Raw genomic sequence first — 288358 nt, forward strand, 5'->3', positions numbered from 1 at the left:
TCTTCCCCACAGTTGAAGCAGCCTGCGAAGTTTCGCTGCCGATCGGTTGGTGGAAGGCCCGAAGATGGTCTTCTGCCTCCTTATGACCGAACCGGCGTTCTATTAGAGGTATACCTCGGCCTGTCTGATGTACCTGGAGCTCGACCAGAGGTATACTTTGGTCTGTCCAGTGTTCCCAGAGCTCGGCCGGAGGTATATTTTGGTCTTTCAGGTGTGACAGGGGCACGGCCGGAGGAGTAACTCGGCTGGCCTCTTGACACCGACAAAAGTTTTTTAGTACTCCGAGACAGATCCGTGATTGCAGCAACCATCGAATCCATCTTGGAGGCCCACATTGCATTCTGAGCCTCCAGAGCACTGATTCTAGCCTCAAGGCTAGAATTTCCTTTGGTGGCAGCTTCCGGAGGAGACGACTCTTGTACCCTGAGGTCATTCTTATCTTCTCCTACAGAGAGCTGCCTTACTTCGTTTCTCAGCCTAGGGCCATGCTTCTGCATGGTCTTCTGGGTAAACTGAAACCATTTGTACTTGGTCATGGCTTCATCTAATGTCCCAGGCCGAGAAGTCAGGACATGATGCCCTGCATCTTTGTCTTGGGCACCTTGGCAGAACCTTGCCACTACAAGTTCTTGGACGAACTTGTCAGGTAGGCCTACGAAGGCCTGACCTGCAAGGGTCATAAGCCTATCTGCCCACTTGATGATGTCTTCATCCGAGCGTTGAAAAGCCGATTGAAATTGCATCCGAGTAACTTCCGGCTCCTCCTGGAGAGCGAACCGCTTCTCCAACTTGGTAACCAAGTCAGAGAAGGCGATATTTGGATTGCTCTCCTGGATGAGGGCCATGAACTTACTGGCTTCGGCCTCCAACGCCAGACACAGCTGATATTTCTTGTCTGCATCAGACATGCCATGTCTTTCGGTGTAAAGTTGGAACTTTGAATAGAAGGCCGCCCAACTTCCCTTGCCGTCGAACGAAATGGTCTTCGGCAAAGAGGTTGGTCTAGAAGGGGGCCTTCTGTCGTCATACTCTGGTACCACAGGTCTTGAGGCCGAAGAAAGTCTGGTGACGCGGGGCGGCTGATTTCTTGTTGGCAGCCCCAAGTATCCAGGACTTACTGATGGCCTTGTGGTGTTTCTATTTTCACTGTATACTGGGCCTCCATGTCCATCTCTTTGGGGTCCAGCGCCTTGATACACAGGGTTGCTACCCCCATGTCGCAAGTCACATGGTCCTTGGGGAGAGGTTTGCGGGGCCACAGTGTTAGGGTAGTGTGGCGGATATCTGCCTCCAGCCCATGGTGGGCAATATCCACCGTAGGCGGCAGCAGGGTTGCAGTATGGAGGAGCTGGTTGTCCAATTCCTCCGAATGGCATCATCTGCATCATCCTAAACATCACGCCATACATTTCCTCGTACTGCGCTTGCGTAAAGTGTGGAACAGCCTGTGGATAGCTATGTGGAGGTGTCTGGGTAGTTTGGTTTAACATTGCTGGTCGGCCACCCTGAGCTCTGGGAGCCTGACCATGCAAATCTACCTGTGCACGAGGACCACATTGGAACTGGGGTCCTGGTGGGGTAGCTAGTGGTGGTGTAACTGGATGGGGACCCTGTGGTGGGAACAGGCCATCGTTCGATCCATCCTAAAAATCCAAATTGGTTAGCCCAGAGGGACTTAGCCCTATCTTCTGGAGAGGCCGAAGGCTGCTGAGTACAAGCGCCACCTGGCCTCCCCCCTGTGAAAAATAAGGGGGCCTCCCCGTCCTGTGTCTGAGAAGACTGGCCTACAGCACCCCGAGTGCTATGTGCACGGGTGTGCTGTGGCCAAGCCTCAAACGCCTGGCTCACGGGGGGCTCCTTTGATGGTATCAGTGGAATGCTTGTAGAAGGCTCGTCTCCTTCGGAGCGCACTTCTCTGCGGTCCACATTATGAGCCGTTGTTGTTGGCTCATAGTCAAAGGCGTAAACTAATAGTTCCGCCTTCGGTATGTGAGGTATTGACAAGAATGTATCCGGAGTAAGGTCGGCCGCCTCCCTCGCGTGTAGAATGCGGTTGGCGGTGGCCATACCCACTCCGGGCAGACTCATCAGTTCCTCAGACGAACAAAAGTTGATTTTGATTCTTGGTATGTTGCTCGCCATCTTGATGTAGAAATTAATCAGTAACAAAAATTACATTCCAAAATTGAACTGTAATTAACCAAAAATTATCCTGCAGACTACTTTGTCTTGCGGATAAAATAAAAATAAATCTGGGACAAAATTAACTTTAAAAAAATGAAAGAGAAATTAGCAGAACTAACCTCAAAATATCCTGAGGATGTTATTAAACTAAAATCCAGAGGCTACCTTGCCTAAAAAATAAAATTCCTGTATGATTTAATTCTTAGAAAACAAAAAATGCAAACAATCGAACGCTCACTTGTTAAAAGAAAGATATGAAATATATAGAAATAATTTCTAATAAATAAATTCTTATTATTTATTTTTTATTTTTATTTTTTGAACAAAATTTAATATTTACACGTACAATTGGAATAATGAACAGATCTATGTACAATTTATATAAATATGTACAAAATTTATTTAATTATACAATTTATAATTGTTTGAATTTGGATTTATATAAAGATCAGCAGCACAGCTCACAGCATTCACTCAACGGCAGCAGCAGCAACGATACAACAGCACAGCAACAGCAGCAAAATATTCAATACAGCAGCAGCAGCAACAACAAAATAATTAATACAAGACTGAATTTCCTTATCTCCTGAGACGTGACCAAAAATAATAAATTCCTAACAATTAACAGCAGCAGCATGCAGCAGCAGCAGCAAATTTCTGGTGTTTTCTCCAAAAAACACCCAGAAATATAATTACAAAAAAATACTAACAGCAGCAGCAGCAGCAGCGCGGCGGTCAAAGGAGAAAAGCAAATTCAGGCTTGTAATAAAATAATCAACTTACAACATGTAACATCAATAACATTCAGCAATCCATTCACACCACATACGGTACACAGCTCAGCTCACTCACGTCGCAAATTCACAACACCAACCCAATCAGTACACACGGTCAAACGCAGTCAAAAAATCATCAAAAGTCAATCACTCTCGGTGGCCAGAAAAAAATTATCCTACGAGAGAAGATTTCATTTAAATATATGAACAACAAAATGAGTGGATATTTACCCTAAATATAGTACAACGTATAATGTTTTGTCCAAAAAAATCCGATTAGCTCCTGTCGAGCTAGCCGCTGAATTCCTTCAAGGCCAGCACGGCAGTGCCGATCGGTAAAAAAAATAGAGTATATTTACGGAACTAAAAATCAAACTTTTTCCACCAAAAAATAAAATCTCAAACTAAAATAATATGGTACTTTTTGTTTTATTTAATATTATGGACGAAACAGAGTCAAACAGCTCAAAATAATAAAAAGCCTAAAATTTTCAAGATGGCGGCGGCTTTTTTATATTCGGCCACGGCCAACGCAGATTCTGCAACGGCGTTGGCTGTGGCGAAGTAAAGAAAATGTTTTGCCGAAAATAAAATAAAAATCGCTTTAATCCTCGTCGCCAGTAATGCGGGGGGCCGATAACATAAATAATCATACACTCACTATACACATATAAATTTCACACCGGGAGAAAGCCTTACCTTATTCTTGTTATGCACAGCCCTCAGGACGTCTGTACCTCTCGGGGGTTGAGTATGGAGTGATGTGTTTGAGTGGCGTGTGTAGTTCGTATGTGCCGGGTATGTGTGTTGTACAGCTGACTGGTCTTGTGTTTGTTCCTCCCGCCGATGGGTCATGTGATGTTGTGTGCTTAATTACTACTAATCCCTACTAATCCCCTAACACCATAGTTCGTTGAACCGGTTCATTAATTTTATTGTAAACAACATTTAACATGTCTCCTTCATCGAACTGGCTGCATCCCGCGCCGGGACGGACAGCCGAGAGACTGCATTGCATGACCTGCGCAACGCACGGCGGGAAGTTCGAATGACAGTTTCTGTACTGATGATCGACGTGGCTATATATATACCGCGGTTCAGGTTCAGCGGGGTGATGTAGACCGGGATGTAGATCTAGAGTGATATAGACCACGAAGTAAACTGGTTTGCAAAGTTTCTAATACGAAAATAATCCCCAGAGGATTACAACCCGTGAGTTACGTACAAGGGAGTACAACACAGTCTATCGATGTTAAACTTCTGAATGACGCCGTAAATTTTTTTTTGTAGATCTACACGGGAGTTCAAATCACATCACGTTCAGATCAATGCACCTGGTCACTCATTCAATGAACAAGGTTATGATATAACCTTGTTCTCAGTTATATCTCCATGTGTGGCAAAATAAGGATGGCAATGTTTGGCTTATTTTCTCTTTTTCTTTGGGACAAAATGCTTGATTTTTTTACACTGACAGTTTCCATTACACCTATTAGTCATATAACTTGGCCCTTAAGTAAATTTGATTCTTTAAATTATTTTTTTCTTAATTAAAAGTAGAGATAAAAAACGAAAATTTTCTTGCCATATTATTTTCCACCAATAGAGGGCGTACACAGAAATATGCCAAAAATTTAAGTTTTTGAGCGCTCTAGTGAATACAAAAATTATTCCCAAGTTACTAATGAAAAATAAATTGCAACTGTATGGAAATTAGTAATTTTGGTCACAAAAGTGATATTTTAATCATTTTTTAAAGTGTGTGCTCTGTACAGCATTGGCATGTCATAGTCTAACCTGTAGATTCCCCACAGGCAGGGTGGTTGCAGTGAACAAGTGCACCTGGTAAGTGAAATGTATCATGACTATGACTTCTGAAAATTTTGAATTATTTAATAATGCTAGAGACGAATACATGCATGTGTGATAAGTCCAGAGAGTAACTCAAATTTTGTAGGAAAGGTCTCGAGAGGCTTAATTACTTTTGTTGGTTGTATTGTTCACTCATTCAATGAACAAGGTTATGATATATATTATATCAGTGGCGGACCGTGAACCGGAGGAGACAAAGCATTGGGGGGGGGGGGCACAGCATTGTTCACAAACAATACAGTGCCCCTCCAATGCTTTGTCTCCTCCGGGTCACGGTCCGCTACTGTATTATATCATAACCTTCCTCTCAGTTACATGTCCATGTGTTGCAAAATAAGGTTAGCAATGTTTGGCTTATTTTCTCTTTTTCTTTTGGACAAATGCTTGATTTTTTTTACACTGTCTGTTTCCATTATAAGCTATTCATCATTTAACTTGGCTCTTAAGTAAATTTGATTCTCTAAATTATTTTTTTCTTAATTAAAAATAGAGATTGAAAAATGAAAATTTTCTTACCATATTACTTTCCATCAATAGAGGGCGTACACAAAAATATGCCCAAAATTTAAGTTTTTGAGCGCTCTGGTGAATACAAAAATTATTCCCTGGTTACTACTGAAAAATAAATTGCAACTGTATGGAACTGAGTAATTTTGGTCACAAAAGTGACGTTTTAATGATTTTTTAAAGTGTGTGCTGTGTACAGCATTGCATGGCATATACCATAATCCTACCTGTAGATTCCCCACAGACAGGATGGTTGCAGTGAACAAGTGGTATTATTATAGCCTGTCCAATGTACAAGGCACTTTACACCTACATGCCCTACAAACACCCTGTCAGTATTGTGTATACATGCATTATACAACACATAAGCAATTGACAGACCGGATTCATAATGAATTAGGCTTACACAAAACTATATCCAGGGGTTTCAATTAGGGGGTTCGATTCCATGTACTAAAAAAAGGGTAATCGGTAACAATTGTTGTGTATTTCGTACCATATAGAACGCATTTTCCCCCTGTGTTGCTATGGAAATTTTAGGGGGTTCGATTTGACCCCTGGATCCCGTGGGGCTACGGACCTGCGAATTCATACTCAAATCAAGAAAACACAACTAGGGAAGAGCAATGCAATAGCTTTATTCATTTTCCCTGCTTTACAGCCGCGTATAATTTTATGTTTTATTTCTCGTTTATTTTGCGCATCTTAATGCAACATTTTGCATTTTCCCCGAGTGACAGCATTAATTCAGGCCAAATGAAAGTCAATCTGGATGTGTGTACGCGTTTGGATTATCGTTTGTGATTTTACATGCGTGAAAAAAAAACAATGTTTGAACATGAAATATATGAGGTCATCATTGTGAAATGATAATTGCTCTACCTAAATAAACTCACACAGGTTTTTATTTTTCTTTTTTTTAATGATGATACAGTGTGTCCTACAAAAAAAATGCCACTCTTAAATGAAATAAGTATAATTTGAAATGTCCAAAAGACCAAAACATAATTTATATAGTTTATAAACTCACATTTATTTGATACAACTGGCGTAAAAATTTTTTTTCGATAGGCCCTAGTCGTCTATTAAACACACGGATGCGCTTTATTTTATTCTTTCAGCACTCATCAGAAAACCTCTCAATCCAAGTTTTGTATTCAGAAGTATGTATAGGCTGCGTTTATGCGACCTCAAGCCAGAATCATGATTTGAATCATGATTTGAATCATGATTTGAATCATGATTCAAAACACAAACATGAATCACAATATCACAGAATCAGCGTTTAGACGACCTTCATTCCAATGCTGTTTCTCCTCAGATTCGGGCCAATCCAGTGCGCATCACTAGTGCGCAGTTTGACAGAGGAAGTTTATCGCACGTGTTTCGGCTCTCGAAAAATCTTTTGCTTCCAAAATTCAGTCTATACCTCATTTTGTTTACTTCTATCATATAGGGTCCATATGCTTCTATAGTTTATCCAAAATGGTGTTCGGAAGTGAATTTCAGCGTAGATCCAATTTAATATTGATCCCATATTGATACTGTATACTCAACAACAACTGAGGTCATTCCAGTTAATTCATTTAGTTTTATACTAGAGCATATAGAGCGCCTTGAGCTTGGCCAGAGTCAAACCGAAAGTAGCCCGACACAACAGTGAGGTCATAGAATCATGATTGTAATCACGATATCGTTTATTCGAACATTTTCTTACGTGATTCTGCAGAAACGTCTTTCCAAACGCATCTTTTTTCGTGTTTCATGTTTGTGATTCTAATCATGATTATATTCAATTTCGACTAAACGCAATCGTGATTCTGCAGAATCATGATTTGAATCATGATTCAGATCATGATTCTAGGGTAAAAAAGTGGCGGATAAACGCACCCATAGCAGGCGCGGATCCAGGAGGGGGCCGAGCCGGCCCCGGCCCCCCTATTTTTTTACAACCTGCAGAAAAAAGTGTACTCTTTAACTTGATAGAAACTATGAAAAACAGAAAGAAAAAGAGGTATCATACCCATGATGTGTAATTTGCAGCCTCGTAACGGCCGGCCCGACCCAACCCCGAAAGGAAACAAGAAAAAGGTGAGGGGATCAATTGGAAAATAGGCTTTATATAAAAAAAATCGCTAGCGCTTCGCGCTCGCATTGCTTGTGTAATAAATCCCATTCAAGAGGATTAATGGCACTTATATATCCAGTTCTGAAATCAATTTGCACACAATATTTTAGCTCGCACATCAAGCTTTCATTATTTTGTTTGATTTAAACAAATTGTTTATCAAAATTTTCGGCTCGCGCTGCGCGCTCGCATTGTTTGATGGGAGTTACCCATCCTCTTTGAAAATTCTTACCAAAATTTGTCAAAATGCTCCTTTATCATGTCAGTATATATTAACAAATTAAGCTCGTGCTTCGCGCTCGCATGTAATTGTTTGTGAACACACAACTTGTTCTTTATTTAAATAAAAACGCGCTTAGATTGTCCAGTTTTCAGGTCGAAATATTAAACAATTTTGAGCTCGCGCTTCGCACTCTCATTATTTAATGGGTGATACTTCTACCCTCTTCATTAATCACTAAAAACAGTCCTAATTGAGTCCCTTTTCACGTTACTATAATAAAATTTCGGCTCGGGCTTCGCGCTCTCATTGTTTAGTTGGATACTTATCTTTTTTCATGATTATAAAATCTCCTCAGAATCTTCAGGTCTAAGGAAATAAAATATCAAATAATTTGAGCTTGCACTTCGCGCTCGCATTATATATTAAGACCACATGTGATACCTTATTTTGTTGATAACAATAAAAACTAACATATTCTTAAAACTTCAGTCTTTAGTTAGGACTACCCCCTGAAAAATCAACAAAAAAATAAGATTATAGCGGCAAATCGAGCAAAATGTTGATGAAAATATTTTTCGGCCCCCCCTATTGGCGAAAGCTGGATCCGCCCCTGCATAGTCAGGGTCGGCTGACAAGATTTTTTATCTCTTCACGTGGTGTGCATTTTATCTATTCACGTTTAGCCACGGGCGTAAATATGCAAGAATTTCTGTTCATCAGAGGGAGCTGAATGAATAAGTCATCCCCAAAGTCCTGAACAAAAAAAAAGCAAATCCTTGCACAATACACGCGTGGCTGAATGTGAATGTCCTTCACTTTGTTGCCACTTATCCTCATCTTCAGTGTCATCGATCTGCCTTCTTACACACCTCGTTCCCATTGTCACGATTTGCGCCACAGTTCAAACGGCGTACTTTATCGTGAAGTCATCGTATTAATCTCATCATATCGTTTCAGATCAGTCGTCGCTGCCGTGGCAATCGTATTGTTCGTAGAAAAAATTTGAACTGTTGAATGGTTAAAAAATGTTCGAGATCAGTTACCAAAGGCCAATCGTGGCTTTCGTAAAGGATCACATTACAGTGGGAACCGGCCTTGCTCTCCCAGAAGCTGAGATGTCGGGCACTCTAGAACTAGAATAAATTATAATTTGCATGATTTGCACCACGTGAATATATAACAAATCTTGTCAGCTGACCTTGATATACACATACCACTTTATAAAAAAAACTTAGATGGAGAGGTTACCTGGTGTGTAATGACAAAAAAATGCTCTTATCTTTATTGATTACATTAGTAGATAAAATTTCATCCAGTGGTAGAAAATGAGTTGTAGTTTACGTGTGTAAAATATTAACAATATAAGTTGTAGTTTTAATATTATTCCCATATACATGTAGAGTAACATTGGCATGTTTGCGGGACACTCTGTATTGATACTATAAACCTGTTTTATTTTTATCTTACCATCCTCGGGTGCTTATCAAGGATTTGCTAACCGGGGGCCCGACCTGATTTTGGCGCCCTTGTGTAATTTTCGTAAATGGCGCCCCCATATGCATGTTTAATTATTTTAATTCATAATCACATAAAAAAGACAATTGTAGACCACCATTTCTATTTATGATGTATTCGTGAAAAAATAATCCACGAATTGAATGCAATACCAATTTATAAAAAGAATGAATGATTCACTTAATGATAATTGGAGCTGTTCTTAAGCAAAATACTCAGCTGTTAAGCGGTGAAAATGCATAAAGCTTAAAGCCCCATTCCACAGAGAACAAGACCGCTGAAAGACCTTTGAAATACTGTGAATTCTGGTTGATCTTTCAGAGGTCTCTCAATGAACCTACAATGGTCTTTGAGGTCTTACACAAGTCCTGACCAATCTTTCAGTGGTCTTCGTGGTCTTCATTGGCTCCAAAACTTTTTGAAACGGTTCAAAACAGTCTTACAACGGTCTTACAGGAAAATGGTCTTTCAGTGATCATTCAGCAGTCTTTCAGCGGTCTTTCGATGAACTTTCAAAGGTCTTAATAGTCTTTCAATGATCTTTCAGTAGTCTCTCAAGATTTTTACAGAGATCACCGTAAGACTCATGAGAGATCATTGAAAGACCAGGCAAAGTCCATGGAAATAATTCCGAAAGATCACTTCTGGCATAAAAGATCTCTATATAGGACTACTCTAAGACCAGTAAGACAAGAAATATCCATCAGTCTTTTAGAGTTCTTTGAGGGGTCTTTCCGAGCCATTCCACAGAGATGACAAATTTCAGTGATCTTGAAGACCGCTGAAGACCTCACCAAATTTAAGTCTTTCAGATGTCTCCGTTCTGTGGAATGGGGGCCTACGTTGCTGTATTTAGTAGTCTATAAACTTTCGATTGGTATGTGATTTGTCATTTTCATTTTTGGGTCCGGTCTGGGTCTTTAAGGAACGAAAAGCTTATCACTACTGTACATTTTTTTTCTTCATTTTTCAAAATTTCGGGGGTGGGGCAAACTCACTGGGGGAAAATGAATCCCGTGCCTCTCCTTGGTGCCGCCACTGGTCTGGGGCAGAGCCCCCGGAACCGCGTGATATTTTTAAACTCTGCAGATGGTCACTGTTTTATCAAATCGCGGGACATACACAACACATATCAACTTCAACGGAGTTGCGGATAATAAACAAAATTCTTTGAAGCAGCACAACATAGCAAATGTGGACAAAGTTGTAAAAGTCGCCAGCGAGCGAAGCGAGCAAGAAAAGTTTTGCCTGTAAAATGATTTTGAAATTAAATTATACTTATGTGATTGTAGCTTTGGAAATTTAGCCAAAATAAACAGGCTTTTTAGGGTAAAACTAGCCAGCGCAAAGCTTTACTTAGGTAAGGACATAAGGGATATAACTAGCCCTTGGCGCTTGGCTAACCCTACTTTAGCTAAAGATTTTTTTCCAGGATTTTTTGTCCTGATTACGACCACTATTGCATAAAATTTAGCAAGCTTATAATAGACGCCATCCACTCTTCCCGTTCTTTATATTTTTCAATCCTCTGGCAACCCGGTCGTGTTATTAGGTTATTCTCTTTTTTCTCTTCCCTTTTCTCTATATTCTGGTTTTCCAATTAAGCTTTTGGTTCTACCTTCATTTTCTGTTTCTTTCTTCCTCTTTCTTCCATTTTCCAGCCATTCTTGTCCGTGCCATTGAGTCATATCTTTTGAATTTATATCCCTCTCTTGCTAATCATGCTAATGTATTAGTATTTCAGGAAATTTGTACTTACTCACAAGTTCTTCTTTCCCTTTCCTTCCATTTTCCCTATCTATGTTCTTCCTTTCTTTCCCTTTTCCGTTTCCTCTTTTTATTTCTTTACTTCTTTCCATTTCCCTTTCTCCCTTTGCATGCTTTTCCCGTTTTTTTAAATTTTCCCGGTGAAATCCGCCAGGGGGCAGCTTGCCCCCCCCCTGTTACGCCACTGCTACCCGGGGTGCCGTAGCCCAATCCCTTTCTGATCATTATAAAAAAGACATATCAAGTGTAGGATGTTGTTACTTCATATCAAATAAAGGCTCGACACAAAGTTTAATATACAAAGCCTTTAATAGTAGATATATTACGTTACGACATGTACCTTAATTCCTTATATTCAATATAGATATGAACAACCTTTCCACAAAATTACTAAAGCACTAGAAACTTCCCAAAATACATAACATAATGGATAAAATTGTATATTAACCTAGAATTGGTTATAGACACGTATGATCAAGAAGATTCTATGACTGGAGTTCCAACAGGCAACAAATTTATTCAAGCAGCTGTTCATTTCTAAAGAAGCACAAAAGAAAGAACGGCAATAAGGACCTTTTTGATGTCCGCCTTCGAAGCCGCCAGTTTCAATGAAGAAATCCGAGGGGTGAAATTTTACGAACATTCATTTGTATCAATTTTTTATGTTTCATATTAATAAACAAACTGAAATTGGAATGCATGACAAAACATCAATAACCAAGCACTATTACGACGAGATATTTGCCCATATTATATCAATTAACCTTTAATTAGTGAAAAAAGAATTTGACCTTTACTGTAACCAGATTTTAACACTTCCGATCGTTTGCGGCGAATGAAAATTTCCAATGTGGTCGGTGGAATATTGTTATTCATTACTGTATATGGCAGATGAGTGCCCGCACATGCCCAATCGAGCAAATTTGAGTCATATTTCAGGACATATTGCATAGTTAATTTTCGCATGCCTCCGAATTATGTACTACACATATAACCAGACCAAGATGCGGCGAAAAAGTAATTATCATCACAAAAGCATATTTCCCTTTATGTATAACCTATAGATGCGGAGTCATGCGGGAATCATTTGTCTACACAATTGCAAGAGATGTTGAGCAAAGTGCATGCCTGACATACTTTCTGCTGGCGGTTTTTAACCTTGTTCAAAGATATTTTATTTGCTGTTACTCCATCTCATCAAGCGTTCATTACTTTTACTGCAGCTATTAATGTATGTGAAAAAAGTGATCAATTGATAACGAATAAATAGTAACAATAAAAGAAGGATTACCAAACTTATAAGTTATTCCGTATAACATGTACTTGAAAATTGTTTTATTTACGATTAATAAATTCAATTGTTAAATTCCTTAGTTTCCGGCAAACATAATTCAATATATTTATTAGTTTCTTCTCCCATATAAAGGGGAGTGCCACCCTAGAAAAATATTTTATTTCATACTCGGATCCCTTTAATAGAAAACGTTTTAAGTCATCACCATGATCCATCGAACTATTAAAAAAAGAAATATACGCTGCAAAAACACCGTTGTTGATTTAACACCAGCCCGGTATCTATATCGGTCCATACCAGAGAGGTGTTGAAACAACACTATTTTATAATCAAACCGATATTGGTTTAGCACTAATGGGTGTTGCTTAAATGCCGAATTGGTGTTAGCCAAACGCCAAACAGGTCTTGTTTCAACTCCTATCTGGTGTGGAACGATATAGATACCAGGCTGGTGTTAAATTAACACCGGTGTTTTTGCAGTATACTTACATTTTAAATTCCAATGTAAAACGATGTTTAAAATTGTTAACAACACTGTTTAAGCCCGTTTCTCTAATAACTATCGTTTAACTTTGTAACAATTGTTAACAGCTTGACTGTTTAAATATGTATACTAAATATGTTTATTAAATATGTATATTAAGTGATGCGCATCAACAACGTTGCTTGAAATTCTAAACATTTCTTACGGATTGCATAACATATGATTTCACAATGTTAAAAGTTGATAATTCCCTGTGAACAGCCGTATTTTTAGGTGGGTTTCATTTTTCAATCTTTTCTTCTGGTCTCATCTTTCAACCTTTTTTCTTTCAATCATATTTTTTACCAACTTGATTTCAGTGAAAGTTCCCCCTTCGTGAGTAAACTTTTTTCCAATTGAGGAATCTATGTCGGTATAATTGGATTGGATGTCAATTCGGTACATTTTCATACAGGCAAATATTCGGTTAGATTTTGCTCATTACGAAAGATTGCTTAACCCCGCGATACCAACACTCTCTGCTCTCAATGGCATTTTCTTTTATTCTTGTTCATCGAATAACGTTCGCAATGACTGAAAAGGGGTGTTTCAATTGCAATTTACAGATAAACATTGGCAAACTGTTTCCTATTTGAACTCCCCATTGGCCAATGTATTACATATTTCGAAAAAAAAATGACATTGCCTATGTCAAAATTTTGCTTGTCAGTGTCTTTTTTTCATGTGTTTTGTATATTTTTTCATTCGGATTAAATTCGCCCATATGTCTATTGACACCATTACTCTTAATACTCATCGTATAAAATTATTGCTTAAAAATGGTTTCAAAAGTACAATACACACCCATGGGCAGCATTTGTCGAATGTAGCTGACAAATCCTGTAGTTTGCGACTAGTTACAGTTTTTTCTCAGATCTGACAACTTGACTGACGATGTTGTTGCCAGACAAGGGGCCCGTTTCATTAAAACCTGTTATACATATAAGTGCATAATTTCTATCAGCCAATCAGATTGAAGGGATTCAGTGGCTTTTGACTGTTATTATAATTTTTACGAATGGACCCCAAGTGATGACAATGATTCTAGATAGCTTCGAGCTCAGTGTACTCTGCTTCCTGATTAGCCTCCAGGGCGGATCCATTGGTGAATGTTGGATTGTACAGACCCACTTGACTACTAGTAGACTTCCTTTGGTCGAACTCAGACACGTTTTTCTGTTCACCTCTCTTCTTTAATCCACGTTCCTGCTGGCCTTGCTTGGTCAAATTCCTAACAAGTAAATAAATAATCGAAACGAATGCAAACTCGGACAGGAATAATTGGGTAATGAGTTTGCAAAAGTGTCGAAGTTCCCTTGGGAATTGACCTTAGATGGAGTACGTTTGAGGAATTCATAACATGATAAAGTTTCACCACTTGATCACCTTTTCACTACTTGTGGCCACATTCAGTATTCTGATGATATGGGACGCATACAGGTTTGTAATTACCTATTTCTTGGGACATTTTACCCATCAACCGGAAACGTCTTTCAACCCGGGACGTCCCCGGTCCATGTAACCATGCCAATTAATTCTTCATCTCATTTCAAACCGTTTCGTATTACAACAAAGGGACGATTCGTAAAATGATTCAAATCGACCAATCAAAATCAAGTTGTGCGTGGGGTAGGAACTGTCCCCGGTTTGCGGGGTACGCGCACGTTAAGTGTAAAAGTGAGCCAGGTTTGTGTAATCATGCTACCATCTTAGAGGCTGAAGTCAATGCCTTGCATTCCACTGGGGATCTGCAGGTGCTTCATCCTGCATGGCGCTTTCCTGACAACTCTGTTTACGCTTAGTTCTATATCGTCTGAGGGAAGATGTTAGGAAATTATGACATCAAATACATAAAGCCCGTCTCACACTATGCGATCCGGTGCGACACGATTTTTCAAGAAATCGCATTTTGCATTAAATATGAAAGTTCCAAAAAGTAAAAATTGTTTCTTTTAAAATTTAGCATATTGTTGGGAAAAATAATATCATATGTTCACTTTGCGGCAAGCCAAATGGTCTTAGTAAAGTCAAAATCGGCTTCAAGTCGCAGCCGATGGCGACGTCATTACGATTTGGAATATAATTTGTTTTTATTCATTCAGGGAGGCTCTAACTGGACTGAATTTCGATTTCAGTAGTCCTACACTGTCCTGAACTCTTATCCGTAATATCTATTTGTTGGAATATCCATATCAAATGTTATCACAATTAATTTGAAATTCGGATCGCAACGAATCGTATAGTGTGAGACGGGATCAAGGTGCTATGAAGGTGACACGTACCGTCGTCTGCAACAAAGAACAGCAATAATGATGCCAACGATGAGGAGGACGACAAATACGACTACAACAGATGTAACCACTGCAACCAGACGGCCTGCCAAATGAAAAATTGTATTATTTTGCGGTAAATTTTCCGGATGCAGACAGTTGCTGATGATGATCTAGAGTCCGTTGTACATGTATATAAAAAATATCAAATGCAACATTACTGTAACAAATCTTACGTAGCTTGACATTCATCCAGTCATCAAAAGCGCGCATCCGGGACCTGTCATTGATGTGTTGACTTACGTTTAAACTCAGCTCTTTCTGTAACTGCCATGGTTAGCAATTACTGATTTTTTACAAGTGGGAAAGAAGCTTTGTGAAGCTTCCGAAACATTTCCGTCTTAAAAATGTGGTAAATTTGCATTCAGGGTGACTACAATTTACTTCAAAATTTCCAGCTGTGTATATTATATTACCATGGATCCTACTTTAAACGAAATCTGAAAATCTATTGCATATGAATTATATGGATATAATATATTTTTATGATGTGTAAGTATATATAATTGAAGCGATTCATTTTAAGCAATTCTTTTAAATCGTATTTCAGCATTTTTGGTACACGACCAGGGGATCACGGTGTCAAATATCCATACCTTGACTTTGGTTGGAAAACGTGCCGGGAATTCGGCCGCATAAATACAGCCAGTCAGCTCTTTTAAAAAGTGTAAATATAAAGTGGTAATATTTAAAATCGGACTAAATCTACATTGATTACATATGGTTGTATCCAAATGCACAATGAACCAATTCTTATCAAATTTGGTCTGTACTTTTTTTTCATCTTGCGCTACCTAAATACGTATTATTTATATTACTAGTATTATTATTTTTGTTGAATACTATCAATTATTGGTGTAACAAAGGTTTAATTCCTCAAGAAGTTAGTAAAATACTTCATTGCGCCATTTCCTATACTCTATTAACCCATTGCCGACCGAAACCGGTTAGTCCCTGTATAGCCAGCCTATGGGAAGTACTTAACACATCATGTCGGGTATTTAACAAACACTGATAGACTTAATACTTACGGGAGGATTTTCTCTGCTGGGACCGTCTACTCGCTGCGGTGTAGTTTCGTAAGTGAAAGAAAAAATTGTACGAAAAAAATATTCAAACATATGCATTAAAACTTTAATGTTCTTATCAATTGCATTGATATCATTTATCTATAATCTTTTGCAATCCTCTTTTTTACGTTGTCTATTTACCCCCTTTTCCTTTTCTTTTGTTTTGTTAAAGTAAATCTTAAAGCCATAATTTCTCAATTGAAGGCGAAGGGGCGTACAGTGCCATAGGTCTGGGCCCCGTTGCGTTTAATAAATACTTAGCAATTACACTACTAAGTAAAACATATGTAGGCCTTACCAACTCATTGCAATTTTGTCCCCTCTTTCAATCACTTTCTTTTCCTCCATTTGTTGTAAGTCATATACCCCATGCAAACCATTTCAGCACCCACGGGCCCTCGATCACTGCCGTACGTGGTCTAATATGAACTTAATATTAATACTACCGTGTCGTTATTTCGTACTTTTCTCTAACTCTCTCTGTTAATTCCCCTTCCCTTGTTGCAATATAAGTTCGAAAGTCTCAGTCGGATTTACCCCCTCCCCCACCCTCATGACCACGGGAGCTGGTTAATTATCAGTCTAGACTTTTGATGATTACCTGTGCATTCGGTCCCGTTTCCGGTGAATCCCGCGTTGCAGGAGCACGTGAAAGACCCATCAGTGTTGACACAGTCTGCATTTTCATCACAACCGTGTGTGTTGGCCGTACACTCATTGATATCTGCATATATTTGTGATATGAAATAGAATTTGCGATAATTAAATGCTTGGATGAGGCAAAGGCTCCAGAAGACAAACGTTTGTGTCTGATTATGCAATGACTCGGTGATCGTTGTTGTTGTTGTTGTTGTTGAATATGATGGCGCTCTTCAATCTCTCCATATTATACGCGCCAGTCACTTTCGTAAGTAGGACGTCGTCTGCAAAGGCGGTCCATACGACGTCAAACCATTGGTGACGATTATATGACATATTAATATAGATTAGTCACCCATCCACCTATTATATTAGTAGGTCCTACAAGATTAAACATCTTCGAGGAATAACACTTCAATACAAATAGAGAAATTAAATATCGCGCGTGCTAAATGATTGTTCGTGAAAAAGGGCACATGATCGTTGAGCATGTCGAGATGGTGCAAGATGGCGCTCTTCTTGATTAAGTGAAACTTTTGAATGATGCCTTTTAGAATTACAAATCAATTTCGAAACACATTATGAATACTTGTATTTAAGTATAATTCATTTGTCTTTTTTTTTTTTTTTTACAGTCGCTTGCATTTGCACGCATCCCTTTCAAGGGACACTGGTGGCGTGCACCCGCCAACGTCATTTTGGAAAGGTACTTATCCACGTTTATCATGTTTATCACTCTCCATGCACCCAGGTGTTAAATAGGTACCTGGTAGATGTGAAAGTCAATGTGATTAGATAATTCATGTTTGCAGCTTGCCTGGCAAGGATACCCCCAAGGGAACGGAGATGGTGCTCTTTATAATAATAATAATAATATTAATTGGCATTTATATAGCGCTTTATCAATCTACGACTGTTCAAAACGCTTCACAATTATTATTACCCGGTCACTGGATTCATAGCATTTCAAGCAGCCTGTTAGGCGCACACTTGCTAAACCATTTATGTGTGGGATATTGATGGATCCTATATGACGGGATAATAATAATTGCAATGTAAAGCGTTTTTAAACAAAAGTATGAAGCGCTATATAAATGGAACTATTAATATTATTCGCCACTATGTGTTAATTGTTTGTGATTCGTATGGCGTTCCATACTTTATGGTCGACTCGGTCGCGGTAATAAACTACCTTCACCCCTAACCTGAGATCCTTTTTTATGTAATGGCGTGGTGGCACCGTCGGGATCTGAACCTAGACCATTTGACGCTGTGTTAATCCAGGCACCTAGGGAACTTTATCCAATCCGTGGGACCGCGGGCGCTCGAATGTAACTTTTTCGTGATAATGTCACGTTAGCTCTTTCTCTTAGGTGAATCGTAGTCCTACATACTTCTGAAGATGTATGGTTTTGCATCAACGCAGCGATGCGCCATTGCCGTGACCGGGCCCATTATTGGTGATGCGTCGAAGAGGCGGCGCGCTCCAGCCCCCCATTTTCCTGCTGTCGTGCAGGGGCAGCAGGAGAGTGATTGCTTCCAGCGGCGTAACAGGGGTCGGTGGCCAGGGGGGGGGGGGGGGGGGGGGGGGGGCAAGAGCCAAAAATTTCCCGGTCATATCATGGTATAAAAAGGCGTAATGAGGGGACGATTTTGAGAGGGCCAGACATTGCGGATCAGGCAGATTTTATCTTTTGAGTAGCGAGCGAAGCAAGCGAGCAAAAATTTTGACATTTTTAATATAAATATCCAATTTTGTGATAGATTTTGACATGATATCCAGAGAATATATTTCACTCTTCTCTCTTTCCATTCCTTTTATTGTGATCTGTACGCCACTGTGAACAGGATTATTTGCGGAAGTAGCGTGCAGAGTAAACGAAACAAAAAACGAGGGGCGCAGTATGGCACATGTGCTAAGAAGCTGAATGATATAAGTCCCGAGCGAGCGAAGCGAGCGAGAAAAAAATCACCTTTTTATGAGAATCTAACTTTGAGATATTTTTTAACATTATATTCAGTAAATAAAACCATATCCTACACTTTTCCTTTGCTTTTCTTTCCTCCTTTTTTTCTTGGTAGAACTTTTGGGGACCATGGCCCAACCCTTCCATACTAATATACGGCAGTGCTATGCGGTTGGGGTCTGGGGCGGAGCCCCCGGAAGTTCTTGATATCAAAGCCATTTAAACCTCGCAGATTGCCGCTATTTAATCAAATCGCGGGTATATACAGAATATAGCTTTTACACAACACATCTATTCAACCCAGTTGAACCAAATATTTTGAGGGGTCAAAACATAGCAATGTGGGAAAAAAAACATTACAATAAAACAGTCGCCAGCGAGCAAAGCGAGCTGGAAAAAAATGCCTATTGAAATTAAATTCTAATCATGTGATAGATTTCTCCATTATATTCAGCAAATAACACATTTCATTGTTTCCATTCATTTCATATTATGTTCTCTCCTATAATTTCTTTTATTTCCTCTTTGGTGTTGAACCAAGACCCCCCCCCACCCCCCCCCCCCGCGCCTGTACGCCAGTGATTGAACGTTAAGCTTAATGTAGGAAGGGTCCCTACAGGGGGCGTAATAGAGCCATTTGAAGGTCATAGATGAAGAGCCCCTACTGCTTGGGGTCTGGGGCGAAGCCCAGGTAGCTTATTTGCATAAAATTTAGCAAGCTAATAGCACAATGTTGTATGCACTCCATCTTTTTTCCCGCTCTTTATTTTCTATCCTCGTCAGCCCGGTCGTGTTAATAAGTTTTTATTTCTTGTCCCTTTTCTTTGTTTTCCAATTTAGCTTTTGACTAATTCCATTCTACCTTCATTTCCCGCTATTGTTTGCCATTTTGCCATCTTTTAATCTATTTCCCATCATGCTATTGCCCTACTTGGGTCTATTTCGGAATGATTTGTTCTTTCTCCAATGTTCTTCTTTCGTTCTTCTTCCCGCTTTCCTTCCTTTTCCATTCCAAAAAATATATATTTTTTTTGTTTTCTTTCCACTTTTCCCTTTCTCTTTCCTTTTCCTCCTTTCCTTTCCCTCTTTCCTTCCCCTTTCCCTTTCTTTCTCCCCCTTTTATTTTTCTCCCGTTTTTTTATTTTCCCGGTAAATTCTGCCAGGGGGGCAGCTTGCCCCCCCTGCCCCCCCGCCTGTTACGCCACTGATTGCTTCGTACAATGGCGTAGCTACGGGGGGGGCATGGGGGGCACGTGCCCCCCCCTGAGATTTGGTGTGCCCCCCCAGGTGCCCCCCCTGAAAAAATTGGCAGAGCAACCAAAAAAAGGGAGAAAGAAGAAAAGAAAAAAAAGAAAAAAGAAGAAAGACAGAAGAACAAAAAGGAAGAGGAAGATAAGAGGAGGAAGACGAGTGAATGAAATAATGTGAGGGGAAGACTTGCAAAAAAAAAAATCTTTCATGTTACCATATAAAATTTTTGCTTGCGCTTCGCGCCAGAATTGCCTGTTCGATGAGATTCATATCTTGCTCAATAGGCTGATATGGAGCAAGTTTTGAAGTCTATATACAAAACATATTTTAGCTCGGACATCGAGCTTTCATTGTTTTTTTTTCATTTACAAATTTAAGTGCTCTGTAAAATGTTTGTTTTTATGGTCTACATATCAGCATTTTAAGCTCACGCTGCGTGGTCACATTGTTTGATTTGCCAAGTTCATATTGTCTAGGTGTATTCCATAATGTTTCATTAAACAAATGTATTCAGAATGCCCAGATTCTAGGTCTAAATCTAAAACATGCGCGATGGCCTACATGTTCTTTATTTAAAATGTACTTAAATTATCCAGTTTCACGTCAGAATATCAATAATTGTCTGCTTACGCTTCATGATCGCATTATTAATGATACCCAATTAACTATATCCTATTTATGATTTACAAAATATGAATAGAGTGTCCCGCTTTTAGGTCTGAAATCTCAATTTTCTACCTCTGGCGCTTCGCGCTCGCATCAATTGTTTAGTTACATAACTATCCCATTTATTAATACAAAAAGTGCTTCGCGCTCGCATTTTTGAAATATATACCGTCTTCGTGGGTAACTGTAAGCAGTCCTTAACAGGTCCCTTTTCGATAATGCTAGAACAGTTAATAAAAATTTCTGCTCGCGCTTGGCGTTCGCAGTAACCATCTAGTTACATACGAATCTTGTTCAGGATCACACATAACATTGCCCAGAATATTAAATTTTCAGGACAAAATACATAAAAGTAAAAAAAAAAAATCGCTCGCGCTTCGCGCTCGCACTTTTTATAAGGCTTATTTCATGTTAATGTTGTTTTATAAGAATAAAACTAAGAAGTGACTGATTGGGGAAAATATAGGTGAAGATAATTTCGGGCACCGTCCCCTATTGGCGAAAGTCGGATCCGCCCTTGTGACACATACACACACACACCGAAAAAATGGTGCCCCCCCCCTGAAAAAGCAAGGACCCCCCAGTGCCCCCCCCAGGAAAAAAATCCTAGCTACGCCACTGCGTACAAGTAGAGGTACGAAGTGGTTGTACCATTAATGTGGTGAGCAAATCAGTTGTTGATCATTGTGATATTGAATTTGATGTTGTCGATTATGACAGTATTGACTTTTCTGAGTCTGATGCCGATGATAACATTCCTTCGGTTGGGGGATTCCCCATTCCCAGGTCGAGTGTGATTGGCAGTCGTTCTTTTGTGCTATCTTACGAAGATTATAATCTATGGTTTGATGGTTTGGTGATTGCAGATGATGCATTTGTAGGTCTAGGTCTCAGAGGTGATATCCTCGTTGGTGCACCGTTCATGGAGCACAATGATGTGATGGTTAGGCCTTCCAAAGGTTTAATAACATTCGGTGACTTTGGACTTGAGTTCATTTACCACGATTTCAATGAACACCAGCCTACAGATCTCACACAACCACAGCATACAAACGGTAGCTTTATACAATACAAACATGAGAGAGAGCCAGATAATCCAACAGTTTGTCTTGATGACAAGACTGAGAACAAGATTGAATGTGCGATTGTTGATACATCCAATGCATGCCTGGTGAGTGAAGCTTTCTCTCATTGTGATGTGACAGTGAGTGAACATGAGTGTGGTGCACCCCTCAGTGTCAGTAACCATGGTTTACCAGGATTCTGGATATGAGAGTGAAGGTAACAACTGTCATGAGAATGAAGGTGACATAAGTGATACTGATAACGTCTTGCATAAGAGTGAATGTGACACAATGAGTGATGATAACATCTCACATGAGAATGATGGTGACAAGATGAGTGATGATAACATCTTACATGAGAATGAACATCACAAGATGATTGATGATAACATCTTACATGAGAATGAAGGTGACACGATGAGAGATGATAACATCTTACATGATAATGAAGGTGACACGATGAGTGATGATAACATCTTACATGAGAATGAAGATGACATGAGTGATCACATCTCACATGAGAATGAAGATGACATGATGATTGGTGATAACATCTTACATGAGAATGAAGGTGACACAATGAGTGATGACCACATCGTACATGAGAGTAAAGATGACATGAGTGATGATCACATCTTACATGAGAATGAAGATGACATGATGATTGGTGATTACATCTTACATGAGAATGAAGATTACATGATGATTGGTGATAACATCTTACATGAGAATGAAGGTGACACAATGAGTGATGATCACATCTTACATGAGAATGAAGATGACATGATGATTGGTGATAACATCTTACATGAGAATGAAGGTGACATGATGAGTGAAAGTGACATGAGATGTCGTAACACCTTACATGAGAGTGTTGGTGATATGATAAATGTCAACATCTCACATGAAAACACGAATGTTGATGAAAGCGAGGTTGTTTCAATAATTGATCTCAATAACATTTCTAAGAAAATACATGAGTACAACAATGCCAAAATTTTACAATGGATAAGTAATGACATGCCTAACACTGAACACGATCTCTCAGGTCTACACGTATCATGAGATCTATTGCAAACCAAATTGTGTTGCAACTACACCCCATGCCTATGAACTCCCTCATACAGTTATTGATGTTTACAGCAATCATGTTGCTGTTGGTTTCTTGGCTGTGTATTGTCTGTTTGCTAGCATGTGTCGAGAGGAACATGTAAATGTTCCAGGTCCTCCGGTCTTTCTTACTGAGCATAGCTCTGGGTCTGTTAGTTCGTCATATGGCGGTCTTGAGCACTCCGATGTTGTGTCTTTCCCTGAAGGTTACTCGCAAGAGAATCGTACAACAGATCATTGCATGCCTAAGTGTTCAGCTACTACGTACTATATCAATGGTAAAACTGTAGCCGATTCGCATTGCGACAGTCGTGCCAAACACGCTCCGGTATCCGATTCGTCTTGCAGTACCGCACCGTATCGGCACTAGACAGCCTAAAGGACTGATACTTTGTCATCTGGACTTTGATAATTTGGACTTTGTTTTCCACAAGTTATAACCTTGAATTTTTAACTTTTGTTTCCAAGTTATTTTGCTTAATGTCTCGCTCAATAATCATCTTATTTTTAGATTTTTAGTTTATGTTTGATGATCATTTGTGAAATGTGACTTATTGCTGATGTTTATTAGTTACATTTCGTGTGTGTTCATGTGGGTTTGCATTACCTTGGTTGTGAGATTGGTGCGTTTGTTAATAATTGGTTGCACTTGCGAATGAAAGGTTGTGTAATTGCTGATGTCTTGTTTTAATGGATGCACTTGTTTGTTGATTGCGTCTATCTTTTGTATCTTTTATAACGATGATACCATTGTTTTTTTTTTAAATCATGTTTTTTTTACTGAGAATATAATTGATAGGGTTGCCTTTTTTTATCTGCCTTTATAACCCAATGCCTTTGTTATACACTTGCATTTATGACATGACTTTGATGATGTTATATGTTGATGGTGTTGACAGTGCCTGTTATCCTTTTCATATGCAGTATTTTACATGTTTTATAGCATAGTGCCCTCTTTGCGGAGTGTAGTGATTACTTTTGTTTAGACACAGTATAATTATATTGATTGCCTTTCTCCAGTCAGTTCCCTGAAGTTAGCAGTTATTTTCTGCCTGGTTAATTATGCTTGTTTCCTATCTTACTTTGTGTCCCCTTTTTGGAACGCGTATGTTTGTTTTGGATTTTTCCTTAATTTTTTTAAGTAAATCGATATTTGATCGTATGGAAATTGTTTATCATATGTTTTTAAGTATTGCTACAGGCTTTTTTTTTTTTTTATACATGTATGTACTAGCTTGTGTAGAGTGTGCAGATCTCTTCTTTTCGGGAAGGAGAGAAATGGTGACTTAAAGTCTATTTTGATTGTTGAGTTGCTCATACACGTATTAATCTTTTATTTGAGATTTAGGCGTATATGCATTTTGTTAAATGAATAACATTGTTAAATGAATAACATGCTTGTTGGTATTGTTTGTGCACCTTGTTCCTTGGCATATTGGTTTATGTAATATGTCTTATTGAAATTTTGAACTGAAAACTGTTAAATGTTTTAATAGAGTAAAAGTTTTAGCCAGGTATAGAAATTAGGTATGTTACCATGTATTGCCTATCAATGCATGTGCATCTTCAGTTGTTAGTTGAAAGATATTTATGTCACAAGAGGCTATTTCATTAGTAGGTGTTTTAATTTACATTTTAAAGATGAAAGTTCAGTTGGTACTTGCTGAAGGAAAAGTAAGATTTAAATGATTGTTAATTAAATGCATGTTTTGTCATTTAGTCGTAGAGCTGTATTAAGTTTTAATTCGATAGTTAGCTGTTAGAAATTCCTGGATTTGCTTGTATAAACATATGCGATCTTAAATAATCATGGGAAAGAGAAAAAGTGGTCACGCCACTATGTGTTAATTGTTTGTGATTCGTAAGGCGTTCAATACTTTATGGTCGACTCGGTCGCGGTAATAAACTACCTTCCCTCCTAACCTGAGATCGTCCGGGTTTTCCTTTTTTATGTAATGGCGATTATTAATTGGGCACCACTGTTTTTATCTATTTGAAGATTTGTTTTCTTTTTGTAATTCTTGTCGATGCTTTTCAGAATTTTTTGATTGATAGATTTTATTTATCATGATTAAAACAATACAAAATATATACATTCAAACAATAAAAACAAAATAATTGAATCAATAATAATATAATGAATAGGTATGTGAATTTGAAATTATAAAACTTATGTTGTAAGAGAAATATGGGAAAAACCAAAATGCTACAAGGAGCTTGAAAGGGGTTATCCCAGTTCCAGAATACGATTGCGGAATACATATACATAACATAATATACAAAGAAAGCACAATTTTTAATGTAACTTGCCTAAGATAAAACCTTAACTACCCCCCCCCTTACATAACCAAAGTTGCCTTTCTTCCGACTAATATTTAGCTAGAATCTGATTTTTTAATTTCCTTTTAAATGTCGATAAGAATGAAGGGATTGTTTGATCTCACTGGGAAGTGAGTGCCATACATCAGGACCCCTGTGTCTTATTGATTTAGATGTTAACATAATACGGGGATTTATTAAATGGTAATTTTCCGAGCTTCTTGTGTTATATGAATGAATTTGACAATTATGTGTAAACATTGAATCAATTTGGGAAGGCAATATCTTATTCTTCAATCTAAACATAAAAAGTGCAGTCTGAATGATATTCATATCAGCAACTTTTAATAGTCCCAGCTCTTTAAAGATTTGGTCGGTGTGGGCTAGATAGTGAGATCCTGTACACAATCTTACAGCTCTCTTTTATAATTTAAACAACATATCTGTATGTTTGGAGTTACAATTTCCCCCAGCCAATGACACCATTATGACAATGAAGACATTGCGTGTACATTTTATTTTTTCCCTCGAATTTCCGTTAAAATTTTATCATATGCTCTAATAATAAACATGTCTAATGAAGTTTGTTCCTCCCTTTATATCATTGCGTGGATAGATATCGCCCCTAACATAACAATGGTACAGCCTGCATTACGAACCCCTTTTTTTAATGGTTTGATAGTATTACTCATTCTAGTTTCCATAGAAATGAAATATTGCGTGTACATTTTAATTACACATGTTAAAAAAACAAACACAAAAAACAGAACTGTAAATGCTATTATACAACTGGATCCTTTCCAACAATAGTCCTTCTTTATCAATTTCAAAATGAAATATGTAAATAAAAAGTTCATAAGGGTGTCGGTGCATATCTAGGGGAACAATAGGCATCATATTATTGGCACTGGCCTCATTGCAACTGTTATCACCAGTACAGTCAGAACCTACCTGTGCATTTGGCTCCGTTTCCGGTGAATCCCGCATGGCAGGAGCACGTGAAAGACCCTATAGTGTTGACACAGTCTGCATTTTCATCACAATCGTGTGTGTTGGCCGTACACTCATTGATATCTGTATATATTCGTGAAACGAAATAAAATTTGTGATAAATGATTGGATTAGGCAAAGACTTCTGAAGAAAGAAATTCGTGTCTGATGATGTAATGTCGTACGTAGATTGCCCTTGTCGGTTGATTGAAACTTTCAAACGATGCCTTTTAAAAATACAAATCAAATTCAAAACACATAATGAATGCTTGTATTTAAATATAATTTATTTTTCTTTGTTTCCACAGTTGGCTTGTATTTCCATGCACCCCTTTCAAGACACAGGTGACCTTCATCCTGTAATTGAAGACCACTGCTTTACCTCTTTAATATTTTAATTTTTCTTGAGAAACTTTCCCTTAAAATTTTGGATAAAATATCGCCCCTATAACGTTACGATGATACACTCCCCATTGCTACCCTTTCTTCAGGAAGTGCAGGTTCTTTCTCATAGCTAGATAGTATTTCCCCTTGTGCTTTCCATAGAAATAGAATATTGCGTATCTTTTAATTACACATTAATTTTGTGAAAATAGATGTAAATGCTATTTTGATTTATGCAACTGAATACTATAAAGACATGCTTTATCAATTCCGAAATGAAATAAGTAGGCCTTATAATAAAAAAAAGTCCATAACATATCAGGTGCACATCTATGGGAGCACTATGCTATTGGCATAGTTGGCCTCATTGCAACTGTTATCACCATTCCAGTCAGAACCTACCTCGGCATTTGTTTCCGCTTCCGGTGAATCCTACATTGCAGGTGCACGTGTGAGACCCAACATCGTTGAGACAATCTGCATTTTCATCACAAATGTGTGTGTTGGTAGTGCACTCATCCACATCTGTATAATTGGTACAGGTGAATAACGATACAAAATAAAATTATGATTGACTACTTGTTGATATGGCATGTTTGGATTACGAAAGACTCTAGGATGAGGGTGAGGCTGTTTAACCCATCGGGAAGAGTGTGGGTCCGATATGAACATAAATAACAGCGCCTGTCTCATCTCAAATTTTGTACAAGAAAGATCTACTAATTGTTCATTATCGGGTAAGGCTCGAGGTTGCGTTCTTGAATCTCGTAGGCCTAGCTACTAGTGAGTTTTTGCAATTACGACGCGGTCGCTATCTACAACGCACCCATTCCTTTGAAAAATGCAAGTCAAATCACAATGGAGAGCTGAAAGGTTTTTGTTGAAAGTAGCTCGGTGGACCGGTCAGCGAGCAGCGAAATTTCTTGATTCTGGACGACATATTTGCAATTGTTCTCCGGGTCTAAATCTTCGGACGATCTGCTGTCCCGGTCCACTAATTTTCGTCAAAATCATCTCAGCTCACCATTGTCATGATTGTGATTTGACTTACATTTTCAAAGGAAATAGCGTGTTACAGGGAGCGGTTCTTGATTGCGAAAACTGCCTATACTGTCTCATCTTCAGGACGAGACGGATAGATAGCCCTTTTCAAGGTTTAAGCCTTAGTAAAATCTAGCATAATCGTGTAAACGTGCTTCTTATATCCATGTATGAATAACCAAGTTTGTGGAATGTCAGCAGCCACAGGAACATTTTCTCCTGTCCATTTTGCAGGGGCATCATAGAGCTGTAGAGCCTTATCCTACAAGTCAGAGAACTTTGTATTAACAGGTTAGATGCATTTCAGTATTCTATAGGTAAGAGAACTTTCTATAAACAAGTTGGAATGTTAAGTTCAATTCAGTTCACCCATTCAGTCATCGTAAATGACATTCTGTTTTTGTTCTCTGTACATGCAGGTCCCCGTGGGGAGCGCACTTACATTGACGAGTGGATATCACGCGCGACCAAAAAACCCCGTAAAAAGGATGTTTTTCAAATTTACGAGGGTACAAAACAGACTAAACTGTTTTATAAAGGATTTTTACTTTTTGCCCCAACAGTTAACACTACGTGTTTAGAGTCCAATTTGCGCGAGGTGTGGGAGGTGGGGCCGTATGTAGGTAAAAACCGATGACGGTGCCATAAATATCGCTGTACTTGTTTAGGGGGCTCAATTCAGGGAATACTTGCCAAGGGTATCGTTTTGTTTCCAATACTTGTTAAGGGTAGGGTTTCACACGCCAATACTTGTTAAGGGTAGGGTTTCGAAACCCTTCAGGGTCGCGCATGGTATCCACTCGCCAATGGAATGCCCCCCCCCCCCCATGCAGGCATGTTCTCTGCATGATATACACATGCATACACAGTGACTGTCCTGCCTATTAATCTTAACACTACTACTTAATGCATTGTGTATTATGTAATGTGGATGCAAAGTGCATGTATGCACTCAGAGGATACACCACACACTCTTTGCTGATTGGTCAATGGTTAATGCTATATTTATTATGTTATGTGGATGCACTACTTGCTAATTGGTCAATAATTATGTTTATTGTTGAGAGGGTTTTATTTGGGAAATGAGAGGGGAATAAAGAGGACCATGTACTCTTGGGCAGTTATACCCCTACCTTGAACCTGTTAACACCTGTGTAGTTGAACCCCCAAAGTAGCCATCTAGTTCTAGTAGCCACCCTACAGAGCGAAAGAAGGTGCTGATATTCTATTGAAGTACTATACTTTAATTATATACAAATTATAAAACCTATCTTAATCTCAATATGGCTTGGAATAAGTTGCCCAACAAACAACTGTCTCTTAAGCTTGTTAATTATTTTGAGCTTCATTTTCAGCTAGGCCAGATATACAGTTAAATTACCACTCTGAATGGGCAATCCAGCCATTCATATGTATTCATTTTATTTTGTAATTATATCTGATGTATTTTGTTTGTATTTTGCATGTTTTTATGAATGGAAAATAAATACAATACAATACAATACAGTGCGTTTCAGAAAAAAAGGTAATCCAAATCTAAAGGGCTGATATTCGGATCTTATTTGATCTTTTTTTTAATATTCTGCATGCCTATGAAAACTCACCAGTTTTCAATTGATACAGTATTTGTACCATTTGTGCCACGCTTGGCTGGAGTAATTGATGTTGAAGACAACAGGTGCAGATACCACTTTCTTAAAAGTTTTGGTAAAGTGTGTAAACTGTGCGCTTGATAAATTAAAATGTTTTTCAAATTAATTTTTGGAATGAAGAGTCATTTGAGGCATTCCTCTGAAATGATGAAATGATTGGAAGTTTACTGTCTTATTCACCCTCACTTTCAACATGCCCTCTATGCTCCCTTGCACACAAAGGCCGGCAGCTTGGAAGGATGTCTTGGACAGTTCGTCTCACCAACGCCGGATCAAAGCGCAAAGCATCCACCTCATGTCGAATCCGGCCCTGCAAATCATCAAGATCTTGGAGAGGAATTGTAAAACATCTTGTGTTTTAAGTGTCCCGAAAGGAAATAATGACAGGAAAGTGAGGTCAGGTGATCTTAGTGGCCGTTCTACGCCATGTATAAGGGCAGCAACTCAATGTCCAAAGCGTTCTCTGAGTCTATGTCGAATGATGTTGGAACGATGCGCAGGAGTCCCGTCCTGAATCCACCATAACCAAAGATGCCTTGTTCACTCTTCGAACATTATTATCAAAATATTGGTCCAACTGTGGTACCATATCCTCGTCAATCATCTGTACGTACATTTGTAAGAAACAGTGTCCAATTAAAGAGATTTTTACTTGCTCAGACATCGAAAGTATTTACATCAGCCTCTGTCCTCTCAAAGTTTTCAAAAACTTGGAAAAAGTGGTATCTGCACCTGTCTTCATCAATTGATTTGGCCATGCAAGCCACAAATGGTACATATATGGTATCAATGGAAAGCTGGTGAGTCTGTCCTGCATGTCCATGCATAATAATTTCCAAAAATTAAATATGATTCGAATATCAGCCTTCTAGATTTGGATTACCTTTTTCCTGAAATACACTGTATAAAAGGTTATTATTTCATATATAGTCGTTGACTGTGTTTTTAAATTGAGCAAAGCCTTTCTGAGGTGATTTCTGATTGATATGATAAACATTTAGGTATATACATTTCTTTGCCTGCGAGCGAGCGGCTTTGATTTTTTTTTTGTGTGTGTGAAAAACTTCAAATCTGTCATAAACATCACTTTTGATCAATTATGGCGCATAATAATAATACATACATAAAGTTTATCAGGCGCTTACGACGGCCTTTTCTGTGTTTAGTTTATGGATTGTAAGGGGGGCAGACACAACTAATACTTATAATCAATACTGGTGTGCACCTACAATTGATAAACCGAAACTGAATTATGTTTTGAGTAGGATCTTGAACTAACAGACTTGGCATTATGAGGGTAGCGTATTCCAAAGAGAAGGGGTAATTGAAGAAAAAGCGTGGTCACCATTTTGTAGAGGTTCCAGGTCCAGGAGTTTATCTGCATCGTGGACGATGAACGGAGAGGCACTGAGGAGGTACTACAGCATACAGAAATAAGATCTGTAAGATATTTTTGGATTTGCCATTGAGAATTTTGTAGGTGAGGAGGATGCCATGGGGAGTAAATAAAGAGAACGCAGAATTGGGGGTATGTGCTCGGATACTGTTAAAAGTGCATCCTTACCAAAATTTTTGGACATTTCATGTAATTAGACCTGAAAGTTAAACATTTCGATCAGTTTTGCAATCATGAATAAGAAATGTATATAACTAAAGAATTAACGCGAGCGCTAACCGCGTGGTGAAACTTTAAAAAAACTGACTAGATGAGGAACCTGTTAAGAACTGCATTTATTATTGACTCAATAGTAGGATACATATCTCACCAATCGAATTATGCGAGCGCGCATCGCAAGCTGAAATTTTTTTATATTCTCACCTGAAAATTTGACATTCTAATCTCTTTGTAACCAGGAACAGAATGGGTACCTTACAGACTAAGCGCAGACTTGATTGGGTGTTTAGTTAATCAACAGGAAGATTGGTATGTTAAGGGAGGGTGCATTTTGACAATAGCTCTTTGGGATATTTTTTAACCGTAGAATAATTTAGATTTAGTTTAGAAATGCATCTTATGTAATAACTATATTTTGTTATACCATTTTTTATGTTTATTATTCTTACATTGGACCCAATGGAAGAACATCGAATACGTTTAACAGCTTTGAAATGTAATCCAGCCGTTTCATATTATTCTTGCTTTTTTCTAAATCATTGTGTATGTTAATGTGTGTTTTTATGATTTCGGAAACAACCGAACCTTACTAAACAATAATTGATGCGAGCGCCAAACGCGACCCAAGAATTTATGATAGTTCAAAGTCCTGTAAAATGGACATTCTAACTATTGTTGTAACCATGAACATAATGAGTACCTCACTAAACAATAATTGATGCGAGCGCGGAGCAAGAGCCCCCAAAATTGTGATACTGAAACCTAAGATATATTATGTTTTGTGTGAAAAAAAGGACATTTTCCATTTTGGAAAAGGGCAATTTTTTTCCTAATGGGAATTTTTAGGGACGATTGCACCCCCCCATTCCGGCGCCCCTGCTTTTAAAACCCGAATGCACTATACAGTTAAATATTGGTGTATGAGATGAAAATAGATGATCTTTGTAGGTTTGCATGGTGAAGCTTATATAACGTTGAGAAGGTTTGTGGTTCACCATGTTTAATATGAAGAAGGGAACGAAATACAGGCAGAAAGATTGAAGTATTCCTTTCTTGAAAGTGAGTTAACTCCTGAAAAGGGCTGTAAACCAGATGAGATGAGCTAAATATTTCGCGAATAGCGATGGTTTGAGTAGTTGTAGAATGAAGTGAAGAGAGGTTACTCGAAGAAAATTCGGGCAGGTTGGTTGTCCGCATTCAGGAGATAAAAATATGTTCCATCCTATGACGTTTTATGAAACCGGATAAGAAATTAACATGTAAAGGAAAACAAAAGGAGAGGGTGTATATGTAGATGAAAATGCATAAGGGCACAATACGACGTATAATTATATTTAGTTTGTACCCGCCGAGCGGCACGTTTGAAGTGACGATAAAAATAAAATTATTTTGGGAACGGATATGGCCAGACAGAAATGAACCAGCATTCTATGCCTGCCATTATGTTTTATTGGAAATTTTACATTATACAGACATCGTTTCTGATGCACTCATCGATATCTAGGACAAAGAGGATAATTGATTTAAAAGAAAAAAAATACAAATCAAATTCTTTGGAACATCAACCATGGAAAAGTTCTATAGATTGAACACTTAGGTTTCTATTAATCATGCTTTCAATTTAATGATCTACCTTGAACAAAATAGTTTACACTGACTCTATGGCAAAGCAATAGCAGAGTGTATCTAGATACCATGCAAAAGATTTCATTCGTAATTGATCGTCATTAAAACGGAGTAAAGAGTAAAAAAGACTGGAATTAATTAAGCCGATGAAAATTTAATTTGTTTTACCAAATGCCGGAACCAATAGCCAAATTAATATCATTTGATGTTTGTATTAATTGAGATATTGTATTAAACATCGAAGGTAGTTTCAAAGGTATTTGTCTCTTAAACTTTGGTGAAATGGATTATCTATACATTTTTCTTTATATTTATTTATTATTGCTTGGGGAAGGAGTTACCTCTCTTTATTTTTTTTTATCTTTGCTCGCTCACGCAGAAAAAGAAAAAAAAATGTCAATTAAGCAAAACATATCATGATTCTGCATCCTTGATGATGCCGCCAATTAACTGGAATCATGGCACTGGTTAAAAAATCAATGTTAAAGCTGTCACAGGTACAAATGTTAGAAGGATTCTTAATAATTAGACTAGCTGCATGTTAGTGATTATCAAGGGGGGGGGGGGGGGTCTTGGTGTCTGCGGAATTGGATGATCAGAAAGGAAGTCTGCCAAGATAATTGTGTCAAGATTGATTTTTCACAGGCCTGACCGTGGAAAAGCATTTGGGGGGAAATAAGAAAATGTCATGAATATTATTCTCCACAGTCAAGTTTAATTGAATTGTGCAATGTTGTTATACCTAGACCGAAAGCGTCAGTCTCGTCGGTTCTTCATGCTGTTTCACTACACCTGTTCCATAGATGGAAGTAGTTCTTGAACTCTTTATCATTATCATCATTATCATTCTTTCTTCCACTGTACAGGGAATCTATATGCCCCTCCCCCAAAAAAAATTAATAATAATAATAAAATAAAATGAATAAATATAAATAATAATAATAGAATATCGGTGAGAAGCGTCTGTAATCATTGTAAAACAGATAACAAAGCTATTATTATTTTTGACATAGATCTTATATCTGTCTTAATAACCTTATTACTTTTCTATGATTTACTATTTAAGTCTTCTTTTCATATCTGTTATTGAGACTCTATTCGTTTTATCCCCCCATCTCCCCTTTAGCTTTCCCAGCTTTCATCATCAAGCATCTCCCTCCTTATTTTATTTTGATTTTCACTGTATTCTTCTAATGTAGTTGCCGTTCTCAAATCTCTCATTTTTCATTTCTTTCCTGTCCAAAGAGACCAGCTGTTAGTCGACCAGGTAGATTTAACATCCTCGTGTCGTTGTCCGTTTTTTATGGGGGCGGTGTGTTAATGCAGTTAAAGTATGATTATTGCTAGTTCACATGTCGATTTTCAAATTCAAACAACAACATGAATCATCATTAAAACTTAATTACAAAACGCAAAAACACATACACGATCAGTGGTGCACTGTACAGTGTCGAAAAAATAAATCTGATTTGTCGATCGACATTAAGTTTCCCGCTTGCGTTAGCGCATGGACCTAGGTTCATGGTTAGCGCAACTTTAGGCAGTTTCACCATGGTTTTACCCTATACAAGAAAGGTCGATTCTGGCACCTGCTTGTGAGGGCTTCCCCTGCGAGAACAAATTTAAAGACGTTTCAAAACTCGATTGTGTTCAATGCCGATGTCGCAATCACGTTTCCCGGAGGTGGTAAAATCTGAGCTGTTCGCGTTTTCGACGTTTAAATTTTCTGTGGAATCGTGATTCGAAAGACGTTTAATTTTACGGCCGGCAATTCAGGTCATTGAACACACCCTTTGTTTCTCATTATATCTGCGTTTTGTAACCACGTTGTGAATCATGATTCATCTTGCATTTACTATCCTATTTACTATCGTTTTGGTAAAATTACCATAGTATGCAGCGTAAAAGTGTGCAGTTGAAGAATGATAATCATTATGCCAAACATGGTGAATGTACAGGTTGGTCAATTACGAAATTTTTAGTTACTAAAGTATAACGTTGGTAGCGTTAACTTCATAATTTTGGCTAATCTTACTGAAACGTGCAATATTAAAAAAATGTTCGGTAACATGCAGTCTTTCTCACGTTGCCTCTTTGAAGGGCCTAGTAAATCTTTAGCATATCCCAAATACCATTAGAGCCTACCTTCGCAGGTTCTCCCGCTGCCCGTGAATCCAGGATTGCAAGCGCAGTCGAAAGATCCCATGGTGTTGGAGCAGTTTGCATTTACATCACAATTGTGGCTATTGGTTGCACATTCGTCGAGATCTGTTTAGACGAAAACGTGAATGGTTAACTTTTGATGAAATATATGAACTAGGCAAAGAATATTAGAGTAATAATAGCCTCGTTCAAACGCATTCATTATTTTATTATGAATGAATTAAAATTACAAAGATATTTGTCTTATCACGACCCATACGTATGCTCTTTTGGTCGGAGGAAGGGTTAGCGGAGCCCAATCGGAGGAAAGGTCGGTGTAGTGCTCGTCTTGACAGACTATCCTCCGACCTAGATACTCCCGAAAAAAAGATAGGAGTATCTTGGTCGGAGGAAGGCCGGGTATCTTGTACGACGTCCAGACAGGCAGTACTCCGACCCTTGCTCCGGTCAACCCAGCCTACGTCTGGGTCGTGATAAGAGAAATATCTTTAGAATTTTATAGTCCATGCATAACAGAATTTCACTCTGAACAGGATCCCATGCGTCTGAACGAAGCTGAACGAAGCTAGCATAGGCCTAGCCCACAATACTGGCAAATACTTATTGCAAAACAAAATCAGCCGTATCTACCTTCTCTTTTGGCCAAATAAAGCAAATTTGCAAGAAGGCTTAATATACCACTAAAGATACTTTGCGGGTTTTTTTTCTGTATCAAATAGTGCTATACCATTTTCATAGTCCATATTTTATTGGTTACCAATTATATCGATGATATATTTTAGATACATTAGCTTTGTCATTTCATAATGTAAAAATGTTATCTAAAACCGGATAAGAAATTAACAAGTAAAGGAAAACAAAAGGAGAGGGTGTATATGTAGATGAAAATGCATAAGGGCACAATACGACGTATAATTATATGTAGTTTGTACCCGCCGAGCGGCACGTTTGAAGTGACGATACAAATAAAATTATTTTGGGAACGGATATGGCCAGACAGAAATGAACCAGCATTCTATGCCTGCCATTATGTTTTATTGGAAATTTTACCAGGTCATTGACCTTATTTGAAAGACGATATTTATTTTCATAATATGTTTTATGTCCTCATCATATTTGTGGTTAACATGGATAGTTATTGTAAATATTAATAACTCCAATTTTTACTTTTTTTCGGGGATGCACTGCATAGGCCTATACATACCAATGCAAGTACTATTATCAGGGCTCAACATGAACCCAGCGGAACAGCGGCATGTATAAGATCCATTTTTATTGGTGCACACTCCTTGTACACAGGGATTGCTAAATTTTGAAGAGCACTCGTTGATGTCTGAAACAAGAAATGACAAAAAAAATGTCAAAACCATATTCGTCAGTCATTTTCAATCTTTGAATTCCCGAAATTAATCGAGTAAATGTACTTAAATATATTACGAATTGCATGTTCTAATATCAATAGGCCTCAACAACCCAACAATCCTGAATCAAAGGACAGGTTCGCCCCAACTAAAAGTTGATTTGAATAAAGAGGGAAAATTCCAGCAAGCATAACACTAGAAATCTTGCTCATAAAAATTAGGTGTTAAATAAGCTTAATTTCACAAACCAGCTATATGTACATCCTGGTCTGTACGCAAATTAGCGGACTAATTTTATTCTATGAAATATTCCACGCTCACGCATATTCACTGTTTTGTGAAAAACAAGCAAAACCTTTACATGTCATAACTTTATTTTACATCCGATTTTGATAAGATTTTCAGTGTTATGCTAATTTGATTTTTCTCTATTTATTCAAATCAACATTTTTTCTGATGTGGACTTGACCTTTTTTTTTAATACAACATGAATATTAAAAGTTGCAACTTTAATTGTGTTTAATTGTAATTTCCGGATTTCCCGGATTTTTTGTCACTTCTAAAATAAATACGTAAAAATGATCAGGATTTCTCCGCAATTCGGGAAATTTCCTTCAAAGTGGAAATACTGGTGCGGTCATCCGCGCAAAGTACGGGAGAATTACTGTAGACGGGTCAATTTACGACGAGAAATACCCTTACCCGGAACAAATTGCAACAAATTGTTTTTCAACGGTTTTTTGTACTATTTGACCTCAGGAATAACACTAAAAATCTACCAAAATCCGCATCCGGGAAAGTGGTTATTTTCAAGATGGCGTCTTAGATGGCCGCCATTCACTGAAAATGGATACAACTGACTCATTTTCCACCCTAGAATCCTATTTCGGTTCATAATCCATAGTCTAGGGGTAAACAAATTGTTATTACAGGCTAAAGTGAATTATAAGCCCTCCAGTGTACCTGGCAAATCCAAGATGGCGCCCAAAATGGCTGCCGTAGACTGAGAATCCACAATTCGTCCCAAGTGGCTTTAATTTGGTTTTTATTCAATGGTCTTAATGGTGAAGTAGTTAATTGGAACAAGTTAGAAGGACAGCCAGTGGTTTGGTATGTCCAAAAATCTGCGATGGGTTCCAAAAATTGTTTCTGAAATGGCTGCTTTTACTTGAAGCGGACATAACTCATTTCATTTTGGCCTGGGAGATGTGACTTTAATGTCTAAACCACTGGTTTCAAGGGTCAAATAATACATAAGAATAAGTTACAATGACAGTCAGTGATCTGATATGTCCAAAAATCGTAGATGGCTTTCAAAAATTGATCTTAAAAATAGGCTGCTTATTTTTAAGGCGGACATTGCTCATTTCATATCGGCCTGGGAGATGTGATTTTGGTATCTAAACCACTGGTTTCAAGGGTCAAAATAATACATTAGAGCAAGTTACAAGGACAGCCAGTGGCCTGGTTTGTCAAAAAATCTAAGTTGGTTTCCAAAAATTGATTCTTAATTGACTGCTGTTACTTAAAGCGGACATAGCTTATTTCATATCGGCCTGGGAGATGCGATTTTGGTGTCTAAACCACTGGTTTCAAGGGTCAAAATAATACATTACGACAAGTTTTAAGGACGGTCAGTGGTCTGGTATGACCAAAATCCAATATGGCTTCCAAAAATTGATTCTAAAATGGCTGCTGATACTTAAAAGTGGCACAGCTCATTTTATATCCGCCTGTGAGATTTGATTTCGGTGTCTAAACTATGTTTTTAAGGGACAAATTATATATTAGGACAAAATGGAATACTAACCATCCTTGTTTCTTGTCCGAATGTATTATTTGGCCCTTCATACCAAAATTTAGACACCAACATTATTTCTTACAGATAAATATTGTAGAACTCTGGCCATTATTGAGTGATATGAGTCGTTCTATACACAACAAAAAAAGTAAGTCCCCCCTAAATCAAATTGCTGTAACTTTTGAACAGAATTATTTTGAGATATGATATTTCGTAGTTGGTTTTCTACACTCATTAAGCAACTCCTGGGAAAAATGAGATTGATCAGTTGGGTCATGCATGAGTAAATAAAGATTGAATTAAAAATGACAATTTTTGAAAGTCACAAGAGTCTTTTTTTCAGATTGTGCAAATACAAAGTAAAAGTTGTTTTGGGGTGATTTTTATGGTGTTAATGCTGTTTTACTATCCATCATTTAGCCACTCCACACACAATTTTGATATCGTATGTTTATGGTTGAGTGAGCACAATGTATTGCAGGGGCCGCGGAAGCGGGAGAGGGGGGGGGGGGTTAAGCCCCCCACTTTTTTCCAAAAGCATGTACAAAATGTAAAAATGACCATACGATTGTGATTTTTTGCATGGTCAGTCCCCCCCCCCCTTTGAAAACCGTTCCGCGGCCCCTGTATTGTAACGTATCATCATATGGGTTTATGGTTGTATCCTCTTCAACTTGTTAGATCATGTTAAAATTTGAAAATGTTGGTGGTTCCCCCGATTATAGGCCCCTCTCCCATTTTAAAATTCTGGATCCACCACTGATTGGCCATAAATTAAACTGATCCTGAGAAATTGTTAGGAAAAGAATACATTTATGCAATATAAAGAGTATTCATTCCTAATTTTTCGAATGTGCTCGCTCAACCATGAAAATTTTCAAAGTTCGGAAAGTGTGTGGTGATAGAAATGATGGATGATAAAAACAACAGCAATTAAAGTCACATTTGAAACCGAATTTTCCCCCAATATTCACTTTATTACCCTTTAAAATCATGTGACATTGAAAATACCCTTTTTCCCACTTTGATGCGTGCTCACTCATCCATGAATAAAAAAAATCGATTTCATTTTTGCACAGAATTTGCATTTACATCACAAGTGTGGCTATTGGTTGCACATTCGTCGAGATCTGTTTAGACGAAAACGTGAATGGTTAACTTTTGATGAAATATATGAACTAGGCAAAGAATATTAGAGTAATAATAGCCTCGTTCAAACGCATTCATTATTTTATTATGAATGAATTAAAATTACAAAGATATTTGTCTTATCACGACCCATACGTATGCTCTTTTGGTCGGAGGAAGGGTTGGCGGAGCCCAATCGGAGGAAAGGTCGGTGTAGTGCTCGTCTTGACAGACTATCCTCCGACCTAGATACTCCCGAAAAAAAGATAGGAGTATCTTGGTCGGAGGAAGGCCGGGTATCTTGTACGACGTCCAGACAGGCAGTACTCCGACCCTTGCTCCGGTCAACCCAGCCTACGTCTGGGTCGTGATAAGAGAAATATCTTTAGAATTTTATAGTCCATGCATAACAGAATTTCACTCTGAACAGGATCCCATGCGTCTGAACGAAGCTGAACGAAGCTAGCATAGGCCTAGCCCACAATACTGGCAAATACTTATTGCAAAACAAAATCAGCCGTATCTACCTTCTCTTTTGGCCAAATAAAGCCAATTTGCAAGAAGGCTTAATATACCATTAAAGATACTTTGCGGGTTTTTTCTGTATCAAATAGTGCTATACCATTTTCATAGTCCATATTTTATTGGTTACCAATTATATCGATGATATATTTTAGATACATTAGCTTTGTCATTTCATAATGTAAAAATGTTATCTAAAACCGGATAAGAAATTAACATGTAACGGAAAACAAAAGGAGAGGGTGTATATGTAGATGAAAATGCATAAGGGCACAATACGACGTATAATTATATGTAGTTTGTACCCGCCGAGCGGCACGTTTGAAGTGACGATACAAATAAAATTATTTTGGGAACGGATATGGCCAGACAGAAATGAACCAGCATTCTATGCCTGCCATTATGTTTTATTGGAAATTTTACCAGGTCATTGACCTTATTTGAAAGACGATATTTATTTTCATAATATGTTTTATGTCCTCATCATATTTGTGGTTAACATGGATAGTTATTGTAAATATTAATAACTCCAATTTTTACTTTTTTTCGGGGATGCACTGCATATAGGCCTATACATACCAATGCAAGTACTATTATCAGGGCTCAACATGAACCCAGCGGAACAGCGGCATGTATAAGATCCATTTTTATTGGTGCACACTCCTTGTACACAGGGATTGCTAAATTTTGAAGAGCACTCGTTGATGTCTGAAACAAGAAATGACAAAAAAAATGTCAAAACCATATTCGTCAGTCATTTTCAATCTTTGAATTCCCGAAATTAATCGAGTAAATGTACTTAAATATATTACGAATTGCATGTTCTAATATCAATAGGCCTCAACAACCCAGCGCCACCTCCTGAATCAAAGGACAGGTTCGCCCCAACTAAAAGTTGATTTGAATAAAGAGGGAAAATTCCAGCAAGCATAACACTAGAAATCTTGCTCATAAAAATCAGGTGTTAAATAAGCTTAATTTCACAAACCAGCTATATGTACATCCTGGTCTGTACGCAAATTAGCGGACTAATTTTATTCTATGAAATATTCCACGCTCACGCATATTCACTGTTTTGTGAAAAACAAGCAAAACCTTTACATGTCATAACTTTATTTTACATCCGATTTTGATAAGATTTTCAGTGTTATGCTAATTTGATTTTTCTCTATTTATTCAAATCAACATTTTTTCTGATGTGGACTTGACCTTTTTTTTAAATACAACATGAATATTAAAAGTTGCAACTTTAATTGTGTTTAATTGTAATTTCCGGATTTCCCGGATTTTTTGTCACTTCTAAAATAAATACGTAAAAATGATCAGGATTTCTCCGCAATTCGGGAAATTTCCTTCAAAGTGGAAATACTGGTGCGGTCATCCGCGCAAAGTACGGGAGAATTACTGTAGACGGGTCAATTTACGACGAGAAATACCCTTACCCGGAACAAATTGCAACAAATTGTTTTTCAACGGTTTTTTGTACTATTTGACCTCAGGAATAACACTAAAAATCTACCAAAATCCGCATCCGGGAAAGTGGTTATTTTCAAGATGGCGTCTTAGATGGCCGCCATTCACTGAAAATGGATACAACTGACTCATTTTCCACCCTAGAATCCTATTTCGGTTCATAATCCATAGTCTAGGGGTAAACAAATTGTTATTACAGGCTAAAGTGAATTATAAGCCCTCCAGTGTACCTGGCAAATCCAAGATGGCGCCCAAAATGGCTGCCGTAGACTGAGAATCCACAATTCGTCCCAAGTGGCTTTAATTTGGTTTTTATTCAATGGTCTTAATGGTGAAGTAGTTAATTGGAACAAGTTAGAAGGACAGCCAGTGGTTTGGTATGTCCAAAAATCTGCGATGGGTTCCAAAAATTGTTTCTGAAATGGCTGCTTTTACTTGAAGCGGACATAACTCATTTCATTTTGGCCTGGGAGATGTGACTTTAATGTCTAAACCACTGGTTTCAAGGGTCAAATAATACATAAGAATAAGTTACAATGACAGTCAGTGATCTGATATGTCCAAAAATCGTAGATGGCTTTCAAAAATTGATCTTAAAAATAGGCTGCTTATTTTTAAGGCGGACATTGCTCATTTCATATCGGCCTGGGAGATGTGATTTTGGTATCTAAACCACTGGTTTCAAGGGTCAAAATAATACATTAGAGCAAGTTACAAGGACAGCCAGTGGCCTGGTTTGTCAAAAAATCTAAGTTGGTTTCCAAAAATTGATTCTTAATTGACTGCTGTTACTTAAAGCGGACATAGCTTATTTCATATCGGCCTGGGAGATGCGATTTTGGTGTCTAAACCACTGGTTTCAAGGGTCAAAATAATACATTACGACAAGTTTTAAGGACGGTCAGTGGTCTGGTATGACCAAAATCCAATATGGCTTCCAAAAATTGATTCTAAAATGGCTGCTGATACTTAAATGTGGCACAGCTCATTTTATATCCGCCTGTGAGATTTGATTTCGGTGTCTAAACTATGTTTTTAAGGGACAAATTATATATTAGGACAAAATGGAATACTAACCATCCTTGTTTCTTGTCCGAATGTATTATTTGGCCCTTCATACCAAAATTTAGACACCAACATTATTTCTTACAGATAAATATTGTAGAACTCTGGCCATTATTGAGTGATATGAGTCGTTCTATACACAACAAAAAAAGTAAGTCCCCCCCTAAATCAAATTGCTGTAACTTTTGAACAGAATTATTTTGAGATATGATATTTCGTAGTTGGTTTTCTACACTCATTAAGCAACTCCTGGGAAAAATGAGATTGATCAGTTGGGTCATGCATGAGTAAATAAAGATTGAATTAAAAATGACAATTTTTGAAAGTCACAAGTCTTTTTTTCAGATTGTGCAAATACAAAGTAAAAGTTGTTTTTAGGTGATTTTTATGGTGTTAATGCTGTTTTACTATCCATCATTTAGCCACTCCACACACAATTTTGATATCGTATGTTTATGGTTGAGTGAGCACAATGTATTGCAGGGGCCGCGGAAGCGGGGGGGGGGGGGGTTAAGCCCCCCACTTTTTTCCAAAAGCATGTACAAAATGTAAAAATGACCATACGATTGTGATTTTTTGCATGGTCAGCCCCCCCCCCTTTGAAAACCGTTCCGCGGCCCCTGTATTGTAACGTATCATCATATGGGTTTATGGTTGTATCCTCTTCAACTTGTTAGATCATGTTAAAATTTGAAAATGTTGGTGGTTCCCCCGATTATAGGCCCCTCTCCCATTTTAAAATTCTGGATCCACCACTGATTGGCCATAAATTAAACTGATCCTGAGAAATTGTTAGGAAAAGAATACATTTATGCAATATAAAGAGTATTCATTCCTAATTTTTCGAATGTGCTCGCTCAACCATGAAAATTTTCAAAGTTCGGAAAGTGTGTGGTGATAGAAATGATGGATGATAAAAACAACAGCAATTAAAGTCACATTTGAAACCGAATTTTCCCCCAATATTCACTTTATTACCCTTTAAAATGAGTCTGTGACATTGAAAATACCCTTTTTCCCACTTTGATGCGTGCTCACTCATCCATGAATAAAAAAAAATCGATTTCATTTTTGCACAGAATTTGCATTTACATCACAAGTGTGGCTATTGGTTGCACATTCGTCGAGATCTGTTTAGACGAAAACGTGAATGGTTAACTTTTGATGAAATATATGAACTAGGCAAAGAATATTAGAGTAATAATAGCCTCGTTCAAACGCATTCATTATTTTATTATGAATGAATTAAAATTACAAAGATATTTGTCTTATCACGACCCATACGTATGCTCTTTTGGTCGGAGGAAGGGTTGGCGGAGCCCAATCGGAGGAAAGGTCGGTGTAGTGCTCGTCTTGACAGACTATCCTCCGACCTAGATACTCCCGAAAAAAAGATAGGAGTATCTTGGTCGGAGGAAGGCCGGGTATCTTGTACGACGTCCAGACAGGCAGTACTCCGACCCTTGCTCCGGTCAACCCAGCCTACGTCTGGGTCGTGATAAGAGAAATATCTTTAGAATTTTATAGTCCATGCATAACAGAATTTCACTCTGAACAGGATCCCATGCGTCTGAACGAAGCTGAACGAAGCTAGCATAGGCCTAGCCCACAATACTGGCAAATACTTATTGCAAAACAAAATCAGCCGTATCTACCTTCTCTTTTGGCCAAATAAAGCCAATTTGCAAGAAGGCTTAATATACCATTAAAGATACTTTGCGGGTTTTTTCTGTATCAAATAGTGCTATACCATTTTCATAGTCCATATTTTATTGGTTACCAATTATATCGATGATATATTTTAGATACATTAGCTTTGTCATTTCATAATGTAAAAATGTTATCTAAAACCGGATAAGAAATTAACATGTAAAGGAAAACAAAAGGAGAGGGTGTATATGTAGATGAAAATGCATAAGGGCACAATACGACGTATAATTATATGTAGTTTGTACCCGCCGAGCGGCACGTTTGAAGTGACGATACAAATAAAATTATTTTGGGAACGGATATGGCCAGACAGAAATGAACCAGCATTCTATGCCTGCCATTATGTTTTATTGGAAATTTTACCAGGTCATTGACCTTATTTGAAAGACGATATTTATTTTCATAATATGTTTTATGTCCTCATCATATTTGTGGTTAACATGGATAGTTATTGTAAATATTAATAACTCCAATTTTTACTTTTTTTCGGGGATGCACTGCATATAGGCCTATACATACCAATGCAAGTACTATTATCAGGGCTCAACATGAACCCAGCGGAACAGCGGCATGTATAAGATCCATTTTTATTGGTGCACACTCCTTGTACACAGGGATTGCTAAATTTTGAAGAGCACTCGTTGATGTCTGAAACAAGAAATGACAAAAAAAATGTCAAAACCATATTCGTCAGTCATTTTCAATCTTTGAATTCCCGAAATTAATCGAGTAAATGTACTTAAATATATTACGAATTGCATGTTCTAATATCAATAGGCCTCAACAACCCAGCGCCACCTCCTGAATCAAAGGACAGGTTCGCCCCAACTAAAAGTTGATTTGAATAAAGAGGGAAAATTCCAGCAAGCATAACACTAGAAATCTTGCTCATAAAAATCAGGTGTTAAATAAGCTTAATTTCACAAACCAGCTATATGTACATCCTGGTCTGTACGCAAATTAGCGGACTAATTTTATTCTATGAAATATTCCACGCTCACGCATATTCACTGTTTTGTGAAAAACAAGCAAAACCTTTACATGTCATAACTTTATTTTACATCCGATTTTGATAAGATTTTCAGTGTTATGCTAATTTGATTTTTCTCTATTTATTCAAATCAACATTTTTTCTGATGTGGACTTGACCTTTTTTTTAAATACAACATGAATATTAAAAGTTGCAACTTTAATTGTGTTTAATTGTAATTTCCGGATTTCCCGGATTTTTTGTCACTTCTAAAATAAATACGTAAAAATGATCAGGATTTCTCCGCAATTCGGGAAATTTCCTTCAAAGTGGAAATACTGGTGCGGTCATCCGCGCAAAGTACGGGAGAATTACTGTAGACGGGTCAATTTACGACGAGAAATACCCTTACCCGGAACAAATTGCAACAAATTGTTTTTCAACGGTTTTTTGTACTATTTGACCTCAGGAATAACACTAAAAATCTACCAAAATCCGCATCCGGGAAAGTGGTTATTTTCAAGATGGCGTCTTAGATGGCCGCCATTCACTGAAAATGGATACAACTGACTCATTTTCCACCCTAGAATCCTATTTCGGTTCATAATCCATAGTCTAGGGGTAAACAAATTGTTATTACAGGCTAAAGTGAATTATAAGCCCTCCAGTGTACCTGGCAAATCCAAGATGGCGCCCAAAATGGCTGCCGTAGACTGAGAATCCACAATTCGTCCCAAGTGGCTTTAATTTGGTTTTTATTCAATGGTCTTAATGGTGAAGTAGTTAATTGGAACAAGTTAGAAGGACAGCCAGTGGTTTGGTATGTCCAAAAATCTGCGATGGGTTCCAAAAATTGTTTCTGAAATGGCTGCTTTTACTTGAAGCGGACATAACTCATTTCATTTTGGCCTGGGAGATGTGACTTTAATGTCTAAACCACTGGTTTCAAGGGTCAAATAATACATAAGAATAAGTTACAATGACAGTCAGTGATCTGATATGTCCAAAAATCGTAGATGGCTTTCAAAAATTGATCTTAAAAATAGGCTGCTTATTTTTAAGGCGGACATTGCTCATTTCATATCGGCCTGGGAGATGTGATTTTGGTATCTAAACCACTGGTTTCAAGGGTCAAAATAATACATTAGAGCAAGTTACAAGGACAGCCAGTGGCCTGGTTTGTCAAAAAATCTAAGTTGGTTTCCAAAAATTGATTCTTAATTGACTGCTGTTACTTAAAGCGGACATAGCTTATTTCATATCGGCCTGGGAGATGCGATTTTGGTGTCTAAACCACTGGTTTCAAGGGTCAAAATAATACATTACGACAAGTTTTAAGGACGGTCAGTGGTCTGGTATGACCAAAATCCAATATGGCTTCCAAAAATTGATTCTAAAATGGCTGCTGATACTTAAATGTGGCACAGCTCATTTTATATCCGCCTGTGAGATTTGATTTCGGTGTCTAAACTATGTTTTTAAGGGACAAATTATATATTAGGACAAAATGGAATACTAACCATCCTTGTTTCTTGTCCGAATGTATTATTTGGCCCTTCATACCAAAATTTAGACACCAACATTATTTCTTACAGATAAATATTGTAGAACTCTGGCCATTATTGAGTGATATGAGTCGTTCTATACACAACAAAAAAAGTAAGTCCCCCCCTAAATCAAATTGCTGTAACTTTTGAACAGAATTATTTTGAGATATGATATTTCGTAGTTGGTTTTCTACACTCATTAAGCAACTCCTGGGAAAAATGAGATTGATCAGTTGGGTCATGCATGAGTAAATAAAGATTGAATTAAAAATGACAATTTTTGAAAGTCACAAGTCTTTTTTTCAGATTGTGCAAATACAAAGTAAAAGTTGTTTTTAGGTGATTTTTATGGTGTTAATGCTGTTTTACTATCCATCATTTAGCCACTCCACACACAATTTTGATATCGTATGTTTATGGTTGAGTGAGCACAATGTATTGCAGGGGCCGCGGAAGCGGGGGGGGGGGGGGGGGGTTAAGCCCCCCACTTTTTTCCAAAAGCATGTACAAAATGTAAAAATGACCATACGATTGTGATTTTTTGCATGGTCAGCCCCCCCCCCCTTTGAAAACCGTTCCGCGGCCCCTGTATTGTAACGTATCATCATATGGGTTTATGGTTGTATCCTCTTCAACTTGTTAGATCATGTTAAAATTTGAAAATGTTGGTGGTTCCCCCGATTATAGGCCCCTCTCCCATTTTAAAATTCTGGATCCACCACTGATTGGCCATAAATTAAACTGATCCTGAGAAATTGTTAGGAAAAGAATACATTTATGCAATATAAAGAGTATTCATTCCTAATTTTTCGAATGTGCTCGCTCAACCATGAAAATTTTCAAAGTTCGGAAAGTGTGTGGTGATAGAAATGATGGATGATAAAAACAACAGCAATTAAAGTCACATTTGAAACCGAATTTTCCCCCAATATTCACTTTATTACCCTTTAAAATGAGTCTGTGACATTGAAAATACCCTTTTTCCCACTTTGATGCGTGCTCACTCATCCATGAATAAAAAAAAATCGATTTCATTTTTGCACAGAATTTGCATTTACATCACAAGTGTGGCTATTGGTTGCACATTCGTCGAGATCTGTTTAGACGAAAACGTGAATGGTTAACTTTTGATGAAATATATGAACTAGGCAAAGAATATTAGAGTAATAATAGCCTCGTTCAAACGCATTCATTATTTTATTATGAATGAATTAAAATTACAAAGATATTTGTCTTATCACGACCCATACGTATGCTCTTTTGGTCGGAGGAAGGGTTAGCGGAGCCCAATCGGAGGAAAGGTCGGTGTAGTGCTCGTCTTGACAGACTATCCTCCGACCTAGATACTCCCGAAAAAAAGATAGGAGTATCTTGGTCGGAGGAAGGCCGGGTATCTTGTACGACGTCCAGACAGGCAGTACTCCGACCCTTGCTCCGGTCAACCCAGCCTACGTCTGGGTCGTGATAAGAGAAATATCTTTAGAATTTTATAGTCCATGCATAACAGAATTTCACTCTGAACAGGATCCCATGCGTCTGAACGAAGCTGAACGAAGCTAGCATAGGCCTAGCCCACAATACTGGCAAATACTTATTGCAAAACAAAATCAGCCGTATCTACCTTCTCTTTTGGCCAAATAAAGCCAATTTGCAAGAAGGCTTAATATACCACTAAAGATACTTTGCGGGTTTTTTCTGTATCAAATAGTGCTATACCATTTTCATAGTCCATATTTTATTGGTTACCAATTATATCGATGATATATTTTAGATACATTAGCTTTATCATTTCATAATGTAAAAATGTTATCTAAAACCGGATAAGAAATTAACATGTAAAGGAAAACAAAAGGAGAGGGTGTATATGTAGATGAAAATGCATAAGGGCACAATACGACGTATAATTATATGTAGTTTGTACCCGCCGAGCGGCACGTTTGAAGTGACGATACAAATAAAATTATTTTGGGAACGGATATGGCCAGACAGAAATGAACCAGCATTCTATGCCTGCCATTATGTTTTATTGGAAATTTTACCAGGTCATTGACCTTATTTGAAAGACGATATTTATTTTCATAATATGTTTTATGTCCTCATCATATTTGTGGTTAACATGGATAGTTATTGTAAATATTAATAACTCCAATTTTTACTTTTTTTCGGGGATGCACTGCATATAGGCCTATACATACCAATGCAAGTACTATTATCAGGGCTCAACATGAACCCAGCGGAACAGCGGCATGTATAAGATCCATTTTTATTGGTGCACACTCCTTGTACACAGGGATTGCTAAATTTTGAAGAGCACTCGTTGATGTCTGAAACAAGAAATGACAAAAAAAATGTCAAAACCATATTCGTCAGTCATTTTCAATCTTTGAATTCCCGAAATTAATCGAGTAAATGTACTTAAATATATTACGAATTGCATGTTCTAATATCAATAGGCCTCAACAACCCAGCGCCACCTCCTGAATCAAAGGACAGGTTCGCCCCAACTAAAAGTTGATTTGAATAAAGAGGGAAAATTCCAGCAAGCATAACACTAGAAATCTTGCTCATAAAAATCAGGTGTTAAATAAGCTTAATTTCACAAACCAGCTATATGTACATCCTGGTCTGTACGCAAATTAGCGGACTAATTTTATTCTATGAAATATTCCACGCTCACGCATATTCACTGTTTTGTGAAAAACAAGCAAAACCTTTACATGTCATAACTTTATTTTACATCCGATTTTGATAAGATTTTCAGTGTTATGCTAATTTGATTTTTCTCTATTTATTCAAATCAACATTTTTTCTGATGTGGACTTGACCTTTTTTTAAAATACAACATGAATATTAAAAGTTGCAACTTTAATTGTGTTTAATTGTAATTTCCGGATTTCCCGGATTTTTTGTCACTTCTAAAATAAATACGTAAAAATGATCAGGATTTCTCCGCAATTCGGGAAATTTCCTTCAAAGTGGAAATACTGGTGCGGTCATCCGCGCAAAGTACGGGAGAATTACTGTAGACGGGTCAATTTACGACGAGAAATACCCTTACCCGGAACAAATTGCAACAAATTGTTTTTCAACGGTTTTTTGTACTATTTGACCTCAGGAATAACACTAAAAATCTACCAAAATCCGCATCCGGGAAAGTGGTTATTTTCAAGATGGCGTCTTAGATGGCCGCCATTCACTGAAAATGGATACAACTGACTAATTTTCCACCCTAGAATCCTATTTCGGTTCATAATCCATAGTCTAGGGGTAAACAAATTGTTATTACAGGCTAAAGTGAATTATAAGCCCTCCAGTGTACCTGGCAAATCCAAGATGGCGCCCAAAATGGCTGCCGTAGACTGAGAATCCACAATTCGTCCCAAGTGGCTTTAATTTGGTTTTTATTCAATGGTCTTAATGGTGAAGTAGTTAATTGGAACAAGTTAGAAGGACAGCCAGTGGTTTGGTATGTCCAAAAATCTGCGATGGGTTCCAAAAATTGTTTCTGAAATGGCTGCTTTTACTTGAAGCGGACATAACTCATTTCATTTTGGCCTGGGAGATGTGACTTTAATGTCTAAACCACTGGTTTCAAGGGTCAAATAATACATAAGAATAAGTTACAATGACAGTCAGTGATCTGATATGTCCAAAAATCGTAGATGGCTTTCAAAAATTGATCTTAAAAATAGGCTGCTTATTTTTAAGGCGGACATTGCTCATTTCATATCGGCCTGGGAGATGTGATTTTGGTATCTAAACCACTGGTTTCAAGGGTCAAAATAATACATTAGAGCAAGTTACAAGGACAGCCAGTGGCCTGGTTTGTCAAAAAATCTAAGTTGGTTTCCAAAAATTGATTCTTTATTGACTGCTGTTACTTAAAGCGGACATAGCTTATTTCATATCGGCCTGGGAGATGCGATTTTGGTGTCTAAACCACTGGTTTCAAGGGTCAAAATAATACATTACGACAAGTTTTAAGGACGGTCAGTGGTCTGGTATGACCAAAATCCAATATGGCTTCCAAAAATTGATTCTAAAATGGCTGCTGATACTTAAATGTGGCACAGCTCATTTTATATCCGCCTGTGAGATTTGATTTCGGTGTCTAAACTATGTTTTTAAGGGACAAATTATATATTAGGACAAAATGGAATACTAACCATCCTTGTTTCTTGTCCGAATGTATTATTTGGCCCTTCATACCAAAATTTAGACACCAACATTATTTCTTACAGATAAATATTGTAGAACTCTGGCCATTATTGAGTGATATGAGTCGTTCTATACACAACAAAAAAAGTAAGTCCCCCCCTAAATCAAATTGCTGTAACTTTTGAACAGAATTATTTTGAGATATGATATTTCGTAGTTGGTTTTCTACACTCATTAAGCAACTCCTGGGAAAAATGAGATTGATCAGTTGGGTCATGCATGAGTAAATAAAGATTGAATTAAAAATGACAATTTTTGAAAGTCACAAGTCTTTTTTTCAGATTGTGCAAATACAAAGTAAAAGTTGTTTTTAGGTGATTTTTATGGTGTTAATGCTGTTTTACTATCCATCATTTAGCCACTCCACACACAATTTTGATATCGTATGTTTATGGTTGAGTGAGCACAATGTATTGCAGGGGCCGCGGAAGCGGGGGGGGGGGGGGTTAACTCTTACTATGCCATGCCCAATACCCCTCTAGTGCCAGGGATATTCGAGGGAATCCTAAATTGACCGAAACGTAAGCAGAGACCGATTTTAAAACGGTCATAACTCTTTACCCGAACGTTGTATAATGAAACCTTCTACATAAGAAATGATGCATGGTTCATGGACTTTATGATCATATTATGACCTTTCATATTTGCAATCGGAAAAATTGAGAAAAGATGAAATATTTTACATCGTTTTTTTCAATAAGTAAAACCTAGAAAATTATGATTTCATGAACATTTCAAAGAGTAAATAACCTGAGTAATTGAAGAGATACCAACAAATTAAGAAGATAAAATGAAAGTTCAATGTTTACCCTTTCAAATGACGTATCTATTGATGAAATTGAACAAACAGAAATATGAAAAATAATGCTCTCTTTAATGAAATACTATTTTGCTATTCAAGTTATTTCCTCTGAAATGTGAGAGGGTTTATACACACGAAATTGAAACCGCCCTTTCCAAAAAAGGGCATTGTCGTCGATCAAGTGACCAATCACAGCACAGCTGCGATCCCCATGCAAACACACGCAATAATATTAGAGCCATGTATCTTTACAGTGCAGCCAACCGTACCCTTACATTCATGTAGTCTTCAAAACAAGACCCTGTAATTTTTCAGAATGCGCGGTATTCCGAAACAACCGCTATGGGGGAAACAAAATTATTAGCGCAGTGTGAATTTTATGTCATTTCAATTCTTGTCAATATTGTCGTAATGAAAAACATGTTTTAGAAAAATCGTAACCTGGATACGATTTGTGGTGTGCGATACACACAACTATATACTGTTTTGGATAATGTAGGCGATTTATATCCAGTGTCGGCAAAAAACATTTGCGACCCACTCAACTATCGTTCTAAAGCATGAATCAGTGTAAAGTTTAGTCATATTTTGTCAGGGTCGATTCGTCGTACATACTATACGGGCTTTCGTACTGTAACAAAGTTATTGCCAGTCAGAAGGAGACAAAATATAGAAAACTAAAGATGATATATTGAAATATAGATAAAGAGGGATCGGACAGATTCAATACTAACAGGTTTGGGGTGTAAAATCCCACAAAATAATATGGGCGTTCTTGGCAAAGTACACAGAACTAAGAAAAAATGTTTATTTTTCGTGAATCAAGAAGAGGAAATGCAGATCAGTTGCAAACTAAAAATTCAATACAAATTTTCAAAAAGAAAATAGGCCTATTTGTTCTGTAATGTGAGGTCAGGTGGAAATGTTTATGTTGATTTTTAGCCCTTTTTGTGGTGACCAAGGTTGAATACAAAATTAAATGTATTTATTACAAAACATAATTCTAGCATAATATTCATACGTTATCATTATTACGTAACTAACTGATCTCACATCTCTCTCTCTCTCTCTCTCATTCCATCTATATCCATCTCTCGTAATCTCTGGACTCTCTCTCCTTTCTTTTTCATATCGTGTTTTTTTTTTCACTTTTATTTTACTTTTATATCTTTGCATAGATTTTGTGCTTTAATGATAAACGATAATTATAATGAAAGTAACAAAACTACTACTACTACTACCACTACTACTATGAAACTACAATTACTTTTTACAGCAGTACAAAAACTGGGTGTCCTGGTCGGTCAAATGAATCGCTTAAAATATTATGAACGTTGATATTTGTGAACACTCATTTTAAAACTTTCTAAAAAATGTTAATGTTGAGCCGTTTTGAAGTAATAGACCCCCCCCCCCGGCTTCCAGGGTAACCAAAATTAAGATAAATATAATGAATAATTACGCAATTAGAATTTTGTGATTACAGTCATTATAAGACTGGTATTTTGACAATTTACACACTGTAATCTGGGCCAACTATGCATCTCGTACATGCCAAGGAATGGACAATACATGCCGGATATTCTTTTTCGTGTGGATAATATAATGCAATATAAATATGAAAATATAATGGCAATTTTAGACAAGAAAAGGGCCCCATTGCATATTATGTCTTTGAATAATTATTTTCAAACTTTAGGCTTCATTCATTCCACAAGCGAGCAAAGTAGCCACCTGTCTGATAACGACTGCATTTTTATTGTTCATGCCACCAAGTCATGAACAATAGATGCCCAGACTCCCTTTCATGAGGAATGTCTAATCCGCACTCCTTCCTGACCTATTATCGAGGAGAGCAATTTAGCACAGGATGTTAATAGAAATCGGGCCACGCGTGCGTCTTTTGATTTGACAATTGAATACTTTCAAAGGTTCCGATACGCACAATAGCTTTTCTCTCCGTTGAGATCAAGATTAAGATTCCTCTGTCTCTTTCCCCAACACCTTCCATTGACTTATTGCCATTAAAGTACATCATTTTTATTCAAATATTTGTTTCGACTTTAAGACATTTAGCATCGACAATATACGTCAAATTTCCTGTAATCTAAATGATGATGATGATGATGATGATAGGGATGATGGTAAAGATGGCATGGATAATGTCGAGAATGAGAACAAGAAATCACGGGGAAAACAGTACACCTCCACCACCACGACCACCAGCACAAACACTGGCATCGTTACTTCCACTTATCAAAAGCATACAAAAAACAAATAGTTTAAAATAATTTAATTATCTTGTAGCTGGAGCCTATTTTGCATATTTAGAAATAAAGGATAAAGATAAGATTTAAGATTGAAGAAATGTACATGTATAGGCTATATATTGACAAATCAAAAATACAGGAAATTGAAAAATAAAAGAGGGAACATAAATAACGAAGCAATATACCCATTATCTTTTTGCTGGCAAAAAGGGAGAAACAAAAGAAAGCGGAACATCGGAAGAAATTATGCATTGATTGATATAAATTATTTCTCGCTAATAAAACAAATAAGGAAGAATTAAAAAAACGCATTACGGAAAATGCATGACATTCACAGAATTTTGTTAATAAAAGATCATGAAAAGTGCGTTTACTCGCTTGATTCGCTCACTCACATTTTTCTCTTTTTTTAAATCTTCCTTATACCCATCATATTTTTTTATTTCACCCTTTTCACATTGACAACATATATTTTGTTGATGCTCAAAATGATATTAAGGTTTCTTTCCGTAACCGATGCAAATTTGATGTTTATTTTTCCACCAAACTTGGTACGTAATTTGGTGTTGTTATCAAATTTGCTTGATCCATTTTTTTTCATTTAGTAGTATATGATATCAGATTTGACATAAGAGCTCAGCGTGTAGGGGAATTTACCCATCATCTTGTTGCTGGCATAAAGGGAGAAACAAAAGAAAGCGGATCATCGGAAGAAATGATACATTGATTAATATAAAATATATCTCGCTAATAAAACAAATGAGGAAGAATGGAAAAAAACGCATTGCGGAAAGTGCATGACATTCACAGAATCTTGTAAATAAAAGATCATGAAAAGTGCGTTTACTCGCTTGATTCGCTCACTCCCTTTTTCTCTTTTTTTTCCTTCCTTACCCACATCATACTTTTGATTTCGCCCTTGCCACATTGACAATATACATTTTGCTAATGATCAAAATAATATTTAGGTTTATTTCCGTAAATTTGATGTTTTTTCCACCGAACTTGGTACGTAATTTGGTGTCGTTAGATTTAGAAAACCGGCTTACAACCCTGTATGCGACGAAAAGGAGCAAAGGAGGAACATGAATAATCATTTTTTTGTCGTAGAAGCTTTCAGATTTCATCATGAGAATACTTTATATATATAATGTGACTCCCACGTTGATACAAACTGTCAAATGTGCATGCTTCATTTTTGTAGGCACTAGCGCCTCTCCATCACACTCTTTCCCCTTCTGCAGATCTGAACCTGACAGTTAAAAACAAAACGCATACTTTCTTTCTTGAGTATTATACTTCTTCCAGCAATAAAACAAAGGTCATCATTGAAATAAAATAAAAATCTTGCTTACTTTTGCACTGGCATAGTTGACAAACGTATTTTCCTTAGGTGACATCAGATCATGTCGACAATATTGAACGATTCATATTTTTGCGAGAAGTTTGAAGATGATATTAATAAGCGTAACAATATCAATCATTCTTTTTTATAATGGTATGGGCTATAAAAACACAAACGAACATGAACCATTATTTACCTGATCTTAAGTTTATGAAGAGAGAGTTTTGGCTGCAGGAGAAATGCAATTGATATGATTACAATAATTTTTATGACATAATATATAAATATAATATTCATGACTGTTTTCACAAAATATTACTAAACTTTGACATTCAACAACTTTGTTATTTGTTATCCGATTTTGATGAAATTTTCGGTGTTTTGCTTTCAGTGAATTCTGCTTTGTATATAAAACTATAAATACTTTCAGTCCGGACCATCCCTTTTATACTAAGAAGAAGGTGAAAGAGAAGAATAATGATAATAATAATTATAATAACAATAACAATAATGATAATAATGATTATGATAATAGTAATACTAATAATGATAATATTAATAACAATAATAGATGAATAAATAAATAATGAGTGTGATGATTGCAGTGCGCAGACGAGAGTTGGAAATGACAGGCTTCTTTAATCATATATTTATAACGAGAACAATTTTGTGACAATGCTAAAAACAATGTATAAGACCTTTCCCCCGCACCCCCCCCCCCCCACAAAAAAAATCTCCCCCAAACCGTGCACATTTGCAGGCAGAAAAAAGCCTTGACACAAGAATACTACCATACTGGCCTGCAAAAGACCCGATCGATAGCTCATGAATATTCATGTAACAATAGCGAATGGGCGAGTAGTGTTGGGTGAGGAACATCGTACCGCTCGGTCATTGGTCAATTCCGAGCTGAATGTCTTCGCACATTCGCCTTTGCTCTGCCCATAGAAGTACGTGTATTGCTACACACAACCGTTATATCACACGTGTCAATAGGGGAAATCTTGATTCAGATCGCAGCAATATCCGAAATCAACTCTTGAAAATAATGATGCAAAAATACAATTTTACTCAAAAAATGTCTATGTAAACCACTATTTTTTATATGATAAAATGAATTGTGAATTCCTGGCCAGTATAACAACATAAAAAACAGAAAATATGGTGTTGATTTTCTGGCTGTAAAATTGGTTTAAAAAAAAAAAGTTCTCCGGGCACGTATACGTGCCAATGGCATTAGAGGGCTAAGGGCACGTATAGCTGCCAACGGCATTTAAAGAGTTAAGCCCCCCACTTTTTTCCAAAAGCATGTACAAAATGTAAAAATGACCATACGATTGTGATTTTTTGCATGGTCAGCCCCCCCCCCCCTTTGAAAACCGTTCCGCGGCCCCTGTATTGTAACGTATCATCATATGGGTTTATGGTTGTATCCTCTTCAACTTGTTAGATCATGTTAAAATTTGAAAATGTTGGTGGTTCCCCCGATTATAGGCCCCTCTCCCATTTTAAAATTCTGGATCCACCACTGATTGGCCATAAATTAAACTGATCCTGAGAAATTGTTAGGAAAAGAATACATTTATGCAATATAAAGAGTATTCATTCCTAATTTTTCGAATGTGCTCGCTCAACCATGAAAATTTTCAAAGTTCGGAAAGTGTGTGGTGATAGAAATGATGGATGATAAAAACAACAGCAATTAAAGTCACATTTGAAACCGAATTTTCCCCCAATATTCACTTTATTACCCTTTAAAATGAGTCTGTGACATTGAAAATACCCTTTTTCCCACTTTGATGCGTGCTCACTCATCCATGAATAAAAAAAAATCGATTTCATTTTTGCACAGAATTTGCATTTACATCACAAGTGTGGCTATTGGTTGCACATTCGTCGAGATCTGTTTAGACGAAAACGTGAATGGTTAACTTTTGATGAAATATATGAACTAGGCAAAGAATATTAGAGTAATAATAGCCTCGTTCAAACGCATTCATTATTTTATTATGAATGAATTAAAATTACAAAGATATTTGTCTTATCACGACCCATACGTATGCTCTTTTGGTCGGAGGAAGGGTTGGCGGAGCCCAATCGGAGGAAAGGTCGGTGTAGTGCTCGTCTTGACAGACTATCCTCCGACCTAGATACTCCCGAAAAAAAGATAGGAGTATCTTGGTCGGAGGAAGGCCGGGTATCTTGTACGACGTCCAGACAGGCAGTACTCCGACCCTTGCTCCGGTCAACCCAGCCTACGTCTGGGTCGTGATAAGAGAAATATCTTTAGAATTTTATAGTCCATGCATAACAGAATTTCACTCTGAACAGGATCCCATGCGTCTGAACGAAGCTGAACGAAGCTAGCATAGGCCTAGCCCACAATACTGGCAAATACTTATTGCAAAACAAAATCAGCCGTATCTACCTTCTCTTTTGGCCAAATAAAGCCAATTTGCAAGAAGGCTTAATATACCATTAAAGATACTTTGCGGGTTTTTTCTGTATCAAATAGTGCTATACCATTTTCATAGTCCATATTTTATTGGTTACCAATTATATCGATGATATATTTTAGATACATTAGCTTTGTCATTTCATAATGTAAAAATGTTATCTAAAACCGGATAAGAAATTAACATGTAAAGGAAAACAAAAGGAGAGGGTGTATATGTAGATGAAAATGCATAAGGGCACAATACGACGTATAATTATATGTAGTTTGTACCCGCCGAGCGGCACGTTTGAAGTGACGATACAAATAAAATTATTTTGGGAACGGATATGGCCAGACAGAAATGAACCAGCATTCTATGCCTGCCATTATGTTTTATTGGAAATTTTACCAGGTCATTGACCTTATTTGAAAGACGATATTTATTTTCATAATATGTTTTATGTCCTCATCATATTTGTGGTTAACATGGATAGTTATTGTAAATATTAATAACTCCAATTTTTACTTTTTTTCGGGGATGCACTGCATATAGGCCTATACATACCAATGCAAGTACTATTATCAGGGCTCAACATGAACCCAGCGGAACAGCGGCATGTATAAGATCCATTTTTATTGGTGCACACTCCTTGTACACAGGGATTGCTAAATTTTGAAGAGCACTCGTTGATGTCTGAAACAAGAAATGACAAAAAAAATGTCAAAACCATATTCGTCAGTCATTTTCAATCTTTGAATTCCCGAAATTAATCGAGTAAATGTACTTAAATATATTACGAATTGCATGTTCTAATATCAATAGGCCTCAACAACCCAGCGCCACCTCCTGAATCAAAGGACAGGTTCGCCCCAACTAAAAGTTGATTTGAATAAAGAGGGAAAATTCCAGCAAGCATAACACTAGAAATCTTGCTCATAAAAATCAGGTGTTAAATAAGCTTAATTTCACAAACCAGCTATATGTACATCCTGGTCTGTACGCAAATTAGCGGACTAATTTTATTCTATGAAATATTCCACGCTCACGCATATTCACTGTTTTGTGAAAAACAAGCAAAACCTTTACATGTCATAACTTTATTTTACATCCGATTTTGATAAGATTTTCAGTGTTATGCTAATTTGATTTTTCTCTATTTATTCAAATCAACATTTTTTCTGATGTGGACTTGACCTTTTTTTTAAATACAACATGAATATTAAAAGTTGCAACTTTAATTGTGTTTAATTGTAATTTCCGGATTTCCCGGATTTTTTGTCACTTCTAAAATAAATACGTAAAAATGATCAGGATTTCTCCGCAATTCGGGAAATTTCCTTCAAAGTGGAAATACTGGTGCGGTCATCCGCGCAAAGTACGGGAGAATTACTGTAGACGGGTCAATTTACGACGAGAAATACCCTTACCCGGAACAAATTGCAACAAATTGTTTTTCAACGGTTTTTTGTACTATTTGACCTCAGGAATAACACTAAAAATCTACCAAAATCCGCATCCGGGAAAGTGGTTATTTTCAAGATGGCGTCTTAGATGGCCGCCATTCACTGAAAATGGATACAACTGACTAATTTTCCACCCTAGAATCCTATTTCGGTTCATAATCCATAGTCTAGGGGTAAACAAATTGTTATTACAGGCTAAAGTGAATTATAAGCCCTCCAGTGTACCTGGCAAATCCAAGATGGCGCCCAAAATGGCTGCCGTAGACTGAGAATCCACAATTCGTCCCAAGTGGCTTTAATTTGGTTTTTATTCAATGGTCTTAATGGTGAAGTAGTTAATTGGAACAAGTTAGAAGGACAGCCAGTGGTTTGGTATGTCCAAAAATCTGCGATGGGTTCCAAAAATTGTTTCTGAAATGGCTGCTTTTACTTGAAGCGGACATAACTCATTTCATTTTGGCCTGGGAGATGTGACTTTAATGTCTAAACCACTGGTTTCAAGGGTCAAATAATACATAAGAATAAGTTACAATGACAGTCAGTGATCTGATATGTCCAAAAATCGTAGATGGCTTTCAAAAATTGATCTTAAAAATAGGCTGCTTATTTTTAAGGCGGACATTGCTCATTTCATATCGGCCTGGGAGATGTGATTTTGGTATCTAAACCACTGGTTTCAAGGGTCAAAATAATACATTAGAGCAAGTTACAAGGACAGCCAGTGGCCTGGTTTGTCAAAAAATCTAAGTTGGTTTCCAAAAATTGATTCTTAATTGACTGCTGTTACTTAAAGCGGACATAGCTTATTTCATATCGGCCTGGGAGATGCGATTTTGGTGTCTAAACCACTGGTTTCAAGGGTCAAAATAATACATTACGACAAGTTTTAAGGACGGTCAGTGGTCTGGTATGACCAAAATCCAATATGGCTTCCAAAAATTGATTCTAAAATGGCTGCTGATACTTAAATGTGGCACAGCTCATTTTATATCCGCCTGTGAGATTTGATTTCGGTGTCTAAACTATGTTTTTAAGGGACAAATTATATATTAGGACAAAATGGAATACTAACCATCCTTGTTTCTTGTCCGAATGTATTATTTGGCCCTTCATACCAAAATTTAGACACCAACATTATTTCTTACAGATAAATATTGTAGAACTCTGGCCATTATTGAGTGATATGAGTCGTTCTATACACAACAAAAAAAGTAAGTCCCCCCCTAAATCAAATTGCTGTAACTTTTGAACAGAATTATTTTGAGATATGATATTTCGTAGTTGGTTTTCTACACTCATTAAGCAACTCCTGGGAAAAATGAGATTGATCAGTTGGGTCATGCATGAGTAAATAAAGATTGAATTAAAAATGACAATTTTTGAAAGTCACAAGTCTTTTTTTCAGATTGTGCAAATACAAAGTAAAAGTTGTTTTTAGGTGATTTTTATGGTGTTAATGCTGTTTTACTATCCATCATTTAGCCACTCCACACACAATTTTGATATCGTATGTTTATGGTTGAGTGAGCACAATGTATTGCAGGGGCCGCGGAAGCGGGGGGGGGGGGGGGTTAAGCCCCCCACTTTTTTCCAAAAGCATGTACAAAATGTAAAAATGACCATACGATTGTGATTTTTTGCATGGTCAGTCCCCCCCCCCCCTTTGAAAACCGTTCCGCGGCCCCTGTATTGTAACGTATCATCATATGGGTTTATGGTTGTATCCTCTTCAACTTGTTAGATCATGTTAAAATTTGAAAATGTTGGTGGTTCCCCCGATTATAGGCCCCTCTCCCATTTTAAAATTCTGGATCCACCACTGATTGGCCATAAATTAAACTGATCCTGAGAAATTGTTAGGAAAAGAATACATTTATGCAATATAAAGAGTATTCATTCCTAATTTTTCGAATGTGCTCGCTCAACCATGAAAATTTTCAAAGTTCGGAAAGTGTGTGGTGATAGAAATGATGGATGATAAAAACAACAGCAATTAAAGTCACATTTGAAACCGAATTTTCCCCCAATATTCACTTTATTACCCTTTAAAATCATGTGACATTGAAAATACCCTTTTTCCCACTTTGATGCGTGCTCACTCATCCATGAATAAAAAAAATCGATTTCATTTTTGCACAGAATTTGCATTTACATCACAAGTGTGGCTATTGGTTGCACATTCGTCGAGATCTGTTTAGACGAAAACGTGAATGGTTAACTTTTGATGAAATATATGAACTAGGCAAAGAATATTAGAGTAATAATAGCCTCGTTCAAACGCATTCATTATTTTATTATGAATGAATTAAAATTACAAAGATATTTGTCTTATCACGACCCATACGTATGCTCTTTTGGTCGGAGGAAGGGTTGGCGGAGCCCAATCGGAGGAAAGGTCGGTGTAGTGCTCGTCTTGACAGACTATCCTCCGACCTAGATACTCCCGAAAAAAAGATAGGAGTATCTTGGTCGGAGGAAGGCCGGGTATCTTGTACGACGTCCAGACAGGCAGTACTCCGACCCTTGCTCCGGTCAACCCAGCCTACGTCTGGGTCGTGATAAGAGAAATATCTTTAGAATTTTATAGTCCATGCATAACAGAATTTCACTCTGAACAGGATCCCATGCGTCTGAACGAAGCTGAACGAAGCTAGCATAGGCCTAGCCCACAATACTGGCAAATACTTATTGCAAAACAAAATCAGCCGTATCTACCTTCTCTTTTGGCCAAATAAAGCCAATTTGCAAGAAGGCTTAATATACCATTAAAGATACTTTGCGGGTTTTTTCTGTATCAAATAGTGCTATACCATTTTCATAGTCCATATTTTATTGGTTACCAATTATATCGATGATATATTTTAGATACATTAGCTTTGTCATTTCATAATGTAAAAATGTTATCTAAAACCGGATAAGAAATTAACATGTAAAGGAAAACAAAAGGAGAGGGTGTATATGTAGATGAAAATGCATAAGGGCACAATACGACGTATAATTATATGTAGTTTGTACCCGCCGAGCGGCACGTTTGAAGTGACGATACAAATAAAATTATTTTGGGAACGGATATGGCCAGACAGAAATGAACCAGCATTCTATGCCTGCCATTATGTTTTATTGGAAATTTTACCAGGTCATTGACCTTATTTGAAAGACGATATTTATTTTCATAATATGTTTTATGTCCTCATCATATTTGTGGTTAACATGGATAGTTATTGTAAATATTAATAACTCCAATTTTTACTTTTTTTCGGGGATGCACTGCATATAGGCCTATACATACCAATGCAAGTACTATTATCAGGGCTCAACATGAACCCAGCGGAACAGCGGCATGTATAAGATCCATTTTTATTGGTGCACACTCCTTGTACACAGGGATTGCTAAATTTTGAAGAGCACTCGTTGATGTCTGAAACAAGAAATGACAAAAAAAATGTCAAAACCATATTCGTCAGTCATTTTCAATCTTTGAATTCCCGAAATTAATCGAGTAAATGTACTTAAATATATTACGAATTGCATGTTCTAATATCAATAGGCCTCAACAACCCAGCGCCACCTCCTGAATCAAAGGACAGGTTCGCCCCAACTAAAAGTTGATTTGAATAAAGAGGGAAAATTCCAGCAAGCATAACACTAGAAATCTTGCTCATAAAAATCAGGTGTTAAATAAGCTTAATTTCACAAACCAGCTATATGTACATCCTGGTCTGTACGCAAATTAGCGGACTAATTTTATTCTATGAAATATTCCACGCTCACGCATATTCACTGTTTTGTGAAAAACAAGCAAAACCTTTACATGTCATAACTTTATTTTACATCCGATTTTGATAAGATTTTCAGTGTTATGCTAATTTGATTTTTCTCTATTTATTCAAATCAACATTTTTTCTGATGTGGACTTGACCTTTTTTTTAAATACAACATGAATATTAAAAGTTGCAACTTTAATTGTGTTTAATTGTAATTTCCGGATTTCCCGGATTTTTTGTCACTTCTAAAATAAATACGTAAAAATGATCAGGATTTCTCCGCAATTCGGGAAATTTCCTTCAAAGTGGAAATACTGGTGCGGTCATCCGCGCAAAGTACGGGAGAATTACTGTAGACGGGTCAATTTACGACGAGAAATACCCTTACCCGGAACAAATTGCAACAAATTGTTTTTCAACGGTTTTTTGTACTATTTGACCTCAGGAATAACACTAAAAATCTACCAAAATCCGCATCCGGGAAAGTGGTTATTTTCAAGATGGCGTCTTAGATGGCCGCCATTCACTGAAAATGGATACAACTGACTCATTTTCCACCCTAGAATCCTATTTCGGTTCATAATCCATAGTCTAGGGGTAAACAAATTGTTATTACAGGCTAAAGTGAATTATAAGCCCTCCAGTGTACCTGGCAAATCCAAGATGGCGCCCAAAATGGCTGCCGTAGACTGAGAATCCACAATTCGTCCCAAGTGGCTTTAATTTGGTTTTTATTCAATGGTCTTAATGGTGAAGTAGTTAATTGGAACAAGTTAGAAGGACAGCCAGTGGTTTGGTATGTCCAAAAATCTGCGATGGGTTCCAAAAATTGTTTCTGAAATGGCTGCTTTTACTTGAAGCGGACATAACTCATTTCATTTTGGCCTGGGAGATGTGACTTTAATGTCTAAACCACTGGTTTCAAGGGTCAAATAATACATAAGAATAAGTTACAATGACAGTCAGTGATCTGATATGTCCAAAAATCGTAGATGGCTTTCAAAAATTGATCTTAAAAATAGGCTGCTTATTTTTAAGGCGGACATTGCTCATTTCATATCGGCCTGGGAGATGTGATTTTGGTATCTAAACCACTGGTTTCAAGGGTCAAAATAATACATTAGAGCAAGTTACAAGGACAGCCAGTGGCCTGGTTTGTCAAAAAATCTAAGTTGGTTTCCAAAAATTGATTCTTAATTGACTGCTGTTACTTAAAGCGGACATAGCTTATTTCATATCGGCCTGGGAGATGCGATTTTGGTGTCTAAACCACTGGTTTCAAGGGTCAAAATAATACATTACGACAAGTTTTAAGGACGGTCAGTGGTCTGGTATGACCAAAATCCAATATGGCTTCCAAAAATTGATTCTAAAATGGCTGCTGATACTTAAATGTGGCACAGCTCATTTTATATCCGCCTGTGAGATTTGATTTCGGTGTCTAAACTATGTTTTTAAGGGACAAATTATATATTAGGACAAAATGGAATACTAACCATCCTTGTTTCTTGTCCGAATGTATTATTTGGCCCTTCATACCAAAATTTAGACACCAACATTATTTCTTACAGATAAATATTGTAGAACTCTGGCCATTATTGAGTGATATGAGTCGTTCTATACACAACAAAAAAAGTAAGTCCCCCCCTAAATCAAATTGCTGTAACTTTTGAACAGAATTATTTTGAGATATGATATTTCGTAGTTGGTTTTCTACACTCATTAAGCAACTCCTGGGAAAAATGAGATTGATCAGTTGGGTCATGCATGAGTAAATAAAGATTGAATTAAAAATGACAATTTTTGAAAGTCACAAGTCTTTTTTTCAGATTGTGCAAATACAAAGTAAAAGTTGTTTTTAGGTGATTTTTATGGTGTTAATGCTGTTTTACTATCCATCATTTAGCCACTCCACACACAATTTTGATATCGTATGTTTATGGTTGAGTGAGCACAATGTATTGCAGGGGCCGCGGAAGCGGGGGGGGGGGGGGTTAAGCCCCCCACTTTTTTCCAAAAGCATGTACAAAATGTAAAAATGACCATACGATTGTGATTTTTTGCATGGTCAGCCCCCCCCCCTTTGAAAACCGTTCCGCGGCCCCTGTATTGTAACGTATCATCATATGGGTTTATGGTTGTATCCTCTTCAACTTGTTAGATCATGTTAAAATTTGAAAATGTTGGTGGTTCCCCCGATTATAGGCCCCTCTCCCATTTTAAAATTCTGGATCCACCACTGATTGGCCATAAATTAAACTGATCCTGAGAAATTGTTAGGAAAAGAATACATTTATGCAATATAAAGAGTATTCATTCCTAATTTTTCGAATGTGCTCGCTCAACCATGAAAATTTTCAAAGTTCGGAAAGTGTGTGGTGATAGAAATGATGGATGATAAAAACAACAGCAATTAAAGTCACATTTGAAACCGAATTTTCCCCCAATATTCACTTTATTACCCTTTAAAATGAGTCTGTGACATTGAAAATACCCTTTTTCCCACTTTGATGCGTGCTCACTCATCCATGAATAAAAAAAAATCGATTTCATTTTTGCACAGAATTTGCATTTACATCACAAGTGTGGCTATTGGTTGCACATTCGTCGAGATCTGTTTAGACGAAAACGTGAATGGTTAACTTTTGATGAAATATATGAACTAGGCAAAGAATATTAGAGTAATAATAGCCTCGTTCAAACGCATTCATTATTTTATTATGAATGAATTAAAATTACAAAGATATTTGTCTTATCACGACCCATACGTATGCTCTTTTGGTCGGAGGAAGGGTTGGCGGAGCCCAATCGGAGGAAAGGTCGGTGTAGTGCTCGTCTTGACAGACTATCCTCCGACCTAGATACTCCCGAAAAAAAGATAGGAGTATCTTGGTCGGAGGAAGGCCGGGTATCTTGTACGACGTCCAGACAGGCAGTACTCCGACCCTTGCTCCGGTCAACCCAGCCTACGTCTGGGTCGTGATAAGAGAAATATCTTTAGAATTTTATAGTCCATGCATAACAGAATTTCACTCTGAACAGGATCCCATGCGTCTGAACGAAGCTGAACGAAGCTAGCATAGGCCTAGCCCACAATACTGGCAAATACTTATTGCAAAACAAAATCAGCCGTATCTACCTTCTCTTTTGGCCAAATAAAGCCAATTTGCAAGAAGGCTTAATATACCATTAAAGATACTTTGCGGGTTTTTTCTGTATCAAATAGTGCTATACCATTTTCATAGTCCATATTTTATTGGTTACCAATTATATCGATGATATATTTTAGATACATTAGCTTTGTCATTTCATAATGTAAAAATGTTATCTAAAACCGGATAAGAAATTAACATGTAAAGGAAAACAAAAGGAGAGGGTGTATATGTAGATGAAAATGCATAAGGGCACAATACGACGTATAATTATATGTAGTTTGTACCCGCCGAGCGGCACGTTTGAAGTGACGATACAAATAAAATTATTTTGGGAACGGATATGGCCAGACAGAAATGAACCAGCATTCTATGCCTGCCATTATGTTTTATTGGAAATTTTACCAGGTCATTGACCTTATTTGAAAGACGATATTTATTTTCATAATATGTTTTATGTCCTCATCATATTTGTGGTTAACATGGATAGTTATTGTAAATATTAATAACTCCAATTTTTACTTTTTTTCGGGGATGCACTGCATATAGGCCTATACATACCAATGCAAGTACTATTATCAGGGCTCAACATGAACCCAGCGGAACAGCGGCATGTATAAGATCCATTTTTATTGGTGCACACTCCTTGTACACAGGGATTGCTAAATTTTGAAGAGCACTCGTTGATGTCTGAAACAAGAAATGACAAAAAAAATGTCAAAACCATATTCGTCAGTCATTTTCAATCTTTGAATTCCCGAAATTAATCGAGTAAATGTACTTAAATATATTACGAATTGCATGTTCTAATATCAATAGGCCTCAACAACCCAGCGCCACCTCCTGAATCAAAGGACAGGTTCGCCCCAACTAAAAGTTGATTTGAATAAAGAGGGAAAATTCCAGCAAGCATAACACTAGAAATCTTGCTCATAAAAATCAGGTGTTAAATAAGCTTAATTTCACAAACCAGCTATATGTACATCCTGGTCTGTACGCAAATTAGCGGACTAATTTTATTCTATGAAATATTCCACGCTCACGCATATTCACTGTTTTGTGAAAAACAAGCAAAACCTTTACATGTCATAACTTTATTTTACATCCGATTTTGATAAGATTTTCAGTGTTATGCTAATTTGATTTTTCTCTATTTATTCAAATCAACATTTTTTCTGATGTGGACTTGACCTTTTTTTTAAATACAACATGAATATTAAAAGTTGCAACTTTAATTGTGTTTAATTGTAATTTCCGGATTTCCCGGATTTTTTGTCACTTCTAAAATAAATACGTAAAAATGATCAGGATTTCTCCGCAATTCGGGAAATTTCCTTCAAAGTGGAAATACTGGTGCGGTCATCCGCGCAAAGTACGGGAGAATTACTGTAGACGGGTCAATTTACGACGAGAAATACCCTTACCCGGAACAAATTGCAACAAATTGTTTTTCAACGGTTTTTTGTACTATTTGACCTCAGGAATAACACTAAAAATCTACCAAAATCCGCATCCGGGAAAGTGGTTATTTTCAAGATGGCGTCTTAGATGGCCGCCATTCACTGAAAATGGATACAACTGACTCATTTTCCACCCTAGAATCCTATTTCGGTTCATAATCCATAGTCTAGGGGTAAACAAATTGTTATTACAGGCTAAAGTGAATTATAAGCCCTCCAGTGTACCTGGCAAATCCAAGATGGCGCCCAAAATGGCTGCCGTAGACTGAGAATCCACAATTCGTCCCAAGTGGCTTTAATTTGGTTTTTATTCAATGGTCTTAATGGTGAAGTAGTTAATTGGAACAAGTTAGAAGGACAGCCAGTGGTTTGGTATGTCCAAAAATCTGCGATGGGTTCCAAAAATTGTTTCTGAAATGGCTGCTTTTACTTGAAGCGGACATAACTCATTTCATTTTGGCCTGGGAGATGTGACTTTAATGTCTAAACCACTGGTTTCAAGGGTCAAATAATACATAAGAATAAGTTACAATGACAGTCAGTGATCTGATATGTCCAAAAATCGTAGATGGCTTTCAAAAATTGATCTTAAAAATAGGCTGCTTATTTTTAAGGCGGACATTGCTCATTTCATATCGGCCTGGGAGATGTGATTTTGGTATCTAAACCACTGGTTTCAAGGGTCAAAATAATACATTAGAGCAAGTTACAAGGACAGCCAGTGGCCTGGTTTGTCAAAAAATCTAAGTTGGTTTCCAAAAATTGATTCTTAATTGACTGCTGTTACTTAAAGCGGACATAGCTTATTTCATATCGGCCTGGGAGATGCGATTTTGGTGTCTAAACCACTGGTTTCAAGGGTCAAAATAATACATTACGACAAGTTTTAAGGACGGTCAGTGGTCTGGTATGACCAAAATCCAATATGGCTTCCAAAAATTGATTCTAAAATGGCTGCTGATACTTAAATGTGGCACAGCTCATTTTATATCCGCCTGTGAGATTTGATTTCGGTGTCTAAACTATGTTTTTAAGGGACAAATTATATATTAGGACAAAATGGAATACTAACCATCCTTGTTTCTTGTCCGAATGTATTATTTGGCCCTTCATACCAAAATTTAGACACCAACATTATTTCTTACAGATAAATATTGTAGAACTCTGGCCATTATTGAGTGATATGAGTCGTTCTATACACAACAAAAAAAGTAAGTCCCCCCCTAAATCAAATTGCTGTAACTTTTGAACAGAATTATTTTGAGATATGATATTTCGTAGTTGGTTTTCTACACTCATTAAGCAACTCCTGGGAAAAATGAGATTGATCAGTTGGGTCATGCATGAGTAAATAAAGATTGAATTAAAAATGACAATTTTTGAAAGTCACAAGTCTTTTTTTCAGATTGTGCAAATACAAAGTAAAAGTTGTTTTTAGGTGATTTTTATGGTGTTAATGCTGTTTTACTATCCATCATTTAGCCACTCCACACACAATTTTGATATCGTATGTTTATGGTTGAGTGAGCACAATGTATTGCAGGGGCCGCGGAAGCGGGGGGGGGGGGGGGGGGTTAAGCCCCCCACTTTTTTCCAAAAGCATGTACAAAATGTAAAAATGACCATACGATTGTGATTTTTTGCATGGTCAGCCCCCCCCCCCTTTGAAAACCGTTCCGCGGCCCCTGTATTGTAACGTATCATCATATGGGTTTATGGTTGTATCCTCTTCAACTTGTTAGATCATGTTAAAATTTGAAAATGTTGGTGGTTCCCCCGATTATAGGCCCCTCTCCCATTTTAAAATTCTGGATCCACCACTGATTGGCCATAAATTAAACTGATCCTGAGAAATTGTTAGGAAAAGAATACATTTATGCAATATAAAGAGTATTCATTCCTAATTTTTCGAATGTGCTCGCTCAACCATGAAAATTTTCAAAGTTCGGAAAGTGTGTGGTGATAGAAATGATGGATGATAAAAACAACAGCAATTAAAGTCACATTTGAAACCGAATTTTCCCCCAATATTCACTTTATTACCCTTTAAAATGAGTCTGTGACATTGAAAATACCCTTTTTCCCACTTTGATGCGTGCTCACTCATCCATGAATAAAAAAAAATCGATTTCATTTTTGCACAGAATTTGCATTTACATCACAAGTGTGGCTATTGGTTGCACATTCGTCGAGATCTGTTTAGACGAAAACGTGAATGGTTAACTTTTGATGAAATATATGAACTAGGCAAAGAATATTAGAGTAATAATAGCCTCGTTCAAACGCATTCATTATTTTATTATGAATGAATTAAAATTACAAAGATATTTGTCTTATCACGACCCATACGTATGCTCTTTTGGTCGGAGGAAGGGTTAGCGGAGCCCAATCGGAGGAAAGGTCGGTGTAGTGCTCGTCTTGACAGACTATCCTCCGACCTAGATACTCCCGAAAAAAAGATAGGAGTATCTTGGTCGGAGGAAGGCCGGGTATCTTGTACGACGTCCAGACAGGCAGTACTCCGACCCTTGCTCCGGTCAACCCAGCCTACGTCTGGGTCGTGATAAGAGAAATATCTTTAGAATTTTATAGTCCATGCATAACAGAATTTCACTCTGAACAGGATCCCATGCGTCTGAACGAAGCTGAACGAAGCTAGCATAGGCCTAGCCCACAATACTGGCAAATACTTATTGCAAAACAAAATCAGCCGTATCTACCTTCTCTTTTGGCCAAATAAAGCCAATTTGCAAGAAGGCTTAATATACCACTAAAGATACTTTGCGGGTTTTTTCTGTATCAAATAGTGCTATACCATTTTCATAGTCCATATTTTATTGGTTACCAATTATATCGATGATATATTTTAGATACATTAGCTTTATCATTTCATAATGTAAAAATGTTATCTAAAACCGGATAAGAAATTAACATGTAAAGGAAAACAAAAGGAGAGGGTGTATATGTAGATGAAAATGCATAAGGGCACAATACGACGTATAATTATATGTAGTTTGTACCCGCCGAGCGGCACGTTTGAAGTGACGATACAAATAAAATTATTTTGGGAACGGATATGGCCAGACAGAAATGAACCAGCATTCTATGCCTGCCATTATGTTTTATTGGAAATTTTACCAGGTCATTGACCTTATTTGAAAGACGATATTTATTTTCATAATATGTTTTATGTCCTCATCATATTTGTGGTTAACATGGATAGTTATTGTAAATATTAATAACTCCAATTTTTACTTTTTTTCGGGGATGCACTGCATATAGGCCTATACATACCAATGCAAGTACTATTATCAGGGCTCAACATGAACCCAGCGGAACAGCGGCATGTATAAGATCCATTTTTATTGGTGCACACTCCTTGTACACAGGGATTGCTAAATTTTGAAGAGCACTCGTTGATGTCTGAAACAAGAAATGACAAAAAAAATGTCAAAACCATATTCGTCAGTCATTTTCAATCTTTGAATTCCCGAAATTAATCGAGTAAATGTACTTAAATATATTACGAATTGCATGTTCTAATATCAATAGGCCTCAACAACCCAGCGCCACCTCCTGAATCAAAGGACAGGTTCGCCCCAACTAAAAGTTGATTTGAATAAAGAGGGAAAATTCCAGCAAGCATAACACTAGAAATCTTGCTCATAAAAATCAGGTGTTAAATAAGCTTAATTTCACAAACCAGCTATATGTACATCCTGGTCTGTACGCAAATTAGCGGACTAATTTTATTCTATGAAATATTCCACGCTCACGCATATTCACTGTTTTGTGAAAAACAAGCAAAACCTTTACATGTCATAACTTTATTTTACATCCGATTTTGATAAGATTTTCAGTGTTATGCTAATTTGATTTTTCTCTATTTATTCAAATCAACATTTTTTCTGATGTGGACTTGACCTTTTTTTAAAATACAACATGAATATTAAAAGTTGCAACTTTAATTGTGTTTAATTGTAATTTCCGGATTTCCCGGATTTTTTGTCACTTCTAAAATAAATACGTAAAAATGATCAGGATTTCTCCGCAATTCGGGAAATTTCCTTCAAAGTGGAAATACTGGTGCGGTCATCCGCGCAAAGTACGGGAGAATTACTGTAGACGGGTCAATTTACGACGAGAAATACCCTTACCCGGAACAAATTGCAACAAATTGTTTTTCAACGGTTTTTTGTACTATTTGACCTCAGGAATAACACTAAAAATCTACCAAAATCCGCATCCGGGAAAGTGGTTATTTTCAAGATGGCGTCTTAGATGGCCGCCATTCACTGAAAATGGATACAACTGACTAATTTTCCACCCTAGAATCCTATTTCGGTTCATAATCCATAGTCTAGGGGTAAACAAATTGTTATTACAGGCTAAAGTGAATTATAAGCCCTCCAGTGTACCTGGCAAATCCAAGATGGCGCCCAAAATGGCTGCCGTAGACTGAGAATCCACAATTCGTCCCAAGTGGCTTTAATTTGGTTTTTATTCAATGGTCTTAATGGTGAAGTAGTTAATTGGAACAAGTTAGAAGGACAGCCAGTGGTTTGGTATGTCCAAAAATCTGCGATGGGTTCCAAAAATTGTTTCTGAAATGGCTGCTTTTACTTGAAGCGGACATAACTCATTTCATTTTGGCCTGGGAGATGTGACTTTAATGTCTAAACCACTGGTTTCAAGGGTCAAATAATACATAAGAATAAGTTACAATGACAGTCAGTGATCTGATATGTCCAAAAATCGTAGATGGCTTTCAAAAATTGATCTTAAAAATAGGCTGCTTATTTTTAAGGCGGACATTGCTCATTTCATATCGGCCTGGGAGATGTGATTTTGGTATCTAAACCACTGGTTTCAAGGGTCAAAATAATACATTAGAGCAAGTTACAAGGACAGCCAGTGGCCTGGTTTGTCAAAAAATCTAAGTTGGTTTCCAAAAATTGATTCTTTATTGACTGCTGTTACTTAAAGCGGACATAGCTTATTTCATATCGGCCTGGGAGATGCGATTTTGGTGTCTAAACCACTGGTTTCAAGGGTCAAAATAATACATTACGACAAGTTTTAAGGACGGTCAGTGGTCTGGTATGACCAAAATCCAATATGGCTTCCAAAAATTGATTCTAAAATGGCTGCTGATACTTAAATGTGGCACAGCTCATTTTATATCCGCCTGTGAGATTTGATTTCGGTGTCTAAACTATGTTTTTAAGGGACAAATTATATATTAGGACAAAATGGAATACTAACCATCCTTGTTTCTTGTCCGAATGTATTATTTGGCCCTTCATACCAAAATTTAGACACCAACATTATTTCTTACAGATAAATATTGTAGAACTCTGGCCATTATTGAGTGATATGAGTCGTTCTATACACAACAAAAAAAGTAAGTCCCCCCCTAAATCAAATTGCTGTAACTTTTGAACAGAATTATTTTGAGATATGATATTTCGTAGTTGGTTTTCTACACTCATTAAGCAACTCCTGGGAAAAATGAGATTGATCAGTTGGGTCATGCATGAGTAAATAAAGATTGAATTAAAAATGACAATTTTTGAAAGTCACAAGTCTTTTTTTCAGATTGTGCAAATACAAAGTAAAAGTTGTTTTTAGGTGATTTTTATGGTGTTAATGCTGTTTTACTATCCATCATTTAGCCACTCCACACACAATTTTGATATCGTATGTTTATGGTTGAGTGAGCACAATGTATTGCAGGGGCCGCGGAAGCGGGGGGGGGGGGGGTTAACTCTTACTATGCCATGCCCAATACCCCTCTAGTGCCAGGGATATTCGAGGGAATCCTAAATTGACCGAAACGTAAGCAGAGACCGATTTTAAAACGGTCATAACTCTTTACCCGAACGTTGTATAATGAAACCTTCTACATAAGAAATGATGCATGGTTCATGGACTTTATGATCATATTATGACCTTTCATATTTGCAATCGGAAAAATTGAGAAAAGATGAAATATTTTACATCGTTTTTTTCAATAAGTAAAACCTAGAAAATTATGATTTCATGAACATTTCAAAGAGTAAATAACCTGAGTAATTGAAGAGATACCAACAAATTAAGAAGATAAAATGAAAGTTCAATGTTTACCCTTTCAAATGACGTATCTATTGATGAAATTGAACAAACAGAAATATGAAAAATAATGCTCTCTTTAATGAAATACTATTTTGCTATTCAAGTTATTTCCTCTGAAATGTGAGAGGGTTTATACACACGAAATTGAAACCGCCCTTTCCAAAAAAGGGCATTGTCGTCGATCAAGTGACCAATCACAGCACAGCTGCGATCCCCATGCAAACACACGCAATAATATTAGAGCCATGTATCTTTACAGTGCAGCCAACCGTACCCTTACATTCATGTAGTCTTCAAAACAAGACCCTGTAATTTTTCAGAATGCGCGGTATTCCGAAACAACCGCTATGGGGGAAACAAAATTATTAGCGCAGTGTGAATTTTATGTCATTTCAATTCTTGTCAATATTGTCGTAATGAAAAACATGTTTTAGAAAAATCGTAACCTGGATACGATTTGTGGTGTGCGATACACACAACTATATACTGTTTTGGATAATGTAGGCGATTTATATCCAGTGTCGGCAAAAAACATTTGCGACCCACTCAACTATCGTTCTAAAGCATGAATCAGTGTAAAGTTTAGTCATATTTTGTCAGGGTCGATTCGTCGTACATACTATACGGGCTTTCGTACTGTAACAAAGTTATTGCCAGTCAGAAGGAGACAAAATATAGAAAACTAAAGATGATATATTGAAATATAGATAAAGAGGGATCGGACAGATTCAATACTAACAGGTTTGGGGTGTAAAATCCCACAAAATAATATGGGCGTTCTTGGCAAAGTACACAGAACTAAGAAAAAATGTTTATTTTTCGTGAATCAAGAAGAGGAAATGCAGATCAGTTGCAAACTAAAAATTCAATACAAATTTTCAAAAAGAAAATAGGCCTATTTGTTCTGTAATGTGAGGTCAGGTGGAAATGTTTATGTTGATTTTTAGCCCTTTTTGTGGTGACCAAGGTTGAATACAAAATTAAATGTATTTATTACAAAACATAATTCTAGCATAATATTCATACGTTATCATTATTACGTAACTAACTGATCTCACATCTCTCTCTCTCTCTCTCTCATTCCATCTATATCCATCTCTCGTAATCTCTGGACTCTCTCTCCTTTCTTTTTCATATCGTGTTTTTTTTTTCACTTTTATTTTACTTTTATATCTTTGCATAGATTTTGTGCTTTAATGATAAACGATAATTATAATGAAAGTAACAAAACTACTACTACTACTACCACTACTACTATGAAACTACAATTACTTTTTACAGCAGTACAAAAACTGGGTGTCCTGGTCGGTCAAATGAATCGCTTAAAATATTATGAACGTTGATATTTGTGAACACTCATTTTAAAACTTTCTAAAAAATGTTAATGTTGAGCCGTTTTGAAGTAATAGACCCCCCCCCCCGGCTTCCAGGGTAACCAAAATTAAGATAAATATAATGAATAATTACGCAATTAGAATTTTGTGATTACAGTCATTATAAGACTGGTATTTTGACAATTTACACACTGTAATCTGGGCCAACTATGCATCTCGTACATGCCAAGGAATGGACAATACATGCCGGATATTCTTTTTCGTGTGGATAATATAATGCAATATAAATATGAAAATATAATGGCAATTTTAGACAAGAAAAGGGCCCCATTGCATATTATGTCTTTGAATAATTATTTTCAAACTTTAGGCTTCATTCATTCCACAAGCGAGCAAAGTAGCCACCTGTCTGATAACGACTGCATTTTTATTGTTCATGCCACCAAGTCATGAACAATAGATGCCCAGACTCCCTTTCATGAGGAATGTCTAATCCGCACTCCTTCCTGACCTATTATCGAGGAGAGCAATTTAGCACAGGATGTTAATAGAAATCGGGCCACGCGTGCGTCTTTTGATTTGACAATTGAATACTTTCAAAGGTTCCGATACGCACAATAGCTTTTCTCTCCGTTGAGATCAAGATTAAGATTCCTCTGTCTCTTTCCCCAACACCTTCCATTGACTTATTGCCATTAAAGTACATCATTTTTATTCAAATATTTGTTTCGACTTTAAGACATTTAGCATCGACAATATACGTCAAATTTCCTGTAATCTAAATGATGATGATGATGATGATGATAGGGATGATGGTAAAGATGGCATGGATAATGTCGAGAATGAGAACAAGAAATCACGGGGAAAACAGTACACCTCCACCACCACGACCACCAGCACAAACACTGGCATCGTTACTTCCACTTATCAAAAGCATACAAAAAACAAATAGTTTAAAATAATTTAATTATCTTGTAGCTGGAGCCTATTTTGCATATTTAGAAATAAAGGATAAAGATAAGATTTAAGATTGAAGAAATGTACATGTATAGGCTATATATTGACAAATCAAAAATACAGGAAATTGAAAAATAAAAGAGGGAACATAAATAACGAAGCAATATACCCATTATCTTTTTGCTGGCAAAAAGGGAGAAACAAAAGAAAGCGGAACATCGGAAGAAATTATGCATTGATTGATATAAATTATTTCTCGCTAATAAAACAAATAAGGAAGAATTAAAAAAACGCATTACGGAAAATGCATGACATTCACAGAATTTTGTTAATAAAAGATCATGAAAAGTGCGTTTACTCGCTTGATTCGCTCACTCACATTTTTCTCTTTTTTTAAATCTTCCTTATACCCATCATATTTTTTTATTTCACCCTTTTCACATTGACAACATATATTTTGTTGATGCTCAAAATGATATTAAGGTTTCTTTCCGTAACCGATGCAAATTTGATGTTTATTTTTCCACCAAACTTGGTACGTAATTTGGTGTTGTTATCAAATTTGCTTGATCCATTTTTTTTCATTTAGTAGTATATGATATCAGATTTGACATAAGAGCTCAGCGTGTAGGGGAATTTACCCATCATCTTGTTGCTGGCATAAAGGGAGAAACAAAAGAAAGCGGATCATCGGAAGAAATGATACATTGATTAATATAAAATATATCTCGCTAATAAAACAAATGAGGAAGAATGGAAAAAAACGCATTGCGGAAAGTGCATGACATTCACAGAATCTTGTAAATAAAAGATCATGAAAAGTGCGTTTACTCGCTTGATTCGCTCACTCCCTTTTTCTCTTTTTTTTCCTTCCTTACCCACATCATACTTTTGATTTCGCCCTTGCCACATTGACAATATACATTTTGCTAATGATCAAAATAATATTTAGGTTTATTTCCGTAAATTTGATGTTTTTTCCACCGAACTTGGTACGTAATTTGGTGTCGTTAGATTTAGAAAACCGGCTTACAACCCTGTATGCGACGAAAAGGAGCAAAGGAGGAACATGAATAATCATTTTTTTGTCGTAGAAGCTTTCAGATTTCATCATGAGAATACTTTATATATATAATGTGACTCCCACGTTGATACAAACTGTCAAATGTGCATGCTTCATTTTTGTAGGCACTAGCGCCTCTCCATCACACTCTTTCCCCTTCTGCAGATCTGAACCTGACAGTTAAAAACAAAACGCATACTTTCTTTCTTGAGTATTATACTTCTTCCAGCAATAAAACAAAGGTCATCATTGAAATAAAATAAAAATCTTGCTTACTTTTGCACTGGCATAGTTGACAAACGTATTTTCCTTAGGTGACATCAGATCATGTCGACAATATTGAACGATTCATATTTTTGCGAGAAGTTTGAAGATGATATTAATAAGCGTAACAATATCAATCATTCTTTTTTATAATGGTATGGGCTATAAAAACACAAACGAACATGAACCATTATTTACCTGATCTTAAGTTTATGAAGAGAGAGTTTTGGCTGCAGGAGAAATGCAATTGATATGATTACAATAATTTTTATGACATAATATATAAATATAATATTCATGACTGTTTTCACAAAATATTACTAAACTTTGACATTCAACAACTTTGTTATTTGTTATCCGATTTTGATGAAATTTTCGGTGTTTTGCTTTCAGTGAATTCTGCTTTGTATATAAAACTATAAATACTTTCAGTCCGGACCATCCCTTTTATACTAAGAAGAAGGTGAAAGAGAAGAATAATGATAATAATAATTATAATAACAATAACAATAATGATAATAATGATTATGATAATAGTAATACTAATAATGATAATATTAATAACAATAATAGATGAATAAATAAATAATGAGTGTGATGATTGCAGTGCGCAGACGAGAGTTGGAAATGACAGGCTTCTTTAATCATATATTTATAACGAGAACAATTTTGTGACAATGCTAAAAACAATGTATAAGACCTTTCCCCCGCACCCCCCCCCCCCCACAAAAAAAATCTCCCCCAAACCGTGCACATTTGCAGGCAGAAAAAAGCCTTGACACAAGAATACTACCATACTGGCCTGCAAAAGACCCGATCGATAGCTCATGAATATTCATGTAACAATAGCGAATGGGCGAGTAGTGTTGGGTGAGGAACATCGTACCGCTCGGTCATTGGTCAATTCCGAGCTGAATGTCTTCGCACATTCGCCTTTGCTCTGCCCATAGAAGTACGTGTATTGCTACACACAACCGTTATATCACACGTGTCAATAGGGGAAATCTTGATTCAGATCGCAGCAATATCCGAAATCAACTCTTGAAAATAATGATGCAAAAATACAATTTTACTCAAAAAATGTCTATGTAAACCACTATTTTTTATATGATAAAATGAATTGTGAATTCCTGGCCAGTATAACAACATAAAAAACAGAAAATATGGTGTTGATTTTCTGGCTGTAAAATTGGTTTAAAAAAAAAAAGTTCTCCGGGCACGTATACGTGCCAATGGCATTAGAGGGCTAAGGGCACGTATAGCTGCCAACGGCATTTAAAGAGTTAAGCCCCCCACTTTTTTCCAAAAGCATGTACAAAATGTAAAAATGACCATACGATTGTGATTTTTTGCATGGTCAGCCCCCCCCCCCTTTGAAAACCGTTCCGCGGCCCCTGTATTGTAACGTATCATCATATGGGTTTATGGTTGTATCCTCTTCAACTTGTTAGATCATGTTAAAATTTGAAAATGTTGGTGGTTCCCCCGATTATAGGCCCCTCTCCCATTTTAAAATTCTGGATCCACCACTGATTGGCCATAAATTAAACTGATCCTGAGAAATTGTTAGGAAAAGAATACATTTATGCAATATAAAGAGTATTCATTCCTAATTTTTCGAATGTGCTCGCTCAACCATGAAAATTTTCAAAGTTCGGAAAGTGTGTGGTGATAGAAATGATGGATGATAAAAACAACAGCAATTAAAGTCACATTTGAAACCGAATTTTCCCCCAATATTCACTTTATTACCCTTTAAAATGAGTCTGTGACATTGAAAATACCCTTTTTCCCACTTTGATGCGTGCTCACTCATCCATGAATAAAAAAAAATCGATTTCATTTTTGCACAGAATTTGCATTTACATCACAAGTGTGGCTATTGGTTGCACATTCGTCGAGATCTGTTTAGACGAAAACGTGAATGGTTAACTTTTGATGAAATATATGAACTAGGCAAAGAATATTAGAGTAATAATAGCCTCGTTCAAACGCATTCATTATTTTATTATGAATGAATTAAAATTACAAAGATATTTGTCTTATCACGACCCATACGTATGCTCTTTTGGTCGGAGGAAGGGTTGGCGGAGCCCAATCGGAGGAAAGGTCGGTGTAGTGCTCGTCTTGACAGACTATCCTCCGACCTAGATACTCCCGAAAAAAAGATAGGAGTATCTTGGTCGGAGGAAGGCCGGGTATCTTGTACGACGTCCAGACAGGCAGTACTCCGACCCTTGCTCCGGTCAACCCAGCCTACGTCTGGGTCGTGATAAGAGAAATATCTTTAGAATTTTATAGTCCATGCATAACAGAATTTCACTCTGAACAGGATCCCATGCGTCTGAACGAAGCTGAACGAAGCTAGCATAGGCCTAGCCCACAATACTGGCAAATACTTATTGCAAAACAAAATCAGCCGTATCTACCTTCTCTTTTGGCCAAATAAAGCCAATTTGCAAGAAGGCTTAATATACCATTAAAGATACTTTGCGGGTTTTTTCTGTATCAAATAGTGCTATACCATTTTCATAGTCCATATTTTATTGGTTACCAATTATATCGATGATATATTTTAGATACATTAGCTTTGTCATTTCATAATGTAAAAATGTTATCTAAAACCGGATAAGAAATTAACATGTAAAGGAAAACAAAAGGAGAGGGTGTATATGTAGATGAAAATGCATAAGGGCACAATACGACGTATAATTATATGTAGTTTGTACCCGCCGAGCGGCACGTTTGAAGTGACGATACAAATAAAATTATTTTGGGAACGGATATGGCCAGACAGAAATGAACCAGCATTCTATGCCTGCCATTATGTTTTATTGGAAATTTTACCAGGTCATTGACCTTATTTGAAAGACGATATTTATTTTCATAATATGTTTTATGTCCTCATCATATTTGTGGTTAACATGGATAGTTATTGTAAATATTAATAACTCCAATTTTTACTTTTTTTCGGGGATGCACTGCATATAGGCCTATACATACCAATGCAAGTACTATTATCAGGGCTCAACATGAACCCAGCGGAACAGCGGCATGTATAAGATCCATTTTTATTGGTGCACACTCCTTGTACACAGGGATTGCTAAATTTTGAAGAGCACTCGTTGATGTCTGAAACAAGAAATGACAAAAAAAATGTCAAAACCATATTCGTCAGTCATTTTCAATCTTTGAATTCCCGAAATTAATCGAGTAAATGTACTTAAATATATTACGAATTGCATGTTCTAATATCAATAGGCCTCAACAACCCAGCGCCACCTCCTGAATCAAAGGACAGGTTCGCCCCAACTAAAAGTTGATTTGAATAAAGAGGGAAAATTCCAGCAAGCATAACACTAGAAATCTTGCTCATAAAAATCAGGTGTTAAATAAGCTTAATTTCACAAACCAGCTATATGTACATCCTGGTCTGTACGCAAATTAGCGGACTAATTTTATTCTATGAAATATTCCACGCTCACGCATATTCACTGTTTTGTGAAAAACAAGCAAAACCTTTACATGTCATAACTTTATTTTACATCCGATTTTGATAAGATTTTCAGTGTTATGCTAATTTGATTTTTCTCTATTTATTCAAATCAACATTTTTTCTGATGTGGACTTGACCTTTTTTTTAAATACAACATGAATATTAAAAGTTGCAACTTTAATTGTGTTTAATTGTAATTTCCGGATTTCCCGGATTTTTTGTCACTTCTAAAATAAATACGTAAAAATGATCAGGATTTCTCCGCAATTCGGGAAATTTCCTTCAAAGTGGAAATACTGGTGCGGTCATCCGCGCAAAGTACGGGAGAATTACTGTAGACGGGTCAATTTACGACGAGAAATACCCTTACCCGGAACAAATTGCAACAAATTGTTTTTCAACGGTTTTTTGTACTATTTGACCTCAGGAATAACACTAAAAATCTACCAAAATCCGCATCCGGGAAAGTGGTTATTTTCAAGATGGCGTCTTAGATGGCCGCCATTCACTGAAAATGGATACAACTGACTAATTTTCCACCCTAGAATCCTATTTCGGTTCATAATCCATAGTCTAGGGGTAAACAAATTGTTATTACAGGCTAAAGTGAATTATAAGCCCTCCAGTGTACCTGGCAAATCCAAGATGGCGCCCAAAATGGCTGCCGTAGACTGAGAATCCACAATTCGTCCCAAGTGGCTTTAATTTGGTTTTTATTCAATGGTCTTAATGGTGAAGTAGTTAATTGGAACAAGTTAGAAGGACAGCCAGTGGTTTGGTATGTCCAAAAATCTGCGATGGGTTCCAAAAATTGTTTCTGAAATGGCTGCTTTTACTTGAAGCGGACATAACTCATTTCATTTTGGCCTGGGAGATGTGACTTTAATGTCTAAACCACTGGTTTCAAGGGTCAAATAATACATAAGAATAAGTTACAATGACAGTCAGTGATCTGATATGTCCAAAAATCGTAGATGGCTTTCAAAAATTGATCTTAAAAATAGGCTGCTTATTTTTAAGGCGGACATTGCTCATTTCATATCGGCCTGGGAGATGTGATTTTGGTATCTAAACCACTGGTTTCAAGGGTCAAAATAATACATTAGAGCAAGTTACAAGGACAGCCAGTGGCCTGGTTTGTCAAAAAATCTAAGTTGGTTTCCAAAAATTGATTCTTAATTGACTGCTGTTACTTAAAGCGGACATAGCTTATTTCATATCGGCCTGGGAGATGCGATTTTGGTGTCTAAACCACTGGTTTCAAGGGTCAAAATAATACATTACGACAAGTTTTAAGGACGGTCAGTGGTCTGGTATGACCAAAATCCAATATGGCTTCCAAAAATTGATTCTAAAATGGCTGCTGATACTTAAATGTGGCACAGCTCATTTTATATCCGCCTGTGAGATTTGATTTCGGTGTCTAAACTATGTTTTTAAGGGACAAATTATATATTAGGACAAAATGGAATACTAACCATCCTTGTTTCTTGTCCGAATGTATTATTTGGCCCTTCATACCAAAATTTAGACACCAACATTATTTCTTACAGATAAATATTGTAGAACTCTGGCCATTATTGAGTGATATGAGTCGTTCTATACACAACAAAAAAAGTAAGTCCCCCCCTAAATCAAATTGCTGTAACTTTTGAACAGAATTATTTTGAGATATGATATTTCGTAGTTGGTTTTCTACACTCATTAAGCAACTCCTGGGAAAAATGAGATTGATCAGTTGGGTCATGCATGAGTAAATAAAGATTGAATTAAAAATGACAATTTTTGAAAGTCACAAGTCTTTTTTTCAGATTGTGCAAATACAAAGTAAAAGTTGTTTTTAGGTGATTTTTATGGTGTTAATGCTGTTTTACTATCCATCATTTAGCCACTCCACACACAATTTTGATATCGTATGTTTATGGTTGAGTGAGCACAATGTATTGCAGGGGCCGCGGAAGCGGGGGGGGGGGGGGTTAAGCCCCCCACTTTTTTCCAAAAGCATGTACAAAATGTAAAAATGACCATACGATTGTGATTTTTTGCATGGTCAGCCCCCCCCCCCTTTGAAAACCGTTCCGCGGCCCCTGTATTGTAACGTATCATCATATGGGTTTATGGTTGTATCCTCTTCAACTTGTTAGATCATGTTAAAATTTGAAAATGTTGGTGGTTCCCCCGATTATAGGCCCCTCTCCCATTTTAAAATTCTGGATCCACCACTGATTGGCCATAAATTAAACTGATCCTGAGAAATTGTTAGGAAAAGAATACATTTATGCAATATAAAGAGTATTCATTCCTAATTTTTCGAATGTGCTCGCTCAACCATGAAAATTTTCAAAGTTCGGAAAGTGTGTGGTGATAGAAATGATGGATGATAAAAACAACAGCAATTAAAGTCACATTTGAAACCGAATTTTCCCCCAATATTCACTTTATTACCCTTTAAAATGAGTCTGTGACATTGAAAATACCCTTTTTCCCACTTTGATGCGTGCTCACTCATCCATGAATAAAAAAAAATCGATTTCATTTTTGCACAGAATTTGCATTTACATCACAATTGTGGCTATTGGTTGCACATTCGTCGAGATCTGTTTAGACGAAAACGTGAATGGTTAACTTTTGATGAAATATATGAACTAGGCAAAGAATATTAGAGTAATAATAGCCTCGTTCAAACGCATTCATTATTTTATTATGAATGAATTAAAATTACAAAGATATTTGTCTTATCACGACCCATACGTATGCTCTTTTGGTCGGAGGAAGGGTTGGCGGAGCCCAATCGGAGGAAAGGTCGGTGTAGTGCTCGTCTTGACAGACTATCCTCCGACCTAGATACTCCCGAAAAAAAGATAGGAGTATCTTGGTCGGAGGAAGGCCGGGTATCTTGTACGACGTCCAGACAGGCAGTACTCCGACCCTTGCTCCGGTCAACCCAGCCTACGTCTGGGTCGTGATAAGAGAAATATCTTTAGAATTTTATAGTCCATGCATAACAGAATTTCACTCTGAACAGGATCCCATGCGTCTGAACGAAGCTGAACGAAGCTAGCATAGGCCTAGCCCACAATACTGGCAAATACTTATTGCAAAACAAAATCAGCCGTATCTACCTTCTCTTTTGGCCAAATAAAGCCAATTTGCAAGAAGGCTTAATATACCACTAAAGATACTTTGCGGGTTTTTTCTGTATCAAATAGTGCTATACCATTTTCATAGTCCATATTTTATTGGTTACCAATTATATCGATGATATATTTTAGATACATAAGCTTTGTCATTTCATAATGTAAAAATGTTATCTAAAACCGGATAAGAAATTAACATGTAAAGGAAAACAAAAGGAGAGGGTGTATATGTAGATGAAAATGCATAAGGGCACAATACGACGTATAATTATATGTAGTTTGTACCCGCCGAGCGGCACGTTTGAAGTGACGATACAAATAAAATTATTTTGGGAACGGATATGGCCAGACAGAAATGAACCAGCATTCTATGCCTGCCATTATGTTTTATTGGAAATTTTACCAGGTCATTGACCTTATTTGAAAGACGATATTTATTTTCATAATATGTTTTATGTCCTCATCATATTTGTGGTTAACATGGATAGTTATTGTAAATATTAATAACTCAAATTTTTACTTTTTTTCGGGGATGCACTGCATATAGGCCTATACATACCAATGCAAGTACTATTATCAGGGCTCAACATGAACCCAGCGGAACAGCGGCATGTATAAGATCCATCTTTATTGGTGCACACTCCTTGTACACAGGGATTGCTAAATTTTGAAGAGCACTCGTTGATGTCTGAAACAAGAAATGACAAAAAAAATGTCAAAACCATATTCGTCAGTCATTTTCAATCTTTGAATTCCCGAAATTAATCGAGTAAATGTACTTAAATATATTACGAATTGCATGTTCTAATATCAATAGGCCTCAACAACCCAACAATCCTGAATCAAAGGACAGGTTCGCCCCAACTAAAAGTTGATTTGAATAAAGAGGGAAAATTCCAGCAAGCATAACACTAGAAATCTTGCTCATAAAAATCAGGTGTTAAATAAGCTTAATTTCACAAACCAGCTATATGTACATCCTGGTCTGTACGCAAATTAGCGGACTAATTTTATTCTATGAAATATTCCACGCTCACGCATATTCACTGTTTTGTGAAAAACAAGCAAAACCTTTACATGTCATAACTTTATTTTACATCCGATTTTGATAAGATTTTCAGTGTTATGCTAATTTGATTTTTCTCTATTTATTCAAATCAACATTTTTTCTGATGTGGACTTGACCTTTTTTTTTAATACAACATGAATATTAAAAGTTGCAACTTTAATTGTGTTTAATTGTAATTTCCGGATTTCCCGGATTTTTTGTCACTTCTAAAATAAATACGTAAAAATGATCAGGATTTCTCCGCAATTCGGGAAATTTCCTTCAAAGTGGAAATACTGGTGCGGTCATCCGCGCAAAGTACGGGAGAATTACTGTAGACGGGTCAATTTACGACGAGAAATACCCTTACCCGGAACAAATTGCAACAAATTATTTTTCAACGGTTTTTTGTACTATTTGACCTCAGGAATAACACTAAAAATCTACCAAAATCCGCATCCGGGAAAGTGGTTATTTTCAAGATGGCGTCTTAGATGGCCGCCATTCACTGAAAATGGATACAACTGACTCATTTTCCACCCTAGAATCCTATTTCGGTTCATAATCCATAGTCTAGGGGTAAACAAATTGTTATTACAGGCTAAAGTGAATTATAAGCCCTCCAGTGTACCTGGCAAATCCAAGATGGCGCCCAAAATGGCTGCCGTAGACTGAGAATCCACAATTCGTCCCAAGTGGCTTTAATTTGGTTTTTATTCAATGGTCTTAATGGTGAAGTAGTTAATTGGAACAAGTTAGAAGGACAGCCAGTGGTTTGGTATGTCCAAAAATCTGCGATGGGTTCCAAAAATTGTTTCTGAAATGGCTGCTTTTACTTGAAGCGGACATAACTCATTTCATTTTGGCCTGGGAGATGTGACTTTAATGTCTAAACCACTGGTTTCAAGGGTCAAATAATACATAAGAATAAGTTACAATGACAGTCAGTGATCTGATATGTCCAAAAATCGTAGATGGCTTTCAAAAATTGATCTTAAAAATAGGCTGCTTATTTTTAAGGCGGACATTGCTCATTTCATATCGGCCTGGGAGATGTGAGTTTGGTATCTAAACCACTGGTTTCAAGGGTCAAAATAATACATTAGAGCAAGTTACAAGGACAGCCAGTGGCCTGGTTTGTCAAAAAATCTAAGTTGGTTTCCAAAAATTGATTCTTAATTGACTGCTGTTACTTAAAGCGGACATAGCTTATTTCATATCGGCCTGGGAGATGCGATTTTGGTGTCTAAACCACTGGTTTCAAGGGTCAAAATAATACATTACGACAAGTTTTAAGTACGGTCAGTGGTCTGGTATGACCAAAATCCAATATGGCTTCCAAAAATTGATTCTAAAATGGCTGCTGATACTTAAAAGTGGCACAGCTAATTTTATATCCGCCTGTGAGATTTGATTTCGGTGTCTAAACTATGTTTTTAAGGGACAAATTATATATTAGGACAAAATGGAATACTAACCATCCTTGTTTCTTGTCCGAATGTATTATTTGGCCCTTCATACCAAAATTTAGACACCAACATTATTTCTTACAGATAAATATTGTAGAACTCTGGCCATTATTGAGTGATATGAGTCGTTCTATACACAACAAAAAAAGTAAGTCCCCCCTAAATCAAATTGCTGTAACTTTTGAACAGAATTATTTTGAGATATGATATTTCGTAGTTGGTTTTCTACACTCATTAAGCAACTCCTGGGAAAAATGAGATTGATCAGTTGGGTCATGCATGAGTAAATAAAGATTGAATTAAAAATGACAATTTTTGAAAGTCACAAGAGTCTTTTTTTTCAGATTGTGCAAATACAAAGTAAAAGTTGTTTTTAGGTGATTTTTATGGTGTTAATGCTGTTTTACTATCCATCATTTAGCCACTCCACACACAATTTTGATATCGTATGTTTATGGTTGAGTGAGCACAATGTATTGCAGGGGCCGCGGAAGCGGGGGGGGGGGGGTGTTAAGCCCCCCACTTTTTCCAAAAGCATGTACAAAAGGTAAAAATGACCATACGATTGTGATTTTTTGCATGGTCAGTCCCCCCCCCCTTGAAAACCGTTCCGCGGCCCCTGTATTGTAACGTATCATCATATGGGTTTATGGTTGTATCCTCTTCAACTTGTTAGATCATGTTAAAATTTGAAAATGTTGGTGGTTCCCCCGATTATAGGCCCCTCTCCCATTTTAAAATTCTGGATCCACCACTGATTGGCCATAAATTAAACTGATCCTGAGAAATTGTTAGGAAAAGAATACATTTATGCAATATAAAGAGTATTCATTCCTAATTTTTCGAATGTGCTCGCTCAACCATGAAAATTTTCAAAGTTCGGAAAGTGTGTGGTGATAGAAATGATGGATGATAAAAACAACAGCAATTAAAGTCACATTTGAAACCGAATTTTCCCCCAATATTCACTTTATTACCCTTTAAAATGAGTCTGTGACATTGAAAATACCCTTTTTCCCACTTTGATGCGTGCTCACTCATCCATGAATAAAAAAAATCGATTTCATTTTTGCACAGAATTTGCATTTACATCACAATTGTGGCTATTGGTTGCACATTCGTCGAGATCTGTTTAGACGAAAACGTGAATGGTTAACTTTTGATGAAATATATGAACTAGGCAAAGAATATTAGAGTAATAATAGCCTCGTTCAAACGCATTCATTATTTTATTATGAATGAATTAAAATTACAAAGATATTTGTCTTATCACGACCCATACGTATGCTCTTTTGGTCGGAGGAAGGGTTGGCGGAGCCCAATCGGAGGAAAGGTCGGTGTAGTGCTCGTCTTGACAGACTATCCTCCGACCTAGATACTCCCGAAAAAAAGATAGGAGTATCTTGGTCGGAGGAAGGCCGGGTATCTTGTACGACGTCCAGACAGGCAGTACTCCGACCCTTGCTCCGGTCAACCCAGCCTACGTCTGGGTCGTGATAAGAGAAATATCTTTAGAATTTTATAGTCCATGCATAACAGAATTTCACTCTGAACAGGATCCCATGCGTCTGAACGAAGCTGAACGAAGCTAGCATAGGCCTAGCCCACAATACTGGCAAATACTTATTGCAAAACAAAATCAGCCGTATCTACCTTCTCTTTTGGCCAAATAAAGCCAATTTGCAAGAAGGCTTAATATACCACTAAAGATACTTTGCGGGTTTTTTCTGTATCAAATAGTGCTATACCATTTTCATAGTCCATATTTTATTGGTTACCAATTATATCGATGATATATTTTAGATACATAAGCTTTGTCATTTCATAATGTAAAAATGTTATCTAAAACCGGATAAGAAATTAACATGTAAAGGAAAACAAAAGGAGAGGGTGTATATGTAGATGAAAATGCATAAGGGCACAATACGACGTATAATTATATGTAGTTTGTACCCGCCGAGCGGCACGTTTGAAGTGACGATACAAATAAAATTATTTTGGGAACGGATATGGCCAGACAGAAATGAACCAGCATTCTATGCCTGCCATTATGTTTTATTGGAAATTTTACCAGGTCATTGACCTTATTTGAAAGACGATATTTATTTTCATAATATGTTTTATGTCCTCATCATATTTGTGGTTAACATGGATAGTTATTGTAAATATTAATAACTCCAATTTTTACTTTTTTTCGGGGATGCACTGCATAGGCCTATACATACCAATGCAAGTACTATTATCAGGGCTCAACATGAACCCAGCGGAACAGCGGCATGTATAAGATCCATTTTTATTGGTGCACACTCCTTGTACACAGGGATTGCTAAATTTTGAAGAGCACTCGTTGATGTCTGAAACAAGAAATGACAAAAAAAATGTCAAAACCATATTCGTCAGTCATTTTCAATCTTTGAATTCCCGAAATTAATCGAGTAAATGTACTTAAATATATTACGAATTGCATGTTCTAATATCAATAGGCCTCAACAACCCAACAATCCTGAATCAAAGGACAGGTTCGCCCCAACTAAAAGTTGATTTGAATAAAGAGGGAAAATTCCAGCAAGCATAACACTAGAAATCTTGCTCATAAAAATCAGGTGTTAAATAAGCTTAATTTCACAAACCAGCTATATGTACATCCTGGTCTGTACGCAAATTAGCGGACTAATTTTATTCTATGAAATATTCCACGCTCACGCATATTCACTGTTTTGTGAAAAACAAGCAAAACCTTTACATGTCATAACTTTATTTTACATCCGATTTTGATAAGATTTTCAGTGTTATGCTAATTTGATTTTTCTCTATTTATTCAAATCAACATTTTTTCTGATGTGGACTTGACCTTTTTTTTTAATACAACATGAATATTAAAAGTTGCAACTTTAATTGTGTTTAATTGTAATTTCCGGATTTCCCGGATTTTTTGTCACTTCTAAAATAAATACGTAAAAATTATCAGGATTTCTCCGCAATTCGGGAAATTTCCTTCAAAGTGGAAATACTGGTGCGGTCACCCGCGCAAAGTACGGGAGAATTACTGTAGACGGGTCAATTTACGACGAGAAATACCCTTACCCGGAACAAATTGCAACAAATTGTTTTTCAACGGTTTTTTGTACTATTTGACCTCAGGAATAACACTAAAAATCTACCAAAATCCGCATCCGGGAAAGTGGTTATTTTCAAGATGGCGTCTTAGATGGCCGCCATTCACTGAAAATGGATACAACTGACTCATTTTCCACCCTAGAATCCTATTTCGGTTCATAATCCATAGTCTAGGGGTAAACAAATTGTTATTACAGGCTAAAGTGAATTATAAGCCCTCCAGTGTACCTGGCAAATCCAAGATGGCGCCCAAAATGGCTGCCGTAGACTGAGAATCCACAATTCGTCCCAAGTGGCTTTAATTTGGTTTTTATTCAATGGTCTTAATGGTGAAGTAGTTAATTGGAACAAGTTAGAAGGACAGCCAGTGGTTTGGTATGTCCAAAAATCTGCGATGGGTTCCAAAAATTGTTTCTGAAATGGCTGCTTTTACTTGAAGCGGACATAACTCATTTCATTTTGGCCTGGGAGATGTGACTTTAATGTCTAAACCACTGGTTTCAAGGGTCAAATAATACATAAGAATAAGTTACAATGACAGTCAGTGATCTGATATGTCCAAAAATCGTAGATGGCTTTCAAAAATTGATCTTAAAATAGGCTGCTTATTTTTAAGGCGGACATTGCTCATTTCATATCGGCCTGGGAGATGTGATTTTGGTATCTAAACCACTGGTTTCAAGGGTCAAAATAATACATTAGAGCAAGTTACAAGGACAGCCAGTGGCCTGGTTTGTCAAAAAATCTAAGTTGGTTTCCAAAAATTGATTCTTAATTGACTGCTGTTACTTAGAGCGGACATAGCTTATTTCATATCGGCCTGGGAGATGCGATTTTGGTGTCTAAACCACTGGTTTCAAGGGTCAAAATAATACATTACGACAAGTTTTAAGGACGGTCAGTGGTCTGGTATGACCAAAATCCAATATGGCTTCCAAAAATTGATTCTAAAATGGCTGCTGATACTTAAAAGTGGCACAGCTCATTTTATATCCGCCTGTGAGATTTGATTTCGGTGTCTAAACTATGTTTTTAAGGGACAAATTATATATTAGGACAAAATGGAATACTAACCATCCTTGTTTCTTGTCCGAATGTATTATTTGGCCCTTCATACCAAAATTTAGACACCAACATTATTTCTTACAGATAAATATTGTAGAACTCTGGCCATTATTGAGTGATATGAGTCGTTCTATACACAACAAAAAAAGTAAGTCCCCCCCTAAATCAAATTGCTGTAACTTTTGAACAGAATTATTTTGAGATATGATATTTCGTAGTTGGTTTTCTACACTCATTAAGCAACTCCTGGGAAAAATGAGATTGATCAGTTGGGTCATGCATGAGTAAATAAAGATTGAATTAAAAATGACAATTTTTGAAAGTCACAAGTCTTTTTTTCAGATTGTGCAAATACAAAGTAAAAGTTGTTTTTAGGTGATTTTTATGGTGTTAATGCTGTTTTACTATCCATCATTTAGCCACTCCACACACAAGTTTGATATCGTATGTTTATGGTTGAGTGAGCACAATGTATTGCAGGGGCCGCGGAAGCGGGGGGGGGGGGGGTTAAGCCCCCCACTTTTTTCCAAAAGCATGTACAAAATGTAAAAATGACCATACGATTGTGATTTTTTGCATGGTCAGCCCCCCCCCCCTTTGAAAACCGTTCCGCGGCCCCTGTATTGTAACGTATCATCATATGGGTTTATGGTTGTATCCTCTTCAACTTGTTAGATCATGTTAAAATTTGAAAATGTTGGTGGTTCCCCCGATTATAGGCCCCTCTCCCATTTTAAAATTCTGGATCCACCACTGATTGGCCATAAATTAAACTGATCCTGAGAAATTGTTAGGAAAAGAATACATTTATGCAATATAAAGAGTATTCATTCCTAATTTTTCGAATGTGCTCGCTCAACCATGAAAATTTTCAAAGTTCGGAAAGTGTGTGGTGATAGAAATGATGGATGATAAAAACAACAGCAATTAAAGTCACATTTGAAACCGAATTTTCCCCCAATATTCACTTTATTACCCTTTAAAATGAGTCTGTGACATTGAAAATACCCTTTTTCCCACTTTGATGCGTGCTCACTCATCCATGAATAAAAAAAAATCGATTTCATTTTTGCACAGAATTTGCATTTACATCACAAGTGTGGCTATTGGTTGCACATTCGTCGAGATCTGTTTAGACGAAAACGTGAATGGTTAACTTTTGATGAAATATATGAACTAGGCAAAGAATATTAGAGTAATAATAGCCTCGTTCAAACGCATTCATTATTTTATTATGAATGAATTAAAATTACAAAGATATTTGTCTTATCACGACCCATACGTATGCTCTTTTGGTCGGAGGAAGGGTTGGCGGAGCCCAATCGGAGGAAAGGTCGGTGTAGTGCTCGTTTTGACAGACTATCCTCCGACCTAGATACTCCCGAAAAAAAGATAGGAGTATCTTGGTCGGAGGAAGGCCGGGTATCTTGTACGACGTCCAGACAGGCAGTACTCCGACCCTTGCTCCGGTCAACCCAGCCTACGTCTGGGTCGTGATAAGAGAAATATCTTTAGAATTTTATAGTCCATGCATAACAGAATTTCACTCTGAACAGGATCCCATGCGTCTGAACGAAGCTGAACGAAGCTAGCATAGGCCTAGCCCACAATACTGGCAAATATTTATTGCAAAACAAAATCAGCCGTATCTACCTTCTCTTTTGGCCAAATAAAGCCAATTTGCAAGAAGGCTTAATATACCACTAAAGATACTTTGCGGGTTTTTTCTGTATCAAATAGTGCTATACCATTTTCATAGTCCATATTTTATTGGTTACCAATTATATTGATGATATATTTTAGATACATTAGCTTTGTCATTTCATAATGTAAAAATGTTATCTAAAACCGGATAAGAAATTAACATGTAAAGGAAAACAAAAGGAGAGGGTGTATATGTAGATGAAAATGCATAAGGGCACAATACGACGTATAATTATATGTAGTTTGTACCCGCCGAGCGGCACGTTTGAAGTGACGATACAAATAAAATTATTTTGGGAACGGATATGGCCAGACAGAAATGAACCAGCATTCTATGCCTGCCATTATGTTTTATTGGAAATTTTACCAGGTCATTGACCTTATTTGAAAGACGATATTTATTTTCATAATATGTTTTATGTCCTCATCATATTTGTGGTTAACATGGATAGTTATTGTAAATATTAATAACTCCAATTTTTACTTTTTTTCGGGGATGCACTGCATAGGCCTATACATACCAATGCAAGTACTATTATCAGGGCTCAACATGAACCCAGCGGAACAGCGGCATGTATAAGATCCATCTTTATTGGTGCACACTCCTTGTACACAGGGATTGCTAAATTTTGAAGAGCACTCGTTGATGTCTGAAACAAGAAATGACAAAAAAAATGTCAAAACCATATTCGTCAGTCATTTTCAATCTTTGAATTCTCGAAATTAATCGAGTAAATGTACTTAAATATATTACGAATTGCATGTTCTAATATCAATAGGCCTCAACAACCCAACAATCCTGAATCAAAGGACAGGTTCGCCCCAACTAAAAGTTGATTTGAATAAAGAGGGAAAATTCCAGCAAGCATAACACTAGAAATCTTGCTCATAAAAATCAGGTGTTAAATAAGCTTAATTTCACAAACCAGCTATATGTACATCCTGGTCTGTACGCAAATTAGCGGACTAATTTTATTCTATGAAATATTCCACGCTCACGCATATTCACTGTTTTGTGAAAAACAAGCAAAACCTTTACATGTCATAACTTTATTTTACATCCGATTTTGATAAGATTTTCAGTGTTATGCTAATTTGATTTTTCTCTATTTATTCAAATCAACATTTTTTCTGATGTGGACTTGACCTTTTTTTTTAATACAACATGAATATTAAAAGTTGCAACTTTAATTGTGTTTAATTGTAATTTCCGGATTTCCCGGATTTTTTGTCACTTCTAAAATAAATACGTAAAAATGATCAGGATTTCTCCGCAATTCGGGAAATTTCCTTCAAAGTGGAAATACTGGTGCGGTCATCCGCGCAAAGTACGGGAGAATTACTGTAGACGGGTCAATTTACGACGAGAAATACCCTTACCCGGAACAAATTGCAACAAATTGTTTTTCAACGGTTTTTTGTACTATTTGACCTCAGGAATAACACTAAAAATCTACCAAAATCCGCATCCGGGAAAGTGGTTATTTTCAAGATGGCGTCTTAGATGGCCGCCATTCACTGAAAATGGATACAACTGACTCATTTTCCACCCTAGAATCCTATTTCGGTTCATAATCCATAGTCTAGGGGTAAACAAATTGTTATTACAGGCTAAAGTGAATTATAAGCCCTCCAGTGTACCTGGCAAATCCAAGATGGCGCCCAAAATGGCTGCCGTAGACTGAGAATCCACAATTCGTCCCAAGTGGCTTTAATTTGGTTTTTATTCAATGGTCTTAATGGTGAAGTAGTTAATTGGAACAAGTTAGAAGGACAGCCAGTGGTTTGGTATGTCCAAAAATCTGCGATGGGTTCCAAAAATTGTTTCTGAAATGGCTGCTTTTACTTGAAGCGGACATAACTCATTTCATTTTGGCCTGGGAGATGTGACTTTAATGTCTAAACCACTGGTTTCAAGGGTCAAATAATACATAAGAATAAGTTACAATGACAGTCAGTGATCTGATATGTCCAAAAATCGTAGATGGCTTTCAAAAATTGATCTTAAAAATAGGTTGCTTATTTTTAAGGCGGACATTGCTCATTTCATATCGGCCTGGGAGATGTGATTTTGGTATCTAAACCACTGGTTTCAAGGGTCAAAATAATACATTAGAGCAAGTTACAAGGACAGCCAGTGGCCTGGTTTGTCAAAAAATCTAAGTTGGTTTCCAAAAATTGATTCTTAATTGACTGCTGTTACTTAAAGCGGACATAGCTTATTTCATATCGGCCTGGGAGATGCGATTTTGGTGTCTAAACCACTGGTTTCAAGGGTCAAAATAATACATTACGACAAGTTTTAAGGACGGTCAGTGGTCTGGTATGACCAAAATCCAATATGGCTTCCAAAAATTGATTCTAAAATGGCTGCTGATACTTAAAAGTGGCACAGCTCATTTTATATCCGCCTGTGAGATTTGATTTCGGTGTCTAAACTATGTTTTTAAGGGACAAATTATATATTAGGACAAAATGGAATACTAACCATCCTTGTTTCTTGTCCGAATGTATTATTTGGCCCTTCATACCAAAATTTAGACGCCAACATTATTTCTTACAGATAAATATTGTAGAACTCTGGCCATTATTGAGTGATATGAGTCGTTCTATACACAACAAAAAAAGTAAGTCCCCCCTAAATCAAATTGCTGTAACTTTTGAACAGAATTATTTTGAGATATGATATTTCGTAGTTGGTTTTCTACACTCATTAAGCAACTCCAGGGAAAAATGAGATTGATCAGTTGGGTCATGCATGAGTAAATAAAGATTGAATTAAAAATGACAATTTTTGAAAGTCACAAGAGTCTTTTTTTCAGATTGTGCAAATACAAAGTAAAAGTTGTTTTTAGGTGATTTTTATGGTGTTAATGCTGTTTTACTATCCATCATTTAGCCACTCCACACACAATTTTGATATCGTATGTTTATGGTTGAGTGAGCACAATGTATTGCAGGGGCCGCGGAAGCGGGAGGGGGGGGGGTTAAGCCCCCCACTTTTTTCCAAAAGCATGTACAAAATGTAAAAATGACCATACGATTGTGATTTTTTGCATGGTCAGTCCCCCCCCCCCCCCTTTGAAAACCGTTCCGCGGCCCCTGTATTGTAACGTATCATCATATGGGTTTATGGTTGTATCCTCTTCAACTTGTTAGATCATGTTAAAATTTGAAAATGTTGGTGGTTCCCCCGATTATAGGCCCCTCTCCCGTTTTAAAATTCTGGATCCACCACTGATTGGCCATAAATTAAACTGATCCTGAGAAATTGTTAGGAAAAGAATACATTTATGCAATATAAAGAGTATTCATTCCTAATTTTTCGAATGTGCTCGCTCAACCATGAAAATTTTCAAAGTTCGGAAAGTGTGTGGTGATAGAAATGATGGATGATAAAAACAACAGCAATTAAAGTCACATTTGAAACCGAATTTTCCCCCAATATTCACTTTATTACCCTTTAAAATGAGTCTGTGACATTGAAAATACCCTTTTTCCCACTTTGATGCGTGCTCACTCATCCATGAATAAAAAAAAATCGATTTCATTTTTGCACAGAATTTGCATTTACATCACAAGTGTGGCTATTGGTTGCACATTCGTCGAGATCTGTTTAGACGAAAACGTGAATGGTTAACTTTTGATGAAATATATGAACTAGGCAAAGAATATTAGAGTAATAATAGCCTCGTTCAAACGCATTCATTATTTTATTATGAATGAATTAAAATTACAAAGATATTTGTCTTATCACGACCCATACGTATGCTCTTTTGGTCGGATGAAGGGTTGGCGGAGCCCAATCGGAGGAAAGGTCGGTGTAGTGCTCGTCTTGACAGACTATCCTCCGACCTAGATACTCCCGAAAAAAAGATAGGAGTATCTTGGTCGGAGGAAGGCCGGGTATCTTGTACGACGTCCAGACAGGCAGTACTCCGACCCTTGCTCCGGTCAACCCAGCCTACGTCTGGGTCGTGATAAGAGAAATATCTTTAGAATTTTATAGTCCATGCATAACAGAATTTCACTCTGAACAGGATCCCATGCGTCTGAACGAAGCTGAACGAAGCTAGCATAGGCCTAGCCCACAATACTGGCAAATATTTATTGCAAAACAAAATCAGCCGTATCTACCTTCTCTTTTGGCCAAATAAAGCCAATTTGCAAGAAGGCTTAATATACCACTAAAGATACTTTGCGGGTTTTTTCTGTATCAAATAGTGCTATACCATTTTCATAGTCCATATTTTATTGGTTACCAATTATATTGATGATATATTTTAGATACATTAGCTTTGTCATTTCATAATGTAAAAATGTTATCTAAAACCGGATAAGAAATTAACATGTAAAGGAAAACAAAAGGAGAGGGTGTATATGTAGATGAAAATGCATAAGGGCACAATACGACGTATAATTATATGTAGTTTGTACCCGCCGAGCGGCACGTTTGAAGTGACGATACAAATAAAATTATTTTGGGAACGGATATGGCCAGACAGAAATGAACCAGCATTCTATGCCTGCCATTATGTTTTATTGGAAATTTTACCAGGTCATTGACCTTATTTGAAAGACGATATTTATTTTCATAATATGTTTTATGTCCTCATCATATTTGTGGTTAACATGGATAGTTATTGTAAATATTAATAACTCCAATTTTTACTTTTTTTCGGGGATGCACTGCATAGGCCTATACGTACCAATGCAAGTACTATTATCAGGGCTCAACATGAACCCAGCGGAACAGCGGCATGTATAAGATCCATTTTTATTGGTGCACACTCCTTGTACACAGGGATTGCTAAATTTTGAAGAGCACTCGTTGATGTCTGAAACAAGAAATGACAAAAAAAATGTCAAAACCATATTCGTCAGTCATTTTCAATCTTTGAATTCCCGAAATTAATCGAGTAAATGTACTTAAATATATTACGAATTGCATGTTCTAATATCAATAGGCCTCAACAACCCAACAATCCTGAATCAAAGGACAGGTTCGCCCCAACTAAAAGTTGATTTGAATAAAGAGGGAAAATTCCAGCAAGCATAACACTAGAAATCTTGCTCATAAAAATCAGGTGTTAAATAAGCTTAATTTCACAAACCAGTTATATATACATCCTGGTCTGTACGCAAATTAGCGGACTAATTTTATTCTATGAAATATTCCACGCTCACGCATATTCACTGTTTTGTGAAAAACAAGCAAAACCTTTACATGTCATAACTTTATTTTACATCCGATTTTGATAAGATTCTCAGTGTTATGCTAATTTGATTTTTCTCTATTTATTCAAATCAACATTTTTTCTGATGTGGACTTGACCTTTTTTTTTAATACAACATGAATATTAAAAGTTGCAACTTTAATTGTGTTTAATTGTAATTTCCGGATTTCCCGGATTTTTTGTCTCTTCTAAAATAAATACGTAAAAATGATCAGGATTTCTCCGCAATTCGGGAAATTTCCTTCAAAGTGGAAATACTGGTGCGGTCATCCGCGCAAAGTACGGGAGAATTACTGTAGACGGGTCAATTTACGACGAGAAATACCCTTACCCGGAACAAATTGCAACAAATTGTTTTTCAACGGTTTTTTGTACTTTTTGACCTCAGGAATAACACTAAAAATCTACCAAAATCCGCATCCGGGAAAGTGGTTATTTTCAAGATGGCGTCTTAGATGGCCGCCATTCACTGAAAATGGATACAACTGACTCATTTTCCACCCTAGAATCCTATTTCGGTTCATAATCCATAGTTTAGGGGTAAACAAATTGTTATTACAGGCTAAAGTGAATTATAAGCCCTCCAGTGTACCTGGCAAATCCAAGATGGCGCCCAAAATGGCTGCCGTAGACTGAGAATCCACAATTCGTCCCAAGTGGCTTTAATTTGGTTTTTATTCAATGGTCTTAATGGTGAAGTAGTTAATTGGAACAAGTTAGAAGGACAGCCAGTGGTTTGGTATGTCCAAAAATCTGCGATGGGTTCCAAAAATTGTTTCTAAAATGGCTGCTTTTACTTGAAGCGGACATAACTCATTTCATTTTGGCCTGGGAGATGTGACTTTAATGTCTAAACCACTGGTTTCAAGGGTCAAATAATACATAAGAATAAGTTACAATGACAGTCAGTGATCTGATATGTCCAAAAATCGTAGATGGCTTTCAAAAATTGATCTTAAAAATAGGCTGCTTATTTTTAAGGCGGACATTGCTCATTTCATATCGGCCTGGGAGATGTGATTTTGGTATCTAAACCACTGGTTTCAAGGGTCAAAATAATACATTAGAGCAAGTTACAAGGACAGCCAGTGGCCTGGTTTGTCAAAAAATCTAAGTTGGTTTCCAAAAATTGATTCTTAATTGACTGCTGTTACTTAAAGCGGACATAGCTTATTTCATATCGGCCTGGGAGATGCGATTTTGGTGTCTAAACCACTGGTTTCAAGGGTCAAAATAATACATTACGACAAGTTTTAAGGACGGTCAGTGGTCTGGTATGACCAAAATCCAATATGGCTTCCAAAAATTGATTCTAAAATGGCTGCTGATACTTAAAAGTGGCACAGCTCATTTTATATCCGCCTGTGAGATTTGATTTCGGTGTCTAAACTTTGTTTTTAAGGGACAAATTATATATTAGGACAAAATGGAATACTAACCATCCTTGTTTCTTGTCCGAATGTATTATTTGGCCCTTCATACCAAAATTTAGACGCCAACATTATTTCTTACAGATAAATATTGTAGAACTCTGGCCATTATTGAGTGATATGAGTCGTTCTATACACAACAAAAAAAGTAAGTCCCCCCTAAATCAAATTGCTGTAACTTTTGAACAGAATTATTTTGAGATATGATATTTCGTAGTTGGTTTTCTACACTCATTAAGCAACTCCTGGGAAAAATGAGATTGATCAGTTGGGTCATGCATGAGTAAATAAAGATTGAATTAAAAATGACAATTTTTGAAAGTCACAAGAGTCTTTTTTTCAGATTGTGCAAATACAAAGTAAAAGTTGTTTTTAGGTGATTTTTATGGTGTTAATGCTGTTTTACTATCCATCATTTAGCCACTCCACACACAATTTTGATATCGTATGTTTATGGTTGAGTGAGCACAATGTATTGCAGGGGCCGCGGAAGCGGGAGAGGGGGGGGGGTTAAGCCCCCCACTTTTTTCCAAAAGCATGTACAAAATGTAAAAATGACCATACGATTGTGATTTTTTGCATGGTCAGTCCCCCCCCCCCTTTGAAAACCGTTCCGCGGCCCCTGTATTGTAACGTATCATCATATGGGTTTATGGTTGTATCCTCTTCAACTTGTTAGATCATGTTAAAATTTGAAAATGTTGGTGGTTCCCCCGATTATAGGCCCCTCTCCCATTTTAAAATTCTGGATCCACCACTGATTGGCCATAAATTAAACTGATCCTGAGAAATTGTTAGGAAAAGAATACATTTATGCAATATAAAGAGTATTCATTCCTAATTTTTCGAATGTGCTCGCTCAACCATGAAAATTTTCAAAGTTCGGAAAGTGTGTGGTGATAGAAATGATGGATGATAAAAACAACAGCAATTAAAGTCACATTTGAAACCGAATTTTCCCCCAATATTCACTTTATTACCCTTTAAAATCATGTGACATTGAAAATACCCTTTTTCCCACTTTGATGCGTGCTCACTCATCCATGAATAAAAAAAATCGATTTCATTTTTGCACAGAATTTGCATTTACATCACAAGTGTGGCTATTGGTTGTACATTCGTCGAGATCTGTTTAGTCGAAAACGTGAATGGTTAACTTTTGATGAAATATATGAACTAGACAAAGACCATTAGAGTAATAATAGCCTCGTTCAAACGCATTCATTATTTTATTATGAATGAATTAAAATTACAAAGATATTTGTCTTATCACGACCCATACGTATGCTCTTTTGGTCGGAGGAAGGGTTGGCGGAGCCCAATCGGAGGAAAGGTCGGTGTAGTGCTCGTCTTGACAGACTATCCTCCGACCTAGATACTCCCGAAAAAAAGATAGGAGTATCTTGGTCGGAGGAAGGCCGGGTATCTTGTACGACGTCCAGACAGGCAGTACTCCGACCCTTGCTCCGGTCAACCCAGCCTACGTCTGGGTCGTGATAAGAGAAATATCTTTAGAATTTTATAGTCCATGCATAACAGAATTTCACTCTGAACAGGATCCCATGCGTCTGAACGAAGCTGAACGAAGCTAGCATAGGCCTAGCCCACAATACTGGCAAATACTTATTGCAAAACAAAATCAGCCGTATCTACCTTCTCTTTTGGCCAAATAAAGCCAATTTGCAAGAAGGCTTAATATACCATTAAAGATACTTTGCGGGTTTTTTCTGTATCAAATAGTGCTATACCATTTTCATAGTCCATATTTTATTGGTTACCAATTATATCGATGATATATTTTAGATACATTAGCTTTGTCATTTCATAATGTAAAAATGTTATCTAAAACCGGATAAGAAATTAACATGTAAAGGAAAACAAAAGGAGAGGGTGTATATGTAGATGAAAATGCATAAGGGCACAATACGACGTATAATTATATGTAGTTTGTACCCGCCGAGCGGCACGTTTGAAGTGACGATACAAATAAAATTATTTTGGGAACGGATATGGCCAGACAGAAATGAACCAGCATTCTATGCCTGCCATTATGTTTTATTGGAAATTTTACCAGGTCATTGACCTTATTTGAAAGACGATATTTATTTTCATAATATGTTTTATGTCCTCATATTTGTGGTTAACATGGATAGTTATTGTAAATATTAATAACTCCAATTTTTACTTTTTTTCGGGGATGCACTGCATATAGGCCTATACATACCAATGCAAGTACTATTATCAGGGCTCAACATGAACCCAGCGGAACAGCGGCATGTATAAGATCCATCTTTATTGGTGCACACTCCTTGTACACAGGGATTGCTAAATTTTGAAGAGCACTCGTTGATGTCTGAAACAAGAAATGACAAAAAAAATGTCAAAACCATATTCGTCAGTCATTTTCAATCTTTGAATTCCCGAAATTAATCGAGTAAATGTACTTAAATATATTACGAATTGCATGTTCTAATATCAATAGGCCTCAACAACCCAGCGCCACCTCCTGAATCAAAGGACAGGTTCGCCCCAACTAAAAGTTGATTTGAATAAAGAGGGAAAATTCCAGCAAGCATAACACTAGAAATCTTGCTCATAAAAATCAGGTGTTAAATAAGCTTAATTTCACAAACCAGCTATATGTACATCCTGGTCTGTACGCAAATTAGCGGACTAATTTTATTCTATGAAATATTCCACGCTCACGCATATTCACTGTTTTGTGAAAAACAAGCAAAACCTTTACATGTCATAACTTTATTTTACATCCGATTTTGATAAGATTTTCAGTGTTATGCTAATTAGATTTTTCTCTATTTATTCAAATCAACATTTTTTCTGATGTGGACTTGACCTTTTTTTTTAATACAACATGAATATTAAAAGTTGCAACTTTAATTGTGTTTAATTGTAATTTCCGGATTTCCCGGATTTTTTGTCACTTCTAAAATAAATACGTAAAAATGATCAGGATTTCTCCGCAATTCGGGAAATTTCCTTCAAAGTGGAAATACTGGTGCGGTCATCCGCGCAAAGTACGGGAGAATTACTGTAGACGGGTCAATTTACGACGAGAAATACCCTTACCCGGAACAAATTGCAACAAATTGTTTTTCAACGGTTTTTTGTACTATTTGACCTCAGGAATAACACTAAAAATCTACCAAAATCCGCATCCGGGAAAGTGGTTATTTTCAAGATGGCGTCTTAGATGGCCGCCATTCACTGAAAATGGATACAACTGACTCATTTTCCACCCTAGAATCCTATTTCGGTTCATAATCCATAGTCTAGGGGTAAACAAATTGTTATTACAGGCTAAAGTGAATTATAAGCCCTCCAGTGTACCTGGCAAATCCAAGATGGCGCCCAAAATGGCTGCCGTAGACTGAGAATCCACAATTCGTCCCAAGTGGCTTTAATTTGGTTTTTATTCAATGGTCTTAATGGTGAAGTAGTTAATTGGAACAAGTTAGAAGGACAGCCAGTGGTTTGGTATGTCCAAAAATCTGCGATGGGTTCCAAAAATTGTTTCTGAAATGGCTGCTTTTACTTGAAGCGGACATAACTCATTTCATTTTGGCCTGGGAGATGTGACTTTAATGTCTAAACCACTGGTTTCAAGGGTCAAATAATACATAAGAATAAGTTACAATGACAGTCAGTGATCTGATATGTCCAAAAATCGTAGATGGCTTTCAAAAATTGATCTTAAAAATAGGCTGCTTATTTTTAAGGCGGACATTGCTCATTTCATATCGGCCTGGGAGATGTGATTTTGGTATCTAAACCACTGGTTTCAAGGGTCAAAATAATACATTAGAGCAAGTTACAAGGACAGCCAGTGGCCTGGTTTGTCAAAAAATCTAAGTTGGTTTCCAAAAATTGATTCTTAATTGACTGCTGTTACTTAAAGCGGACATAGCTTATTTCATATCGGCCTGGGAGATGCGATTTTGGTGTCTAAACCACTGGTTTCAAGGGTCAAAATAATACATTACGACAAGTTTTAAGGACGGTCAGTGGTCTGGTATGACCAAAATCCAATATGGCTTCCAAAAATTGATTCTAAAATGGCTGCTGATACTTAAAAGTGGCACAGCTCATTTTATATCCGCCTGTGAGATTTGATTTCGGTGTCTAAACTATGTTTTTAAGGGACAAATTATATATTAGGACAAAATGGAATACTAACCATCCTTGTTTCTTGTCCGAATGTACTATTTGGCCCTTCATACCAAAATTTAGACACCAACATTATTTCTTACAGATAAATATTGTAGAACTCTGGCCATTATTGAGTGATATGAGTCGTTCTATACACAACAAAAAAAGTAAGTCCCCCCCTAAATCAAATTGCTGTAACTTTTGAACAGAATTATTTTGAGATATGATATTTCGTAGTTGGTTTTCTACACTCATTAAGCAACTCCTGGGAAAAATGAGATTGATCAGTTGGGTCATGCATGAGTAAATAAAGATTGAATTAAAAATGACAATTTTTGAAAGTCACAAGAGTCTTTTTTTCAGATTGTGCAAATACAAAGTAAAAGTTGTTTTTAGGTGATTTTTATGGTGTTAATGCTGTTTTACTATCCATCATTTAGCCACTCCACACACAATTTTGATATCGTATGTTTATGGTTGAGTGAGCACAATGTATTGCAGGGGCCGCGGAAGCGGGAGAGGGGGGGGGGGGTTAAGCCCCCCACTTTTTTCCAAAAGCATGTACAAAATGTAAAAATGACCATACGATTGTGATTTTTTGCATGGTCAGTCCCCCCCCCCCTTTGAAAACCGTTCCGCGGCCCCTGTATTGTAACGTATCATCATATGGGTTTATGGTTGTATCCTCTTCAACTTGTTAGATCATGTTAAAATTTGAAAATGTTGGTGGTTCCCCCGATTATAGGCCCCTCTCCCATTTTAAAATTCTGGATCCACCACTGATTGGCCATAAATTAAACTGATCCTGAGAAATTGTTAGGAAAAGAATACATTTATGCAATATAAAGAGTATTCATTCCAAATTTTCGAATGTGCTCGCTCAACCATGAAAATTTTCAAAGTTCGGAAAGTGTGTGGTGATAGAAATGATGGATGATAAAAACAACAGCAATTAAAGTCACATTTGAAACCGAATTTTCCCCCAATATTCACTTTATTACCCTTTAAAATCATGTGACATTGAAAATACCCTTTTTCCCACTTTGATGCGTGCTCACTCATCCATGAATAAAAAAATCGATTTCATTTTTGCACAGAATTTGCATTTACATCACAAGTGTGGCTATTGGTTGTACATTCGTCGAGATCTGTTTAGTCGAAAACGTGAATGGTTAACTTTTGATGAAATATATGAACTAGACAAAGACCATTAGAGTAATAATAGCCTCGTTCAAACGCATTCATTATTTTATTATGAATGAATTAAAATTACAAAGATATTTGTCTTATCACGACCCATACGTATGCTCTTTTGGTCGGAGGAAGGGTTGGCGGAGCCCAATCGGAGGAAAGGTCGGTGTAGTGCTCGTCTTGACAGACTATCCTCCGACCTAGATACTCCCGAAAAAAAGATAGGAGTATCTTGGTCGGAGGAAGGCCGGGTATCTTGTACGACGTCCAGACAGGCAGTACTCCGACCCTTGCTCCGGTCAACCCAGCCTACGTCTGGGTCGTGATAAGAGAAATATCTTTAGAATTTTATAGTCCATGCATAACAGAATTTCACTCTGAACAGGATCCCATGCGTCTGAACGAAGCTGAACGAAGCTAGCATAGGCCTAGCCCACAATACTGGCAAATACTTATTGCAAAACAAAATCAGCCGTATCTACCTTCTCTTTTGGCCAAATAAAGCCAATTTGCAAGAAGGCTTAATATACCATTAAAGATACTTTGCGGGTTTTTTCTGTATCAAATAGTGCTATACCATTTTCATAGTCCATATTTTATTGGTTACCAATTATATCGATGATATATTTTAGATACATTAGCTTTGTCATTTCATAATGTAAAAATGTTATCTAAAACCGGATAAGAAATTAACATGTAAAGGAAAACAAAAGGAGAGGGTGTATATGTAGATGAAAATGCATAAGGGCACAATACGACGTATAATTATATGTAGTTTGTACCCGCCGAGCGGCACGTTTGAAGTGACGATACAAATAAAATTATTTTGGGAACGGATATGGCCAGACAGAAATGAACCAGCATTCTATGCCTGCCATTATGTTTTATTGGAAATTTTACCAGGTCATTGACCTTATTTGAAAGACGATATTTATTTTCATAATATGTTTTATGTCCTCATATTTGTGGTTAACATGGATAGTTATTGTAAATATTAATAACTCCAATTTTTACTTTTTTTCGGGGATGCACTGCATATAGGCCTATACATACCAATGCAAGTACTATTATCAGGGCTCAACATGAACCCAGCGGAACAGCGGCATGTATAAGATCCATCTTTATTGGTGCACACTCCTTGTACACAGGGATTGCTAAATTTTGAAGAGCACTCGTTGATGTCTGAAACAAGAAATGACAAAAAAAATGTCAAAACCATATTCGTCAGTCATTTTCAATCTTTGAATTCCCGAAATTAATCGAGTAAATGTACTTAAATATATTACGAATTGCATGTTCTAATATCAATAGGCCTCAACAACCCAGCGCCACCTCCTGAATCAAAGGACAGGTTCGCCCCAACTAAAAGTTGATTTGAATAAAGAGGGAAAATTCCAGCAAGCATAACACTAGAAATCTTGCTCATAAAAATCAGGTGTTAAATAAGCTTAATTTCACAAACCAGCTATATGTACATCCTGGTCTGTACGCAAATTAGCGGACTAATTTTATTCTATGAAATATTCCACGCTCACGCATATTCACTGTTTTGTGAAAAACAAGCAAAACCTTTACATGTCATAACTTTATTTTACATCCGATTTTGATAAGATTTTCAGTGTTATGCTAATTAGATTTTTCTCTATTTATTCAAATCAACATTTTTTCTGATGTGGACTTGACCTTTTTTTTTAATACAACATGAATATTAAAAGTTGCAACTTTAATTGTGTTTAATTGTAATTTCCGGATTTCCCGGATTTTTTGTCACTTCTAAAATAAATACGTAAAAATGATCAGGATTTCTCCGCAATTCGGGAAATTTCCTTCAAAGTGGAAATACTGGTGCGGTCATCCGCGCAAAGTACGGGAGAATTACTGTAGACGGGTCAATTTACGACGAGAAATACCCTTACCCGGAACAAATTGCAACAAATTGTTTTTCAACGGTTTTTTGTACTATTTGACCTCAGGAATAACACTAAAAATCTACCAAAATCCGCATCCGGGAAAGTGGTTATTTTCAAGATGGCGTCTTAGATGGCCGCCATTCACTGAAAATGGATACAACTGACTCATTTTCCACCCTAGAATCCTATTTCGGTTCATAATCCATAGTCTAGGGGTAAACAAATTGTTATTACAGGCTAAAGTGAATTATAAGCCCTCCAGTGTACCTGGCAAATCCAAGATGGCGCCCAAAATGGCTGCCGTAGACTGAGAATCCACAATTCGTCCCAAGTGGCTTTAATTTGGTTTTTATTCAATGGTCTTAATGGTGAAGTAGTTAATTGGAACAAGTTAGAAGGACAGCCAGTGGTTTGGTATGTCCAAAAATCTGCGATGGGTTCCAAAAATTGTTTCTGAAATGGCTGCTTTTACTTGAAGCGGACATAACTCATTTCATTTTGGCCTGGGAGATGTGACTTTAATGTCTAAACCACTGGTTTCAAGGGTCAAATAATACATAAGAATAAGTTACAATGACAGTCAGTGATCTGATATGTCCAAAAATCGTAGATGGCTTTCAAAAATTGATCTTAAAAATAGGCTGCTTATTTTTAAGGCGGACATTGCTCATTTCATATCGGCCTGGGAGATGTGATTTTGGTATCTAAACCACTGGTTTCAAGGGTCAAAATAATACATTAGAGCAAGTTACAAGGACAGCCAGTGGCCTGGTTTGTCAAAAAATCTAAGTTGGTTTCCAAAAATTGATTCTTAATTGACTGCTGTTACTTAAAGCGGACATAGCTTATTTCATATCGGCCTGGGAGATGCGATTTTGGTGTCTAAACCACTGGTTTCAAGGGTCAAAATAATACATTACGACAAGTTTTAAGGACGGTCAGTGGTCTGGTATGACCAAAATCCAATATGGCTTCCAAAAATTGATTCTAAAATGGCTGCTGATACTTAAAAGTGGCACAGCTCATTTTATATCCGCCTGTGAGATTTGATTTCGGTGTCTAAACTATGTTTTTAAGGGACAAATTATATATTAGGACAAAATGGAATACTAACCATCCTTGTTTCTTGTCCGAATGTACTATTTGGCCCTTCATACCAAAATTTAGACACCAACATTATTTCTTACAGATAAATATTGTAGAACTCTGGCCATTATTGAGTGATATGAGTCGTTCTATACACAACAAAAAAAGTAAGTCCCCCCCTAAATCAAATTGCTGTAACTTTTGAACAGAATTATTTTGAGATATGATATTTCGTAGTTGGTTTTCTACACTCATTAAGCAACTCCTGGGAAAATGAGATTGATCAGTTGGGTCATGCATGAGTAAATAAAGATTGAATTAAAAATGACAATTTTTGAAAGTCACAAGTCTTTTTTTCAGATTGTGCAAATACAAAGTAAAAGTTGTTTTTAGGTGATTTTTATGGTGTTAATGCTGTTTTACTATCCATCATTTAGCCACTCCACACACAATTTTGATATCGTATGTTTATGGTTGAGTGAGCACAATGTATTGCAGGGGCCGCGGAAGCGGGGGGGGGGGGGTTAAGCCCCCCACTTTTTTCCAAAAGCATGTACAAAATGTAAAAATGACCATACGATTGTGATTTTTTGCATGGTCAGCCCCCCCCCCCTTTGAAAACCGTTCCGCGGCCCCTGTATTGTAACGTATCATCATATGGGTTTATGGTTGTATCCTCTTCAACTTGTTAGATCATGTTAAAATTTGAAAATGTTGGTGGTTCCCCCGATTATAGGCCGCTCTCCCATTTTAAAATTCTGGATCCACCACTGATTGGCCATAAATTAAACTGATCCTGAGAAATTGTTAGGAAAAGAATACATTTATGCAATATAAAGAGTATTCATTCCTAATTTTTCGAATGTGCTCGCTCAACCATGAAAATTTTCAAAGTTCGGAAAGTGTGTGGTGATAGAAATGATGGATGATAAAAACAACAGCAATTAAAGTCACATTTGAAACCGAATTTTCCCCCAATATTCACTTTATTACCCTTTAAAATGAGTCTGTGACATTGAAAATACCCTTTTTCCCACTTTGATGCGTGCTCACTCATCCATGAATAAAAAAAAATCGATTTCATTTTTGCACAGAATTTGCATTTACATCACAAGTGTGGCTATTGGTTGCACATTCGTCGAGATCTGTTTAGACGAAAACGTGAATGGTTAACTTTTGATGAAATATATGAACTAGGCAAAGAATATTAGAGTAATAATAGCCTCGTTCAAACGCATTCATTATTTTATTATGAATGAATTAAAATTACAAAGATATTTGTCTTATCACGACCCATACGTATGCTCTTTTGGTCGGAGGAAGGGTTGGCGGAGCCCAATCGGAGGAAAGGTTGGTGTAGTGCTCGTCTTGACAGACTATCCTCCGACCTAGATACTCCCGAAAAAAAGATAGGAGTATCTTGGTCGGAGGAAGGCCGGGTATCTCGTACGACGTCCAGACAGGCAGTACTCCGACCCTTGCTCCGGTCAACCCAGCCTACGTCTGGGTCGTGATAAGAGAAATATCTTTAGAATTTTATAGTCCATGCATAACAGAATTTCACTCTGAACAGGATCCCATGCGTCTGAACGAAGCTGAACGAAGCTAGCATAGGCCTAGCCCACAATACTGGCAAATATTTATTGCAAAACAAAATCAGCCGTATCTACCTTCTCTTTTGGCCAAATAAAGCCAATTTGCAAGAAGGCTTAATATACCACTAAAGATACTTTGCGGGTTTTTTCTGTATCAAATAGTGCTATACCATTTTCATAGTCCATATTTTATTGGTTACCAATTATATCGATGATATATTTTAGATACATTAGCTTTGTCATTTCATAATGTAAAAATGTTATCTAAAACCGGATAAGAAATTAACATGTAATGGAAAACAAAAGGAGAGGGTGTATATGTAGATGAAAATGAATAAGGGCACAATACGACGTATAATTATATGTAGTTTGTACCCGCCGAGCGGCACGTTTGAAGTGACGATACAAATAAAATTATTTTGGGAACGGATATGGCCAGACAGAAATGAACCAGCATTCTATGCCTGCCATTATGTTTTATTGGAAATTTTACCAGGTCATTGACCTTATTTGAAAGACGATATTTATTTTCATAATATGTTTTATGTCCTCATCATATTTGTGGTTAACATGGATAGTTATTGTAAATATTAATAACTCCAATTTTTACTTTTTTTCGGGGATGCACTGCATAGGCCTATACATACCAATGCAAGTACTATTATCAGGGCTCAACATGAACCCAGCGGAACAGCGGCATGTATAAGATCCATTTTTATTGGTGCACACTCCTTGTACACAGGGATTGCTAAATTTTGAAGAGCACTCGTTGATGTCTGAAACAAGAAATGACAAAAAAAATGTCAAAACCATATTCGTCAGTCATTTTCAATCTTTGAATTCCCGAAATTAATCGAGTAAATGTACTTAAATATATTACGAATTGCATGTTCTAATATCAATAGGCCTCAACAACCCAACAATCCTGAATCAAAGGACAGGTTCGCCCCAACTAAAAGTTGATTTGAATAAAGAGGGAAAATTCCAGCAAGCATAACACTAGAAATCTTGCTCATAAAAATCAGGTGTTAAATAAGCTTAATTTCACAAACCAGCTGTATGTACATCCTGGTCTGTACGCAAATTAGCGGACTAATTTTATTCTATGAAATATTCCACGCTCACGCATATTCACTGTTTTGTGAAAAACAAGCAAAACCTTTACATGTCATAACTTTATTTTACATCCGATTTTGATAAGATTTTCAGTGTTATGCTAATTAGATTTTTCTCTATTTATTCAAATCAACATTTTTTCTGATGTGGACTTGACCTTTTTTTTAAATACAACATGAATATTAAAAGTTGCAACTTTAATTGTGTTTAATTGTAATTTCCGGATTTCCCGGATTTTTTGTCACTTCTAAAATAAATACGTAAAAATGATCAGGATTTCTCCGCAATTCGGGAAATTTCCTTCAAAGTGGAAATACTGGTGCGGTCATCCGCGCAAAGTACGGGAGAATTACTGTAGACGGGTCAATTTACGACGAGAAATACCCTTACCCGGAACAAATTGCAACAAATTGTTTTTCAACGGTTTTTTGTACTATTTGACCTCAGGAATAACACTAAAAATCTACCAAAATCCGCATCCGGGAAAGTGGTTATTTTCAAGATGGCGTCTTAGATGGCCGCCATTCACTGAAAATGGATACAACTGACTCATTTTCCACCCTAGAATCCTATTTCGGTTCATAATCCATAGTCTAGGGGTAAACAAATTGTTATTACAGGCTAAAGTGAATTATAAGCCCTCCAGTGTACCTGGCAAATCCAAGATGGCGCCCAAAATGGCTGCCGTAGACTGAGAATCCACAATTCGTCCCAAGTGGCTTTAATTTGGTTTTTATTCAATGGTCTTAATGGTGAAGTAGTTAATTGGAACAAGTTAGAAGGACAGCCAGTGGTTTGGTATGTCCAAAAATCTGCGATGGGTTCCAAAAATTGTTTCTGAAATGGCTGCTTTTACTTGAAGCGGACATAACTCATTTCATTTTGGCCTGGGAGATGTGACTTTAATGTCTAAACCACTGGTTTCAAGGGTCAAATAATACATAAGAATAAGTTACAATGACAGTCAGTGATCTGATATGTCCAAAAATCGTAGATGGCTTTCAAAAATTGATCTTAAAAATAGGCTGCTTATTTTTAAGGCGGACATTGCTCATTTCATATCGGCCTGGGAGATGTGATTTTGGTATCTAAACCACTGGTTTCAAGGGTCAAAATAATACATTAGAGCAAGTTACAAGGACAGCCAGTGGCCTGGTTTGTCAAAAAATCTAAGTTGGTTTCCAAAAATTGATTCTTAATTGACTGCTGTTACTTAAAGCGGACATAGCTTATTTCATATCGGCCTGGGAGATGCGATTTTGGTGTCTAAACCACTGGTTTCAAGGGTCAAAATAATACATTACGACAAGTTTTAAGGACGGTCAGTGGTCTGGTATGACCAAAATCCAATATGGCTTCCAAAAATTGATTCTAAAATGGCTGCTGATACTTAAAAGTGGCACAGCTCATTTTATATCCGCCTGTGAGATTTGATTTCGGTGTCTAAACTATGTTTTTAAGGGACAAATTATATATTAGGACAAAATGGAATACTAACCATCCTTGTTTCTTGTCAGAATGTATTATTTGGCCCTTCATACCAAAATTTAGACACCAACATTATTTCTTACAGATAAATATTGTAGAACTCTGGCCATTATTGAGTGATATGAGTCGTTCTATACACAACAAAAAAAGTAAGTCCCCCCTAAATCAAATTGCTGTAACTTTTGAACAGAATTATTTTGAGATATGATATTTCGTAGTTGGTTTTCTACACTCATTAAGCAACTCCTGGGAAAAATGAGATTGATCAGTTGGGTCATGCATGAGTAAATAAAGATTGAATTAAAAATGACAATTTTTGAAAGTCACAAGAGTCTTTTTTTCAGATTGTGCAAATACAAAGTAAAAGTTGTTTTTATGTGATTTTTATGGTGTTAATGCTGTTTTACTATCCATCATTTAGCCACTCCACACACAAGTTTGATATCGTATGTTTATGGTTGAGTGAGCACAATGTATTGCAGGGGCCGCGGAAGCGGGGGGGGGGGGGGGGTTAAGCCCCCCACTTTTTTCCAAAAGCATGTACAAAATGTAAAAATGACCATACGATTGTGATTTTTTGCATGGTCAGCCCCCCCCCCTTTGAAAACCGTTCCGCGGCCCCTGTATTGTAACGTATCATCATATGGGTTTATGGTTGTATCCTCTTCAACTTGTTAGATCATGTTAAAATTTGAAAATGTTGGTGGTTCCCCCGATTATAGGCCCCTCTCCCATTTTAAAATTCTGGATCCACCACTGATTGGCCATAAATTAAACTGATCCTGAGAAATTGTTAGGAAAAGAATACATTTATGCAATATAAAGAGTATTCATTACTAATTTTTCGAATGTGCTCGCTCAACCATGAAAATTTTCAAAGTTCGGAAAGTGTGTGGTGATAGAAATGATGGATGATAAAAACAACAGCAATTAAAGTCATATTTGAAACCGAATTTTCCCCCAATATTCACTTTATTACCCTTTAAAATGAGTCTGTGACATTGAAAATACCCTTTTTCCCACTTTGATGCGTGCTCACTCATCCATGAATAAAAAAAAATCGATTTCATTTTTGCACAGAATTTGCATTTACATCACAAGTGTGGCTATTGGTTGCACATTCGTCGAGATCTGTTTAGACGAAAACGTGAATGGTTAACTTTTGATGAAATATATGAACTAGGCAAAGAATATTAGAGTAATAATAGCCTCGTTCAAACGCATTCATTATTTTATTATGAATGAATTAAAATTACAAAGATATTTGTCTTATCACGACCCATACGTATGCTCTTTTGGTCGGAGGAAGGGTTGGCGGAGCCCAATCGGAGGAAAGGTCGGTGTAGTGCTCGTCTTGACAGACTATCCTCCGACCTAGATACTCCCGAAAAAAAGATAGGAGTATCTTGGTCGGAGGAAGGCCGGGTATCTTGTACGACGTCCAGACAGGCAGTACTCCGACCCTTGCTCCGGTCAACCCAGCCTACGTCTGGGTCGTGATAAGAGAAATATCTTTAGAATTTTATAGTCCATGCATAACAGAATTTCACTCTGAACAGGATCCCATGCGTCTGAACGAAGCTGAACGAAGCTAGCATAGGCCTAGCCCACAATACTGGCAAATATTTATTGCAAAACAAAATCAGCCGTATCTACCTTCTCTTTTGGCCAAATAAAGCCAATTTGCAAGAAGGCTTAATATACCACTAAAGATACTTTGCGGGTTTTTTCTGTATCAAATAGTGCTATACCATTTTCATAGTCCATATTTTATTGGTTACCAATTATATCGATGATATATTTTAGATACATTAGCTTTGTCATTTCATAATGTAAAAATGTTATCTAAAACCGGATAAGAAATTAACATGTAAAGGAAAACAAAAGGAGAGGGTGTATATGTAGATGAAAATGCATAAGGGCACAATACGACGTATAATTATATGTAGTTTGTACCCGCCGAGCGGCACGTTTGAAGTGACGATACAAATAAAATTATTTTGGGAACGGATATGGCCAGACAGAAATGAACCAGCATTCTATGCCTGCCATTATGTTTTATTGGAAATTTTACCAGGTCATTGACCTTATTTGAAAGACGATATTGATTTTCATAATATGTTTTATGTCCTCATCATATTTGTGGTTAACATGGATAGTTATTGTAAATATTAATAACTCCAATTTTTACTTTTTTTCGGGGATGCACTGCATAGGCCTATACATACCAATGCAAGTACTATTATCAGGGCTCAACATGAACCCAGCGGAACAGCGGCATGTATAAGATCCATTTTTATTGGTGCACACTCCTTGTACACAGGGATTGCTAAATTTTGAAGAGCACTCGTTGATGTCTGAAACAAGAAATGACAAAAAAAATGTCAAAACCATATTCGTCAGTCATTTTCAATCTTTGAATTCCCGAAATTAATCGAGTAAATGTACTTAAATATATTACGAATTGCATGTTTTAATATCAATAGGCCTCAACAACCCAACAATCCTGAATCAAAGGACAGGTTCGCCCCAACTAAAAGTTGATTTGAATAAAGAGGGAAAATTCCAGCAAGCATAACACTAGAAATCTTGCTCATAAAAATCAGGTGTTAAATAAGCTTAATTTCACAAACCAGCTATATGTACATCCTGGTCTGTACGCAAATTAGCGGACTAATTTTATTCTATGAAATATTCCACGCTCACGCATATTCACTGTTTTGTGAAAAACAAGCAAAACCTTTACATGTCATAACTTTATTTTACATCCGATTTTGATAAGATTTTCAGTGTTATGCTAATTTGATTTTTCTCTATTTATTCAAATCAACATTTTTTCTGATGTGGACTTGACCTTTTTTTTTAATACAACATGAATATTAAAAGTTGCAACTTTAATTGTGTTTAATTGTAATTTCCGGATTTCCCGGATTTTTTGTCACTTCTAAAATAAATACGTAAAAATGATCAGGATTTCTCCGCAATTCGGGAAATTTCCTTCAAAGTGGAAATACTGGTGCGGTCATCCGCGCAAAGTACGGGAGAATTACTGTAGACGGGTCAATTTACGACGAGAAATACCCTTACCCGGAACAAATTGCAACAAATTGTTTTTCAACGGTTTTTTGTACTATTTGACCTCAGGAATAACACTAAAAATCTACCAAAATCCGCATCCGGGAAAGTGGTTATTTTCAAGATGGCGTCTTAGATGGCCGCCATTCACTGAAAATGGATACAACTGACTCATTTTCCACCCTAGAATCCTATTTCGGTTCATAATCCATAGTCTAGGGGTAAACAAATTGTTATTACAGGCTAAAGTGAATTATAAGCCCTCCAGTGTACCTGGCAAATCCAAGATGGCGCCCAAAATGGCTGCCGTAGACTGAGAATCCACAATTCGTCCCAAGTGGCTTTAATTTGGTTTTTATTCAATGGTCTTAATGGTGAAGTAGTTAATTGGAACAAGTTAGAAGGACAGCCAGTGGTTTGGTATGTCCAAAAATCTGCGATGGGTTCCAAAAATTGTTTCTGAAATGGCTGCTTTTACTTGAAGCGGACATAACTCATTTCATTTTGGCCTGGGAGATGTGACTTTAATGTCTAAACCACTGGTTTCAAGGGTCAAATAATACATAAGAATAAGTTACAATGACAGTCAGTGATCTGATATGTCCAAAAATCGTAGATGGCTTTCAAAAATTGATCTTAAAAATAGGCTGCTTATTTTTAAGGCGGACATTGCTCATTTCATATCGGCCTGGGAGATGTGAGTTTGGTATCTAAACCACTGGTTTCAAGGGTCAAAATAATACATTAGAGCAAGTTACAAGGACAGCTAGTGGCCTGGTTTGTCAAAAAATCTAAGTTGGTTTCCAAAAATTGATTCTTAATTGACTGCTGTTACTTAAAGCGGACATAGCTTATTTCATATCGGCCTGGGAGATGCGATTTTGGTGTCTAAACCACTGGTTTCAAGGGTCAAAATAATACATTACGACAAGTTTTAAGGACGGTCAGTGGTCTGGTATGACCAAAATCCAATGTGGCTTCCAAAAATTGATTCTAAAATGGCTGCTGATACTTAAAAGTGGCACAGCTCATTTTATATCCGCCTGTGAGATTTGATTTCGGTGTCTAAACTATGTTTTTAAGGGACAAATTATATATTAGGACAAAATGGAATACTAACCATCCTTGTTTCTTGTCAGAAAGTATTATTTGGCCCTTCATACCAAAATTTAGACACCAACATTATTTCTTACAGATAAATATTGTAGAACTCTGGCCATTATTGAGTGATATGAGTCGTTCTATACACAACAAAAAAAGTAAGTCCCCCCTAAATCAAATTGCTGTAACTTTTGAACAGAATTATTTTGAGATATGATATTTCGTAGTTGGTTTTCTACACTCATTAAGCAACTCCTGGGAAAAATGAGATTGATCAGTTGGGTCATGCATGAGTAAATAAAGATTGAATTAAAAATGACAATTTTTGAAAGTCACAAGATTCTTTTTTTTCAGATTGTGCAAATACAAAGTAAAAGTTGTTTTTAGGTGATTTTTATGGTGTTAATGCTGTTTTACTATCCATCATTTAGCCACTCCACACACAATTTTGATATCGTATGTTTATGGTTGAGTGAGCACAATGTATTGCAGGGGCCGCGGAAGCGGGGGGGGGGGGTGTTAAGCCCCCCACTTTTTCCAAAAGCATGTACAAAAGGTAAAAATGACCATACGATTGTGATTTTTTGCATGGTCAGTCCCCCCCCCCTTGAAAACCGTTCCGCGGCCCCTGTATTGTAACGTATCATCATATGGGTTTATGGTTGTATCCTCTTCAACTTGTTAGATCATGTTAAAATTTGAAAATGTTGGTGGTTCCCCCGATTATAGGCCCCTCTCCCATTTTAAAATTCTGGATCCACCACTGATTGGCCATAAATTAAACTGATCCTGAGAAATTGTTAGGAAAAGAATACATTTATGCAATATAAAGAGTATTCATTCCTAATTTTTCGAATGTGCTCGCTCAACCATGAAAATTTTCAAAGTTCGGAAAGTGTGTGGTGATAGAAATGATGGATGATAAAAACAACAGCAATTAAAGTCACATTTGAAACCGAATTTTCCCCCAATATTCACTTTATTACCCTTTGAAATGAGTCTGTGACATTGAAAATACCCTTTTTCCCACTTTGATGCGTGCTCACTCATCCATGAATAAAAAAAATCGATTTCATTTTTGCACAGAATTTGCATTTACATCACAATTGTGGCTATTGGTTGCACATTCGTCGAGATCTGTTTAGACGAAAACGTGAATGGTTAACTTTTGATGAAATATATGAACTAGGCAAAGAATATTAGAGTAATAATAGCCTCGTTCAAACGCATTCATTATTTTATTATGAATGAATTAAAATTACAAAGATATTTGTCTTATCACGACCCATACGTATGCTCTTTTGGTCGGAGGAAGGGTTGGCGGAGCCCAATCGGAGGAAAGGTCGGTGTAGTGCTCGTCTTGACAGACTATCCTCCGACCTAGATACTCCCGAAAAAAAGATAGGAGTATCTTGGTCGGAGGAAGGCCGGGTATCTTGTACGACGTCCAGACAGGCAGTACTCCGACCCTTGCTCCGGTCAACCCAGCCTACGTCTGGGTCGTGATAAGAGAAATATCTTTAGAATTTTATAGTCCATGCATAACAGAATTTCACTCTGAACAGGATCCCATGCGTCTGAACGAAGCTGAACGAAGCTAGCATAGGCCTAGCCCACAATACTGGCAAATACTTATTGCAAAACAAAATCAGCCGTATCTACCTTCTCTTTTGGCCAAATAAAGCCAATTTGCAAGAAGGCTTAATATACCACTAAAGATACTTTGCGGGTTTTTTCTGTATCAAATAGTGCTATACCATTTTCATAGTCCATATTTTATTGGTTACCAATTATATCGATGATATATTTTAGATACATAAGCTTTGTCATTTCATAATGTAAAAATGTTATCTAAAACCGGATAAGAAATTAACATGTAAAGGAAAACAAAAGGAGAGGGTGTATATGTAGATGAAAATGCATAAGGGCACAATACGACGTATAATTATATGTAGTTTGTACCCGCCGAGCGGCACGTTTGAAGTGACGATACAAATAAAATTATTTTGGGAACGGATATGGCCAGACAGAAATGAACCAGCATTCTATGCCTGCCATTATGTTTTATTGGAAATTTTACCAGGTCATTGACCTTATTTGAAAGACGATATTTATTTTCATAATATGTTTTATGTCCTCATCATATTTGTGGTTAACATGGATAGTTATTGTAAATATTAATAACTCCAATTTTTACTTTTTTTCGGGGATGCACTGCATAGGCCTATACATACCAATGCAAGTACTATTATCAGGGCTCAACATGAACCCAGCGGAACAGCGGCATGTATAAGATCCATCTTTATTGGTGCACACTCCTTGTACACAGGGATTGCTAAATTTTGAAGAGCACTCGTTGATGTCTGAAACAAGAAATGACAAAAAAAATGTCAAAACCATATTCGTCAGTCATTTTCAATCTTTGAATTCCCGAAATTAATCGAGTAAATGTACTTAAATATATTACGAATTGCATGTTCTAATATCAATAGGCCTCAACAACCCAACAATCCTGAATCAAAGGACAGGTTCGCCCCAACTAAAAGTTGATTTGAATAAAGAGGGAAAATTCCAGCAAGCATAACACTGGAAATCTTGCTCATAAAAATCAGGTGTTAAATAAGCTTAATTTCACAAACCAGCTATATGTACATCCTGGTCTGTACGCAAATTAGCGGACTAATTTTATTCTATGAAATATTCCACGCTCACGCATATTCACTGTTTTGTGAAAAACAAGCAAAACCTTTACATGTCATAACTTTATTTTACATCCGATTTTGATAAGATTTTCAGTGTTATGCTAATTTGATTTTTCTCTATTTATTCAAATCAACATTTTTTCTGATGTGGACTTGACCTTTTTTTTTAATACAACATGAATATTAAAAGTTGCAACTTTAATTGTGTTTAATTGTAATTTCCGGATTTCCCGGATTTTTTGTCACTTCTAAAATAAATACGTAAAAATGATCAGGATTTCTCCGCAATTCGGGAAATTTCCTTCAAAGTGGAAATACTGGTGCGGTCATCCGCGCAAAGTACGGGAGAATTACTGTAGACGGGTCAATTTACGACGAGAAATACCCTTACCCGGAACAAATTGCAACAAATTGTTTTTCAACGGTTTTTTGTACTATTTGACCTCAGGAATAACACTAAAAATCTACCAAAATCCGCATCCGGGAAAGTGGTTATTTTCAAGATGGCGTCTTAGATGGCCGCCATTCACTGAAAATGGATACAACTGACTCATTTTCCACCCTAGAATCCTATTTCGGTTCATAATCCATAGTCTAGGGGTAAACAAATTGTTATTACAGGCTAAAGTGAATTATAAGCCCTCCAGTGTACCTGGCAAATCCAAGATGGCGCCCAAAATGGCTGCCGTAGACTGAGAATCCACAATTCGTCCCAAGTGGCTTTAATTTGGTTTTTATTCAATGGTCTTAATGGTGAAGTAGTTAATTGGAACAAGTTAGAAGGACAGCCAGTGGTTTGGTATGTCCAAAAATCTGCGATGGGTTCCAAAAATTGTTTCTGAAATGGCTGCTTTTACTTGAAGCGGACATAACTCATTTCATTTTGGCCTGGGAGATGTGACTTTAATGTCTAAACCACTGGTTTCAAGGGTCAAATAATACATAAGAATAAGTTACAATGACAGTCAGTGATCTGATATGTCCAAAAATCGTAGATGGCTTTCAAAAATTGATCTTAAAAATAGGCTGCTTATTTTTAAGGCGGACATTGCTCATTTCATATCGGCCTGGGAGATGTGATTTTGGTATCTAAACCACTGGTTTCAAGGGTCAAAATAATACATTAGAGCAAGTTACAAGGACAGCCAGTGGCCTGGTTTGTCAAAAAATCTAAGTTGGTTTCCAAAAATTGATTCTTAATTGACTGCTGTTACTTAAAGCGGACATAGCTTATTTCATATCGGCCTGGGAGATGCGATTTTGGTGTCTAAACCACTGGTTTCAAGGGTCAAAATAATACATTACGACAAGTTTTAAGGACGGTCAGTGGTCTGGTATGACCAAAATCCAATATGGCTTCCAAAAATTGATTCTAAAATGGCTGCTGATACTTAAAAGTGGCACAGCTCATTTTATATCCGCCTGTGAGATTTGATTTCGGTGTCTAAACTATGTTTTTAAGGGACAAATTATATATTAGGACAAAATGGAATACTAACCATCCTTGTTTCTTGTCAGAATGTATTATTTGGCCCTTCATACCAAAATTTAGACACCAACATTATTTCTTACAGATAAATATTGTAGAACTCTGGCCATTATTGAGTGATATGAGTCGTTCTATACACAACAAAAAAAGTAAGTCCCCCCTAAATCAAATTGCTGTAACTTTTGAACAGAATTATTTTGAGATATGATATTTCGTAGTTGGTTTTCTACACTCATTAAGCAACTCCTGGGAAAAATGAGATTGATCAGTTGGGTCATGCATGAGTAAATAAAGATTGAATTAAAAATGACAATTTTTGAAAGTCACAAGAGTCTTTTTTTCAGATTGTGCAAATACAAAGTAAAAGTTGTTTTTAGGTGATTTTTATGGTGTTAATGCTGTTTTACTATCCATCATTTAGCCACTCCACACACAAGTTTGATATCGTATGTTTATGGTTGAGTGAGCACAATGTATTGCAGGGGCCGCGGAAGCGGGGGGGGGGGGGGTTAAGCCCCCCACTTTTTTCCAAAAGCATGTACAAAATGTAAAAATGACCATACGATTGTGATTTTTTGCATGGTCAGCCCCCCCCCCTTTGAAAACCGTTCCGCGGCCCCTGTATTGTAACGTATCATCATATGGGTTTATGGTTGTATCCTCTTCAACTTGTTAGATCATGTTAAAATTTGAAAATGTTGGTGGTTCCCCCGATTATAGGCCCCTCTCCCATTTTAAAATTCTGGATCCACCACTGATTGGCCATAAATTAAACTGATCCTGAGAAATTGTTAGGAAAAGAATACATTTATGCAATATAAAGAGTATTCATTCCTAATTTTTCGAATGTGCTCGCTCAACCATGAAAATTTTCAAAGTTCGGAAAGTGTGTGGTGATAGAAATGATGGATGATAAAAACAACAGCAATTAAAGTCACATTTGAAACCGAATTTTCCCCCAATATTCACTTTATTACCCTTTAAAATGAGTCTGTGACATTGAAAATACCCTTTTTCCCACTTTGATGCGTGCTCACTCATCCATGAATAAAAAAAAATCGATTTCATTTTTGCACAGAATTTGCATTTACATCACAAGTGTGGCTATTGGTTGCACATTCGTCGAGATCTGTTTAGACGAAAACGTGAATGGTTAACTTTTGATGAAATATATGAACTAGGCAAAGAATATTAGAGTAATAATAGCCTCGTTCAAACGCATTCATTATTTTATTATGAATGAATTAAAATTACAAAGATATTTGTCTTATCACGACCCATACGTATGCTCTTTTGGTCGGAGGAAGGGTTGGCGGAGCCCAATCGGAGGAAAGGTCGGTGTAGTGCTCGTCTTGACAGACTATCCTCCGACCTAGATACTCCCGAAAAAAAGATAGGAGTATCTTGGTCGGAGGAAGGCCGGGTATCTTGTACGACGTCCAGACAGGCAGTACTCCGACCCTTGCTCCGGTCAACCCAGCCTACGTCTGGGTCGTGATAAGAGAAATATCTTTAGAATTTTATAGTCCATGCATAACAGAATTTCACTCTGAACAGGATCCCATGCGTCTGAACGAAGCTGAACGAAGCTAGCATAGGCCTAGCCCACAATACTGGCAAATATTTATTGCAAAACAAAATCAGCCGTATCTACCTTCTCTTTTGGCCAAATAAAGCCAATTTGCAAGAAGGCTTAATATACCACTAAAGATACTTTGCGGGTTTTTTTCTGTATCAAATAGTGCTATACCATTTTCATAGTCCATATTTTATTGGTTACCAATTATATTGATGATATATTTTAGATACATTAGCTTTGTCATTTCATAATGTAAAAATGTTATCTAAAACCGGATAAGAAATTAACATGTAAAGGAAAACAAAAGGAGAGGGTGTATATGTAGATGAAAATGCATAAGGGCACAATACGACGTATAATTATATGTAGTTTGTACCCGCCGAGCGGCACGTTTGAAGTGACGATACAAATAAAATTATTTTGGGAACGGATATGGCCAGACAGAAATGAACCAGCATTCTATGCCTGCCATTATGTTTTATTGGAAATTTTACCAGGTCATTGACCTTATTTGAAAGACGATATTTATTTTCATAATATGTTTTATGTCCTCATCATATTTGTGGTTAACATGGATAGTTATTGTAAATATTAATAACTCCAATTTTTACTTTTTTTCGGGGATGCACTGCATAGGCCTATACATACCAATGCAAGTACTATTATCAGGGCTCAACATGAACCCAGCGGAACAGCGGCATGTATAAGATCCATTTTTATTGGTGCACACTCCTTGTACACAGGGATTGCTAAATTTTGAAGAGCACTCGTTGATGTCTGAAACAAGAAATGACAAAAAAAATGTCAAAACCATATTCGTCAGTCATTTTCAATCTTTGAATTCCCGAAATTAATCGAGTAAATGTACTTAAATATATTACGAATTGCATGTTCTAATATCAATAGGCCTCAACAACCCAACAATCCTGAATCAAAGGACAGGTTCGCCCCAACTAAAAGTTGATTTGAATAAAGAGGGAAAATTCCAGCAAGCATAACACTAGAAATCTTGCTCATAAAAATCAGGTGTTAAATAAGCTTAATTTCACAAACCAGCTATATGTACATCCTGGTCTGTACGCAAATTAGCGGACTAATTTTATTCTATGAAATATTCCACGCTCACGCATATTCACTGTTTTGTGAAAAACAAGCAAAACCTTTACATGTCATAACTTTATTTTACATCCGATTTTGATAAGATTTTCAGTGTTATGCTAATTTGATTTTTCTCTATTTATTCAAATCAACATTTTTTCTGATGTGGACTTGACCTTTTTTTTTAATACAACATGAATATTAAAAGTTGCAACTTTAATTGTGTTTAATTGTAATTTCCGGATTTCCCGGATTTTTTGTCACTTCTAAAATAAATACGTAAAAATGATCAGGATTTCTCCGCAATTCGGGAAATTTCCTTCAAAGTGGAAATACTGGTGCGGTCATCCGCGCAAAGTACGGGAGAATTACTGTAGACGGGTCAATTTACGACGAGAAATACCCTTACCCGGAACAAATTGCAACAAATTGTTTTTCAACGGTTTTTTGTACTATTTGACCTCAGGAATAACACTAAAAATCTACCAAAATCCGCATCCGGGAAAGTGGTTATTTTCAAGATGGCGTCTTAGATGGCCGCCATTCACTGAAAATGGATACAACTGACTCATTTTCCACCCTAGAATCCTATTTCGGTTCATAATCCATAGTCTAGGGGTAAACAAATTGTTATTACAGGCTAAAGTGAATTATAAGCCCTCCAGTGTACCTGGCAAATCCAAGATGGCGCCCAAAATGGCTGCCGTAGACTGAGAATCCACAATTCGTCCCAAGTGGCTTTAATTTGGTTTTTATTCAATGGTCTTAATGGTGAAGAAGTTAATTGGAACAAGTTAGAAGGACAGCCAGTGGTTTGGTATGTCCAAAAATCTGCGATGGGTTCCAAAAATTGTTTCTGAAATGGCTGCTTTTACTTGAAGCGGACATAACTCATTTCATTTTGGCCTGGGAGATGTGACTTTAATGTCTAAACCACTGGTTTCAAGGGTCAAATAATACATAAGAATAAGTTACAATGACAGTCAGTGATCTGATATGTCCAAAAATCGTAGATGGCTTTCAAAAATTGATCTTAAAAATAGGCTGCTTATTTTTAAGGCGGACATTGCTCATTTCATATCGGCCTGGGAGATGTGATTTTGGTATCTAAACCACTGGTTTCAAGGGTCAAAATAATACATTAGAGCAAGTTACAAGGACAGCCAGTGGCCTGGTTTGTCAAAAAATCTAAGTTGGTTTCCAAAAATTGATTCTTAATTGACTGCTGTTACTTAAAGCGGACATAGCTTATTTCATATCGGCCTGGGAGATGCGATTTTGGTGTCTAAACCACTGGTTTCAAGGGTGAAAATAATACATTACGACAAGTTTTAAGGACGGTCAGTGGTCTGGTATGACCAAAATCCAATATGGCTTCCAAAAATTGATTCTAAAATGGCTGCTGATACTTAAAAGTGGCACAGCTCATTTCATATCCGCCTGTGAGATTTGATTTCGGTGTCTAAACTATGTTTTTAAGGGACAAATTATATATTAGGACAAAATGGAATACTAACCATCCTTGTTTCTTGTCCGAATGTATTATTTGGCCCTTCATACCAAAATTTAGACACCAACATTATTTCTTACAGATAAATATTGTAGAACTCTGGCCATTATTGAGTGATATGAGTCGTTCTATACACAACAAAAAAAGTAAGTCCCCCCCTAAATCAAATTGCTGTAACTTTTGAACAGAATTATTTTGAGATATGATATTTCGTAGTTGGTTTTCTACACTCATTAAGCAACTCCTGGGAAAAATGAGATTGATCAGTTGGGTCATGCATGAGTAAATAAAGATTGAATTAAAAATGACAATTTTTGAAAGTCACAAGTCTTTTTTTCAGATTGTGCAAATACAAAGTAAAAGTTGTTTTTAGGTGATTTTTATGGTGTTAATTCTGTTTTACTATCCATCATTTAGCCACTCCACACACAATTTTGATATCGTATGTTTATGGTTGAGTGAGCACAATGTATTGCAGGGGCCGCGGAAGCGGGGGGGGGGGGGTTAAGCCCCCCACTTTTTTCCAAAAGCATGTACAAAATGTAAAAATGACCATACGATTGTGATTTTTTGCATGGTCAGTCCCCCCCCCCTTTGAAAACCGTTCCGCGGCCCCTGTATTGTAACGTATCATCATATGGGTTTATGGTTGTATCCTCTTCAACTTGTTAGATCATGTTAAAATTTGAAAATGTTGGTGGTTCCCCCGATTATAGGCCCCTATCCCATTTTAAAATTCTGGATCCACCACTGATTGGCCATAAATTAAACTGATCCTGAGAAATTGTTAGGAAAAGAATACATTTATGCAATATAAAGAGTATTCATTCCTAATTTTTCGAATGTGCTCGCTCAACCATGAAAATTTTCAAAGTTCGGAAAGTGTGTGGTGATAGAAATGATGGATGATAAAAACAACAGCAATTAAAGTCACATTTGAAACCGAATTTTCCCCCAATATTCACTTTATTACCCTTTAAAATGAGTCTGTGACATTGAAAATACCCTTTTTCCCACTTTGATGCGTGCTCACTCATCCATGAATAAAAAAAAATCGATTTCATTTTTGCACAGAATTTGCATTTACATCACAAGTGTGGCTATTGGTTGCACATTCGTCGAGATCTGTTTAGACGAAAACGTGAATGGTTAACTTTTGATGAAATATATGAACTAGGCAAAGAATATTAGAGTAATAATAGCCTCGTTCAAACGCATTCATTATTTTATTATGAATGAATTAAAATTACAAAGATATTTGTCTTATCACGACCCATACGTATGCTCTTTTGGTCGGAGGAAGGGTTGGCGGAGCCCAATCGGAGGAAAGGTCGGTGTAGTGCTCGTCTTGACAGACTATCCTCCGACCTAGATACTCCCGAAAAAAAGATAGGAGTATCTTGGTCGGAGGAAGGCCGGGTATCTTGTACGACGTCCAGACAGGCAGTACTCCGACCCTTGCTCCGGTCAACCCAGCCTACGTCTGGGTCGTGATAAGAGAAATATCTTTAGAATTTTATAGTCCATGCATAACAGAATTTCACTCTGAACAGGATCCCATGCGTCTGAACGAAGCTGAACGAAGCTAGCATAGGCCTAGCCCACAATACTGGCAAATATTTATTGCAAAACAAAATCAGCCGTATCTACCTTCTCTTTTGGCCAAATAAAGCCAATTTGCAAGAAGGCTTAATATACCACTAAAGATACTTTGCGGGTTTTTTCTGTATCAAATAGTGCTATACCATTTTCATAGTCCATATTTTATTGGTTACCAATTATATTGATGATATATTTTAGATACATTAGCTTTGTCATTTCATAATGTAAAAATGTTATCTAAAACCGGATAAGAAATTAACATGTAAAGGAAAACAAAAGGAGAGGGTGTATATGTAGATGAAAATGCATAAGGGCACAATACGACGTATAATTATATGTAGTTTGTACCCGCCGAGCGGCACGTTTGAAGTGACGATACAAATAAAATTATTTTGGGAACGGATATGGCCAGACAGAAATGAACCAGCATTCTATGCCTGCCATTATGTTTTATTGGAAATTTTACCAGGTCATTGACCTTATTTGAAAGACGACATTTATTTTCATAATATGTTTTATGTCCTCATCATATTTGTGGTTAACATGGATAGTTATTGTAAATATTAATAACTCCAATTTTTACTTTTTTTCGGGGATGCACTGCATAGGCCTATACATACCAATGCAAGTACTATTATCAGGGCTCAACATGAACCCAGCGGAACAGCGGCATGTATAAGATCCATTTTTATTGGTGCACACTCCTTGTACACAGGGATTGCTAAATTTTGAAGAGCACTCGTTGATGTCTGAAACAAGAAATGACAAAAAAAATGTCAAAACCATATTCGTCAGTCATTTTCAATCTTTGAATTCCCGAAATTAATCGAGTAAATGTACTTAAATATATTACGAATTGCATGTTCTAATATCAATAGGCCTCAACAACCCAACAATCCTGAATCAAAGGACAGGTTCGCCCCAACTAAAAGTTGATTTGAATAAAGAGGGAAAATTCCAGCAAGCATAACACTAGAAATCTTGCTCATAAAAATCAGGTGTTAAATAAGCTTAATTTCACAAACCAGCTATATGTACATCCTGGTCTGTACGCAAATTAGCGGACTAATTTTATTCTATGAAATATTCCACGCTCACGCATATTCACTGTTTTGTGAAAAACAAGCAAAACCTTTACATGTCATAACTTTATTTTACATCCGATTTTGATAAGATTTTCAGTGTTATGCTAATTTGATTTTTCTCTATTTATTCAAATCAACATTTTTTTCTGATGTGGACTTGACCTTTTTTTTAATACAACATGAATATTAAAAGTTGCAACTTTAATTGTGTTTAATTGTAATTTCCGGATTTCCCGGATTTTTTGTCACTTCTAAAATAAATACGTAAAAATGATCAGGATTTCTCCGCAATTCGGGAAATTTCCTTCAAAGTGGAAATACTGGTGCGGTCATCCGCGCAAAGTACGGGAGAATTACTGTAGACGGGTCAATTTACGACGAGAAATACCCTTACCCGGAACAAATTGCAACAAATTGTTTTTCAACGGTTTTTTGTACTATTTGACCTCAGGAATAACACTAAAAATCTACCAAAATCCGCATCCGGGAAAGTGGTTATTTTCAAGATGGCGTCTTAGATGGCCGCCATTCACTGAAAATGGATACAACTGACTCATTTTCCACCCTAGAATCCTATTTCGGTTCATAATCCATAGTCTAGGGGTAAACAAATTGTTATTACAGGCTAAAGTGAATTATAAGCCCTCCAGTGTACCTGGCAAATCCAAGATGGCGCCCAAAATGGCTGCCGTAGACTGAGAATCCACAATTCGTCCCAAGTGGCTTTAATTTGGTTTTTATTCAATGGTCTTAATGGTGAAGTAGTTAATTGGAACAAGTTAGAAGGACAGCCAGTGGTTTGGTATGTCCAAAAATCTGCGATGGGTTCCAAAAATTGTTTCTGAAATGGCTGCTTTTACTTGAAGCGGACATAACTCATTTCATTTTGGCCTGGGAGATGTGACTTTAATGTCTAAACCACTGGTTTCAAGGGTCAAATAATACATAAGAATAAGTTACAATGACAGTCAGTGATCTGATATGTCCAAAAATCGTAGATGGCTTTCAAAAATTGATCTTAAAAATAGGCTGCTTATTTTTAAGGCGGACATTGCTCATTTCATATCGGCCTGGGAGATGTGATTTTGGTATCTAAACCACTGGTTTCAAGGGTCAAAATAATACATTAGAGCAAGTTACAAGGACAGCCAGTGGCCTGGTTTGTCAAAAAATCTAAGTTGGTTTCCAAAAATTGATTCTTAATTGACTGCTGTTACTTAAAGCGGACATAGCTTATTTCATATCGGCCTGGGAGATGCGATTTTGGTGTCTAAACCACTGGTTTCAAGGGTCAAAATAATACATTACGACAAGTTTTAAGGGCGGTCAGTGGTCTGGTATGACCAAAATCCAATATGGCTTCCAAAAATTGATTCTAAAATGGCTGCTGATACTTAAAAGTGGCACAGCTCATTTTATATCCGCCTGTGAGATTTGATTTCGGTGTCTAAACTATGTTTTTAAGGGACAAATTATATATTAGGACAAAATGGAATACTAACCATCCTTGTTTCTTGTCCGAATGTATTATTTGGCCCTTCATACCAAAATTTAGACGCCAACATTATTTCTTACAGATAAATATTGTAGAACTCTGGCCATTATTGAGTGATATGAGTCGTTCTATACACAACAAAAAAAGTAAGTCCCCCCTAAATCAAATTGCTGTAACTTTTGAACAGAATTATTTTGAGATATGATATTTCGTAGTTGGTTTTCTACACTCATTAAGCAACTCCTGGGAAAAATGAGATTGATCAGTTGGGTCATGCATGAGTAAATAAAGATTGAATTAAAAATGACAATTTTTGAAAGTCACAAGAGTCTTTTTTTCAGATTGTGCAAATACAAAGTAAAAGTTGTTTTTAGGTGATTTTTATGGTGTTAATGCTGTTTTACTATCCATCATTTAGCCACTCCACACACAATTTTGATATCGTATGTTTATGGTTGAGTGAGCACAATGTATTGCAGGGGCCGCGGAAGCGGGAGGGGGGGGGGTTAAGCCCCCCACTTTTTTCCAAAAGCATGTACAAAATGTAAAAATGACCATACGATTGTGATTTTTTGCATGGTCAGTCCCCCCCCCCCCCCTTTGAAAACCGTTCCGCGGCCCCTGTATTGTAACGTATCATCATATGGGTTTATGGTTGTATCCTCTTCAACTTGTTAGATCATGTTAAAATTTGAAAATGTTGGTGGTTCCCCCGATTATAGGCCCCTCTCCCGTTTTAAAATTCTGGATCCACCACTGATTGGCCATAAATTAAACTGATCCTGAGAAATTGTTAGGAAAAGAATACATTTATGCAATATAAAGAGTATTCATTCCTAATTTTTCGAATGTGCTCGCTCAACCATGAAAATTTTCAAAGTTCGGAAAGTGTGTGGTGATAGAAATGATGGATGATAAAAACAACAGCAATTAAAGTCACATTTGAAACCGAATTTTCCCCCAATATTCACTTTATTACCCTTTAAAATGAGTCTGTGACATTGAAAATACCCTTTTTCCCACTTTGATGCGTGCTCACTCATCCATGAATAAAAAAAAATCGATTTCATTTTTGCACAGAATTTGCATTTACATCACAAGTGTGGCTATTGGTTGCACATTCGTCGAGATCTGTTTAGACGAAAACGTGAATGGTTAACTTTTGATGAAATATATGAACTAGGCAAAGAATATTAGAGTAATAATAGCCTCGTTCAAACGCATTCATTATTTTATTATGAATGAATTAAAATTACAAAGATATTTGTCTTATCACGACCCATACGTATGCTCTTTTGGTCGGAGGAAGGGTTGGCGGAGCCCAATCGGAGGAAAGGTCGGTGTAGTGCTCGTCTTGACAGACTATCCTCCGACCTAGATACTCCCGAAAAAAAGATAGGAGTATCTTGGTCGGAGGAAGGCCGGGTATCTTGTACGACGTCCAGACAGGCAGTACTCCGACCCTTGCTCCGGTCAACCCAGCCTACGTCTGGGTCGTGATAAGAGAAATATCTTTAGAATTTTATAGTCCATGCATAACAGAATTTCACTCTGAACAGGATCCCATGCGTCTGAACGAAGCTGAACGAAGCTAGCATAGGCCTAGCCCACAATACTGGCAAATATTTATTGCAAAACAAAATCAGCCGTATCTACCTTCTCTTTTGGCCAAATAAAGCCAATTTGCAAGAAGGCTTAATATACCACTAAAGATACTTTGCGGGTTTTTTCTGTATCAAATAGTGCTATACCATTTTCATAGTCCATATTTTATTGGTTACCAATTATATTGATGATATATTTTAGATACATTAGCTTTGTCATTTCATAATGTAAAAATGTTATCTAAAACCGGATAAGAAATTAACATGTAAAGGAAAACAAAAGGAGAGGGTGTATATGTAGATGAAAATGCATAAGGGCACAATACGACGTATAATTATATGTAGTTTGTACCCGCCGAGCGGCACGTTTGAAGTGACGATACAAATAAAATTATTTTGGGAACGGATATGGCCAGACAGAAATGAACCAGCATTCTATGCCTGCCATTATGTTTTATTGGAAATTTTACCAGGTCATTGACCTTATTTGAAAGACGATATTTATTTTCATAATATGTTTTATGTCCTCATCATATTTGTGGTTAACATGGATAGTTATTGTAAATATTAATAACTCCAATTTTTACTTTTTTTCGGGGATGCACTGCATAGGCCTATACATACCAATGCAAGTACTATTATCAGGGCTCAACATGAACCCAGCGGAACAGCGGCATGTATAAGATCCATTTTTATTGGTGCACACTCCTTGTACACATGGATTGCTAAATTTTGAAGAGCACTCGTTGATGTCTGAAACAAGAAATGACAAAAAAAATGTCAAAACCATATTCGTCAGTCATTTTCAATCTTTGAATTCCCGAAATTAATCGAGTAAATGTACTTAAATATATTACGAATTGCATGTTCTAATATCAATAGGCCTCAACAACCCAACAATCCTGAATCAAAGGACAGGTTCGCCCCAACTAAAAGTTGATTTGAATAAAGAGGGAAAATTCCAGCAAGCATAACACTAGAAATCTTGCTCATAAAAATCAGGTGTTAAATAAGCTTAATTTCACAAACCAGCTATATGTACATCCTGGTCTGTACGCAAATTAGCGGACTAATTTTATTCTATGAAATATTCCACGCTCACGCATATTCACTGTTTTGTGAAAAACAAGCAAAACCTTTACATGTCATAACTTTATTTTACATCCGATTTTGATAAGATTTTCAGTGTTATGCTAATTTGATTTTTCTCTATTTATTCAAATCAACATTTTTTCTGATGTGGACTTGACCTTTTTTTTTAATACAACATGAATATTAAAAGTTGCAACTTTAATTGTGTTTAATTGTAATTTCCGGATTTCCCGGATTTTTTGTCACTTCTAAAATAAATACGTAAAAATGATCAGGATTTCTCCGCAATTCGGGAAATTTCCTTCAAAGTGGAAATACTGGTGCGGTCATCCGCGCAAAGTACGGGAGAATTACTGTAGACGGGTCAATTTACGACGAGAAATACCCTTACCCGGAACAAATTGCAACAAATTGTTTTTCAACGGTTTTTTGTACTATTTGACCTCAGGAATAACACTAAAAATCTACCAAAATCCGCATCCGGGAAAGTGGTTATTTTCAAGATGGCGTCTTAGATGGCCGCCATTCACTGAAAATGGATACAACTGACTCATTTTCCACCCTAGAATCCTATTTCGGTTCATAATCCATAGTCTAGGGGTAAACAAATTGTTATTACAGGCTAAAGTGAATTATAAGCCCTCCAGTGTACCTGGCAAATCCAAGATGGCGCCCAAAATGGCTGCCGTAGACTGAGAATCCACAATTCGTCCCAAGTGGCTTTAATTTGGTTTTTATTCAATGGTCTTAATGGTGAAGTAGTTAATTGGAACAAGTTAGAAGGACAGCCAGTGGTTTGGTATGTCCAAAAATCTGCGATGGGTTCCAAAAATTGTTTCTGAAATGGCTGCTTTTACTTGAAGCGGACATAACTCATTTCATTTTGGCCTGGGAGATGTGACTTTAATGTCTAAACCACTGGTTTCAAGGGTCAAATAATACATAAGAATAAGTTACAATGACAGTCAGTGATCTGATATGTCCAAAAATCGTAGATGGCTTTCAAAAATTGATCTTAAAAATAGGCTGCTTATTTTTAAGGCGGACATTGCTCATTTCATATCGGCCTGGGAGATGTGATTTTGGTATCTAAACCACTGGTTTCAAGGGTCAAAATAATACATTAGAGCAAGTTACAAGGACAGCCAGTGGCCTGGTTTGTCAAAAAATCTAAGTTGGTTTCCAAAAATTGATTCTTAATTGACTGCTGTTACTTAAAGCGGACATAGCTTATTTCATATCGGCCTGGGAGATGCGATTTTGGTGTCTAAACCACTGGTTTCAAGGGTCAAAATAATACATTACGACAAGTTTTAAGGACGGTCAGTGGTCTGGTATGACCAAAATCCAATATGGCTTCCAAAAATTGATTCTAAAATGGCTGCTGATACTTAAAAGTGGCACAGCTCATTTTATATCCGCCTGTGAGATTTGATTTCGGTGTCTAAACTATGTTTTTAAGGGACAAATTATATATTAGGACAAAATGGAATACTAACCATCCTTGTTTCTTGTCCGAATGTATTATTTGGCCCTTCATACCAAAATTTAGACACCAACATTATTTCTTACAGATAAATATTGTAGAACTCTGGCCATTATTGAGTGATATGAGTCGTTCTATACACAACAAAAAAAGTAAGTCCCCCCCTAAATCAAATTGCTGTAACTTTTGAACAGAATTATTTTGAGATATGATATTTCGTAGTTGGTTTTCTACACTCATTAAGCAACTCCTGGGAAAAATGAGATTGATCAGTTGGGTCATGCATGAGTAAATGTAACGTATCATCATATGGGTTTATGGTTGTATCCTCTTCAACTTGTTAGATCATGTTAAAATTTGAAAATGTTGGTGGTTCCCCCGATTATAGGCCCCTCTCCCATTTTAAAATTCTGGATCCACCACTGATTGGCCATAAATTAAACTGATCCTGAGAAATTGTTAGGAAAAGAATACATTTATGCAATATAAAGAGTATTCATTCCTAATTTTTCGAATGTGCTCGCTCAACCATGAAAATTTTCAAAGTTCGGAAAGTGTGTGGTGATAGAAATGATGGATGATAAAAACAACAGCAATTAAAGTCACATTTGAAACCGAATTTTCCCCCAATATTCACTTTATTACCCTTTAAAATCATGTGACATTGAAAATACCCTTTTTCCCACTTTGATGCGTGCTCACTCATCCATGAATAAAAAAAATCGATTTCATTTTTGCACAGAATTTGCATTTACATCACAAGTGTGGCTATTGGTTGTACATTCGTCGAGATCTGTTTAGACGAAAACGTGAATGGTTAACTTTTGATGAAATATATGAACTAGGCAAAGAATATTAGAGTAATAATAGCCTCGTTCAAACGCATTCATTATTTTATTATGAATGAATTAAAATTACAAAGATATTTGTCTTATCACGACCCATACGTATGCTCTTTTGGTCGGAGGAAGGGTTGGCGGAGCCCAATCGGAGGAAAGGTCGGTGTAGTGCTCGTCTTGACAGACTATCCTCCGACCTAGATACTCCCGAAAAAAAAATAGGAGTATCTTGGTCGGAGGAAGGCCGGGTATCTTGTACGACGTCCAGACAGGCAGTACTCCGACCCTTGCTCCGGTCAACCCAGCCTACGTCTGAGTCGTGATAAGATAAATATCTTTAGAATTTTATAGTCCATGCATAACAGAATTTCACTCTGAACAGGATCCCATGCGTCTGAACGAAGCTGAACGAAGCTAGCATAGGCCTAGCCCACAATACTGGCAAATACTTATTGCAAAACAAAATCAGCCGTATCTACCTTCTCTTTTGGCCAAATAAAGCCAATTTGCAAGAAGGCTTAATATACCATTAAAGATACTTTGCGGGTTTTTTCTGTATCAAATAGTGCTATACCATTTTCATAGTCCATATTTTATTGGTTACCAATTATATCGATGATATATTTTAGATACATTAGCTTTGTCATTTCATAATGTAAAAATGTTATCTAAAACCGGATAAGAAATGAACATGTAAAGGAAAACAAAAGGAGAGGGTGTATATGTAGATGAAAATGCATAAGGGCACAATACGACGTATAATTATATGTAGTTTGTACCCGCCGAGCGGCACGTTTGAAGTGACGATACAAATAAAATTATTTTGGGAACGGATATGGCCAGACAGAAATGAACCAGCATTCTATGCCTGCCATTATGTTTTATTGGAAATTTTACCAGGTCATTGACCTTATTTGAAAGACGATATTTATTTTCATAATATGTTTTATGTCCTCATCATATTTGTGGTTAACATGGATAGTTATTGTAAATATTAATAACTCCAATTTTTACTTTTTTTCGGGGATGCACTGCATATAGGCCTATACATACCAATGCAAGTACTATTATCAGGGCTCAACATGAACCCAGCGGAACAGCGGCATGTATAAGATCCATCTTTATTGGTGCACACTCCTTGTACACAGGGATTGCTAAATTTTGAAGAGCACTCGTTGATGTCTGAAACAAGAAATGACAAAAAAAATGTCAAAACCATATTCGTCAGTCATTTTCAATCTTTGAATTCCCGAAATTAATCGAGTAAATGTACTTAAATATATTACGAATTGCATGTTCTAATATCAATAGGCCTCAACAACCCAGCGCCACCTCCTGAATCAAAGGACAGGTTCGCCCCAACTAAAAGTTGATTTGAATAAAGAGGGAAAATTCCAGCAAGCATAACACTAGAAATCTTGCTCATAAAAATCAGGTGTTAAATAAGCTTAATTTCACAAACCAGCTATATGTACATCCTGGTCTGTACGCAAATTAGCGGACTAATTTTATTCTATGAAATATTCCACGCTCACGCATATTCACTGTTTTGTGAAAAACAAGCAAAACCTTTACATGTCATAACTTTATTTTACATCCGATTTTGATAAGATTTTCAGTGTTATGCTAATTTGATTTTTCTCTATTTATTCAAATCAACATTTTTTCTGATGTGGACTTGACCTTTTTTTTTAATACAACATGAATATTAAAAGTTGCAACTTTAATTGTGTTTAATTGTAATTTCCGGATTTCCCGGATTTTTTGTCACTTCTAAAATAAATACGTAAAAATGATCAGGATTTCTCCGCAATTCGGGAAATTTCCTTCAAAGTGGAAATACTGGTGCGGTCATCCGCGCAAAGTACGGGAGAATTACTGTAGACGGGTCAATTTACGACGAGAAATACCCTTACCCGGAACAAATTGCAACAAATTGTTTTTCAACGGTTTTTTGTACTATTTGACCTCAGGAATAACACTAAAAATCTACCAAAATCCGCATCCGGGAAAGTGGTTATTTTCAAGATGGCGTCTTAGATGGCCGCCATTCACTGAAAATGGATACAACTGACTCATTTTCCACCCTAGAATCCTATTTCGGTTCATAATCCATAGTCTAGGGGTAAACAAATTGTTATTACATGCTAAAGTGAATTATAAGCCCTCCAGTGTACCTGGCAAATCCAAGATGGCGCCCAAAATGGCTGCCGTAGACTGAGAATCCACAATTCGTCCCAAGTGGCTTTAATTTGGTTTTTATTCAATGGTCTTAATGGTGAAGTAGTTAATTGGAACAAGTTAGAAGGACAGCCAGTGGTTTGGTATGTCCAAAAATCTGCGATGGGTTCCAAAAATTGTTTCTGAAATGGCTGCTTTTACTTGAAGCGGACATAACTCATTTCATTTTGGCCTGGGAGATGTGACTTTAATGTCTAAACCACTGGTTTCAAGGGTCAAATAATACATAAGAATAAGTTACAATGACAGTCAGTGATCTGATATGTCCAAAAATCGTAGATGGCTTTCAAAAATTGATCTTAAAAATAGGCTGCTTATTTTTAAGGCGGACATTGCTCATTTCATATCGGCCTGGGAGATGTGATTTTGGTATCTAAACCACTGGTTTCAAGGGTCAAAATAATACATTAGAGCAAGTTACAAGGACAGCCAGTGGCCTGGTTTGTCAAAAAATCTAAGTTGGTTTCCAAAAATTGATTCTTAATTGACTGCTGTTACTTAAAGCGGACATAGCTTATTTCATATCGGCCTGGGAGATGCGATTTTGGTGTCTAAACCACTGGTTTCAAGGGTCAAAATAATACATTACGACAAGTTTTAAGGACGGTCAGTGGTCTGGTATGACCAAAATCCAATATGGCTTCCAAAAATTGATTCTAAAATGGCTGCTGATACTTAAAAGTGGCACAGCTCATTTTATATCCGCCTGTGAGATTTGATTTCGGTGTCTAAACTATGTTTTTAAGGGACAAATTATATATTAGGACAAAATGGAATACTAACCATCCTTGTTTCTTGTCCGAATGTATTATTTGGCCCTTCATACCAAAATTTAGACACCAACATTATTTCTTACAGATAAATATTGTAGAACTCTGGCCATTATTGAGTGATATGAGTCGTTCTATACACAACAAAAAAAGTAAGTCCCCCCCTAAATCAAATTGCTGTAACTTTTGAACAGAATTATTTTGAGATATGATATTTCGTAGTTGGTTTTCTACACTCATTAAGCAACTCCTGGGAAAATGAGATTGATCAGTTGGGTCATGCATGAGTAAATAAAGATTGAATTAAAAATGACAATTTTTGAAAGTCACAAGTCTTTTTTTCAGATTGTGCAAATACAAAGTAAAAGTTGTTTTTAGGTGATTTTTATGGTGTTAATGCTGTTTTACTATCCATCATTTAGCCACTCCACACACAATTTTGATATCGTATGTTTATGGTTGAGTGAGCACAATGTATTGCAGGGGCCGCGGAAGCGGGGGGGGGGGGGGGGGGTTAAGCCCCCCACTTTTTTCCAAAAGCATGTACAAAATGTAAAAATGACCATACGATTGTGATTTTTTGCATGGTCAGCCCCCCCCCTTTGAAAACCGTTCCGCGGCCCCTGTATTGTAACGTATCATCATATGGGTTTATGGTTGTATCCTCTTCAACTTGTTAGATCATGTTAAAATTTGAAAATGTTGGTGGTTCCCCCGATTATAGGCCCCTCTCCCATTTTAAAATTCTGGATCCACCACTGATTGGCCATAAATTAAACTGATCCTGAGAAATTGTTAGGAAAAGAATACATTTATGCAATATAAAGAGTATTCATTCCTAATTTTTCGAATGTGCTCGCTCAACCATGAAAATTTTCAAAGTTCGGAAAGTGTGTGGTGATAGAAATGATGGATGATAAAAACAACAGCAATTAAAGTCACATTTGAAACCGAATTTTCCCCCAATATTCACTTTATTACCCTTTAAAATGAGTCTGTGACATTGAAAATACCCTTTTTCCCACTTTGATGCGTGCTCACTCATCCATGAATAAAAAAAAATCGATTTCATTTTTGCACAGAATTTGCATTTACATCACAAGTGTGGCTATTGGTTGCACATTCGTCGAGATCTGTTTAGACGAAAACGTGAATGGTTAACTTTTGATGAAATATATGAACTAGGCAAAGAATATTAGAGTAATAATAGCCTCTTTCAAACGCATTCATTATTTTATTATGAATGAATTAAAATTACAAAGATATTTGTCTTATCACGACCCATACGTATGCTCTTTTGGTCGGAGGAAGGGTTGGCGGAGCCCAATCGGAGGAAAGGTCGGTGTAGTGCTCGTCTTGACAGACTATCCTCCGACCTAGATACTCCCGAAAAAAAGATAGGAGTATCTTGGTCGGAGGAAGGCCGGGTATCTTGTACGACGTCCAGACAGGCAGTACTCCGACCCTTGCTCCGGTCAACCCAGCCTACGTCTGGGTCGTGATAAGAGAAATATCTTTAGAATTTTATAGTCCATGCATAACAGAATTTCACTCTGAACAGGATCCCATGCGTCTGAACGAAGCTGAACGAAGCTAGCATAGGCCTAGCCCACAATACTGGCAAATATTTATTGCAAAACAAAATCAGCCGTATCTACCTTCTCTTTTGGCCAAATAAAGCCAATTTGCAAGAAGGCTTAATATACCACTAAAGATACTTTGCGGGTTTTTTCTGTATCAAATAGTGCTATACCATTTTCATAGTCCATATTTTATTGGTTACCAATTATATCGATGATATATTTTAGATACATTAGCTTTGTCATTTCATAATGTAAAAATGTTATCTAAAACCGGATAAGAAATTAACAAGTAAAGGAAAACAAAAGGAGAGGGTGTATATGTAGATGAAAATGCATAAGGGCACAATACGACGTATAATTATATGTAGTTTGTACCCGCCGAGCGGCACGTTTGAAGTGACGATACAAATAAAATTATTTTGGGAACGGATATGGCCAGACAGAAATGAACCAGCATTCTATGCCTGCCATTATGTTTTATTGGAAATTTTACCAGGTCATTGACCTTATTTGAAAGACGATATTTATTTTCATAATATGTTTTATGTCCTCATCATATTTGTGGTTAACATGGATAGTTATTGTAAATATTAATAACTCCAATTTTTACTTTTTTTCGGGGATGCACTGCATAGGCCTATACATACCAATGCAAGTACTATTATCAGGGCTCAACATGAACCCAGCGGAACAGCGGCATGTATAAGATCCATTTTTATTGGTGCACACTCCTTGTACACATGGATTGCTAAATTTTGAAGAGCACTCGTTGATGTCTGAAACAAGAAATGACAAAAAAAATGTCAAAACCATATTCGTCAGTCATTTTCAATCTTTGAATTCCCGAAATTAATCTAGTAAATGTACTTAAATATATTACGAATTGCATGTTCTAATATCAATAGGCCTCAACAACCCAACAATCCTGAATCAAAGGACAGGTTCGCCCCAACTAAAAGTTGATTTGAATAAAGAGGGAAAATTCCAGCAAGCATAACACTAGAAATCTTGCTCATAAAAATCAGGTGTTAAATAAGCTTAATTTCACAAACCAGCTATATGTACATCCTGGTCTGTACGCAAATTAGCGGACTAATTTTATTCTATGAAATATTCCACGCTCACGCATATTCACTGTTTTGTGAAAAACAAGCAAAACCTTTACATGTCATAACTTTATTTTACATCCGATTTTGATAAGATTTTCAGTGTTATGCTAATTTGATTTTTCTCTATTTATTCAAATCAACATTTTTTCTGATGTGGACTTGACCTTTTTTTTTAATACAACATGAATATTAAAAGTTGCAACTTTAATTGTGTTTAATTGTAATTTCCGGATTTCCCGGATTTTTTGTCACTTCTAAAATAAATACGTAAAAATGATCAGGATTTCTCCGCAATTCGGGAAATTTCCTTCAAAGTGGAAATACTGGTGCGGTCATCCGCGCAAAGTACGGGAGAATTACTGTAGACGGGTCAATTTACGACGAGAAATACCCTTACCCGGAACAAATTGCAACAAATTGTTTTTCAACGGTTTTTTGTACTATTTGACCTCAGGAATAACACTAAAAATCTACCAAAATCCGCATCCGGGAAAGTGGTTATTTTCAAGATGGCGTCTTAGATGGCCGCCATTCACTGAAAATGGATACAACTGACTCATTTTCCATCCTAGAATCCTATTTCGGTTCATAATCCACAGTCTAGGGGTAAACAAATTGTTATTACAGGCTAAAGTGAATTTATAAGCCCTCCAGTGTACCTGGCAAATCCAAGATGGCGCCCAAAATGGCTGCCGTAGACTGAGAATCAACAATTCGTCCCAAGTGGCTTTAATTTGGTTTTTATTCAATGGTCTTAATGGTGAAGTAGTTAATTGGAACAAGTTAGAAGGACAGCCAGTGGTTTGGTATGTCCAAAAATCTGCGATGGGTTCCAAAAATTGTTTCTGAAATGGCTGCTTTTACTTGAAGCGGACATAACTCATTTCATTTTGGCCTGGGAGATGTGACTTTAATGTCTAAACCACTGGTTTCAAGGGTCAAATAATACATAAGAATAAGTTACAATGACAGTCAGTGATCTGATATGTCCAAAAATCGTAGATGGCTTTCAAAAATTGATCTTAAAAATAGGCTGCTTATTTTTAAGGCGGACATTGCTCATTTCATATCGGCCTGGGAGATGTGATTTTGGTATCTAAACCACTGGTTTCAAGGGTCAAAATAATACATTAGAGCAAGTTACAAGGACAGCCAGTGGCCTGGTTTGTCAAAAAATCTAAGTTGGTTTCCAAAAATTGATTCTTAATTGACTGCTGTTACTTAAAGCGGACATAGCTTATTTAATATCGGCCTGGGAGATGCGATTTTGGTGTCTAAACCACTGGTTTCAAGGGTCAAAATAATACATTACGACAAGTTTTAAGGACGGTCAGTGGTCTGGTATGACCAAAATCCAATATGGCTTCCAAAAATTGATTCTAAAATGGCTGCTGATACTTAAAAGTGGCACAGCTCATTTTATATCCGCCTGTGAGATTTGATTTCGGTGTCTAAACTATGTTTTTAAGGGACAAATTATATATTAGGACAAAATGGAATACTAACCATCCTTGTTTCTTGTCCGAATGTATTATTTGGCCCTTCATACCAAAATTTAGACGCCAACATTATTTCTTACAGATAAATATTGTAGAACTCTGGCCATTATTGAGTGATATGAGTCGTTCTATACACAACAAAAAAAGTAAGTCCCCCCTAAATCAAATTGCTGTAACTTTTGAACAGAATTATTTTGAGATATGATATTTCGTAGTTGGTTTTCTACACTCATTAAGCAACTCCTGGGAAAAATGAGATTGATCAGTTGGGTCATGCATGAGTAAATAAAGATTGAATTAAAAATGACAATTTTTGAAAGTCACAAGAGTCTTTTTTTCAGATTGTGCAAATACAAAGTAAAAGTTGTTTTTAGGTGATTTTTATGGTGTTAATGCTGTTTTACTATCCATCATTTAGCCACTCCACACACAATTTTGATATCGTATGTTTATGGTTGAGTGAGCACAATGTATTGCAGGGGCCGCGGAAGCGGGGGGGGGGGGGGGTTCAGCCCCCACTTTTTTCCAAAAGCATGTACAAAATGTAAAAATGACCATACGATTGTGATTTTTTTGCATGGTCAGTCCCCCCCCCCCCCCTTTGAAAACCGTTCCGCGGCCCCTGTATTGTAACGTATCATCATATGGGTTTATGGTTGTATCCTCTTCAACTTGTTAGATCATGTTAAAATTTGAAAATGTTGGTGGTTCCCCCGATTATAGGCCCCTCTCCCATTTTAAAATTCTGGATCCACCACTGATTGGCCATAAATTAAACTGATCCTGAGAAATTGTTAGGAAAAGAATACATTTATGCAGTATAAAGAGTATTCATTCCTAATTTTTCGAATGTGCTCGCTCAACCATGAAAATTTTCAAAGTTCGGAAAGTGTGTGGTGATAGAAATGATGGATGATAAAAACAACAGCAATTAAAGTCACATTTGAAACCGAATTTTCCCCCAATATTCACTTTATTACCCTTTAAAATGAGTCCGTGACATTGAAAATACCCTTTTTCCCACTTTGATGCGTGCTCACTCATCCATGAATAAAAAAAATCGATTTCATTTTTGCACAGAATTCTGCCCATAGGTTGATAAACATTACTGCCTAATGACATTGCGAAAGACAGCCTTGAAAAAAAGTTCCACCATATTGAATAAGGGGTTACTTATTCTTAAACATATGCACCCATAATGTACACAATGTCTATGAGAGAGGAAGTCAAAATTTTAACAAATGTGAAATGAGGGGTTGTTTCATATACGGTATTTGTTACTTCTGCCAACAATTATTTCATGAAACTTTGCAAATGGCTTCAGAGTAACACTATCCAAAAGGAGCGCACACCAAAATAACCATTCGATACGGCACAGAGTGAGGCCAAGGCCTTGAACTTTCTTCTCATTTGCATAATTTTTTTAATATTGTGTGCTCACTGATGCATTAAACATCGGGATTTTCATAAAAATCAAATCAAATGAACTATGCAAGGAGGTTTGTGACAGATATCCATAGTTACAAATTGCATTTTTTCCAATAACGTAAAAAAGAGCGTGAATGTTTAATTAACGCCTGTGAATCATTGAAGCAAGTTAATTGGTCATGAACATAACGAAAAAGTTGAGAAAAGATCATTTTCAGTTACCAAAATGAAACAATACTTGCCTATGATATTTGAAAATCGTATTTTTTGTTTTCAATAAATGTTCATTGAACCGTGAAACGATGAATATTGTTGAAGATACTCCTCCCAAAATTAACTGTCATCACATTCGATAATTTTTTTTAGAAATATGTAAAAAATCAAATTATAGCAAATTTGGACTTGTTTATTCAACCGTGAAATTTAGCCAAAAAGTTGTATCGTCTTTTAGAAAGTACCTTTTACAAGCCTTCTGACTATTTTTCATGATGAGAATGTGGAATTAGATCCAATAAAATGGAATCAAAGTCATGATATTTGGCTTGTGACTTTTGAAAAGTGACATTTTCGTTTTCTGACGGTGCTCACTGAAGCATGACATAAAATACGTCCGAAACATTTATTCAGCGGGTAGCTTATAAAATTACCTACACGCTCATGTAAAAATATATAAAAACTCGCATTGGTTCGGAAATTATTACTTTTTTTGTTGTGTATAGATTGTCTTTTTTGAAAACCCTCTTGGATTCTTAGGCAAACTGGACAACTGCATAATCATGTAACCAGTCCAAACGTATTATTTCAACCATGAAACCATAGTGTGGACTCCGAAATCATATCTCCTTGGTGGATTTTAAATGAACTATGTCAATTTTCAAAGTAACAGCAGTCATTTTAGACTCCGAGTTTTTCCAAGCCATCTTGGAATTTCGACATACTGGACCACTGACTGTCCTTTTTTACTTTTAAAATCATGGTAAAGACATCAAAAAACCACATACCCTTGACGGATAGTACATGAGTTATGTCCATTTGTAAATAGCCGTGGCTAATTTATACTATTTTTAAGCCACTGTAAACTTTTGGACAAACTTGACAACCCATCGTCCTTGTAACTTACTTGTATCCCAATTTATTATTTGACCTATTTAACCACGGTACGGGCACAAAAATCATATTCCCGGATATTAACAAACTATGTTTATTTTAAGTAGAAACAGCATTTTTTTTACTCCATTTTTGGAAGCCATCTTGGATTTTTGTCTCGCCTGCGTAGCGGAGCGAGACATAGGTATCACTATTTCCGGTGTCGGCGTCGTCGTCGTCGTCAACATTTGTGTTGTACACCCAATAACTTTCTATAGCTTCGAGGCGGGATCACCAAATTCATACCAGAGGTCCATCTCCTGAAGGCACAGGTCAAGTTCGAATATGAGTCGAATTTGAATAAGGTCAAAGGTCAATGAACTTTCCATGACTGGCACTGTGCTGTGTTGTACACATAATAACTTTCTATATCTTCGAGGTGGGATCACCAAATTCATACAAGAGGTCCATCTCCTGAAGGCACAGGTCAAGATCGAATATGAGTCGAATTTTAATAAGGTCAAAGGCAAAGGTCAATGAACTTTCCATGACTGGCACTGTGCTGTGTTGTACACATAATAACTTTCTATATCTTCGAGGTGGGATCACCAAATTCATACCAGAGGTCCATCTCCTGAAGGCAAAGGTCAAGTTCGAATATGAGTCGAATTTGAATAAGGTCAAAGGTCAATGAACTTTCCATGACTGGCACTGTGCTGTGTTGTACACACAATAACTTTCAATAGCTTCGAGGTGAGATCGCCAAATTCATACAAGAGGTCCATCTTTTGAAGGTGCAGGTCAAGTTCAAATGTGAGCCGAATTTGAATAGGGTCAAAGGTCAATGAACTTTCCATGATTGGCACTGTGCTGTGCTGTACACACAATAACTTTCTATATCTTCGAGTTAGGATTGCCAAATTCATATAAGAGGTCCATCTTTTGAAGGTGCAGGTCAAGTTCAAATTTGAGTTGAATTTGATTAAGGTCAAAGGTCAATGAACTGTCCATGACTGGCACTGTGCTGTGTTGTACACATAATAACTTTCTATATCTTCGAGGTGGGATCACCAAATTCATACAAGAGGTCCATCTCCTGAAGGCACAGGTCAAGTTCGAATATGAGTCGAATTTTAATAAGGTCAAAGGCAAAGGTCAATGAACTTCCCATGACTGGCACTGTGCTGTGTTGTACACATAATAACTTTCTATATCTTCGAGGTGGGATCACCAAATTCATACCAGAGGTCCATCTCCTGAAGGTGCAGGTCAAGTTCAAATGTGAGCCGAATTTGAATAAGGTCAAATCTCAATGAACTTTCCATGATTGGCACTGTGCTGTGCTGTACACACAATAACTTTCTATATCTTCGAGTTAGGATTGCCAAATTCATATAAGAGGTCCATCTTTTGAAGGTGCAGGTCAAGTTCAAATTTGAGTTGAATTTGATTAAGGTCAAAGGTCAATGAACTGTCCATGACTGGCACTGTGCTGTGTTGTACACATAATAACTTTTTATATCTTCGAGGTAGGATTGCCAAATTCATACAAGAGGTCCATCTTTTGAAGGTGCAGGTCAAGTTCGAAGTGAGTTGAATTTGATTAAGGTCAAAGGTCAATGAACTTTCCATGACTGGCACTGTGCTGTGTTGTACACACAATAACTTTCTATAGCTTCGAGGTGGGATCGCCAAACTCGTAACAGAGGTCCATCTAATTCATATAGCATACATGTAGTTTTGACATGCAGTCTCTTCATGACATCAATATGCAGGCGAGACAACGCGTTTGCCTTGTTAATCATACTGGACCACCGACTGTCCCTGTAACTTGTCCCAATGTAATATTAGACAATTGAAACCATGGTCTAGACACTGAAATCATATCTCCCAGGTGGATATTATATGAGCTATGTCCATTTTAACTATTAACGGCCATTTTAAACTCAATTTTTGGAAGCCATCTTGGATTTTTTGACACACCAGACCACTGGCTGTCCTTGTAACTTGTACGGATGTACTACTTCACCTTCAAAACCATTGAATAAAAACCAAATTAAAGCCACTTAAGTAAGCAATAGATGAATTTTGGATTTTTAGCCTCCTGCAGCCATTTTGGGTGCCATCTTGAATTTTCCTGGTATCCAGGAGTGCTAATATTCACTCTAACGTGTATCAATAAATTCGTTCATCCACTGGACCATGGATTAATAACCCAAATAGGTTTCTAGGGTGGATAATGAGTGAGTTATATCCATTTTCAGTGAATGGCAGCCATCTTGGATGCCATCTTAAAAATAACTACTTTCCCATATGCGGATTTTGGCAGATTTTTAGTATGTTATTCCTGAGGTCAAATAGTACAAAAAACCGTTGAAAAATCATGTGTTGCAATTTGTTATGGGTCAAACCATATATTGACCCGTCTAATGGCAAAGAACGGTCATGACAACACCAATGATAGTATTAATAGCTGGTGATCTTCCGGGACGTGGAACAAGCAAATCGCGTGCGTGTCGAGGGTAAGGTACCACATTTCTGCCTATTAGTTGAGAGTTGGCTGCTGCCAAGACAATGACTAAACATACCAATGCATTCATCTCCATAATGGCTCAAGACATATCCACTGGAGCAGTTGCATTCATAAGATCCATTTTGATTGTTGCATAATCCGTTTATACAGACATCGTTTCTGATGCACTCATCGATATCTAGGACAAAGAGGATAATTGATTTAAAAGAAAAAAAATACAAATCAAATTCTTTGGAACATCAACCATGGAAAAGTTCTATAGATTGAACACTTAGGTTTCTATTAATCATGCTTTCAATTTAATGATCTACCTTGAACAAAATAGTTTACACTGACTCTATGGCAAAGCAATAGCAGAGTGTATCTAGATACCATGCAAAAGATTTCATTCGTAATTGATCGTCATTAAAACGGAGTAAAGAGTAAAAAAGACTGGAATTAATTAAGCCGATGAAAATTTAATTTGTTTTACCAAATGCCGGAACCAATAGCCAAATTAATATCATTTGATGTTTGTATTAATTGAGATATTGTATTAAACATCGAAGGTAGTTTCAAAGGTATTTGTCTCTTAAACTTTGGTGAAATGGATTATCTATACATTTTTCTTTATATTTATTTATTATTGCTTGGGGAAGGAGTTACCTCTCTTTATTTTTTTTTTATCTTTGCTCGCTCACGCAGAAAAAGAAAAAAAAATGTCAATTAAGCAAAACATATCATGATTCTGCATCCTTGATGATTCCGCCAATTAACTGGAATCATGGCACTGGTTAAAAAATCAATGTTAAAGCTGTCACAGGTACAAATGTTAGAAGGATTCTTAATAATTAGACTAGCTGCATGTTAGTGATTATCAAGGGGGGGGGGGTCTTGGTGTCTGCGGAATTGGATGATCAGAAAGGAAGTCTGCCAAGATAATTGTGTCAAGATTGATTTTTCACAGGCCTGACCGTGGAAAAGCATTTGGGGGGAAATAAGAAAATGTCATGAATATTATTCTCCACAGTCAAGTTTAATTGAATTGTGCAATGTTGTTATACCTAGACCGAAAGCGTCAGTCTCGTCGGTTCTTCATGCTGTTTCACTACACCTGTTCCATAGACGGAAGTAGTTCTTGAACTCTTTATCATTATCATCATTATCATTCTTTCTTCCACTGTACAGGGAATCTATATGCCCCCCCCCAAAAAAAAAAAACTAATAATAATAAACTAAAATGAATAAATACAAATAATAATAATAGAATATCGGTGAGAAGCGTCTGTAATCATTGTAAAACAGATACCAAAGCTATTATTATTTTTGACATCGATCTTATATCTGTCTTAATAACCTTATTATTTTTCTATGATTTACTATTTAAGTCTTATTTTCATATCTGTTATTGAGACTCCATTCGTTTTATCCCCCTATCTCCCCTTTAGCTTTCCCAGCTTTCATCATCAAGCATCTCCCTCCTTATTTTATTTTGATTTTCACTGTATTCTTCTAATGTAGTTGCCGTTCTCAAATCTCTCATTTTTCATTTCTTTCCTGTCCAAAGAGACCAGCTGTTAGTCGACCAGGTAGATTTAACATCCTCGAGTCGTTGTCTGTTTTTTATGGGGGCGGTGTGTTAATGCAGTTAAAGTATGATTATTGCTATTTCACATGTCGATTTTCAAATTCAAACAACAACACGAATCATCATTAAAAACTTAATTACAAAACGCAAAAACACATACACGATCAGTGGTGCACTGATTTGTCGATCGACATTAAATTTCCCGCTTGCGTTAGCGCATGGACCTAGGTCCATGGTTAGCGCAACTTTAGGCAGTTTCACCATGGTTTTACCCTATACAAGAAAGGTCGATTCTGGCACCTGTTTGTGTGGACTTCCCCTGCGAGAACAAATTTAAAGACGTTTCAAAACTCGATTGTGTTCAATGCCGATGTCGCAATCACGTTTCCCGGAGGTGGTAAAATCTGAGCTGTTCGCGTTTTCGACGTTTAAATTTTCTACGGAATCATGATTCGAAAGAGGTTTAATTTTACGGCCGGCAATTCAGGTCATTGAACACACCCTTTAGGTGGTTTCAGACCGCCTCGAATTTCGTCAGTTCCAGGTATTCTCTGATCGGGAAATTTACCCCGATCAGAAAATACCAGGTATTTTGGTAATGTGAAAGCAAACTACGCGTAATTTCCCCGAAAGAAAATACCCGCTAAATAGTAGGTACTTGGCGAAATTACGAGAACTTTCGCGGGGATTTTTCCAAGGTCGCAGGTATTTTGGCAATGTGAAAGCAATTTACAGGAACTTTTAGCCCAGAGTGTTGTTGGGCGCGGGCGCCGTGGGTGGCTGCTGGGCTAGTGGTTTTGAATCTCGCGCCTTGCCTGCTTATTGGACCATACTGCGCATGCTCCTAACTTCAGGAATTTATCCCGAAGGGTATGTTTCGGGGCGGTGTGAATGCAGGAATAATTAATGGGTATTTTTTAGCCTAAAAATGTTCTCGTAATTTAACGGGGATTCTTGCGATCGAGGCGGTTTGAAACCGACTTTTGTTTCTCATTATATGTGCGTTTTGTAACCACGTTGTGAATCATGATTCATCTTGCCTTTACTATCATATTTACTATCGTATTGGTAAAATTACCATAGTGTGCAGCGTAAAAGTGAGCAGTTGAAGAATGATAATCATTATGCCAAACATGGTGAATGTACAGGTTGGTCAATTACGAAATTTTCAGTTACTAAAGTATAACGTTGGTAGCGTTAACTTCATAATTTTGGCTAATCTTACTGAAACGTGCAATGTTTAAAAAATGTTCGGTAACATGCAGACTTTCTCACGTTGCCTCTTTTAAGGGCCTAGTAAATCTTTAGCATATCCCAAATACCATTAGAGCCTACCTTCGCAGGTTCTCCCGCTGCCCGTGAATCCAGGATTGCAAGCGCAGTCGAAAGATCCCATGGTGTTGGAGCAGTTTGCATTTACATCACAATTGTGGCTATTGGTTGCACATTCGTCGAGATCTGTTTAGTCGAAAACGTGAATGGTTAACTTTTGATGAAATATATGAACTAGACAAAGACCATTAGAGTAATAATAGCCTCGTTCAAACGCATTCATTATTTTATTATGAATGAATTAAAATTACAAAGATATTTGTCTTATCACGACCCATACGTATGCTCTTTTGGTCGGAGGAAGGGTTGGCGGAGCCCAATCGGAGGAAAGGTCGGTGTAGTGCTCGTCTTGACAGACTATCCTCCGACCTAGATACTCCCGAAAAAAAGATAGGAGTATCTTGGTCGGAGGAAGGCCGGGTATCTTGTACGACGTCCAGACAGGCAGTACTCCGACCCTTGCTCCGGTCAACCCAGCCTACGTCTGGGTCGTGATAAGAGAAATATCTTTAGAATTTTATAGTCCATGCATAACAGAATTTTACTCTGAACAGGATCCCATGCGTCTGAACGAAGTTAGCATATGCCTAGCCCACAATACTGGCAAATACTTATTGCAAAACAAAATCAGCCGTATCTACCTTCTCTTTTGGCCAAATAAAGCCAATTTGCAAGAAGGCTTAATATACTACTAAAGATACTTTGCGGGTTTTTTCTGTATCAAATAGTGCTATACCATTTTCATAGTCCATATTTTATTGGTTACCAATTATATCGATGATATATTTTAGATAACATTTTTACATTATGAAATGACAAAGCTAATGTATGTGTATCATATTGTACATATCATGCATATAATCATTTCAAAGCAAAGCTGGAGAAATTACCAAATATTTCATTGGCCCTCTAAATTTAAGTTTATCAATGCAACGGGGATTAACAACCCTAAAATCAAGCGTCTTCTTATGGGAGAATCCGAAACATACAACATGCTATGTAATATTTTCAATTCGACGGCAAACTACTATTCTCAGGTGAAATTTCAAGTTGGATATATCTGAAGGTCAGCATGTTACTTAAAATAAATTTGGAAAGACCCTATATGTGCTGGACAAACTGTGATACGTTTTGAGACTGACCAGTGTTTTCCTGTTTACTATACTGTTATATACTTGAAGTTGTTTACCAAAGGTAAATGTGTCAGTAATTTGTTGAAATTAATATATGCATATATATATATGTATATATATACTGTATATATATGCGTATCAAAAAAAGTTTACACTTTTTAACTTGTTTCCTTGCCCAAAACACTTCTAAGAGTGCATTGCGCCCCACCGCACTCCCCCACACACCGAGGCCATCGTGACGATATTTGCTGTGATTTACATGAAATGGCTTAGGCTTGATTTTTGTCTCGCCTGAGTAGCGGAGCGAGACATAGGTATCACTATTTCCGGTGTCGGCGTCGTCGTCGTCGTCAACAATTGTGTTGTACACCCAATAACTTTCTATAGCTTCGAGGTGGGATCACCAAATTCATACCAGAGGTCCATCTCCTGAAGGCACAGGTCAAGTTCGAATATGAGTCGAATTTGAATAAGGTCAAAGGTCAATGAACTTTCCATGACTGGCACTGTGCTGTGTTGTACACATGATAATTTTGTAAACCCAATAACTTTCTATAGCTTCGAGGTGGGATCACCAAATTCATACCAGAGGTCCATCTTCTGAAGGCACAGGTCAAGTTCGAATATGAGTCGAATTTGAATAAGGTCAAAGGTCAATGAACTTTCCATGACTGGCACTGTGCTGTGTTGTACACATAATAACTTTCTATATCTGCGAGGTGGGATCACCAAATTCATACCAGAGGTCCATCTCCTGAAGGCACAGGTCAAGTTCGAATATGAGTCTAATTTGAATAAGGTCAAAGGTCAAAGGTCAATGAACTTTCCATGACTGGCACTGTGCTGTGCTGTACACACAATAACTTTCTATATCTTCGAGGTGGGGTCACCAAATTCATACCAGAGGTCCATCTCCTGAAGGCACAGGTCAAGTTCGAATATGAGTCTAATTTGAATAAGGTCAAAGGTCAATGAACTTTCCATGACTGGCACTGTGCTGTGTTGTACACACAATAACTTTCTATAGCTTCGAGGTGAGATCGCCAAATTCATAACAGACGTCCATCTCTTGAAGGTACAGGTCAAGTTCGAATATGAGTCTAATTTGAATAAGGTCAAAGGTCAAAGAACTTTCCATGACTGGCACTGTGCTGTGCTGTACACACAATAACTTTCTATATCTTCGAGGTGGGGTCACCAAATTCATACCAGAGGTCCATCTCCTGAAGGCACAGGTCAAGTTCGAATATGAGTCTAATTTGAATAAGGTCAAAGGTCAATGAACTTTCCATGACTGGCACTGTGCTGTGTTGTACACACAATAACTTTCTATAGCTTCGAGGTGAGATCGCCAAATTCATAACAGACGTCCATCTCTTGAAGGTACAGGTCAAGTTCGAATATGAGTCGAATTTGAATAAGGTCAAAGGTCAATGAACTTTCCATGACTGGCACTGTGCTGTGATGTACACATAATAACTGTCTATATATTCGAGGTGGGCTCACCAAATTCATACCAGAGGTCCATCTCTTGAAGGTGCGGGTCAAGTTCAAATGTGAGCCGAATTTGAATAAGGTCAAAGGTCAATGAACTTTCCATGACTGGCACTGTGCTGTGCTGTACACACAATAACTTTATATATCTTCGAGTTAGGATTGCCAAATTCACACAAGAGGTCCATCTTTTGAAGGTGCAGGTCAAGTTCAAATGTGAGTTGAATTTGATTTAGGTCAAAGGTCAATGAACTTTCCATGACTGGCACTGTGTTGTGTAGTACACATAATAACTTTTTATATATTCGAGGTAGGATTGCCAAATTAAAACAAGATGTCCATCTCTTGAAGGTGCAGGTCAAGTTCGAATGTGAGTTAAGTTTGATTAAGGTCAAAGGTCAATGAACTTTCCATGACTGGCACTGTGGTGTTGTACACACAATAACTTTATATAGCTTCAAGGTGGGATCGCCAAACTCGTAACAGAGGTCCATCTAAGTCATATAGCATACACGTAGTTTTGACATGCAGTCTCTTCATGACTGCAATACGCAGGCGAGACAACGCTTGGCGTTTGCCTTGTTATTTTGTTAATCATTGTCAAGCTTGGGAAAAGTGTGGAGAAACAAGTATTAAATGAAAAATGAAACGTAAACCCACTATAAATGATAAAAACTTAGTGAAAAAATGCTAGAGATGTCTGATATAAACTTTTGTTTAGATTCATTTATGTCCTCAGATCCAGCTGGCACAAAAAGAGTAAAGGTTGTGCTTACACGGTGTTGAAATTTCAATTTGGGTGGCAAAATTGTTACAAAATGCTTGAATGTATCCGTTTTATTTCAATTGACTAAAAGTGCAAGGGAAATTTATGATAAATATTTCGCAGGGTAAGTTTGATTTCGCCCTTTCCCCTTGACACAGCGTGAAAATGAGCATTTCTGCGCAAACAGATTTCTTCGAGATTTAGAAAAATGGACAGTGCTCACTCAAGTGTAACATTCTGTCAAAACTTTTACTTTAATTGGATAGATGAGACCTAAGCCCAAGAATACATGTGAAAACATGTATATTTTTTAATTCCCAGGGCTTTTTCAAAGTGTAAACTTTTTTTTAATACGCACTGTATATATATATATATATATATATGTATATATATATATATATATATATATTTATATATATATATATATATATATATATATCCTCTCAAATATATATTCCAAAGCACCCTCGCAATGTATAGGTCCCTGCTTCTCACAATGATTATATACATAAATATATATATATATATATATATATATTTATGTATATAATCATTGTGAGAAGCAGGGACCTAAACATTGCGAGGGTGCTTTGGAATATATATTTGAGAGGATGCTATAAATACAGCGAGAATAAGCAATGAGACGTAGCCGGTGTTCAGTTCATCAAGTTTAATCACAAGCTTTCGGCCATAATTGGGCCTTCTTGAGGTATAGTCCAGGATAAGCCCCATAGAAAATTGACTAAACCTTGTTTTTTCATATATACAATATTTTTGTATGGTTTCTTGTCAATTCGAGGGTGCTGATTACAAATCTGAATGATGCCACTCGTGTAAACTTGAGCATTTTCCGCAAATTGGCAAAATCCAATATGGCCGCCAAAATATGCAAATTACCCATGAAAATCATAAAACTGCCTGCAGATTGGCTATAAAATTTCATGTCATACTGGAAGAGGAATATTGTCTGGTCATGTTGACATACAATAATTTGCCTTTAATCAAATATCTATATGGAATATTTTAACTTTAATAAGTGTCCAATAACTTTTTTTGCCGAGTGTATATAGGGGCTCTAATAAAGTTCAAATAGTGATGGATTTTGAAAACGCCTAAACTAAAGCTAAAAATACATGCTTTTAATCAGAGGAAATTTAAAGAAAAATCATACTTCAAGTTTCAAGATTGTTTTTATTGGTCCATGAATGCTAGGTATACAGAGAAATTTAGTTTCCAATGGCTTTAAACTATGAGGCGCCGATTGTACCAATATTATATAGAACAATTATTTGTTATATAATAAGATTATTCGAATAAGCGAAGAAGATAGTTTGCGAGAGAAGACAGGTCTTCTCAAAAAACCAATTATTGGCAAGCCATACACGGCCCGCGAAAACAAAGCGCGCCCCTGCGATTCCGCGGGAATTCTCCAAGGACACGCCCCCAGCAATATGTCTGTGATTGGCTGGGCATGTCATGGATGGCGCCGTTACACAGCGCCCTTGGTGACAGCCAGGCAACGGCAACGGGGGCACAGCCTCTACGCTAAAAAGAACCAATGAAATGCATTGAAAGAATTCAGGGACGTGCGCAATACGCGACAGATTTGGAAGCACATGTTCATTCTCAACTAAGCTCTGGGGGATGCAAGACGTTAATTCGTAGTTCGCTATGAAACCGTTCTTGGATCATCATAGTTTAGGCCTCACTTTAGCAGGCTAATACAAACAATTCAAGTACTAGTATTGCTCATCCCAGGTCACAGGGATGTCAGGATAAAATGGATCCCGGGAAAATAATTCTCAGCGTTTTTATCAACATTATGAATGGCTAGCCGTCCAGATCTCGCTGACGACACGCTGGTGGAGCTGCAGAGTGCAGTGAAGGGATGGACGGATACAACGCTGAATTACCGAACCCCTACAGGGACTATCTCAGTTAGGCCGGGATCACCGTTCTCGTTAGAGGTCTAACGTTAGATCGACCGCTATTTTGCCACGGTCTATCGGTGAGACTGCAGAGTTGGAATATACATCAGCTTCCACAGGAATAATAAGTACTTTCAGTCAAACGGAAGCTCTGACCAATGCCGTGAATGAGGATATTTGCCGGAGTTGTTCTCCTATGAGTACAACTAGGCCGATTGTCTTTTGAGGCTGTGCCTGTGATAAAACTGCCGGCGATGCTTCGAGTTCGATGGAGCTGGATCTAATTGATTGTTGATGCGAATGGAGTGGAGTTAGGGCCCGGACCACAGTGTATATATCTTGACCCGGTGAGTGTTTGGATCCATGTTTGTACTTGTAGTTGCACATCTTGACCTAGACCTTAAATGAATTTGGCCTGAACCGGCCGCTATAGTATAGCTATTACTTAACTTGGGGCCCGGAACTCTAACGTTATAACTTGTGATACTAGATCTAGGCCTATATCTATTGACCAAATTCAAAGTTCCAACTCAGACTAAATGTTCTCTGGGCCTGGATCTATCCCTATAACCCCTTTGGCTTTGGTTCTAGGGCCAACTATGATATACGATATCGATCTAGGCCTAATACTTTTTTAGGACCGAACATTTTTCAATATATTTCTAATGTGGTTGCGGGAATGCAGGATAAATGGAAACTGAAGGACCTAGGCTAGCTTCGACTCGGCTTGGTTTGCGACTGGAGTTGAGTTGCTCCATGAGTTAAGTTGATTCAATATGACTTTATGAGAGCGTTGGTAAGGGTCGAATCAGAGGGCTTGGCGTCGCGCCCCACTCGGAAAGGCAGCGTTGAACAGTGGACTGAGTTGAATTATCAAATATTAGGTCAAAACCTATCACAATATGAGTTTTTTGTATTGGATCTAATTAAAGGATCAACATTCTGTTTCGCCAGCTGAGTCCCGGCTCATGCTACAAAATAAACAAAAAAGAAATAAACGATGCTCCATACACCAAGCTGGATCCCACGATAATTTGAGCCCATTGATCAGCTGGCATTTTGTAACCAAATTCCCCAAAATGAACAGGATAGGGGCTATAAATGAAACTGGGGTGGCTGCCTTCGGTGTGAACAGGGATACGATAAATATGATGAAATAAACTGCATTCGCCTACCGGTACTAAAACGATATTATTCATTGAGATAGATGGTAGAGGTATAGGTCGATGTACCGTAATCCGTATTTTGCTGTCCATTGGGCGTGTGTAATAATAGTTATTTGCTTGGTCAACTTCATCCTGTACTGGACCTACATGAATTAACTGGCAGCTTAGTTGCTTGATGAGGTTGGGGTATGCTAAGATACGTCATTTTTTATAGACCTCTATTACCAAATTTCAGTTCGGAAATGTAGTCAATGTATGCCCAGTGTCCGTACCACTTATCCCTTCTCGCCGGCCTCGAGTTTATAAGATGGCGTAAAGATAAAACATAACCACAATAAAATATACGTCGATTGTATCATTCCGGGTGAGGAGGGGAAGTTGAGGGCGTTTGTGCCCCCCCCCCCCCGAAATGCTCAAAAGAGCCCTGAAAACCCCATTTATTGCCATGTTAAAGCTTATCCAACGCTGTAGGTTCGGCCCCTAGTTGTGAAAAGTGAAGGGAACGAGTGCGGGATTCACAAATTCATTGGCATACTTTTTAAAAGGGCGCCTTTGAAAATCCCCTTTTATTGCAATTCTGGAGCGTTGCAAGTTAAGGCGATTAGTTGTGGAAAGTATAAGGGAACAGGTATGGAATTCCTTGCACACATTCTTGTCACGTTGTGTTGAACAATACTCTGCCGGAAGATTTGTTTGTTTTTTACCTCTCCAGGGACGTGGAGTCTGAAGTTAATTGGCCAGGGCACAAATGATCAAGCCTAGACCCAGACTGATGTACGAGGAGGCTTAGCTAAGCTTGACCTGGACTGGTGTACGAAGGGACAGGGCTTAGACTTGGCTTACTATGGTTCACATTGGATGACAGTGGTTGCAAAGGTTTTCACACTGCAAGATGAGAAATCCGGATTTATTTGAAGATGCCGGATTTATGGTTTAACGTAATGCTCTAAATAGACGAGAGGTTGAGAAATGCAGTGATCAAGATCCTTAAGTCCAGACTTGAAGAGGAAACATGAATAATCTCGAAGTTGTTGAGAAGTATAACCCTTTCGGAGAAAACTAAAAAACCTTGGAAAAAAGGGGGCATTATGGGAACACCTTCAGTTCGTATCTATTTGCAATTCTGGGCAGCCAGCAAAGTCGGTTAAAGCATCGATAACCAAGAATATAAACAAAAACTGTGAGGCATGTCCCTCTGGTGCATTTATGTGCTTATATATGTCTCTTCCTTTAAGACATAACCTCACCTGTTGTAAGAGGCGATCTCATATATGAAGCCAACTTGAATGTGGGAATGCACGCCTTGATTTTTATGCCCCCATTTAACTTCATTAATCGATGTGGAATGGATATTATTTGTTTCGATTCACACTGGTGACCAAAAACGAAAAAAAAAAAAAGAGAAAAAAAAGAGAAAAAAAAAAAATCCCGGTTCTTAGCTTGAAGGAAGGCATTCCTACATAAACATTACACATGAGAAAATCATGCAAAATTTCCTAATGCATGAACTGTTACCAGGGATGATGAAATTCAATGGTCTTATTTAACGGTTATGGAGGCCACAGTTTGTTCACTTGGAAAGAAATACACATTTATCAAATAGTTGTGGAGATTGATTTTGTATGGCATTTCATCAAACAGTTGAGTTGTACAATAATGATAGAATTACTAGCATGGTTTGGCTATACATTAATTTGATATATTCTTTGGCCTCAAATTATTTCATGTTAGAGTCACTTCGATGACCCCCTAATTGACATTAAGTTGAAATTAGTTGAAAGAAGGGTACTCCTTTTTAAGGTGTGCCAAGACATTTGTTGATTTGTTGTTTCACATTTCCGCAAAAGTGGATCCGAAGGTTTTCCAGAGTTTCTTCTCACCGAGTTTTATCTCTGGTTTTTTACCCTGGACCTACTTGACGTGGAATTGGTTTCAGCTCCCGTTGCATGAGTTATGTTTAGTGCAACGAGGGCTTAAACTTGCGAACAACATTCACTCGCAGGGGGAATGAAATAAGCAAGGATGCGATGTTGTCAAGCTTGTTAATGGTTTAGAGTGAGAATGGTTGGCCAATGTCCAATTGATGTAGAGATATTCATAACAACTTGGAGGTGTAGACGAAGAGTATGGTATATGATGCGTCCATTCGTTGATCGCATGAGATTGCTTTGTATGGAATAATTTTTTGATTGTTGACTATCCATTCCGATGGCTGGCATGGTTTATTGATCATTAACTTAGTTGTTGTTGTCCTTGATTATTGAATTGGCTGGGTTGTCGAGCGTGAAAACTCACTTTTGAACTTATGGCTTGGTTGGGCTTGGTTACAGAATTACCGACTGATTATTATCGGTAGCTTTGACATCAGCTTTCCAGGGGAGGCAATGGTTTGATAATTTAAAGTCGACGGCACCGATGCACGGCCCTCTATTCTACCATTTAGGGTCGCCGCCGAGGAGGCAGAATATGGGACCAATTCCTACCTTAGTCATGATATCGGGGGTGCTTTGGAAGAGTGGCCCTTATTTTATCGAGTATTATTATACGATAAAATGCACAAAATATAATTCTCATACTAGTATAATGGCGACATTATTGAAGTACGAGTATAATTACATGACAAAAGAAGATGACGCTCATAGTATATATTTTGGTTTCCGAAACCATGAGTTGCAACCAGGAAACCAGACGCGATGGTTTGGGAGGGATGGCCTTGACATGAAGGGACTCCCAAAATCCAATAGTGTTTGCCAAGTGTCACGGCAAAAAAAAAAAAAAAAAAAAAAAAAAAAAAAAAAAGATTATTTGGGGCTTTCGCTTTTTTATGGGTATTTTTTCTTATATCGGTCAAATTTCAACACCAGGGGGAGGCACTGTATACTAATTATGTCAAGAAAATCGGGACAGGGGAACCCAACTTTCCAAAGTCTCCTGGTTTGGAAGTCCGGCTGGATGTCTTCCGGCAGGTTCCCCTTCCAAGAATTCACGTTCTGGTCTTGAAGCCTCTCCCCCAATTTTATTTCACACATGAGATAATCTTGTATTGAATAGATGATAAATGTAAAGAGGGGAATCCGCACCCCAGGAAATACCTGTCCTGGGATCCCGTTGGATCTCTTCCTTCTGGGAGGTCACGTGACCCGGTTTCCCCCTTAAAATCTGGTTGATTGTGGCTTGATGAATATTGTTTAGAAACTGTGTACTTGTTAAAATATTGTAAATGTCGTTTTAATGATTCTGGTAAAATCCCCCAGAGGCAATAAAGTTGAGAAACGGCAATTTCATGTTCGATCTGTATTTATTCTCGCAATAAGATTATTCGAATAAGCGAAGAAGATAGTTTGCGAGAGAAGACAGGTCTTCTCAAAAAACCAATTATTGGCAAGCCATACACGGCCCGCGAAAACAAAGCGCGCCCCTGCGATTCCGCGGGAATTCTCCAAGGACACGCCCCCAGCAATATGTCTGTGATTGGCTGGGCATGTCATGGATGGCGCCGTTACACAGCGCCCTTGGTGACAGCCAGGCAACGGCAACGGGGGCACAGCCTCTACGCTAAAAAGAACCAATGAAATGCATTGAAAGAATTCAGGGACGTGCGCAATACGCGACAGATTTGGAAGCACATGTTCATTCTCAACTAAGCTCTGGGGGATGCAAGACGTTAATTTGCCCTCCCTCCCGCCCATTTAATAATGGTTGTGAGTGGTTGGTTATAATATTGTCAGGGTCGGAGGGTATTGTTTCTGCCTCCAAAAATGTGGTACACATGTTATGAAAAAAGATTGGATGATATAATACATGGTTGTTAATAATTCTGTCGTGATTTTTGTTTATACTCAAATCTGTCAAAGGCGATTGTGCTAATTAATCTAAATGTGGTAATAGCGAATTTTAAAGACGGGGCTCGAGATTGCTCAATGAGCCTGTTTAAGTGCAAGTTGTGCCGGTTACAGTTGATTGAAATAACCTTATATTTTGGTTGGTTATACTGTTGATAGATAACATGGATTTATTTTGGTTGGTTGGCTGGGCATGTGTTTGGATAGAATTGCATTGGTTGCATAGGCTTGTATTAGTTGACTGGATGGGCTTGATTGGCTTGTTGGTCGGATAGACTTTTATTGGTTGGTTGGGCGATATGTTTGGTTGTTTATTATCATAAAGATCCACGCTCTACAAGCAAGGCTTTTAGTGGATCCCCTCATTTCCAAACAAGTTCTTGTTAATACAATTGCCCAAATTTTCATAATTTGTCTATAGTTGATTTGTAATTACAATTGTTGTGTATTTGTGTTTATGCATTTAGTGCATATTTGATTTGTACCGTGATTTTTTATGATGTACATGACGGAAGTTCAAAATGAACTCGTTTTTATTCGGTTGGATGTGCTTGCGCTGGTTGGGTGGATGGGCTTGCTATGATTGGTTGGTTGGTTATAATGATCATAGGGATTCACGCTCTCCAAGTAGTTATTTTAGTGGATCCCCTCATTTCCAACCAAGCTATTAATACTTTTGTACAAATTTTAAAATTTTGTCTGTAGTGGACCGGCAATTACAATTTATATGTATTTGCAAATTGTTTATGCGCACTATGATGCATATTTAATTCGTGTTTGTATTTGGTAATGATGTACAAGATGAACTGAAATTTGTTTGGTGGCTTTATATGGTTGGTTGGCTGGGCTTTTTCTGGTTGACTACAATTGCACAAATTTTCATAATTTGCAGTTGATTTGGAATTATAATTGATGTGTATTTGTGTTAATGCATTTGATGCATATTGATTGGTACCGTAATTTTTTGTGATGTACATGACGGAAGTTCAAAAGGAACTTGTTTTGTTTGGTTGGATGGGCTAACATTGGTTGGATGTTTGGGCTTGTTATGATTAGTTGATTGGTTATGATCATATCGATCCACGCTCTATCAGCAGATCCTTTAGAAAGATCCCCTCAGTTTCAACCAAGCTGATAATACTATTGTACAAATATTGAAATTGTGTCCGTAGTTGACTTGTAATTACAATTGATATGTATTGTCATTGTTTATGCATCATATCATTTATAATTGATTTATGTTTGTATGTGGTAATGATGTACAAGGTGAACTTAAACTCGTTTGGCTAGTTAGATTGGCTTTACATGGTTGGATGGGCTTGTTATGGTTGGTTGGTCGGGCTTGTTATGGTTGGTTGGTCGGGCTTGATATGGTTGGTTGGATGGGCTTGTTTTGGCTGGTAGGATGGGCTTGTTTTGGTGTTTGGCCTGATTACTGAGTATTTTTTCTTATATCGGTCAAATTTCAACACCAGGGGGAGGCACTGTATACTAATTATGTCAAGAAAATCGGGACAGGGGAACCCAACTTTCCAAAGTCTCCTGGTTTGGAAGTCCGGCTGGATGTCTTCCGGCAGGTTCCCCTTCCAAGAATTCACGTTCTGGTCTTGAAGCCTCTCCCCCAATTTTATTTCACACATGAGATAATCTTGTATTGAATAGATGATAAATGTAAAGAGGGGAATCCGCACCCCAGGAAATACCTGTCCTGGGATCCCGTTGGATCTCTTCCTTCTGGGAGGTCACGTGACCCGGTTTCCCCCTTAAAATCTGGTTGATTGTGGCTTGATGAATATTGTTTAGAAACTGTGTACTTGTTAAAATATTGTAAATGTCGTTTTAATGATTCTGGTAAAATCCCCCAGAGGCAATAAAGTTGAGAAACGGCAATTTCATGTTCGATCTGTATTTATTCTCGCAATCATTATTTATTAAATAATAACTATTATTTATATATAATTTACATTTTATTTGTAAATAATTACTATTATATAAAATAACATTTCTAATTATTTATATATAATTCCAAGTAATACTTCATTATTTGTAAATAATATTAGTTCGACATTCCATTATTTATAAATAATGATTATTTGTTTTTCATTATTTATAAATAATGATTATTTGATTTTTATTATTTATAAATAATGATTATTTGTTTTTCATTATTTATAAATAATGATTATTTGTTTTTCATTATTTATAAATAATGATTATTTGTTTTTCATTATTTATAAATAATTTTTATTTGTTTTTCATTATTTATAAATAATGATTATTTGTTTTTCATTATTTATAAATAATGATTATTTGTCTCTTATTATTTATAAATAATGATTTTCGTTTTTCATTATTTATAAATAATGACACCTAATACTTCATTATTTATGAATAATTGCAATTCGTTTTTCCATTATTTATAAATAAGTTTTCTATTATTTATAAATAATAATTATTTATTAACAATGCCAGTGCACATTTCTTTATTTATCAATAATTTGTTGAGTTTCCCATTATTTATAAATAATGATTATTTGTTACATAATGAAAACGTCTACTTCATTATTTATAAATAATTTTTTCGAGTGCGCCATTATTTTCATTATTTATAGATAATCATTATTTAATGTTCGAGTTTTCCATTATTTATAAATAAAGATTATTTGTTAAATAATGAAATATCTACTTCATTATTTATAAATAATAATTTTGTTTCAATATCCCATTATTTATAAATAATCATTATTTATAAACAATTTTTACAGTTTGCCATTATATACAAATAATCATTGTTTATATACAAATAACCCTTATTTATTAAATAATGGAAAACTCGCTATAACATGCAAATGTGGGACCGCCCATGATATGAATATTCATGATGCGATTTCCTTTTTCGTGATTTTTCTTCACAAATTTTTGTCCGTTTCCTCTTCATAATGGCATTTCTTGAAGCAATTTTCAAGGGATATGGTCTGATTGTAATATTCTTCATTTTCTATATAACTTCGTCTTCGTAGAAATATCAAAAAGTGTAATTTTATACGATCTTTCCTACAGTTCACAATCCCCGTAGGCGCGCGTGTATTTCACCTTTTCTCTCTGATCGTAGGAACAACCCAAGGGTTCATTACTTGTTGTCGCGCACAGAAAAATCAAGCCATAGAAGTTGCGTGTTGTGGACACCAGAAGTGAGATCCCAGCACGCGAGACCCACTTGTTAGAAATCCACTGAAAAATGCGGTTCATGGTGCGACCTTAGTATACGGTACCTCGCAATACGTGTGAGTGGGAACAACCGGTGAATCAACGAAATCCCAGAAGGAAAAACCAGTAGGACCAGTAACATTTTTTACTGGTTTCCAGTAGATTTTTACTGGTTTCCAGTAGATTTTTACTGGGCCAGTTGATTTTTAACTGGACCAGTAAAATTCAACTGGAGACCAGTTCCAACAATTGCATTCCAGTTGAAGCAATTAGTAATACCAGTTAAATTGTTTTTCATCAAACTGGTGTTTCTGGTCCAGTAAATGGTTTCCAGTAGATTTTTACTGGTTTCCAGTATATGTTTACTGGACCAGATGATTTTTAACTGGACCAGTAAAAATCAACTGGAGACCAGTTTTATTTTATTTATTTATTAAAACATCTTTCAACAGGATAAAACATTAATCAGCTCGCAGGCTGTTTCACATAATGGTCCTGCATAAAGAAAATATACACATATTAAAAGGAAAGATTACAAATAATTAGGAATACATGTAATTATAAACAGCAAAGATTAAAATACAAATAATGCTAAAAAATGAAACATCAGAAAAAAAAACAATTAGCAAGATTTATCTCATAGTAAGATAAAGAAGTGAAGAAAAAGGAAAGAGGTACATTTTATATATCGATAGTGACAGGAATGGGTCTCAATTTAAAGAATCGTAACAATATTAATACTCATAAGAAATCATAATAATCGATAATAAGTAGATGTGTATTATTTGGCAATCATGCTAATAGTATCAATACTACAGATATATATGGACCAATGTAGAACAGTTGAATAATTCTTATATATTTGAGCGAAGTTTCTTGTAATGATGTTTGAAACCTTCAACAGAAATGGCATTCTGGATGTCTTCCGGGAGTTTGTTCCAAGTTACTGCTCCGGCATATTTGAAGGATTGTTTAAATAAGGATATGTTAGGTTTGGGTAATACTACATTTAGTGAATTTGCATTCCTAGTGTTCATGCCATGGCGATCGAAGTACATTTCAATTTCATTTGATAAGCGGGGAGGGGCAACGCCCCTTATACACTTGTACATGAGAATTGCCAGAAAATAATCTCGACGTTGGTCAATAGTTTGCCAGGAGAGTTGATTTATCAATGCATTCCCGCTCGCAATTTGATAGTCAGAAATTCCAGATACATATCTGGCAGCTCTTTTTTGCAATCTGTTTAGGGGCAGTTTGTAGGCTGCTGGACAGTTGCCCCAAACAGAGATTGCATAGTCTATACAGGGCTGAATTATGCATTTATACAGAATATTTAGTACATGTGAACTCAGGAATTTACTCAACTTGCCTAAAGAGTAGATCTTATAGGCAATCGATTTACATAATTCTCTTAAATATACATTCCATTTCAGGTTTTCATCTATCACAATGCCTAAATATCTTATAGACTTTACCTGTTCAATCAGATCATTATTAATGAATATATTCAATGTATCAGATGATCTTGATTTAATTAGTATTGTTTTGGTTTTGCTTGTATTAATGCGTAATCGGTTTCGGTTATACCAGTCATTTAAGGCGTCTACATTTTTCTGTAATTTCTTTGTTACATCTTCCAACTTACTGTCAGAGGAAAATACTACTACATCATCAGCAAATATGCTGCAAGTACCTTCAGTAATACATTCAGATATATCATTAATAAAAATTAAGAACAGGATGGGGGCCAGAACACTGCCCTGCGGTACTCCAATTGAAAGCTTTTTAATATTAGATAATTTACCTTTGGAAAATACAGCTTGCTGTCTATCATTTAAGTAGTTTTTGAACCAAGTGAGCATATTATTGATAATTCCATATTTTTCGAGTTTGAATAGAAGAAGTCCATGATCTACACAATCAAAACATTTTGAGATGTCTAGAAAGCATGCAGCAACCATTTCTTTCATATTTAATGCATCATAGAAATCATCTAAGACACGATGTAGGCACGTTATTGTTGAATGGTTCGGAAGAAATGCGTATTGATCAACATTAATCATGTCAAACAATTGCATTTAAGCAATGTAGTAATACCAGTTAAATTGTTTTTTTATCAAACTGGTGTTACTGGTCCAATAAATAATGACTTTATTTCAAGTCAGATCATTTGACGAATTATGGAAAATGAATCTTGCAATTCAGAGAAAGTTATTACCGTTATCATTGTTATCATTCTTCTTATAATTATCATAATTATTATTATTATGATCATTGTTATCATTCTTATTACTGTTATCTATGTTATCGATATTGTAATTATTATTATTAATATTATCATAATTATCAAGTATTAACATTATCATTAAAATAATTATTTCCTTTAATTATGATTAAGATCAAAGCAAGATATATTCCTCTGATAAAGTCAACTGGTCTAAAGTAATTCATTGTTTGAAATTGAACTGGTCAAGACCAGTAATACCAGTAATTCTGATGATGCTGATCACATGGTTGACCTCATTTGCATATTTCCTATTTTAAAAAGAAAAATCAGGATTTAGAATGGAATATCCTTGCAATGGCACTCATTGTTGTTTAAAAACTTTCCAAATAAGTGTGTGAACTAATTCACAATGAAAATGTGTAATTTCATATATCACATTTAAAATAACAGCAGAAAGATTAATTTACTAACCATCTTTCCCATCACATTTCACTGACCATGGTATATAACAAACCAAATGCATGTAATAAATTGATCCAGTGAGACAGTACGAGGACCAGTTCTAGGACCAGTCAGACCAGTATAAAATACCAGTAAAGACCAGTGGGACCAGTAACAACCACCAGAAACAAGACCAGTATAAAATTCCAGTAATTCAAGACCAGTTTAATTTTTAACTGGACCAGTATGACCAGTATGACCAGTTAGACCAGTAAACCGATGTTCCAATTTCCAGAGTTACCAGTTAAAATTCTACTGGTCTATAACTGGTCCAGTGGAACTGGTTTTTCCTTCTGGGATGCTCTTCATCGAAATATTACGTTGGTTGGTCCCCGGAACTGTCGGGCGGAATTTAGCCCGAAATCCGGATCCTTAATGGAAGTGGATCAAGTGCATATGAGCTGAGAGAGTGAGTGTAAGTGCATCAGGCCCTTCTACTTTCTATAATTTTTTGTTTTTTTGTTTTTGTTAATTTTTCCCCAAAATGCTCGCAACGACAATACGGGGGCATGATGACCCCTAAATTTTTGAAAACTTATTTTTCTATTGAAAATTATCACAGAATTCACCAAAAGTGTGCACGAAAGCCTTCATATTTCACTTTTAAAACTCCAAAAAGTGCCCAAATGACAAGCTTGGTCGCTTTGCTATGTCGCTTTCAACTTGAGAACGAGTTTACGCGCATGCTCCCCCCCCCCGAAAGAAATTATGTGTACGGCCATGCTCAAAAGAGCCTGGCACATTGATTTATGTATACTTTTCAATTTCATTATTTTTATCTCATTATCACTATGGCCTTACGCAGAAATTTCCGGGGGGGGGGAGGGAGCATGACGCGCGTAAACTTTCTAAAAAAAAAACCTTGAAAGCGAGACAACCACGCGACCAAGCCAAAATGACAAGCTTGGTCGCTTCGCTGTCTCGCTTTCAACTTGAGAGCGTTTACGCGCGTCTGTCCCCACCTCCCGAAAGAAATTCTGTGAACGGCCATGCTGAAAAGAGCATATGGCAACATTGATTTATATATACTTTTCATTTTCATTATTTTTATCACATTATCATCATGGCCTTATGCAGAATTTTTTTCCGGGGGGGGGGGGGAGGCCTGGGAGCAGGACGCGCGTAAACTTTCTAAAAAAATCTTGAAAGCGAGACAAATGACAAGCTTGGTCGCTTCGCTTTTTCAAGATTTTTTTTCAGAAAGTTTACGCGCGTCATGCTCCCTCCCCCCCCCCCCCGGAAATTTCTGCGTAAGGCCATAGTGATAATGAGATAAAAATAATTGAAAAGTATATATAAATCAATGTGCCAGGCTCTTTTGAGCATGGCCGTACACATAATTTCTTTCGGGGGGGGGGAGCATGCGCGTAAACTCGTTCTCAAGTTGAAAGCGACACAGCGAAGCGACCAAGCTTGTCATTTGGGCACTTTTTGGAGTTTTAAAAGTGAAATATGAAGGCTTTCGTGAACACTTTTGGTGAATTTTTTGATAATTTTCAATAGAAAAATAAGTTTTCAAAAATTTAGGGGTCATCATGCCCCCGTATTGTCGTTGCGAGCATTTTGGGGAAAAATTAACTTAACAAAAACAAAAAAACAAAAAATTATAGAAAGTAGAAGGGCCTGATGCACTTACACTCACTCTCTCAGCTCATATGCACTTAATCCACTTCCATTAAGGATCCGGATTTCGGGCTAAATTCCGCCCGACAGTTCCGGGGACCAACCAACGTAATATTTCGATGAAGAGCATTTCGTCGATTCACCGCTTGTTCCCACTCACACGTATTGCGAGGTACCGTATACTAAGGTCGCACCATGATCCGCATTTTTCAGTGGATTTCTAACAAGTGGGTCTCGCGTGCTGGGATCTCACTTCTGGTGTCCACAACATGCAACTTCTATGGCTTGATTTTTCTGTGCGCGACAACATGTAATGAACCCTTGGGTTGTTCCTACGATCAGAGAGAAAAGGTGAAATACACGCGCGCCTACGGGGATTGTGAACTGTAGGAAAAATCGTATAAAATTACACTTTTTGATATACCTACGAAGACGAAGTTATATATAGAAAATGAAGAATATTACAATCAGACCATATCCCTAGAAAATTGCTTCAAGAAATGCCATTATGAAGAGGAAACGGACAAAAATTTGTGAAGAAAAATCACGAAAAAGGAAATCGCATCATGAATATTCATATCATGGGCGGTCCCACATTTGCATGTTATAGCGAGTTTTCCATTATTTAATAAATAATGGTTATTTGTATATAAATAATGATTATTTGTATATAATGGCAAACTGTAAAAATTGTTTATAAATAATGATTATTTATAAATAATGGGATATTGAAACAAAATTATTATTTATAAATAATGAAGTAGATATTTCATTATTTAACAAATAATCTTTATTTATAAATAATGGAAAACTCGAACATTAAATAATGATTATTTATAAATAATGAAAATAATGGCGCACTCGAAAAAATTATTTATAAATAATGAAGTAGACGTTTTCATTATTTAACAAATAATCATTATTTATGAATAATGGGAAACTCAACAAATTATTTATAAATAAAGAAATGTGCACTGACATTGTTAATAAATAATTATTACTTATAAATAATAGAAAACTTATTTATAAATAATGGAAAAACGAATTGCAATTATTTATAAATAATGAAGTATGTAGTGTCATTATTTATAAATAATGAAAAACGAAAATCATTATTTATAAATAATAAGAGACAAATAATCATTATTTATAAATAATGAAAAACAAATAATCATTATTTATAAATAATGAAAAACAAATAAAAATTATTTATAAATAATGAAAAACAAATAATCATTATTTATAAATAATGAAAAACAAATAATCATTATTTATAAATAATGGAATGTCGAACTATTATTATTTACAAATAATGAAGTATTACTTGGAATTATATATAAATAATTAGAAATGTAATTTTATATAATAGTAATTATTTACAAATAAAATGTAAATTATATATAAATAATAGTTATTATTTAATAAGTAATGATTATATAACAAATAATTGTTCTATATAATATTGGTACAATCGGCGCCTAATATTAAACACATAACATACACACAAAAATGCAAAATAACATATATCATAGCAATCTAACTCTACATAAACAATAAAACTTAGTGATAACTTTTCTGCAATAGGTTGATAACCCTTAGAATTCATGATTCGAAATTCATAAATTATAAGAAATAGGTGATGAGATGTCTGCATGCTGCTAACCCCACCCCCCCTCCCCCCATCCTAGTATGCGATATATATCATCATAATGACACTTACAAACCACCAGTTCAAAAGAGAGTGATAGATATGTAGGAAAATATGAAAGGTAAAGTGTAGAAGAAGAAAAGGAAGGAGCAAAAGTAAAAGAAGAAGAAGAAAAATAAGAAGAAAAAGAGGAAGATATATAATCGTGTTACTTTTGAGTTATACACATAGAATTAGGAATAAAGGAGTACCGGTAGCGTGAAAGGCGTGTGCGGGGGACACAGCCGTATTCTTGAACGATTAAACCAGAACCAATCATTGAGGAGGTGGGTCTTGTCTGCCATTATTGTATGTACTTTGGCAAGTATGCGTTCTTCGTAAATTGCTTAGACAGGGGACAAATCCATGCCTATCGTCCTTTGTGCAATTCGTCGAATCCGGTCTATTCTTTGTTTTTGCTCGTTTGACATATTTCCGAAAGTACATACCAGGTTGAAAGTTATTACACTTTTGATGATTGATTGATAGAACAGTTTCAGTATAGTTTTATCGATGTGAAAAGTTTTCGCAAGAAAAACATCCTTTGATTTGTTTTCTTTTGTACTGATAGACAATTTTGCTTCCATGAGAGCTTGTCATCAATGATTGTTCCGAGGTATTTGTACTCATGTACCTGCTCAATGACATCTCCGTAAATACGGAGTGGTTCATGAATTTTATCACCCTTCCGAAAATCAATGATAATTTCTTTGGTTTTACTGGTATTCAATATCAGGTAAAGATCGTCACACCAACTGACAAAATAATTTATCTGTGAGATATATTCATTAGGATCATTGAACAGGTAGCCTGTTATCACGGTATCGTCATTAAATCGTCATTAAAATTTAATGCTATAATAGTAATATAGTCACTAAATGCTATAGTAGTAAGCACGCAAAGATTTAAAATGGCTGCCAGTGGCCATTTGAAACAAAACATAATTTGGGAATTCAAAGCCGCCTAAATTCGTAGAATTGAAGAGTTTTGATGGTCAAGACGAGTCAATGTCGTGTAGCCTAATTGAAAGGCTTATCTGTGGTACGGAAAGATTACCAAAAAAAGCCGAAAGATCGTAGGTAAAACGTCCCCAGGATTCGTATCTAAATTAGAACCTACCTATGCACTCCATTCCGTGTTTAGTGTATCCCCTAACGCAGTTGCAGATGTAATCCCCAGGGATGTTCAGACAAATCTCATTTTCACCACAGTTGTCTGTATTGAGGAGGGCGCACTCATTTATATCTGTTTGGATACATGTGAAACAAAATAATTCTTTAGATATAAATGCTTGAATTATGAAAACTTAAAAGTCAAGTCCACCCAGAAAAATGTTGGTTTGAATAAATAAAGAAAACCATAAAATTTTATCGGATGTCGGATGAAAAAGAAGAAAGATATGACATTTTAAAGTTTCGCTCATTTTTCACAAAACAGTGATATGCACAACTCATTGATCGAATGATGTCCCTCACTACTTTTTTTTTATTGTTTGAATTATACAATATTCATTATTTTTTGGAGATTTGACAATAAGAGCCAACTTGACTGAACAATATAGTATTAAACGATGCTAATTCTATATGTTCAGGGAGGAATTTATTGTTGTTTCACTTGACAATGAGGAGAAAATGACAATATTTCATAGTTCATATAATGCAATACATCGAAAAAGTGAGTGGATGACGACATCAGTCTTCCCATATGCATACTGACAGGATGTGCATATAACTGTTTTGAAAAAATAAGCGAAACTAACCTACTTATTTTACACCAGATTTTGATGAAATTTTCACTGCCATGTTTGAATGATTTTTATCTTTTTTTATTCAAATCAACTTTTTGTTGGGGTGGACTTGCCCAGAAAACAGAAGACCAAACTCTGTCTGATGATGCAATAATAATAATCCGTTTTTTATATAGCGCTTAATACATCGGAACGACGTGTCTAAGCGCTTTACAGATATATTATTACCCCGGTCATCGGATTCAATCAGTCATTCCCGCACACTCCCTGGGGAGTATTCCAGTCAGTCGCCGGTGAGGCGCACACAGTAGGCTGGACAAGCTACAATGACTTTCACATCCTACCGGGTACCCATTTAGCACCTGGGTCGAGAGTGGCAAAGTTTGGATTAACGCCTTGCCAAAGAACGCCAGACCGCGGTGGGATTCGAACACACGACCATCTGTTTACAAGGCGAGAGTCAGAACCACTACACCACGGCTCCTCCACAATAATGCAGACCCGTTGATTGACATGTTTTGCTACAGCGGGTTAGTTAAATGACAAGTAATGCTGTCTTCATTCTCAGCCGTATGAATAGAAAAAATGATGGCGGAACTCCGGTGCAAAATGTAAAGTTGCTTACTTGTTTCTATTGAATCTCTCCCTGAGCCTAGTTTCGCATATGATGCTGTTTGGTCATTTTACGGAGCCCGCCTGCAAAATTATTTTTCCCACAAGAGTTCCGGACCCCAATATGAATATTCATTACTTTCGTCTTCGGAATAAGACTACGCATGCGTTCGCGTTGCATGCCAATAGCCAACTTTCGCAAACCTCAGGGTCGGTAACATTAGGGTCCCCTAACACAAAAATTAACGAGTAATTGTACATTATAATCAATGGAATCAATCATAGAAAACTGTTCTACATTCATTGCTAAGCTTTGTGATACAGGCCCTATAGATCTGCTTTTCGTGTGCAAAATTCTTTCACGCGACACCCGTTTTCATGCATGTGTACGTCTGGTCATAATCGTATATGCCCCCTGAGCCGGCGGCGAACCTCTACTATGTCAGCTGGTGGGAGATATTCGAAATGCAGGGCCCACAATAGATTATGACATTGATAAGAAAGTGGTTTTTCAAAAAAATCGAATACATATTGAGTGAGGAAAAACTTACTGAATTAAGGCTTAGATATAGATCATTACAGTCCATCGAATCGATATTGCATTTAATGTGGATTATTGGGTCAGATGACCTCTCCAGCTGAAACCATTTCGCATAAGTTGATATGTACACAGCATGTATACGTCTGAATACCAGCCGAATTTGCGGGTATTTTTCTTTTGTTTACTCCTACACAAACGATATGCCTCTAGCATACAATGTAATGGGCATTATGTTTTACTTTCCCCAGAAATGGGGGATTAGATTCGAATTCCCCCGGGGGACCACTTCCATTGATGAGTGGATACCAGGCACGACCATGCGGTTTCGAAAAGCACCCTAAACAAGGGAAGCAAGGCTTTTCTAGATTATGAAAATGCATCTCTTAACAAGTATTTGGCTTGTGAAACTCTACAAGTATTGGAAATATATCCCTTTTTTTCAGTATTTTAAACATCGTTTTTGACACCCTTATAACGTTACAAAGGCTTATACATAACATACTTGCCCACTCTGTCCCCTTTTACGCGTGGTCGCGCCTGGTATCCACTCGTCAATGGAAGTGGGCCCCCCGGGCGGCCTCTCGAGCTCTGGGAGGAACCAAATGTGGCTCTGGAAAGTCGTCCTAAATCGGATATATCGCTGTTACCATAGTAGCAACCAGAATTTTGCACACGAAACGCATATTGAATGTTTCCGTTGCAGATGCGAAACGTAAAAAAATATCATGTCACACAATTTGCATTGCAGGACAGAGTTTTACGACCATGACGACGGGCCCAAAAGTCTCCTCCAAAATTAACTACCGTCGTGAATAAGCGGTCGCGTTCTCCAACAAAAGGTCGGGATTTATGAATGAGCACCCTCATTGAATCCATGACACATGCTCCGGCGACGATTGCTCCGGTGACAAATGCTCCCCAAAATGCTACATTTGCTCCGCGACATTTGCTCCGCCGATATTTGCTCCGCCGATATTTGCTCCGCCGACATTTGCTCCGCCGACATTTGGTCGGCCGATATTTGCTCCGCCGATTGTTGCTCCGCCGACAGTTGCTCCGCCGACAATTGCTCCGCCGACAGTTGCTCCGCCGACAGTTACTCCGCCGACATTTGCTCCGCCGACAATTGCTCCACATTTAGCGATTTAAATGCTCCTGCGACAAATGCTACCCGAACGACACATGCTCCGGCGACAATTGCTCCGCCAATATTTGCTCCGTCGATTGCTCCGCCAACATTTGCTCCACCGATAATTGATCCGCATGTAGGGACAAATGCTCCTCTGATAATAGCTCCGCCGAAAATGCCATCCACCGAAAAATTATTGTTCTTTTTGTAAAAATAACAACGCTTCTTCTCCAAAGCTGTATGGTCATTATCTATAGTATATATTTGTTATATTCCTAATTGAATTGCTCAGCGGAAAGAAATAGTTTTGCTCAAATTAAATTTCCCATCAGCGCTTTTATCTGGATTATTTATCCATTTCTTTCCTTGAAAACCACCTTCTCCCCCGTCCCTCTCTCCTCCTGTTTTAAAATTTCTCTCACTCTCTCTGCATTCCCAGTAACTTCTGTTCCTATTCCTTTTACACCCTCTCCCTTCTTCTCATATCTCTTTCTTCTCGCTCTAATAATATTTTGGTCTGTTTTCAATGTTTATTCTTCTAACTTTTTCCTAGCCCCTCTAATGGAATTGAAAACTAATAAAGTTTTACAATCTTGTTAGAAAGGTGTTTCCTGTCACTTTCACTCTATTTTCTTTTATTATGTTTTCCCTTCAATTACGTGCAGTATGAAAAAAAACTCTCTTAAAAATTAGTTTTTACAGACTTGCTGAGGACGTGCCTGGGAGCCATTCAAAGAATAGGCATTGTTTTATCACGCTGAACTAACCTCAAACTGCAACAAAATAATATGTTAAAATATGATCATGCATAAAGGTTGAGAACTACATACAATAACAAATGACAATGAACGACCTTTCAAAAGAAACAAAACTTTTCCACTTTCTTTTACAAAGTTATTTTTTCGACATTGTGTCAAAACCTAGCCAACACAGTTTCTAATAACAAAATAGAAAACAAGGTCGAAAATAATTTACAATATGACAAAGTAAAAAAAAAGAGAAAGCATATTACAGCTAAAACAGGAACTCATCACGCTATGCCAAATGCTTGTCAAAATTCTTGTAAAAAGCAAGGATATGAAGTGTAAGTACATGGGTATAAAACTACCCAAAATAAATTTGGCATATAACATGTATAAGTACAGCGTTTAAAAAAGTGAACAATCTTAACAAAATATAAGCTGGGTTTTTATCACTGTTAACAATATATACGTGAAATAAACTAAGATGAGTAAATACGTTGCATGTATGAGGCTTATATCTTTAAAAAAATAAAAGAATAGATTGCAAAAATATAATTATGGTATACATAATTTTGCATCCATGGAACCGGGGGATATAAAATCATTCAAATATCAAGATATAGGTAAAAGTAAGTATAGCTTAAGATAGGTTAAGGAATCGTTAAGTTGTTTTTAATTAGAATTTTGAAGATCATAGGGATGTCTGTTTCAGTCATAATGGAGGGCATGTCTGAACAACTATTTAAATAATTCTAAACCCGGATTTGGTAAAACTACATTGAGGGAATTTGCCTTTCTAGTATTAAAAATGTGACGGAAAAAAAAATCCACTTTCGTGACATTGATGTAAATGTGCAAGACAATCAATACATTAAAACATTGGGGTGGTTAAAAATAATACAGAGTCTTTACTTGGCCAAGAAAAACAAATCTGCAGTAGGTTTCTTTCTCTACTTGTCTCATAATAAAAAAATACCAGTGACAATTCGTGCAGATCTTTTTTATTTGCAATCTCTAAAATATTCTTTTAGAAACATCTAACATGGCAATTTCCCCGTACTGCACATAGCAAGGGTGAATGATAGATTTGTAATGTTTGTACGATGTATTCAAAATAGCTTTTGAAAGCTGCCCAGCTAGCACAAAAACATTCTAAAAAAATATTATAATAGTGTTAGGTAAAGGTTACGAAAACATTTTTTAAATGTCAAAATATATGGTTATATGTATGGTTAGGGAAACATTTTTATATAACGTTTAGCAATAATATTTTTAAAATGTTATTAAAACGTTTTTTTTTGCATTTTTTTGAAAAGTTATAATGATGTTTCAAAAACATTATTTTCTTTCAGCATAAGAACATTTTGGTCAGAAAAATATTAAAATGTTAAACGCGAGGATTAAAATGTTGTATTAATGTTATAAAAACTATCTTACAAAACATTATTTGCTACCAGGGTATAGATCTGCACGTATTATTTGTATATACACGCCAAGTAAAATAGGTTCAACTTTACACCTTTAATATCATTATTTTCATTAATATAAAAGGTGCAGACCAATGTCACACTAAGAGCATATTTAAAGGTGCATTTTTGTACCTACTTTGCACCTTCAGATGTTTAGTTTTGAACCCTTCTTCTGAAAGGTGCTAAGTTACAGCTTTAAATGTGCCCCATGTGTAACATCGGTAAACATGCAAAGTTAAACCTATTTTTATTAGGGTGTATATTCTATTTCGACTTGTCATCTATTATAAGACCTAAGTATTTCATTGTTTAATCTGTTTTAACTTTTTCCTTTCATTGCAAAATTAAGTTCATCCAACAATGACTGATGACGTTTTTTTTTGTTTTGTAAAATAACCATTGCTGGTCTTCTTTATTCATCAAACAAAATATATTCACAGTGCTAACATTTGCCTCCATTTCTGGAGGGAAATACATGGTTTTCTGGATTTCACATTTTCTTCTATCTGTAAACGATATCTTAATAGGTAAAACAAAATATTAAACAGCCTTTGAATTGTTATTTTCCTTTTAGATTCTTTTCCAGCGAAACATTTATAAATGGTATATAAAGCATAATTCAAAATTATATCTACATCATTTTTTTCTTTTGATCTAAATGAAATTCCTGATAATATATGACATGGCTGGAAATGAAAATTTGGCAAAATACATTTCTGTACATTTTCTTCAACTTTTTTCCAAAATATTATTATTATGTTACAAGAGAAAAACATATGACTGCAATCACCTTTTTGATCACAGTAAAAACATTGGTCATTTTCTTTTAATTTCCATCTAAAAAGGTTAGCTGGTGTTGCCAAAATATTATACATGAACTTAAAATTAAGTTGACCAGTACATTGTCCTTAACTAACTTTAACTTAAATAACCAAACATCTGTCCAAATTGGTAAACAGTCAAATACTAAGGTATTACACCAAAATTCCTCTGCTCTAGATTCTTCGGGTTTTACTTGGATCAATTCATAATATATTTTCCTAACTGTCAATTTACTTAATGAAATAATACTATCAACCAATCGAATATCATTATATACATTAACATTGGATCTAAATTCCGAATACTTCTTTTGTAATAAACTTGTATTAGAAAAAAGAGACATGTTGCCACATAACTCAATAGCCTGTCGTATACGAGCATACTGACTGTACCACCTTCCGTCCTTAACTACTATTTTAGCGTTAATCTTATCTATAGGTAGAAAACCCTTATCATCCATTAAATCCCCCACAAACAAAATATCAGAGTTTATCCAATTCATATAAAATAACATTTTCCCTTTATATAAGATATCTTTATTTAGCCAAATCATTTCTTTTTCATAATTATCCTGTATATCTGCTTGAATATTTCTTGAATAGTTATACCTTTTTAATAAGAAAAACGTTGATATCAAGTTATAATAGAAATAAGGCATCCTGTTTTCCAAAAAACATTTGTTTTTAATATTATATTTACAATTCATAATAACTTTTATACCACCCAGTTGCTGAAACCAGTAATCAAACATACATTTACATCCAGGGTTTAACTCATCACTCAAATATTTACAAACCCAAAATAAATTCAACGATGCAACTTTTGTTTCAACATCTAGCATATTAAGGCCACCTTCCTCTATTGTGCTTACTACATTAGTCCGTTTAACCTTTGCGGGTCGTCCTTTCCATAAAAGATAAAAAAATAATTTATCGACCTCCTTTACTATTTCTTTAGGACAAGAAAGAACTTGTGTTGTATAAATTATTTTCGACATAATCAACGATTTTAATATTGAAATTTTCCCTCTTAACGTAAGGTTTCTCTGTTTCCATATTTGTAACAACTGTTTAATTTTTAATATTCTTTGTTCAGACCAATTCATTTCTAAAGTTAAATGCTTCTTTTTGCAAAAATAAATACCAAGAGACTTAACATAAACGTCCTCCCATAATATATTTCCAATATTATTTGTCGGATTGTTGTTTCCCAGCCAAATAGATTTTTTGTTTTCATTTAAATGAATTCCAGAATATGTTTCAAAGTTTCTAATGATATTAATAGCTGTATTGCCTGATATAACTGTCCTAACAAATAATGTCATACCATCTGCTAACTGCAGTATCTTAAAAGTATTCTTATTTTCATGTTTGTAACCAATGCTCAAACCTATGATATTATTTTGTCTTATCTGATTTGCAAGGGTTTCAATGCAAAGTATAAATATTAATGCGGATAAGGGACAGCCCTGTCTTATACCCCGCGTTGGGTTTATATCTCTTGTTAACCATCCATTCGTTAATATATTAAGATGGGGATCATTATATATAACTGAAATCCATTTCCTAAAACTATCTTTAAAACCATATATCTTTAAACAAGCGTCAATAAACTTCCATTCTAACGTATCGAATGCTTTCTGAAAATCGGCAAATATAATTGCACCATCGGTTTTGTTAAAAATGCTATAATCTATAACATCCTGGATTATTCTGGCATTATAAATACCACTCATGTCCTTGATATAACCTACTTGGTCTTCATTAATTAAATGAGTTAAAACCTTTTGGAGTATGTTTGATAGTACTGTAGCAAGTATTTTGTAATCAGTATTAAGTAATGTAATTGGTCGCCAGTTACCTAATTCCATCGAGTCTCCACCTTTAAATAACAAAGTTACAACACCCTTTCTCTGCAAAAAACTAAGCTTACCTTTGCTATAACCTTCATTTAAACTATTTTCAACAAGATCTTGTATATCAACCCAAAATTCCCTAAAAAACTCTACTGTTAATCCATCGATACCGGGTGTTTTATTGAGACTCATTCCCTTTAACGCATTTGTGGCATCTTTAATTGAGATCAGTCCCTCGCATTATTCGGCTTCACTACCACATAAGTGCGGATGATTTATTTCTTTAAGATACGCTTCGATCAACAACAGATCGGGATTTTGTGTTGTGTACAATGAAGAATAAAACTTTTCTATCTCAGTGACTTCATAATTTTGTCCCTATGAGTTACTACTTTCTTTCCTATCTTTATCCCTGATATATATTTTTTTGTACTAGTCCTATGTTCTAAATTTAAAAAGTATGAAATATTGCTCTCACTTTCTTCAAAATGTGTAACTCTCGACCTAACTTTTGCACCATCGCATTGCTTTTTGTAATACATATTAACCTTTCTTTGAACACTTTGAACACATCCGTTCTTCTATCTCCGAATTACCTGCATAAAGTTGCACATGTAAACATTCTGATTCTTTTTCCAATGAAATTAATTCTTCCTTCTCGGCTTTCCTAAGCTTCTTAGCAAAAGATATAGTATAATCTTTAATTCTCAACTTACATAGGTCCCAAATATAATGAGGATCACATTCTGCTTTAACTTTATTTTTAGTATGAGTGATAACATTAATGACACCAGTTTTATAATCGCCGTTTTTCAGGAGTGAGTTATTCATTTTCCAGTATGAAGAGCCACGGGCAGCATTACGTGATGAATGTATTGTCATAGTAATAGCACAATGGTCTGGACACATTGAGACCGGTTTAATGGACATGTTATAAATGTAATCCACAAACTCATTTTGAACTAGCCAGTAATCTATTCTTGATGACATATTCAGATACTTACTTCTATAGGTATATTGTTTTTTGTTTTTGTTAATTTTCCTCCATACATCAACCATCTTAAATATTTTAACAAATTGCATATATCCATTTGGTTTCTTATATATTGTTTTATTACCTATCACGTCAATACTTGGATCGTTAACACAATTAAACTCACCTCCTATGATTAAAACATGTGAACCAGTAGTCTTACAATCATAATTACTCATAATCTTTTCCAACTTTAAGACAAAATATTCTTTATTCTTCTTCTCTGTCGGAGCATAAATGTTGACCAAAAAATGCATTTTTGTCATTTATTTTAGTATCTGTAATCAAAATCCTTCCGTCGTCTGATGAGTAAATCAAATTAACAGGTATTTGGGAATTATTTTTCACTAAAATTGAAACACCTCTGCTATGATTGCTTCCATATGAATTAAAAACTGTTCCATTCCAGTCTCTTTTAACAATGTTATTTAGATCTTCACTGAAAAAAGTTTCCTGTAAGAATATAACATCTGTATTTTTCTTCTCCAAATAATGAAATAGTAACCTTCTCTTTTCTTTATTTCTTATCCCTCTCACATTGAGGGACAAAAGAGAGATTCCCTTTACATCATTCATTTCTTGCTCGAACCTTTTCTACGCCTTTTCCTGGTTTTTCTTCGACCTTTCTCCCGCCGACTACCTCTCGAATCACGTGATTGCTCAGATTCTGATTCAAACGACTCGCTATCATCGGATGAATGATCAACTGGATCTGACGACTTATCTTTGGATACTCTATCTGCTGCTTTTTTTTCTAAGCCTCTGTTCTTCTCTTTCGGCCTGACGTCTTGTGCTCTCTCTACCGTAGAACCCTCTGTTGTCATGTGATAGATAGATAAATTTTATTTTCACACGGTAAAAAACCCAAATAGATACATAGTCTGATTTGCATTGGGGCCGTGCCATGATCATCTCGCTTTCTTTCAGAAGTAGAAACGGAGAATGCCGTCAGTTGCTGGTCACACTCGAACGCGCGATGTCCGGGATTCTTGCATTGTCTGCTTAGAACAGGTAGATGAGTGGTGCCCCGTCGCTAAGCACCGTGAACACGTTGCTACCGACGCTTTCGTTATCTGACCTTCGTGAAAGATTCGTGCCTTGAAAGTAGCTATGCTGACATGACGGGCAAGCGGCTGACGTGGCTGGTCGATGAAAACAACCCTGTCCCCATTAAGACATGTAGTAAGTTGACCTCCTACTCTCAAGCGTTGTCTAACGACTTTCCCCTTCACAACAAGTTTCCATCCTTCTAATTCAGCTACAATGAGATCATCAGAGACAGATAGTGGAACATCTTTGATAGTGAGCCTTACAGAATTTTCAGATTCGTATGAAATAAATGGGTTTCTGTCATAAACACTCACCATTTGTCCTCTAAGTAGAATTCCACTGCTAATGAGAGCGATCCTTGCCTCTTTACTATCTATGTAGATCCTCCACAAACCTCTAACCTTCTGCACTCCAGTTAAGCGTTGGTGATCAACCACTTTGGCCAAGGCTAGGTACAACTCTTCACCGGTTGCCATGTTATTTTGAACATTAGGTATGTCCCGTTGCCTGATGTAAACTGGTTTCTCTCCCTCCCTTTGAACGGGGGTACTGGGTGTGGCTCTACCAGCGTACGTTGCTGTGGTACTAGCGCCTGCTTGGTCTGAATGCACATATTGATTTCTCTCATTTTTCTCACCTTTCTCTGCATTTCATTGAAATTCTCTTCCAAAGTCTCTTCCACTAGCCATCTTTATCACTATGGTTTGGTGCAAAATCGAAATGATATTGTCCTTTCCGTGAAAAAACGATATTTCTGGACACCTTTCTAACAACCGTGGTTGTCTTGAAAAACGCCCTCAGAATGTGAATGCGACAATTCGTGCAGATCTTTTTTATTTGCAATCTCTAAAATATTCTTTTAGAAACATCTAACATGGCAATTTCCCCGTACTGCACATAGCAAGGGTGAATGATAAATTTGTAATGTCTGTACGATGTATTCAAAATAGCTTTTGAAAGCTACCCAGCTAGCACAAAAACATTCTAAAAAATATTATAATAGTGTTAGGTAAAGGTTACGAAAACATTTTTTAAATGTCAAAATATATGGTTATATGTATGGTTAGGGAAACATTTTTATATAACGTTTAGCAATAATATTTTTAAAATGTTATTAAAACTTTTTTTTTGCATTTTTTGGAAAAGTTATAATGATGTTTCAAAAACATTATTTTCTTTCAGCATAAGAACATTTTGGTCAGAAAATTATTAAAATGTTAAACGCGAGGATTAAAATGTTGTATTAATGTTATAAAAATTATCTTACAAAACATTATTTGGAAAACACAAGTGAGACCTTTTCGAAATGTTATTAAAACATTATTTGCTACCAGGGTATAGATCTGCACGTATTATTTGTATATACACGCCAAGTAAAATAGGTTCAACTTTACACCTTTAATATCATTATTTTCATTAATATAAAAGGTGCAGACCAATGTCACACTAAGAGCATCTTTAAAGGTGCATTTTTGTACAGGGACCTGGGAACGATTTTTTTCAGTGGGGGTGCTGAAATCTCTACTCAAAGGTGGGGGGGGGGGGGGAGGAGGGGACACAATTGAGTTTTCCATAATTACACACCTACCCATCAACCCCCCCCCCCACACACACACACATATATATATATATATATATATATATACATACATACATATATATGACAGTCACTTTTAAGCTTTCTTCTTAGCTTTCTTTTTATAAAAGAACATAGATATATTATTAGATAACTCGAGCGCAAAGCGCGAGCTATTTTTTTTTTTTTTTGGGGGGGGGGAATTTCATGTTTTTTGTCCTGAAAATTGAACATTATGAGCAATGTTTGTGGTCCTGAACAAGATGCGTATGTAACAAATAATAACTGCGAACGTGATCAGTGCGAGCAGATATTTTTATATACGCTCTGGTCTGATCATGGACCGAAAGGGAAGTGTAAAAGGACTGTTTGCAGTTACCCATTAAGACGATACATATATCAACAATCAAATAATGAGAGCGCGAAGCGCGATCTGAAAAATTGACATTCCGACCTAAATACTGGACATTCTAAGCACTTTTTGCAATCATGAACAGGATAGGTATATAACTATACAATTTATTGATGCGAGCGCGAAGCACGAGCGGAAACAAAGTTGAGATTTCAGACCAAAAAAACGAGACATTCTAAGCACTTTTCTAATAATGAAAAGGATAGGTATACAAATATACAATTGATGCGAGCGCGAAGCGCGAGCGGAAATAAAGATGAGATTTCAAACCTAAAAACGGGACATCTTAAGCACTTTTCTAATCATGAACAGGATAGGTATATAACTATACAATTGATGCGAGCGCAAAGCGCGAGCGGAAACAAAATTTAGATTTCAGAGCTATAATTGGGACATTCTATTCATGTTTTGTAAATCAAGAAAATGATGGGTAATTGGATATATTCTTACATTAATGTGAGCGCGAAGCGCGAGCAGAAAATTTTTGATATTCTGATCTGAAATTCCACACTGAATGTAATATGGTTTGAACAAATAAAGAAAAATCAGACGAACATAAGAATAAAGATTTGATCAAAATCCGACAAGGAATATCAAAGTTATTGCATTTTAAAGATTAGCATTATTCCGGTGAAACAGTTTTAAGCATGTCTTCATTAATATTCAATGAGCAAACTGATGATGACATATCCCCACTTGTTATTTTGAATTTTATTATTTAATATTTTCCCTTCAAGAACCAAAAACAGTTGAATTGACAACTGATTTAGTCTATAAGATATTCTTTGCTGCAACTTATTTCATTATAAGGGAGACATATCATTCACACTGGTATGAAAAAATGAAACAATTTTGATTCCATGTAATTACACAAGAAACAGGATAGTGGGGACGTGACATCTTCAACCCACATGGGCGGAAATCCCAGAGGGGACAGGGGGACGCGTCCCCCCTACCAAAAATAGGAGGGGGACACAACATAAAATGTCCCCCTACTATTTTGGTATTTCATGGAGAAAATACATCACTTCACAATCTAAATAATACCTTTTGGACTAAATGACCTTACATTTTGGGTGAAAAACTTTTTTTCTTCTTTTTTTTTGCTTGTCAAATTTTCCAGGCCCTGGTCCCCCTACCTTTGGGGACAGATTTCCGCACATGTCAACCCACCTATTAAATATTCATGATGACATGCATATCACCATTTTCATAAAATATTGCTAAACTTTAGAATTAAATAACTTAACTATTTGTTATCAGATTTTCATAAAATTGTATTTGAAATAAATATTTTCAGCCCGGAGTAGCCCCAAAACAAGCTGCGTATCTGAATAAACATGCGTGCGCGTGTTTAGAGTTAGACCTAGTATCTGGGCATTGTAAATATTTTTTTATTATAAAAATCAAAAAAGTGAGCGCGAAGCGCGAGCAGAAAATATTTGATATTCCGATCTCAAAAAGGGTGAATTTAAACACTATTTTAAAATTCTGAATTAGGGGTTCTACAAAACGTCGTTCATTTTCATTACATTTCTGTCATTTATCAACGAATATGTGAAAGACTATGTAAATGATTTGCGATTGTCGGATGTGATAATTGTGTCCATTATAACATATATAAAAAAAAAATACAAAGGGAACCTGATTTCGTGGGGGTGCTGCCTATGGAAAATAATACACGCAGCACCCCCAGGAAAATTTATAGGGGTGCTTCAGCACCCCCAGCACCCCCTTTACACCTTTAATATCATTATTTTCATTAATATAAAAGGTGCAGACCAATGTCACACTAAGAGCATATTTAAAGGTGCATTTTTGTACCTACTTTGCACCTTCAGATGTTTAGTTTTGAACCCTTCTTCTGAAAGGTGCTAAGTTGCAGCTTTAAATGTGCCCCAGGTGTAACATCGGTAAACATGCAAAGTTTAACCTATTTTTATTAGAGTGTATATTCTATTTCGACTTGTCATCTATTATAAGACCTAGGTATTTCATTGTTTAATCTGTTTTAACTTTTTCCTTTCATTGCAAAATTAAGTTCATCCAACAATGACTGATGACGTTTAAAATCTGCCTGGTGTTAGCCTAGGAGAAATTTGTTTTGGTTAAAATTCTTGTTTGGTTTGGTCATGCATGAATTACTTTTGTTTTAATATCACCAGCATTTAAACAGAATGCTTTCATCGCAAACTATGCCACGTTGATGACAGTTCTTGCTATAGCTAACGCTGAATAAAAAAAGGGCTTATTATCAATTGATATAAAAGCATTTTGTTAACCTCACAGTTACCACATGTGCTAACCCTCTCGGTCTACTATCAATTTGTTAACTGCCGGTCAGTCTTATTTCTCATTTTATCAAATGGCAAAAAAAGTTGATGAGTAAATCATTTAATCATCTGATCATATTGACCAAGTAATATTAGACCAAGTGGATATTAGACGGAATTGATTTAGCCTGACTGGCAATTAGACGAAATGGTCATTAGACGAACTGACTGTAGACGAACTTGAATTAGACAGTGTGAAATTAGAGCAGTAGCAAAAAGTCGTTACAGATCAAGTGAAAAAGATCGCCAATTTTCATTCAATTTTGACCAAGATGTTTAAAGGTCAAGTCCACCCCAGAAAAATGTTGATTTGAATAAATAGAGAAATATCAAACAATCATTATGCTGAAAATTTCATCAAAATCGGATGTAAAATAAAAAAATTATGACATTTTAAAGTTTCGCTTATTTTTTCACAAAACAGTGATATGCACAACTCAGTGACATGCGAATGAGACAGTCGATGATGTCCATCACTCACTATACTATTTCTTTTGTTTTTTTATTGTTTGAATTACACAATATTTCATTTTTTTACAGATTTGACAATAAGGACCAACTTGATTGAAACATATAATATCAAATAATGCTAATTACACATGTTCAGGGAGGAATTAATCGTTGTTTCACACGACAACAGGGAGAAAATTGGAATATTTCATATTTCATATAATAAAATACAAAAGAAATAGTGAGTGAATGATGTCATCAGTCTCCTCATTTGCATACCTACAAGGATGTGAATATAACTATTTTGTGAAATTTAGGGAAACTTTAAAATGTCATAACTTTCTTATTTTACATCCGATTTTGATGAAATTTTCAGTGTTATGCATGTTGGATTTTTCTCTTTTTATTTGAATCAACTTTCTGTTGGGGTGGACTTGTCCTTTAAATGTTATGCCTCATTTTATGAAGCGATGCATGCCCGAATTTGCTGCTCCACAGCTCAGAATTCTTGCGGGGGGGGGGGGGGAGTAATCAGTGAGCAGTACAATAATGGGTGGCCAATAGTAACGGGTTTTGACAGCATATAGTTATTTTTCCATTATGTTTTTTTTCATTGGGTATTTTGTTCGTTTACAAAAAGGGGTTTCCTTTCTCAATGTAACTCTGTGTTTTATCATTTGCGAAAAAAAATTCTTTATCGATTCTCTATGTTCGGATATGGAAACAATAAAATAAACTAGAAACTCGAAACATTGGTGTTGATTTTCATTATGGGTGGGGGATGACTGATGATGAATCAGGAGACGCGGAACAGTTTTCAAAGGGGGGGCGGGGGCAGAGCCATAAGGGGGGTGGGCTGACCATGCCAAAAATCACAATCATATGGTAATTTTTACGTTTTTGTACATTTACGTTTTTGTACACTGTCGATGGAGCAGTTGTGGACGGAGCATTTGTCACTACATGTGGAGCAATTGTCGGCGGAGCATTTGTCCCTACATGCGGAGCAAATTGTCGGTGGAGCAACTATCAGCGGAGCATTTGTCGATGGAGCAATTGTCGCCGGAGCATGTGTCGTTCGGGTAGCATTTGTCGCTAAATGTGGAGCAGTTGTCGGAGCAACTGTCGGCGGAGCAAATGTCGGCGGAGCAACTGTCGGCGGAGCAACTGTCGGCGGAGCAATTGTCAGCGGAGCAACAATCGGCGGAGCAAAAATCGGCGAAGCAAATGTCAGCAGAGCAAATGTCGGCGGAGCAAATGTCGGCGGAGCAAATGTCGAGGAGCAAATGTCTCATTTTGGGGAGCATTTGTCACCGGAGCAATCGTCGCCGGAGCATGTGTCGGGTTACCCCGTCATTAGGTGGTCTGTCTCGGACAGATCACCTCTTAATTTCGTCAGAAGTTTCTTTTTATTTTTATTATTTATTTTTATAGCCAATGCTTTTTTCTCTGAATTGGCTTCATCAATTTTATTGAATTTCATGTCATCTGTAAAGTCTATCTTAGAGATGCCGTAATAAGCTTTCCAAGGTCACCTGATCATGATGACGTCATCTAGGAGCTATTTTGTAAAATTCTTTATTTGAGCATATCTACATAACGGATCATCAATAATCAATCACATTTACGGCATATAGACTTTATGTTAAGGGTCAACTATCCATGTCATCAAAGGTCATGACGCGCGCGTCAAAATTGAAAAATGCTCAAAATCGCCTGATTAATTTTGGATACGTTTTAGGTCGTTTTAAGGCCAACGACTGGCTTGCTACTGATGGAGGGGAGATGTGACGTCACAGCTATTGTTAGCTTGAGAGTCGCAGACCGGTCAGAGACAAATCGCAAGGAAAATTGTATGGATTTGACATGTTGACTCCTTCCAACTGGATCGCAAGCTCAATCTATGCGGCCATAGTCTGATGTGCAAACCCTTCACTTGAGTTAAGGGTCTGAATGTGCAGCCTACTCATGCCTTGTGTATTGAAGGCCCTCTCGCTCAGACAGCAAGTTTTGTATGTGCTAGTCTTTGCGTGGAGACACACTATCTGTCTCTGAATCTACGATATCATAATCACCGTTTTCATCATCATTATATTTGTCATCAATCATTATCATCATCATCCTCATCAGCATCGTAATTTTTGTCATCAATCATTATTTTTCTTTCCTTCTATCTATCTATCTATCTATCTATATATATATATATATTTATCTATCTATTTGTCTAATGTCTATCTGTTTCAATATGTCTATCTATCTATCAATATATAATATATCTGTCTATCTATCTTATATCTATCCTTCTAATCATATCTCTCTATCTATGTTATAGATATATCTATCTGTATATCTATCTACCTACATGATATATCTATCTATCTGTCTATCTATCTATTTATCTCTCTGTCTTATATATATCTCTCTGTTAAAATATGTCTATATTTCTATCTATCCATCCATCTATCTGTCTGTCTCTCTCTATATATCTATCTTTCTCTCTGTCTGCCTGTCTATCTATCTAAATATTTTCTATCTATCTGTGTTCTATCAATCTATCCACCTATCATTTATATATCCACCAATCCATCTTTCTATCTGTCCATCTACCTATTTATATATTTGTCTGTCTATCTGTGTATGTACCTGTGTATCTATCTGTCTCTGAATATATGTGTATATCAAATATGATATCATAATCACCGTTTTCATCATCATCATATTTGTCATCATCATTATCATCGTAATTTTTGTCATCAATCATTATCTTTCTTTCTATCTATCTATATATATATTTATCTATCTATCTATCTATCTATCAATATATAATATATATCTGTCTATCTATCTTCTATTAATCTATCCACCTATCATCTATCTCTCCATCCATCTATCTATTTATCTATATTTCTTTTATGTATCTATTTAAATATGTATGTCTATATCTTTCAATCTAATACCCCGTCTTAACAGACACTTTTCTTACTGCCATACCCTGATAAAAGCTGGGCGAAAGAAACCCCCCTTCCTTTAAAGACGCTCACACTGGGAGAAAAGCCGGACTGTATCGGGAAGGATTTTTTCAAAATTTCGGCCTGCTCAGACAGAGTGGAAGCGAGGTAGAAAAACAACTCTACCCCGCTAACGCCCGGACACATGTTCTGTTAAGACGCGATCGGGGTGCAGTCTGTCTGAAAAGCTCTCCCATCTCCCATTCATTTCTCATTTTCTCTCCCCTCTTCATTTCCCTTCTCTTTTTCTTTCCCTCTCTTAAGCATGTTTCTTCTTCTCTCTCTATCCTCTTCCTTTTCTATCCTCTCTCATTTCTCTTTATCATTTTACCCCTCTTTTCTCTCCTTTTGTCCTTTCCCTTCTCTCCCATTTTTTTTTGGTATCTTTTCTTTGTTATTTCATATTTCCCTTTCCCTTCATTCCTTTTCCCCTCATTTCCTCTTCCCTTCCTTATCGTTTTTCTCCCCTTTCCCCCACCTTTACTTTTTTCTCTTTTCTTCCATTCCTTTTCACTCCCCTTTTATATTCCCTTCCTCCTTTTCTTTCCCTCTCTTTTTTCTCTCTCCCCCTTTATTTTCTCTCCCTCTCCTTTGCCATTTCTTCTGTCTCTCCCTTTCTCTTCTTCTTTTCTCTCCCTCTCTTTTATCTTCATTTCTTTCCTTTCCCCCTTTCATGTCTTTATTCTCATTTTCGCTTTTTCCTTTCTTTTCTTTACCATCTTCCATTCCTTCATTTTCTTTCTTTTTCTCTATCGCCCTTTCCTTTCCCCTCTCCCCTTCCTTTTTTTTCACTTTTTTTCTTTTTTCCTCTTTCCTTTTCCCCTTTCCTCTTCTTTCATTTACTTTTCCCCTTTTCTTTCCTTTAGTTCTCCTTCTGTCTGTCTCTTTTTTTTTGGAGGGGGGGGGGGCATTTATTACTATGGAAACTTTACCAGGGTAGGATTTTAAGTGAGTGTCTGTTAAGACGGAGCAAGGAAGCTACCACCTGTGGTTTTATCGCCTCATTTAGAAATTCCATCCCCCTTTTTCTACCCGCCCTCTACCAAGGGCACTTTCTATTAAAACGGGGCTTTATATCTACTCATTTGTTAAAAACTCTGTTTATATATTTACCTACGACAGACCACCTAATTCGTCCGCATGACGAATCAAAATCTAGTTAGGCTGATATGTATACCCCATTCTTAAACAAACATTAAATTGCCATTAATGGAACTAGAAAAGATGCGAGGTTAGGCTAGACTCGGCTATGGCTTGCCTATGTATATAGGCTAGGGCATTAACTTTATCTCAAATGTTGACCTGTCTAATGACTGCAGCTGAATAATGCAAAGGCTAACTTAGAATTGGTTAAAGGTAGAAGGCAGCAGATCTCGTTGCAGCAAACAACTAGACTTACTACTTCTATGAAAGTCTTTTAAATCAAGGCTAATCGGGGACTGGGAAGGGGGGGACATGATGCTTCCCCTCTTTGATCTCAGCCGCCGTTCGCGTCCAAATTTTGCACGCACATTCTTTATCACATAAACTACAAGCGAGTAAAAAAAAAATCTGAAAATAATCATTTTTTTATTCATTATGAATGAAATATGCAAATTTATTCGTGAAAAACATTATTTGCATATTTGACACCCAATTTCACTTCAAATTTTCTCTTTTTGTCCAGATGTCAAAAGCCAATTTTTTTCGTTATGTATTTCTTTGTTTTTATAATTTCTATCTTTATTTCCTTGTTTATTCATCTTTTGTTTTTTATTGTTTATTACAGACCATTTAACAACTGAATTAAACCCTAAATTAATCAAATAGACCAATTAAACAAAAAAGGACCACCCTTTTACGAATTTCATCTCCCACAGGCCTAGACTTTGTACACAAATTACAAATGTGAGCCATTTTGGGCATAACATTGTCTCGTAAAAAGTCATGTGGCGTCGCGATGCTATACCCGTATGTCGCAAATTTGGTCTCAAAAAGTTGCGCGAGACTTCAAAAAAAAAAATTGCCGGGCTATCTTTTTTTAGTTTGGGAAATATCGCACGAAGCGTTGAGGGGGGCATCATGCCCCCCTGTCCTGTTAGGGTTAAACCAATGAGATAAAGTTAATGCCCTCGCCTAGGCTGCTAGGCAAGCAATACAGCCTAGCCTAGCCTAGCATAACATTTTGTCTATGGTCATTTTTGGCAATTTGATGGGATCTATAGATCTAAGCCTAGGGCCTAAAGGCGCGGACCGGCAATTTGAGGGTGCTGATTCATTAATTCATGGCATGCAACACGCGAACGACAATTTTGTCCACGCGCATGCGTACTCTTATTCCGAAGATGAAAGTGATGAATAGTCAATATTGGGGTCCGGAACTCATGGAGGAAAAATAATTTCGCAGCCCGCCCGATGACATGAAGAGAAAAATTTCTCCGTGGATTATTTCGTTCCCTCGAAATGTTATTTTGTTCCTACGAAATATTACTTCGTTCCTACGAAATATTACTTCGTTCTCTTGAATATTATTTCATTCCCACAAAATGATTATTTCGTTCCCTCGAAATATTATTTCGTTCCCACGAAATCTTCATTTCGAAGGAACAAAATATTATCTCGTCTCTCTCCTCCCAATATCGGCGCATAGCGCGTCTCATGTCACGTGATAAAAAGGACAAAGGCAAAAATGGCGGAGGTAATAATGGCAGAGGTACGTATAATACTGTAAATGTGTACGTTATAATACTACCATCATAGTAGTATATAATGTACACTTTTATACGCATACATTGCACGACCGCGATGTGATAATTACACACCACTAGAAAGAGGTTTTTAGACATCATTTTCTTTTCCGACCACTGAAAATTTGTTTGCTTGCTTCGCTCGCTCGCATATTAGTATTCCCTATCTAGAAGCGATTTTGAAGACATTGTTGCTGTTTACAACTGTTGTTGACATTTTTGTCGTCCACTTAAATTCTATTTAAAGGGCGACATCTAAAGGATGATTAACTTTAGCTTAGCAACCCCCATTGTTCTTATTCCAGACAGTGAAATTCTGAGTTTGAGTCTGCTTGTAACAGTACTCGTACAACTAATTAATTAATTGTCTATGTCGTTTAAATCAAATAGACTCTCCTTAGACATTACCAAAACAAATTTGATGTACTTTTAACACATCAATTCTAAGCATATATTTTCGCGGTTCCATTAATGTTAGCACACGAGTTGCCAGAGGTATTGGGATATTATTTGAACTGAAATATCGCTATTTATGCAGTTAATTTTTTTCATTTTGTCACAGATATCATATTGTAATATATTGTGGGATAAAAGCAATTAAACAAAAATACACACAATTCTGCGCCTCCTAAACAAAGCACTCCGCAGTGGTTCTCACTCGCAATATTTAGCACATACTGATCCTATTTTTTCGGAACCTTAAACATTAAAAATGTATTACATTCATTTTTTTTCGAAACTCACTTTTATGCACAAATTTTCAACAAAATCTATACCTACACCCTTTCAAGATATTTTTGTTTACAATAGCGGCATTCATTCATATCCTACACGTCACTCATAGATCAAACATTCACTTAACAAATCCGAAAATAATATTAGCGCACAAAACGATCAGACATCATGGCCCAGATATTTCGAACGATTTGCCGAACGATATTCGATTCACTGCAATTATCTTTTCTTCCAAATCTTCATTTAAAAAGTATCTTTTATCCAAATATTCAGGTTTCACTTGCACTTTTACCCACTTGCACACACACGCACATTATTTTTTCTTCATTCCTCTTCTTTCTCCTTGACTGATGATTTGTGAAGTTAGATTTTCTCAGACCCAAGCAATATGATTGGTTTCCATGTAGCCCTTTCCCTTTTGGCTGCAATTACTCAAAACATTTATTTTGCTGATATAGTTTGGCGCTGCATTTTTCATAACTCTATCCTATGTTTACGTATGCCTAAATTTTGTTATTTCTCCTTTGTCATAAATTTGTCACATTGCAATGTGCTTTAATGTCATAATACAATAATGTTTATTACAATAAATGCAGAAAAAAATTGTGGGGTAATTTAGAAAAATTAACATAAAAATCACAATGGAATTCTATCTCAATGATATTGTCCAACTTTATCAATTCAAATTACACTGCGAAAACGAGTGCGCCAAAAGTCATTTTGGGCAATTTCAGATTTTTATTTTTTGTTATGCCCAGCTGAAAGACAACACTTTGAAGAATACTTCAGCAAAATATTTCATTTCGAAATTTGCATAAAGGTTGTTAATTTCCAACCTCAAATCGTAAAATGTGACATTTTGCGAAATGTCGCGTATATGACAACCTAGTTAAAAAACAGACAATTTCCCAGGAGGTTTTTCATGTAGGAATCTGAAATGGCTCCAACATAATCCTGATATATTCTTTTTTGTGTGTGAAAGGGTTCAAAGTAGATAAAAGACACCTTTCAGGAGGTCTACAGTATGATTATTCCTCGAAATAGGCTGAAAATCCATGTTTTTTGCATTTACATTACAAACGTTTGGATTTCCGTGGATTTCCGTCTAATTTCTATCATCATCATGTGAGAGCCGATTTTACTTGACACAACACCCCCAAAACCTGTTCAAAAACGGTAATTTTATACCGCGCAGTCATCGTAGCGCACCGTATGGGTGTACATTGTCGTTCGCTTTTGCACGGCGAGGACGATTCCCCTTCCATTCCATGAAAATGACATGAATTCCGGGCAAAAGGTAATGATCATTTTCAGTGATCAGTAAATTTTTGAGAGAAACAAGTGTTAGGTTCATAGAGGAATATAATGTGAAAAGTCCAAATCGATACAGATTGTGTATGTGATCACTAACCGGATATCATGTGATCTAATCACAGCGGGAAACATGTGCGTTGTGGAATATACTAGTAACGTGTGCACGTAATAAAGCCATTGCAGTCTGAAATTCCTTCGAGGCAACAAATTTTTTAGGAGGTTGCAACGTTTTTGTTTTCCCCAACGACGAAATAGCGATATTTGTCTTCTATTTTAGTCATTCCATAATCGCACAGAATCGGAAAACAATGGGGAAGAGGAGAAAGGCCACCACTGAACCGGCTCAGACGCGTTCTCGGGCAAAACGAGGTAGAAGTCGAGGCACCCGCCAGACAAAAACGACAGCTGCCTCACACGCAACTCGGACGGTAGCTCCACCGGGAAGCGGTAGGCCTACGAGTACGACGGGGAATGAGCCCGGACAAGCCCCCGCAGCCACTGCAGCAGGAGCAGCGCCAGAACTCATTGACGTTGAGCAGGGTCGTTCATCCGGCCGTTCACCCAGCCGTTCAGCTAAGAGGCCAGCAGCTTCACAAGGGCCTGTGCTGCAATTACCATCCACCCAGGGTCAGACTCAGAGTTGTCCCAGGCCCAGCACTAGTAATAATACCGCAGGTGAGCCTTCTCGACCTGAATACGTGTCAGTACAAATACAAGATAATACAGATTCGTTCTGCGTACCTGGCCATACTAATAATAACATTACAGGTCACGAATCGCACAATATTAGAGAACGAAGTCAGTCTGGGATGGTACGAGAGACCCCATTCACATCATCCTTCCCCGCAATTGTACCTCCTAGTGTTCAGATAAGAACCGACCTAACTCAAAATTCACACTGTGTCCATGATAATGAGGCCACAGGGCCAAATAACCAAACCATAATCAATACAGAACGTAGACCTAACACAGATAACATGAATAGAGGCTATCTCCACCCTCACCATTCCCCGTTAAACCCTGTAGGTGACACACTGGGTGTATCTATTCCCCAAAGCATAAAAGAAAAGATTTGGAAGGGGGAGTATGTGGATCTAAATCTGTTAGTTAACGCCCAAGATGTAGCCTCTAACACACTGCGCGAAGCAGCAGAACAGAGAACTAATCTGGCGATAGCCGAGGAGGAAGGAAAATGGGTGTTAAAGCCCTACAATGCCCCCTCCAAAAACAAAATCATGTCCATTGAAATTTGGACAAATGCCTTCCTAATATACATGAGCGTCTATCTGGCAGCAAATCCACGACACACTCATGAAATTCTGAAGTACTGTCACCTCATTCGTTCTGCTGCTTCACGCTACTACGGATATGGTTGGAGGGACTACGATATAGAATTTCGGCACCGATTTCATGCCACAGGGGGTTCCTGGGCGGAGATAAACGGGGAGTTGTGGCTCCTCCACGTAGTAGGGGGTGGATCTCCACGTTCGGCAAGGGGCCCTGCCCCCTTTCATCAACAGTGGGTAAACAAAGAGGGCAAACGCCCAGGCGTGCCGGCTGCAAATCTCGGACCGGCTAGGAAAAAGGGCCCTCAATACGCACAGTCACAGGCAACCACTTTTCGCAAATATGGGGTGTGCCACGAACTCAACTTCAGATCTGGTTCGTGCAAACGTAAGGACTGTAGATATGCCCACAAATGTGTACAGTGCCACGCAAGCGGGCATGGGAAAGTTCATTGCCCACTCAAACAAACCAACGCAATCAACACCACACAAATTAATAGACCTAACACACAATAAGGGGCCAAACAAAGGAGACATACACAAAATCGATATCAAGGAAGTGATGTCCTTGGCCCATGTTCCAATCAAGCTTCAGAATCTAAAGATGCTTTTAAAGGATTACCCTGATAAACAGGCAGCTGCATTTCTTAACAAAGGTTTCAGTGAAGGATTCAATTTGAATTATACAGGCCCCCGCATGCCGGTGGATCTCCCTAACTTGATATCTGTTGAAAACAACCTTGAAATAGCTCGTGACAAAATTCTTAAAGAAGTTACACTGGGGCGTTATATGGGCCCATTTGAATCAAGGCCCCTGGTTAATTTGAGGTCCAGTCCCATAGGGTTAGTGCCAAAAAAATCCCCAGGGGAATTCCGGCTAATCAATCACCTCTCTTTTCCTCCGGGCTATTCTATTAATGATTTTGTTGCAGATGAGTGTTGTAAAGTGGAATACACAAGCTTTGACAAAGCTGCCGATATGATTGCGCAAACAGGGAGAGGGGCAGAATTAGCAAAGGAAGATGTTAAATCTGCATTTCGCTTATTACCCATAAACCCCAAGGATTTTGAATTGCTGGGGGTGAAATTTGAAGGGAAATATTACATTGACAAATGTCTGCCCATGGGGATTAGAAATGCACCTGCTTACTTTGAAAAATTCTCTACATTCATTGAATATTGTATAAGGGTACGAAGTGGCTCAGATAAGGTAATACACTACATGGATGATTTTCTGTGTATTGGACCTGCGCAATCAAGGGGCGTATCATGTCATAATGTGGTACAAGCACTGAAGTCAGTGTGCGAAGAGATAGGTGTCCCTTTAGCACAGGAGAAATCAGAAGGTCCAGCAACACGGCTAACGTTCCTGGGGTTAGAGCTTGATTCCAACCTCATGCAAATAAGGGTTCCCCCTGACAAACTGACTAAAGCCAGAAACAAAATCAAGAAAGTTCTGTCATTAAAGACAACAACAGTGAAAGAAATTCAATCACTAGCTGGCCTCCTAAATTTCATCTGTAGGGCAATTCGCCCAGGTAGAGCATTCTTGCGTCGCTTAATAGATTTAGTGCAAGGCCAAACAAACGGTAAGCAACAGGTCACATTATCAGACGGAGCACAACTGGATTTGCAGTCATGGCTCCTATTTCTAGAGTGCTTCAATGGCGTATCGGTTATCCCCGAGGAAAGCTGGGTACAAAGTGAAGAAATTGACCTCTTCACAGATGCAAGTGGAGAGATAGGATACGGGGGTTATCTGAAAGGCAAATGGTTCAATGGGAAATGGTCCTCTAGGGATATTGTACGTAATAATTCTATAGCATGGAAGGAAATGGTGCCTATCACAATTGCGGTGTTGGTATGGGGAGAGGAATTGAAAAATAGAAGGATTGTTCTGAATACTGACAACATGTCGATCAAGTTTGTGATTAACAAGCAGACGTCACATGACCCCAAGATAATGAAACTGGTGAGAACATTTGTTGTAGCATGCTTGAAGAATAATATTTCATTCAGAGCGGTCCATGTTTCTACACATGATAATGGCATAGCCGATTCCCTCTCTCGCTTCCAGATGGAACGATTTCACAAACTAGCACCTGGGGCAGACAAAAAGGCCACAGCAATACCAGTGGGGATGTTGCCGACTTAGAGAAAGAAACTCGAAGATTGTTAGGACAAGCATTAGCACCAGGGTCCCTCAGAGCATACCAGACGGCTGTAAACTCCTTCCAAGTGTTCCGCATAAATCACAACCTGAGCCCATCATGGCCGGCATCACTTACCCAGGTTATGGCATTCATAGCTCACCTTTCCATTAGCGGGAAATCTACCTCAACTATTTCATTACATGTAGTAGCAATAGCTTATTTACACAACATGTATGGGTGGCCAGACCCCACTAAACATTTCTTAATTAAGAAAATGCAAGAAGGGAAAAAACGAGACAGAACTAATAAAGATGCTAGGAGGCCTATCACCTGGGACTTACTAGGCAAACTCATACCCAACTTAAACCGGGTATGCTTCTCGAGGTATGAGTCAATAATGTTTCAAGCGGCATTTTTGTTGGCTTTCTTTGGCTTCTTGAGGGTTGGAGAATTCACGGTTCAGAGTCAGAGTGATGATGGGAGGAAGATATTGGCTATAGATGATATCCAATGGGGTCAGGAAGAAAATTCACGATTCATGTTGGTACAGATTAGATTTTCAAAGACAGACCAATACGGGAGGGGTACCACGCTTAAAATCAAAGAAAATAAGACAGAGGGCACATGCCCTGTCGAGGCTATGGAGACGTACCTAGGGGTACGGCCTAAAGGGAGAGGGCCACTTTTCTGCCATATGAATCGCTCCCCCCTTTCCAGGTATCAGTTCAATGCAGTATTGAAGAAGGCACTGTTTGTGTCAGGGGTCGGGGCTAACCAATATGGAACACACTCCTTTCGCATTGGGGCAGCCACAATGGCAGCGCTAAAGGGTATACCTCCCGAGCAAATTATGACCATGGGTAGATGGCGTAGTGATGCCTATCTACGTTACATAAGGTGACCTATTGCGACATTGTAACTACCACAGCTTACTATGTGGGAAGGTTATGTAAGCTATGGGCAAACAATTATGGATGGTTCCTGTGGTTACTACTCAGGAAGCATACTTATAATTCGCTATACTTGGTCGCAGTTTCATCCACGTATTATTACATTTATTCATAACTACAATAATAATAAAGGTAGAATCCAGTAATTTGTCTAAACATGTACATGTAAGCAGAAGTAACACAATAATAATAAAGATATATCTAGTCGGCTAATAACAATGTAGACAATTGGATACTGCATAGGGTGCATATTTGTAATTACCCTTTGCGTGTGAACGGATATCCAAGTTCACGATGACAATAATGAGTAATAATTTAATATTCATAATAGTGCCTTTCAAACTTTCTCAAAGCTCTTTACATCATACATCCTAACCTACTTATCAACTTAACGACAATCAGCTGTCGAAGTACAATAACAGAGATAATAGCCAATCAGCTATAAATGTAATATGACAAGAAAGATGTCAGTGCACTGGGCATGTGTACATGTGTAGAACATGTTACTTCCGGGAACTCTCATTTTTTTATTGCAGAGGGGACTGGAAACTGGATCTGGATTGTAGGGGATAGCCTGGTCAGAAGAGCAAAAGAACGAGCTTCACAACGCAACTATCAGCAGTTTGGAGAGCGAGGTATCGTGGTCCGTTGGCATGGGCAAGGCGGCGCCACGCTCCAGGATCTCCCCAGGATGGTTTCTTACCGGCTGAGATGCGGCACTCCTCCTGCATTAGCTATTGTCCACTTGGGATCAAATGACATCGGACAGTATGATGTCTGCCGGTGCAGAATGGCAATTGACACAGCCATCCAAGATCTACGCGCGAGAATGCCGCACACCCATATCGCCTGGTCTGGTATTTTACCGCGGCTCTTCTACTATGGTCGCAAGCAAGGCTCTAATTCACAGGAGGCCTTGGATGGAGTTCGTAAGTCTCTTAACAAATACGCTAGGAGGAAACTAGCCAGGATGTCGGATACCACCATCATCAAACATGAATTTGACCCCACAATCCACAGCCTCTTCAATAGAGATGGAGTGCACCTCTCTGATTCGGGTTCAGACATTCTCATTGACAGTTTCAGAACTGCAGCAAGAGAAGCAGGATTTGTTTAGATATGGAGAGGAGACGAGCTTGAGAAACATTTTGAGAACTCGAGGCTTCTGGCAAGGTTTTTTCTTTTGTAATGTATCTTAGTGTTATTACGTTTATTGTTTCTAGTCGTTTATGTACATACTTCATTTTACGGGCTTTGTGAAGGGCACCGTCAACAGTACTACCTTGCTATTATCAATAATGATATGCACGTGTCTGGATTGAGGATGAAGGAACGTCCTTTTATAGGCATTTTGCATCCATTCATGTGAGGTTAAGTTTTAATGCGGCTCCATGCCAATATATTAGGTAACTTTATTTGCAAGCATGACAAGTTCATGTATGCTCCAGAATCATGTGACTTACGACGGAGCAAAAAAAAAAAAAAAAAAAAAAAAAAAAAAAAAATTAATTGGGTGGAAGGTTTTTGTTCAGAAACAATTTGTTTGAAACCTGACAGATCACCAATATTGATATCAAAGTATATGCTCCAAAGATGTTGTTTACCAAGATTTAGGGAAACACCCGTGGGAACTACTATCCTGCGGGTGGGTCACGTGATCAACAGTCCCAGGGAGGAGTTACTACCCTTCCTGGCGATCACGTGACCATATCTTTCAGTAAGTTTAATAGGATGCCACAGATGTAGTTTTTCGTTATGTCTTACGACATTGTTCAGACTGTTTTGAGGTTTATCACCTCTTATGTTATTTAGGCATATTGCCTCTGTGTTTTGATGCCTCGTACGGAATTAAACGGCGAGCAATGGCATATAATTTGTCCACGTGTTTTCTTCTCAAAAGGTAATGATCATTTTCAGTGATCAGTAAATTTTTGAGAGAAACAAGTGTTAGGTTCATAGAGGAATATAATGTGAAAAGTCCAAATCGATACAGATTGTGTATGTGATCACTAACCGGATATCATGTGATCTAATCACAGCGGGAAACATGTGCGTTGTGGAATATACTAGTAACGTGTGCACGTAATAAAGCCATTGCAGTCTGAAATTCCTTCGAGGCAACAAATTTTTCCCCTCCACTCCCACCCAGGTACATTGGTAATATATTATCGGGATGGGAGGACCCGGCGTCAACACAGAATTTAGTCACGGGATCGTTAAGGGGGTTGCATATTTCTGAGGCAATGCAGTGTAGCGGTGACTTTAGCACATATGTTACCATACAAGCTGATATTTTAGTCAATGCGTAGACCTGAATTACTGTTGAGAATTACCGTGTGTAGGAAATTTTGTGTATTACGATTTATGATATTCTTATTAAACATCTCATGGTTGGGAGGTTGGGCAGAGTTACGACAGTAGATCAGCATGGTTGGTAGGTTGGAAAAACATTGATTTTTGCATTAAGGCTGGGAGGTTGGGCAGAATTTAGACAGTCAGTCATCATGGTTGGGAGGTTGGGAGAGATATTGAATTATTTTATGGTTTTATGTTTTAGATTAAGAACAGGATATCTGGAGGTAACTTTTTTGGCCTGCATAAGGTTGGAAGGTTGGGCAGGACACTTACGAGTTTATCATGAAGGCAGATATACAACATTGTTGAATAGATGGCCATAGGATAGAGGTATACTTTTATATGTCATACATATTATATTCTCAGGTTTAAATAAGTCCACTGTCCAGATAGTCATATTAAAGTGACTAGGCCTACAATATGGCTGGGAGGTTGGGTAGGACTTACGGACAGGCAGCATAGAGCATTATGTGGCTAATTATGACTTTTATATGTAAATGGTACGGAGGAGCATGTCAGGATACATTGCTTTAGAAGTGTAGAAGGTTTTTGTTCAGAAACAATTTGTTTGAAACCTGACAGATCACCAATATTGATATCAAAGTATATGCTCCAAAGATGTTGTTTACCAAGATTTAGGGAAACACCCGTGGGAACTACTATCCTGCGGGTGGGTCACGTGATCAACAGTCCCAGGGAGGAGTTACTACCCTTCCTGGCGATCACGTGACCATATCTTTCAGTAAGTTTAATAGGATGCCACAGATGTAGTTTTTCGTTATGTCTTACGACATTGTTCAGACTGTTTTGAGGTTTATCACCTCTTATGTTATTTAGGCATATTGCCTCTGTGTTTTGATGCCTCGTACGGAATTAAACGGCGAGCAATGGCATATAATTTGTCCACGTGTTTTCTTCTCAAAATGTAAACAAAATAAAGGTTGCTAACGCAAATAAGGGCTATACTCACAACTCTTCCAGAGTTAAAACTTACTTGTAGAATAATTTCAGCCAAAAACCCTCCTCATAGTGATACATTCTTGGTGCTAAATACACTGCATTTTACACAAGTAAACACAGCTTCATAAAGCACGGTTAATATTTTTCAGATTTTATTTTTTCTTTTTATAAATCTAATTAATGATAATTTTGATGCTATAAAATTATTTTCAGGATCTCATACACACTTTTTAGGCATGTGAGAAGCCTAAACCAACATTCACTCTGGTCAATCTTAAAGTAGCACATAACACAAAATTTAAATACTACACATTGTCTAGCGTAATTTGTCTTCACAGATATGTTTTAAGTAGCCAATCAAAATTTGGTATCAAGGTGACGTCAAATCGGCTTTAGATTATGTTCAGTCGATTCTACGCCCAAAATTACCCATAGTCAACATGTTAAAGTAAAAATCTAACACGGAATATAATTTTGGCGCACTTTCAACTCATTCTGGCCCACTGTGCGCCGGTGCTAATTTAACACGAGCCTGGAATTTATATTCGTCAACACCAGAGAGGAGTGGAAACAGCACCAGGTAAGAATCAAACCGATACTGATTTATCACTAATTGGTGTTGCTTAAATGTCAAATTGGTGTTACGCCAAACCGGTGTTGTCACAACACCTCTCTGGTATGGACCGATATAGATACCAGGCCGGTGTTTAAATTAAAAACGTCGTTTTTGCAGTGTAGACCTACCAGGGTTGTTTGATTTAAATCATGTCGATTTAAATCATGATTTAAATCGCGATTTAAATCACTTGATTTTTTTTTCAAAAAAATCACTGATTTAAATAAACTTTTATGAAAAAAATTAGTTTTCTCTATTTTCTCTTCTTAACAGATACTTTCAATGTAATCATTTTCATTTCTGTTCCACATGCTTTAGAGATAGTTCTAGGAAATATTCCTAGCTAAAATCCCCCATGTGATAATTCTCGGAAATATTCCCAGCTAGAATTCCCAAGGGCAGTATAGGAACCCTAACAGGCACTGGCGTACCTAGGATTTTCCAGGATTTTCGTCAGGGGGGGGGGGGGCAAAAAGGTCTTTCAAGCTCGTCAGGGGGGGCAGGGATACATGCATGGGTGGTGGCTCGTCAGGGGGGCAGACTGCCCCTCTGCCCCACCCCCCCCCCCGTAGGTACGCTAGTGCTAACAGGCCTTTAATAATGTCAATTTTGTTGGAAATTCTCAAGTTCTTTGAGTACTTCATGCATTGGAGTAACACTTCGGATGTTTTGAACTGACTGATCTAAAAATTTCAAGAGTTTAAATGTATACATAATACATAACATTACTTGGGCTTCCATAAAATGTCCCTCTCTATAATGCAAAAAAAAAATAAAATAAAAAATTACCTGTATATAAGTGGATTATTGTGTCAAATAGTAACAATACACAATATTCAAAAGACTACTTGACCACTATTATTGGTGTAAAACAGTTTAAATATAGTTTAAAACTTGTTAAGTGTGACCATTATTTTTCGTTGGAAAAAAATCAAAAAAATCTGATTTAAATCATAAAAATCCGATTTAAATTTTAAAAATCCGATTTTTTTTTATTTTTTTCAAAAAATCAAAAAAATCAACAACCCTGAGACCTACAATTAAAAACGCACCTCTTTCAGAATATTCAATTAAGTTGGGTTCGATCTATATTTAAAATTCTGTGACAATATTTCCCGTTTTTCTCCACGCATAGAGACCCTTCGGTTCTATTCAAGAATTGTACTATTATTATTATTATTCATATTTACCTATTTTGAATTTGACAATAGAGCACTGTTTGTAAAGGCAGTTTGCTAGTTATAGGGGTAATGCAACTGACCGGTGTTTTCATATCCACAGTGGATAACTTTAATTGCTTACCAAAAGTAAGTGGTTTTTTGGCAGCTAATAGGTTCTGATGAGGAACAACTACCAAAAGTAATCACTTGTTTTTGTTCCATTTTGTCCTGTTTAATGTGACTGACCGATTTTCAGGATGTCCTTGTGTCATTTATTTATTTATTTTATTTCATATTTGAATATTCGTACGGATTATCCTCACCAGCATACAAGCAATCAAAATACAAACGCAAACGAAACATAAAAATCATAGCATAACGTACGTAATGTAACTGAATAGCAAAAACAAAACAAAAATGTAAAAACGAAAAAGTACGGCATACGGATGGCGAATATGCGACATACGGTGACCTTAAGAAAAAACGGTCTTCCTCAGGGCTCTGTTTAACTGTCATGTAATGAAATAACTCTCATTATCAGAAACCACATGAAAATGGATAAATGTAACACACAGTACACAGTGGAAGCAATTTAATCAGGCAATAAAAATAAAAATTTGACGATTGCTTTGTGAAAAGTATCGAATCTTTTAAACCTTAAAACTCTTTTATCTTACGACTTCGGGATGATATTTTTAACATTATGCTTCTTTGATTTTTTTTTTATTATCATGCCAGGGCTGATTTGAAATGATTTTGTTTATCTTTAGTCATACATTTACGAAAATTACGAAAATATTTGCGTGTTTCGGAGTAACGAATCTTTGGAATGACAGGTGTATACCCTCCTATGGTCACATATCAATTCGTATAAATGCCGAAAATCATTTAAACATTACTAAGGTAAATGAATGGGTGTGTACTAAAAATTAATACAAGGCCTTACCTATGCATCCAATGGGTGTCTTTATAAATCCAGAAAAGCAGTTACACAGGAAAGACCCATCGGTGTTTTGACAGGTTTCATAGAGACCACAAGAATGATTTGCGCACTCGTTAATATCTAGGCAAAGAAAAAAGGATATGCATTGGTTACAAACATGCTAAATGCTTTGATATATACCATTTTGCTTTATAAATGTATTAATTAATTTGATGAGTTTTATTCTGGGGTTTTCATTTTTTTCCAGCAATCTGTTTATAATCCTTCTCCTGCAAACTGTAAATGTTTAATTTATCTCGTAGTAGATCATGATTGCTTGGAATGAATTTTTATTGTAATTTTTGTGTGTGGTTCATGCCAAAAATCAATTACTAATCCATTATGTTTGTTATTTAATGAAAATATGCATTATACAGTGCGTCCCACAAAAAACGAAACCGAGATTTATCGATGATTTATCATAACTTAATCAAAAATACAATAGACAAATGACCTACCATTGTAAAGCTTAGAATCTCCTCTTTCATCTGAAATTACTTAGATTATTTCTCATTCACGCATGAGTGAGCAAAAACAATTTGAAGAGGGGATACCAAAAAGTCATTTGACGGGCTGTATCTGGGTTTCAAAAAAGAAAACCACATTTTTAAAAAGTTCAATATCTGTTCTTTAATTTGATACCTCAATTACAGAAAATGGTCGAGAAATAACAAAGTTCTGGTTATTTGAAATAAGGCTTGAATTTCAATAATTTCATAAAATGAAGAGGTTTTACAGGCTAGCGTTCAAACTCACTCGACGCTCCGTTTTGTTGACGATCAGCCATGCATTAAGTCTTTTGTTAACCATGCGATAGCTTTTAATATGTAGTCCAGTAGATATGTGAAAAAGATGCTCGAATCTGGCAGAAAGTGTGAAAATTGGCATACAGGGGTATTTTTGGGCGCTGATTTCAAAAATTGCCGGCCCCAAGCGATTTGACCATCGGGTCGGCCGCCATTTTGAAATCCAAGATGGCCGCCATGAAAAATCATCAAATGTCATTTTCTTGAGTTTTACATGGCATGTGACACTGAAATTTGGCATATAGGGGTATTTTGAGGCACTGATTTCAAATATTGCCAGCCCCCAGCAATTTGACCATTTGGTCGGCGGCAAAATGGCCGCCATATTTAAATCCAAGATGGCCGCCATGATATATTATTGCAATCATTTTCTCGAGTTTTATATGAACTGCGGTATTGAAATTTGGCATATATGCTTAATTTGGGGTGCTGATTTCAAATATTGCCGCCCCCAAGTGATTTGACCATCGGGTCGGCCGCCATTTTTTAATCCAAGATGGCCGCCATGAGAAATCATTAATGTCATTTTCTTGAGTTTTACATGACGTGTGACACTGAAATTTGGTATGTTGGGGTATTTTTAGGCACTGATTTCAAATATTGTCTGCCCCCAGCAATTTGACCACTTGGTCAGCGGCTAAATGGCCGCCATTTTGAAATCCAAGATGGCCGCCATGAAAAATCATTAAATGTAATTTTCTTGAGTTTTACATGATATGTGACACTGAAATTTGGCATATAGGCTTAATTCGGCGTGCTGATTTCAAATATTGCCGGCCCCCAGCAATTGACCTCCAGGTCAGCGGCAAAACGGTCGCCATCTTAAAATCCAAGATGGCCGCCATGAAATATCGTTGCAATAATTTTCTATAATTTTGTATGATCTATGGTATTGAAATTTAGCATATACAGTGTAGGTGTAGTTTAGGGCACTTATTTCAATAGTCTTACCACCAGGTCAGCTGCCATCTTGAAATCTAAGATGGCCGCCATGAAAATCACTAAAAATCATTTTCTTGAATTTTACATGTGCTCTGAACTTTGGCAAATAGAGTACCTATTTCGGGGTGCTGATTTCAAATATTGCCAGCCACAAGTGATCTGACCATCAGTTCAGCGGCAAGATATGGCTGCCATGAAAAACCATATCAAAATAATTTTCATGGATTTTACATTATATATGACACCAAAATTTGGCATACAGAAGTACGTGGCACTGATTTTTGCCGGCCACCAGGAATATAACCATCGGGTTTCGGCAAAATGACCGCCATGAATTAAAAGTAATGATAATTTTCTTGAGTTTTATATGAACTCTGGCCCTGAAAGTTGACATATAGGCATATATTTAGGCACTGATTATTGTCAGACCCCTGTTTGGTTGCCATTTTGAAATACAAGATGGCCGCCATGAAAGATAATTTGCTCAAGTCTTACGTATGGCCTGTAACACTTTGAATGTGGAGAAAAACTTGATCTTTGCATCCTTGATCAATGAAAAAAACATAATAAATAGATGCTATTTTGAATTCCAATATGGTTACCAAGTTTGAATGATGTACACCATTATAATGGTGAGTAAAACCCATTGTATTGGCACTGAAAACAAATCCAACACAACCACATCTTTGTCCGTTGCAAGGATTATAATACTTTGGCACCCTTAATTGCTGATATAGATGTTACGTAAATATGAAGCACCATAAATACACAAACCAGCTAGCTTCTTCTGCAGTTACACATTTGAGGTGGCTTTGGTTGAACAATAACCATCCGGAACAATCATTTTCTGTTGAGAGGCTGTAAATGATTTCTTTGAGTTTCATATGATCTGCAGTATTGCACTTTGACATATCGACGAAGTGCGGGGTGCTTATTTCAAATATTGCTGGCCCTCAGCGATCTGATCCCCTGAGTCAGAAGCAAAATGTCAGCCATCTTGAAATCCAAGATGGCTGCCATGAAAAAAGATAATTGAAAAAAAATCACTTTATCTAGTATCACGTAACGTATTATTTTAAAATTTGGCATCTAGGGTAAGTTTAATCTAGGGATATCGAAATTGCCCCCAGTAATCTGTCCAATAGATATGCTGCAAAATGGCCACCTTCTTGAAATCTAGAGTGGATCGACTGTCATGAAAATTCATTAAAATCATTTTCTTGGTTTTAAATAATTTGAGGCACTGCATTTTGGACATACAGGCAGGTTTTTGGCCTGCTGGTTTCAGAATATTGCTCCATTAATTGCGATATTTTATTACAAATCGACAAGAAGAAAACTGCTCCAGACTTGAAGTACTGATGGTTATATAGTGGTATAAAGATGATGATGATGATGAAATTAATATTAATGATGGATGATAATAATACATATTTTATTGTTCAAAATAGAATTCAGTAACAGAAATGCTCCGAAAATGTATTTCGCCCATACCCTGTAGATCATGAGCCCGGCAGCAACTTAGCAGCGCCACATCGGACGTTGCTCTATCCATTAAAAAGGGAAGTTCACCCCGGAGAAAAGTTTGTTGTAAAAACACAAGAAAATATGATATGAAAAGGATATTGGTAAATCCATCAAAGATATTAGAATTTTAAGTTTTTGATTTGTGACGTCATATACTGTACGAGCAGCTGCCCCATTATGTTGTGTGATTTAAAATGGCAGATAAAGTGTGTTATGTGTTATAATTATGTTAATTATCTATCCATATTTGAAATTAACATACAATACAAGTTTTTGCTTCATAGTACCAATTTACAGTGTCACAGGTAATGTAGAATTCAGGAAAACATTTTTGAAAGATATTTCGTAGGAGCCATCTTACATGTAGATTTCAAAGTGGCGGTCATTTTCAGCTGACCCGGTGGATCAATCACTGGGGCAGCAATATTCTAAAACCAGCAGGCCAAAACCTGCCTGTATGTCTAAAATGCAGTGCCTCAAATTATTCAAAACTCAAGAAAATGATTTTAATGAATTTTCAAGATGGTGGCCATTTTGCAGCATATCTATTGGACAGATTACTTGGGGGAAATGTCAATACCCCAAGATGCCAAATTTCAAAATAATACCTTCGTTATAATTATGATACTTGATTTTTTTTAATGATTTTTTCATGGCAGCCATCTTGGATTTCAAGATGGCTGCCATTTTGCAGCTGAGGTATCACGGGCCTAAAACATTTCCCATAGACTTGTGTGTTAAAGAGGCGCTCTAAAAAAAATAAGGATGAAATTCGAGAATTGAATGTTTACTACCTGTCCAGTGGATAGGATACATGTCTGACATTCCATATCTGACCAGAAAAGGGTACCTCGACCAGCTCATTTTAAAAATAAATCCGCATTTATGAAGACTCCACCTGACAGGGTCATATTCATCACTTGAGACAGTAAAATGGCAATACCTCTTCCGCCAGTATAAAAATAGTTCCAAAGTGGTGATATATCTTCCCAATTTGAAAAAAAGAAGTTCAGTAAAGTTACCCTCCCTAGAATCAGTGTTAGATTATCAATCATATTCATTCATTTTTGTCAATCAGCAATATCAAAATTAAAAATTGAGAATTAAATGGGTTGGCTCGAATGAATATCTTTGGCCCGTATAACCCTGACTCAGGGGATCAGATCGCTGAGGGCCAGCAATATTTGAAATAAGCTCCCCACACTACTTCTATATGTCAAAGTGCAATATCGCAGATCATATAAAACTCAACGAAATAATTGCAATATTTCTATGGCAGCCAGCTTCGAATTCAAGATGACGGCCATTTTTCCGCCGACCAATTGTCAGATTGCTTGGAGCCAGCAATTTTTTTAATGAACTCACCCAGATACCGATATACTACAAATTTCAGTGGCACATATTATGTAAAATTCAAGAAAATGAGTTCAATGATTTTTCATGGCGGCCATCTTGGATTTCAAATGGCAGCTGGCCCGATGGTCAAATCGCTTGAGGCCGGCAATATTTGAAATCAGCGCCCAAAATTAAGCATATATGCCAAATTCAATACCGCAGTTCATATAAAACTCAAGAAAATGATTGCATTATTATATCATGGCGGCCATCTTGAATTTCAAGATGGCGGCCATTTTGCCGCCAACCAAATGGTCAAATTGCTGGGGGCTGGCAATATTTGAAATCAGTGCCTAAAAATACCCCATCATACCAAATTTCAGTGTCACATGTCATGTAAAACTCAAGAAAATGACATTAATGATTTCTCATGGCGGCCATCTTGGATTTCAAAATGGCGGCCGACCCGATGGTCAAATTACTTGGGACCGGCATTATTTGAAATCATCACGCCGAATTAAGCCTATACGCCAAATTTCAGTGTCACATATCATGTAAAACTCAAGAAAATGACATTTAATGATTTTTGATGGCGGCCATCTTGGATTTAAAAATGGCGGCCATTTAGCCGCCGACCAAGTGGTCAAATTGCTGGGGGCAGGCAATATTTGAAATCAGTGCCTAAAAATACCCCAACATACCAAATTTCAGTGTCACACGTCATGTAAAACTCAAGAAAATGACATTAATGATTTCTCATGGCGGCCATCTTGGATTTAAAAATGGTGGCCGACCCGATGGTCAAATCACTTGGGGCCGGCAATATATGAAATCAGCACCCCAAATTAAGCCTATATGCCAAATTTCAATACCGCAGTTCATATAAAACTCGAGAAAATGATTGTAATGATATATCATGGCGGCCATCTTGGATTTCAAGATGGCGGCCATTTTGCCGCCGACCAAACGGTCAAATTGCTGGGGGCCGGCAATATTTGAAATCAGTGCCTCATAATACCCCTATATGCCAAATTTCAGTGTCACATGTCATGTAAAACTCAGGAAAATGACATTTAATGATTTTTCATGGCGGCCATCTTGGATTTCAAAATGGTGGCCGACCCGATGGTCAAATCGCTTGGGGCCGGCAATATATGAAATCAGCACCCCAAATTTAGCCTATATGCCAAATTTCAATACCGCAGTTCATGTAAAACTCAAGAAAATGACATTTAATGATTTTTGATGGCGGCCATCTTGGATTTAAAAATGGCGGCCATTTAGCCGCCGACCAAGTGGTCAAATTGCTGGGGGCCGGCAATATTTGAAATCAGTGCCTCATAATACCCCTGTATACCAAATTTCACACTTTCTGCCAGATCCGAGCATCTTGGCCATTTTTTGTCACATAACCGCTCCACTAATGTGGGAAACCGGTGAAAACATGTTTATTTAAAGTTGAATTAAGAAGACGATTCCAAATATTGAGATATTTACATTAATAGCAACCTTACAACCCCCCAAACACTAATAGGTGATTGGAACCCCCATTTTCTTTTTTCAAAATAGTGAATTTGAACGATTTATCCCTACCCATTTTCCCTGAGTTCGCTCCTGCAATGCCTAACGAGACGGGTGTTCTTTGAGTGTGACGTCACCGGGGGGGTATTCGGTCCCGGTGTAGTAAGAGAATAATGACGGCGATATGGCCATTCTAAAGGTTCACTCAAGCGTGACGCGCGCACAAAAGAATATGACGTAATACATTAGCATAACAATGAAGGGTTGAATAGGGGAAATTAGCATAACAATGGAAGAGTTGAATAGGGATAATTAGCATAACAATGGATGAATAGTCGGGAAAGATGGCCATTGAATAGGGGGTCGATTAGCATAACAATGGAAGAGTAGTCTGGAAGGATGGCCATTGAATAGGGATCATTAGCATAACAATAGCGAGTGCGGAAAGATCGGATGGCCATTGAATAGGGGACATTTAAATAACAATACCGAGTGCGGAAAGATCGGATGGCCATTGAATAGGGGATATTTAAATAACAATAGCGAGTGCGGAAAGATCGGATGGCCATTGAATAGGGGATATTTAAATAACAATAGCGAGTGCGGAAAGATCGGATGGCCATTGAATAGGGGATATTTAAATAACAATACCGAGTGCGGAAAGATCGGATGGCCATTGAATAGGGGATTATTTAAATAACAATGAGCGCAGTGACGTAGTAATGTTACGTATCTGTTGGAAGGGACGCGCAGTTCCTTTGGCAACGAATCAACAAACAAAAAAAATGAATGGAAGGATTAAAAGAGTGTAATTGTTGGAAAGTAGATTTTGGGAAAAATACCAATAATGTAGAAATAATAAAGTGAAAAAAAAAGAAAGGAGAGGAAATTTGTGTGAACGAATAAAGAGGAATTTCCACTTACCTGATCTGAGTATATTCAGGTGAGCATGCATTCACATCGGCAAACATATTTCCTTGTCCATATTTACATTGTTGTTTTTAAACAGATTCCATGTCCTCCAAAATTAGTATGACCATATACGCGCATATAGATTGATACAGTGTCCATATTTACAATGTTGTACATTCATATATATTGAAAACGGTTAATTAAGCTATCTCATGTTTATAGTCTAATGGAAAATATATACAATATGGTTCTTTTTGTTCTATTTTCTAAATTAAATCGCCTCCTCCACCTCCTCCATTTCCTCCAACTCATTTTCTGAAGCAGATCCCGCTCCAGAGTCCGGCTCGTCCTCTTCCTCGTCCACTTCCTCGTACCCGTATGATGGTTCCGTCCACGTACTGTCAGAGCCCGAACTTCCAGAGCCCGAACTTCCAGAGCCCGAACTGTTTCCTGATTCTCCTAAATATCCGGCATTCAAATGGAATAGGTATTCTCGTTCTTCTTCATCGCTTATTTCGCATTCCCAATCATCAATAGTGTCTTCTTCATTTTCATCTTTGTAATTTTGTGGATCATACTGAAAATTTCTTTTTTCCAAGCGGTAAATATCCTCCGTTTTATTTCGTATTTCCGGGAAATATTCTTCAATTTTATTTAGTTTCTGTAATATGCCTCCGAACCCTATCCAATATGAATCTTCAGATATTACGAAAGCCCCAACGTTATGGTTCTGTATGATATCTGGATTCCGAAGCATTGCTTCGGAGAGCCTCCGATATAAATTAGGAATCGGGTCATGACTCTTAGACCTGTTACATGACGAGATTAAATCTGTCAAATCATGCTCCTCGTAGGCTCTTTCACTCCTTTTTATCTTAACTGCAACCCAGACAAGGGTTCCTTTGTCCAGACTATCAAGAACGCTTTCTGTAACATTGAGTAAAGCTGTCATAGTCGAATGTTTGGGTCGAAATCCCGACTGCTGTGTACAAAGTAGAGAGTGCTTATTCAAATATTCATACACTTGACTGAATACAATCTTCTCTATGATTTTAGCGAATACAGACAATATAGAGATGGGTCTATAGTTTCCCATTTCAGTTTTGTCACCACCTTTGAACACAGGTGTGACCCGAGAAATCTTCAATTGGGGAGGTATTTCACCAGTTCGTAATGAAAGATTTATGATACAATAAAGCGGTTTTACTATGTGGGTTAAAATTGGCTTGATTAGTGATGTTGGTATGTCATCAAGTCCCCCCATCTTCTTACAATCAAGATTATTAATTACCTTTTTAATTTCTTCTTCAGTAACTATTTTAAAATCTGAAAGACTTACGTTGTTTGGAAATACATTATTCGACTCAAAATCACCGTTTCAAGGATTATCTAGAGTTATCTCATTTTGTATGCATTTTCCTATGCTTGAGAAGTAGTGGTTAAAACCCTCCGAAATTGATGTTTTGTTATGAAGTTCTATACCATCATTTTTTATTTCTACAATTTTAGATCCATTTTTTTTCTGAGGCATAAGATACTTCAAAGATTTTCATACATTTGTAGATTGACCATTGCTACTACTAATTGAGGTAGAAATATAATCCTTCTTCGCTTTACGGATCTTTGCTGTGACGTCATTTCTCAATCGCCGATACGATGCCCAATCATGATCTGATTTGGTATGCTTTGCTTTATTTTTTACTTCATTACGTTTACGAATAGTTTGAATTATATCTTCATTAATCCACGGTGATTCAATCTTCTTTACTCGAGTACGTTTAAGTGGGGCATGCTTATCAATTATACATTTTAATGCATCTTCAAACAAATCATAGGCATCTTTAACATTCATAGAGTTATAAACTGATTCCCAGGAAATTGATCTTATATCTTCATCGTAACGTGTCATATTAATTTTTCCAATATTCCTTGACAATTTATATTTATGTGCGTCATCTTTGTGTTGTGATTGTTTACCCCAAATACAACAAATCATATAATGATCACTCAGTGAAATAGGTACAACTTTTACATTTCTTATTTTAGTTTTGTTATTAGTAAGTATCAAATCTACCAACGTAGAGGTTGTGGCGGTAACCCTTGTCGGTGAGTTTATGACTTGGGCCAATCCCATGGTATCCATTAGTTCTTGTAGGTGTTTAGTTTGCCAAGAACAACGAGTTGCCAACATGTCACAGTTTATGTCACCGAGAATAACATAATCGTGCTTTAATCTATCTAATTTGAGAAGTACATTTTCAAATAAATTAAATTTATCAACATTAGAATTAGGGGGTCTATACCACACAACTACAAAGAATGGCTTTACCTTTAACCGTTTGATTTCCAGTACAATCATTTCCAGATCATATTCAGTTATATCATTCCGCACTGAATAGTTTATGGAACTTTTTATGTATATAGCTATCCCACCACCTGAGCGATTTCTATCTTTCCTTATGATGTCGAAATTATCCAAACCAATCTCAGTATCACATATATTCTCGTTTAGGTGTGTCTCACTTAATGTCAATATATCCATGTCAGATTTCTTTACAAGTAATCTTATTTCATCTAGATTTTTAGTTAATGAAATACAGTTCAAATGAGCAATTCTCATCCCCTTTTCAAAACGAAATAATTCAATTTCTGTATCGACATCATTTCCATCTCTTTGATTATTCAACAATGTATTATCCAATGGTTCTGTGTTTTTATCTTCATCAAAAATGTTACCAGGTAGTTCATTAAAATAACATTTAGGGCAAATCCAGTCCTGTGCACTTAAAAACAAATTCATATTCTCTCGGGAGCATGTAAGATGACACCATTTGGTGCAATTGACACACAAAAGTGCATTCTGGTTGTAGTATACGTTTTTACAGCAAATTATACATGGATATGCAATAACCATATAGAGGGATAATTCTAGACATTGTTCCCATTCACACACAAGGCTTACAGTTTCTCAATATCGTGTCTAGAATTGATATGAACACGTCTGTTTTCCTTGGTTAGAGCATAGATCTTTCCGTCTTGTGACCAGACTGACTTAGTGTTATCGTTTTGCAGTGTTTCCCGGTATAACTGAACGCGTTTGTTGGTCAATGACTCCCGTATGAACACCCTCATACCTCGAGCGTGCCTGAGCTTCGTCCGAGCTTTATACACGGATTGGCGGTCATTGTAGCGGATGAACTTGACAATAATAGCTCTTGGACTGCTTCGTTGCACAGCGTCAGTATAAGTAGGTCTTTGTTCATGATCCAGGGACGCTTGGTTGTCATGGTTGTCATGGACGCTCAGACGCCGGTGGATCCGATGTGATCTGTCGATTGCCTCGGGGCTGATGTTGATTCCCAAGTTTTGATTTATGATTTCAAGAACTTTCGTATCTGTGTTTTCATTAGGTGATTCATTTACTCCCTGTAGTATAAGGCAATTTCTTCTACTGTATTACTCAGCATCATCATTTGCACTTTCCATTGCTTTTACTGATGTTTTCAGAGTTCTCACCTCTTTCTCAAGCCTCTTTATTTCACTACATTTCTGATCTAGATCCATGTTTATCGCCTCATACACTTTAGAAGTAATTTTCCTCTCCAAACGTTGCTCAATAACATCATAAATGGCTTCGGAGATAGTGTTAATTACCTCATTAGACCTCAATGCCTCAGTTATTTGCTGTTTTATGGCATATTTCAGATCATTGTCCTCCGTAGTTGACTTCTCGCTTGGCTGACCAGCTGACGGGACATCAGATTGGCCGTTGACCGGCGCCGTGCGACTCGGGATTGTATCTGACGTGTGGTCGGTAATGTCCAGTTTCGTAGCCATATTCCTAGCTGCAGTAGGCCTAGGTTCAGGAATGTCCTTTTTACAATCCTTTCTAAGGTTATATTTCCTCCTTGTTGAATTATCACTCCTAGATGCTTTGTCAGATGATTTGTCAGACAATATTTCACCTCATTGGGAAAAATACTATCGTGAAAATAACATCAAATACTCTGGTTATCACACTAGTTATCACACACGGTTAGAACTTGACATTTAGATAAATACTGCATTGCTGCAAACTTTGTTGGAAAGTAGATTTTGGGCAAAATACTAACAATGTATAAATAATAAAGTGAAAAAAATTGGGAGAGGAAACTTATGTATGACATCATCTAAATGATAATGAAGAGGGCCGGGATGTGTATCCCCCACCCCCCGCACATGAAGCAAGCTAGTGAGTGCTTGCATGATCATATTCGAACGTAACGATGGGCCTATTGCACAACTTTTGAAAATATTGCATCTTGTTTGTACGTTCGCACAGCAGCTAGTGTCTTCAAGCACATTTGGGCCCTGTCTTTGAAGAGTTACATGTACGATTGATCCAATCAATCACAACTATGGACGGCGCCAGCAATGTCAACATCTGGTATGCATGTTTGTTCAAAATATTGTCTATGATGTAACTATGATGTATTCATTGTTTTCTTGAAAATTTATATATGCTTCTCTTTGTTTACAAAAGATATTGTGCAAATTTCCCATAGAAAAAAAATATGGTGGATGGATTTCCATAGAGTTACAATTGATTGACTCTTTCTAAGACGGGGCCCTGATAAACAATATTGGGTATTCCCTCAAGCATGACGTCAATTATGCCCACTCGATCGGCCGTGCGCAACGATATTACATAACGCTGAATATTACATATGGTAGGGTAATAAAGTGTGTCATTGAATTTTCCAAACAGATAACATCGTATACGAACAAAGTTGATTTTGAGCATTAAATCTTGACTTTTTATACTTTCAATGAAGTAGGGGAAGTGATAGGATTTTCCACGCTCATGAAGCCGATGCATGCTTGATCATTCGTGCATAACACGGTATTGCATGTACAAAATCAATTCGACGTTGCACCATCCAAGAATGCATTGCGTAATCTGAGAAGTAATGACGTCATAAATCCTTAGTAAAATCCCAAATATTGCGAATCATCAGTATTGTCATAAATTCCTACATGAGGTCTGTATAACTCTTTAAACCATTGGTAGTAATAAAATATGTACTCCAATATCAAAGTCATTGGTTGTTCCTTGATTTAAAACAGATTAAACTTTGTCAATTCTATCAATATGATTCAAAGAAGTTCGAATCCTTTTACGGATCTTGGGATTCGTTTAGTGGATTTACGGATCTACGGATTCGTTTAGCGGATTTATACGGAATCGTTGAACGGAATTACGGATTCGTTTAACGGATCTACGGATTCCATTACGGATCTACGGATTCGTTTATGGATGTTGACATCATGTATAAAGATACGATTGATAACACTTTGCTTCAATTCTGACCTAAACAGCATCGAGTCAACATGAACGCTCTTGATATGTCCAACCGGCGTTACGCATGTTCCCAATGCAATAGGACCTATAGTCGGAAGTTTGATATGCAGAGGCATGAACAAAAAGCTCACCCTGATACAGAAGATGAAGGCAAAATTGAATCTTCCGACGCTGAAGAAGGTACAAGTGAGGATGATTACTCCGAACCACCCTCTCAAACGGAGGGAGTTGAAGAATCTAGTGATTCAGAAAACGATGGAGAGGATGAATCGTCAATGTCAGAGACAGATAACATGGATGAAATTGAAGACAACCCTGCTTACCAAGTATGGTTGGAGCAGGCCATGACAGCCACCAAGGACCTGAGAGACGAAAAATATCAGAAATATATTTCAGAGGGAATGGAAGAAGAAGACGCTAAAGAAAAAGCGCACGTGAAATTACTGTGGGCCGTCAAACGCATCTTTTTCGATCTTTACTCCAAGTTCTTGCAGCAAAACATTAGCCTAGGAGAAGCTGACGTCAATCACGAGATCGTTTCTGATCTCAAGGAAAGACTAGAAAATGGCATGGAATTCCAGAAAGCCGTACAAAGAGTCTTAGCCAGGCATGGTCCACAATTTGATGGTTTATTCCAGTTCCAAGATGGAGGTGACGATGACGACGATGATGAAGAAACAGAGAGTGAGGATGGAGTCTACAACTAAAGGCACAACACCACCTTGTCAACAAAAATAATCAAAGAACTTGAAAACGCCGTCAACAAAAATGACAGATTGAACTCTATTATTTCTATCGTCAATATTCATACCAGCCATAGGCCTATACATGGATTGTGTTACAGCGAAGATATAACAGTTAACAATTATTTTGTCTACACAATACGTACTTCGATTACTTTTACCTTTGTATCAAAATCTTCTTTGTGTATATGTCTGGACTTAAAATGGAATAAAAATGAATAATAATAACATATAATTGTACAGTGTTCTATGTTATCACCATGTGCGTGAATGGAGTTGACCTGAAGCTAGTGCCATCTATGTAATACAATTTGTGTGAGTCAGAAAGCCAATAAAGAGAGACGTGTATGCGGGTCAAAATGAAAACTATGGAAGTATGAAAGAACTGATTGGAGCGGAGATGCAAAGATTAGTTTCTAACATTCCTCGCTTTGTTCGAAAAATCAAAAGTTTTTTCGACCAAGACATCGTTAAGTAGTTTGCTTTCTACCGTTTACCAAAATAACCGATTGGAGTGAAGATACAAAGATTAGTTCATGCATTCCTCGCTTTGTTAGAAAATCAAAGGTTGTTTTCGACCATGACATCTTGAATGGTTCGTTTTCTTTCATCTATTATAATATAGATGATAGAGGGAGAAGAGTATGGGGGAAGATCCAAAATTAAGAGGAAAAATCGATGGAAGCGATGGAAAATCAAGGAGTTGCAAAGGAATTAATTTGGGGAGATCACAAAGACACGCTGGACAGGTTTGAGAAGGATTGTGTTCCAGGGATGGCGTCGATAGAAAATCGTTGCGTAGCGATACCAGGGTGTCTCATCTCCAATCACTACGAAACTATTTCAGACCAAGAGAAATTCGAACTCTTACACAGGCACGGCATGCCTCACGAGTTGAAAGAAGATTGGTCTAAAGGGTGGAAGAGACGAATTCTTCAACGATTTTGTAATAATAAATTATTCATCGATGTCTATCTCAATCACATTGCAAGCACGAAGATTCCAGCAGCCTCCTTCTCATTCTACAAACATCCATGCTGGTTCAAAAAAGGATACACAGCGTCGAAAATTCTATACAAAGGAACCATAAACGGGATCTTACTTATAGATGAAATCGATTAATTTTCCATAGAATATGAGTTGTATATATGTAGAATGGCATCACTTAATCTTCATTGTAAATATGTTTCACTGTAATATATGGACATGGGAAACTAGGTTTTGAATATTATGACAATGTTAATATGGACAATATTTTGGACGATCGACGCTCGAATGGAAATATTAAAAGGGTAAGTCAAACATTGACACTCCTGCCCTTTTTTCCCAGTGCTATTATATTACCCAAAATCTACTCTAACAATAACACTCTTTTAATCCTTCCATTCAACTTTATGGTTGTTCATTCGTTGCCAAGGAGACTACGCGTCCCTTCTAACAGATACATAACATTACTACGTCACTGCGATTAGTGTTATTTAAATGATCCCCTATTCAATGGCCATCCGATCTTTCCGCACTCGCTATTGTTATTTAAATGTCCCCTATTCAATGGCCATCCGATCTTTCCGCACTCGCTATTGTTATGCTAATGATCCCTATTCAATGGCCATCCTTCCAGACTACTCTTCCATTGTTATGCTAATCGACCCCCTATTCAATGGCCATCTTTCCCGACTATTCATCCATTGTTATGCTAATTATCCCTATTCAACTCTTCCATTGTTATGCTAATTTCCCCTATTCAACCCTTCATTGTTATGCTAATGTATTACGTCATATTCTTTTGTGCGCGCGTCACGCTTGAGTGAACCTTTAGAATGGCCATATCGCCGTCATTATTCTCTGTAGTAAACAAGGCAGTGCCGCTTTGTGTACTATGCACGTACGCCTTCATATGGAATAACTGCAGTTGAAGTTGTATCTGCGAGCCATAGAACTTGCAAAGAGGAAATGATTAAAATATTTGTGGCCGTACTATTATTCCAAATATGTGAATTCCCTCAGAATGATACCATAGACCCTAAAGGAATAATTTCAAGGTGAATAATATGAAATTTGATCGAGATCTTCTCACCAGTCGATAAAGTAGCAGACGTGTTATTATGACATATTTATCCGCGTGTGACGCGGCTCTTGCAAAAAACACAGTTGGTTGCGGAATTGCTTTGTGCCGACCGGCCGCCCGCTCCGGCGCAGCTAGCTGTCGAGCTACCGTACCGTTCTTGTTGTCTTCAACCATAGAGATGTATACTAATTACTATAATATCTCTCTGTCTTCAACTCACTTGCGAATTGCGTTTGTATGTGTGACGGTGACCCCTAGCGTAATTAAATATAGAAAACAACTCAGAAGGCCGAGAAAGAATACTATACGTTCAAGATTGTTCTGTGGAATGAGCTATGAGTGGAAATGATCCAGAGGATATAAAAGTGGAGTCAAAGACAAAAGAAAAGAAGAGAAAACGCCAGGGGATCGCTGCACGGCCATGAACTAAGTCGACATACCAGACCATAACAGTACACTCAATGCCTGGGTGTTGTGTGTACTGTATTATGCGTTCAGCGCGCGCTGAGCTAGCCGCCGGAATTACTTTCCAGCTACTCACTTGATTGAACATCGTGATAAAATAAATGAGAAATAGTGAAAATATCATTCAATAACTCACTGTTTGCTATTTTACATCATGATTGAAGAGTTCATGATGGTTATTCATACTGTTTTTTATACAGGGAAAGTAAAGATTTGTACATATCAGTCCTATTTGTTTGATTTGAGTTGCTTTGAAAAAAAATTGTAAAATATCTTTCTCTCTCTGCATAGCATTTCTGTATGACATTCAGGCACCTCGTATACTAAATTCCCCCCGGTGACGTCACACTCCGAGTGACTTTTCTGAACACTCGTCTCTCGGGCTCTGACAGGTGGCTAATTTCATAGACTTTCAAAGCAAAATATCGAGAAGGCAGAGGATTTTTGTGACATGCTATCTGTTTGAACAACTTATATATACTATATATTGTGTGTAGAACCTATATTTATGGAAACTCACCCCCTTCTTAATTCAACCTTAATGAAATTATGGAAATACAAGCATTGTTTCGAGGGAACATAACTTTTTTACTTCTTGACCATTTTTGTGATTAAGGCACTGGCGTAAATCCGTGTTGATGGGTGGGGGGGATGACTGAAATATTTTGGCATTTTTTTGCAATCATGTTTTTAGATATGCAACGAATTGTCATTGATATGTCCACAGTGGCGTACCGTGGGTCACGGCATTGGGGAGGGGGGGGGGGCACCAGCAAATTTTTTGAATCAATAAGTGAGTGCGCTCGTGAGCGCGCGAAGTTGCCAGTTATACTGACCTAATTGAGACATTTTAAGGACAATGTCATTAAACGGTGTATGTCACTGATCAAATAATGCGAGCGCGAGCTGAAATTTTTTTACATTCACACCTAAAAAGGGACAATATAATCAAATTTTTGTAATCATGATAGGTTCCTGTTTCGCTAAACAATGCGAGCGCAAAGCGCGAGCTGAAAACTTAGATAATTCAGACCTGAAGTGGGGCATTCTAAGGTTTCTTTGTAGGAATTAATTAGGACCATACGTATTTCATTAACCAAATGATGCGAGCGCGAAGCGCGAGCTGAAAATTTTTGATATTCAGATCAGAAGAAGGGAAATTTTAAGGACTGATTTTAGGAATTCATGAAGAGCAGACATATCTCACCAATCCACTAATGCGAACGTAATCACGGACAGGAAATGTTTCATATATACGAAGACCTTAACATGGGGCAATCACTTTTGAGTCATGAAAAAGAAGCATATGTCACTACATAAAACAAATGATAACTCAAGTGCTAGGAAATATATTTGGTTTATATTGACTTGAAAACGGGATGTTTTAGTACAACAGGATTATATATATCTCGTTAAACAGACAATGCGAGCACCAGGAACAATAAAAAAAGACGTAAGCCCTGGGCAAATTATGTTTCATAAAGTTGTAATGTAACATAACATAATTATAATATAATATAACATTATAATGAATAATATTTTCTTCTTTCCCACTACGTACGTTTCTCTTCCTTTCTCCCCTTTTTCTCCTTTTCCCCCTTTCCCCGTTTTTTTTGTCAGCCGATGGGGGGGGGGATGTGCCCCCCCATGCCCCCCGTATAGTTACGCCACTGTATGTCCATATGGCAAATACCCCTCCAATATTATTATCTTTTTTTACCCCATGATGGTTTAATGGTTTTATTAGAGATTACATTCAAATTTTTTTGACATTCCATCTTAATCCCTTCCCAAAGACCCCAACATTGATGAATTGGAAGAAAAGGGGATTTTATCTTCAATGTTATAATATGCACATAAGTATTTCGTTTGGAAATGGTGAAATGGCTCTTTATTTGCATTTTATGATTCAATAATATTGTTTTATTTGTTAAGCGGTATTTTAGGAAGAATTTTCACCAATAAAACAATTGTCTCTTATGATTTTTTTTTTCATTTCTTTCGTAAAAAGTGGGGGGGATGTTTGTACATGCCATCCCCCCCTCCTCGAAAAGTGGGGGGGATATATCCCCCCCATCCCCCCCGGGATTTACGCCAGTGGATTAAGGCATCAAATAAAAGAGCCGATATAGAACTTTTTAGGCATGTGATTTTTTTTTTGAAATTCAGATACCCCCCGCCAAATGAGTTTTTGGTTTCCTTTCTTCAAATTGTTTTTGCTCACTCATGCGTGAATGAAGAATAATCTAAGTAATATCAACTGAAAGAGGAGATTCTAAGCTTTACAATGGTAGGTCATTTGTCTATTGTATTTGTGATTAAGTTATGATAAATCATAGCTTAATCTCGGTTTCGTTTTTTCTGGGACGCACTGTATAGGAATGTTATGAATGCAGAAGAAAACAATAAATCAAATCAAGACCAAATCCTAGACTGATAAGATTTCGCCATGAACGGACGTGTCTAAAGTGAGCTCCGCTCCGCTACGTTTTTATCACATGGAATATACGCATAAATGTTCGAGAGATGCCTTTTGACTTCTAATTCTGACCGCAAGTTGAACATATCTTCTACATAATACTACATTTGTTTGCAAAATGCAGAATTCTTCGAATAGTCGTGACTATATAATTTGAGAAAACCTTCCACCCACGTGCCAAAACACCTTCGCCAGTTCCCGTAACTGTTTCCAACAAGACTCCCCAACTCGTGACCAACCAGCCTACAGCCATACCCCCGGCGCCATGGCAGCCCAGCAAGCTGACCCTCCTACTTCTGCTACTCGGATCCCGCTTACAGACCCCAAGGACCCTAAAGATGATTACTTGAAATGCGGAAAATGTTCACGGATTTCCAGCGTGATATTGATAGTAAATTGGATCACGTAATTTCGGATCTTAATGCTGTTAAATCAGACATCAGGATGGTGAAGTCCGCTATACATGACCTTGAAATTTCTTCAGCGGATTCTTCAGCTAGAATATCTACCCTAGAAGCGGATAAACTACCTGGTATTGAACGTTTTATTGCCAAAGTTAGAGCTGAATTCGACGACAAGCTACTGAACTGAACCTAGAAATACACCACCGAAAACAAAATTTGTTGTTCTACGGCATCCCAAGCAAACCAATGAGGATATTTACAAGACCACTTCTTCTGCACTGGGCAAGTTACTGGAAATTCCCGTTGAGGAGGCAGACCAAATTCAAATCATCAATGCCCATCGTCTACCCACGAAGAAGACCCACAGCGGAGCCAGAGGAACCCCGGCCCCCGAAGCTCCTGATCTCATCATTGTCCGCTTTGCAAAGATGTACGACCGGGACCGAATTATTCGCGCCTTTGAGCAGCCAAGGCAACCCTTGGCTACTGACGGCAACCGTAGGGATGGCGACCGTGTAACTGTCCGTACTGACCTACCCCCATCTATGAAACGCGAGCGTGGTCATCTAGCATCAGTTGCATACAACATTCGCAGAACCAAGCAGTTGAAAACCAGGATAAGGATTCAAGGTACCAAAGTACCAGGCGCGGATCCATGGGGGGGGGGGGGCCGAGGGGGCCTTGCCCCCCCCCCCCCCCCTTTGGCCAAAAAAAGAAGAGGGAAAGAAAGAGAAAAAAGAGGGGAAGAGGGGAAAGAAAAGAAGAAAAAGAAGAAGGGAAGAAAAAAGAGAGAGGAAAAGGGGGAAAGAAAAGAGGAAAGGGGAGAGGGGGAAAGGAAAAGGAGAAAAGAAGAAAAAGGGAAGAGGGGGAAGGAAGGGAAGGAAAAGGGGAAAGAAAGAGAAGGAAAAATAGAGGGAAAGGAAAAGGAGAAAAAAGAGAGAGGGGAAGAGGGGAAAGGAAGAAGAAAAAGAGAGAGAGGAAAAAGAGGAAAGAAAAGGAGAAAAAAAGGAAGAGAAGAAAAGGGAGGGGGAAGAAAAAAGAGGAAGAGGGGACAAAAAAAGGGGAGAGAGGAAGAGGGAGGAAAGAAAAGAAGAGGGGAAAGAAAGAGAAAAAAGAGGAAGAGCAGGAAAGAAAATGATGTTCGAACCAAAAGGGCGCCGAAATGATGTTCGAAGGAATGTCAAAATGATGTTCGAATTGGGGGCCGAATTGATGTTCGAACGGGGGGGGGGGGGGAGGGGGGCGAATTGATGTTCGACGTAGGGGCGCCAAATTGATGTTCGAACTAGGGGGGGCGCCAAATTAATACTCGAGCTAGGGGGGGGGGAGGGCGAAATGATATTCGAACTAGGGGCGCCAAATTGATATTTGACCTACATGTAGTAATAAAATATGTACTCCAATAGCAATGTCATTCGTCGTTCCTTGATTTAAAACGATTAAACTTTGTCAATTCTATCAATATGATTCAAAGAATTTCGAATCCGTTTACGGATCTACGGATTCGTTTAGCGGATTTACGGATTCCATTACGGATCTACGGATTCGTTTGTGGATGTTGACATCATGTATAAAGATACGATTGATATCACTTTGCTTCAATTCTGACCTAAACAGCATCGAGTCAACATGAACGCTCTTGATTTGTCCAACCGGCGTTACGCATGTTCCCAATGCCAGAGGACCTATAGTCGGAAGTTTTATATGCAGAGGCATGAACAAAAAGCTCACACTGATACAGAAGATGAAGGCAAAATTGAATCTTCCTACGCTGAAGAAGGTACAAGTGAGGATGATTACTCCGAACCATCCTCTCAAACGCAGGGAGTTGAAGAATCTAGTGATTCAGAAAACGAAGGAGAGGATGAATCGTCAATGTCAGAGACAGATAACGTAGATGAAATTGAAGACAACATTGCTTACCGAGTATGATTAAAGCAGGCCATGAGAGCCACCAAGGACTTGAGAGACGAAAAATATCAGAAATATATCTCAGAGGGAAAGGAAGAAGACGCTAAAGAAAAGGCTCACGTGAAACTACTGTGGGCCGTCAAACGCATCTTTTTCGATATTTACTCCAAGTTCTTGCAGCAGAACGTTAGCCTAGGAGAAGCAGGCATCAATCACGAGATCGTTTCTGATCTCGAGGAAAGATTAGAAAATGGCATGGAATTCCAGAAAGCCGTACACAGAGTCTTAGCCAGGCATGATCCACAATTTGATGGTTTATTCCAGTTCCCAGATGGAGGTGACGATGACGACGATGATGAAGAATTAGAGAGTGAGGATGGAGTCTACAACTAAAGGCACAGCACCACCTTGTCAACAAAATAATCCAAGAACTTGAAAACTCAGTCAACATAAATGACAGATTGAACTATATATTATTTACATCGTCAATATTCATACCAGCCATAGGTCTATACATGGATTGTGTTACAGCGAAGATATAACAGTTAGCAATTATTTTGTCTACAACATACGTTTACTACATAACTTCGATTACTTTTACCTTTGTATCAAAATCTGCTTTGTGTATATGTCTGGACTTAAAATGGAATAAAAATGAATAATAATAACATATATTGTACAGTGTTCTATGTTATCACCATGTGGGTGGATGGAGTTGACCTGAAGCTAGTGCCATCTACTGGATTCTATGTAATACAATTTGTGTGAGTCAGAAAGCCAATAAAGAGAGTCGTGTATGTGGGTCAAAATGAAAACTATGCAAGTATGAAGTAACCGATTGGAGCGAAGATGCAAAGGTTAGTTTCTTTCATTCCTCGCTTTGTTCGAAAAATCAAAAGTTTATTCGACCAAGACATCAATAAGTCGTTTGCTTTCTACCATTTAGCGAAATAACCGATTGGAGCGAAGATACAAAGATTAGTTATTGCATTCCTCGCTTTGTTAGAAAATCAAAGGTTGTTTTCGACCATGACATCTTGAATAGATCGCTTTCTTTCATCTATTATAATATAGATAGAAAAGAAGATGCAGTGAATAGTTATTGCATTCTTTGCTTTCATTTAACAAAATACCGATTGAAATAGATTGAAAAATCAAAAGTTGTATTCGACCAACAAGGTATATATGTATAGTTCACTTTCTACCATTTAGCACAATAACCGATTGAAGCGAAGAGGGAAACATATCAGTCTTTGTTAGTTTTTTTTACATTCATTTTCGATAAATTTAATAGAGATAAAATCGCTCGATCTTCAGAGGTATCATTTAGTTTCCGTAAATTCGAGACAACCTCGCCTCTTAACGAAGATATCCTTGATCTACGAGGATATTCGTCACATAAAGCATTTTACAATAGCTGGATTTATTATCCTTTCTTTATCGCGAGTATGTTAGAGAACATGATGATAGAGGGAGAAGGGTTTCACTATAAGGGGGAAGATCCAAAAATAAGAGGAAAATCGATGGAAGCGATGGAAAATCAAGGAGTTGCAAACGAAGTAATTTGGGGAGATCACAAAGACATGCTGGACAGGTTTGAGAAGGATTGTGTTCCAGGGATGGCGTCGATGGAAAATCGTTGCGTAGCGATACCAGGGTGTATCATTTCCAATCACTACAAAACTATGTCAGACCAAGAAAAATTCGAAAAAAATGAAAGCAAAGACTGCAAGAACTATTCACTGCATCTTCTTTTCTATCTATATTATAATAGATGAAAGAAAGTGAGCTATTCAAGATGTCATGGTCGAAAACAACCTTTGATTTTCTAACAAAGTGAGGAATGCAATAACTAATCTTTGTTATTTCTACATTGTTAGTATTCTGCCTAAAATATATTATGTAACGATAGCATTTTCAATCCTTCCATTCAATTTTTAATTTGTTGATTCGTTTCCAGGGAGACTCTTCCGTCCCTTCCAACCGATACGTAACATTCACTGGCGTAAATCCCGGGGGGGATGGGGGGATATATCCCCCCCCCCACTTTTCGAGGAGGGGGGGATGGCCTGCACAAACATCCCCCCCCCCACTTTTTACGAAAGAAATGAAAAAAAAAATCACAAGAGCTAATTGTTTTATTGGTGAAAATTCTTCCAAAAATACCGCTTAACAAATAAAATAATATTATTGAATCATAAAATGCAAATAAAGAGCCAGCTCACCATTTCCAAACGAAATACTTATGTCCTTATTATAACATTGAAGAGAAACCCCCGTTTCTTCCAATTCATCAATATTGGGGTCTTTGGGAAGGGATTAAGATGGAATGTCAAAAATTTGTTGAATGTAATCTCTAATAAAACCATTAAACCATCATGGGGTAAAAAAGATAATAATATTGGAGGGGTATTTGCCATATGGACATACAGTGGCGTAACTACGGGGGACATGGGGGGCACATCCCCCCCCCCCCCCCCCCCCATCGGCTGACCAAAAAAAAACGGGGAAAGGGGGAAAAGGAGAAAAGAGGGAGAAAGGAAGAGAAACGTAGTGGGAAAAAAGAAAATATTATTCATTAGAATGTTATATTATATTATAACTATGTTAAGTTACATTACATAAGAAACATTTTTATCATAACTTTATGAAACATAATTTGCCCAGGGCCTACGTCTTCATTGTTCCTGGTGCTCGCATTGTCTGTTTAACGAGATATATAATCCTGTTGTACTAAAACATCCCGTTTTTAAGTCAATATAAACCAAATATATTTCCTAGCACTTGAGTTATCATTGTTTTATGTAGTGACATATGCTTCTTTTTCATGACTCAAAAGTGATTGCCCCATGTTAAGGTCTTCGTATATATGAAACATTTCCTGTCCGTGATTACGTTCGCATTAGTGGATTGGTGAGATATGTCTGCTCTTCATGAATTCCTAAAATCAGTCCTTAAAATGTCCCTTCTTCTGATCTGAATATCAAAAATTTTCAGCTCGCGCTTCGCGCTCGCATCATTTGGTTAATGACATACGTATGGTCCTAGTTAATTCCTACAAACAAAACTTAGAATGCCCCACTTCAGGTCTGAATTATCTAAGTTTTCAGCTCGCGCTTCGCGCTCGCATTGTTAAGCGAGACAGGTACCTATCATGATTACACAAATTTGATTATAATGTCCCTTTTTAGGTGTGAATTTAAAAAAATTTGAGCTCGCGCTTCACGCTCGCATTATTTGATCAGTGAGATACATATCCGTTTAATGACATTGTCCTTAAAATGTCTCTATTAGGTCACTCACTCAGTCATTCAAACATTTTGCTGGTGCCCCCCCCCCCCCAATGCCGTGACCCACGGTTGCCACTGTGGACATATCAATGACAATTCCTTGCATATCTAAAAACATGATTGCAAAAAAATGCCAAAATATTTCAGTCATCCCCCCACCCATCAACACGGATTTACGTCAGTGGTAACATTACTACGTCACTGCGCTCATTGTTATTTAAATGATCCCCCATTGAAAACCCATCTTCCTCGTAGTCCTACCTCTTTTTATTTAAATTATCCTCCATTGAATTCCCATCTTTCCAGACTACTCTTCCTTTGTTATACGTAACATTACTACGTCACTGCGATTATTGTTATTTAAATGATCCCCTATTCAAGGGCCATCCGATCTTTCCGCACTCGCTATTGTTATGCTAATTATCCCTATTCAATGGCCATCCTATCTCTTCGTATTCTCCATTGTTATGGTAATCATCTCTATTCAATGGCTATCTTTCCAGACTACTCTTCCATTGTTATGCTAATCAACCCCCTATTCAATGGCTATCTTTCCCGACTACTCTTCCATTGTTATGCTAATTACCCCTATTCAACTCTTCATTGTTATGCTAATGATATAACGTCATATTCTTTTGTGCGCGCGTCACGCTTGAGTGAACCTTTAGAATGGCCATATCGCCGTCATTATTCTCTGCTCGCATTGATTTTTTTTTTAAGTGATATTACATTTATTCATGAACACATCATTATGAAACCATTATTCAATTGCCTCTTCTTCATGTGCCTATGAAATAAGATAATTTAACATGCATTTAAGGCACTTATGATTGCCTGGGCGGAGGGAGGGGGAGGGAGGGGCCGCCATTTTTCTGAAAAGTACACAGGGGCGCCAAAATCAGGTTGAATTTGGGCCCCCCTCCCTACGAAATCCTGGATCCGCGCCTGGTCACTTACATATTATTTGATTTGTCTTGCTATTTACAATTTTTTTTTCATATACATATTTTTCTAGTTTTAAATATGCGTGACTTTTAATCATGATATTTTAAAAGTGTAAATGTTAATTCATATATGTTTTTAATACTCGCAACTTTGCTGATTTAATTTTGACAATGATAGTTTTACAATGTTATCATTTCAATCAATTTTAATCTTTTTTTGAGATTGTCCAAAATCATTTTTTCTGGCTTTATTTAGCACTAGAATTGTGATATATTGTTATCTTTTAATAATATACATGTACATTTTTACTTTGTAAATATGATAATATGAGTCTTCGGACTTTTGTCATGTACCATTTTCACAATAAAACCAGAATTGAATTGAATTAAATTGAATATTTCTCACATCAAAATTCCTTTTGCTTGTGGGAACAAAACAAAATTACATTTCTATGCAATCGTACTATAAAAGCAAAACTACGAATTTTGAATAGCACAACAGGTACAAAATAACGTTTTTAAGGATTGTTGGGATATAATTGTCCATTATCGAAATATTGGCGTTGTGTTGTCATGAAACACGCAAAGGATTGTGGGATACTAACTTGTGCAGGCGCGCGCACTCGGACGTGAGTCCGCTCTTAACCCGTACATGTGCATATCTATGGACGAGTTTCGACGAGAAAAATACACTCAGAACTTAGTCACCGATTTTGGAAAAAGTGGTTTTTCTCAGAAATCTCAAATCGGAAGCTTGTGATATTTTTGCACAATAGTGTTATTTGGTCATCTGCGGAAGAACTCCAGCACTTTTCTAACTCGAATCAGTTCGAAATAATGGGTAAATACTAAACTGAAAATAATTTCTTTTTGTGGGCCATATAATGGGCCTGCCGTCTGAGCGAGTAGGATGTAAGAGGGCCACATGGGCCTGCCGCACCAGAAGGGTTAAGGAATATATTTTAGGAATCCATTAAGAGTATACATAACTCACCATAGTCATTTAATGTGAGTGCCAAGCGCTTGCTGATTTTGTTAGAATTACATCTGAACACATGAAGCACTTTTTGTAGTCATATCATGATTATCATATACGCATAATAATCAAGCGAAGCGCGTGCTGAAAATTTAGGAAATTCAGACCTGAAGAGGGGCATTTTAAGGCTTAATTGTTTGAAGGATAACGGAAGACCATACGTATTTCACTAACCATTTGATGCGAGCGCGAAGCGCGAGCTGAAATTTCTGTATGTATTGACCCCAAACAGGAATATTTTATTGAATATTTTTTAAGGAATCCATTAAGAGTATACATAGCTCACCATAGTCATCGAATGTGAGTGCCAAGCGCTTGCTGATTTTGTTAGAATTACATCTCAGCACATGAAGCACTCTTTGTAGTCATAGTAATCATGATTATAATACGCATCTCTCTAATCAAATATTGCGAGTGCGAAGCGCGAGCTGAAAATTTAGGAAATTCAGACCTAAAAAAGGGCATTCTAAGTATTGTTTGTAGGAATTCACTAAGACCATACGTATTTCACTAACCAAATGATGCGAGAACGAAGCGCGAGCTGAAATTTTTTTTTATTCAGATCAGAAAAGGAAAATTTCAAGGACTGATTTTAGGAATTCATGGAGAGCAGACATATCTCACCAATCACTAACTGACTAATGCGAACGTAAGCACGGACATGAAATGTTTTATTATTAAGACCTTAAAATGGGGCAATCACTTTAAGTCGTCATGAAAAAGAAGCATACTCTTGTACATAAAACAATAATAACTCGAAGTGGGTGGAAATATATTTGGTGTATAACGGTTAGTTCATGATCAACTTTTCTCAAATGACCTATGTGATTTTTCATTAGGATAAGCACTACCATTTTTAAATGAAGATGTTGCGTAAGCTTTATCGGTAGAGTATTCAAATTCTAAGAACAAAAGGCATTGTATAGACCAGGTGACTAGAATAGTACATCAGGGATAAAGTTTGGAAATCTGTTATATTGTCTGTTTTTGGCACATTTGACTATTGTTTAGGCTACTGTCAAATACCAGTGATTACGAAGGCTCTATTTATTACTCTTCAGCTTGGATGTGATAAAATTAATATTTTTAAAGGAATACATGAATAATCATCAAATCACAAATGCCTATGTCAGTGAATTTGAAAGCCGCCTTCATGGTTTATCTCAAATAACCTTTTTCTGCTCGTGCGCAGTTTACAACCGTGAACAGGCTTATTGACTTGAAAACTGGAGGTTTTAGTACAACTGGAATATATATCGTTAAACAGAGAATGCGAGTACAAGGAACAATGAAGACATAGGCCCTGAGCAAATTATGTTTCATAAACTTATGAAAAAGTGTTTCTTATGTAATATAACATAACATAATTATGATATAACATAACATGATAATCACTCACACTAGTACGAGGTTAGTATGTATACTGTATACTAACCTCGTATGGTGACAGGCGCCCCCCGCGTTTCCGTTTTACACCCTGGCGAAGGCATTTTCCGGAAAAATAGCCACAAAGCGACTAGTGAAGAGTCTACGTTTGTTTACATAATCAGCTGGGCGCGTGATCCAAAAGTCCGCACCGAAGATATCCGCACAACATACGTGCAAATGCAGCTGAGCTTATATAGACCAAAAGCTTCAGTCTCTGTATTTTGGTTGTTCCGCTGAACTATATACGTTGGCTTCATGATTTTTTTTTTACTTTATCGCACATGATCGTTTATATGAATGAAAACGAATAATAGCTAATATATTGAAAAATAAAACACATAATTACTTTTTTTTCATATTATATCTTTCCTTATATCTATCATATCTGTCTATCCACTATCTATGTTATAAATCAATCTATGGAACTACATGATATATCTATCTGTTAATTTGCCTATCTACTCTGTCTCTCTCATTCTCTATCTACCTATCTATCTATCTGTCTATCTATCTATCCATCTAACATCTATCTCTCAAATTCTCTATCTATCCATCTGTCTCTCTTTTATTTCTCTCTATCCATCTATTAATCTACTCGTGCAATATCAACACTGCTTCGACTTCCTTCGGGAGTCTATTTCCTCAGCGCTACTTTTCCCTTTTTTGTGCTCGATTCGATTCAATTACTACTTTATTTACTTGTTATACCATTGTTAAATGTCTTGTATTGCATAATGAGTTTTTTTCTCTCTGAAGGTTGCCTCCTATTCTCTTTCAAATTCCACCTCTTGCTTTCCCTTCTCTTTGTCTTATCGCAATTTCTTTCCCTTCTCTCACCTCTTTCCTCTTCTCTCTCCTCTTTCTTAATCTTTCATGCCGCTTTTTCCTTCTTTGGTGACACTTTGTAGTACTTTTGGCCTTTTGTATTTATTTATGATACATTTCTTTTTCATCTGTATGAATTTGTATTGTATTTAATATTAATTTATAATGTTTACTTTATATTTTGTTATGATTATATTTGTATGTAAACATTCACTTATTTCAGTCTTTGACTGCTTGTGATTGTATTTTGATAGTTTTTATTGCAATAAAATCATATATCTCAAATTCTCTCGATCTATCCATCTGTCTGTCTTTTTCTCTCTATCCGTCTATCTATCTCTCAAATTCTCTCTCTCTCTCTCCCCCTCTCTCTATCTATCTATCCATCTTTCTGTCTTTCTCTCTCTTTATCTATCTTCTATCTATCTATTTATTTATCTATCTCTCAAATTCTATCTCTATCTATCTATGTAACTACAGTATCTATCTATCTGTTAATCTTCTCTGTCTCTCTCATTCTTTATCTATCTAACATCTATCTATCTCTCTCTCTCTCTCTCTCTCTCTATCTCTCTCTCTCCCTCTATCTATCTATCTATCCATCTGTCTTGTTTTCTCTCTTTCTCTATTTCTCTTTTTCCGTCCATAATTATCTATCTATCTATAGCATCTCTCCCTCTCTCAAGTTCTCTCCCCTATCTATCTATCTATCTATCTATCTATCTATCTTCTATCTATTTATATATCTATGTAACTACAGTATCTATCTATCTATGTAACTACAGTATCTATCTATCTGTTAATTTGTCTGTCTTCTCTGTCTCTCTCATTCTTTATCTATCTATCCATCTAACATCTACCTATCTCTCAAATTCTTCTCTCCCTCTCTCCCCCTCTCTCTATCTATCCATCTGTCTGTCTTTCTCTATTTCTCTCTATCTATCTTCTCTCTATCTTTTATCTATTATCTATCTATCTATGTAACTACAGTATCTATATATCTGTTAATTTGTCTATCTTCTCTGTCTCTCCCATTCTATATCTAACATATATCTATCTCTCTCAGATTCTCTCTCTCTCTCTCTCTCTCCCCCTCTAGGCTATCCATCTGTCTGTCTTTTTTTTCTCTCTCTCTATTTCTCTTTATCCGTCCAATCTATCTATCTATGTCTCTATCTATTTATCAGTCTTCTATATATATCTTTCGGCATCTAAGTGTATCAATCCATCAAACTTCAATTTTCTTTCTATTATATTTATCTGTTTATTTTTATTTTGTCTGTCATTCTATTCATTTAGTTAATAATTTATATAACTTTTCATAAAAAAACGTAACTGCAAAAGCATGTTCGGATTTCACTCATATCTCTGTACATGAAGTGCCGAGGAACTCTATGCTCTGATCAGTAACTGTGCAGATTGCATGCGGTTGTGTGGGACTCGCCTGTGTCGCACGCTGCAACCAGCGACGTGGGCGCGTTTCCGTTTTACACCCTGGCGAAGGCATTTTCCGGAAAAATAGCCACAAAGCGACTAGTGAAGAGTCTACGTCTACGTTTGTTTACATTAATCAGATTGGCGCGCGATCCAAAAGTCCGCACCGAAGATATCCGCAGAACATCTATCTCTCTCTCAAATTCTCTATCTCCCTCTATCCATCTATCCATCTGTCTGTCTTTTTTTCTCTACTCTCTTTCACTATTTCTCTTTTTTCCGTCCATAGATCTATCTATCTATCTATATAAACATCTCTCCATCTCTCAAGTTCTCTCCCCATCCATCTATCTTCTATCTATGTATAACTACAGTATCTATCTGTTAATTTGTCTATCTTCTCTGTCTCTCTCATTCTTTATCTATCTATCTATCTCTCAAATTCTCTATCTCTCTCTCCCCCTCTGTCTATCTATCTATCCAGTCTGTCTTTCTCTATTTCTCTCTCTCTCTCTCTCTATCTATCTATCTATCTATCTATCTATCTATCTATGTAACTACAGTTATCTATCTATCTGTTAATTTGTCTATCTTCTCTGTCTCTCATTATTTATCTATCTATCTATCTATCTATCTAACATCTATCTCTCTCTCAAATTCTCTCTCTCTCCCTCTCTCTATCTATCCATCTGTCTGTCTTTTTTCTCTCTTTCTCTTTCTCTCTTTATCCGTCCATATATGTATCTATAACATCTCTCCATCTCTCAAGTTCTCTCCCCCATCTATCTATCTATCCATCTCTCTGTCTTTCTCTCTCTCTCTCTATTTCTATCTATCTATCTATCTATCTATCTATGTCTCTATCTATTTATCTTCTATATATATCTTTCGGCATCTAAGTGTATCAATCCATCAAACTTCAATTTGTCTTTCTATTATAGGTATCTGTTTATTTTGATTTTGTCTGTCATTAACTTTCATTAAAAAAAAACCTAACTGCAAAAGCATGTTCGGATTTCACTCATATGACTGCTCTCTGTACAATCATGAAGTGCCGAGGAACTCTATGCTCTAACTGTGCTGATTGCATGCGGTGGTGTGTCGCATGCTGCAACCAGCGACGTGTGTAGACTCTTCACTAGTCACTTTGTGGCTATTTTTGCGGAAAATGCCTTCGCCAGGGTGTAAAACGGAAACGCGCCCCCCGCGCAGCCCGCGAGACCGAGGGCCCGCGAGATCGAGGGCCCGCGAGACCGAAGGCCCACGAGGCCGAAGGTCTGCGAGACCGACTTCCCCCCCCCCCCCTTCATCGGGTGCCGAGGTCGAGTGGTTTAAGGCGCCTCGTTGCAGCGGCGTAACAGGTGCCTGTTATCAGAGGGGGAGGGGGCAGAGCCAAATATTTCCCAGTAATTCCGTCTAGAATTAGTGGTATAACTAGGATTTCAGTTTAGGGGGCAGTAGTGAGCACGAGAAGCGCGTTCCAGGGGGTGCAGGAGGGGAGTGTACCCCCCCCCCCCCCGCGAGAAGGTCCGACGTTCCTTTGAATTGGTTCCTTGTCTGCTCTCGCTCATCTTAATACGTCCGCTGCCTGTTATCGGAGGGGGGGGGGGGAGAGCAGAGCAAAACATTTCCCGGTAACTAAGTCCAGAATCAGTGGCTTTGCTAGGTTTAGGGGGCGGTAGTGAGCACGCGAAGTGTGCAACCACTTAATAATGAGCGCGCGAAAGGCGCTCCATATTATAAGGGGAGTTTTCTCCCTCCCGTGCGATGCACGGAAGCTCAGACGTTTTCTTCGAATTGTTCCTTGCCCGCTCCTCAGTGGCGTACCTAGGATTTTCCACAGGGGGGGGGGCAAAATCGGCCGCCAAAAAATTTGACAAGCCCAAAAAAAAAAAAAAAAAAAAAAATGATTTCGTACCAGAAAAAAAATAGACAAGCAAAAAAAAAAAAAAAAAGGTCTTCAATAAATTTCGTACCAGAAAAAAAATTGACAAGCAAAAAAAGAAAAAAAAAAGAAAAAAAAGGTCTTCAACCTCGTCAGGGGGGGGGGGCAATAAAGGTCTTCAAGCTCGTCAGGGGGTGGGGCAAAAAAGGTCTTTTAAGCTCGTCAGGGGGGGCAGAGTGCCCCCCTGCCCCCCCCCCCCCCGTAGGTACGCTTGTGCCGCTCCTGCTCTACGGTCTCTGCCTGTTAACGGAGAGGGGGGGGGGAGACAATTTTCGAATTGCGGAAGCTCCGACGTTTCTTTGATTCGTTCCTTGTCTGCATCCGCTCTAATTCTTACGTTTTCTGCCTGAAATGGGGAGGGGCACAGCCAAAAATTTCCCGTTAACTAAGTCTAAAATTAGAGGCGAAGCTAGGATTTAATTCAAGGGGGCGGTAGTCAGCGCGCGAAGCGTGTGAAACAAAGTCCTTATAATATATTGGTGTAAAACACTTACTGAGCGCGCAAAACGCGTTCCCCGGAGGGGGTGCATGGAGGGAGAAGCTGTGACGATCCCTTGAACTACTGTATTCCTTGTCTTCTCTCGCTCGTCTTACGTTCTCCTATACCTTTTTATTTTCTCGCTCATGTTTGTTTTTTTGCTACGAGGGTGTAATCAATTAATTAATAAAATTGTTCATTTATTTATTTATTCATTCATTCAACTATTCATTAATAGATTCCTTTTTTATTAGCTATTTTTTTAGGTAACATTTCAGCTTCTGCCGGAGTATTATTAGACTGGGAATAGTTTGCAAAAATGCTTTTCATAATACTACGAAATCGGACACCCCATCCCCTCTCTCACTTCATCGTCTAACGAATTCATACCATAGTCTCTAAAGAAATATACACAACCGAGGTGAAACCAAAAAGTGTTACAATTAGAATGATGAACCCAAATACAGTGGCGCCGCATTCGAAGTGGGCTGTTGCAAATTTCAAGATTTTTTTTCAAAAATATTCTAACCATATTTTGCATAGAAACGCACACACTCATCCCATACACTGATAGATACAGAGCACATTCAAATAAATTGGATATTCTTCCAGGTTCTTTTCGTCTGTACTTTTCTCACAGCTCTTTTTACTTTCAATTTCTCTTATCGTTCCTCTTGACCTCCCCCTCTCTCTCTCTCTTTCTCTGTTCTCTTTAATAATGTTAACATCTTATTCCTAAATAATTTCGCTTCTTTTTTCTTCGTTTTTTTTTTCTACGTCTTTTCTCTATGCTCTAGGTGAACTCGGCGCTTCTATTAATATATTTTCATCCCTTTTACGGCCATTTTTATTATCATTTACCTCAGCTACCATTTTTTTCTTCATCTGGATTTCTCTTTTCCTCTCTATATTATGTCCTTCCTCTTTCACGCTTCCTCTACATTAATAATATCAATAAAAATATCAATAATCGTAATAATCACTATGATGATAATGATAATAATGGTGAATAATAACGACAATGGAAACAAATATTAGGTTCAGCATGTTTTATTGCTTTAAAAGAGTTCACTATTACTCTATATCAGACAATCTTCATGTTCCAGTGCTAAGAACTTTGCAACCGAAAACCACTATAATCTCACTGGCTGAGGGGTACCCCTCCCAGAAGAAGGAACCCCATTCTATCAAGAACCTCCAAAAGATTCCCATTTTCCCATGAGAAATGCCCCTTTACAAACGCGTTCAGTGCTCTTTTCTTTCTATCTTACAAATACAACGACCCGTTTTCTTTTACACTGCTTTTGTTCATCTTGATAAGCCCATCATTTTGAATGATTAAGTAGCCAGTGTCAGTGAAATTAGGCAACGTAAGTTTATACTGTAAGTAGTGGAAACACCCCCTCCCTGCATCCTCCCCCCTCCCAGAGAGCCGTTTCGTGCGCGCAGTAAGTGTTTCGCACGATTCGCGTGCTCACCAACGCCCCCTAAAATGAAATCCTTGCAACGCAACTGATTCTAAATTTAGTACCGGGAATTATTTGCCCCCCCCCCCCCGATAACAGGGAGAGAATGTAAAAGGAGCGGGAGCAGACAAGGAACAATTCGAGGAAAACGTCGGAGCTTCCGTGCTTTGTGCGGGAGGGGAAAAACTCCCCTTTATAGGGAGCGCCTAGAGCAAGAAAAGATGAGGAACAGAGAGGAATAGAGTGCTCAAATAAGTCTCCAAATGGACTTCATATGGATCGGTAAGTGAAATGGAATAATTTTATGAGATAATAATAGATGTAGCAATATCGATTTGGCTATGTGCATGGAAGTGGTTAATCTGGACTCCAGGAATCTCCAAATTCTGTGGAAGGATCAGCTCATAGAGTGAGTTGCATGCGACATGCCTTGATTTTACCTAGACCAAAAGCTTCGGTCTCTGTTATGTTGGTTGTTCAGCTGAACTCCGTTGGCTTCACTCACCAAATACAGAGACCGAAGTTCTAGCGCGATCTGTACAGGGGACTCAAGGCCATATGTTTATGTGTATTAAGTTCGGATAGAACAGGGCAGTGAAGTTGCGCGACAGCCGAGGTAAGTCACTGTTTTTGTTCCTTTTAACTTGATTTTCCCCGTTTTTTGGCAATTAATGCCAGGAGGGAATATTAATTTGCATTTCGGTCGCGTTAATTTTCAAAAAGACAAAAGTTTGATTCATTAAAGACAAAAATTGAAGAGCCCATTATCATACTCGCCATACAAACGAAAAACGACGCCATGTGAACGAACCGAAGAAAAAAATGCGATTGTCCACACGCAGGCGCACATGGGTTAATTGCCCTCTCGTGTACGGAAAAAAACAGGTTCGCGACAGTGTCAGGACAAGACGCGGATGCCAATTTTGTTTAATGCTCGCTATTGACCATGGGCGGAAATCCCAGGGGGGACAGGGGGGACGTGTCCCCCTACCAAAAATAGTAGGGGAGACACAATATCAAATGTCCCCCCTACTATTGTTGGTCTTTTATGATGGAGAAAAATGCATCATTCACATTCGAAATAATACATGTATTTTGGACTAAATGACCTTAAATTTTGGGTGAAAACCTTTTCTTTTGTTGTTTTTGCTTGTCAAATTTTCCAGAGTGAATAAAATAAGATAAGGGGAAGACTTGGAAAATAAAAAGGATCTTTCATGTCACTATATAACATTATCGCTCGCGCTTCGCGCTCGCATTGCCTGTTAGGTGATTTTTCAATATGGAGCTCAAATATCAAGTTTGGAAGTCAATATACATTACACATTTTACCTCGGAAATCGAACTTTCATTATTTTGTGTGATTTACAAACTGATTTTTTAAAAGTGCTCTGTAAAAGTGACGGCTTTATGGTCTGAATATTGACATTTTCTACTCGCACTGAGCGCTCGCAAATTTCGATTTATTAGGTACCTATTATTTTTGTGTATTCCATTTAGTTTGAAAAATATCCCTTTTCAAGTCTGATTATCAAAACGTAGCTGATAGCGCTTCTCGCATTTTGATTGGCTATTTATGTATGTCTCAATATTGATTTTCATGACAGTTTATCAAAGATTTTGGCTCCGATTTGCGCTCGCATTAATGGTTTAAAAATATTTTAACTGATGTATTCTATTCATAATTACAAAAGTGCTTGAAATGTCCAGTTTTCAGGCCATAATATCAAATTTATCGCCCTCATTAGGCATTAATAAATAAGATATTAATTTAATGATTAAATTGTCCCTTTTGTTTCATCTCGCGCTTAGCAAGAGGAATAGGAAGATAGTCATCATTTCCATATGACTTGTCCTAAGGATGTCCCGGTCCTATGTCAAAACTCAAATAATAATGAAAAATATCAGCTCTTTATGAAATGCGATCCATATCCACCTCACAATTTTCCTACAAAGTGCTTCAAATATATAGCTGAAATTGACCCTTTTTTCAGATCGGAATATCAAATAGTTTAAGCTCGCGCTTCGCGCTCGCTTTGATTTTTCATGATAAAAGATGTGTAGAATGCCGAGATTCTAGGTCTAAATCTGAAACACGCGCATGTTTATTCATCAGATATTCAACTTGTTCTCTATTTCAATCATTATCCAGTTTCAGATCACAATATAAAAATTTTCTGCTCACGCTTTGTGCTCGCATTATTAATGTAGAAAGATCCCCTATTACTCATCATTTTCATGATTTACAAAACATGAATAGAGTGTCACATTTTTAGGTCTAATTCTCGAATTTTTCTGCTCACATCAATTGTTTAGTTATATAGCTACCCTGTTCACAATTACAAAAATTGATTAAAATTTTCGATTCTTTTTGTATTATTTGATTGTTGAAATATGTAACGTCTTCATGGCTAAGTGCAAGCAGTCAATTCAAATTAAACGTATATGAACATTTTCTGGCTGCATTTTGCACTCGGATTATTAATGTAAGGACCGGGTGTAAGGAAGACCCCCAATTACTCATCCCTTTCATGATTTACAAAACATGAATAGAGTGTCTCGTTCTCGGGTCTAAATCTCAACATTTTTCATCAGTTAACCTCTGCTCGCACCTCGCGTTCGTAGTAATTATTTAGTTGTATATACATCTTTTTCAGGAAAAACATTGCCCAGAATGTTCAAATTTGAGGAAAAAATACATAAATTTTCAAAAAAAAACTTTGCACGCGCTTCGCGCTCGCATTATATAAATAAGGATTATGATATTATATATGTTGATTTAAGAATAAAGCTAAGAAGTGACCATGAGGACTACTCCTTCAATGAAACAAACAAAAATCACCTTCGAGCGGCCGATCGGGAATTAACATAAAATTATGGCTGAAACAAATTTCGGCCCCCCCCCTACTGGCGAAGGCTAGATCCGCCCCTGTTGTCCCGCCTACATTTCAGGACAGATTTCCGCCCATGCTATTGACATAAACTTTTCGTAGGTCGAAACTTTTTCGTAAACTTTTCGTAATTAGAACATACCTCTGCATTCTCTTCCATTTCCGGTATATCCCGTTTTGCACGAGCAGATGAATGACCCAGGAGTGTTGGTACACGTTGCATGCTCATCACAATTGTGTAATTGTAGATCACACTCATTCGAATCTGTATATATTTGTGAAACAAAATACAATTTTGATAATGCTTGATTATGCAAAGACTTCAAGGGTCAGAGGCACAAGTTTTATGTATGATAATGCAAAAACGCAAATCTGTTCGTTAAGTACCTGTTTGATTGAAATATTCTGCTACAGGTTTAGTTACAGAAAATTTTGTGTATTGCTGTCGTTTTACTTCTCAGAAGTATTCATGGTATTTGGACAACTCCCACTTTCTGGAAAATTACAGTACTCCGGTGCAAAAATGTAAAGTCGATTCCTTACAGAGTGTCTTAACTATCTTTGACTATTGCATCTCTCCCCAGCTGAGCCAATTGCTTCTTATCCTTATCTTTACATTATTCTGAACCGAAAACCCTATTACAATCTCAACTCTAACCCTATGCCCTCTGAGATATAAAGACCGGAGCAAATGTCACAGGAGCAATTATTCACATGAGGTAGATTGTTAAAAACCGACTGTTTTAACGATTCACCTGTGAGTATCCACAAATAAAAAAAAACACAGACCAGTATTTAATGGTTTTCAGTAGGCCTACACTTTTACTGGGTCATTGATTTTTAACTGGACCAGTAATATAAACCAAATGGAAACCAGTTCCTCAAACGTATACCAGTTTTATCTAGACTAGTAAAAATCAAGTGAAGACCAATTCTTAAAAATAAATTATATTTTGTTTAATCGGGTCAAAATAACACTTTTCATCGGTCAAATACATTAAGCAGCTTGAAATCAAGAAAACTGCACTCTGATTGGTCAAAGAGACAAAATACCCAACCAAATTCCAACGGTTTCCATGCTGGGGCCCCTCCAAGTTTACAATCATGTGGTAATCTCCTCAAATTACCCTCACTCGTTTTGAAGCCCTATCCAGCCAATTAGAACTCTGGATTTCATGCTACTCCAAAATTTTAGAAATCTCGTCTTGTGACTGTCTTATACAAAATATTTTATACAAAATAAACGACCAATATGAAAGAGAAACCTTTACTATGTCCAATTGTGCGATGATATTGAATTTGACTTGAGGATAGAGTTTAGAGAAAGGGAAATCTCACTATTCACGAGATTTGCAGGGAGGAGGATTCAGCCACTTTGGATTAAGGATTTCATGATTTTCCTATCATAATTTTTTATACCAACATAACATTTTCTTCACAAAGCTAATGTCAATGACTGAGTTACCTTTGCAATGGTATGAAATATTCAAGTACTTAGATCGGACATCGGGGCAAGGAGGTTCTTCTAGTAGATATTCTGCGCCCGTTGACGTGCCTGGTAGGGTGCAAAGATCTACTGCGGCACATCTCGCATTTACCCCCGACACCACATCGACTTCACAACCTGTTAGGCTAGTTGGTGGTGGATTAACTGGACAGCTTGTGGTGTCCGTTCGCCCAAAGACAGCGCTGTCGATAGCAATAGTACCCCCAACACATTCAAGTATTCCTTGTTCATCCATACATATGATCTCAGTCCCTAAGCAAATAAGAAGAAAATAACACAATTCATGAAATATGATAAGCCACACACTCAAAATTAATAAAATATCGTACATTACGTCTCCGTAAGGAAGATTAGCATTTCTCCCACTGGGCTATTTCAGGATTTCATCTGGGTCCCGTATAACACCGGAACCGAATCAGCCGCGAATCCATCCGAATACACGTAGGCTATTTGGGTGATTTCGGGAGTATTCTTCGGAGAGATGCGGGAACATTCGTGGAGGGATTCGACTTTATCCGGGATGGCCAACAATAATTCGGGTCAATTCTTGGCGATTCTGCGTTGAATCAGGGCCTATTCTGGGCTCATTCGTCTCTATTCGGGGAGCCCCGAATAAGAGACGAATAGGTTCTGAAACGACCGAATCCATCCGCATTAGGTCATATTCGGGTAGAATCGGTCCGAATTTTTTCGGGAGAATTAGGGTTTGGTGTAACCCTAGCTTCAGCAAATGATCTAAAAGCCCCCTCACACCTGACCGAATGTAGGCGGACGAAGGGTGACGAATGGGAAAAATGCACGAAATGCATGCGAATTCATATAAAATTTCCGTCAAATCATGCGATCAGTAAACTATTGTCAAATTTTATCAACAAACGGTAAGCGAAGGATAAATATGACACGCGAAGGATATCGATTTTCGATTCACCTCTTTGAGTTAATTGCAGCCGAAGGCGAGCGAAGGGTTGATATAACCCAATAAGACGAACGAACAGTGAGCAATTATTTGATATGGCGTAAGATTAGAAACGAAGACGAGGGAATAGATCGGGCGTTATTGTACGTTTCTGTCATCGTGTTGCTTCGTTAAGGGTTCTTTCGAGATCGGTCCACTTTGGCAAAAACCGCGATGAGGGACTATGCGCGACAATAACCCACGAACGATAAACGAACGATTACCGCAGACTAAATAAGAGATGGGAATTCAAACAGATTACCAACAATTTTTCCATTCGTCCGCAAATTTTTAACATGTTCAAAAGTTCCGCGAGAATTTGAATTATCGCAGCTGTTAGTTCAGAAGGTGTACGAACCCAAACACGAAGGGTAAATATGATTTACTATCAGTTACCATTGAACACGATTTTTAATAGAGTGCCTTTCGCCAGCCATCGCAAGGCATATTTCAGGCAATTCGGTTAGGTGTGAGTTGGCCTTTACGGTTGACGTTCACGATTGATTCTACATGCAATCAATCCTAACAGACGTTATGTTACGAGGATTTTTTGCTTTCCAGCAAACTCATGTTTACGTAACCATTGCAAAACATTGAGGTTCCGTCTTAAATTGACGTTTTTAAAACGTATATTCAACGTCAAAGTTTTGGGCTTGGCGTTTTACGCAAATCACAGGGGTTTTTAAAGTACGTTTTAAAACGTCAGTAAGCTTTACAAAAGGAAACGTCCTTTAAAGGAACGCTTGTAAAACGATATCGAACAAAATGGAATGTCCACACGTCTGCAAGAGGTTTTTCTCAGAAACTTCAACTCCAATGAGATCGAGCAATAGAAATATAAAGAATCGTTACCTATTAACCCCACCCCCTGCACATGTGCCTTTAATTGCATCTTTAATGTTTTAAATGGCGTAATGAGAACATATTTTAGAAAGCCAGTTTTTTAACACAGTTTCTTTATAAATTCAGTTTCATTCCTGTTTAACTTTGTTTTCTAAAATTATTTAAATCTACTTTTTGTTTGGGCGAATTTTACCTTTAAATAAATAGTACTATTTTTAAAATATTAAAAATTAATGTTCTTAAACGCTTTTCTAAACGTTCCCAAGACATCCATTAATGTTTTCCCAGGTCCTTAGAATGGAAGGTAATCGATTTTAGTACAATAATATCCATAGAATACTATTTTTGGCAATTCTATAATTCAAAAATCATTTAACATTGTATGTAAATGCATTATGACCAAAATACAAATATGTCGTTGATAAAAAAGTGTGCCCCCCTTGCGAGTGATGATGATGGTAATGTTGTCGTATATATGAATTATGACCATCATTTTCCTCCCGACTTAGGTTCATTGTCTTTTAATGAAACCATTCCTCAGGCATTGTAAGAAACAGATGTATGGAGAAAGAAAAAATCAAGGATGAAAACAATTTCATGTTTATATATTAAAACAATTATCTTTTAAAAATTATTCCTCCTCGCAAGGAAGCGCGTGGGGTGTGTCTCGGTTATTTTTACAACCTTTTTAAAATCACTTCCTTTTTGTTCATGGCCGTCCGCAAACGGAGGGGGTAGGGGCAGTTACTGTAGCCCCCCCCCCCCCCCTCCCAGAGATTTTGAAAAGTTGCATTTTCTTTCCAGAAAATTCACCAAAAAGTATCCACGGAATCATTTATCTTCAGTTTTCAAAATGCAAAATTGCCCTCAATGACAAGCTTGGTTGGTTCGTTCCCTCGTTTTCGATCTTTTTTTTTCTTTGTTTTATAATATTTTATGCATGCTCCTATCCCAGCATAAAATTTATGCGTACTGCCAATTTTCGTTTGTATACTTTATCCCGGTTTTTACGTAAAATGAGCGGAGAAGATATAAAAGTAATGAGAACTGATGAGAACTTAAATTTAAAGTTTATAAAAAGGAAGCAACCCTGAAAATCGACAAGAGTCCTCAAAATTGTTAATTTTAAGGTCAATTTTCAAAAATTCCTAGCTCGCATTATTGATCTGGTACCTATACTTATAGCAATAAAGCTATATATTTCCAAACTTCAGTCTTAAGGACTTAAAAACAAGCCCCCCCCCCCCTCCCCCACTGGAGTACAGATGTACGGCATATAGGTCCCACAAGACTGAACCCCCAAAATACATTTATCGAGTCAAACGATGATTTGTTTTCCCTCACAATAAAAAAGCGACGTTTACTTACTTTGATCACTAAAACTTGGAGATACTGCTTGACTGAAGAAAAACATCAAGCAGAATAAAGTCCTCACTAAGAACTCCATTGCTGTGCGCCTAGATGAAAAAATAAAAAATAAATTATCAAGAAGTGTATGAGAAAGACTTGGCATCCAATTGTTCTTCTAATTTACTATCATACCCAGTTCAGTTGTTGTGTGTCCGGATAGGTTGTGTGCCGGACAATCAATTTTAAACAGCCATTTGGAAAAGTTAACAGGAAAAGTTCCATCAATTTTTAGTATAAACTGTTCAGCAATATTATCAAGAACAAAACTGTTGAAAGGTTACAAGTATTGAATTTATATTTTTTGTGAAATCCAAAACCAAAAAGGCTTCAAAATTGTCCGGATAACCCCACCCCATCAATATTTTATGAAATAAATGAATCCATATTTTGGACAGTGAAAAGTTTGAGCCTAGTAACTGTTTTCCTTTCCCTCCTTTGATAAGATTTATTTTCCATGACGTTACACTTTACCGTGAGCTTACTTTTACTTGACCAACATCGTTTACACTGCGAGCGTAAAGATAAAGAAAATCGACAAGAGAATGGAACTACAAGCGATATATCACTTTCTATGTCTCGCATGACAATCACGGCCATTTGCAGCGGGGGGGGGGGCAGTTGCCCCCACTCCCCCCCCCCCCCCGAAATTTTGAAAACTGACGTTATTTTACTGAAAATTGTCACAAAATTCACCAAAAGTATGCACGAAATCTTTTAATTTCACTTTACAAAATGCACAAACGCCCAGGCTAACGAAAGCTCGGTCGCTCCCTCGCTTTCAATTAAAAAAAGTTTACGCGTCCTGCCCCCAAGCAAATTATTTTTGCGTACGGTCATGATGACAATAATACATATCAATTCGCGTCAATAAGTATTGCTACCTCACAATACATGTCATTTTGTGCTATTTATATTTCTTTACCATTTAAGCATGTCAGCTAGTAGCCTCTTATAATATACAAACATACCATTACGCTCGAGGACCTGGCTAAAACTACAGTATTCACATGGAAGTGACATCAAATGACATCAAGGGACATCAATAGCCTACTACCAATATTATCAATAGAGAACTTTTTTAGTACTATGAATTAAATTTCTGCGGCTTGGCATTGTTCAAAACTCATCTACATCTGACAAAGGAAATTCAACTGGTGGGGTCGACAATCTATTTTTCTGACGGTCAATCGGATCGGGGTCGCCCTAGCCACTAACCGGTCTGGTCAAGTGGTTAAGGCACCGGCATTCTTAGCTAGGGGCCTGGGTTCGATTTCCGGTAGAGTACTTTTTTCAGCCTCACCAATATTTCCAAAGTGTAGATGGCTCTGGAGAATCTTGATTTGATTAAGCTACGCCTACCATTGTCATGATTGTTCTCTTCATTCGTTCTTTTCACAACATTTAAAAACAAGAGTTGCCAAAGCTGTTGTACATGTATAATTTATAAAATATAATATATAATTATATACATAATAATTTGAACGAAAATGTCGAGACAAATTGCTTGGTTATGGTATTCTTACACTTCTGACTGGCTTTATCATACATGAGCGAACACGAAATCAAAGACGACGGATACTGGCGACGCCATTATATCAGGCTCTCAGAAAATATAGTGGGAATTATTTATCCGTGATTGTTCTGGCAATTCCCATTATGCTTTCGAAGGAAACGCCTGATATATTTGCTTTTATATCCTATTTTCGATGAATTAGAACCATAGTCTGTGCGCTGAGCATGCAGATTCCAGTTACTTATTTTTCCAATGCCACCGCGCTTTAATAGCGAAACGCGGATTAGTGCCTGCGCAGACGAAATTACGGGACTTGCCCAGGAGAGACAGCTTTTAACAGTAATTGACCAAAAACGAGTTTAACAACATCAACTTTGAATATTTTTCCAAACCGCTCGCTCGTTACACTTTCTCGCGAAATATAAAGCCTAGATATATATGTTACCATAATCAGAAATCACTTAAAAAAGGCTTTGCTCTACTTACTCAATTTCGCACCGCCGCCCTTCTACCGCGATCATTTGAAGACAAAAATAAGCCCTCATTGACATTCATGAGCATGAAGATATTCATAATCCGGCCTTTTCATTGGCTAAGAGCGTCATTAATACGCGATTTCCCCGATTCTTTGTCATCGATACCAGTGGTATCGTGTTACAGAATTAATTATTCATTTGACCTCATTACGTCATCTAATTTATTCATTATGAAACTTTTCTTTCCACACAAAAATGGACCTACGAACACTCCGGTGAGTATGTATAAATTGATATAACCACATTAATTCTGTGGACTATTTACACATTTCACACTGTATTTTGTGATCTCAGGTTATTTCTTTAACTAATTAGAGAGTTTGCTATCATTCTTCTGTTAAAGAAAAGCAGAATTTGGTCTTTGAAATTGAAGTTAGATTGTCATCGTCGCCCGGCCCAGTGCAGCCTGTATGTTGCTTTTCAGTGGTTATGCCGCTGTGTCAACCACATGTATTTTGTACGGGCTCCTAGCCGGCAGGGCATCGAGAGAAAATCGGGCCGGGAGCCCACGATTGATTAAAACAAGAAGAATGAAGCTTCTTTTTGTACACTGTATAACGTTAGATCTAGAGGGAGATCTGCATCTATCTTCAGTAGATCGAGACTCAGTCAGGAATACTGTGAAGCGGAGTGTGGAAGAAGATATGCCTGTCATTGTGTCAATCCTCACTAGATTCTCGTCAGTTTCAGATATCAAATTTATTTTGCATAACTTCAGGCTTCTGCATTTAGCCCCCACCCATTTTAATTCTTATTGTAATTTATATAGTTAGACTCGGTATTAGAAATAACATGCTGCTCTGCATGTTTGTCTCACTCTTATTATCAATAGATCAAGATCTAATTTCTGGTTAACAGAGCCTAGTCTTTCTTCTTAATTTTACTTTATCAGTTTATGTTACTTTACTTTTATCCATCGATGCAAGTTGTAGGTAGATCTGGGCCTACCTAATTCAAATCTAGTCATCTAACTTATTAGACATGTACCCCCAGGGCTTAGGATCTAGGTCTATAATTTTAGGCCTAGATGTAGGTCTGGGCCTAAACGACTACATTTACATGTACGAGTATGACTATGACTGTCGGTAACCCAGGGAGCTCCCGCCCGCGCAGCGGGAGCTCCCTGGGTTAGACTGTCGGTGGACCAAGGACTAGATCTAAAGTGAATGATAGATCTACTCTCGGTCAATAATGGCAATGAAGGTTTAGCCAGGAAAAAAACCAGACATCAAAAATTTCTAAATCGATATACATCTAGGTAAAGTCACCGAAGGGTTAGCTTTACATTCTAGGTCTAGATAGATCGAGAGTCTATCGATAGTCTAGATCTAGACCTTATTTAGATACATGATTCATGAATGCTGTCACGCAGCACTGATTCTGGTTGGACTAGATCTATACTTTCTTACAAATAGATCTAGACCTAGTGCATGATAATATGAAATTATGTTGTTAAAATCAAATGAACTAAGATTCGTAATAAAAAGATGCAGATTTTTTTTTTTTTTTTTTTTTTTTTTTTGGGGGGGGGGCAGACATGTGAAAAAAAAATAGAGAAACCTGAAATTCAGAAAGTGAGGGCCCGAACCTACCAATATTGCCTAAGGCTGTTTTTTGCATTTTCTAAAGTAAAATTGAAGGATTTCATGCAATTCTTTTTTTTTATGAAGGTTTTCACATTTCAGCTCCCACCCAAACCCCTCCCCCTACACTGTTAGAAAATTTATTCTTAAAATAAAAGAAGTTCCTGCAGCAGAGTCTCGAGAACACCTGTAATTTTACCAGATTGCATAATCTTACATTATATCATGTAAAATTACAGGAAATTGGTATTTGGTGTATGGAACCTTACAAATTTCCTTAAATAAAACACCATTTTCCTCTTTTTAAACAGTCCTGTTCTGTAGAAAACTTCCTGTTTTATGAATTTACAGAATGATTCTGTTATTGCTTTCTGCAATTTCTTGTTTTTTTTCTGTAAAATCAGGTTTTTGTTAACAGTGTACATACGGCCATGAAAGAGATCACTTGACACTTATTGTTCTCTCTTTTCTTTCACAAACAGGTTGAGTTTGAAGAACAGGAAAAACAGTAGACTGTAGAGGTCTACCCGGTATCTATGGTTAAACATGATGATCATAAGTGCATGTATCATTTTGCAGATTCTCATCCAGGTATAAAAGTTAAACTAACCCATACAAAATTACAGATACATTACATGCATTGAAATGAATGTTAACCAAGCATGTTTACATTAAATAAAAATAACCTGAGCCACTGCTAAGAGGTAGGATCTATACTGAATATACACTTCTTATATATACAGGCTCTCGACTCTCTCGAGTCTAAAATAGAACCAATGCCAAAAGTTATGTACCTTGGGCAAATTTATAAAATAAGGTCATGTCCTTGATCTATTTAATATTTAAATGGCCTTTTTATTTCCTATTTGTTTATAAACAAAGCAATATTTATTTTTCATGTTTTATATTTTATAAAATTCATTTTATTCATTCTTTAGTGTGATATTCATATTTCATATTTGTAGATTTACATTTTTTTTTAAATCTTATTATTTTACATTTTGTCCAATAGGATGATGCAGCTCTACAATTTCCATGGAGGTGATTGATGATGATAAACAATTGGTAAAGTAGGCCTAATAGAACAGTGATAGGACCACAAAGAGAAATACAACCTACAGCAGTTATATGAGTGAGTTAATAAGTGATTATTTTTAGTAATGGGGGGTTTTCACAATATTTTTAGGCAACAAATAGACCTGCCTTTGAAAAAAACATTTCAATTCTGTTTTTAGGTTATAGATAGGTGTCGTTTTTATTCGCAGATCAAAATATTCTGTGCAACAAAACATATCATCATTAATTCTGACTATTATATATAATTTATATATGTTAATTCATATATTCATATTCATGGGAAATCTCTGACATTTTTTTTTATAGAGTACATGTAGTTATAATGGAGAGTGGTATGCAAACTGCATAGAACAGGTTTAAGTGATATGCTTTGTAGAAGTACAAGTTTATGATTAGTAGAAGTAAGATTTCCTATGTTATGTGATGAAGAAATTTATATACCGGTATGTATAGTCTTACTTTTCTTGAAACATTTATGTTTTACAAATCATGACAATTTTAATTTAAATTCATTGATTTTCTTTCCCTATTTTTTCAATCTGCAGGACTGGTGTAACAGATGTTTTCATTCAAGAAATCCAACAAATTGAAGAGTGACTTAGCTTAGGAAGCACTTGATAAAGATGGAAAAGGTTTTTTTTTTTCAAGTCCAATTGTTTTTGTTTAATTATCATCACAACCCCAAATTCATGAAGTATGACATTTCCTGTCGATTTTCATTAAAACTGATTGCAAAAGGAAAAGCTATAAACATACAAATAGGAACGGCGAAGTGAAGTTGAAAGTGGGGGGGGGGGGGGCACAGGTAAAATGCTGTATTATGTGAAATTTTAAAGAAGTTGCGAGAGAGCAAAATTTTGACATTTTTAAAAAGAAAATCCAATTTTGTGATAGATTTCGACAAAATATTCAGAATGATATATTCCACCCTTTTTTTGGGGGGTGCAAGAGTCCTTCAAGCCCGACCCCCCCCCCTCCATCTGTAGTGTACGAAACTGCTTATCTACCCCCACTCACATGAATTATTAAACTTAATGCACAAAGGATTTCCTTATTGTTTTCTTGTTTCAAAGGGCACTCGTCATGGTGACCATAAAACGGGTCCTTCTCAGGTGAAAGGGGCACAGAACAAATTCTTTAGGAGCACTTTTCTTGGGTAAAAGGGGGCAGTTATTCGAGAAAGGGCACTTACAAGAAGGCGAGGGGGCACTTTTTAACACTTAAAACGGGCCCTCAGATGAAAGGGCACAGAACACGTTCGGGGGGCATTTTTTGGTAAAAATTTGCATACAAGGAAGAGCACTTGGTAACACCTAAAACAGGTTCTCGTCAGGTGAAAGGGACACAGTACACGTTCGTGAGGGGGCATTTTTCTTACATAAAATTAAAGGCACTTTTTAGTGCTTCAAAAAGTAGGGGGAACTGTGCCCCCCAGGATCGCTGCCCCTGCATACAAAAAACAATTTCGTTCGATTCAAAGTATTAACATACGCTTAAGAAAAAAAGTAAGGCTAAATCCTCTGATAATGTGATATTTTTTCTGGCTATTAATAAAATTCACAACTAACCAGAAAATGCCTTCATGTCTTTCATTTGTATTCATATAGTATTTGTACAGAGCTAAAATGAAAGGGATTTGGAATTGGCAAAATTCAAATGAGATGGAGATCGAGAGAGAGAAAGAGTGATGAGAAGGGGGTTGAAAAGAGAGGAGAAAGAAATGGAGGGGCCCATATGAAGATATAATTTAGAGGGGGGGGTAAGAGAGCACGAATGGTGGGAAGTAGGAACAAAGGGATGGAAGAGAAATAAGACGAGATTTATGGAAACCAGGAGACAGATAACAAGTGGGAAAAGAAGAAGGAAATATATGTAGGAGAAAGGCGGCACCAAAATAACGTGAGTGGGAAAATTATTAAATGGAAAAACAGAGCAAGAAATGCTGGAGAATAGAGGGGACAGGAAACGTATTAAACATGATAAACTGAGGCCCGTTTCATCATGAGTTACAAGTATGGTAATTATGATTGGTTATAGCCGTTACCATCGTAGTTAACTACGATGGTAACTGCTATAACCAATCATAATCTAGGTTACCACGGTAATCACAATAACAGCGATGTTTAAATAGCTGTAATTCATTATGAAACGGACGCCAGATGAAGAAAACAGGCACGGGGATCCATGAGGGGACCGGCCCCTTACGTATTATACCTTGAACAAAAGATTTTTTTTTTGCTTTTCGAAATTTGTAACAAGAAATGTACTCTATTAGTGGTGACAGTTATTTTTTTCAGTAACCATACTCAACCAGTGAAAATTACCATCAAATTGTAATAACCATGTTCTGCCCCCACCCGCCCCCGCCCCCCCCCCCCCTAGAAAAAAAAAGAAAACAATTAAGACTTTTGGGTCAGTGCAACAGCCCCCTTTGATCCGTTCGGCGGCCTCTGCCGGCTATTTAGAGTCTAGATTCAAATCAATTATTTTATTTTCCACTTTCAATTTCATATTTACAATTATGATACAATTGACAAGTAACATATAATCACAATTGAAGTACATACAAAAATTGACAACATTATAAAATTACAATAGACAATTATCAAATCGAAATATAAATGATTGAAAGGGAGGGAGGGCCAACTGAAAAGCAGAGCTTGTATAATGTAGGCCCCCTAATGTTGATTAATTAATATTGATTCTTTACATTTGTTAAAAACTAAGATTGCTGTATACATATCTTAACATGTGACAATTTGGGGATGGCAAAAGCACTTGAGACCTCTTTAACTAATCACGACTTGAAGACTACTCTTTTCATCTTCCCTTTATAGGCCTATAAGACACAATACAAACAATGCTTTGTTTTTAAGTGATATCGATTGTGATATCGATACTTTATTGAGCGCAATGTATCGTCTCAGATTTGCGCTTGCTTGATTCGCTGAATCCTTCGCGTCACGAGCGCGTAACAAAATGAATACATTAATGAATTTGCCAAGTTGACCTTTGTCATTGCGCTGATGTGCGTATTGTCTAATACACGTACAAAACCACAGTCGACGAGGGAGCATCGTACGAAATTAATATTAATGAGGGCTTATTTTAGCTTCTAATGGATTAAACAAAATGGCGGTAGCTTCGGGGGCATAACATATACCTTCATTGAGCACCCCGTAAAATGGGCGACAACATTTTTTTTTTTCTTTTTTTTTTCTATTTACACCCTCCAAAAGCATGGTATATGTCTAAAAATTGCCCTATGTAAATCTGACACATTCATTATTATCATTGTCATTCCTTTCATTCCCCGTCTTCTTTTTCTTCTCCTTCTTCTTATTGGTTGGTTGGTTCATTTATTTCTTCTTTCACAACATTTGTACATAATATTAGTCAACAATATCATTACGCGTGGCATATAAAGTGCAGTTGCCTGTCTAGTATCATAACTGTGAACTTGATTGTTCTTTCTAAACATTTGCACTAATGCATTCGGAAGTGTACCACTTTCATTATCATACATGAGTAAACCTAACTGTAGAAGATAGATATCTTCTACCTTTAATAGTTTATTACTACAGAACAAAACATTAGTGTGTGCACGGTAATCTGCTTTGAATTCTTATCACCCTTCTTTGAGCACGAGTGACAAGTATCTTTTCAAGTTGTGTTTTTAGAGACTTACCCCAAGCCAAAACTCCGTAATGAAGATTAGGAAAAATTAGAGTTGAATACAAAATAAGCAAAATATATTGTGGGACAAAATGTCTTGATTTACACATTACACCAGCATTTCTAGACAAAACTTTACAAATATTATTGCAGTGATATTTTCAACTTAAATTCTCATCAATGTGTAAACCAAGAAACTTAGAAGTTACTCAATGTTAGTGTTATCAAAAAGTAAATACCCAGGTAAGTATTTTAGGGTATTACTTCTTCTTCTTCTCTTTCTTCTTCTTCTACTTCTTCTTCTTTTGGTTTGGTTTGGTTTTATTTACAGTATGAAAATCACAACAAAATACATTGCACGAGAAATAAGATAAAATATATTTTTTTTTATAAACACTTAAAAAGATACGGATGGATCACTCTATTCAGAGCCGTTGATCTAATGGCTCCGTTCTACCTAGAGGTCCAGGTCTTCTTCTTCTTCTTCTTCTTGTTCTCCTCCTCCTTATTCTACTTCCTATATACATTCTCTTCCTCCACTTGACTGAAACCAGTCATAAGAAGAGTATACTGTTTGACTTTATGATGAATGCCACAAAGGATGGAAATAAGAAAAAGCAAGCTTAATATTAGATAAGTTTTGAAACATACATACCAACTTATCTTCTAAAAATGGTCCTGTTCTGAACGAAAGTCTGCGGAGACTTCAAATGAATCTTCCCTCCTGTAAACATGGTAAACAGCCGTTTAAAATTCCTTGGTCACTCAACCGAAAATGATATTCCTGGCTTTGATAGAATTTGAATAAACCAGAGTCTGAGAAAATGTCAAATAAATCTTCTTTTGTAATCATGCATCTAACAAAAATGCAGGGATTAAAATTATCCTACCCCCCCCCAAAAAAAAAAACCTGACGGTCTAAAATTATAAAGGAATTGGAAAGTAGTTTTTCCAGCGAGAAACATGTTAAATCTGAATCTCCCAATGGGCAAACATTGTCCCCCAAATTAATGTCCACTTTATGATCTTGAATGGCATAGAGATTCTACTGTCGTGTTTTTGTGTTGCATTGCAATTTATGATCATTCTGAATTCTTTTTCGAACTTTGTTCTCATTGTTTGTTGTCATAATACTAATGACAATGATAGAATGATAACAACAACATGAATAATAATAATAATAATAGGCCTCGTACAGTAGTAGTAGTAGTAGTAGTAGTAGTAGTAGTAGTAGTAGTAGTAGCAATAGCAGCAGCTTACGAACAGCTTTATGAAACACCAACTAGAATTGAAAATAACACACCCAAACCACACCCACATTCTCTCCTTTTTCTTTTCCTACCTCCTCCTTCATCGTCTTCTTCTTCTTTTTCTTCTTCTTCGCCTCCTCCTCCCCCTCCTCCTCCTCCTCCTCCTTCTTCTTCTTCTTCTTCTTCTCTTCTTCCTCTTCTCTTCTTCTTCTTTTTCTTCTTCTTCTTCTTCTTCTTCTGCTTCTTCCTTCTTCGTCGTCCAACATAAAATAACATAAATCACTACAGGCTGAACCTATATATAAAGTGAATGCTGCACGATCACGAAGGGAGAAATAAAATAGAAAAATAAGCCTGATTTTAAATACTTCTCATGTTTTCATCTATAGTTTTTATCTGAAAGAAGTTTGAATTGACTATTGTAAACGTTCCAATGGCGGATCCAGGCGGGATGCTAGGGCCACACGCCCCTGATAACTGCCCATTAACATACATATTGAATGTACCTTAATTTTAGAAAATTGTCCCCTGCATACGGCCCCCTCTATTTTCAAATTTGTTATTTGTCCCTCCTTTATTATAAAATCCTGGATCTATAGCTGCCACTACACTAGACAAAAAAAATGCGGTGATTACTAAACATATAAACAGAACTACTAAGCTGTCAGGGAATATGGGGGAAAGAATGTCTTTTTGTAAAATGAACACCCTCCCTTAATGCTAATTCCTGCACCCAACCTGAACAAAATTCATAGAATATTGTTTTTCTCTCTCTCTCTCTCTCTCTCTCCACAAGAGACATTATAAATCTAATTTTCACAGATGAAACGAATGACTGCCCTCTTTATCCTTTTGAATGATATTAAATAAAGAGATGCCTCGATATGACTGAATGGTTTTTAGTGGTTTTATTTATTCTATAGGGATTTTTTTTTGGGGGGGCACCGTGACAGAGGTAATAATGGCAGAGGCAATAATGGCAGAGGTAAAAATAAGCAGAGGTAAACAGGGGTGACGCCTTTTCCATGGGGGGGGGGGTGGAGGCCCTGATTACCGACAAATATCTGTACCCATCACCGACGTCCCCATTCTCCTCAGTCGCGTTTTCTTCCGTCATTTCCAGGGGCCGACAGATCCAGCTTTTATCAATTATTTTAAATAGGAGGGATGGAAAACTATTTCATACACATTTTCCCCGTCGCGGCCGCCAATATCTGATTTTTTTTAATTTATATATTTAATAGGCGTTAGTCCTAATTACATTTTCATGTGGATGATAAATTGCTCAACCACAAAGTGAATGAAACAATTGGAATGACGGGGGCAGAAGCAGAGGATGAGAAAAGGGGGCATTTTGTCTCATTTGATATTGAGAGCCATTTGCAGGACATTCAAGAAAGTAAAAAAGGCGAATTTGGAGAGCTGCTAAAAAAGGCAGTTAAGTCAGCCATGGAGGCATCTATACCTGCTATCATTACAGCAGTGAAGGATGTGTGCCTCTCTGCTGTAAAGGAGGTGGTGAACCCACACCTCCTCCGTCTACAATACAGGGACGATGACTTAGACCAGCAAATAAGGAGAGACAATCTTCGTTTCTGCGGTATTAAGGAATGTGAAGAGGGAGAGGAGGGTGAAGACGAAGAGAGTGAGGAGATACTCCACAACAAAGTGTTAGCAGTGGCAGAGAAAGCTGGAGTAAAGCTGAAAGCAGAGGACCTGTCTTCATATCACCGCATCGGCAAGAAGTCTAGAGGAAAGGAGCGACAGATTCTGGCGCGCTTTACTCTGAGGAGGAAGAGAGATGCGTTGTATGCTGGTCGATTCAAGTTGAAAGGCATTGAGAGTTTAGGAAATTGGCTATACAATCTCCTAATATTTATATAAAAGTTAGGTCCTACCTTAATTCTTGCTCGCCAGAAGATAGAATGGGGTCCAGCCGCTCAGATAAATTGCACAAATCCGTGAATAGAAATATATACACTTCACAATTTCAAATAGATTAGAAAAAAGGACAGATGTCACAAAATGACTCGCGAAGTAATGAGCTCATTAAATATGCAGAGTGAATATAGACTTCGAAGGAGTGGAAATGACGGTAAGAAGTAAGAATTGGAAAATGTAGAGAGATAAGTATAAGTTGATCCTCCACAAGATTTGAGTCGATCCTCACTAGCAGCTGGATGAGATGGTCACATATGGAAAACTAGCGGACAGAAGGTCCTCGCTGCACGCGCGCACCCTTATAACACGCAGAATTCCCTTGCATCATACCCTTTTTTCACAAACAAATGTGTATCAAGGACAAGTGTTGATTCATATAGAATTTCCGCCCCCCTGAAATGAATGTTAACAACTTCTTCTATCAGATGACCATAATTTTTTTTTAATTCAATTGGTGGGAAATGTGGCACTTTATTACATTAAAATCACTCAAAACCATCCATAGTCAGGGATATGTATTGGGATAATGGGTTTGGGGGACATTTTTATAGTACCCGGGTGGATTATATCCGTCGTCACATCGGTGGGTGATGGTATCAAGAATTTCCGCCCAGATGATAATAAAGGGCACATTAATTGTAAGGCAAATACTCATTAAAGAACCACGGAGATTGGTTAATAAGGAAATAGTGCACTTTTATCATCAAATCAGAGGAGATTTTCTTTGTGATAGTGATGTCCGAAGAGCAATCCTACACTCGACGTGCATTCAACATATAGGGCTGGACAGAGTTTATGTGTACGTCGGTGTGTTGTTCGAGTCACAGCGGTTTTCTAGCTCTTTCCATTGCAGTGCTGAACATTTTATTAGGTATGTATAAATATATATACATTGTCAGTCCGAACTATAGATATAAATATATCAGATACCGTTATTTTTGCCAACAAAAATCAATTTTATTCTCTGAAAGTTGGATATGTCTCTGAAAACTGTGACGGGTCAATTATGTATACGAGGGGTGCATCCTAGCTTACCACTGCATAGGTAAGTCTGAAAATTAAGTTTTGCTTATTCCTTTCACTTTATAATTATGTTTTAAATGTTCAAACAACAATAATTTATGAAATCGACACAAAATATTGTGAATCAACGCTGAAACATTATTTGTGTATACATTTTATCCCTCTGTAATGCTATCTCCCCCATAAAGCCACAATGGAACATTCTGCACCGCTAGTCATACGATGATCGCGAGGTCTGCAAACGTCGTCTGCTATGTTTTTACATGTCCGCTACACTGTATGCAAGTTTTCGATATGCATGAGTGGTCAGGACGAAGGCAGAGAGTAGAGTGATGATGTGGTAGAGAAAACAAGTTGTTTTTACCAACATCAGAAAAGATGAGACAAAGAAATAAGCGCCAAAAAGGGGGCAAAACACAGTTGAGAAGAACAAAGAGGAGAGAAGCAGACTGTGAGAAAAGCAAACATGCAAGCATCTCTGTAGTGATGTTGTATACCTGCAAGTTCATTGCAATAAACAAGGAACAATGAAAGGATGTTTGCTCCAAGTCTAGGAACAAAAGAAAGGTTGTTTCTCAATATAAGAATGTGTTTGCCAAGTAGATTTGGACAGAAAATGAGTTGGCTTGCTCTGTGAATGTACAGTATTGTAGTACATACACATGGCGTGAACAAGTGAGAATATATGAAATTGGAAATAAAAGAAAGAATTTATATACAATTCATATACAGAATGTTGAAATATAAATGAAAATATATACAAGGAAAGAATATATAGATGTAGATATATAAAAAGATATAGTCAAGTCACTACAGTAGCTCCCCCCCCCCCCCTAGATTTGTACCGAATAGAAATGTAGTAACAAATCGACAAGGGAAAGTAAAAGGGAACTTGGCTATATAAAACAAGAAAATAAAAGGAGTGGAAACATCAGTGAATTTTGAGAAATGTTTCAACCGTCTCCGAAAAATTGAATGTACTTGGCAGGAAACCTGACATGGCGACCAGAACGGGTCTTACGAATTTCGGGAGGCATATGCTTGTCATCAGGATCCCCTGCCAAGTCCGTGGAGTTGGATTGTTGATGAACTTGGTCAGGTGGATCTTGATGATGAAATGGAGTGGTAGCCTCCTGCTCGATGAAAGCCGGTTTCAGTCTGTCGACACTGACATTTTCATGTTTACCATTATAATCAATGGTAAAATACTTGTCAGTGCGACGGATGACTCGGAAGGGTCCTCTGTATGGAGGCTGCAATGGCTTTGTAACAGTATCATCTCTAAGAAAGATGTGAGATGAAGAATGGAGTTCAGGATGTACCTGCGTTCGAGTTTGCTGTTTTCGAGTAGGAGTGGGATGTAATTCCCGCATCATTCTCTTTAGTCTGTGGGCATAGTTAGATGGGTCATCAGCAGTATCGATTTGTGATGGAGCTACAAATTGTGCAGGTAGAGTGACTGTTGTCCCAAACACAAGTTCTGCTGCAGAGCATCCAATGTCCGCCTTGATTGCTGTGCGTATACCCAGCAAGACTAAAGGGAGTGACTCAGTCCAACGGACATTGTTATGAGCCTTGAGAGAAGCTTTAAGTTGGCGGTGAAAACGCTCCACTAAACCATTTGCGGCAGGATGGTATGCTGTTGTGCGGATGCGTTTAGTGCCGAGGAGGTTGGTGAGTGCAAGGAAAAGTGCTGACTCAAATTGCCTACCTCTGTCAGTTGTGAGAGTAGTAGGTGCACCAAACACTGCTACCCATCTGGCCACAAATGCTCGTGCTACCGTCTCCGCAGTGATGTCGGGAATTGGGATAGCTTCTGGCCATCTGGTGTAGCGATCAACACAAGTAAGAAGGTAATTGTTACCCTCTGATGAAGGAAGCGGGCCTACGAGGTCAATGTGCACATGAGAGAAGCGTGCATCAGGTGAAGTGAAAGTACCAAGTGGTGCTTTGGTGTGCCGATGTACTTTACACTTTTGACATTCGAGGCATGTTTTGGCCCATTTCCTAACATCAGCGTTGATGCTAGGCCAAACAAAGCGCTCTGTAATGCTCTGATTCCTGGATGAGAAAGTCCATGAAGGGAATCAAAGAGAGCTCTTCTATGTTTGACTGGTACCAAAGGCCTGGCAGTACCAGTTGATATATCGCACAGAATTGTAGTGCTAGAACCTGGGAGAACAATCGACTTGAGTTGAAGTGAGGAATCTTTCAACTCAGTTTCATCTTCCTGATCCTTTGCGATGGCCGCAAAGTCTATGATTGAGGAAGAATCAACTCTGTCGATATACAGACGAGAGAGGGCGTCTGCTGCTGTGTTCTCCTTACCTGAAATGTGCTGTATATCAGAAGTGAACTGAGAAATGAAATCGAGTTGTCGGATTTCACGTGGCGAATGCCTATCCGGTTTCGATTTGAGTGCATGGGTAAGAGGTTTGTGGTCAGTGTAGGTAGTAAATGACCTACCTTCAAGAAGATGGCGAAAGTGCTTGATACCCAGATATGCTGCAAGCAACTCCCTACCAAAAGTGCTGTATTTGGTTTCGGCGGGTTGTAACCTCTTAGAGAAGAAAGCCAGAGGTTGCCAAACTCCATCTACTCGTTGTTGGATAGCTCCCCCAACTCCTACGTCAGAAGCGTCCCCAGAAGGAAAAACCAGTAAGACCAGTATTTTTTTTTTACTGGTTTCCAGTAGATTTTTACTGGTTTCCAGTATATTTTTACTGGGCCAGTTGATTTTTAACTGGACCAGTAAAAATCAACTGGAGACCAGTTCCAACAACTGCATTCCAGTTGAAGCAATTAGTAATACCAGTTAAATTGTTTTTCATCAAACTGATGCTACTGGTCCAATAAATGGTTTCCAGTAGATTTTTACTGGTTTCCAGTATATGTTTACTGGACCAGTTGATTTTTAACTGGACCAGTAAAAATCAACTGGAGACCAGTTCAAACAAAGTAGTAATACCAGTTATTTGTTTTTCATCAAACTGGTGTTGTACTGGTCCAATAAATAATGACTTTATTTCAAGTCAGATCATATGACGAATTATGGAAAATGAATCTTGCAATTCAGAGAAAGTTATTACCGTTATCATTTATCATTGTTATCATCATTCTTTTTATAATTAATATAATTATTATGATTATTATGATCATTGTTGTTATCATTCTTATTACTGTTATCATTATTATTGATTTTGTAATTATTATTATTAATATTATCATAATTATCAAGTATGAACATTATCATTAAAATAATTATTTCCTTTTTTAAATGATTAAGATAAATCAAGATATATTCCTCTGATAGAGTCAACTGGTCTAAAGTAATTCATTGTTTGAAATTGAACTGGTCAAGACCAGTACTACCAGTAATTCTGATGATGCTGATCACGTGGTTTACCTCATTTGCATATTTCCTGTTTTTTAAAGAAAAATCAGGATTTAGAATGGAATATTCTTGCAATGGCACTCATTGTTGTTTAAAAACTTTCTAAATAAGTGTGTGAACTAATTCACAATGAAAATGTGTAATTTCATACATCAAATTTAAAATAACAGCAGAAAGATTAATTTACTAACCATTTTTTCCATCACATTTCACTGACCATGGTATATAACAAACCAAATGCATGTAATAAATTGATCCAGTAAGACCAGTACGAGGACCAGTTCGGCCAGTTCGAGGACCAGTCAGACCAGTAAAAAATACCAGTAAAGACCAGCTGAAATTGGAAACCAGTACGAAGACCAGTAACAGCCACCAAAAACAAGACCAGTATAAAATTCCAGTAGTTCAAGACCAGTTAATTTTTAACTGGACCAGTAAAATTTTAACTGGACCAGTATGACCAGTTAGACCAGTAAACCGATGTTCCAATTTCCAGAGTTACCAGTTAAAATTATACTGGTCTAACTGGTCCAGTGGAACTGGTTTTTCCTTCTGGGGTCGACTAGTAGGCACAAGGGAACATCAGTGCGAGGGTGCACAAGAACAGTAGAGTTAGCCAATTGATCTTTAGCATGATTGAAAGCAAGAAGCTCTTTCTCTCCAAGATCAATTGGCATGTTATTTTTTGTTCTGTTTTTCAACAGATCAGTTAGTGGTTGCAGCACCTCTGCACAATGAGGAATGAATCGCCTGTAGAAGTTTATCAATCCCAGGAATTCTCGAAGTTTGGTGAGTGACGTAGGTGCGGGAAAATCACGGATGATTTTCACTTTGTCGCTAAGAGGGCGGATTCCGGTTTTGTCCACCATATGTCCGAGAAAAGATAGCGATGAAGCACCAAACTGACATTTCGAGGGATTGACAATGATGCCATACTCCTGCAGGCGATCGAATAGCAGACGGACGTGTGTCTCATGTTCATCCTTAGAGGAACTGGCTACCAGTATATCATCCAGATAAACATAGACAAATGGGAGGCCGCGAATGACGGTGTCCATCAATCGCTGGAATTTGTGCTGCATTCCTAAGGCCGAATGGCATTCGAACAAATTCGAATAAGCCGAATGGAGTGGTCACGGCAGTCTTGTGAATGTCGCTAGGCTCGACTGGGATCTGATGATATGCCCTAACGAGATCAATTTTAGAAAAAATTGTCTTACCTGCAAGAGTTGAAGAGAAATCTTGCAAGTGTGGGATAGGGTATCGATCCGGGACTGTGCGAGCGTTGAGCAAACGATAATCACCACAAGGCCGCCAGTCCCCTGGCGTCTTCTTGGGAACCATGTGCAATGGACTTGACCAGTTGCTCTCAGATTGTCGGATAATGCCAAGTTCAAGCATGTGCTCAAACTCTGCCTGGGCAATTCTCTGACGATCTGGAGCAAGACGACGAGGGCGCGCTGCCGCGGGCGGGCCTCGAGTTGGGATGTGATGCGTGGTAGTATGTTTCACTTCTGAGTGCTTGTAAACCGGTCGTGTGATATCCGGATACTGACGGAGAATGGAGTGAAACCGCTCCGATGTGTCATGTTGAACATACATCGGGCTAATAGTACCTGTATATGAACCACATCCCTGGACTGTTAGAGTGGTTTTGGTGTCTATCAATCGGCGGTGTTTGATATCCACCAACAGTCCAAATTGGTCAAGAAAATCGGCACCCAAAATCGGCGTGGGTATATCTGTCACAACAAATATCCAGCGAAAAACACGCCGTAAACCGAAATCAAGTGTGAAAGACTTTTGTCCGAAAGTCTTGATTGGCGATCGATTTACAGCCTGTAGTTGAATATTTGTTGCGTCAACCCTAGCCGGTTTCCCCAATTTTGAATGAGGGAAAATGCTCACCTCAGCACCTGTGTCGACGAGAAAGCGTGTACCAGTGTACGTGTCGTTGACAAAGAAAAGGCGACTGGGTTGGGTGCTGCCAAGGGGGTTAGTCGCCGCTATTCCTTGGCGGGGTCGTTTCCCTGGGCCTGTCTTGCTGAGAAAGAGCAAGGACTGATGCACTTTTGAGCACTGCTCCCATGTTTCCAGTGATACCAGCACTGGGCACCTGCATGCTGTTCACTGCGTGAAACCGACTTGCGCTGTCGACTACAAGTCCCTCTCTGGTTTTTCAGCATGGTTAATGCTTGAATCTGCATTGTGAGCTGGTCAACCTGCGCAGAGAGTTGGTCGATTGGAGAAAGGGAAGATTCAGGAGTAGAGGAAACATTACGGATAGTCATGTTGTAGGGTTAAGAAAAATTGAAGAGTAGAAAGGAAACAAAAATAGCGAAATAAGAATAGCGAAGTGAGAGAAATGAAAAGAGGGCGATAAAAGAAAATTAAGGATTCAGGATCACGTCGGGATCACCAGCAGTGGCGTACCTAGGATTTTCCACAGGGGGGGCAAAACCGTCCGCCCAAAAATTTGACAAGCAAAAAAAAAAAAAAAAAAAAAAGGTCTTCGATCACAAATAAAGAATTTCGTTCCAGAAAAAATTTGACAAGCAAAAAAAAAAAAAAAAAAAAAAAAAAAATAAGGTCTTCGATCACAAATAAAGGATTTCATTCCAGGAAAAAATTGACAAGCAAAAAAAAAAAAAAAAAAAAAAAAAAAAAAAAAGGTCTTCAAGCTCGTCAGGGGGGCATTAGAGGTCTTAAAGCTCGTCAGGGGGGGGCAAAAAGGTTTTTCAAGCCCGTCAGGGGGGGCAAATATACGTTTTTGCATGGGTTGTGACTCGTCAGGGGGGGCAGAGTGCCCCCCCTGCCCCCCCCCCCGTAGGTACGCTAGTGATCACCAGTTTAGGAAATTGGCTATACAATCTCCGAATATTTATATAAAAGTTAGGTCCTACCTTAATTCTTGCTCGCCAGAAGATAGAATGGGGTCCAGCCGCTCAGATAAATTGCACAAATCCGTGAATAGAAATATATACACTTCACAATTTCAAATAGATTAGAAAAAAGGAAAGATGTCACAAAATGACTCGCGAAGTAATGAGCTCATTAAATATGCAGAGTGAATATAGACTTCGAAGGAGTGGAAGTGACGGTAAGAAGTAAGAATTGGAAAATGTAGAGAGATAAGTATAAGTTGATCCTCCACAAGATTTGAGTCGATCCTCACTAGCAGCTGGATGAGATGGTCAGCATGAGTGGTCAGGACGAAGGCAGAGAGTAGAGTGATGATGTGGTAGAGAAAACAAGTTGTTTTTACCAACATCAGAAAAGATGAGACAAAGAAATAAGCGCCAAAAAGGGGTAAAACACAGTTGAGAAGAACAAAGAGGAGAGAAGCAGACTGTGAGAAAAGCAAACATGCAAGCATCTCTGTAGTGATGTTGTATACCTGCAAGTTCATTGCAATAAACAAGGAACAATGAAAGGATGTTTGCTCCAAGTCTAGGAACAAAAGAAAGGTTGTTTCTCAATATAAGAATGTGTTTGCCAAGTAGATTTGGACAGAAAATGAGTTGGCTTGCTCTGTGAATGTACAGTATTGTAGTACATACACATGGCGTGAACAAGTGAGAATATATGAAATTGGAAATAAAAGAAAGAATTTATATACATATACAGAATGTTGAAATATAAATGAAAATATATACAAGGAAAGAATATATAGATGTAGATATATAAAAAGATATAGTCAAGTCACAGTAGTATAAGGTTGTCTCCAGCGTCATGACGTAATGTTACGTAACCCTCATGAATATTAATGAGGGTCATGAATATTAATGAGGGTCTTGAATACATAATGAGGGTGTCTTGGGCGTCATGACGTCATCCGAGCCCTAGCCTTAACCCTAGCCATAACCCTAACCGTAAGAGTACCAGCAACTGTAACCCTACCCGAAACCCTAACCCTACATGTACCAGCAACCATAACCCTACCCCAAACCCTAATCTATTATCGATGTCACTGACGTCAGTCAGTGACATCGGAACACGATGGAAGATGATGCTACTGACGTCAGTCAGTGTCATCATGGACGACATCGATGAGGACATCGTTGGATTGCAACAGGGAAGTGCACTGGAAGGGGAAGGAACACGACGTGACATGAAATGGGTGGGGGTATAATAATATAATAAAATACAAGGGGAGTTCTATGACATCATACTCGATATAGTCATCCATGACATCGTTGGATTGCGACAGGGGAGTTTAGAACGTGATGGGACATGAAATGGAGGGGTAAAACAATAGGTTAAAAAACAAGGAAACCTCCATAAAGGGTGGAGGAAAACCGTCATTCGTCATTATTGCGTAACACTCAAAAACTGGGACCTTCTACATACAACATGTGTAATACAACCGCAAAACGTCGACGATACCGACTGGTGTCAAGAATTTCAGAAACAAGTGGAAAAGGCGGACTTGCTCATGGTCATCGAATATCTGGCCATTATCGAGATTTTCAAAGAGTAATACATGAAAAAATATCCCAAGACATGGGTGGAAGAATTGATCAAAGAAAATCCTCAGATGAAAGTACGGCAATCGTTGGAGTGCTTGGACCCTCAGAAGGTGGCCAAATTTTACCCCCACGTAGCGAGAGTGATGTGACTGAGACCAGACCCGTACCTCGTCACAGAATATGGGTTGTCTATAGCGTCATAACTTTATTATTTGTTTTATGAATATGAATTATGAAATATGTAAATTCATAACGTGTATGAAACATGGACATGATCGACGTCATAATTATGCATACATTATGAACAAATTAAGATTAAAGATATCGTGACGTCACATCGATGATGTAGTGGTCCCAAACTTTGCTTGGTTTAGAGCCCTTGGTTGTTTGCTCTCTGTAGCTATAGGCTTGGATTTGATTCTCAATGTTTACCTCGTTGGGTTTCATGCGAATGCATATATGGCCAGTATCGTCGTAGCCACCAATGATCGATTTCTGTATGATAGGACTAGTATGGCGAAAAACAATGGGGGAAGTTTAAAGAGCGGAGAAAAATTTATTCATCAGTTTCGTCATTTGGTTATTTTCATAATTTTGTCATTTCGTCATTATTTGTTGTTCTGTCATTTGTCAATCGGTCAATTATTCATTTTCTCGTGCTGCCATTTCGTCATTCTATCCTTTAGTGGGAATAGGGTGGGAAAGGGGAGGAACGATCGGCAAGGGAGGAGCCCTGAGGGACAAGTATCCGTCTTTTCATCATTGTACAATTCGTCATTTTCATGCCGTCGTTTTTTAATTTTTTCTCTCGTTTTGTCATTTTGATAATTCGGCCATTCGGTAATCATTCTACCATTTGTCGATCGGTCAATAATTTATTTCTCGTTTAGCCATTCGGTTATTTCGCCGATTTATCATTTTCTTCCTTACGTTATACGATGTTGTTCTGCTTTTTAACAGTTTCCTAAAGAAATTGTTCATTGAAAATCAAGAAACATATGCATAATTTTTTTTTCTACTTTGCTTAATCTGTCTATCATCATTGTACAATTCGTCCTCTTAATGTCATCCTGTTTGTGTTATTTCCATGCCATCGTTTTTATTTTTTCTCTCGTTTTGTCATTTTGATAATTCGGCCATTCGGTAATCATTCTACCATTTGTCGATCGGTCAATAATTTATTTCTCGTTTAGCCATTCGGTTATTTCGCCGATTTATCATTTTCTTCCTTACGTTATACGATGTTGTTCTGCTTTTTAACAGTTTCCTAAAGAAATTGTTCATTGAAAATCAAGAAACATATGCATCATTTTTTTTTTCTACTTTGCTTAATCTGTCTATCATCATTGTACAATTCGTCCTCTTAATGTCATCCTGTTTGTGTTATTTCCATGCCATCGTTTTTATTTTTTCTCTCGTTTTGTCATTTTGATAATTGTCGATCAGTCAATTGTTCATTTTCTCCTTCTGTCATTCGGTCATTTCGTCGTTTTGTCATGTTCTTCCCTACGTTACGTCGTTGTTTCGTTACTAACAGTTTCCAAAAGAAATGGTTTCATTGAAAATCAAGAAAGATATAAGAGAACAAACTAGATGGTCATCGTGCGGATACACAATGATTGTTCATCTTCTACTCCCTCCTATATACTTGTCAGATGATTCATAACAATTATTATAATGTGATATTATTGGGAGAAATATATCCCCCACCCCACGATTGACACCCATGTCAACGATTCAACCAAAACAATATTGCTGCCTAAGTTCTTATACCCCCGAAACCTTATTTCGCCGATTTATCATTTTCTTCCTTACGTTATACGATGTTGTTCCGCTTTTTAACAGTTTCCTAAAGAAATTGTTCATTGAAAATCAAGAAACATATGCATCATTTTTTTTCTACTTTGCTTAATCTGTCTATCATCATTGTACAATTCGTCCTCTTAATGTCATCCTGTTTGTGTTATTTCCATGCCATCGTTTTTATTTTTTCTCTCGTTTCGTCATTTTGATAATTGTCGATCAGTCAATTGTTCATTTTCTCCTTCTGTCATTCGGTCATTTCGTCGTTTTGTCATGTTCTTCCCTACGTTACGTCGTTGTTTCGTTACTAACAGTTTCCAAAAGAAATGGTTTCATTGGATATCAAGAAAGATATAAGAGAACAAACAAAATAGATGGTCATCGTGCGTATACACAATGATTGTTCATCTTCTACTCCCTCCTATATACTTGTCAGATGATTCATAACAATTATTATAATGTTATATTATTGGGAGAAATATATCCCCCACCCCACGATTGACACCCATGTCAACGATTCAACCAAAACAATATTGCTGCCTAAGTTGTTATACCCCCGAAACCTTCATTAATTATGGTCATGACACCATTTCCTCATTATTACATTTTATCATTTAGTCATTTGGGTATTGTTATTTAATTCAATTTTTATTCCGTCCTTCAATCCTCTCATCATTTTACCACGTTCACCATTTTTGTTTTCATTTCCTCATATCACCAGTCATCATTCGCAAGATCGTATTTCCTTCCACTCCATCTAGACATGGTTCAATAATGAATTGCTACGTATATTATTTGTCTCTCTATATAGGATATCCCATATAAGTTTCTTTATTATGGTAAAGCACCATGGGTAAAGCTGGCCAAATATAATGAAGAAATTATGAAACACATACAACGCACACACACTAAGAAACAGAAATCTGGGATAAACTTATTGATTTATTTTTATTACACAGAACACAGGGCAATCACATATAGAATGGTATTTTTAAAGGGTTTTAGACTCGTGTCAGTTAATTTAATGAATATGCATTATTTCTTTCCACCCTATAAGAACGGACTCAATATATAGATTCCGTACTAAATCAATCAATGCAGTATTTTAGTTATGAATTTATTCGGTTCCTTCCATCTCATCATCATCATTATCATCATCATCCTCTTCAGCTTGATATTGGAATAATCCATCGAATTGGGTTCCTTGTCTTGCTAAGACTCGTTGTACTGCTTTCCGAACGTTCATGCAACTTTCTACTCTTTCCGAGAGATCAGAAATTATTTCCTGATTCGTGTCGTCCTCTTCGAGGTACAAACTTTGTCGCAAAAAAATAGAATAGCGGTCGAAAAAGGTCCGTTTGACGGCCCATAGAACTTTCACATAAGCCTTTTCTTTGGCTTCTTCATCACTCATTCCATCGGAGATGTATTTGTCGTACTTTTCATTCCTCAGTTGCTCGGTAGCTGCCATCGCCTCTGCGTACCATTCTTGATAAGCTAGGTTGTCTGCTGGGTCGTCCATGTCAGGTGTCTCTGAATTAGAAGATTCGTCGTCCTCTGTATCATCATCTCTTTCTGAATGACTCGTTTCTACTCCCTCGTCATCACTATGACTGTCCGCGTTTTTGGAATCTTCATCCTCGCGTTCATTTTCAGCATAATCTGAAGCATTTTCCATTTCAGGGTGTGCATTTTGTTGATGCCTTTGCATGTCATATTTACGACTATAAGTTCTATGGCATAGTGAACAGCCGTAGCGTTTTGATATATCGAGGTTATTCATCCTGTTGACTTGATGGCTCCTAGCTCGCAAAATGAAAAGAAATGGCTGAATCTGTACTTTTTGTAGTGTTTGCAATTTTGTCCATGATGTCGCATGCAAGTAACGTTACAACGTTGTGATACGGAAGTGCATAACGCCGTTGCCGGCGCAAGGAGCGGCAATTACTAAACGCCATTGACACAGATTTGAACGACAGAATTATCAAAATGACGAGAACAACCAGAATTCCGATTGGCAATAGGAATAATTTACAATATGTGATTGCGAAATTACGGAAAGAAAAATGTGAGTGTGACAAAATTATGAAAGGAGAAGATGGGAAAACAGTGACATCGAAATATGACGAAACGACACGAGTTATTAACGAAATTACCATGATTACGGAATGACCATAGGATAAATTGACCGATTAACATTACTAATAACGGATGACTGGTGATATGAGGAAATGAAAACAAAAATGGTGAACGTGGTAAAATGATGAGAGGATTGAAGGACGGAATAAAAATTGAATTAAATAACAATACCCAAATGACTAAATGATAAAATGTAATAATGAGGAAATGGTGTCATGACCATAATTAATGAAGGTTTCGGGGGTATAAGAACTTAGGCAGCAATATTGTTTTGGTTGAATCGTTGACATGGGTGTCAATCGTGGGGTGGGGGATATATTTCTCCCAATAATATAACATTATAATAATTGTTATGAATCATCTGACAAGTATATAGGAGGGAGTAGAAGATGAACAATCATTGTGTATACGCACGATGACCATCTATTTTGTTTGTTCTCTTATATCTTTCTTGATTTTCAATGAAACCATTTCTTTTGGAAACTGTTAGTAACGAAACAACGACGTAACGTAGGGAAGAACATGACAAAACGACGAAATGACCGAATGACAGAAGGAGAAAATGAACAATTGACTGATCGACAATTATCAAAATGACAAAACGAGAGAAAAAGTAAAAACGATGGCATGGAAATAACACAAACAGGATGACATTAAGAGGACGAATTGTACAATGATGATAGACAGATTAAGCAAAGTAGAAAAAAAAATGATGCATATGTTTCTTGATTTTCAATGAACAATTTCTTTAGGAAACTGTTAAAAAGCAGAACAACATCGTATAACGTAAGGAAGAAAATGATAAATCGGCGAAATAACCGAATGGCTAAACGAGAAATAAATTATTGACCGATCGACAAATGGTAGAATGATTACCGAATGGCCGAATTATCAAAATGACAAAACGAGATAAAAAATTAAAAAACGATGGCATGGAAATAACACAAACAGGATGACATTAAGAGGACGAATTGTACAATGATGATAGACAGATTAAGCAAAGTAGAAAAAAAAATGATGCATATGTTTCTTGATTTTCAATGAACAATTTCTTTAGGAAACTGTTAAAAAGCAGAACAACATCGTATAACGTAAGGAAGAAAATGATAAATCGGCGAAATAACCGAATGGCTAAACGAGAAATAAATTATTGACCGATCGACAAATGGTAGAATGATTACCGAATGGCCGAATTATCAAAATGACAAAACGAGAGAAAAAATAAAAACGATGGCATGGAAATAACACAAACAGGATGACATTAAGAGGACGAATTGTACAATGATGATAGACAGATTAAGCAAAGTAGAAAAAAAAATGATGCATATGTTTCTTGATTTTCAATGAACAATTTCTTTAGGAAACTGTTAAAAAGCGGAACAACATCGTATAACGTAAGGAAGAAAATGATAAATCGGCGAAATAACCGAATGGCTAAACGAGAAATAAATTATTGACCGATCGACAAATGGTAGAATAATTACCGAATGGCCGAATTATCAAAATGACAAAACGAGAGAAAAAATTAAAAAACGATGGCATGGAAATAACACAAACAGGATGACATTAAGAGGACGAATTGTACAATGATGATAGACAGATTAAGCAAAGTAGAAAAAAAAATGATGCATATGTTTCTTGATTTTCAATGAACAATTTCTTTAGGAAACTGTTAAAAAGCAGAACAACATCGTATAACGTAAGGAAGAAAATGATAAATCGGCGAAATAACCGAATGGCTAAACGAGAAATAAATTATTGACCGATCGACAAATGGTAGAATGATTACCGAATGGCCGAATTATCAAAATGACAAAACGAGAGAAAAAATTAAAAAACGACGGCATGAAAATGACGAATTGTACAATGATGAAAAGACGGATACTTGTCCCTCAGGGCTCCTCCCTTGCCGATCGTTCCTCCCCTTTCCCACCCTATTCCCACTAAAGGATAGAATGACGAAATGGCAGCACGAGAAAATGAATAATTGACCGATTGACAAATGACAGAACAACAAATAATGACGAAATGACAAAATTATGAAAATAACCAAATGACGAAACTGATGAATAAATTTTTCTCCGCTCTTTAAACTTCCCCCATTGTTTTTCGCCATACTAGTCCTATCATACAGAAATCGATCATTGGTGGCTACGACGATACTGGCCATATATGCATTCGCATGAAACCCAACGAGGTAAACATTGAGAATCAAATCCAAGCCTATAGCTACAGAGAGCAAACAACCAAGGGCTCTAAACCAAGCAAAGTTTGGGACCACTACATCATCGATGTGACGTCACGATATCTTTAATCTTAATTTGTTCATAATGTATGCATAATTATGACGTCGATCATGTCCATGTTTCATACACGTTATGAATTTACATATTTCATAATTCATATTCATAAAACAAATAATAAAGTTATGACGCTATAGACAACCCATATTCTGTGACGAGGTACGGGTCTGGTCTCAGCCACATCACTCTCGCTACGTGGGGGTAAAATTTGGCCACCTTCTGAGGGTCCAAGCACTCCAACGATTGCCGTACTTTCATCTGAGGATTTTCTTTGATCAATTCTTCCACCCATGTCTTGGGATATTTTTTCATGTATTACTCTTTGAAAATCTCGATAATGGCCAGATATTCGATGACCATGAGCAAGTCCGCCTTTTCCACTTGTTTCTGAAATTCTTGACACCAGTCGGTATCGTCGACGTTTTGCGGTTGTATTACACATGTTGTATGTAGACGGTCCCAGTTTTTGAGTGTTACGCAATAATGACGAATGACGGTTTTCCTCCACCCTTTATGGAGGTTTCCTTGTTTTTTAACCTATTGTTTTACCCCTCCATTTCATGTCCCATCACGTTCTAAACTCCCCTGTCGCAATCCAACGATGTCATGGATGACTATATCGAGTATGATGTCATAGAACTCCCCTTGTATTTTATTATATTATTATACCCCCACCCATTTCATGTCACGTCGTGTTCCTTCCCCTTCCAGTGCACTTCCCTGTTGCAATCCAACGATGTCCTCATCGATGTCGTCCATGATGACACTGACTGACGTCAGTAGCATCATCTTCCATCGTGTTCCGATGTCACTGACTGACGTCAGTGACATCGATAATAGATTAGGGTTTGGGGTAGGGTTATGGTTGCTGGTACATGTAGGGTTAGGGTTTCGGGTAGGGTTACAGTTGCTGGTACTCTTACGGTTAGGGTTATGGCTAGGGTTAAGGCTAGGGCTCGGATGACGTCATGACGCCCAAGACACCCTCATTATGTATTCAAGACCCTCATTAATATTCATGACCCTCATTAATATTCATGAGGGTTACGTAACATTACGTCATGACGCTGGAGACAACCTTATACTACTAGTCACTACAAGAGTATGAAGGGCGTCTACATCAATGAAGACATCACCCCAATGAGACTTGCTGTCCTCCATGCGGCAAAGTCAAGTCCCCATGTGAAGAGAGTATCAACTAGCAACGGCAACATTGTTTGCAAGCTCACTAATCATGCTAACGATGAATTCAAAACGATTAAATCCCCTGATGACCTATTTGATGTTGGTCTTGACAGCATTAAAGGACAAGTCCAACCCAACAAACAAGAATAACACTAAAAGTTTCATCAAAATCGGATCTGAAATAAGAAAGTTATGACATTTTAAATTTTTGCTAAATTTCACCAAACAGTTATATGCACATCCTGGTCAGTATGCAAATGAGTGGACCGATGACATCACCCACTCACTATTTCTTTTGTATTTTATTATATGAAAAAATGAAATATTTGAATTTTCTCCTCAATGTCATGTGAGCAAAGTTTCATTCCTCCCTTAACATGTGGGATTTTATTGTTTTAACATTTTGTGGTTCAAACAAGATGGTCCTAATTGTGATATCCGTAAAAATGAAATATTGTATAATTCAAACAATAAAAAACAAAAGAAATAGTGAGTGAGTGACATCATCAACTCTCTCATTTGCATATCACTGAGGTGAGTATAGAACTGTTTTGGGAAAAATAAGCGACGCTTTAAAATGCCATAACTTTCTTATTTTACATCCGATTTTGATGAGGTTTTCAGCATTATGCTAGTTTGATTTTTCTCTGTTTATTCTTATCAACATTTTTCTGGGGTGGACTGGACCTTTAACTACAAGAACTTCAAGCTCCATTTCATGGAACTATAATCCTGATTGGCTTGTGTTTATTGCAAATAGGTCTTTATCACTAATATAAATGGAAAACAAAGTCTATTCTTATGAGTAATTACCAAATGATTTTGACAACGTTTTGAATTTTGATCTGTTGACATCTCTAAAGCTGTCTCATATCAACATACGATCATTAGGAAAAAATGTTGAAAATCTTAAGTTGTTATATGAACATGATGAAGATTGCATTAATACCAGATTTGATATAATTGGTTTGTCAGAGGTTTGGAGTGTCCCCAGGGGTGTGAGAGTTCAGATTTTTATCTGATTTCAGATTTTTTTGTTTTGATTTTCAGCTTAATTTCAGCTTATTTTTGGCCTTCCTGTCCCTGATACTTCACTTCTTAATTTGGAAGGTTACACCCTTAAAGTAGATTGTCGACTAAGTGAGTTTAGAGGATGAGGAGCTGGCCTTATATCAAGTCCAATCTGAAGTATACTCGTTTGAATTATGATATTGTCCATTCCGAATCTCTTAGGTTTCAAGTTAGTTTTACTAATGAACTTAAAATACTTATTGGTGTGATATACAGAAAACCTGGTACAAATGTAAAATAATTCAAAGATAGCCTGCTTTCTTTTTTAGAGCAGAATAAGATTGATAAGCGTAAATGTGCAGTGGAGGACTTCGTTTCATCTCTATACAGTGTGTGGGATTAGAAGAATTAAATAAATTCACCAACAAGGGTAACCAAAGATTCTTTTACCATATTAGATCATATTTATTCAAATTTTGGTATGATTGAAATATGCTCAGGTATCATACAATCTGACATTTCGGATCATTTTGCAGTTTTTGTAGTTTTCAGGAATATTAAAAACAAAATATGTGAAAATAAGAGGATAATTACTTTTAGATGCTACAAAAATGATGATACCGATCAGTTTAAAATGATCTTTCCCATTGTGACTGGGAAGAGGTATTTAGTAGCAGTGACGTAAATGTTGCATATTCTACTTTTAAGAGATCTTTTTCTTGTATTTGCAATAAGCATGCTCCATTTGTGACTAAACAGATTGGAAAAAGGAAAGACATCAAAAAGAAACCATGGTTGGCAAAAGGAATTTTGAAATCTATACGTACCAAGCAAAAATTATATGCAAAACTTAAGTCAAATTACCGTGACGACATTTTGAAGGAGTTCAAGAAATATAGAAATAAGCTAACTACAATATTAAAGAATGCAAAAAGAAAATATTACAGTAAGTTGTTGTAAATTATGACAACCGATGTGACACAGGCAAAACGTGGGATATAATTAATGAAAAATTGGTTGGTAAGAAAAAAGCATCAAGAAGTACTGAGATGTAAAAGCTTATCAAAAAGTTAAACGAAAATAATACTATTCTTACATCTGCAAATGATATTGCTGATGAATTTAACAACTTCTTCGTAAGTATTGGACCTAACTTGGCTGATTCATTGCCCATTGAGAATATGTCACATTCACATTACCTTGGTGCACAAGCTATCAATTGTTTATTTTGGAAACCTGTGACAGAGGCTGAAGTATTCAAGCATGTCATGCATGTGGTCATGATTATTTACCTGCAAGGTTGTTAAGAGAGGGAGCAGTTTATATATCAGGTGTCCTTACTTATATCTTCAATCTGTCTTTTGAGTGTGGGAGAGTACCTGATGACATGAAAATAGCGAAGATTACACCTATCTATATAAAAGGACCAAAAGATGATCCAGGAAACTACCGACCAATCTCTGTTTTGCCAGTTCTGTGTAAGGTTGTAGAGAAAGTAACCAATAAAAGATTAATAGAATTTTTAGAATCCAATGATGCATTATTCAATCATCAGTATGGTTTTCGTAAAAGATACAGTACAAAATTGTCGCTTATCAATTTGTCGAACACTATTCTTAAATCCTTAGACCAGGGTAGAACTACCCTTGGGATATTCATTGATTTTAAAAAAGCTTTTGACAGAATCGATCACAATATTTTGATACAGAAGTTTTTCCACTATGGTGTGAGAGGGCTTCCTTTAAACTGGTTTAAAGACTATCTTGCTTGCAAATATCAATTTGTTCAACATGGGGAAATATATTCAAAGAAATGAAAATAAGATGCGGTGTCCCTCAAGGCTCAGTATTAGGGCCTACATTGTTTTTAATATACATAAATTATCTACCATCCGTTTCAAATTATTTTAATTTTAGATTATTTGCTGACGACTCTAATCTTTTTCACACCTTTACAATTGGAGAGAATGAGATCGATACCAATGAGTTAAATACTAATATAAATAAAGTGCAAAAGTGGTGTGTTGCAAATAAGCTTACCATCAACTCTCTGAAAACAAAATTTATGTTAATTAGCAGTAGAAGAAGGAACTTTAAGTTGCGTGGTAAAATCACACTAGATGGAGAGGAATTGGAAGAAGTTGATGAAGCAACTTATGTAGGTATAACAATTGATAAGGATCTGTCATGGAAAGGTCATATACTGACGATTAACTCAAGTATACGTAAGAAAATATGAATTTTGTTTCGGTTACGACATTTTGTACCCAAATTTACTTTGATATTGTTATACAAAGCTTTTATAGAGCCACATCTCACTTATGGCATTTCATGAGGTGTAAGAGAGTGCATACAAGAGTAGCCTGAATTGTATATATCTTTCCCAAAAAATGTCAGTGTGAGCAATTACCTTTAGTCACTGGCAAGCTCATTCTCGCCCTTTATTTAATGATTTAAAGATTCTTAATGTTTATGATTTGCATAATCTATCAGTATGTACCTTCATGTATGATCTGCGTAATAATAACCTACCTCATTCCTTAGCAGATTATTGTAACCTAATTGAGCACAATTATCCTACTAGACAGAAGAAAGGCCAACAAGTAAATCTTCCAAGACTAAAAACAACTCAAGGCCAATTTTCACTTTCTTTTCTAGGTAGCAATTTCTGGAATAAAGTACCAGTTGAAATCAAATTGAAGAAATCAAGAAAAAGTTTTAGGAATTCTCTAAAAAGTTATTTGTCTTCATAAATTCACACCATCAACATGTAAGTCTACAGTAGATAATTGATACAATTAAGATACTTAAAAAAATGTTGATGATAACCCTTTACAAGGAATGTATTGCAGTTTAAATTTGTGTTTTGTTTTGTTTTTCCTTCTTAAATGTGCATTTTGTAATATTTGTGGGGCCAGGCTCGATTAGCACTTGTGCTTTTTTTCTGGTCCCATTTACCATCGTATTTTTATACATGTGTAACTGTTATGCAATTTGTTTTATAACCTGTAAACATGTGAATATTGTTGGTAAATAAAAAAATCAAATAAAAAAAAACACGATAAGATGTTTCATGTGGCCTTAATACAAATCAATGTGCGAGCGCGAATTGCGAACAGAATTTTTTTGAGATTTTATATATTTAGACCTAAAAGTTTAACATTTTTAGCAGCTTTTTATTAACTAGATTCGTGTCTAACTGAACCATCCATGCGAGTGCGAATATACTTGCATGCCAAAGGACCTGTTAAAGACTGATCATCGTGATCCATGAATTGAATACACATCTTACCAAACCAAAAATGTGAGCGCGAAGCGCAGTCTGATTTTTTAATATTTCCACCTGAAAAATTTGATTTTATTTATGAAAAGGATGGTTATATCAACCAAACAATTTATGAGAGCGCGAGCTGGAATTCTTTATTTCCGACCAGAAAACTGGACATTCTCGGAGCTTGTACTGTAATGCGTATATAAATAAGTAATTCATGCGAGCGCGCGCTAAAATTTTTAAATCTGAAAATTAAGGACGTGTTAATGACTGTTTGCAGTGGCTCATGAATAAAAAATGTTTCTCACTAATCAAACAGAGCGAGCGCAAAGCACGAGCTGAAAATTTTTAGACGTTCGACCTGAACACTGGTATGGCTAATTAAGCACGTGTTTTTTTTCTCTCTCTCTCGAAAAAAAGATCACAGTAAACAAGCGCGAAGTGTGAGCGAAATTTTTGCAGATTTAAAACTAAAAACAGAACATTCGAAGCAATGTTACCATAAAGAGGGTGTGCATAGAACTAAGCAATTGATACGAGGGCGCAGCGCGAGCTGAATTTTTTTTATTTTACGACCTGAAATTGAACATTCTATAACACTTTGTAATTATAATGAGCTTAAATAACTAAGTAATTTATGCAAGTGTGCCTCGCATATACCCTAATACGCCTGTACAAAAAACGAGTTCGCCAAAATTGTGAATGTTTATATACAAACAACTAACATTGTGATAGATTTTGACATATATTATTCAGTTAATTAGTGTCATATTCCACTTTTCCTCCTAACCTTTACCATCTTTTCTTAACTTTTTCCTCCTTAGTCGTAAAAATTTGGGGTCCGTGGCCTCCAGACCCCCCTATCCATAGGCGGATCCAGGGGGCCGAATGCCCCCTCCCCCCCCCCCCCTTATTGTTGGTGCAAAAAAGAAGGGGAAAGAAAGAAAAAAGGGAAAAAGTGGAGAAAAAATAGGCAGATGTGAGGGGAAATATAAGGAGGAGGAGGTCCAATGAATAAAATAAGCTGAGGGAAGAGACAGGGAAAACTATTATTTCATCTCACTATATTAAATTTTCGCTCGCGCTTCGCGCTCGCATTGCCTGTTTGATGAGATACACGTCTTGCTCAATCCATTTTTTAAATGTCAGATGCAAAGTCAAATAACACATTTCAACTCGGACACGGAGCTTTCATTGTTTTGTTTGATTTAAAAAGAACAATTGTAAATTGCCTCGATTCTCGTGCTCTGATATTTCAGCTCGCGCTGCACACTCCTATTATTTTATATGTGAAGCAACTATTTTCTTTGTGTATCCATTTTCATGTCTTATTGTCAAAAAACATCTGCTGGCGTTGATTAGTGAGTTATGCATACTTCTAGCAGTTTTTCAAACTTTTGGCTCGCACTTTGCTTTTGCGTTATATACTGTACTTGTTAATACGAAAATATAAGGCCTAACCAATGCATCCTGTTTCACAAAACTGCTTAAAATGTCCAGTTTTTCAGACCGTAAAGGGGAAGTTTACCCTGACAAAAATTTTAATGTAAAAATAGCAAAAAAATGATAAAAAATATTGAAGTTTTGAGAAAATCAATCGAAGAATTAAAAAAAATTAGGGCCTATTAGAATTTCAATCATTTGATTTGTGACGTCACATGCGAGCACAGGGGTGTCGCTCAATTTTTCAGATGGGGGGGGCCAAATCATGAATCAACGTTCCAAAGGCGCTCGATCAAACCAAACAAACAAACTCACGCACACACACTCACCGACACACCCTCACACACACATGGTACATCCAGGCATATTATTGGTACCAATGATTACGATGGGTATCTAAAAGAACAATGAATGCGAGTGCGAAGCGCGCGGGCAATTCTTTGTTTCGATCTGAAAAAAATTGACAAAAATTGACGTTTTCAATAAAGAAGAAGATATATCATCCCATAAACGATTATTGCAAATCGAAACGGGAGTTCTTTTGAGGTTTAAAGCTAAAAACGGGACATTCCATTCACCTATTTAATCATGAAAAGTATGGGTTTTTGCTAAGGAAATGACGCGAGCGTGAAGCGCGAGCTGAAAATTTTCATATAATCTGAAAAGCGGACATTTTGAGCACGATTTTAAGTAAAGATCGAGTTGTGTATCTCAATCTCGCTTGCTGATTTCTGTGTAACATTACAAGCTTATTTTATTTTCGCATTATTTCTGTCACAGAATTATTGGGGGCAAAACGTTGTTTGCCCCCCCCCAATATTTTCATTGGTTGGGCGATCGACCCCCCCCCCCCCCTCTGTGCGAACAGTTTCCCTACATAACGTACGGTTAAAAAATCAATGAAATGTCATTTTCTCATAAAATTTAAAATGTTTTTTTAATGCTATACCTTCAGTATATTAAAAGACAAATTATTTCACACCCGTTCCTAAAAAGAAACAAAAATATGGCTTAAGTCATCACGAACCATTTTTCAATTTGAAATTTAGGCCTACTGCTATGTTACATAACCTTTATTGGGCAGCTGCTCGTTTATGACGCGACAAATCCAAAACTTTAAATTCTAATAACTTTTTTTTCCTCAAACCTTCACCAATATTTTTCATTATTTTTTCTTTTATTTCTTATACAACAACTCTTCAGGGTGAATTCCCCTTAATATATATGCAATCGGAAGTAGGCCTATATACATGGAGAGTGAAATACTTCCCCACAGAAATTATCCATATTGGTCCCCATTGAAACCGATTGCCAATTAATTGGTGCAAATTGCCCAAACTGTTTTTAATGGAGTCTTTTGTTTCACGTTCCAATTGCATTGGGATTTCTCTCTCCATAAACATGGACGGTCCATATTATGGATTCATTTTGTGTTTCCGGAAAGGCAAGTTTTTCCAGTGGTAAAAAATTTAATTTGCTCACATCAAAATAAAGGGGTATTCCGCCGGAAGAAAATAATAGACCTAATTATCTAATGCGCCCAAGAACCATCAACCGAAAGTATTGTCAAACTGTACAAAGAGCGAAGTTATTATTTTTGACGTTTAGCAATATTCTTTGAAAACAATTATAAATACAGATGGGGGCATATAGAACCCCCAAAAAAAAAAGATCACGAAGAAAAAATGAAAGGAAAAACGTACGTGAAATATCCAATTTTCTGAGTATATATAGGCCTAATAGATTTTAATATTAAAGTAATCAAACTTTTATTCGTTCGCTTTCTCACGGCTTAAAGACTGAAATTTTGCCCCATGGCCCCAAGAATTCATTGACTCAGTCATCGATCAGGCCACTTTCAAATCATGAAAATTCGATATATAGGTGTGCTGATGTCATGTCCCCAGTTTCCTTTCTTAATTGTGTATTTTAGGTATATCTTATATAAAATAAGTTGCAGCAATGATTATCAATCTAACACAGTAAATCAGTAGACAATCCCATTTTTTCATTCCCGGTTTCCATTCCATGTCAAAAGTTTATCAAAATATGATTTCATATAGCAGGGGATCCAGCCTTCGCCAATAAGGGGGGGGGGGATTTTCAGCCATATTTTCCCCGATCGGCCGCTCGAAGTTAATTTTTGTTTGTTTGAAGGGGTAGTCCTAATAGTGACTTCTTAGCTTTATTCTTATAAATCAACATAATATTATTGTAGTCTCCTATTTATCATTACTTCATGTATCTTGTCCTAATATTTTGGGCAATTTTTGTGATCCTGAAAAGACATGTGTGCAACTAAATATTCACGCTCGCAGTAATCTTTAATATACGTTTTGAACTGATCGAAAAGTGACCCGCTAACATGGCTAAGGATGGCTTGCAGCTTCAGTTGGCCATGAAGACGTTAACATATTTCAACAATCAATAATGCGAGCGCAATTCGCGAGATGAAAATTTTGGACACTTCTACTAAAAGAATGGAAATTCCAAGCACTTTTTGTAATCGTGAACAGGATAGGTATACAACTAAACAATTGATGCGAGCGCGAAGCGCGAGCGGGAAAAAATTAGATTTAGACCTAACAATGGGACTCTTTTCATGTTTTGTATATCAATAAAAGGATAGTAATTGGGGATCTTCTTACATTAATAATATGCGAGGGCAAAGTGCGAGCTGAAAATCTTTGACATTTCTACCAAAAAGAAGTGAAATTCAAAGCACTTTTTGTAATCGTAAACAGGATAGGTATATGAATAAACAGTCATTCATGCGAGCGCGAAGCGCGAGCGGAAAAAATGAGATTTAGACCTGCAAACGGGACGATGAGTAATTGGGGATCTTCCTATATAGTCTAGGATAGGCCCCATAGAGAAGGGGTCGAACCTAGTTTTTTTAGATATACAATGTTTTTTTATGGTTTCTTGTCAATTCGAGGGTACTGATTCCGAATCTGAATGATGCCACTCTTGTAACCTTGAGCATTTTCAGCAAATTGGCAAAATCCAATATGGCAGCCAAAATATGAAAATTTCCCATGAAAATCATAAAATTGCCCACACATTAACTATAAAATGCATGTAGTTGTTGTGCAGAAGTGAAATACTCGTTGGAAAAGCGATATTTGACAAAATTTTTATTTTATTGATATTCAAAATGGCCGCCATAACCCCTGTATACTTTATTATGTAGAATATGAATGGGGAAAGTAATTTTTAAACAAGAGCACTATTATTGCATGTGATTGTGACCTACGAGTGGACTACTGTCTGAAAACATGATTATCAATAAAACTATGTCATTTGTATACATCTAATGTGATAAATGCTGTAATATGATATTCAAAATGGCTTTCATAGACCCCGTATACTGTACGTGTACAATATATAAAAGGGGACAAATAATTTTCACAACATTTGAATTTGCTTGACTATAAAATGCCAATAACAGCGAAATATTGGTGTAACACTGTCTGACAACAATGATTTCTAACAAAACATATCATTTCCCTTGCAATTTTGGTAATTATGCTGCATTTTGACATTCAAAATGGCTGCCATAGGCTCTATCTGTATTATGAACAAAGCGAATGAAGAAACTAATTTTCACAAGAGTAAGAACAATAAAATGAATGTAATTGTAATCTACGAAATGAAATATTGTCTCAAAACATGTTTTCTAGCGAAACATATCATTTCCTTTTTCATGCATGAGATAAATGCTGTATTGTAAAATTCAAAATGGCCTCTATGGGCCCTTACAGTATTATCTACAATGTAAATGGGGACAAATACTTTTGAAAGAATTAGGATTCGCCTCAGTGACTATGAAATCCATATAATTTTGTTGCATGAGGAAAATATTGTTTGAAAACATGATTTTTTTCCTCTGACCCTCTCCCATGACTTTCAATATGGCCGCTACAAGCCCTAACTAAATTATGTAACATGCGAATAGGGAAACTAATGTTCACCAGAATGAGAACCAAAAACGCACGTAACTGTGTGATGTATACATGTAGGTAAAATTTGGTCTTGAAAATGATTTCTAACTAAATACATCACATATTGGTCGAGAAGGCCTTACTTTGAAATTCAAAATGGCTGCCATACCCCAATTAGTATGTACATTGTAACTGGGGACAGATAATTTTGAAAGAAATTTTACTATGAGAATTGCTTAAATTTGATGTAAGTGTTAAGTGTTGTCTAAACCCAATGATTTCTAACGAAATATATCATAGCTTGTGTCATAAAGTATGCTTGCTACTCTGTTTTCTGTTATGATATGAGTTAATTAATTTATTTTATTTTTCTGTGTATATTTCATATGTATTTAAATGTTTTTATACTTGTTTTTATCATGTATTCCAGGGCCCCACGGGAGACCAGTTTATTGCTGAGTGGGCTACCCTGGTTAAATATATTGAAATAAATAAATAAATAAATAAAGGTGATGAATGCTGCATTTTAAAATTGAAAATGGCCGCCATAGTCCCTTATCTTAATATGTAAAATTTGAATGGTGAAAGATAATATCCACAAAAAAGCATATTGCAGCCATTTTGAATGTCAAAATATAGCATTTATCACCTAAATAACATAAGAAATGATCTATTTCGTTAGAAATCATATTTTCAGACGATATTTCACTCATACATGCAACATTTAGTCAAGCAAAGCCAAATTCTGTTAAAATCATATGTTCCCATTCACATAGTAAATAATAGGCCTACCGTTGGGGCCTGTAGCGGCTATTTTGACTTTCAAAATACATTATTTATCACCTACCTGGCAGAATAAAATGATATATCTTGTTAGAAATTATGTTTTCAGACAATATTTTACTCTTAAATCACAATTATATGCATTTTATGGTGCTGACTCCTGTGAAAATTGGTTTCCCAGATCGATTGTACATAATACAGTCAATGTCTTTGGCGGCCATTTTGAAAGTCAAAATATAATATTTAACACAAACATGAAACCCGAACAATATGTTTCGCTGAAAATTATATTTTAAGACAGTATTCCACTAATTTACCACAAAAGCACGCGTTTTAAATAGCGGTCACCTTGTGATTGTTTTTTGTCCTCTCTCACATCGTACATCATAATTTTAGGGCCTTTGGCGGCCATTTTAAATATCAAAATACAGGATTTATCACATACATGGCATGTTAAATAATAAATTTCGTTAACAAGAATGTTTTTAGTCAGTATTCCACTCGTTTATCTTAACAAAATGCATTTTACTGCTTACTCTTGTGATTTTTTTTCACCATTTACATTGCACATAATAGTGTTAGGGCTTTTGGAGGCCATTTTGAATATCAAAATACAGGATTTATCACATACATGACATAACAAATGATATATATCGTTAGCAATCATGTTTTCAGACATTACTTCACTCATACATCATTATTACTTGCATTTCAGTGCTCACTTTTGTGAAAATTAATTTTCCCCATTCATATTGTACAGGGGTCTATGGCAGCCATTTTGAATATCAAGAAAATAAATATTTTGTCAAAAATCATTTTTTCTTCAGATATTATTTCACTCCGGCAGCACATTGCATGTATTTTATAGCCAATGTGTGGACAATTTTATGATTTTCATGGGTAATTTGAATATTTTGGCGGCCATATTGGATTTTGCCAATTTGCCGAAAATGCTCAAGGTTACACGAGTGGCATCATTCGGATTCGGAATCAGCACCCTCGAATTGACAAGAAACCATAAAAAAACATTGTATATCTAAAAAAAACTAGGTTCAACCCCTTCTATCCTGGACTAATACATTAATAATCCTAATTATAATAAGTGCGAGCCGAAAATTTTTGACATTCTGATCACAAACTGGAAATGATTTAAATAGAGAACAAGCTGCTTATCTAAAGCCAACATGCTCGCGCATTTTTCATATTTAGACATAGAATCTCGGCATTCTGAATGCATTTTTTTTTATTATGAAAACCAATAAAGCGAGCGCGAAGCACGCGGCTTAATTCCGATCTGAAAAGGGTCAATTTAAGCTCTATATAATTATTTCAAGCACTTTGTAGGAAAATTATGAGGTGGATATGGATCGCACTTTGTTTTTTTTATAATTAAAGAGCTGATATTCATTATCATTGCTTTGAGTTTATAGAACCGAGACATTCTTATGACATTTTGTCAACGTATGAAAATGAATATTATCTTCCTATTCCTCTTCCTAAACGCGAGATGAAACTTATAGATATGTCATTCTGAAAAGGGGCAATTTAATTATTGACTAATATCTTATACTAATTGATTCAATAAGCCTATATGAGAGCGCAAATTCTCTTAATTGTGGCCTGAAAACTTGACATTTCAAGCACTTTTGTAATTATGAATATGATAAATGATGGTTAGTTTCGGTCATGTTCGCTCATTTGGTTTACGTAGCAGACGATGCTAGCCTGCTAGTATATAATATACTTACGCAAACCCTATTGCAAATCAAAACCAATTCCGGACTCGATATTTGCTTCCTAAAACTGTAGCTATATTATAAATATCAGTGGGCAAAACTTCATAGTACAAGAACATTGTTACTTTCAACATTAAATGCGTTAATTAAGTTTGTTTGGACTGTATTAATTGTTTCAAATGAAAAGGGACTAGGAATGGAAACTATCATACGTTGGTCACGTGACGTTGTACACAGAAATATGCCATGTTCTGCCTGCTCGATCTCAAAGTTTGGGGGGGAAATGAGATGTAACCATTATACCAGTCATAAAGTATTATACATCAAACTGTAGATAATCTATTTAGCATTGAGAAGACAATCAATCTCGACGTTTTTTACTCTTAGGGATATATTCCAGGGGAAAACAAAGGTGCCAGTGTTTCGAAAATATGGGTGGTTTCAGACCGTTTGCCATAGGAAGAGTTGTGAACATGGACACTTTCAAATGAACAGCGAGACGTAAATAGTGAATTAATTCTAATAATATTTACATCAGATTAATGGAATTTGATAAATGTCCACACTATTATCAATCTGGTGTGAGATTATTAATAGTTATAAAGATATAATATACCCGGATTTCTGCAATATTACGTTCATGAAAACCACTGTTCTCTGTGTTAGGACTTTCGGACACTCAAATACACGCGACTAACCATTCAGTGGCGTAACAGGCGGGGGGCAAGCTGCCCCCCTGGCGGATTTCACCGGGAAAATATAAAAAACGGGAAAAATAAAAGGGAGGGAGAAAGAAAGAAAGAAAGGGAAAGGGGAAGGAAAGAGGAAAAGTAATTAAAGGAGGAAAAGGAAAGGGAAAAGTGAAAAGAAAACGAAGAAGAAAAAAATATTTTTAATGGAAAAGGGAAGAAAGCGAGAAAGGGAACGAAAGAACATTTGAGAAAGAACAAAGCATTCCGAAATAGGCCTACAGTATGTAATGCAATAGCATAATGGGAAATAAATTAAAAGATGACAAAATTTAATGGCAAACAATAGCGGGAAATGAAGGTAGAATAGAATTAGTCAAAAGCTAAATTGGAAAACAAAGAAAATTAAGGGAAAATAAAGAGCGGGAATAAAAATCGATTGCATACAACATTGTGCTATAAGCTTGCTAAATATTATGCAAATAAGCTACCGAGGCTTTGCCCCAGACCCCACGCAGTATGGGCTTTTCATCTATAACCTTCAAATGGCTCTTTAACGCCCCCCTCCTACATTAAGCTTTACGTTTAATCACTGGCGTAAAGTCGCGCGGGGGGAAGGTCTTGGTTCCACACCCAAGAGGAAATAAAAGGAATTATATATAGGAGACAACATAATTAATGAATGGAAACAATGAAATATGTTACTTGCTAAATAAAATGGATATATATCACATATATAATTAAAATTTAATTTCAACAGGCTTTTTTTCCAGCTCGCTTTGCTCGCTGGCGACTTTTTACAAATTTTCACACATTGCTATATGTTTTGCCCCCTCAAAATATTTGGTTCAACTGGGGTGAATAAATTGTGTAAAAGCTATATTCTGTATATACCCACGATTTGATTAAAAATAGCGGCAATCTGCGAGGTTTAAATGGCTTTGATATCAAGAAGTTCCGGGGGCTCCGACGGATCCCCAACCGCATAGCACTGCCGTATATGAGTATGGAAGGGTTGGGCCATGCTCCCGAAAAGTTCTACAACCAAAAAAAAAAAGGAGGAAAGAAAAGCAAAGGAAAAGTGTAGGATATGATTTTATTTACTGAATATAATGTCAATAAATATCTCAAAGTTAAATTCTCATGAAAATGTGATTTTTATTCTCGCTCGCTTCGCTCGCTCGGGACTTATATTAAGCAGCACTTTAGCACATGCGCCATACTGCTCCTCTCGTTGCTGCAAGGAATCATGTTCACAGTGGCATATTATAATAAAGACCACAAAAAAGAATGGAAAGAGAGAAGAGTGAAATATATTATTCTTTGGATATCATGTCAAAATCTAACACAACATTGGATTTTTGTATTAAAAATGTCAAAAATTTTGCCCGCTCGCTTCGCTCGCTCGCAACTTTTTAAAAAGATAAATTCTACCTGATACGCAATGTCTGGCCTAGCTCTCAAAATCGTCGCCTCATTTCACCATTACGCCTGTTCATACCCTGATATGACCGGGAAATTTTTGGCTCTTGCCCCCCCCCCCCCCCCGGCCACCGACCCCTGTTACGCCGCTGTAACCATTATGTTTTTATAATTGATGCGAGTGCAAATCTCGAGCCGAAATTTTTGATAAACTCATGAAATGTGGATTTTAAGTTTGTTAAAAAAATAATATTGGGTTATATACAGAACTCACATCAAAATGTGAGCGTGCAGCGGGTGAGCTGACACCCCTGAATAGGGATAGTTTGAGTTCTTTGTGGAATACACGAAAATAATAGGAACCTGACAAGTCAAATTTTGCGAGAAAATATTGATATTTAGACCATAAAACGGACTCGGACATTTTTTACAAAGCACTTTTTTTTAAATCAATTTGTAAATCAAGCAGAATAATGAAAGTTCGATTTCCGAGCTAAAATGTGTTTGTATAATTGAATTAAAAACTTTATATTTTAAGCTCCATATATGGAGCAAGATAATTATGTAAATCCCCAAATAGGTAATGCGAGCGCGAATTAGCCGCGAGCGAAAACTTTATAATCAGTATATATATAGTGACCGGGATAGTGACATAATTGTTATTTTTCAAGGATTCTCTCATCTTGTCTTTTTTGCTCTTGGCCTCCTCTTATTTTTCCTCTTCCCCCTCTTTTTTCCCTTCCTTTTTTTCTTTCTTCCCCCCTTTTATCTTTTTTTTCTTTCTCCCCCCCCCTTTTTTTTGCTCCGGCCGCAAACGGGGGGGGGGGGGGCCGGGGTGGGCTCCACGAGGCCTCGGTTTCCGCAATGATGACTGGATGACGAATATCATCAGCTGCATGCTTGCTCATACGCGCACGAACTGTTCCACCGAATCAAGAAATGCAAAATTCTAAAAAATATATATAAATTTGTAATTCCTGCTCTGATTTCTGATTCGGCTGAGCTGAATGTGGGTCGAAATGCACGCGCACGTGCATCTTGCATGTTATATCTGGATGGACGAGATTAATAAAAGAAGCACCGAGACCGTTCTTTTTCATTCAACCCGTCGTGCAAGTAAGTCGATGCAAAAAATCTGCTAGGGATTTAGCCAATTCTCAATTATATACTCCACTTTTTATGGCTAAATACGTTGTGATTTTATGATAATAAACTCTTTTCTTTCACTTTTTGTTGTACTTGCAGAAGACACCTGCCAAGATGCAAAACGAAGGAGGAGAATATGTGGACATGTACACTCCACGCAAGTGGTGAGTGCTGTGACTGTGTGAGTGTGGCTGTGCTACTGCGCAAGTGTGGGTGCATTGCGTTTGCACGTGCAGCGAGCTAGCTGGGACCTACGTCAAGTGATGTTCGTACTGTCATGACTGTAGTGTAGGCTACACCACTTCACTACACTCATTCAATGAACAAGGTTATGATAAAACCTTGTTTTTTGTTACATCCATGTGTGGCAAAATAAGGGTGGCAATGTTTGGTTTATTTTCTCGGCCTAATCGTGAAATTTGTCACCTCTCTTGTCGTGTGTGTCGGTGTGTGTGCGATCGTTGTGTACAAAGTCAATGGGAGTGGAAAGATGTCACCACCGCTGACGAAATAAACGGCAATGAATGGACTGGTGACATAAACCACGATAATGCCATTTTCTCTTTTTTCGGGACAAATGCTTGATTTTTTAACACTTTTTCAGTTTCCATTTACAAGTATTAGCATGATTAGTACAGCTATTCATCATACATGTAACGTTATAACTATAAGTTGGCTCTTTAAGTATATTTGATTCTTTTAATTATTTTTTCTTAATTAAAAATAGAGATTGAAAAATGAAAATTTTCTTGCCACTTTCCACACAAAAATATGCCCCAAATTCAAGTTTTTGAGCGCGCTCTGCCTCTGCTGAATACAAAAATTATTCCCAAGTTACTAAGGAAAAGTAAATTGCAACTGTTTAATTTTGTTCACAAAAGTGATATTTTAATTTTTTAAAGTGTGTGCTCTGTACAGCATCGGCATACCATACTCCAGGCATAGTCTAGTCCTACCTGTAGATTCCCTACAGGCAGGATGGTTGCAGTGAGCAACACTTCACTACCGCTACACTCCGCTCCAGCTACCCGAACATCGGGACCGTCAACCATTTCCGATATACCGAGTCACAAAGGTGGGATGGCAATCATGATAATCGGAAAAATTAAACCAAAAAAATATAACGAAAAAGATGATTGACTTAATATCTTACTCTACACCCGTATTTCACTCCGTTTCCATCCTCCGGTTATCCTCAAAATTGGTGATTTTGGGCCAGTATCTTTTTCCTTACACGTATTATTCACGGCCAATTTCAAAACATCGCATGCGATCGCGATCGGCTTGACCTTTTGGTCTTCTTATCCATGCTTCTATCGGCAGTGAATTAATACAGCTAGGCAAGGAAAATGTTACTGGCACTAAATCATCAATTTTGAGACTGACAGTTCTAGATCTAAATCATGGAATAGAAGTGAAACTTTTTGAAAAGTAAGAATATTAGTTTTTAAAGCTTGTGTTGCATGAATTTTATATTTCCCCCATAAAATCCCACCTTTGTCACTCGCAGTATCAGTGCGAGTTCACCACCTTGATGTTTGGGTAGGTGTAACAGTGCAGCGGAAGTGGAGTGGAGTATACACGAACATCAAGGTAGCTGGTTGATTTTTGGCCGTCGTGTAGGGGAAGGCGGGGTAAATTGTGACACTTTGCTTTTTGCATGTTAGAATTGATATGATTAATGATCTTGTAAAAATAAGTACCTTGCCTTAAAATTTAATTCTTCTGAAATATTTTTCACCTATATATAACTTTCTACCCCTACACAGAAAGTCATTGTCACCTATGAAAAAAGCATTGTCAAATGGCTCAACTTGCCCCATCTGTGGGGTATGTTGAGCCACAAAACCATGTACAAAATGTATGGGGGAAGAACCAGCATGTCAATATTTTATTTAAAGTCTTTTCATTTGCTAATTCTCTATAAATACTAACATCCTCTGAAAGGAAAAGAACATTCATGTTAATTTGCTCCTTTCTGCCTGCATATCGATGGCTTTTTAATTTTTTTTTGTGTTTTATATGCATTAGAAGAATTACCATGGCTCAACTTGCCCCATGTTGGCTGGCTCAACTTACCCCAGTCCGAAATTAATGCGACAATTTCGTATCTACACATTTCTTATGCGTCTATCATGTAAAAGACTATGAAAAGAATGAAGATCCATACCTGAACTAACAATGTTCCTATGTCTTTATTATATCTAAAGATGTGTGTAAAGCACTTATCTTTTCCATACCTTATTTTTACTTTTTTGGCTGAAATTTGTATCTTTCCCTCTAAAAAAGTACTTTTTGTTTCAAAGTTGAAAACAATGTGGTGGGGTTAGGGGTTATGCAATGGGTCATCAATACATGACACCACCACAATGTCCGACTCATTCATTATTGGGCTTTGTGGCTCAACTTGCCCCTATGCTCAATTTACCCCGCCTTCCCCTACGTAATATTACTATACAATATTT

General features: G+C 37.1%; 7 protein-coding genes and 1 long non-coding RNA gene across 13 annotated transcripts in view; 5 read left to right on the forward strand and 3 right to left on the reverse strand.

Moving 5' to 3' along the window:
* Positions 1–11262: 11262 nt before the first annotated feature.
* LOC129280745 (fibrillin-1-like) lies at positions 11263–148180 on the reverse strand. Of its 6 annotated transcripts, XM_064112370.1 has the most exons (32): positions 148062–148180; positions 145215–145337; positions 138152–138280; positions 133964–134092; positions 130118–130246; positions 125930–126058; positions 121748–121876; positions 117564–117692; positions 113382–113510; positions 109197–109325; positions 105012–105140; positions 100825–100953; positions 96643–96771; positions 92455–92583; positions 88273–88401; positions 84090–84218; positions 79901–80029; positions 70460–70588; positions 66267–66395; positions 62079–62207; positions 57891–58019; positions 48449–48577; positions 44256–44384; positions 40068–40196; positions 35881–36009; positions 34659–34781; positions 26982–27104; positions 26157–26279; positions 16791–16913; positions 16151–16183; positions 15072–15165; positions 11263–14020 (listed from the first exon to the last, which is right to left on the reverse strand). In XM_064112370.1, the coding sequence occupies exons 1-32, from the start codon at positions 148120–148122 to the stop codon at positions 13834–13836; spliced, it is 3957 nt and encodes a 1318-aa protein (XP_063968440.1). In that variant the 5' UTR covers positions 148123–148180; the 3' UTR covers positions 11263–13833. The 6 variants fall into 6 exon arrangements, with proteins under 6 accessions (XP_063968440.1, XP_063968441.1, XP_063968442.1 ...); XM_064112371.1 differs by lacking the exon at positions 70460–70588; XM_064112372.1 differs by lacking the exons at positions 66267–66395; positions 70460–70588.
* A 43033-nt stretch (positions 148181–191213) lies between these two features.
* LOC129283562 (uncharacterized) lies at positions 191214–193078 on the forward strand. Its single transcript, XM_054919326.2, has one exon. It carries the CDS (start codon positions 191499–191501, stop codon positions 192990–192992), a length of 1494 nt encoding a protein of 497 aa, XP_054775301.2. The 5' UTR covers positions 191214–191498; the 3' UTR covers positions 192993–193078.
* Positions 193079–195966: 2888 nt separating this feature from the next.
* LOC135157300 (uncharacterized) lies at positions 195967–198853 on the forward strand. Its single transcript, XM_064112429.1, has 2 exons — positions 195967–198017; positions 198055–198853. The coding sequence occupies exon 1, from the start codon at positions 196061–196063 to the stop codon at positions 196694–196696; it is 636 nt and encodes a 211-aa protein (XP_063968499.1). The 5' UTR covers positions 195967–196060; the 3' UTR covers positions 196697–198017; positions 198055–198853.
* An 11391-nt stretch (positions 198854–210244) lies between these two features.
* LOC135157353 (uncharacterized) lies at positions 210245–212707 on the reverse strand. Its single transcript, XM_064112584.1, has one exon. The coding sequence runs from the start codon at positions 211607–211609 to the stop codon at positions 210245–210247; it is 1365 nt and encodes a 454-aa protein (XP_063968654.1). The 5' UTR covers positions 211610–212707.
* A 312-nt stretch (positions 212708–213019) lies between these two features.
* Positions 213020–216128, forward strand: LOC135157287 (uncharacterized). Its single transcript, XM_064112389.1, has 2 exons — positions 213020–213121; positions 214054–216128. Exon 2 carries the CDS (start codon positions 214066–214068, stop codon positions 214741–214743), a length of 678 nt encoding a protein of 225 aa, XP_063968459.1. The 5' UTR covers positions 213020–213121; positions 214054–214065; the 3' UTR covers positions 214744–216128.
* Positions 216129–236100: 19972 nt separating this feature from the next.
* LOC135157323 (protein disulfide isomerase CRELD2-like) lies at positions 236101–254748 on the reverse strand. The gene is made up of 5 exons (XM_064112495.1): positions 254091–254748; positions 251598–251666; positions 242517–242605; positions 239309–239602; positions 236101–238108 (listed from the first exon to the last, which is right to left on the reverse strand). The coding sequence occupies exons 3-5, from the start codon at positions 242593–242595 to the stop codon at positions 237975–237977; spliced, it is 507 nt and encodes a 168-aa protein (XP_063968565.1). The 5' UTR covers positions 242596–242605; positions 251598–251666; positions 254091–254748; the 3' UTR covers positions 236101–237974.
* On the forward strand, positions 246609–247912 carry LOC135157182 (uncharacterized). The gene is made up of 3 exons (XR_010296234.1): positions 246609–246781; positions 247203–247322; positions 247813–247912. It is a non-coding gene; the product is annotated as an uncharacterized LOC135157182 (long non-coding RNA).
* Positions 254749–285813: 31065 nt separating the features above from the next.
* The window catches only part of LOC129279942 (small ribosomal subunit protein eS21-like), a 9591-nt gene continuing 7046 nt past the window's right edge, over positions 285814–288358 (forward strand). The window contains exons 1-2 of the mRNA XM_054916003.2: positions 285814–285863; positions 285993–286057. Coding sequence (XP_054771978.2) covers positions 286008–286057 — 50 coding nt within the window. The 5' untranslated portion in view covers positions 285814–285863; positions 285993–286007. The remainder of the gene's footprint in view (positions 285864–285992; positions 286058–288358) is intronic.

This window comes from Lytechinus pictus, chromosome 17 (genome assembly GCF_037042905.1).
Source record: "Lytechinus pictus isolate F3 Inbred chromosome 17, Lp3.0, whole genome shotgun sequence".
Classification (NCBI taxonomy): Eukaryota; Metazoa; Echinodermata; class Echinoidea; order Temnopleuroida; family Toxopneustidae; genus Lytechinus; species Lytechinus pictus.

Excerpts from the sequence above, each read along its gene's own strand:
- LOC135157287 (XM_064112389.1), top strand. The coding sequence starts at position 214,066 with ATGAACGCTCTTGATATGTCCAACCGGCGTTACGCATGTTCCCAATGC.
- LOC129283562 (XM_054919326.2), top strand. The coding sequence starts at position 191,499 with ATGGGGAAGAGGAGAAAGGCCACCACTGAACCGGCTCAGACGCGTTCT.
- LOC129280745 (XM_064112370.1), bottom strand. The coding sequence starts at position 148,122 with ATGGGATCTTTCGACTGCGCTTGCAATCCTGGATTCACGGGCAGCGGG. Across the intron at positions 27,105-34,658 it reads CAGCGGGAGAACCTGCGAAG|ATGTGGATGAGTGCACTACC; the intron begins GTAGGCTCTAAT and ends CCAATTATACAG. Across the intron at positions 16,914-26,156 it reads AAACGGAGCCAAATGCACAG|ATATCAATGAGTGTACGGCC; the intron begins GTAGGTTCTGAC and ends AAATATATGCAG.
- LOC135157323 (XM_064112495.1), bottom strand. The coding sequence starts at position 242,595 with ATGGAGTTCTTAGTGAGGACTTTATTCTGCTTGATGTTTTTCTTCAGT. Across the intron at positions 239,603-242,516 it reads TCCAAGTTTTAGTGATCAAA|GGACTGAGATCATATGTATG; the intron begins GTAAGTAAACGT and ends TTATTTGCTTAG. Across the intron at positions 238,109-239,308 it reads TATTTCATACCATTGCAAAG|ATTCGAATGAGTGTGATCTA; the intron begins GTAACTCAGTCA and ends AAATATATACAG.
- LOC135157353 (XM_064112584.1), bottom strand. The coding sequence starts at position 211,609 with ATGGTTATTGCATATCCATGTATAATTTGCTGTAAAAACGTATACTAC.
- LOC135157300 (XM_064112429.1), top strand. The coding sequence starts at position 196,061 with ATGTGTACATGTGTAGAACATGTTACTTCCGGGAACTCTCATTTTTTT.